Genomic DNA, 288,358 nt, shown 5'->3' on the forward strand with positions numbered 1-288,358 from the left:
AATCTGGTAACGTTGCAGGATACAAAATTAATGCACAGAAATCCCTTGCATTCCTATACACTAATGATGAAAAATCTGAAAGAGAAATTATGGAAACACTCCCATTTACCATTGCAACAAAAAGAATAAAATACCTAGGAATAAACCTACCTAGGGAGACAAAAGACCTGTATGCAGAAAACTATAAGACACTGATCAAAGAAATTAAAGATGATACCAACAGATGGAGAGATATACTATGTTCTTGGATTGGAAGAATCAATATTGTGAAAATGACTATACTACCCAAAGCAATCTACAGATTCAATGCAATCCCTATCAAATTACCAATGGCATTTTTTATGAAACTAGAACAAATCATCTCAAAATTTGTATGGAGACACAAAAGACACTGAATAGCCAAAGCAGTCTTGAGGGAAAAAAACAGAGCTGGAGGAATCAGACTCCCTGACTTCAGACTATACTACAAAGCTACAGTAATTAAGACAATATGGTACTGGCACAAAAACAGAAACATAGATCAATGGAACAAGATAGAAAGCCCAGAGATAAACCCACGCACCTATGGTCAACTAATCTATGACAAAGAAGGCAAAGATATACAATGGAGAAAAGACAGTCTCTTCAATAAGTGGTGCTGGGAAAACTGGACAGCTACATCTAAAACAATGAAATTAGAACACTCCCTAACACCATACACAAAAATAAACTCAAAATGGATTAGAGACCTAAATGTAAGACCGGACACTATAAAACTCTTAGAGGAAAACATAGGAAGAACACTCTTTGACATAAATCACAGCAACATCTTTTTTCATCCACCTCCTAGAGAAATGGAAATAAAAACAAAAATAAACAAATGGGACCTAATAAAACTTAAAAGCTTTTGCACAGCAAAGGAAACCATAAACAAGATGAAAAGACAACCCTCAGAATGGGAGAAAATATTCACAAATGAATCAACGGACAAAGGATTAATCTCCCAAATATATAAACAGCTCATGCAGCTCAATATTAAAGAAACAAACAACCCAATCCAAAAATGGGCAGAAGACCTAAATAGACATTTCTCCAAAGAAGACATACAGATGGCCAAGAAGCACATGAAAAGCTGCTCAACATCACTAATCATTAGAGAAATGCAAATCAAAACTACAATGAGGTATCACTTCACACCAGTTAGAATCAGCATCATCAGAAAATCTACGAACAACAAATGCTGGAGAGGGTGTGGAGAAAAGGGAACCCTACTGCACTGTTGGTGGGAATGTAAATTGATACAGCCACTATGAAGAACAGTATGGAGGTTCCTTAAAAAACTAAAAATAGAATTACCATATGATCCAGCAATCCCACTGCTGGGCATATACCCAGAGAAAACCATAACTCAAAAAGACACATGCACCCCAATGTTCATTGCAGCACTATTTACAATAGCCAGGTCATGGAAGCAACCTAAGTGCCCATCAACAGACGAATGGATAAAGAAGATGTGGCACATATATACAATGGAATATTACTCAGCCATAAAAAGGAACGAAATTGAGTCATTTGTTGAGACGTTGATGGATCTAGAGACTGTCATCAGAGTGAAGTAAGTCAGAAAGAGAAAAACAAACATCGCATATTAACGCATGTATGTGGAACCTAGAAATATGGTACAGATGAACCTGTTTGCAGGGCAGAAGTTGAGACACAGATGTAGAGAACAAACGTATGGACACCAAAGGGGGGAAACCGCGGTGGGGTGGGGATGGTGGTGTGCTGAATTGGGCGATTGGGATTGACATGTATACACTGATGTGTATAAAATTGATGACTATTAAGAACCTGCAGTATAAAAAAACAAACAAAAAACTGTTAAGAAAAATAAATAATTTAATTGTTAAAATTATTTAAATTTTAAATAATTAAAAATTGGAAATTTAAAAAACATGTTCACTATAATTTGACAATATATGGACAGTATAGACTCATGGAGTTAAAAGTCTGAATTTATGATCTTAATGATCAAGGTGAGAGACTCCCAGAATGAATCATAAAAGGACAAAAAGATTAAAAGTCTTAGGTAAATAAAGTTCAGAGATTTAGAGAATAAATACAGAATTTCTACCATTTGTCTATCAATAGCTCCAGAAAAAGGGAACACAGAAAATGGAGGGGATAAAATAATAAAAGAAATAATAAGGGAAAACTTTCCCCATGGTAAGGAAATAGAAATCTATAAATAGCCAAACTGTATAAAATGTAATAAAATAAAGTTATTTTTAAGACATTCAAGGATTCAGAAAATTGGCCTCTCATCCTTTAAAAAAAAAAAAGTCTTCATTCTTTAAAAAAATCAAAACAGAGGAAAACATAGAATCTAAGATACAATGGAGCTAACCTAGTAATACATGAAAGGGAGACACATGGACATTTGTGTAGCACGTCCAGAAAGCAACTAGTTTATATCCAGTCTGGAAGTCAGAGGGCTCTGGGTGAGATGTCTTTGTAAGAAAAACTACACTCAGCAGAGAGTGGAGTTAGACATCTGTTAGAAATATGGTTATGCTTAGGGAAATCATGAAGACATTCTTCTTGGGTTACGGAAAGAAAAAAAAGGGAAAGGCACTTAGAAGTTCCAGAACTCACCCCCTGCCCAAAAAAGCTATATAAGAAAGTTAGGGTCTAGGGCTTCTCTGGTGGCACAGTGGTTGAGAATCCGCCTGCCAATGCAGGGGACATGGGTTCGAGCCCTGGTCCAGGAAGGTTCCACATGCCGCGGAGCAACTAAGCCCGTATGCCACAACTACTGAGCCTGCGCTCTAGAGCCCTAGAGCCACAATTACTGAACCCTCATGCCACAACTACTGAAGCCCGTGCACCTAGAGCCTGTGCTCCGCAACAAGAGAAGCCACCACAATGAGAAGCCCACCACCACAAGGAAGAGTAGCCCCCGCTTGCTGCAACTAGAGAAAGCCTGCCCACAGCAACGAAGACCCAACGCAGCCAAAAATTAATTACGAATAAATAAATAAATGTTTTTAAAAAAGAAAAGAAAGTTAGGGTCTAAATATAAAGCCAACCTAAGTGTGAAGTGATTTTTGAGCAATTGATGGATTCTAAGATAATCCACTTCACTTTGAGGACCTGGAACACATACCTTCAAGCACAGAGGTTTAGCAACATAAGATCATCAAAGATATTTACATTATCATAATATTTATAATATCATAATAATAGGTAGTATTTATTCATTTTCGATTTCTGTACTAAATCAATTAGCAAAGTGTAAATATTATGAACTTGCAATGCACAGAAGTTGGGAGGCAGAGGAAAGTGAAAAATGTAGGAGTACTAATTTCTACATCTTTGATAATATCAAAAGATATTGTCTAAAGTTAATGGAACAATAAATTAAAGTTCATAGATCATATTTACTTTATAGGAATAATTACAAGAACTACAAATAATAAAGTAGCTAGTTAAATTTGGAGGTGGGACTTTTAAGTAAGACTATTCCTTTTTTGTTTTGTTTGTTTTTGCAAAGATTTATTCTCTTTATTCCTTTGTCTAAAGAAATTTTCCATAGGCTTGACAGTATTATCATCAGTTTCACAAAGACATTATGGCACTTTTTTTTTTTTAATCTGGAACTATTTTACTTCTTTATTTTTTTTAATTTTTATTTTATATTGGACTACAGTTGATTTGCGATGTTGTGTTAGTTTCAGGTATACAGCAAAGTGATTCAGTTATACATATATCTATTCTTTTTCAAATTATTTTCTCATTTAGGTTATTACAGAATACTGAGCAGAGTTCCCTGTGCTATACAGCAGGTCCTTCTTGGTTATCTTTTTAAAATATAGTAGTATGTGTACATGTCAATCCCAATCTCCCAGTTTATCCCTCCCCCCCACCACCTTTTCCCTCTGGTAACTGTAAGTTTGTTTTCTAGGTCTGTGAGTCTGTTTCTGTTTTGTAAATAAGTTCATTTGTATCATTTTTCTTAGATGCCACCTATAAGCGATAGCATATGATATTTGTCTTTCTCTGTCTGACTTACTTCACTTAGTACGATCATCTCCAGGTCCATTCATGTTGCTGCAAATGGCATTATTTCATTCTTTTTAATGACTGAGTAGTACTCCATTGTATATATGCAAGGTAAGACTATTCCTTAACTTTAAAAATAGAGCTTCAATAAATACAGTCTGTATATGATAAATTTGAAAAGTAAAAGTATAAAAATATTATTTGTTATGTAAGTATAATAATTCAAAAGGGAAATGGTTAAAAAGTAGATTACGCTGAGGAGTGGAATCAGGGGTAGGAAGTCTAGAAAAGTCTTGCTTTTCATGTTATGCCTTTCTGTATTGCTTAGCTTTTTTTTCATACTTGTGCTCTAATTTAGTAATGATTTTTTAATGTGTTAAAATATTAGGGGAACCACTGAAGAACAGAATACGATCTATAACTTCCGAAACCCAATATGGAAAAAATGAACCAAAGAAAGTCAATCAATGCAATAATATGCACGGGAATGGGCAGTGGGGGGAGGGACAAAGAACAAGGAAGTATCATAAACAGAAAACATAAAATATGACAGGGAAAAAAGATACAAAACTCTCGAAAGGCAAATGGGTCCAATGGTAAATCTATTGTATTAAAGGAGAACATATTAATTTAAGAAATAAATTGGCAAAGCGTTTGGATATATTATGTATGTCTTGTTAATAGCAATAAAATTCAAATTGTGAACGCAGGAAGGACCTTAGGGGGAAAAGACTTGAGAAGAAGAAGAGAGAACAGAGGTTGTATATTCTTAGGTCCCCAGGAGTGAGGTGAGCGAAAACCATAGCTGAGTCCAGCCAGGTTCAGCCAGGGGGTCCAGCTGTGAGTGAATGGGGGCCAAGGCCATGTCTGACCACTCAGAGAGTGTTATGGGCTGAATTGTGTGTCCCCCCGCAACAAATTCATACGTTCAAGTCCTACCCCTAGTACCTCGGAATATGACTATACTTGGAGATAGGGTCCTTTAAGAGGTGATTAAGTTAAAATGATGTCATAATGGTGGACCCTAATCCAATATGACTGGTATCCTTCTAAGAAGTGGGATTAAGACACAGACACACACAAAGGGAAGACCATGTGAAGACAGAGGAAGAAGACAGGGATCTACAGTCTAGGAGAGAGGTCTCAGAAGAAACCAATCCTCCTGACACCTTGATCTCAGACTTCTGGCCTCCAGAACTGTGAGAAAATAAATTTCTTTTGTTCAAGTCACCCAGTGTGTGGTAGTTTGTTAAGGCAGCCCTGGCAAACTAATACAGAGGGTCTCCTTTTCTTGATAATATTATAATTAGAAAACTCACATGCCAAGAAACAGACAGAATAAACAGTAATTATAGGTAGAACAGCATGTGGTCTAGCCAGTTCCACTTTGGCAGAAGGTCTGGGGTGTAGTCTGGGAGGTTTATGAGCAGTTAGCAAAGGATAAGAGGGGGAGAGGGGCTTGGGATGTAAACTCAAGGAACTGGGATGAAGCTGGGAGCTCAGGAAATTCTTGGCTACTGCAGCCCTACTCTTTCACTGACATGGTCATAACTTAGGTAGAAAATGTTGGTACATCCATGTTGCTAATTTTTTTATCTGATGACCATTGATCAGTGGAAGGAAAAACCCACACAAGTAAAAGCAGGCTCATTCTCCTGATGGCTTTGTGAACCACCTTACTAGCAGTCGGACAGTCATCTGCCTTGTTTGCTTTTCTTATCCCTTGCTGTTGCCAAGAAAGATTGGACCTAATTAAAGAAATTAGGATATATAGAAGGGAGTCAACAAAGTACATCAATAATCTCCAATTAAAAGACAAAGAGTCAAAGTAAGGATAGGCAAATAGATGAATGGAACGGAACAGAGTCCAGGAAGACTCACACCTACTCAATCCATTTATTTTCAACAAAGGTGCCAAGTCAATGCAGTGAAGAAAGAGAAGAATTTTTAACAAATGATGCTGGCACAATTAGAAAAAAAATAAAAGAACTTCCACCTCTGTCTCTCTCCATACACAAACATGAATTTGAAATGAACCATAGACTGAACTGCAAAAGGCTCAAAGCCCCATTTTTTTAAGGGCAAAACACTTGAACAGAAACTTCATGTACCAATAAGCACAGGAAAAGGTGCTCAATGTCATTATTCATCAGGGAAATGCAAAAGACAGAGACACTTTGTTTCTTTGTCCTGCTACCCAGCTATGGACTGTACATTCCAAAAAAAAGGAAAAAAAGAAAACTCCCTTAAAAATTGTGGAATATGAAAGGGATGGAAAATCAACTCTCATTCTTCATTAAGAACATAACTGGCACAGCTTTTTAGAGAGCAATTTGGCAGAATTTAACATCATTTTACGCAATCATCTTTGACCCAGAGATATCAATTGCAGGGATAATCTAAAGAAAACTCACCCCTGTGCACACAGGTGCATAGACAAAATAGTTCACTGCAGATTTGTCTGGAGTGAAAATCTGGAAACTCTCTAAAATGCCCATTAGTATGGGGAAAGGTTAAGTAAGTTATGGTGCATCCATTACTCATATGATAGGTGCAATTGTTAAAATCACAGGGTAGATGTCTATTTACTGACATGGAGTGATCTCCAAAGTGTATAGACCTATTGCTAAGTAAAAAGAAAGAAGTCACTGAACAATGTAAATGGTTCTCTTTACATTATTGAAGACATGTCTTTAAGATGCACATTTCATAAATAAAGGCAAAGATAAATTTCTGGAAGGATACACATGGGAATGTAATAGTGTCCACCTCTGCACACAGGGAGTGAGGATACCTTTCATCACTTTTTACTCTTTCTATGTTATTTGAATTGTTTATAAGTAGGATGAATTTACTTGTTACCTATGTAATTAAAATAATATGAAAGCTTCTTATTAAAGTACTGAATATTAATTAATGGAACTAGCACAAGGTTATGTCCCACACTCTGTGATAAAAAGGCTTACATACATTATCTCATTTAACCTCACAAAATGGGCACTGGTACTCATTTTTTGTTACATGAGGAAGTTGAAGCTTAGAAAGTTTGTTAGTGGTGCAATGGCACCTTAAAATCATCTGAGGAGTGGTTCTAAAAAAGAAATTCTGATGACTGGACCTTATCTCAGATCTACAGAATTAGAACGTCTGTGAGTGGGGGGATCCAAGCATCTGTATTTTGTAGTTAAAGCTCCCGAAGGTGATTCTAATGTGCAGTCAGGGTTGAGAACCAGTGATTGATATTGATTCTTATTGTGAGGTCACATTGCTTGCAAATGGAAAAGGCAGAGGCTGGGATTCAGGGCTACACTGCCACTTCATATGCAAAAAAGATGATAGATAGAGATAGAGATAGAGCTGATAGAGATAGAGATAGGGACAGAGACAGAGATAGAGAAAGAGATGGCATAGATGCAGGCAAAGACATACATATTGAATTTTTTTCAACTATTGAGGAAGAGCATCTCAAGCATAAAATGGACCATGCACTAGTTCCTCTTCTCCCTTTTTCTAGCAACCCATCCTCTGTATCTGTCTTCTGCAGAGGTCCCTAAAACTCCTGAGGGGTGATACTTCAAATAGTTAACAAGCAGATAGCACAGACCCTGACCAATCAGAATGGACCCTGGACTTAGCACTGGAGCAGGAGTCAGGCTTTCACATTTTGATCACTGGATCCTGAAGAGGTGAAGCATTCCCCAGGGAAAACAGCAGCGGGATGCCACTTAGTGAGCTCAAGACAGTAGCTGTTTACTAACTGGTATGGAAATAGTTCAATATTTTGACAACTAGCACAGTAGCACCAGTGTCTGTCTGCACCTAGACTGAGGTCTGAGGGGGGTTTTTATTAATATTTTTTGAGTATTTTTTAAAGGTTGTTCTAAGATGGTCTGCCTATCAGGCAACTATTTTATGTTTCTACCCAAAGACTGCTTGTGAAGTGTCAGGAAGAAAAGGAAGAGGCTGGCACACAATCTGTGATCCACACCGGGCTGCCCCACCAGCTGCTGTGTGCCTAGCAGCCCCTGCTCCCAGCCCGACTCATTCCCAACTCCTAGGGGCTTTGTCACTTTGCTGGTTATTGCTATGTTTCCATCCTGAAGTGGCAGCTCCAGTTGTGTTTCCCAGATAATTTCCAAGATGCTAATTGCCACCTGCTGATTTCCTGTAAACACTGTACTTTACACATGTGATTAATCAGACAGCTGTTGACTGTTCTGAGGGAGCCTGTGTGTATGCATGTGTGTGTGTGTGTGTGTGTGTGTGTGTGTGTGTTTCATTACTGTGGTGGATTTAAATCACAGGCAATGTTCGCTCACAAAGCTGCATAAGCAAAACGGCAGGGAAAACAAAATTACAAAATACCATAAACTGCAAGTTCACAGACTGTGTAAACAACAAATTGAGTCAGCTGACAATTCACTGACTAAATTCTAGAACCGAGCATAAGGAAGGTAGCCTCTCTAAAGGAGTCTTTGAATCATAGGTGCTTATGTTTCTGGGAGAAAACAAACCTGAAAACATTTTCAAAGGTTTTGGGGAAAGTGTATTCTCTTTAGATTCTAGATCAACCTTGTGCCAAACCCTAGCTCTCTCAGTGACTATCTGTAACCTTCATGCAAATACCTGGACCTTGAAACCTCCATTTCCTCATCTGTAAAACGGAGATGATAATTTCTAAGTCACCTGAGATAACATGTAAAATGCTTATTGCATACATTAGTCAGAACTGCATTGGTTGTAAGTGACAGAAATTTAATTCAAAGTGGCTTCAGCAAAAAAGAAATTTATTGGCTCAAAATATTAAAAAGACTAGGACCTCTGTTCAGGTCTATGAGCTCAAATGATGACTTTAGAACTCTATGACACCCTCTCCACTTTTTGGCTCTGCTTTCCTCTTTCTGGACCTCATTCTCAGGTAGACTTTACTTATGGCAAGCTAGTAGACTAACCAACGGCCCCACGCATATGTCTTATCCTCTCGGCAACCACAGAGAACTGGTGTAGATTGCACCCCACCTGGGAAATGACCCACTAGCCCATTCTCAGATCACATAGTTGGCTAGGGAAGTGTCTACTCACTTAGACCTACTCAAATCCCAGAGATATGCACATAACCAGCCTCATATATGAAGACTTCTGACCCCAAAACCAAATGAGAAGTTTGAATGGCAGCCAGCCCCACTTGACATTGTTCATAAGAGGGAAAATTGGGATTCCATCATCAGGATCTGAATCCCAGGACTGATACTCAACTTTCTGTATGAGCAGATATGGTGAGTCATGAGAGAGAGAGAAGTTTGCTCAACTCAGAGGAGCCGGTAAGCCCTTCCTGCACATGCTCACATGGGATGAGTTGACTTCAGTCCTAGGCCAACACTGGAAAGTGGGTAGTTTGCAGACTCAAACCCAGGCACATTTGGCCAACGTAATCATTTGCCATTTTCTGTTTCCAAGCCTCTCTGAAAGCTTACTGCATTTCCTACAAGAAATTCTCATAGTATTCCAGGCAGCAGTCCTGGTCTTGAAGGTATAGAACACATTTTCTACCTAATCACTTAGCCCCTTTATCCTGCCCTATCCCCACAAGTGGGGCAAGATGGGGTCCTCTGTCCCTTCATTTCCATTGTCCCTCCTCCTCCCTCCCCTGATGTGAAGAGGGTCTTTAGAGTGTGATAATGTATCAAAGTTATCCTGTGAGAGTTGATCAATACTAGCCATAAGATTTCATGTATCCTGCTCTAAAAAATGTGAGAATTAAGGGCAAATGGGTCTTATCAGGACAGATAAAAAGAGCAGGTGCACAAGAAGTCCAGAGCTCTTGTTAGAAAAGGATGGAGGGACAGATGCCAAGAAAAAGGGGACTTCCTGGTGTCTATGAAAGGCAAACAGCCTGACTGAAAAGTAATGCACATAAAACAGAAAGGAAATGTTGGTAGCAGCCTCTGGACTCTGACACCCTTCCTGACCAGCTATGATGAACATTAAAGTCCTTTCTATAATGAGCTGGGTTTATTCGCCTTTCTGGTCACTGTGGGTTAAAGTAACATATATAGCATAAAGTGATGGTAAACAGCACAGCCTCTGATTCACACCACCTGGATTTGAACCCAGGATCCTCCACTCCATAGCTAGAACACCTTGGGAATGTTACTTAAGTTCTCTGTGCCTCAGTTTCCTGTTGGTAAATGAGGATAATGATAGCATCTGCCTCCCAGTGTTGGCATGAGAAAGAAATTAATTAACATCTATATAGTAACAAATTAAAACTGAACCTGGCTCATAATAAAACTGAATATATTTAGCTATTCTACAAGCAGCAACCTGGACTCCCTTCCTTCAGGGAAGTAACCTCCTTGTCTACATGTACGTGGTTGATTGGGTGATACCCCAGGACAAGTGTTGGGTCTCTCTATGGACTCACAGAGGCAAAGTGGGGGTACCCATAGGGATGTGGCTTGCACCCATGGAGCTCTGATTTCCTTACAAACTGCTACTTGCTTTCGTGCACTTGATGTTCTGAGTAGGAGGGATTTTTCTTCTGTTTGGCAGTGCTGGAGCAAGCTCATCTGTTGGTTTAGTCTGAAAATGGGAGAAGGTCAGTAGCAAACTTTTCTTGCCCTCAGGCTGAAAAGACTTGGCACAGTCAACTACAAGAAGTGAGGTGACTTGGTCACAGGAGGGTATAAATGGACATCAGACTTTGTTAACACCTAGGTAGCAGCATCACAATGCAGTTAACAGGTGTTACCAGAACTCCAGAGGCAAAGGCTACAGAACCCAGAAGGGTTATTATCCAGGCATCAAGATGAGGGTAGAGATTATTCAATACGCTAGCTCAAGCAAATTTTGCCTGAAGGCTTGTTTGCAGCTGTTGTAGCTCAAGGTATCTTGTCAAGGTCATCTTTCCATTCTGGTATTTCCAACCTCCCTCTTTTAAGAAATTTATCCACTAGGGTCACTCTGGTCCATTGCCTGTACTCTATTCCCACTTACCTCTAGAACCTCTTTTCTTTATCAAGTCAATTCCTGCTCATTCCTCAAGCTTAACTAAATTTCAATCCCCTCCAGAAAGTTTACTTTGACCACTTCCAAATCCTCTGAACTGATAGCTCTCATTACCTGATACAATCAGGTGGAATTATACACTGTCTTATGACACCTATTATGCTAGAGCCTTGTAGGAGAGCAAACATCACTAGTTTTACCTGTATAGCATCCTTTAGCCCTTCTTCTGGGAGCAATATCCACCCGATTTTTCTCTGGGGAAAGAAGCCCTTCCAAACTCTTGGTCCATATGGCTGTTGAAGGAGGTCATCAAAAGGATGTGATCACCAGTTGACCCTTGAGCTGGACCAGGGCAACCAGAGGCTCCTCACCCCTCTCCCCTTCCCTCGAAATGTACATTCTGCCCACAGTCCCACAGTGGGAGCCCTTTCAAGGATGCGGCCTTGAGATAGTAATGTGTTGTTGAGACCATCTAGACTGAATACATGACTGAATCCAGTTAAGGTCTCTAGATAGACTTTTTTAGGATTCTGGCGGGTGCAGAGACCTACTCATCTTGTGGCCACCCAAGACAAGCCTTGTATGTAAGTTCCCTCATGTGCTACTAGGCCCTGTAGAGTGTGGAGATCCTCCAAATGCTCCTGCCCCTAATCCTGGGGAGGGGCCTGTGGCCTGTAGAGAGGGGAGTGGGGGAAATTCCCGTTGATGCCTGGTATACAGATGGGTCTAGTTGGGGCAACCCATCCACATGGACTGCAGGCACTATTCAGCCCAACACTGGAGGGAAACAGGAATGAACTGCAGCTGCCAGAGGGCTGAACTCAGCAGTTTGTTGATCACCCTTGAGTCCTGGCCGTTAACCTTTTGCACTTTCAGTTGCGCTGTTCTAAAGGGATTGACCCGACGGCTTAGAAAATGGGAAGCTGAGGGGCGGATGATCATGAATAAAACCTTGTGGGGTCAGGATACGTGGAAAGACATTTGGGTTTGCCTGCAAGAGCCTGGCTCAGTCCTCAATGTCCTCTACATTCCAGCTCAGAGGTGCTGACACCCCAGGCAACCAGCAAGCTGATGCTGTAACCCAGGTACAAGCCCTAGCAGCTGACCCTTCAGTAGATACAGCACATTGGGCGCACAGGAAAAGTGGCTACTGTGGTGCCTGAGTGGGGTGGTACACTGCCAAGGATGCCTGAACGCGCTTGAAATACAGTGACTTGGTTAACACAGTAAAAGCATGACCTGTGTGTTCTAAATAATACCCAAGACAACTGCCAAAGTCTAGAGTCATCCACTGGAGTTCCCCACTGGTGAGGGACTGGAAAATTGATTCTACTGGTCCCCCTCCCTGAGTGAGGGCTCTCAGTGTGCCTTGGTTTGTGTGGATACTGGGTCTGGCCTAACCCAAACTTCCCTCTGTCACCATGCAAACCAGGAAGCCACCACTAGGGGATTAGAGAAACTGACTACCCTGTGCAGACACCTTCGTCAAATAAACAGTGATCAATGGTTACATTTCAAAGGTCATGATAAGCAAGACTGGGAAAAGAACATGACATCGAATGGAGGTTCCATCTCCCCTGTAAGCCACAGGCAGCAGCAGTGGTAAAAAGAAAGACTGAAATATTAAAGCAGCAGATTAAATCACTCACAGGTAAAACCACCTTGGCCAGGTGGACTAAAGTACTGTCCCAGCCTTTAATACATTTGAATGATCAGTCAGTAGGGCCTGTCACCCCATTTGCCAGACTGGGGACCCCTGCCAAGACACTCAGTACCCTAAAGGTAGGCAGTCGCAGGAGACAGACATTGCCCTGACTCCCACTGAGGATCAACATGCTGTGCTGCTGAGAACACCAAGGCCCATCACACCTGGGGAAGGTGTTATCTACTGGAATTTGCAATGGGACGTCCCACTGGGATGGTAAATTACTTCACACCCCTGGGTAAGGGGGAACTACTCAGTCTCCACCAGGATCCTGTTGTCTTGCTGCAAGCCCGAACTGCTGAAACACACCTGGAATGGAACACGCACCACTGAAAGAGGGGAGAAGGTGGGGTCCTAGTCCGGCATATCCCACCCCCAGTCCATCTCCTCACGCCTGACAGTCTGCCTCCCCAGAAGCATGAGCAGGTCAAGTTCCTAAAGCTACAACCACATTAACATCCAAGGGTCAGGCCACAGTGTAGTTCTTATAGAAAGGGAAGACCTCCCCATACAAGTTCCTACTACATATCTGTCTTTTTGACCTTAGACTTCTGCTGCTCCTGTGGTGTCTGGTCATGGGATGGGCACCTGATGGAGATACCTTTCTACAGTGGGCCCACTTGTATGCCCAGCAAAGGAGTCACTCCACCTATGAGGTATGTGGGCAGCTGCCCCTCTCAGCTCGTCAGGACAAGCATGGTGGGTATCATCACTCCAGGGAGGGGACTGGAAGGCCCTAAAGCAGTACATTGAGAAAGGGCAAGCCAGTAGTGGGAAGCAGCCGCATAGCACAGGGAGATCAGCTCGGTGCTTTGTGACCGCCTGGAGGGGTGGGATAGGGAGGGTGGGAGGGAGGGAGACGCAAGAGGGAAGAGATATGGGAACATATGTATATGTATAACTGATTCACTTTGTTACAAAGCGGAAACTAACACACCATTGTAAAGCAATTATACTCCAATAAAGATGTAAAAAAAAAAAAAAAAAAGGGCAAGCCAGGACTAGTACTCTTAATTCATCTGATATCACGAATATTGATCCAGAACCCTGGCCTGTGGCACCCACGATCAATAACACTGGGTATGGGTACTCTTTTTCGGTCACTCAAACTACACAGGCAGCCCATCAAACTGGTGACAGGAAGGGCCCTAAAAATACTACCATCAGAGCCATGGGTGGCTGCAAGCAGATTTGGGATGGGTTCATGTGGGTCACCTCAGGTTGTGGACATTTAAGCACCTGGGCAACTCTATGTTGGTAACAGAAAAATCACTCTAAAAAGAACCAACCCAACTGCATCAGGAATAGGGGATGGATATCACTGGAACTGTGTGGTCACACCACCCAGATACTTATTGGGTGGCCCCAAATGGGACCCAATGGTTGTGTGGCTCAGATCTTTGGCCGTGGCTTCTACCTGTGGTTGGGCTGCTGCACCCTGGGTTTTCCTGAGCCCAGGGGAGAATCCAACCACAGTAAAAAAACTGCCAACCTCTCTCTCCTCAAGGCCAGATGGGCACGTTCTGTTTTCCACTGGTACGATCATTTGGCCTCCACTTTGTCCCCTCCATTGGCCTGAAGGACATCATAGCACACATAGAAGCCCTTACTAAGTTCACCCAGCAAGCTTTCAATGACAGCTAGCAAAGCCTGTCCTTACTGAACACTGAAATGTGTCTAGTGAGAAAAGCCATCCTACAAAAGAGGATGGCCTTGGACGTTATTGCTGCCTCGCAAGGAGGCACCTGTGCCGTTATCCAAACAGGATGTTGTGTGTTCATACCTGATGAGTCAGCTAATGTATCATCTTTATTAAACCATGTGAGGACACAAGTGATTGCCCTGAGTGATCAGACCCCCAGCTTAGGGAGGTTAACAAATCAATGGTTCAGGTCATGGGACTCTCAGTGGAAAAAAATTATTACCTATTTTGGGAATCATTTTCCTGATCTGTTTTCTCCTGCATGTGCCTCTATGGCTGCTGTGGCATCTGCCTCCAGTGCAGCCAGACAGCTGCCCAATGAGCCACCTCCATGCTAGTGACACCCCCTTGCTGACCACTCAGGGCCCACTGTGGAAATAGGGGCCGGGTGGAGTGTTGGAGAAGGTCACCAAGAGAACGTGACCGCCAGTTGACCCACAAGCTGGTCCCAGGTAAGCACAGGCTCCTCACCCACTTCCCTGTCCTTGGATCCTTGGAATGTACATTCTGCCCACAGTGGGAGCCATTTCAAGGACACAGCCTTGAGAGAGTAATGTGTTGTGTTTTTTTAAATAAATTTATTTATTTATTTTTGGCTGTGTTGGGTCTTTGTTGCTGTGCGTGGGCTTTCTCTAGTTGAGGTGAGCGGGGGCTACTCTTCATTGCGGTGCACGGGCTTCTCATTGTTGTGGCTTCTCTTGTTGTGGAGCATGGGCTCTAGGTGTGCAGGCTTCAGTAGTTGTGGCACACGGGCTTCAGCATTTGTGGCACATGGGCTCAGTAGTTGTGGCTTGCGGGCTCTAGAGCACAGGCTCAGTAGTTGCGGCACACAGGCTTAGCTGCTCCGCGGCATGTGGGATCTTCCCGGGCCAGGGCTCGAACCCATGTCCCTTGCATTGGCAGGCAGATTCTTAACCACTACGCCACCAGGGAAGCCCAGTAATGTGTTATTGAGACCATCTTGACAGTATTCATGACTGAACCCTGTTAAAGCCTCTATATAAACTTTTAAGATTCTGGGGGGTGACTTCAGAGATCTACTCATCTTGTGGCCACCCAAGATATGCCTCATATATAAGTTCCCTTGCTTGTTATCCCTGCCATCTACCAATCTGGAGTGACTGCCTCTTTTCAGTCTCCTTGTACAGGGACCAGTTTATGAACTAGAAGTGGCTCAGAGAGCTCAGCTCCAGGAATGGACACGAGGCCCAGGCCTGACCAATCAGGTTCTCCATCCCCCCAGTCACAATGATTGGTTCAGGAATTGACACATGACCCAAATCAACCAACCCCATGAACGTCAGCCCCAAAGTTTTTGCTGGAACTATTGAAAAAAAAAAAAGGAAGGGGTACTCTCTTTCAAAAGACCAGCAGCTACCCATATGGTGACGAGAACCTTCACGAAAATAAAGCCAATTCAGAAGAAATGAGAGCTGAATAAAGGGAAGAATCAGATGCCTGAGGGCATGATCTGGATCTGTGGATACAGCTATGCCTGAACTTAAACTTTCCTTGGACATTTCAGTTATATGAGAAAACAAATTCCCTTCACTCAACAAATACTTATTGAAGGCCTACTGTTCTGGACACTAAAACACATCAGTTAACATTTTTTTAACTTAATATGGTATAAACCTAGATTTCTTCATTTGTAACTGAAATAGCTCTTGTCAAAAAAGACTTCATGTTGCTTAATTCTTGCACTGTCATTTAACATCCTTCATGTGGATGCCTCTTTTTCCCAAGTAGATCATGAATTCATGAATAGAGACCTTGTATTATATTTCTCTGTATCACCAACTGTGATATGTACATAGTACATAATTAACAAATTATTTGTTAAATAAATAAAAGGCTATATTTATTTGGCATTACCCCTGGTGTTGTTGACTCAAATAGTATAACTCAGAAGAAATGTCCAAGGAGACTTGCCAGTGAGTTCTGATTAGACCCTGGTGATTAGGAGGTATCTGTGCTCCCTGAGCACAAACATGGCATAATGATGGAATCGACACTGATCCACAAAAAAATAATGTATCAGAGGACTGATTCAAGATGTCAGAACATACGCATGTGCCTACCTCTGCTCTCAGTCCAAATTCCTAGAAATGACCCAAGAAAAGATCTTGGTAAATGATAAATACATAACATTAATAAAAATCAAGAAAAAGTACAGCAAAGGACCATAAATCCTGAACAGAAGGAAAAGAGCTAAAAAATGGGCAGAAAGGGGGCTTCCCTGGTGGCGCAGTGGTTGAGAGTCCGCCTGCCGATGCAGGGGACACGGGTTCATGCCCCGGTCTGGGAAGATCCCACATGCAGCGGAGCGGCTGGGCCCGTGAGCCATGGCCGCTGAGCCTGCGTGTCCGGAGCCTGTGCTCCGCAAAGGGAGAGGCCACAACAGTGAGAGGCCCGCGTACCACAGAAAAAAAAAAAGGGTAGAAAGGGATTAGCTGTGAAGATGGGAGTGGTTTCAGGGATGGTCCACATTCAAAACAGGAAGCAGTGGGTAGCGAATGGTGAATGGAGTAATTGGAGACCTGAGTTCAGAGCAGTTGAGTGGTCAACTGAGATTCTTATGCCACTGGGGAGTAGGTAGCAACCACCTTTTCCTACAGAATAAAGCAGTGACTCTGAACACAAAGGAGGAAGACACAGGACATTGCCAAAAGTATCTTGCAACTCCCAGGAGAGACAAGAAACATTCAAACCAGAAGAAAACTACCAGCTCACTCTACCTGGCAGCACACCAAGTCCCTTCTAACACTGAAGATAAGCTGATAAATCAAAGTCATCATCAATAGGTGAATATCAAATGTCAATCTCAAACATGGAGGGGGGACAAGAACCCCCCAAAATATTATAAAATCTAGTCCATTCTAGTTAACTATCCTCCTCTTATTTAATCTCTCAACAGCCTTTAATAAAAACGGCCACTCCCTTCCTGAAACCCCTATTTTCCTTGGCTTCCATGACATCACACTCAAGTGGTTTTCCTTCTACTTCTCTGGTGACTTCTATTTAGTCTTCTATGCTAGATTCTTCTATTAGTTAGCTAGCTGCTGTAACAAAATACCACAAACTGAGTGGCACAACAAGGTGTCAGCAGAGCCACATTCCCTCTGAAGGCTCTGTTCCAGGCCTCTCTCCTAGCTTCCAGCAGTTCTTCGACTGTGGTAGCATAACTCCAATCTTCATGTGGACTTCTTGCAGTGTGTGTGTCTGTTTTCAAATTTCCCCTTTTTATGAGGACACCAGTCATAATGGACTAGGGGCCTACCCTAGTCCAGTATGATGTCATCTTAACCTAACTAATTACATCTTCAATGACCCTATTTCCAAATAAGGTCACATTCTGAGGTACTGGGGGTTATGACTTCAACATATGAATTTTGGGGGGACATAATTCAACCCACGAAAATTCTCCTCCTCCACGGTCTGCTAAATGATGGCATGCTCTAGGGCATGGGCCTACCTTCTCTTCCCTTCTGTACTTATACTCTTTTCCTATATGTTCTCATCAAGTCTGATGGCTTTTAATATATGATAATGACCTCCAGGTTTATAGCTCCACGCATGGCCTCCCCCTTGAGGTATACCCACCTGTCTATTTGACACATATCTAATAGAGATCTCAAAATTATCGCATCCAAATCAGAAATAATCTTTTTCCCACCACCACTCCACTCCAAAAAACAGGTCACTACCAGTTCTCCCCACATCAAAAACTGTAGTGCCATCAACCCAAATACTCTCAAACAAAAAATCTAGGAGCCATCCTCAACTCCTCTCTTTCTCTTATGCTCCATAACCAAGCTATTCCAAGTCCTGACAGTTCTACATTCAAAACATATGGAACACATCCATTTCTCTCCACCTGTGTTGTCACTTCCAAGTCCAAGTCACCATTACCTTTTGCCAGAACTAAATCCAGAGGCCCATATCTGGCCACACTTCCTTCATTCTTGCCTCGCTCCAATTCACTCTCAACATCATCCAGGGTGATTTTGTTAAAGTGTACATCAGATCTTGTCACTCACTTGTTTAAAATCCTTAAATGTCCACTTTGAGAATCAATTACCGTGGCCTGCTAGGCTCTCGCGACATGGTCTGGCCCCTGCCCGGCACTGCATTTCACTCTGGTCCCATCCCTTCCCTTGCTCACTATGCTCCAGCCACACTGGTCTCCTTTCAGTTTTTAGAACACTCCACACTTTCCCGCCTTCAATGGCAAGGTCTTCATTCTCTTGCTATTTCCCCTTCCAGAAATGCTCTTCTACAAGCTGCACATCTATGGTTCCATCTCACCCTTCAGACTCCAGCTCAAAAATCAAACCTTAGAGAAACCTTTCATTGATCAGCCTTTCTAAAGTAACCTCTGCCTAGTTACAGTCTGTCCCATCATCCTATTTATTTTCTTCTTAGTATTTATAACAACTTGATATTATCTTGTTTACTTATATGTTTCCTTGTATGTTATTTTTCTCCTTCTCCAATCTCCATCTAGAATGTAAGCTCCTTAAGGGCAAGACTCATGTATGTCTTTCACCACTGTGTCCAGTATTCAACACTTTACCTGAAACATAATTAGCTTCTATATGTGCTTAATGGATGGGTGGATGAATAGAAAAATTAATAGACCCTAGAAATCATCTTACTCAAGTTGCTGTATGCTGAGTACTCTCTCAGCATCCTCTTTCCATAGTGGATCTAGCCCAGGAGTCTATAAGGGAGAGAACTCTCCCAAAGATACAGAGATGCCCTCACCTTCCTACAGAAATGGGCACACTTTCTATTGCCTTCATCATAAAGTCCAAATTCTCTCCAGCCTGCGTGCACAACTTCATCTTCCACCACTGCCTTCCCCCGTGCTAAGTTCATGGCACGCTCAACTTCATACCATTACGTGAAAATACCAGTCATGCTCATGACCTTGCCTCTCTTTGGAATACCTCTCTATCCCCCTCCTGCTAAACATCACTCAGCTTCCCTCTATAAAGCTTTGTCTGGTAGCCAAAGAGGTTATACTCTGTACTATCACAGGCCTTCATGCATCCCTCCACCACCACATTTATTCTAATATATGATAATTCTATGACTAATTTTCCCCATTTTACTGTTAATACTTTGAGTAAAGCGTTATGTCTTATGTCTCTGTCTATCCCACTAGTGCCTAGCATGGTGCCTTAGAGAGAGATACAGAAAAAAAATGTTGACTATTATATATGCATATTAAGAAATAATTTTTTAAGAGAATTTTTCATTATTATATTGCTCAATGGGGTGAAAAGAACTGGAACATATTAATGGTTGTTATTCTGTCAACTATCTGACCACCATTAGTGAACCAGTGGGAGAGGCAATTTTTAATTTATGAAATGGAAATTTATTTCAATTATTTATAATGTGGTTAAGAAATCACATTTGAAAATATTTATACTATGTCTGAAATAGACACACTAATACACACATACTCAACCTTTTCCCTTTTCACTCTCAGCTTGGATTTTTTTTAACTGAGCATAAGCACTGACAGCACTTCTTGCAACTGTTTAATGTATATTTAATGTTCACTTTTATGGTAACCCTACATTAAATCCTATTGGCCAAAAGCAAGTTATAGCTCTTCTGGTTGCTGGCCAAAGGCTGGTGGGTCAGCACCATGGACAGAGGGAAATGGTGCCAAAGGTCAACCTAAGGCTACTTGTAAAATAACAGCTGTGACAGCAGATGTACTACCAACGAGAGACTGGTGTGAATGTTCCCCTGCGGATCATGGGAAGAGCGTGACATCAGGGTTGGGGTGAACTCAGAGGATGGGGTCTTAAGAAAACAACCACTCCTCCAAGATGTCTCTGAGTAGCATGATCTGCTTCATTTATTGACCCATATCGATTTCAACAATTTTTCAACCATTTGTTCTTCTGTTCCCAAGGTACCAACATTTCCAAGCTGAAGTAAACATAAATACCTAACTAGAAAATATGAAGGACATTTGTTCTTTTTACCTGTCCAGCATCTATGACCCTTTTTTTCCTTTGCAAACCACCTTTCAAACAAATAAGCTGTTCTTAAAAGATGACACTAAGGAATTGTTCATGCTATGGGGAAGCGTTTGTGATTATATTGAAGTTATGTTTAAGATGGGAGCCCCTGTCTTTTAGCAGTACATTCTGACAGCTACAAATGAAATAATATGATGTCTGGGATTTGTTTCAAAATAATCCAGCATCAGGGGAGTAGATAGAGATAAAGGGAAGACAAGTTTGGCCATGAATTGCTAATTGTTAAAGCTAGAGCATGAGAACACAAGAGTTAATTCTCTCTACTCTTTTATATGTTTGAAAATTTCCATTAAACATATACATATACATGTGTGTGCATATAACACTGAGAGGCCACAAAAAAATAAAAATAAAAATGATTCCTGAAGAATGTATAATCCTGCACCTAAGAGATAATGCAGAGCAAGCTTTAATACCCTCTACTCCAAGAGGAGCTTTAAGGAGACTAAGCTATAACTGTCCCCTGCAGACTTGAGATTTCTGTCTCGCTCAAGATCATATGATGGACTAGGGAGTTCAGATGTCTAGGGATGTTCACTTTATTCTGGAGCAAGATGTCTCAGGAGAGTAGTTTCTAAGAAATGAAACCTTTCATGCACCTCCCCTGACAAGAGGCAGCCGGGGGCAGCTTGCAGTTGCAGGGGCTGAGGCTGAGTGTAGGGAACGGGTCCCTGGTTGTGATGATGGGCCCACGGTCAACACCTAAAGTTTGGGGTCAGAACTAAAACAACAACAAAGCATTCTTTAAACATAAAATGGGCTAGATAAGTAGAGGGAGTCGAGATATGATGCCAAGTACATAGGGAGAGGAGCTAAAACATGAAGAGGGTGGACAGGTACAAAAGGAAGACATACCCAAATATTTCCTGGATTGGGGGAGGGGGCTGGGGGGCTTTTCATGTAGTACCCACATCAGAAGCAAATAAGGAGCCAACACAGAGGCTGGTGGATAAAATAAGAAAGCGAATGTAAATTTGCTTCAAAATCTGTGGAACTGTGCACATATGGCAAGAATTACTCAGAGCTTATGGACAGCAGATGAGGTTGAGTGCCTACTATGTGCAAGGCATTGCTCTAAGCACCTGGCACACAACAGTTAAGTAAATAAATAAAGTGCTGCTTCATTGAGCTAACAGAGATAGATAAATGTATTTGCCAATTATTTAAAAGTGTGATAATTTCACCTGGCTTTTTCCTTTAGAGAGAAAAGATGGCCTCCAGCTAGAAAAGATGGCCTCCAGCTCACTGCAATCCCCACTATTCCCCATTCCCTACTGTCTTTTTTTTTAAATATATCCATTTATTTATTTTTGTCTGTATTGGGTCTTCGTTGATGCACGAGGGCTTTCTCTAGTTGTGGCAAGTGGGGGGGCTACTCTTCGTTGTGGTGCGTGGGCTTCTCATTGCCTCTAGAGCTCAGGCTCAGTAGTTGCGGCGCACGGGCTTAGTTGCTCCGTGGCATGTGGGATCTTCCCGGACCAGGGCTCGAACCCGTGTCCCCTGCATTGGCAGGTGGATTCTTAACCCCTGCACCACCAGGGAAGCCCTCCCTACTGTCTTATACTCTACTTCACTCAATTATGTTGTTTGCCTGAGCCCTGCAGCCTTTCGAGTGTGTGACTGCTGCCCGTCCCTGAGGTGCTTGTGACACTTGCCTCTCCTAAAAACACCAAATGGCTCAAGGAGCATATAAAAGACCCTGTTCTTAGCCGACTCAGAATCGTGGGTTGCCACTTAGTCTAAAGTAACCTTGGGCGGATACATCACCTCACTGAGCTGTCGATGTCCTTAACTCTAAAACGGATGTAATCTTACCTGTTTTATAGGATTTCTGTGAGGATTGGACCTTGCCTAGTCAGCTCTTACTCCTCCTTTGGATCTCATCCCTAGCTTTACCTCTTCAAAGAAACTTTCCCAGACCTCCTAAGTCAACTCCCTCTAATATACACAGATTCTAAGCATCATGTACTCGTCGGCAGTACCTGCCGCAGTTACAACTGTACATTAGTTTGTAGATTATTTGATTAACACGTGCCTCTCTCACCAGACTGAAAGCTCAAAAGTGGCAAAGGATGCTGTTTTTTGTTTGTTTTGTTTTTCTCACCACCTATCACCATGTCTAGAAAAAAAAAAAGTGACCAAAGAAATGAAATAAAGGAAAGTAAGCTTGTAGACAGCTGTGTAAAGACAACCTCTGGCATGTACTAGCTGCCCAACAGATTCTCACCTAATGCCTCTTGGCTGCTAGAATTTGCATGTCAAGTTTTAACTAAGACTTTCTCTAAGAAAAAAAAGTCACTAAGTTTTATTTTTTAATAGTCTATCTACCCGCCAACCCCAGAACTGGGATTTTTGCTTTGCCCACTGATATAAGCCAAATGCCTAAAACTGCCTGGCACCTAATCAGTAAAGGGATGGAGGGAAGAAGGGAGGGATGGGGGGGCACAGTTCTGGGGTTTCACAGAAGTTGAGAGACTGGACAGCTCCTCCTGCCACCACCAGGAGGAAGCTGGGGCCTGGTCGGAGGAACTCTGAGCCAGAGATGACATCCTCTCCCAACAGTTTTAGCTACACCGACTTCCCCGGTGCCCGGGGCAGTAAGAGCCCCCGAGGCGAAGAGCAGCCCCCGCTGCTCCGCAGGCAACGGACGGGGGCATTCCTGGACGGAGACATTCACAGATGCGAACATTCACATATGCTCCCCCAGAGGAGGGCGGGGGGCGGCACCGTGTCCCTCCGCGAGGGCCGCTGTCCCGCCGAGGGTCGCCGCCTATAGCAGCCCGTCCAGCACGCGACCGTTCGCAGCGCGTGACAGAAACCTCCGCCAGGCAAACGAGTCCTCACACCCCGCGTCAGAAAGGACTTCGCGCCACCTCCTCATTAGCGCTCCTCAACCTCACAGTCTCTCCCCCGCCTCCCAGATTCTCCGGCTGACGGAGAACGCCCACTCCCCTTTCTCACACTGTTCCACAGTCTCTTGCAAAGTGCCTGCGGTGTGTTCGTCCGCCCCGGGGAAGAGCCGCCGCAACCCTTCTCATTCCTAAAGTGTCTCGGCAGCGCGTCGCTGCTCTGCGCGCTCTCGCGAGAGTCCACCGCGCCGCCCCCTCCCCCCAGCCCCTCGCCGACGAGGAAGCCTCTGCTGAGCCCCGCGGCGCGCGGGCGCGAGTGGCGCATGCGTGGCTGCTGCTCCCAGCGCCCCCCGCGCAGTCCGGGAACAGAGCAGACGAGGCTGCGAGCGAGGATCCTGCAGCCGCCACCCTACGAATCGTTGTTTGGTCCCCGCCGCTTCTCTCCCCTTAGGGACAGGACCTATTCGCGGCTTTCCTCAGCGTGTGGAGGTTTCCTGAGGACGGCCCGGGCCACCCTGGCCTAGAAGAGCCGGGCGCTGGCCTCGGATAACGTCGGCCCCCACCAGCAACCCGCAGCGGCCTGGGCGCGCTGCCGTGCCCCGAGCCTCGAACCCGGGGCCGGGCGGGGCCTACGCATCCGGCCCCACCCACTCGGGGGCCTCCCCTCCCCCGGGCCCTTACCCGGGTGTCTGACACACCCCCTCCCGGCCCGGCTGTCCGCCCCCGTCCTCCTGTCCGCGGTCCCCTTGATTTTCTCCCAGTCCTCTAGCGTTGCTCTTTCCGACATTGCACTAAAAGATGCACCCTGGAAAACCACAACGCGGGGACACATCTTGTTGGGAGAAGAGGCTGAGTTCTTGGACCTTAGGGTACATGTTCACCTTTTCAAGGGCCTAGGATAGATTTGATTAATCAGCCTGGGGTACCCTGTTCCTGCTGACACTGCCGTTTTCACTTCCCTGCCTTCCCACACTTCCAAAACCATTAGCAGGGAGCTCTCGAAGGTTTGGTTTCGAGTCTCCTTTGAGCTAGACGTGAGGTTGACCCCCGGGTTAGAGCATGGCTGCATCCCTGGACCCTCAGATCGACGCGCCCCTGGAGGTTGAGGGATGCCTAATAATGAAGGTGGAAAAGGAGCCCGAGTGGGCATCGCAGCCCATTCTGGAAGGATCGGACAGCTCTGAGTCCGAGACTTTTCGCAAGTGCTTCAGGCAATTCTGTTATGAGGATGTGACCGGACCCCATGAAGCTTTCAGTAAACTCTGGGAACTTTGCTGCCGGTGGCTGAAGCCAGAAATGCGTTCCAAGGAACAGATCCTGGAGCTGCTGGTGATTGAGCAGTTTCTCACCATTTTACCCGAGAAGATTCAGGCGTGGGCACAGAAGCAGTGTCCGGAAAGTGGAGAGGAGGCGGTGGCCCTGGTAATACATTTGGAGAAAGAGACTGGAAGACTAAGACAGCAGGTGAGAGAGGGTTTTCCAAATTTTTGTATTTAGCAAGAAGGGGGTGGAAAGGAAGATGGGCAAGGGATGCATTGCAGGAAATGCAAATTATGGAAGGATAAATGGTAATAATGAAAGACCTTTAAAGGGAATCTACTTAAAAGGGATCAGAATTTCATATTAAATAGAAAAAAAGCTTTGGTTGAACTGTTATCTTGCAAATGACACTAAACATTATGCAGCTAAGTATTTGTTTTAAATCTTTGCGTAATGTTTCCCCCAAAAATTATATGAGAGAACAGTACATTATGCTTCACAGGATTTTACTTTTGTAGCTTGATCCTAAAGAGGGCTATTTTGCCCTGCTCCCCACCCAAAAAGAAAAGGAAAGAAAGGACTTTATCAGTTACCCCAGGGCCTCTTGTAATCCTTTAATATTCCAATCCGTGTCTTCTGAAGTGCCCTCAATGTCATCATCCTTGTCACTCTTCTCCATTTGAATTGCTGATCCTTATTTGTCAGTGGCTTTGCATGCTCTTCTAATTGTTTTTCAACAGCCCTTTCAGTAACCTCATGAAATCCTGCAAGATTTGCACTTTCACCTTGCACAGGATTTGTGTAAAGATCTGACTATTAGCAAGTTGCTGTGTTGGTCAGAAATAGACACTAGATGTCGAGATTAATTTTCTAAGTTTTCAGTGCACTAGTGAATTAATTAGTGTTCTGAGAACTTTTATTTCTCTGTGAACCTAATAGATATGAGGACTCAAATAATGTCTAGTCTGATAACAGGGAGGCTCTGTATTTCACTCCTAAGAGATTTTGCCCCTCTGTATACTAATAAAGAGCACTCTCCTATGCCCAGACTTCTGGACAATACTATTATCCTGATGCCCTCAGAGGTCCCATAGGGAATGGAGTGAAATTTTCATTCCTTCTCACATCTTCTATCCTTCTTTGATATCTTTCTTGGGGGAATTTGGCCCTGATCTAGCCCCCTTTAACTCCCTTTTCCCACTATGGCACTGACTTTATTTCCCAGGTTAGCAGTCCTGTGTACTCAGAGAAGCAAGCCCCACTTGGAGCAGCATGGGAGGTGGCAGACTTTCAGCCACAGCAGGTGGAGACCCAACCCAGAGTGATGTCTCTGGAAGGAGCTGAAAGCCTCCACTCAGGACACCAGGAGCAGCTGAACCAAAAGAGAGAGCTTCGGCCCTTACCCAAGAATGGTAAGAAGAACTCAGAGCATGCCCAGTGCAGAGACCATGGCAGATTTGTTTTGTAGCCCTAACACTGTGACTTGTTCAGCGTAGCGTCCCCTCAATCCATATTTGAAAGTAAATTGAATATTGGGGAGAAAGACTTCATTAGCTTCAAGACTTGGGAATATGTGTGACATAAGTAAAAGGGATCTTAAAGATGGAATCTGAGAAAACATAGATTGCCCAGACTGGCCTTAGGGTCTCATAGTGTTATTTAAGAACCTCCACCCTGCAATCAGCTTGTGGTTTTTAGTCCTGCCACATGTGTAAGTGTGTGTGTTCTTGGCTGACTATATGCAACTTGGAAAAACTGGAAGAGGAAATGAGATTTTTTTTCAAAAAGTGACTGACAGTAAGGCATCACAGAAGTGGCTTATGAGGGGGATAAACAATAAGACTTCATAGAGAAGAGACAACTGGTGTTCATATCTGCCCTAGATGTTAATGAATCAAGTCAAATACAAGGAAATGAAGACCCTGCCCTTCCCAGTCCACAGTGATCTCTCCATCCTCTGCAGCATGGTGTCAGGCTTAAAGAGAAGAGTGGAAAGATCACTGAACCTACAGTAGAAAGACATGGGTTTATATCCTTTCTCTGCCCCCTCCCTGTGTTATCTCGGGCAAGTAATATTAATTAATCTCTGTGTATTAATGCATAGAGATTAAGAAATTAGGCTTTAGAGGTAGACAGTATGCGTTCAAACCCTACCTCTGCCATTCTTTATCTGTGTGGTCTTGGTCAAGTTACTAAACTTCTCAAACTTTCCATTCTGTCATCTGTAAAAGGAAAATACTAAGGTTGTTAGCGTAGATTAAAGGAGGCATCGTAAAAAGGGTCAGTGCATAATAGTGCTCAGTAAATGTTAGTTTCCTTTCTCCCATAATGGCATGATTATTTTTAAACTTCAAATCTGTCTGACTTACAGAACCCCTCATCAAGGGGCAAGATTCACCACTTCGGACCCCACCTCCTTATCCCTCCTGAAATTCATATTATGATAGACTGCATTGCAAATATTAATGGTTTCTGGAGTTTTCATTGTTTGTTCATCAGCATCAAAGTTCCCTTGTTCACATGGATTATATGCTGTCAGTTACTTTACCTGATAAATCCATGGTGTTTCTGGATTTTGCCATCTCAGGTGATACGGAATTCCTAAAGTTAGGTGGTTTCTTCTGTTGAGGTCCTTACTGGGGGTAAGGAGGACAGAAAATTTGAGGGATAGATATCTCAGAAAGGTGAATTCTTTCTAAAAGAAGAGATAGGATTTCAGCCATGTGTGCCTAAGGGAATAATGTATTTCTAAGGAAGTGATTCAGTTTGATTCCATAGAAAGTGGTAGATCAAGCTTTTGAGTTCTTGGTCACAGTAATATTTATTCTTAACGTTTTCCTAGATAGTGAATTCTAGAGGAGAAGTTAGACCACAGACTGCCTTATACTATATAAGCTTATATATCTTCCTTCCACCTTTCTGGGGGTATATTTCCCTGTAGTGTTCAGTACTATGTATCTGTATACGCTAACATTTTTTAGGACAGTATTCACTCATAGGGAATTAATTTGTGCTAGAGATAGCGAACTGGTAACTCACGTGCCAAATCAGATTGTTTTGTTTCACCTACAAGGAGATTTTGGTTTGGGGGTTTTGTTTGTTTGTTTTTAGTTCTCAAGGTTTAAGACTTGAGATTGTACATAAAAGTCCCGCTTTCTGGCTTCTCTTGAAAAAGTTAGAAGCTCTGGGGCTTCCCTGGTGGTTCAGTGGTTAAGAATCGCCTGCCAATGCAGGGCACATGGGTTCTAGCCCTGGCCCAGGAAGATCTCACATGCCGCGGAGCAACTAAGCCCGTGCGCCACAGCTACTGAGCCTGCGTTCTAGAGCCCGAGAGCCACAACTACTGAGCCCACGCGCCACAACTACTGAAGTCTGCATGCCTAGAGCCCGTGCTCCACAAGAGAAGCCACCACAGTGAAGAAGCCCACGCACTGCAAAGAAGAGTAGCCCCCGCTCGCTGCACCTGGCGAAAGCCCACTCACAGCAACGAAGACCCAACACAGCCAAAGATAAAATAAATAAAATTAAAAAAAAAAAAGTTAGAAGCTCTGTGCCAGGGCAATAATCTCACAATGAAGCATCAGCTGGAGCTGAACACTGGGTGTACCCTTTCAGTGGGACATGTGCTCTCCAGTTCCCCACAGTCCTTACCTCTCCCCTTTCATGATGCCCTTTACCTGCTTACTCCCTAAGAGCATTTGTGTTTGTGAGCCCTGCGTTAGGGTACCGTGGTTTGGGGCATTGTTCTGAATTCATTGAGAAAATGACCAATTTATGTTTGTCAGGTTTTTTATACATGCTCATTTCATAAAAGGAGAAGCAGCATGAATAAGATGGCAGAGCCAACAACACTAATTGTTTCTTTCTCTTCTTACAGCTCGGCCTTCTCCCTGGGTTCCTGCTCCTGCTGATGAATGGAACACCATAGATCAGGAAGTAACAGCCACACGAGTTCCTGTTGGGTCCCAGGTAAATTGTAATTGTTCTCTCTAGCCTAACTTCCTAGGATATTCAGTCACAATGATTTCCTCAAACTTTTATACTCCCTCCAAGAGACTTTTTCCCCCTTGCTCCTTTTCCAGAAGAGACTGCACCTAGCCATCTGAGTAATGGGATTCCTTGCTGGATCATCTCTCTTATGACGCTTTGTAGTACCTTCTGCTTCATTTGGCACATGATATACACTTGGTTCTTTGATTTTAATTTTTATTTAGGGCCTTTCTGTGCTTCATCCATGATCATTCATCCTTCAAAAACCCATGTGGTTATCTTGGTAGTCATTACTGTTAGTGTGTTACAGGGACCACTGAAAGATGTCCACATGGCAAGAGGTTTTTCCTACAAAAAGAGTGTGCGTCAGATTCCTGCTCACAGAGACCTCTACCGGGATATTAGAAAGGAGAGTATTGGGAACATGGTCTCCCTGGGTAAGGATTCTATCCCTTTTCAAATAAAAGATTTGGGGATTTCTAATATATTCACTTCTACCGATGATAAAATAGTTATAAATGTTATCACTTTCAGGACCTCCATGGGTTGTCTAGTCATTTCTGGCCTCTAGCATACCATGTTCTCATACCTCACTCATTCCTTTCTTCAAATTTATATTATAGATTTTTATACATTCTTATAATTTAGTGATTAAAACATTGGGGAGATTTATATATGATTGTCATATTATTGAAATATAAACTTACCTACATCCACTAGACTAAAAATTCCATAAAGTCATAAGGTCTTTTTAGGATTTGTTTTTGTTTAACCCATAGTAACCCCAACACTGTGCACAGAGCCTGACATATGGGTGGCGCCCAGCAAATATTCACTGAGGGGATGGAAATCTTATAAACAGAAGGAAAAAAGTAATTTCAATACAACAACCTTGATAGCGTGTTGTGAATTTTTTAAATAGCACAGATTTTTACAGGCACACATAACCACTGAAATGTAATTTTACAAGCAAACTTTTGAAGAGCTATATCATCTGCTTTAACAATAGGGCTAAATATGGTTCATTCATATGTAAGCTACAAGTCAGAGATTACTTATGAATAAAATTATAGGCCTAAAATGTGCACCAATACACACTATAGATACTATAAACCTTTGTTGTCTAATAGAGTAGCCACTAGCTACACGTGGCTATTTAAATTTAAATTTATAAAATTAATTAAAATTAAATAAAGTTTAAAATTCAGTTCCTCAGTGACAGTAGCTACATTTAAGGTATTCATGGGGCTTCCCTGGTGGCGCAATGGTTGAGAGTCCGCCTGCCAATGCAGGGGACACGGGTTCATGCCCCGGTCCGGGAAGATCCCACATGCTGCAGAGCGGCTGGGCCCGTGAGCCATGGCCGCTGAGCCTCCGGAGCCTGTGCTCCGCAACGGGAGAGGTCAAAACAGTGAGACGCCCACGTACCGCAAAAAAAAAAAAAAAAAAAAAAAAAGGTATTCAATAGCTGTATTGGACAGCACAGTTATAGAACATCATCATCAAAGAAAGTTCTGTTGGACAACAATACATATAGACCCTGAAGTACAGAGTTTACAAAATAGGCCATGTCAAACTGAATGAATAAAGATAAACTGACAATTGTTTATAATCAGAAAGTAATTAAAGCAGTTTAAAAAAATGATCAACTTAAGATGACACACCAGTAACAAAGCACTCTTCCCAAAACAGCAGGACCCTTGATTTTATTTTTATTATTATTATTATTTTTTTAATTTTTTGGTCACACCCACAGCATGTGGGATCTTAGTTCCCCGAACAGGGATCAAACTTGCTTCCCCTGCAGTGGAAATGCAGTGTCTTAACCACTGAACTGCCAGGGAAGTCCCAGGACCCTTGATTTTAACTTTTACTTAGGGTCTCTGCACTTCATCACTGATCATTCATCCTTCAAAGACCTGTGTGGTTATCTCGGTAGTCATTGCTGTTAGTGTTGTTACAGGAGCCAGTGAAAGATGGCCACATGGCAAGTTGCCTACACAATAGCTGTTTCCTAGTGTTGCCTCGGATCACACAGCATCCAGACCTAGTAAAATGATGAATTATAGGTCTTAGTAAAATCTGCCATGAGTGGGTTAGAGACCATACTATGGACATTCAGATTTAGCCCAGTGCCTCCATGTATAATAATTATGTATGGAAAGGCCCAGGCCCACAGACACCTGGCTCGGTCTTTTATCATAGATTGTAAACTAAAGGCTTATGAGTCTAGCCTACAAACATATTTGGGCCTTGCACAGAGTTTTAATATAAAATTAGTTTATAAATCTGGATTTCCAGTATCTCTTAAAAAAATCAAACGTCAGGCACAATGGGCCCACCTTCTCTCACAGCAGCCATTGACCACAGCTGAGTGGAGGAGCTCGTGCTAAAATGCCAGGGCTCTCACTCCAGCCACCTCACTCCTTTACTTTGCCTGCCTGGTCCTGGTAGATGTTTGAACGTTCATTGTCCCTACACTTACTTCTCTCATGTGAAACTGAAGAGCAAATCTCCATCCCCAGGGTTCTTTCAGCAAGGATTTGATTTGATGCTGCCTCCCTAGGAGAATTCTGTGAAACTCCTATGTGTGTTTTCTATAGAAGGAAACTAAATGTTATTACATACTTATTAGGCATTGGACACTTTACAGATGATCCTTTATTTAATATTCCCAGCACCTTGTTGAATAGATTATATTATTTCCTAGGAAACTGAGGCTCAGAGAGATTAAGAAACGTCCCCTGGTCAGAAAGTAAAGTAAGTGGTGGAGCTCGGATTCCAATTTAAGACATGTTGATCTCCACCATATTGTAAAGTAAAAAATTAAGTTACTTTCCTATTCTTAAGTCTCTTTCCCATTAACTTCGCCAGAATGTCTCCAAAAGTTCTTGACTTCTCATCTCCCATAGCCCTAGTGTGTGTATGTGTGTGTTGAGTGGGAGAGTGAGGGGATGTGGGGAGCAGGTGTAAGCACACTTTATAAGTAACGAATACTGGTTCATAGGAGCACGCTCTGAACCTAACACAATGTTAGATACTGAGAGGGAATTGAAGGTAATGTAATACGTGTTTCTTACCCTTAAAAGTTTTCCTTTAAGAACTAGCTGGGGAAGGAAGTGGTACATATATGAGAAGTGAAACGGTAGTTTTAAGTTAGTAGATGATTGTGCCAAATAACTCGTGTAAGAAACTAGTGTGCATGATTGTGATTGAGGAAGACTTTAGAGAAGGAACTGAACAAGACCTTTAAAGGATAGGTGTGAACAAGTGTTCCAGGAGAGCATACTACAGCAGGAGATTGGGGCATGCAGTGATGATCTCTCTAGCATGAAATATGTTTCTCTTACTCTAGGAAACACAGTGTCTACAGCTAACAAGATGGCACAGTTGGCGCAAAGAAAGGAGCCATGGACAATAGGTCTACAATCCCCTAATAAGAGGAATGTCCTACAAAGCAACTATATCAAGGAAAAATCAGTTCATGCTATTCAGACCCCTGCAAGGAATGCAGGGAAAACACGGAGAGAGCAGCAGCAGTGGGGTTTGGAAGATGAAAAAATAGCAGGTGTGCATTGGAGTTACGAGGAAACTAAGACTTTTCTTACAATTCTCAAAGAGTCTCGCTTTTATGAAACACTTCAGGCCTGTCCCCGAAACAGCCAAGTATATGGTGCTGTAGCTGAATGGTTGCGAGAATGTGGCTTCCTCCGAACACCAGAGCAGTGTCGGACCAAGTTCAAAAGTCTACAGAAGAGTTATCGAAAAGTGAGAAATGGCCATGTGCTAGAACCCTGTGCCTTCTTTGAGGACATGGATGTTTTGTTGAACCCTGCAGCTCATACTTCATCCACGGATAAGCCAGAGGAGATTCTGTCTCTCCCCAGACTAAAGAGAATTGGTATTAATGCTAAAGAACAGATCGATTTGGTGGAGGAGGAAGAAGCCGCAGAAGAATCTGATGGTGATGAAATGGGTGTTGAGTTTATCCAGAAGTCTGAGCTTCGTGGTGCTCCTGTCTTATTTCAAAACCTGAGTGGTAAGAATGGTGCTTTTTTTTTCTTTCTGGTTTGAAAATGGATGATGTGGTCTTGTGGAAAAAGGAATAGGCCAGAAGTGACCAAACCCAGGGAATTCTGTCACGCACACCTTGCCACTCATCACTGTAATTGGCCATGTAACTGAAAGTACTCCCAGATGTTTTGTTACCCCCAGTGCAGTCTGAGTAACAGCCATGAAGGGTTCTTTTTTGGGTTAGAGCACAGCATGCATTTTGAGTATTTGGGGTCTGTGGAAGGAAGACAAATGGAGTCCAGGGTTCTAAGGATCTAACATTATCTGAGAATTGTTACAATGCAGTCAATTGTATTAGACTGTAACAGTCAAGGATACATTATTATACTATCAAGGATAGTCCATAAAGGAATATGTAACTAACAACAACAACAAAAAAAGAATTAAAAAAAAAAAAGAAATTCAAAGAGAAGAAAGGAAAAGAAGAATCACAAAGTAGATGCATTAAATGGAAAAAAATCAGTAAGATGATAGATGTAAATCCAAATATATCATTAATTACAAATTTAAAAGTCTAAGATTATCAGATATATTTTTAAAAACTATATTGCTTACAAGAGATACATCTTTTTCTTTTTCTTTTTTTTTTTTTGGAGCAGAGAAAGGCTTATTGCAGGGCCAAAGCAAGGAGAATGGGTGGCTTATGCTCAAAAACCCAGAACCACAAGAGATACATCTTAAACAATATTCAGAGATATTGAAATTAAAAGGATAAAAAAAAAGATACTATGCAAAAGAAAGATGGTGTTGAAATTTGGGGCCTGGGACATGCAGAACTAAACCACCACTTAGTAGCTATGTGACAGCTGACATATCATATAACTACTTTGAGCTTCAGTTTTCTGTCTAAAATATAGCTAAGAATATGAGGGTAGTTATTAAAGCGTTAAATGAGATAATGTAGATGAAGGCATTCTGCAGATGCTAAAATGCAATAAAACACTGCCTGGTGTCACAGTTATTAGTAACGTTTCTGTAATCCACTTTATGAAAAGATGGTAATTTCTTAGGTAGAATGGAAAAATAAACCAGGCTGGGAGATCTGAGACTGTACTCATGACTGTACCTATTCAAAACAAACAGATCTCAGGAAAAAGATGGGAAAATGCATTATACAGGTATTCATCATTCTGGAAATCCACAGACATGAGGGTAGGTGGTTTCAAATATGGAATCCAATGATATGACTGAAAGAGACCACCCAGTAAGTTGGAGGACAGAAAAGACTTTCCTACTACAGATTATAAAACACCCAAAAAGCATGTTTAACAAACTGTCTTCAGACATATCCTGAAAAGCTTAATTCTGCTATAAAAGCAGGACATCTTCCTGTCTTACAGATGGTTTCATCTCTCAAAGTAGAGGACTCAGTAACATCAAAAACTACTCTGGACATAGTTCTGCTGTTCAAAGAAGACGGGCTAAAGAAATGATAGGGAATTTGGGGGAAAAGTTCCTGCTGGGTGTCCTAGCCCATTATTCCTAACAATTTTTAAAAGACAGACAGCTAAATCCTTAAGAACCATAGCAATGACAGATTTGGGGGGCTACATTTTTATTCTACCAAGTAAACTTTGAGATCAGTTCATCAATTTTAATTTTAAAATCCTATTGGGATTTTGACTTTATAGATTCATTTGACAGTTGATATCTGTACAACTTGAATCTTCCTATCCAGAAACAGTGTCTCTCCATTCTTTCTAGTTCTTTTATGTCTTTCAATATAATATTATAGTTATTTTATATAGGCCTTCTCATTTCTTGCAAAGCTTATTCCCAGGCATATAATAGTTCCAGGGAATGGGATTTGTCTTCTTGTACTTCTTATATTTTGTAATGTATAGAGGCTTCAGACACCTTGTATCTTTGAACTTTATCCTTGAATGGCAGGTGTGCACTGGGGCTACAAGGAAACCAAGACTTTCCTTGACATCCTCCGTGAGACTCGGTTTTATGAAGCACTGCAAGCCTGTCATCGGAAGAGCAAGTTGTACGGGGCCGTGGCTGAACAGCTGCAAGAGTGTGGCTTCCTCCGGACACCGGAACAGTGCCGGACCAAGTTCAAAAGCCTTCAGAAGAGTTACCGCAAAGTGAAAAATGGTCACGTGCTAGAGTCCTGTGCATTCTACAAGGAGATGGATGCCCTGATTAACTCTCGGGCATCTGCCCCTCCCACTAGCACCCCAGAGGAAGCCCCATCACCCTCAATTCAAGAAAGAGAGGACATTGAGATTGAACCCCAGGAACCTACGGGCTGGGAACCTGAGGAGGACTCACAGGAGGCAATAGTTGAAGATTCCAGCAGTGAGAGACTGAGTGAGGAGGAAATTGTGCCAGAGCCAGAATTCCAGGGACCTCCAGGTTTACTGCAAAGCCCGAGTGGTAAGGATCATGAGGGGCTGTGGTCTAAAGAAGAAGGAAGTGGGATCTACTGACAGATCAGAAGAGCTGGCACATCGCTCATGAAGGTCTATTCATTAAGCAGATATTCGTGTGTCCTGTGCCATTTGAGGAAAAGGGGGAGGTATCGATGAATAAAACAGAGTCCCTGTTCTTATGGTGCTTCTGTTCAAGGGAGGAACTTGGATTCTCGTGATTTGGTTTTTGGGATCTCAGCCTCGGTTTTGGTGTGTATGGGGCAGATAATGTTTAATATCTCCTAGAAATATTGTGGGGAAGAAGAATTTGGAATTAAACGTGAGAAAAACTCAGATCAAGGAGGTGTGTCAGTAAGCTCAAAACAGAAATGTCTCAGTTATGTGTGATGTGCATGAGAAAAAGGATAGGCAGAGAGAAAAAGACTTTATTCTGGTACTGAGCTCCACCTGCGGGTTTCCCGCTGACCACTGGATGCCCTCACAGGCGTCTCACCAGCAGTCCACGCTTACATTTTTCAAAATTAAAATCAGCATCTTCCTTCCCACACTATGGCTCTTCCCTGTGTCCTCCCACAGGTCATCCAGACTTAAAAGATAGAGATTTTTTTGATGCCTTCTCTCTCATTGTTTACATCCAGGCAGATGATATGTTTTTTCAGCTGTTGTAGAACTCCCATCTGCCCCCCTCTTTAGTTACCATAACCATTACCCTAGTTTAGCGTTTCTCTGTCTCTTGCCTAAACTATTGTAAAAGTCTCCAAACCAGTTTTCTCCATTAGACTTGTATTAAGATTCCACAACCATCCTTAATCTGAGTTTGTCTTTCTAACCTTACCTGTTATTATTTTCCTTCCTGTACTCTATGCTTATTCAAAACAAACATTAGAAAAGGAAGTTCACACATATGCTCTCTGGTAGTATTTATACAGGAATTTGTTTTTGTATGGGAATGAAAGCTGAAATTATTAACTCTGTAACTGGAACTGTTAAAGTTGATAACTTTGGAAACAAAGTCCTTCTCTTGTGAATCTTGTTTTTTAAGGTGAGCTCCAGATCTGTCATCAAATTATCAGGCTCTGTCTGAGGCAACTACTAGGCTATAACTTCCTCCAAATCCCAGAACAATGTTGGACCCAATCAGAGTACTTCAGAAGATGACATTGTTAGGGCTTTTGACCTAAGTCAGTGGATTCACTGATGGCTGCCCTCCTCTTCCAGCCCAGGACACAGCCACCCCACTTAGGACTGAGGGATGTTGGCAGTTTCAGCTCAATATGTGGAAGGAAAGTAACGTTGAAATTAGCAAGTAGAAAAAAGACAGTACAGCAAAATGCATAAGAAGGGTTTGAGAATCAAGCAAACCTGGATTGGGCCTAACTTACACAGTTTGTGAACTATTTATGGATCAAATAATACGATGTCTGAATTTACTTCAAAATAATCCGGGTAGAGGGAGCAGAGAATGTGTGGGAATAGAGATGAAACAAGATTGGCCAGGAGTATATCATTGGGTAAGTGGTTCATGGAAGTTCAGTTTATGTACTGTTCTCTACTTTTCTGTGTTTAAATTTTCCATAATAAAAAGTTAATACAAAAACCACACAGTTAATAAGTGACCAGGATGGAATCATAACCAGAGCTGTCTGATTCCAAAGCCTGTGTCTTCACCACATCATGCTCTCTGTTCAGAAAACTTCTCGGCAAAGCTGGATCCAAGATGTACTGTGGGATGCAGATGAAAGAGTGAGGAGAAGATAATTCTGGTTGTCGAGCAGTGAGAATTAAGACTTGAGTTAGTGTGGTCTGTGTGTGAGACTGCCAGAAAAACAAAGTGACAGCAACATTTGAGAAGAAAGAAATACCCTTGGATAGAGTATGACTAGAGGTTGATGAGCTTAGAAGTCCATTGAGGAATTTGGACTTGATCATTAGAATCTAAACACTAATGAAGTGTAGTGTACTTTCATTATAGATGAGAAATTTTGAAAGCAGGATGAATTGTAGTGGAATTTCAGGGAGATAAACTAAGTTGCTCCCACGTTAATCAGGATACAGGTTGGGGATAATGGCTTGGATTATAATTAAATTCTGAAAACATTTCCAGAGGCCTACTTTGTGCTGGGTATTATTGGCTATTTGTGGAACTGAAAGAAAATAAGGCCCAGTGAATCAGAAAGAGTCCCCACGCCTGAGGCCAGTGAAGCACACAGGGATCCTAACAGACAAGGCCTGTAGGCCATGTTGTTTATGTTGATACATGACTGGTCTGAAATGTTTGTCTTTTTTTTCAGATTTTGAAATTGGAAGTAGTATCAAGGAGGATGCAACACAGGTAATATATAAGGACATGGAGCAGCATAGGGCACTAATAGAAAAGTCTAAAAGGGTTGTTTCTCAGAATGCTGACCCAGGTAAATATTGTAAAAGGGAATGCATCTCAGGAAGACAATGGGACAACCTTCAAGGAGTCAGACAGGGAAAACTGATGTCTCAGCCTAGAGATTTAGGGAAAGCTGTCGTGCATCAGAGGCCTTTCATGGGGAAAAGGCCCTACCGACTTCTCAAATACGGAGAAAGCTTTGGAAGGAGTGCTCGCCTCATGTGCCGGATGACCCACCAGAAGGAAAATCCTTACAAGTGTAGTGTCTGTGGGAAGTGCTTTGGTAGAAGCAGGAGTCTAATTAGACACCAAAGAATCCACACAGGAGAAAAACCTTTTAAATGTCTTGACTGTGGGAAAAGCTTTAACGACTCCTCAAACTTCGGTGCCCACCAGAGAATCCACACAGGAGAGAAGCCCTACAGATGTGAAGAGTGTGGAAAATGCTTCAGTCAGAGCTCGAGTCTCATAATACATCAGAGAACCCACACTGGAGAGAAGCCCTACCAGTGTGGAGAGTGTGGGAAAAGCTTTACCAACAGTTCTCATTTCAGTGCCCACAGGAGAGTCCACACTGGTGAGAATCCCTACAAATGTGTGGATTGTGAGAAGAGTTTCAATAACTGTACGAGATTTCGAGAACATCGGCGAGTACACACTGGAGAGAAGCCCTACGGGTGCGTGCAGTGTGGCAAACGTTTCAGTAAGAGTTCTGTTCTCACTAAACATCGGGAGGTTCATGTGAGAGAAAAGCTTCTGCCATACCCTCCAGCGCTCTATGCCCCAGAGAACCCACACAAGGGAAAGACTGATGAATTCAGGCAAACTGTTTGATGACGATCTCTTCTCTTCCTAAATGTCCCCTTAGCCATTTTACCCTAATCTCACTCTTGGAAGCAATCTTTTCTTAGCTATAAAGTGTAATTCCCAAGATAAGGTTGAGAATATCAATAAAGACTTGGATCCTGTCCTCACCTCTGCCTCTAACTTGATCAGTCTGTTCCTCTCCTCCTATGTGTCTCAACTTTTCCTTTAATAAAGTGAAGAAGATACAGTGTCTGAGTGCAGAATGGAATTCTCTTCAGTATGTCGAGGCCACTGCCATGGGATCGCTAAACCCAGCAACATCCAAGATCCTTCAGTGTATGGGAGAGTTGTTATCAAGGACATAAAAAATGCTCAAAGTTTTTTTCATTCTCTACCACATGCGATCCCGGATGCAACTTGATCACAGAGTTTCCTGTTTGGGTAGAACTTTCAGGAGCCTGATGAGAACCACATCAGATCCATCTTGGTTTTGAAGATATTCACAAAAGGAGATTGAAGATTTTATAGTTTCCATCAGAAGTCTGTTGCAGTGTACCTTTTTTGTGTCAAGAAGTTGATCTAAATAGCTAAGGTAGAATCCCTGTATTGTCACTGAAATAATGCCTTGCCCTCCATAGAGATGAGAAGCAACTGATCACCCATCGTCCTTTGTAGACTGACCGTTTCTGTACCTGAAGACTGAGAGCCTCTCGGCTGCTGTTTCTCCAGCCTATAAGTAATCCAGTTCCTGTTACTGTTTCTCCGAAGTCCTACACTTACCTCTTAATTGTTCTGGGTGCCCTTGTCTGGCTCTTCTGCACTACCATGCCCTCCTCAGACTGAATAGCGTGCATGCTCATGGTGTGTCTCATAAAGTAGAATTTCAGACACATTCTAGTTCTGAATGTGTGACTTCTCTGGTTTTTATCTAGAATATGACTGATAATGTTGGCATATTTTATGCCTCCCAACCCCACACTTCAGTATAATATTGTATAATTTTAGATAGTTTTCTAAAACTCTAAGGAGATAGGGAAGGAAGTGAGGTAGAGACCTGAAACATTCAATATTTATAAGATCAGTTGGACTCCTTAGACCTGCTTTAGATCAGATAGCCACCTTGGTCCAGACCAGCACTCCAGAGCTGCTTGTTAAGTTTACCGTTCTCTTTTCTGAGGCTTCTAGTCCCTCTTCATGTGGTCATAAACCTCTCTGTAGAACCCTGAGTAATTTATACAGCTCTATACCTCAATGAGTGAAGGTGGAAATATTTACTGAAACTTCCAGGCCAGAACACTTTTCGTTTTCCACATTTACCAGTTGGTCTGAAAGATGTCTTTGACAACCCCCAGCACTGCCCCGATAAATACTGAAGGAAGGGTTCAGATGGGGAGACAGTTCACTTATGGACGTCGCAAACCAGGGATTTGGTCATCCAAAGCTGTTAAACTCCAGGATGAGGCCAGTGGCATTTATACCCTTAAGATGAAGGTAACCTCGGGGGGCTTTGCTTTGGGGAGGGAGAAGTCATAAGTTTAGTGGAAAGATAACCAGAGTCAGGGCTGTAGGTCATTTTTTTGATCTTCTCTCTCCTTTGTCAGATGTTGTCTTATTTGAAGACATCTGAGTATGTTTGAATCTTTTGAAACTTGTTCAACAAGTACCAAGGAGGGTAGGCAGTGTAGAAAGAAATCCAACTTACGGTGCCAGAATCGGGTGTGGCCTGTTGGAAGGCAGGTGACTCAGGTAAACATTGATAAATGTTTCGTACACTTGTTAGGAATGTTAGGATTGTTCACATCTCAGTAGGTTGATTTCCTCTGTGTTGTCTGAATTATAGACTTCTAACGGTAAGTGCAGTTTCATGTTGGTAGTGTGCCTAGCACAGTGAGGTGTGTGTGGTGCCAGTGGGCGTGTGCTTGTATTGTGTCGATGTTCTGGAATTCTAACTCTAAAGACGACGCACATTAATAGAAATCACCTCTTAGTAATAGGTACGCAGGATTGATCATTATATCGAAGCATGATTCAGGAAAGTAGATGATTTACTCATAAATATTTATTAAACACTGTTGTGTGTAAGGCTGTGTTCTAGGCACAGTGAGGGATATGAAAATGAAAAAAGGCATGGTGTCTGTGCTCAAGTAACTTGCAATATGATGGAAGAAGTATTGCAGCAAAACGTAATGTCAATTATGTTCATGTCAGTTATGGAACATAATTAGTTTATTAATGAAAAAATCACCTTCACTTGCAAAAAGAGTTTTTTTAATTGCCTAAAATCATATTCTCTACCTCTGTCGCTTCAATTTCCCCAGTGGCAGGAAAGGCTCAAGAACCACTCCTTCTCCAGTGGAATAAACTCATTCTGTCTGTCATATGTCTGGGATCAAGCTAAGGTGAAATTTGGGTTCCCTTACCTTTTCCCAGTTGTAAGTGGACTATTTGAACTTGTATTAAATTAACTTACTGGACTTTGCTTCTGAAGAAATAGGAAGTCCTACCCACCATCTTAGACCAAGGCAGTTTGTATTTTATCCTTTTTAAGGTGGAGCATGAAAGTCAAAATGAACAGTCATACTCTGATTACTGTGTCTCATTTCACATAAATTGCCTTTATGAAGACCCGTAGGAGAAGGTTTCTTCCTAGGTCTCAGTACCAGAGAAAGCTCTGATTCTAAAGCAAAAAATAAAAATTTTACCTTACAAACACTGATTTTTTTTTTTTTTTTACAACTTACTACTTTTCTTCTGGCCGCTGGAACAAAGAAACTTACAAAAACAGAGCTTACAACTCACCTCAACCAACTACTTAAATCTATATTTATCTAATACTGTAGATTAGATAAATATAGATTTGGAACTTTGGAACCTGGTTGTATCCCTGCATAGGCTTATTTTGTTACTTCCACAAATGCCGTGATTCTTACTGGCATTTTTATTATACACATACAACCTACTTTATTCATCTGGAAGGAAACCTTAGTTTTTTTAAAGAGGAAGACATCACAATATGCTTAAACAGTTCAGGACAGCCTGCACGTAGAATGAGCGTTAGACCAGAAGCCAAAAGACAAGTTTCATTCTTGTCGCTACCACTTTCTGAGTGTTGCTGGACAAGTCAGCCTCTCTCTGGGCCTGATATCCTTATCTGAAGAGAAGTTGAGCATGATTGCCAAGACCACTCTGGCTCTGATGTTTTGTGAGGCTATGGGGCATCATGTAGAGAGGAAAAGATTATAAGACCAGGCCACTGCCCTGGCTCGCCACCACAGGCAGCATTTCGGGCCGCACTGAATCCACCGCATACTTTTAGCAAGAGGATGCTGTGAGCAGTCCGGGAGCTTGCTCAGTGAGGAGAAAGGACAAATCACTCATGTTCAACCGCAGGCAGCCCCTGAGTCACCTCGATAGGCAGTGGCAGGTAGCTGCAGTGGAGAAAACCTATTTTGGGAGCTCTGGTGCCCAGTGACAGACACAATTCAACTCTGAGGGAGCTGGGGAAGCCCCAAATGCAAGGCACGTCTGAGTGACTTGTGTAGTGATAAGCCTTTACCTCTGAATGCATTCCAAGTATAAATGTATGTCTACTCATTGTTTTGTATTAATGTTCACTTAGATGTCTTCTTGAAAACTTGTATGTGAAATAAATGTCTAAAATAAATGACTCCCGTTGGTTTTTGCCATAATTTGAAGGCTGTCTTCTATCAAGGAAAAAGAGAACTTATCCAAGGGCTAATAAAAGCTGATCCCTGTAGCTCAAGAGAATTTCAGTTTCTTTCCAGCCCACTGTTCTCCCCGCAGCTAGCAGGGATCTCTTGGGAGGCCACAGCTATTCCTGTGCTGCAGTCCTCTGATAGCTGTCACTGCCATTGTCCCAGAAAACGTTTGGCTCTAATTCTAGAGTGGAGTTAGTCTTGGAGGCACACACTGCGTGTGTTCTTGGAGGGGCACTCAACCACAGCCTCTGCTGCTGGAACAAGTCTTGAAATGATTTCCCCAGATACGGTGGTGCCTTTGGTTTACTATTTGATTTAAAGAGTCCCAGTGGCTTCCACTTAGCCCTTCTTCCCATAACAACTCCAACTCCATGGGTCATAGAGTCAGTGTAGAGATTTTGTCACCTGCCGAGGATGTATTTCCAACTATACTCTTAGAAACTGTAAGAAGAATCATAGGATGGAGCTAGAGCCAGTTCACCTAGACATGAGGTAGATTCCAGACAAAGTGTATCTCTCACCTGGATTTTATAAGCAGCCAACTGCAATAGCACCCAAGGTTCTCAAGAATTATAACTGCTCAGGGTCAGTATCTGAGAGTCCCTCTACGTCTTCTATATTTTCCTTGAGTAAATGGCCACAACGTTTTTAGAGGAAACAGAGACAAAGGCTCAGAATAGGGACTTCCCTGATGGTCCAGTGGTTAAGAATCTGTCTTGCAATGCAGGGGATGCCGGTTTGATCCCTAGTCAGAGAACGAAGATCCCACATGCCACAGGGCTACTGAGCCCACGTGCCACAACTAGAGAGAAGCCCGCGCACTGCAATGAAAGATCTTGTGTGCCACAACTAAGACTGAATGCAGCCAAAAACTAAATAAATATTAAAAAGAAAAAAATGGCTCAATATTCATGTGCGTTGTTACATCATAATCGTTCCACAAGATTACCTGATCTTCCATTCCTTTATAGAGATTTAAGTCTGTGAACTGACCCACATGTGGGAGTTAGATGAGAGACTTTAAATCTGTAAGGGGAAAAAAATCTCTAAGGCTACAAATTTTCAATTCCTATAAACCAGTTAAGGCAATTAGATTTTAAGGGAGGAGAATGAATGCTTTGTGTTTCAAACACCAAAAGGAACAAAGCTAGTCACAACCTCCAAACACCATGGTGGGTCCAGGGACTCAGACGGGAAGCAATGGTTTTGGGTCCCAAGAGAGGCGAATGCCTGAACCCACTTTGAGGTGGTAGGACTCTGGAGGAAAGTGGCAGTGTGGGGATAGAGGGGATGGGGGCAAGACCCGAAAGGCCCGGCCTTAAGAGTTGCTTGGATAGATGAGCATGGAGCCCGTGGAGCACACAGGTGTGCTTGGTGTGGAAGTTGTGGAATTGTCAGTAAACAACCCCTCTTTCTAGAAACCACCCTGGCCGAGACAAGTGTGACTGACTAAGCTATAAAATGGCAGCTGCAGCGGGCATGAAGTAAAAAGTTAGAGCAGGAAGACCATGGGCAGATGAATGGATAAGGGAGATGTGGTATATTACACAATGGAGTATTACTCAGCCATAAAAATGAATAAAATAATGCCGTTTGCAGCACATGGATGGACCTAGAGATTATCATACTGAGTGAAGTAAGTTAGACAAAGAAAAATATATCACTTATATGTGGAATCTTAAAAAATGATACGAATGAACTTATTTACAAAACAAGAAATAGACTCACAGACACAGAAAACAAATTTATGGTTACCAAAGTGGAAAGGGTGTGGGGAGGGATAAATTAGGAGGTTGGGATTAACAGACGTACACTATTATAGATAAAATAGATAAACAACAAGGACCTACTGTATAGCTCAGAGAACTGTATTCAATCTTTTAATAACCTAAAATGGGGCTTCCCTGGTGGCACAGTGGTTGAGAATCTGCCTGCTAATGCAGGGGACACGGGTTCAAGCCCTGGTCTGGGAGGATCCCACGTGCCACGGAGCAACTAGGCCCGTGAGCCACAACTACTGAGCCTGCGCGTCTGGAGCCTGTGCTCCATAACGAGAGAGGCTGCGATAGTGAGAGGCCCGCGCACCGCGATGAAGAGTGGCCCCCGCTTGCCACAACTAGAGAAAGCCCTCGCACAGAAACAAAGACCCAACACAGCAAAAATAAATAATAACCTAAAATGGAAAAGAATCTGAAAAAGTATATATATATAAAACTGAATCACTTTGCTGTACACCTGAAACTAACACAGCATTGTAAATCAACTATACCTCAATAAAAAAAATTTTAATATTAAAAGTAAAATAAAGCGATTTCCCTGGTGGTCCAGTGGTTAAGATTCCATGCTCCCAGTGCAGGGGGCCTGGGTTCGAGCCCTGGTCAGGGAACTAGATCTCCATGCTGCAAGACCTGGCACAGCCAAATAAATATTTAAAAAATAAAATTAAAAGTTAGGACATGAAGGTAGAAGATTGGCATACTTCCCCTTTGGATTGCTTAAACTCTCAGAGTTCTTGGACAGTCTGGTGAGGGAAGATGCGAGAACATAATACTAGGCTTCTCAACAACACAGAATATGAGGACTCAAGCCGATTCTCACAAAAGGAAATGAATCAGTACTTGTGCTCCAAGGGTATAAAGCAGCACATGCCTGCTGCAGTAGAAAAAAACACTAGAGAGTGTGTCCAAAATCCTGGATTCTAACTGAGCTCTGCCATTAGATCACTGTGTGATTATAGTCAAATTATTTAGCTCGCCTCTCTGGGTTTTGGGATTGGACAGCATGAGTGCTTCCCAACATTTTCCCCTCAAGAGGCCCAAAGATCCTTATGTGAAGATAGTTGATTGAGAAAATACATGCGTGCAAAGTCCGTTTAGAATCTTCTTGCCAGAGCTCCGCTCCCTTGCCATGATTCTGATACTTGCACATTTCAAAACCTTTGATTAGAGGGACTTCCCTGGCAGTCCAGTGGTTAACACTCCACTGCAGGGGGCACGGGTTTGAACCAAGATCTTGTGTGCCACACAGTGTGGGGAAAAAAAATTTTTTTGATTAGACAATAATAAATATAAGAGCTATCACAGTGTCCACTCACTAGGTATGAGGCACTGTGCTAATGCTTTACAAACACTTATCCTCACAAACACTCTGAGGCAGGTTTCCCATTTTAAGGAAACTGAGGCTGAGAGAAGTTAAATAACTTCTTCAAACTTATACAGCAAAAAAGCCAATGTTCTGAGATTTAAACTTGGATCTTTCTCAGAATCCAAACTCGTAGCAACTGCTTTTTACTACTGCCATAGAGTTTCCAGCTCTAACATCCTAAAATTCTGTGACCTCGTTGTTCCTGAGAAGACAGGAGGTGGGGTGGAGGTAAACTTAGGTGATCTGGGTCGATTTTGGATTCTACTCTGTAGGGTCAGAATGAATCTGAGAGTCATCAGGATCCGCCTATGCCATTCTTTCAGTCAACAAGTACTCAGTCCCTTCTGTACAGCAGTGAGCCCAATAATGTGGAATCACAAAGAGGAATTAACACTGATCTTCCTTGAGAGCTTGTGGTCTAGAAATGGATATGAAGAGCGGGACTTGAAATCCAATTGCAAGTTAGGAGTGAGAAGAGTTATCATACACGTGCTTCTGTCCCCCTCTTCATGGGGGACTAAGGGGCAAGTAGTCAGGCGACATACTGTCCCTTATTCAGCAATAGTAACCTGTGATGACAAAGATCATGAACCCTGCAGTCAAACGTACCTTATATTTTGGCTCCACCAATGTACTAACTATGTGATTCTGGGTAATGTCATCTCTTGGGATCTCCATTTGCTCCTCTGGAAAATAGGAAGAGTAAGAGTGGCTACCTGTATTCATTTCCTGAGGCTGTCCCTAGAAATGACCACAACCTCGGTGACTTAAAAAAAACAGGTATTTATTCTCTCACCATTCTGGGTGCCAAAAGTCTGAAATCAGGGCGTCAGCAGTCCACACTCCCTCCAAAGGCTGCGGGAGAACCCCTGCTTGCTTCTTCTAGCTCTTGGTGACTCCTGGTGCTATCATGTGATACCATAACTCTGCCTTGGTCCTTCCATATGGCCACTTTCTCTGTGTCCTTTTCTGTCTCTCATAAGGACACTTTCATTGGATTTAGGGCCCACTCTAATCCAGTATGGTTCATCTTGACCCTTACCTTACTTGGGTCTGCAAAGCCCTTGTTTCCAAACAAGGTCACATTCTGAGGTTCCAAGTGGACATGAATTTAAGTGGGGACACTATTCAACCCACTACACTACCTCATGGGATTGTTGTGTGAGGACTAAATGAAATATGCATGGAAAGCATTCTGCACAGTGCCGAGCACATAATAAACAATAAATGTTAGCTGTACACGTGTATGCATGGGTGTGTATGGGTGTGTGTGTATATATATATATCTATATATATATATATAACTATTTTGTTATTTACTAGATTTACCAAAGGTTGATTTCATTATTTATTTCACCAAAGGATGTAGTAACTTTTAATGTTTTTCACTCTTTGTGAGTTTTCTAATGTGTTGTTTCTGATTTCAAACTTTTACTGAACATTTACTGTATGCTAGGTGCCGTGTTAAGTCCTTCCCATTGCATTAACTCATTGGACCCACACAATATGCCTGTTGCTGAGGAAACTGAAGCTCAGAGAGCTTAAATAAATTGCCCAGGCAGGGTCACACAGCTAGTAAGTGTGGTGAAGCTGGGATCTGAACCCAGGTTCAGCTGACTCCAGAGTCCTACTTCTTAGCTGAAGTAGGTCCATCAGCGCGTACGCTGGGTCTTGAATTTGCCTTCATTGAGTTCTTTGCTTTCCCTCTCTTCACTTGGGTTCTTTGAGCACATCATTTACCATCCTTTCCTATCAGCCTATTCATTTGATCTACTGGATAAATTACAAGTTCTTACTAGATGTTCTTCCAGCAAAGACTCATCCTTTCCTGACTAACCCTAACGGCTCTTCCTATTATTGCACAGTTCCCCTGTTAACAATTCTGTTTGTTCTTAACCCCATGAGTTAATGTTCGCTATTTGTTTTTTTTTTTTTTTTTTTTTTTTTTGCATTACGCGGGCCTCTCACTGTTGTGGCCTCTCCCGTTGCAGAGCACAGGCTCCGGACGCGCAGGCTCAGCGGCCATGGCTCACGGGCCCAGCCACGGATCTTCCCGGACCGGGGCACGAACCTTTGTCCCCTGCATCGACAGGCGGACTCTCAACCACTGCACCACCAGGGAAGCCCCCGCTATTTGTCTTTAAGTGCAGCTATATGTCTTAAGATTACATGAACATTATAAGAGCCCAGACTCTGGAGCCAGACCACTGGGATTTGAATCTCAGCTCTGCCACTTCCTGAGTGACCTTGAGTAAGTAATTTGACTTCTCTGTGCCTCACTTTCCTCATATTTAACATGAAAAAAAAATAATAACAATAATACATACCTGTACAGTTGTGAAAATGAAATAAATTACCACGTTTCGAACACAAAGCAGATCCTGGCATGTAGAAAGTGCTCAATTAGTGTCAGTAGCTATTTTTACAATTACCTTCACATCATTGAACACAGGTTGTCTGAGTAGCTCTTCTCTTTACGTTTGTTGTTATTGAAATTTATTATTCTCTTTTTCTCCAAAATGTCTTGGATATTTGGGTAGTGTCCATTTTCTCAACAGGCAATCTCTCATTGTATTGGTAATATTCTCCAGTGAGCATCTTCTTCCTTTTTACTCAGGTGAGTATTCTGCTTGTCTGGTAGAAGTGGGTGATGTTTTTGTTCGTTGTTGAGAATTATTTTTCCCTAGCACCCCTTTGCGGTGTTAGAATGATCACCTTCCATAAATTACCCATAGATTCTTGTAGAGAAGATACACACTCTACTTTTAAGGTGTGAACTTCAGAACGTGTCTTTTTATTCTTTTTTTATCCTTAGTTATTCACTATACTCGTATCTTCCATCTAAATGCCTCTGTCTCTCCAGACCTGTATTATGCCACATTATATATTTCCTTGGGAAATCCTTGCAGCTCTGGTCCACCCCCATACCCACGCACAACCCCAGCTGGAGTGCCATGAGTGGGTCAGTCCATGTCCTGGATAGCTTTGGGCACTAAACCATGCCCTGGAGTCTGCATTGGGCTCTTCAGCAGGGTCTTGAGGTCTGTGATCTGGAACTGATTCTGACCAGAGTCCAAACTGGACTCCAGAACGGACTCTGAGCTCCGGACAGAGCTCCCTTGGCCCTGGCTGAGAGGCAGATGGGCTTTGGGTTGGTCTGCACTCTGAGTACCTGCCTTGGCCCTGGACTCTAAGCCGGGCTCGAGCTAATTAGACTCTGGACAGCTAAAGCTCAACCCAGACTTTTGCTTCCCCTCCAGTGGTGTCCATTTCTGAAAGGAAAGGCCAGCCAGTGGGCACACGGAAGGAAACATTGGACTATTTATTGCAAAGCTAGCTTGACAGCACAGGCCGCAAGGGAACAGACCAAAGAAGGCCCTTCTATAACAGAGGAATCGGGGAATAAGAGAAGGAGAAAGGGGATGAGGGAAGTGAACGGAGACACATAAACGGCCACCTCTTCCACCCATTCTTCTGCTCCTGGGACCTTCCCTGTCAAGAAAAGCTCTTCTGTTGTGCTTGTTTCTATCTGTCTCTGGGCATTGCTGGCAACACATTCCCCAGGCTGAGGTCTCTGATGAGCACAAAGGAATTCGAAAGAACCAGCACATCTGAAAAGCCAGACCCAAGTCAGGGGAAGCGTATCAGTCACTTCTCAGAGCTCTGCCCCGGCAGGAAATGCAGACCTGTGTGGTCTGCAGTCCAGGACAGGTCCACTGAGGGCCCCTAGGGCGGCAGGAATTCCACCATCTCAGCTTCACCGCCCCTTAAGTATTAGGCGGGTTTTCCCATCTCCAATGAAGAACCTACAAAAAAGGTGGCCCAGTGAGGTCTCTGCATCTCCGGGAGAGACCCAACCCTCCATCGAATGCCTCCAGGCCCAGAATTCTCCAGAGAGATGCCTTCCTGAGCCTCTCCAGCCTCAAGAGCCAGATCTCCCTGGGGAGAGGGAGAAACTCTCTCCTGTTGGGTCTCTAACCCTTTTCCTGAAGATCCCCATCTCTACCATTCTGAAAGCATCAGAGAATTACTTGTGATGCTTTTCACTAACCCATAGGCTAAGCCAGGGCTGCAGACAGGCAGCGATGCAAGCAGTCTAGATCAGCTCAGCCCAGTGCCTGTCCTCGTCCAGACAGCGGGCACTGTACCTACTTGTATCCCTGCACAACCTGGAGTAGAAAGGAAGGACACTCTGGATTCTTGAGGTTCACAAGAAGAGAGCTGGAGGAGAAGCAGTCAAGCGGATATTATCCTTCTGATAACACTATCAACCTTCTTACCCATTGCCCAGCTCCAGGGAGCACTGCTCACATTGTGTCTTATGTGATTGGCATCTCATGACATGCATGCTCTTGGGGACACCACTAACATGGTGTTCTGTGTGGACAGCGTCCCTTGAGTTGTACAACATCCCCGTGGGGAGCTATTTCTCCCCTACTTTCAGTCCATACAGTTGTTCAGATGAGGCTGACCTCACCCCAACTCCAGGATAAGATTCATGCTCCACACATAGCCAATAAGAGTGCCTGGCCCCATGGCTACAGAGATCGATTCAGAGGTAGACATGGCCCAAGCTGGACCAGTCCAACTCAGAGAACAGCAGAGCCAGGACCTTTGTAAGAGCTGTTGTTCTGTTTCCTCTGTTTCCAGCTATTAACCTGCTAGGATGTAAGTCTGGAGTGCCTGGTGGGCATCTTTGCCTCTACTGGAGAGCCTATCCAAGCATGAAATCTACCCAGAGGACAGTAGAGCCTAAAAAGACCAAGGCCTGAAGACACTGTCTGAGCTCCCACCAAAGCCAGGGCCACTTGTGAACTTCTCAATTATGTGAGCCAATGAGTTCCCCTTTATGATGAAAGCTTTGTTCAGATGGATTTCTGTCACTTGCCACCAAAGGTCCCAGAGCCATAATCTTTGCCTCTGAAGAAGGCTTCCTCTTCTCTTCTCCAAACCCAAGCGAGACCCTAGCCCTCTAGACCTGGATGTTCTAGGAACTGTCACCATGCCCACCACATGGGCCATGACCCTGTGTCACATTCCTACCTGATGAGCACTCCTACAAGCAGGCTGGCCAGGAGCGGGCCCAGCCAGTAGATCCAGTGGAAGTCCCAATGGTTGGCCACCACAGCCGGTCCAAAGGCACGGGCAGGATTCATGCAGGCTCCAGACACAGCTCCCCTACAAACACCCAGCCACAATGGTCGGCAGAATCTCAGCCAAGGAGCCCCGACTCACCCAAGTTCATTTCCCCAAGTAGGCCTAAGTCACATGCTACCCAGAAACCCCCTCTAAGCTACCATATCATGGCGATCTGGGAGGTTCCAAAGTGAAAGGCTTGACCCCCTCCCCAGAGTCCTCCCTACAGTCTGCCACTCCCCACACACCCTTCTAGAAGCATGGGCAGCAAGTAGTGCCTGTTCAGTGACGGCAGGAAGGAAGATGGATCCTCCTCCAGAGGTGGTAAGGCAAAGGAAGCAGTTTTCAGCTACATGAACTTTGGGGTCAAGCAGACCTGGATTCAAAACCCAGCCCAGCTATTTCTAGCTATGACCTTTGTTTAACCTCTCTGTGTTTCAGCTGAGATGAAAGTACATATCTCATAGAGCCCATGTTTCTCCTATAATTCATGTGCAAGTGCTAACTCTGATCTAGCTGACCTGGTTGAGGCCTTTGTTGCACCACAAGCTAGGGACCCAGCATCTCCCAAAGAGGGACTGTTCCCCAAGAGCACCTCTCTAGTCCCAGTGTCTGTACCCTTGCCCCATTCGCTCAAGCTGGGGTCCTCACTCAGGCCTCACCCCTCACAGACCCCACTCTGTGGCCAGCAGCCAAAGCCAACTGGATGAGTCAGTAGGCTTATAAGTGAACCAAAAGCCACTAGAAGGCATCAAAGCACTGCCACAGCTCTGCACATGCATTTCCCCAGACTCCACCTCCCAAAGGATGACTTAGGGCTGGAGGCAGAGCAGAGAAAGGCTACACTTGGTCCTGTGTCCAAGAAGAAAGGAAGGAGTTGGCCTGTAGGAAGGAGCTCCCTCATCCCCTATATTTAGCAGGGGCCCTTGTCCCAGATCTCTCATTTAATTTGCCACTTCCCAATGACCTTAAATAAGTCACTTGTGTCCTCTCTGAGCCCCAGTTTCCTCATATATAAAAGGGAAGAAATAATCCTTTGTCTCCTTAATCCCTTCCCAAGTCTACTGAGAGGCTCTAGATAAATGAGACAACGGGTGTGGAAGCTCTTTGTAAGTCTGAGGCTAAAACCTGGCTGCCTGCTGGCAGGATAAACACAGTCCACAGACATGGTTTATTGATACTACAAAAAGCAGAAAATTCACATAAAAATCCAGTCTTCTGACTTCCCTAGAATGAAATTAGAAGGGTCACCCCAAGCCCATATTCCCACACAGCGATAACTTATCAGAGGTGTGTGGTGGTGGCCTCCTTAGATGCCACAGTCCCACCATTCCCTGTTGTCTGCCTCCTGCCAGCCCACTTCCCCCGTGTACATTACCTGTGTGGCTTCTATTGGAAACCCTCAGGTAAGCTCAGCAGACCTGCCCTCCTCCAGGGGTGAGCCTCGGCCCAGGGCTGAGCACTGTGGTCCCACAGCCAAGGGGCACTCACCCTGCTAGGATGTCCACGGTGACAGAGAAGCCGATGGAGAATGGGGCCAGAGGACCCTGCGTCTTCTCGTTTATGGTGCCCATGCATACAGCCAGTGCCAGCAGTGTCGTCAGGATGATCTCTGCCACCACTGCCCCCGTCACCTGCCTGGGCTCCTGGACCGTCACGAAGGCTGCCCCAGACGCGTTCCAGAACCTCTCCTCAGAACTCACCGCCTGCAGAGAGCAGTGCTCAGCCTCATGTTGCGGGTGGAGAGACAGCTGGGAGCTGACGGGAGGGGCCCCATCCTTTTGAGCCAGGGAAGGGTCCTGTCCAATGTGCAGTCAGACATATCTGGACCCACATCCCAGCTCCACCAGTTCCTACTGTGCGGCTTTGCCTGAGCTATTGGACTTCCCTAAGCCTCATTTTGCTCTTCTGTAAATGGGGATAACCCAGCGGTGGCTCCAGGTATTGTAGGCCTGAAGGGTATGTAACTTATATGACCCTCTTTGAGAAAGAATACTAAAATACCTTATTTTTACAAACTTTGCAAACACATATACCCAGGTAAACACATTACCAGCCCCCTAAAAGGCCCCTTAAAAGGGGTGAGAAGAGCCCTGAAGCTTAAGCACCATTGGCTTCCCAGGAAATCGGCCTTGGGGTCATCACGACACCTGGGAAGGGAAGACTGCAGCGCAGACAAGCTTCTGGACCCGGGACTCAAATCCAGGCTCAGCTGCTCCCCAGTTCATTTGAACTTGGGCAAATTATTGCCTTCTCTGTGCCTCTGCTTCCGCCTCTGTAAAGTAGGCGTGGTCATGGTAATAGCCCTGGGCCCAGGTGGGGAGTGATCTTTAAGGACTGATGCAGGCTTCCAGTCAAGTTGGAGATTAAATGAGAGGAGTCTACCAAGTGCTCGCGGAGGCGGGACGGCACCCAGTGAATGACCACTTCTGCCCCACACTGGTCTCCATCATGTTGGACAAGTTTACAAGTGACCAGGCCTGAGGGAGAGTCCCAGCACTGCTTTCCATTGGGAATCAGAGCAGCAAGGTCCCCATTCTAAACAGACAGGGGAGCAGGGTCTCAAATGGGGGCACAGGGAGACCAGGGCAGGGACGACAGCAAGATGGAATTCGAGACCAAAGTCTGCAATGGGCAGCGCTTAGAGACACAGACCAAACCCCAGGCAAGCTAACAGGGTGCCCCCTTCACCCCTTCCCACCTCTCCACTCCCTCCAATCCCACCCCCAACACAAGCCAAGCAAGGCTTCCAAGTTGAAGGGTCCCTGGTTGAGACTTCAGAACAGCAGAAAGGAAAGAAGGAAACAAGGAAGTCAGGCAGGCAAAGAGGGAGGAGGGAAGTCCTTCCATGGAGTTACGTGTAGAGCTATAGAAATTCTGTGGCTTGAGAGGAAGAGCTAGCCTTCCTACCGGAATGGGAGGATTCCAGTAATTTGAGCATTAACTCCCATTTAAGGTAGAGTAACTCAGTTTACAGGCAGGCAAACTGGAGAACACACAGAGAAGTTAGTTCAGGAGTTTCTCAAGGAGAATAACCCTGTATATCCTGTACCCTCAGACAGTGCTTAGTGAGATGTTTGTAGCATGAATGAAGTGAATGAATGAATGAATGAAAAAAAATAGAATTGTCTAAATCCAGAAATGGACTCAGGAGCAGAAACCTTGAGTCCTGAATTCTGCTTCCTGGTCTGTCTAGGGAGGGCTGTGTCCAGACACAGACAGAACAGGGTGGGTTTGGAGGAAACCAAAGGCCCTTTGAGTGTCCCCTCCAAGGTAGAAAGGTCCACCCAATCCCATGGGAGGCAACAGGAAAAGAATTGGACAGGACTTCCCTGGTGGGGCAGTGGTTAAGAATCCGCCTGCCAATGCAGGGGACACGGGTTCGAGCCCTGCTCCGGGAAGATCCCACATGCCGCGGAGCAACTAAGCCCATGCGCCACAACTACTGAGCCTGAGCTCTAGAGCCCACGTGCCACAACTACTGAGCCCACGCGCCTAGAGCCCGTGCTCCACAACAAGAGAAGCCACTGCAATGAGAAGCCCGCGCACCACAAGGAAGAGTAGCCCCTGCTCACCCCGCAACTAGAGAAAGCCCATGCGCAACAATGAAGACCCAACGCAGCCAATCAATCAATCAATCAATCAATTTTTTTAAAAAGAATTGGACAGTCCCCATTCCCTGCCCCTCACCCACCCCAGCAGCCCCATCAGAGCAAAAGCCCCCAGCGCAGCCCCGTGGGGGATCACCCACCTTGGCCAAGGCAGCCCCAATCAGCCCCCCACACAGCTGGGAGATCCAGTAGGGAAGCAGCATCATCAGGTGGAGGCCTCCGACCAGCATGGCTGCCAGGGACACCGCAGGGTTGAAGTGTCCACCACTGTCACCCACAAAAGCAGAAGGAGTCGTGAGGCCAAGGCCCAGGCACTTGGCCCCAGCAGCCCCACCACCTCCCCAGATGGCCTTGCGGGGCTGGAGTCCGTCAAGGGCAGCCCAGGTAGAAAACAGGCACCAAATTACGCCCACTTTCCCCGAGGTGCCAAGTGGTGGGGGAGAGCCTGGGAGGGGAGGGCAGCACCATTCCTGTCCTACACCCAGACCCCATGGTGGCCCAGACAAGAATACGGTGGGAAACTGTCCCTCAGCTCTTTCCAGACCCCTAAGAGCTGCATCCAGCCCTTCAGACCCGTGGCCACAGGTCAGAATGAGACCCCAGGCTTCAAACTCACAGCCCAAGACAGGTATCCGAGCCTCCCCTTAGAAGAAACCAGGCCCTGAACAGCAGCTCCTGACTGGTTGAACTCAACCAATAAAATTTTTTATTGGTGGAACTCAACCAGTAAAATTTCTATTTTTGGTCTGAAAGTGTGACTAGTGTTGCCTGTAAAATTGAGATTAGAGGTTCCTGGAAATGGCACTGGGAATCAGGATCGAGGCTAGAGGTTCATGATTAAGTTGGGATTGGGATCTGGAGTTTGGGATGTGAAGGGGATTAGACCAAGTCGAACCTAGGTCAAAGGGCTGGTTCAAGTTGGCTGGTCCTTCCAGAAGGTATGGGCCAAGAGCCTTCCTTTTCACCAAGATGCTCAACCAGTCCAAGCCCCAGAGCCTACAGGCGCCCCCAGTGCCTGCTACCCCCATTGGCATCCTATCCAGTCCCACTCAGATGAAGGAACTATCCTGAGAGGTTGGCTCACCAATCCCCCTGGTGCCTGGGATGGACACACCCAATAAGAGGGACAGTGACCCCAAGGCCCCCCCATGTCAACCCAGATGTTTAGAGCCCACCAATGGGCCTGCCCACCCAATGGGCACAGGGCATTGAGCTGAGACTGGACAGAGGACCCTGGCTCTGGACACAGGGACTTTGTCCAACATGCTGACATTTCAGGACCAGCTGCCCCAACTTGTCAGGTGCAGCTCTGTGCACAGGCCCTTGGGTGAGCTTCCTGCAGGATCAGGAAGCACCAGCTGATCTCAGACTTGACCGGCAGGAAGAGGGGCAGCCAGGCTTACTTGGCCTCAATTCAGGTCCATGACCAAACTTAGCCTGGGCTCTGCCAAAGCAGAGAGGTGAAGGTGGAGGTGGGGCGGCCTCCTGCAGGAGGGAGACTTAGAACCCTCTCGGCCATCAGCCTCACCACCAGGTCCCGCAGCCCAAACGGGGAGAGACACTGTCACTCAGAGTGTGGTTCTACCAGGAGAAGGCTGGGACACTTCACACTCATTAACAGTAAAACAATCAAGACACCTTCTTAGTTTACTCATCCATGGTTTGCTCAACAAATACTTATTGAACACCTACTCTGGTGCTAGGTGCTGTGTCGGGCGCTCCAATAACCTCAGAGTCAGTGCCGGGCACACGGTAGGTACCGAATAGATATTTGTTGACAAAAAACAGATGGCTGAATAAAAGGCTGGCATTTCAGGTAGGCAGTCTCCTGCAGCACAAAGCGATGTTCTCTCCTGCCAGCTGGCCTGGGTTCAAACCCTAGCTCTGCCACCGAAGAGCTGTATGACCGTGGGCAACTTATATAACCTCTCTGTGCCTCAGTGATCCCTACTTCATAAAGGCTGTTGCAAAGATAATTAATACATGTTCATATAGAGTACTAGCATATAGTTAGTACTCAATAAATATCATTTATTATTACCATCCCCTTTTATTCCACTGAACATAGAGAGGTTCAGCTAATTGCCCTGGTCACCCAGCTAAGCAGTGACAAGGGTTGCCTTCAATCCCAGACCCGTCGTCGAACAGAAGACTCTGTGTTTTTCATCCCACCTGCAGCTTCCCTTAGATATTTAGAGAGAAATATTAAAGTTCTCTTTCCATTCTGCTTTTCTAGGAAACAGTATTTCAATTTCCTTACTCAGATCAGTTTTCTGTGTGAGATTAAATACAGACCAACCAGGTTCTAGAGGCCCCTGACAGACACTCCATCCAAGACATTTGTCATTGTGGTTGGTTCTCCTGGGAGCCCACGACCTCCCGGTGGAGCTCCTGTCCAGGGGAGGGCTATGCAAGGGGAACTCTTCAGGCCTCCCTGCCCCACCCCCCCGGCAGGTTCTTCTGCATAACTCTGCCTTACCCTAGGCTGGAGCAAAACGCCCCGTCCTAAAGGTAACAATAACACAGCAACCAACAGCGACTGAGCGCTTACTATAGACTAAGCTCTTCATATCGTTTCGTTCTCGTGCCTCCCCTAGGAGATGCTGGGTTTAGGACAGACAGCTTGGGTTTGCCTCCTGGCTCTACCACGGGACTCTGGACGAGTTACCTGGCCTTTCTCCTTCATGTGTTGGCTTGAGAAATAAGATTTAGAAAATACTCCCACTGTTCGCATTTCATAGGTGGGAAGTTTGGGTTTGGGGAGTGACTTAGTCAAAGCCACAGAGCTCACAGGCTGAAGAGCCAGGATTCAAACCCAAGCAGCCTGACCCCTCACCCAACCCACATTTTACCCATACTGCTTTTGGGATCCTGGGCATGTGTCCAGGGGTCCTGCCCACAGCTCTGCTCCCTGCCTGGCTCCCCAGGTTGGCACCAGGCAGAGTGCTCAGAGCTGTTCCCACCTGATACTCCCCAGCGTGGCGATGACCAAGCCCAGGGCCAGCCCATGGGCCAGTGCCGGCTGCAGCAGCCCAGTGTCGGTCCCGTTCTCAATGACCGACAGGCAGCCGATGAAGATGAACAGGGCAGAGCCCAGCAGTTCAACCAGGCAGGGCTGCACAAACCGCTCGTACCAGCACCCACGCCACCTGCCCCCCTCGCTGGGCTCCTTCACCTTGACGCCACCGAACTCCAGGTCACACATGGATGCAGCTGCCTGAAGGGGGGGAAACGGAGGGGGACACGGATGGGAGGAGAGCCCAGAAAGAAGCCCCCCAGTGCCCCCATCTTGAATTAATTCTCAGCACCCGCTTGGATGGCCAGGCTGCAGAGGAAGAGGCCAGCAGTGTACTCACCTCTGCAGACATCAGGGCGGAGGTGACTCAGGACGGGACTCTGGCCTGCGCTGGCTGGAAAACCCGCACCTGCTCTCCAGGACAGGACACTCTTATCTCCAGGACCGGGGCTGCCAGCCCACTACAGGCTCTGCCCCTTTTAAAGGGCTACAGAGGCTCCCGAGGGTGTCAAGAAAGCAATAAAGCCCAGCAGGAGGCGGCCCTGAGGCCCAGGAGAGGAAACACTGCTTTTAACCTTAACCAGGCAGGGCAGGGGGTGACCAAGGATTGCTGAGCTCTCTGCCAGCAAAGGCAAAAGGCGTCAGCTTTGCTGCGTCACCTGGGGAGGGCTCCAGGTCTGCCCCAGCAGGAGATGGAGGGCCCTGATCCCCAGCCCCCTTGGTCACCACCGGGGCCCAGAGGAGACCCACGTGTGTGAGTGAACACGAGGAGGGCCCCGCCAGATCAGGACCACACATGGGAAGTAACGGTAAACTCATCTTCAGTGATTTTTCCATGGACTTCTAAGGACAACTCCTTGTGTCTGAGGCCCCGGCACCTCCACAGACTCACGCTGATAGGCTGATCCAGGACTGAGGGTGTAGACGGATGACCATCTCTGCAGATTGCAGAGGCAATGGTAAAGCCTGTGGACTTTGGAAACAGGCTGCCTGGATTTCAATCCCAGCTCCTCCGTGAACCAGCTGAGTAACCTTGAGCAGTTGCTTACCCTCTCTACACCTTATTTCTTCTCCCGTGCAGCATGGATGATAGTGGTGGTACCAATGACATCGGGTTGTGTGGCTTAAATAAGTTAAGATCATAAAGTGTTTATGACAGAGTCAGACACATGATAAGCACAATACCAGTGCCTGCTGATTTAGAATATGTATTTATGTGAACTAATACTTACTGAGCACTTTCTAAGTGCTGGTCTAAGTACCTTATATGTATTATCTCATTTAAACTTCACAACAACCCCATGAGGTAGGTACTATTATTACAGCCACTTTACAGATGAGGAAGTGGAAATTCGGGAAGGTTAAGTTTCCCAGGATCACACAGCTTTTGTGATTGTGGGCTAAGTCACAAAAGGACAAATACTGTGTGATTCCACTTATGTGAGGTACCTAGAGTAGTCACATGCATAGAGACAGAAAGTAGCATGGTGGCTGCCTTGATCTGGGAGGGGGGGAGAATGAGGAGTTATTGTGTGATGGGTACCCAGTTTCAGTCGGGGAAGACGAAAAAGTTCTGGAGGTGTTGCACAACAACATGAATGTACTTAATATCACTGAACTATACACTTAAATGGTTAAAATGGTAAATTTTGTGTTACACATATTTTGAATTGAAAGAAAAAAAAAACCTGTGGGTAAAGCCACTACACTCACAACTGAAAGAAAAAAACTTGTGGGTTAAGCCTTTCTAAGATGATGGATGGATGGATGGATGGATGGATGGATGGATGGATGGATGGATGGATGATGGAAGAAGAGATGGATGGAAGGATCGGCAGATGGGTGGATGGATGGAAAGAAAGAAGGAAAGAAGGGAGGAAGGGAAGGAAAGAGAGATGGGTTTCCTTACTCATACATTCAAAGATGCTCATACATTCAACAAATATTTACACACCTACTGTGAACCAGCCACTGTCCTAAGAGCTGGCAGGAAATGTAGCAGTGATCAAGACAGACAAAGATGCTGTTTCGATGTTCATATAACTATTATCTGAGCATTGCATGTAGAGATAGAGAAGTAATGTCAGGGATAAGAGAATTTTAATGAAAATTTCCACCATTTATTGATAACTCATTACCCATCTAACGCTGTGCTAAGCGCTCTGCACATGTTCACAACAGCCCTATAAGTCCTATGACTTCTTACCCCCATCTTCAGATGATAAAAATGAGGCACAAAGAAGTTGAAGAACCTGCTCAAGATCGTGTAGATGAAAAGCATCTGCTTCGGGACAGAAGTAGACGCCTCTGGACAAGGGTTTGACAGTTTGCTGAGAGCTCTTTGCAGCTCGAGGCCCTGGAACGCAGCGTCTCTATTGAACATTTGCATATCTCAGAAGGTGTTGGGGCTGCTCTCTTGCTGGTTATCTTGAGACCTGTTCTCTCCCTCCTCTGCACCCACAGCACATTGTACAAGATGTTTCTTATTCCCTTCCTCCCTGCAACATAAGATGGTTGTCCAACCCTCAACTCCCCCATCTCCCTCATTCTTTGACCAAGTCCTGCCAAGTGCTGCTCCTGGAATATTTCTCTCCTGTTTTCACCCAAGCCTTCATCGGTTCTTACTTAGGCTCTTGAAAAAAAATTAAATATTCATTATACACCTGCCAACTGCAGACCCTACACTGGACACCACACATGCATTCCTTCAATAATTAATATTCACAATAATCTATTATTTTCCCACTTCACAGGTAGGAACTCCCAGCTGGTATTACTACAACAACTCCTCATCTGGTCTTCTTGCTTCAACCAATTTCTTTTTTTTTTCTTTAATTGAAGTATATTTGATTTACAATGTTGTGTTAATTTCTGCTGTAAAGCAAAGTGATTCAGTTATACATATATATATATATATACATTCTTTTTCATATTCTTTTCCATTATGGTTTATCACAGGATATTGAATATAGTTCCCTGTGCTAAACAGTAGGACCTAGTTGTTTATCCATTCTATATAAAATATTTTGCATCCATTAACCCAAATTCCCAGTCCATCCCTTTCCCACCCACCCCCTTGGCAACCACAAGTCTGTTCTCTATGTCTGATGCCTCACCCAATTTCAATCCATTCCTTTAAAACTGGCAACCAGCAGGGCACAGTTTGGCACTTGGGTCCAGGTTTGGGGATCAAGCTTCTCCACCTGTGCCCCCTAGCTTCTCTCTCAGCCTCAGTTTCCTTGTATGTAAAAGTGGGCTAATGATGGTACCCATCCCCATAGAACTGGTGTATAGATTAAGTGAGACAATGCCCTTAGTACAGTGCCCAATTCAGAGCAGGTGCCCAACAACTAGTAGCTCTTATTATGGTTCTCATTAGTCAGAGTAGGTGCGTAACAAATAACCCCAACATTTCAATGGCTTAACATAGTAAAAATTGATTCCTTGTTCACAGAATAGTCCAGAGCAGGCCCTTCATCACATGGTGACTCAGGGAGCCAGGCTACTTCCACCTTGGAGATCCACCATCTAGGTCCTCAGATCATCTGCACCAGCCAGCCAATGGGGGAGGAGAATGTGGAGGACTGTGCAGGGGGTGGTTTGTGGGGTAGGCCTAGAAATGGCAAATACCACTTCCTTCCATATTTGACTGATTAGAACTCAATCACATGGCTTCACCTGGCCACAGAAGAGTCTGGGAAACACAGTCTAGCGGTGTGACCAGAAGGAAAAAGAAAGGCATTTTGTGAACGCCCAGAAAATTTCTACCACACCACATGGTGGTTGCTGTTGTTCCCCAGCCTGTCAATCTAATCCCATCCTTCCCTGACTTCAAACTTTCTAGCACCTTCTGTGGCAGTCAATGCCAAACTCAACTCCCATAGCAGCCACACAGGTCTACCCTGGACTCAACTCCTGCCACATGAACCACCATAAAGGATTTGACAGGTAAGCCCTGCACCCTCACCCCGTCCCTGCCCATGCCATCCCCTCTGCTTGAAGTTCTCCTTTGCCCTCTTGGCCAACTTCTACTGCTCACTCAAGTCTCAGATCCAGATATTTGTCCTCCCTGACTCCTGGGCCAACTAGCTGTCAGTCCTTGCTGCATGCCCCTCCCCCACGAGAGCCAGGATTGGACTCAGTAGCTCCAAAACCAGTGGTCCTCCTGAGAAAATCTGAATGTCATTCAAGCAAAACAATGTATTTCCACAACGTGAGATTTTTGTGTGGCCTGATGTCTCCACATGCAATGCACTGATCTCCCAAACCACCAGGATAACCAGTACACTAGGGAAATGATGTCTTCCTAAGAAATTGTTTGACTGGAAAACTTTTCAGCCTTCCAATCCCAGGTCTGGTTGACATGACCAAAGCCTCTAACTTTTATCTTTGTTTGCACAGAAACATTTTAAGACATCTCTGCATCTGTCGGCACCTGTCTGCCATCCACCACCAGGTCCAAATGGAGTATAAAAGCAGGTTGCATCTTATCCTGGCAAACCACTCTATCCTCCTTTCTCATATTGATGGCTGCACACATGTGCAGGACATGTCCACTTATGTCATGGTCCTGGCACTCATTGCCATCACTGTCATGGGCCTTGTTAAATTGTGCCAGGGACATTCTGAGCACTTGCAGAGTACTCTGCCCTTTCTCGTACTCAAGTTGGGACACCCTTAATTTTGTAAGAGAAGAAATCAAAAACCCAGAAAGAAATTTGCCCCTGGCCATTGGGATTTCTATGCCAATTATGACACTCATCTACATCCTGACCAATGAGGCCTATTACACAGTTCTGAGCATTTCAGACGTCCTTGGCAGTAATGCCATGGCTGTGACATTTGCTGACTAGACATTTGTCATGTTTAGCTGGACCATTCCCATTGCTGTTGCCCTGTCCTACTTTGGGGACTCAACACGTCTATCTTTGCTTCATCAAGGTTGTTCTTTGATGCACTGTTGTGGGAAAAATGTGATGTTGGTGCCATGGCAGCCACCTTGAGATCATGAGGTGCAACTTGCCAGAAGTGTGGATCCTTGATGACACCAAGGCCCCAGACAACCCCAAGACCAGCTACTCCAGACTTCTTGTTAAATAAACATGCACTTCCCAGAGAGCACCCCAGAGAGAGTGAATTCATAAAGTGGCTGTGGGATATTTTAAATTTTCAAGGGAAATAAATTGATGCTCAATATCTGTCAGACAGGGTGTGATTTACTAGCTCAAGGTAGTTCACAGTTTTCTATTAGATGGCCCTACAGTCCTTTCAATTACATCATATCTTTGCAAACCTGGTTTTATGGGTGTTGCCATATTAATAATAATAATTAAGAAAAACATGTGCTGCATGAAAATCAGTGTGGAAAAGGAAGTGAGAGTGGCAGTGTCCAATCTGACTCCAAGGCCTGAGAACATGTGCAGTGCCCCAAAGGCATACATATCCCATGGTAAGCAACTGTAGTTTTTAAAAATGAAAGTTATTAAGAATGCAATTAAATTGAGTTACTTAATTATAGTTATTTAAGAATGAAATAAAACAGAAATAAGATATTTTTCCTTTCAATGTACGCGATTTTCTTAAATGGCCACTAAGTAGTTAGGCCATAAATACTAAGTGTTTTTTTGGACCTAACTAATAAATACAACTATTAGGTATTCCTTTTGTCCAAGGAACACCATGAACCAAGAAAGTCTGGGAGCCTCTGAAACAAATAATACATGTCCTTCTCTTTCAGGCACTGGGGGTTGAATTTTCTATCCTTTGCAGCAGAGAACATTTACGGCTGATAAGCTCCCTCCCAATATACCAAAGACACTGGGCTTTCGGTCTACTAATTTCTTCTTAAAACAAGTCACTATTTGTAGTAATGCAGATGCTTGATAATTCAGGCTGATGCTGAGATTTGTGTGCTGTGGACAGTCACAGAAATGTAAAGCAGAACTGTTACTGACCTGGGTTCTTGGACTCTTTAATCAATAGACATTGATAAGAGGCCAGACAAGGAATTCAGGCAAGGCTTTACTGGGACTCCTGCTGCAGCAGGAGGGAGTGAAAACAAGTAACAGGTTCCCTTGCTTGCTCCCTGAGGCGGGAGGGGGGAGGGCGGTGCGGGAGGTGGTTCCATAAATAGGGTGAATGTGAGGGCGCACTGGTGGGTCGGGCCAGAGGGGTAGCTTAGGTGGTCTGCCCGCCCCCTTGGTGGTGCTGTGTGCAGTAGCACGCTCAGGACCCTGCTTTTGCCCCCAGCACCTCAGAAGTGGCAGTTGGATTTTGGTCTTTTTGTATCTTGCTGTTCATAATTTGCCCCAACTGCACATACTCACAGTTATTTTTAGTCCCGTATAGTTTCTTTGTATTTTGTTGCTCCAGGAGACATTTGTCCAGGTTCAAGCACTGCAGCAAAGGATCCCAGGTCCCAGCCTGTCTCAAACCCCTCACTGTCTTCTGAAACTGTGGCTTTATTTCTATCTAAATAGCTCTGCCATTGTTTTCAACGTATGATCACTCACTTGGAGCTCCGGGCAAGTTTGTTGTTGGAAATGAGTCTAGTTTTCACCTTTCTCACTGCTCAGATCGCAGGTTTAGTTTGAACCTGAGCACCTTCCTTCCTTCCTTGTAGAAGCCACCAGCACCCTATTTTCTGCCCTGCAGTGTCCAGTTCAAATGCTGATGTCTTTGGAGTCACTGTAACCAGACATCAGACATGCTGGCTACGTCAGAACTTATTACAGCCAAAAAGTCATTGGACTGAAGGAGCAGTCCACTAAGTCTCATCAGTAAGGGTTCATTTGCTCGTCATCTGCATGTTTGGAACAACAGTTAAAATGGTAGTATTAATGTCCACTATTTACTGAAGAGCTTGTCACTATGAGCATGTTTCATATGATAATCAGAATGTTCTCATGTTGTTGACTTTTTTTTTCTGGTTCTACCATTTTCTCTACTATTTGGATAGTAATACTTATTACAATTAAATTGCTCTACAGAAGAGGAAATCCAAAAGGTCAGCAAACGTGAAAAGATAATAGCCAGAAAAAATTCAAAGGAAAGCAACAGAACAGAAAATTTTAAAACGTGATTAACATCCAGTACCGACAAAGAGGGAGAAAATAGGCAAACCCATGCATTTTTGGGGGGAGTGTGCATTACTACAATATTTTGCAACACAATCTTGCAATATTTATTAAATATGTAAATTCACCTACTCCTAGACCCAGCGAGCCTTATGTTTCAAAAATCGATCCTATAGAAATAAAAACTCCAATTGGTAAGAGTATATGTACAGGAACATTGATTTCATTATCGTTTATTGGTAGAAAAAGCTGAGAATTATCTGAATGGTCATAATTATGAAAACATCTACCCCAGAATGAATGTCTATTTTCAGTATCCTGAACATCCCATTGTTCTACTCAGCATCAAGCCTTTGGACAGTCTGTTTCTTTTACCCAAACTGCTCCCTAATTCTGACAAAAACTTTCTCATCCTTCAAGTCTCAACAAAGATATGATAATGTTTTTAAAGGGTGTAAGAGAGAAAGTATCATGAAAATGTAAATCACGTGCACTGGCTAGCAACTGGATGAATCTCACAAACAAAGTGAAAGAAGCCAGACGCAAAGGAGCGCATACAGTGGAACAGAAAGTTCGAGGATAAGCAAAGCCGACTGTGCTTTGGGAGGTCGTGACTCGGACAGGGCACATGGAGGCTTCGGGAATCTATCACTTTCTATTTCTTGATCTGGATGCTGGCCACAGGGTGAGTTCACTGTGTGAAAATTCACCAAGCCGATAACGATGTGTGTACTTTTCTGTGTGTACACTGTACTTCAATAAAAAGTTAAAAATAAACCCAACCTATTTTAGGAAGTTACCTTCTGGATATAACCAAGAGGAAATCTGTAGGTGAACCAATGGTACCTAAGAAGAGAACACTGAATTCAATCTCTATGTTGTCGCCTGTAACATTCTATCCCCATAAAATATAAAAATGTGCTAATTTATAAATTGCCTTTTAAAAATCAGAAAGCTTTCACTCTGCTGTTTTTCACTCCAATAGTTGAATTGTCGTCAACAACAATACAAGTTAACAGTCAGCAAGCCCTATCCCAGGGCTTGTACTGAGCATTTAACAAACATCACCCTGCTGGCTCCTCATGACAGTCCTGTGAGGTGGGTGTTGTTCCCATTTCTCAGATGAGGAAACTGAAGTTCAAAGATCTAGTGACTCACTAAAGGTCAGAGGTAATTAGGGTCAGAACTGGTTTGCTAACTCCAGATCTCATGCTTTTACAGAAAAAATATCTCTATAAGAGGTAGAGTAGCTAAAAAAAGAAAACAGAAATATCTTTTGAGAGACTCATTTGGGTTTTTTTAAATTATTTCTGAAACAGCTCTATTGAGGTACAACTTATAGACAATAAATTACCGGTCAAGTATACCATTGATGCTTTGATATGCGTATATGCCCATGAAACCAGCTCCATAATCAAGACACTGACCATGTGCATCATCCCCCAATTTTCCTCATGACCCTATTCCTGTTCTCAGGCAATCACTAATCTGTTTTCTGCCACTATAAATTAGTTGGAATTTTCTAGAAATAGAATCAAATATAGAGAGAACAAACTAGTGGTTACCAGTGGGGAGGGGGGAGAGGAGCAATACAGAGTTGGGGAATGGGAGGTACAAACTATCAGATGTGAGATAGGCTACAAGGATGTATAGTACAACACGGGGAATATAGGAAATATTTTGCAATAACTGTAAATGGAGTGTGACCTTTAAAAATTGTGCAAAAAATTAAAAATTTAAAAAATAGAAATAGAATTAAACAGCATGTGTTCTTTTTTATCTGGCTTCTTTCACTCAGTGTACTTATTTTTGATTCATCTATCTTGTTGTATGTCCAAACTTAATTTCTTCTGGTTGCTGTGTAGTATTCCATTTTTCTATACTACAAAGCTACAGTAATCAAGACAGTATGGTACTGGCACAAAAACAGAAATATAGATCAATGAAACAGGATAGAAAGCCCAGAGAGAAACCCACGCACATATGGTCACCTTATCTTTGATAAAGGAGGCAAAAATATATAGTGGAGAAAAGACAGTGTCTTCAATAAGTGGTGCTGGGAAAACTGGACAGGTACATGTAAAAGTATGAGATTAGGACACTCCCTAACACCATACACAGAAATAAACTCAAAATGGATTAAAGACCTAAATGTAAGGCCAGACACTATAAAACTCTTAGAGGAAAACATAGTTGTTGTTTTTTTTAACAATGCCATTTCCTCTACTAAATATTCAAAAGCCTCACTAAGATTTTTGGAGAAAAGGATCACTTTTCATCAATGGCACCTGGGACAGTCCCCAAATAAGAAATAAGCCAATGTAATAAATTGTGAAAATTTATCAGAAATAATGAAATGAGACATCAGGGCAACCACACCCTCAAGGAATGGTGATGGTGGGGAATTTTTATATGCTGTCTGGGGCAAGGGGAGAAGGGATATATATAATGTAGTAGTCAAAAGCACAAGTCCTAGAGCCAACCTGCCTGGTTTCAAATCCAGTTCCATCATTTACTGGCAGTGAGACGTTCCAAGGAGAGAGATGGTTGCCCATGTCACATGCTACTGAGAAGTTGAGACAGCCAAGGACAGAGGAAGGGTCACTGGGTGTGATGGTTTCAACGTCACTGATGTCCTTCCCAAGGGCAGGTTCAGTTCAGCAGTGTGTGTAGAAAGGATTACCAGAGGTTTTAGATGAGTGTGTGGGAGAACAGGAGAGGCAGCGAGAGGCAGTCACTCCAGGGGGAAATGAGTTCCAAGTCCCAATTCGAAAAGCCAAAACCACACTTTGGAATGCATGTCTCAGTCGTGGGAGGTACGGGAGAGGGAGGGCATGAAAGCTAACCCTTGGTGAGATCCTCTGCCCCTGATACCCCCTACACTCCCGTGAGAAACTGTAAGGTTTCTATAATGTTATAAGATAACCATTCCGTCATGTGGTGCTTCTCAACTTCAGTATTTCCAAATACATCACCTCCCTGACTTCTGCATGTCCGTACAGTAGCTCTACCATTATTTTGTTAGTAACGGTCTTGAAATGGGCTCGCTTTTAAAATGAAATTGACAGGTACTTTAAGGGATATTTTATAACACAACCGTCAATAGTAATGGCGTATCACTAGCCTTGAACAGAAGGTACTCCATAAAACTAAATGCAAGGAAAAACAGAAATATAATTGAAGCCAAGCAAAGTTTTAAAAATTCTAGCCAAATGCTGTTGCTCCCTCAGTTGGAGAAATGCTGTAACACTCTGACCTCCACCTGTGATCAAAACCAAAACCAATGCTAAGGGGGAAGGGGGGTTGGGGGAGGGAAGTATTGGGATGTAGGGATTGGCAGATGCAAACTATTATATACAGAATGCACAAACAAGAAGACCCTACTGGATAGCACAGGAAACTACATTCAGTATCCTGTAACAAACCATACTGGAAAAGAATATAAAAACGAATGTATACATATGTATAACTGAATCACTTTGCTGTACAGCAGAAATTAACACACTGTAAATCAACTACACTTCAATTAAAAAACAAAACCCCAAACAAAACATTAGAAACAGTGCTAACATGGTAGTGTATACACACATAAAAATGAAACAAGTTACAAAAAAAGTACTCACCCTTACTACGGACGATGTGCTATGACATTCTCCATTCTAGTCCGTATCTTTTTAAAATAAGGGACTTGATTCCCTACATGGAGTCACCATCCATTAATGGCCTAGTACACAGTTTCAAAAACAATGGATTAGTAAATATGGCATTAGTGTTAAAGACACACCAGCACCAGCCTGAGATCTTCAACTTGGACTTCTTAAGATCTGAAAGGTCCTTAAGACCTTACTGAAAAGGCAGTAACTTTCTCACCAGGTAAATCAATGTCATTTCACGCTGTGTCACCACCCGGACCCCTGTCAACAGGCGTGCTGCTGTGTAACGGGGGACAGGTCACACTGTAGGGAAAGCTGATCTAGAGACTCTGCAAGTCTCTAGTAAGGGGCCGTGATCTCTCGGACAGGAGAGGGCCGGCGGGCTGCCTCACTGCCGCTCTGCACACACAGGCTCAGGTTCACAGCCCCAGTCACATAACCAAAAATTTCATTAGGTGTGGACAGGCCTTATGTCTTTGAATTGGAGGCCAGGTCTCCAGGGCCCCTTTTAATCTGCATCATAACTGTATTAGTTTCCTACTGCTGCTGTAACAAGTGACCACAAACTTAGCGGCTTACAACAACACAAATTTATTCTCTTACTGTTCTGGAGGTCTGAAATCTGAAACCAGCTTCACTGGGCTAAAGTCGAAGTGCCAGCAAGGCTGGCTCCGTTTGGATGCTCTGAGATGTTCTCTTTCCCTTTTCAGCATCTGGTGGCCGCCTGTATTCCTCCACTTCCACCCCTTCCCCCACATTCAAAGCGCATCACTCCAGTCTCTGCTTCTGGCATCACATGCCTCCTTCTCCTCCGACTCTGACACCCCTGCCTTCCCTTATAAGGAAGGACTCTTGTGAGGACATCTGGCCCACTTGGAGGCTCTTGGGTAATCTCCCATCTCAAGATCCTTAATCACATCTTCAAAGCCCCTTTTGCCACATAAGGTAACATGTTCACAGCTGGAGGGATCAGGGGCTCATCATTCATCCTGCCACAATGACCAAGGTGAAGGCGGATTTAAGCAGGAAAGGGCAGAAACGGGAGCAGAGACGAGCTCCAACATCTGGTCAAGGTGCCAAGTGCAATGTCGGGTGCTGCAAACGGGAGCACACAGGAGTAAATCCCACAACGGATGCAACAGACGAGCTAAGTCTGACTCACAGGGAGCGAGCCAAGGTCAAGGTCGGGTTAGGACCTCTGGTTCCAGCTGACACAGAGGTGAACCGCAGCCCACCCAGGGGAGCAAAGGATAAACAGCAGAGGACCAACACACCGGCAATGGCAACTGAGATTTATTTAAACGGTAAAAGCCGACAGGAACAGGAACTGGTACAAGCACCTCGGTCAGTGAGGTCTCTCGGCGAGCGGGGAGACTGGTAGCCGAGGCCTAACCACCACTCAGGAAACTCGGAGACTCAACTCCGGAAAGGTCAGTGGCTTCAGCTCCGGCTCAGCACGAGTCTTGAACAGATCAGTAAGTTATTTCCTTCAAGCCTGGGAGGAAACACACAGAAGCTGTGAAGAGGCTCTCACGGATTGGGGCAAACAGCCAGTGGTGGGAGAATGTGACCCCCAGATCCCAGGCCCACAATGACTGGCTCTGGGGCACCAGTCACACATGTGATCACCGCAGCCCCGGCCTCCTGGTTGTGTAAGATGAGACGTCACAAGGCAACAGGAGGTTGGATGAGACTGTGTTTATGGGTGGTTTTGAAGGGATTGAGAAATGTTATAAGAGTTTACGGGCTCTCCGCAGTAAACCTGAAAGTCTATCCTTTAAACGGTGAACTTTTTTTTTTTCTGAATAATACTTCTCATTCAGACAACTTGTTTAAGGAGTTCATTCCTGAGTGTTCTGCTTTTTACCTTAAACATTTAAAAATTAATATTGGCCTGTTTTTGGTGAGAAAGAAGCCAAAGGGCTAGTGACTAGCCTTAGCAATTTTGTTCACCCTTTTTTTTTTTTTTTTTTGCGGTACGTGGGCCTCTCACTGTTGCGGCCTCTCCCGTTGCGGAGCCCAGGCTCTGGACGCGCAGGCTCAGCGGCCATGGCTCACGGGCGCAGCCGCTCCGCGGCATCTTCCCAGACTGGGGCACGAACCCGTGTCCCCTGCATCAGCAGGCGGACTCTCAACCACTGCGCCACCAGAGAAGCCCCACCCTTTTCTCTTTGAGTCAAATTCAGTAATAAAAGACTAGTGTAGGCAATTTATTTCTTCACATGTCTAGTAATTTTTTTATCGTATACTGACATGGCAGATAGTAAGTTGACGAGACTCTGAATTCTAGTGTCTTCCTCTGAAGAGTGCTGAGTTTTGTTCTGGCAGGCAATTATCCTATTGGAGAATCATCCTGATCTTCTACAGTCGTGGCTGCAGGGTTGTTTTAGTATGAATCTGTCTAGGTTTTGTACTAGAGCCTATTCTTTAGGACTTGGCCTTTTAAATGCTGAACTTCAAGCAAACACAGTTCTTTCTTCCCCACAGACGTATAAGTACAGTAAGTCCCCTACATACAAATGAGTTCCATTCCGAGAGCGCATTCATTAAGTCCAATTTGTTTGTTAAGTGCAACAAAGTTAGCCTAGGTACCCAACTAACACAATCGGCTATATAGTACTGTACTACAGGTCTATAATACTTTTCACACAAATAGTACTTGAAAAACAAACACAAAAAATAAAGAAAACATTTTTAATCTTACAGTACAGTACCTTGAAAAGTACAGTAGTACAGTACAACAGCTGGCATACAGGGGCTGGCATCGAGTGAACAAGCAAGAAGAGAGAGTTACTGACTGGAGGAGGGAGAGGAGGTGGGACATGGTAGAAATGAAGGATCATCAGCAATAGGAGACGGAGGGCAAGCTGCAATTTCACTCACGCATGACGTTGATGGAACGCAAGTTTGCATCTTTGAAAGTTCGCACCTTGAAGGTCTGTATGTAAGGGACTTACTGTACTGATACAACAAAGCAGCCAGGCGCAAAGTGGGGAAAAGAAGCCCCTTACATAAAAATGCTCAATACATCGCTACTTTACAGAAACTAGAATTAACTCTGTGCTATTACAAACCACCTATATTTTTTAAAGTGTGAGAAAGTTAAGTAAATTCAGACGTAGCCTCATGACAGAATATTTATAAAGCCATTAAAGTGCAAGGGGAAATGCTTATAATATTAAGTTAAAAAGATCAGGAATCAAGGTTACATAAATAGATAAATTCAACTCTGCTAAAAACAAAACAACAGCTAGAAAAAGAATGGAAGGGAAAAGCTGCCAGAGGTTATCTCTGAGTGATGGGCATATGGGTGATTTTTTTTTCTTTGCCATACTTTTTTAGAAGTTTCCAAAGTCCCTACTAAAAATTACACTGTTTTTAAAAGTGCGGGAGGACAGCAGTACAAAACACACTAATAAATGATTTTTTAAATAAAAAATAACTTAAATGGATTTTGTGGGCTGAACTGCCCAGCTGGGTAAATTTATAAACTAGCAGAAAGATAAGCCCAAGGGGGATGATTAACAACCTGGAATTTTCACACAGGAGACAGTTTGTGACTCTGCCAAGTTCTTTGTTTTGTATGGACTACCTGCCTAAAGCCATGTGTCAGACACATCGATAGGAAGCTTAAGGGCAACTATGACATTAAAGGCCAGGACCGAGATCTAAAATGGTCTCCACTGTCTGGAGAGCCGCCCAAGGGCTATCTCCCAGGGGAAGCAAGGTCAACAAGGGGCAGCTGTAAAGGAGGAACTTGATCAAGATCAAGGCAACAAGAAACACTGAGACAAGGCTCCATGCTCTGTCCCTACGGCCCTACTCTTCCAGGCCGGGGAAATTCATCTTAAATATAAGAGAAGAGAGAAATTCAACCCACAGCTACAGGGGTGTTGGAGAGATATAATGATCTGTGTGTTTAACATCTAGTAAACCTGGTTACAAGTTGATTAAAAAGACAATCATTGGGTCCTTTTATTAAGATGATTACAAGACTCAAGGTCTCTTACCATCCAGCTGAGAAAATTCCACAGTCTTCTAAAGGGCTGTTGTTTTTTTTTCATACATGTGGTTTATTTAAACAGTTCTCCTGGGTTTTGTGCTATAAAAACACGGAGGATATAACAGCTGATTCTCTGGCTATGTTCACGGATCGGATCCACGTATATATATACGTCCCCTAGTTCTTCCTGGGTCAAAAATTCCCGTCAAGACTTATGTTCTCTGGAGACAAAAAAATTCCCCCTTTCTAGGTTAAATCAATACAACTGAAGTCACCTACCCAGTTCACTTCCTCCTTTGGTGGCCCAGCAAAGGCAGTAATGCTGCATCAGTTGTTCAAGAAGCTCCATTTCATCCAGGAATTCAAGAGACTCTATTCTGTGGAGAGAATGAAGAGACAACAGTACAAATGTATCCAATCAAAAATGAAGGTCATGACCCATGCTTATAGTCATGGAAAGGTGTTCAGGATATACTATGTGAAAAGAAGCAGGCTACAGAATAGTATGCATGGTGTGGGCCCATTTTAAATTATTTTTATTGAAAAGGAGAAAAAAATCCCATAAGCAAAGTCAAAAGTGACAAATGATAAACTAGAAAAAAAATGTTTGCAATAGAAATGACAAGGGGTAGATTTTGTTGTTATATAAAGAGCTGTTACACTTCAATAAGAACATCTTTTAAAACTTATTTAAAAGATGGGTAAAAGACCAGTTCACTGGCAAGGAAAAACAAGAGCTTTTCAACCTCATTTATGTGAAAAGAAATGTAAATTAAAACACATGAAATGTTTTCAGCTAACAGTTGACAAAGATAAAAAAGGCTGATACATCCTTAAAAATAAATAAACATTTTTTTAAAGGTTGATATACATTTTACCAAGGACATGGGAAAGAGGTGCTCTCCTGCATTACTAGCAGGATGACAAAATAGTATAACCCCTCTGGAGGGCAATTTGACCACCTCTATCAATGTTTAAAATGTACGCCCTTTCATTCTGCAATTCTGCTTTAAGAATTCACCCTATAGGTGTTCAAGAAATCTCACTGCAGCATCACAGCTGCAATGTAGTACAGCAAAAAGACAAAACAAAAACAAACTTTAAAGTAGAAGAGATGGGTTGAATAGATTAAACACATTCATACAATAGGATACTGTGCAGCCATATAGGGTAGGTTTATATGAATTGACATGGAACCTAAGACCTATCATGGAATTTAAAAAGCAAGTTGTTTAGGAGGTAATGTACCTAGTATATTACTATCTATGTAAAGAAAAAGTGGGGGATATATATGGTTATACATACATGGACTAATTTTGGAAACTGCAGAAGAAAGTGGTAATGGTGGTTGTCTCTTGAAACAGAAGGTGGCTGATGGCAGTGAGGGTGAGTAACCAGGTGTTTTGTTCTGTTTTCACTCTGTACTACTTTATTCTGGTTACATTTTTTCCCCATCATTTGCTTATATGACTTTTTTCCAAAAATCATTTTAAATGTAAACTTTTAAATATATACACACACAGAGAAACATACGAAAACAGCTCTTTAAAATGTTTTCTGTTGAGATATGCACACACTGGGGCGGTGGGGACAACGCAGGCATTTCCAAAAAGAGTAAAGAAGAAAAATAAAAGGTGATCCATATTCCACTATTTACAGCCACTGTTAACATGCTGGTATTGCCATTTGTCCAGGCTGTGTGTGTCTGTATCTGTGCGCATGTGCGTGTCCATGAAAGTGTATAGATGTACACGCTTGTGCATGTTTCTGTATTTGTGCTTAGCTCCCACCCTGGCGTGCAGGCCAAAAAGTCACATCTGAAGTAAGAATGACTATCCAAGGAGTACTCTGGTGGCTTCCCAACTAATCTTAGCAGAGGACCTCAAGGCAGGCTTCCTAGTATGAGAAGGAACCAGCATCACGATCAAGGTTCCATCACCGTCATGACCAAGTTCAACTATCAGGACACACTAGACTGTGAAGCTGTTCCCTAGAAGGTGAACTCCGCAAAGGCAGGCATGACGCACAGTAGGCAACTGTTAAATCAACAGGCCTGCCTCCGGTTTCTTTTCATACGGAGTATCTGGCAAAAGCCCTTGACAAATGTAGACACAAACTATGAGGCATCTGCAGAGCTGGGAGGGCTGGTCGGCCTGGGGTGGACAGACCGAAGCCTGTCCCGCCTCTTTACCCACCTCTGTTAGGACAAAGGCTGCTGTTTGCAACGTAACTAAATGCCCAGCTATAGACATTACTTTTTAATTACTTTAAAATTATTATTATTAAGGAAACAACCTAAGTGTCCATTGATGGATGAATGGATAAAGAAAATGTGGTATATATACTGAGATTTACAATGGAGTATTATTCAGCCATAAAAAAGAATGAAATCTTGCCGCATGTGACAACATGGATGGACCCGGAGGACATTATGCTAAAGGAAATAAGTCAGAGAAAGACAAATACTGTAGGATCTCTCTTCATGTGGAATCTAAAAGAAAACAAACAAACAAACAAAACAATTGGTAGGTGCTGGAGGTGGGCGGTGGGAGGGCAGGCAGGCAAAATATGTGAAGGGGGTCAAAAGGAACAAACTTCCGGCTGTGAAATACGTAAGTCACGGGGAAGTAACGTACAGCATGGTTATTATAGTCAATAATGCTGTATTGCATATTTGAAAGTTGTTAAGAGTAAATCTCAAAAGTTCTCATCACAAGAAAAAAAAATTCTGGGAAAGTAGTGAAGATTGCTGCCATGTCCTGCCTGCCATTTGCTGCACGCGGTGGGGTGTTGCTGCAGGACCTTGCTTCAGATGTGATGGCCTGCGCTATGCAACCACTGGAAACTTCTTGCTCATCATTTGCCTGAAATCTTGGCTTGTGTTCACCTTTTTAAACAAAAAATATGCACCAAAAATGCCCACAAATTCAGCTACTAAATCTCCTTTAAAGATCTTCTTTAGAAGATCTTTTATTCTTTGGACTAACTGTGAAGAAACTGATGGAAGGTTTGTTTATTATGTTCTAAATGGAGTTTTGTTTACTACTCAAAATAAAGTGGTTCTCCTTAAAAAAAAAAAAAATCCTGTATGTGCAGTGACCGATGTAACTGGACTTATTGTTATCATTTCACAATATATACAAACATCGAATCATTATGTTGTGTACCTGAAACTAATGTTGTCTGTCAATTACACCTCAATTTTAAAAACTGTTATTAATATATATCCACACATAAATAACAGGTACCACTAAACAGGATGTGGTAACCCTGAACATCTTGACATGTAGAGATAAATACAATCTATTGCTAAGCTTTTGAGAGGATGGTGGTTTACAGATCAATACATGTAATATCACTCTACTGATTCAAAAAATATAAATCTATATACTGATAAATATTTATCTTTATATACACATAGAAAAAGAATACACCCCAGCTCTCTCTGGAGGGTGCTACAGCGCTCACAACTGCTCTATATTTCATGCACTTTACACTGCTCAAAAATTGTTTTAGTAGAACAACGAGCATGTATTTCTTCTGTAATGAGAGGAAAAGTCCACTTAAAAATCCATAAGCAGACTTTTCCCCCTTTAGGAGCCCTTGGGCAACGTCATTTTCCTGCTTCTCCAAAACACAGGGATTGTGCAAGATTTCCACTGCAGAGGTGTAACTGCTTATTTCAACTAAGATAATCTGTTTGGGCATAAACCTTATCTTGGCTAATAGCTAATAAGTTACTCTCAAGGAGCTATCAATGTTTAATCTACATTAGCAGCAGTTTAACTTGTTTCAAAATAAGTCTAGTTCAGGGTTGAATTTTTTTTTGTTTTTGTTTTAAACATTAAAGGATACAGACAATGATGCCTTTACTTCACAATTATCTGCCATGGAGCAAACTCTTGCCAATCCCATACCTGCTCACTTCGGCACGAGGTAATTTGCTGTACAATTCCATCATGTCAATGGCTGATGCCGATTCCCACCCACTCGACAGGAGCCGTTCTTTCTAAAATGTGCAGTGGAGAGAAAGGGAGAGGACAACGTGCTGTCATATGACCCGAGACACTCTTCACGCACACAGAATTTCCCTCGGAGGACTCCTCTTTCAAAAGTCCACCGTGGCCACTATCATCTTTCTTTTTTTTTTTTTAATTTTCCCATTTTCTATACTGAACACGCATTGTTACAATGGGGGAAAATGCATACTAAAGTATAATATTTAAAGAGAAATAAAGGAAGAAACTTTTCTATAAGCAACAGTTTTTTAAAGTACCCCAGTGGTAATGTGACACAAGCCATGTAAAAACTAACGTATTTAAATGGGGGCAGGGGTGGGAAGTGTCACTTTAGCAAAAAATTTTCAAAGGTGGGGGAGTGCTGGGGGCGGGAACTATTACAGGTTCCAAGAGCTTTAAGGGATCGATCAGTCAAGTACAAAGTGGGAACCATGTTTGGATCCTGATTCAAATACACCAACTATGAACATTTTTTTAGACGACTGGGGAAAACTGGAGATGAATTGGGTGTTAGGTGCTATGAAGGAGTTCGTGTCAACTTGTAAGGTGTGATAATGGTATCATCATTATCCTGGGGGGTAGAAGGTCCTCATTTTTTTTTAAATTTATTATTTTATTTTTGGCTGCTCTGGGTCTCTTTTTGCTGTGCGCTGGCTTTCTCTAGTTGCGGCAAGCGGGGACTACTCTTTGTTGCGGTGCGCGGGCTTCTCATTGCAGTGGCTTCTCTTGTTGCGGAGCACGAGCTCTAGGCGCGTGGGCTTCAGTAGTTGTGGCACGCAGGCTCAGTAGTTGTGGTTCGTGGGCTCTAGAGCAGAGGCTCAGTAGCTGTGGTGCACAGGCTTAGTTGCTCCACGGCATGTGGGATCTTCCCGGACGAGGGCTTGAACCCGTGTCCCCTGCATTGGCAGGCGGATTCTTAACCACTGCGCCACCAGGGAAGCCCAGAAGGTCCTTATTGGTAGGAGAGTCACCTGAAGTATTTATGGGGAAAATGATATACTGTCTGGGATTTGCTTTAAAATATTCCAATGACACCACCAACAAAAATTTGGAGCCGGGGGGATAAATCAAACGATAATGACAAAATGTTATTAAATTATTGAAGCTGGCTGATGGAATATGGGTGTTGATTTTAACTATTCCCTCTGCTCTTATGTTGTTTGAAAAACGGCATAATAAGAAGTTAAGATAACAGGGGGTCGGAAATGTAAATCTGCATCTTCCATACCAAGATGGCAGGACAGGGCTTGGATTTCCCCCAGCACGATGAACCAGTAGCCCACGTGGAGCCCTAGCTGCCCGGAGGCAGGCACTCATGAGGGACTCTCACATTCTCTTATCTGTGAAGGGAGCGTGCCCTTTCTTGGTTGGCTAACGTTACAAGAGGATGTCCTGGTCTCTGCCCTCTGACCTGAGACTCTAACGACTTGCAGGTCTCCACTCCCGCCAGGTCACACTGTCGTCTCCGCAGGTTCTCAATCATGATCTGCCCAAACCGGTCATCCATGTTCACCTGGGAAGGGACAGAGGAGGCTGGGCACTGCCACAAGGATCTCTTTGTTTGTTAAATATGCAAGATTAAAACAACATCCTATTTCTAACCAGTCAAGGCTGATAATACCAACTGCAGGTCACAGAATCCTGAGTGCCATGCTGATGGAGTAGAGCCCCTCGAAAGGCAATTGGGCAGTGTCCATCCATTGCAAACACTCAGTCTGGGATCCAACAATTCCACTGCCAGCAACCTGTCCTATAGATAGACTCACACGTGAACGCAAAGATGCGAGCACATTTACTGCAGCATTATGTATGATAGGAAGAATCTGGAAAGAACTTAAATACTCATCATTTGGGGTTAAATTAATTCTGGCATGTTCATATAACGAAATACTATATAGCTGTGAAAACAGGAAAGGAAGATAGATAGATAAACAGATGGACAGATATGAAATGATCCCTAAGATAAACTCTTGAAAAGTAAGGTACAGAGGAGTGTGTGTAGTGTGCTCCCATCTGCCTTTAGAAAAAAAAAGAAGAAGAAACTCTCTCCACATTTATATATGCGTAGGAAAATTCTGGAATACAGCAAGGTTGCTTCCCAGATTAGAGGCTGAGGTCTTGGGTAGATAAGAGACTTACTTTTCTTTGTCTACCCTATCGAACTATATGATTTTTTGTTTTATTCTGCATGGGGCATTACTTTTTGAATAAAAAACTGGTTTATAAAACATAATTTATATAAGTGCACAACTGTCACAAAACAAAATATTGTGTACATGGGAATTCCCTGGTGGTCGTGGATAAGAGTCTGTGCTTTCATTGCCGAGGGCGTTGATTCGATCCCTGGTTGGGGAACTAATATCCCACAAGCCGCATGCAGTGAGGCCAAAATATATATATATATTATGTGCATTATTGTATTGAGAGCATATTATTATTATATCATATTATTATATCATATTATATCATATTATTATATCATTATTGTATTGAGAGCACTGTTATTCTGTCATATACAAGGTATCTAAAATTCAGCACTTTAACAATATATGAAGTGATTCCCGGATTCAAAAGCCAACACCAACGCCAATGCTACAAGACAAAATCCAATGTTACTCTTTTTTTAGGGGGATGCATGAGGCTTATGTGGCACTAATGATAGGATTGCACACTATTCACTCAGGATACAAGCATATTTGTGAGCACAAACTCCTTCATTTTATTGCCTAGGTTTGAATCCTGGCTTGATACTTAATAGCTGGGAGGCTGTGAGCGAGATGCCTAACCCCTTGGTTCAATAGTCCTCTTACCTGTAAAACTAGGATAGTACTAGTACCCACCTTGAGGGCTGTTGTGATGATTAAATAAGTTAATATATATGAAACTCAAAGAATAGCGCCTGCTATACAAGTCATCAGGTTCAAAGAATGTGCAATAATTATTATCATTACTGAAATAACCATCATCCATGTGGTTTTGTCATTTAACCACTAATTAAAAAATAATACATGTTATGTGAGCAATTGACAAATGTGAGGATGATGATTCTGTACTTGTTAGGAAAGAAGTGAATTAAGTTAAAAGTTTATTATTCACAAAATGAAGGTGTTGGGTAGGGTTTAACCCCATCTAAGGACAGCTGTGGTCAACATACTGAAAACTGGCACATTCTCAGGCCTGTTCCAAAGTGACAGTGTCTCTAGTCAAAACTCACTTAACCCATTGTCTCTCATGTGATGTTGACTAAAGGTTTGTTGAATAAAAGAATACAAAAATGAAGCAGAGTGAATGAAATGGTACACATCCGAAACGTGTGGAAACATGGGAAGTGGAATTCCTTTTCCCCCGGTATGGTATCCTGAAAGCAAAGATAGGTCACCAGGATTTATCCACATCAATACTAAAGACCGATGAGGCCAGCTACCATTATATCCATTCACTAGGACAGAAGACTGAGTCTGAGGAATGCCTCCAATTAAACAGAAAAGGAAGAAAAATCAAACAACCAAGAACCACCTATACAGGAACCTGGACTGGGTAAGGGGTGGGAAGGAGGCCAGGAGATCAAGGTCTAGCCTTAGACTTCTTCATAGCTACGTGACATTGGGCAAGGTCCTGTACTGCCCTTATCTGTAATAAAATATGAAAATAAAATAAAATGAGGTAAAAAACAAAATAAAATCAATAAAGCTAAACTAAAATAAACAATAAAAGTAGCTAAAGTGTATTCAGTGCTTATCATTAGTCCACTGCTGTTCAACATCTCATGAATTCCCATAATAATCCAGAGAAGCAGGTATTCTCTTTTTTTTAATGAATGCACTTGCCACATTTAATCTGAATTATTTAGACTTGAGAGGTAGGTATTCTTATCCTAGGTATCTATGTATCTAGATACCTAGATACCTAGGTATCTAGGTAGGTATCTCTCTTTATCAGAGAGATCCAAATAATAGCTAACTTAATAATAGCTTACTTAAGAGCCAGGCAAGGCTGTAAATGCTTGTGCACCTATTAACTCATTTATTAATTATGAAGTCGGGATATTATTATCCTCACTTTTCTGATGAGGAAGCAGGCACAGAGAGGTTAAGTAACTTGTCCAGGTCACACAGCTAGGCAGCCTGCCTCCAGAGCATGGACTCCCAACCACCAAGCAATTCTGCTCAGGTCACACAGTCAATAATAAGAGCTAGGGCCAAGATTCAGATCCAATCTGAATTATTCCGAAGCCCTAAAACATAACCCCTTTCGGCACTGGATCAAAGGAGAAAAACAGGGAGCTCGTGGGTCAAGCTCAGTGATTTTAGAAAGTAGGAAATTTTACATTAAAATCCTGCATTTCTAACCTTTCTTGAAAAACTGGGAGTTCAGGCAACTCCATGCTCACTGCACATGGTAACAGTTGGTTGGAACTGAATAGTGGGCACCCCATGAAATGGGACATGGGTGCCCCAGTTCACCACAGTCCCCATCACTCCACACTATATAACACCTAACCAACTGCCTGCATCTGCATCACTACCTGTCTCTGAAGGCATCTGAGTTTGCTACCCCTACACTGATGATAGCCAAAATTCCTTCCATCAAAATCTATGACTTTACAGGAAACACAATGATAAGAACTCAAACAACTTTCTTAAAGGACAAGACAGAAGTTCCAAAAACTCTGGCTAAAAGTTGGCCGGCAGTCAAGAACTCAGGAGTACTACGTTTGCGGGAACCGATTAATAAAGGAGACATGTGAGTGGAGGCAAAAGGAAAAGAGTAAGTGAAAACATTCCGAGGGTGCTCAGATAGAGAAAGCCACCACTGGAGTCCCAAGCAGAAGGCAAGTTTCTCGTGCTTCCTTTTACCTGTTCGTAGTTTATGAACATGGCAGTCTCAAAACTCTTGGCTGCCCACTTGAGAAGGTTTGTAGACTGCTCCGGAGTCATGTAAACCAGCACACACTCAGCTATCAGGAGGGTTGGCAATCTTAACGAAAGAAAAAAAAGGCACATAAATATGTTTTCACCAAAACGGGACTCTCAAATTGCATTCACATTACAGGCAGGGCACTTCATACCCCAGGAAAACCAGAAGCACTAGTTTTCACATAAACAATCAGTGCACGGAGGCCCAAAGTTTTACACTGTAAAAAGGTGAGCAATCAGCAATGAGTTTTGTCTTGCTGGTGAAAATGTGTTAAATGTGTGTGGTAAACTATAAAAATAGCTAGAGTCTTCGCTACTGTGCACCCACAGTGCGGCGATGTGAACCCGCAGATTCTCCCACTCAGGAGGTGAAGCTTATTTCCCTTCCCCTGGAATCTGGGTTAGTCGTGTAACTTGCTTTGGCCAATGGAACAGCAACAGACAGGATACAAGCAGAAGCTCGGAAATGACTTACACACTGGTGCTTGCTCTCTTGCTGCACTTGGAAACCTGAAACCACCATGTGAATGAACCCAAGCTAGCTTACCACTGGAGGGGAGGTCCTGTGGATGAGAATGAGGCAGCCCAGCTGACCAGCCCACTGTCCACACATGAGTGAACCCCAGGGCACATCACCTAAACCTGGCCCCCAGCAGACGAGCCACCCACCTAAGCCCAGGCCAGGTAAAGACGGCTATATGGGAGTTTTTTGTATTATTTTTGTAACTTTTTTGTAGATTTGAATTATTTAAAAATGAAGTTAGACATTTTTACAATATATTTTCTAAGAGGTAGCCATTAGCAATATTAAAAAAGAGGATTAATATTTTTCAAAATATAAGTGAAAGAAAAGCAAAGACAAGACAGTCCATAAAGGAAAACAGAATACAAATGAAACCACAAGGAGGAATACACAATTCGAATACTTGTTTCAACAATTGTTTTTCATCCATTTTATAGATCTCCAAAAGCAAGGCAAACTTCCCTATCAACAGCTAGCCCAATTTATACCCAATTACTTCCCTAACCTTCCAGCACATCTGCCAAAACAGATGGTTACTGCAACTATAGTTAGAGTCAGAGGCAACTGACTCAGGGCCTATCACGTGCCAATTCCTGTTCAACTGTTTTTGCATGCTGTTACTTGATCTTCAAAACCATCTTGTGAGATAGTTTTTAGCCCAGTTAATAAATGAAAACACTAAGGCTCAAAAAGATTTAAAAAAACAAAAAAAACCACTCCCCCCTATTAAACAACTAGTGAGCAGGAGAAGTAAGACAGAAACCCAGGGTGAGATTCTAAGACTCGTGCTCTCCTCATTCTGAGAGGGCTCCAGGCCCATCGGTATCAGCTTTAACCAATCTACTGCTGACTTCACAAACCCATGTGCCCCCAAGAAATCCACTGGTGTCCTTGAGAGTTAAGACTTCCCTTCAGCTAAAAGAAAACACACTACTTGCTCAACATCGCTAATTATCAGAGAAATGCAATTCAAAACTACAGTAAGGTACCACCTCACACCGGTCAGAACGGCCGTCATTAAAAAGTCTACAAATAACAAATGCTGGAGAGGGTGTGGAGAAAAGGGAACCCTCCAACACTGTTGGTGGGAATGTAAGTTGGTGCAGCCACTATGGAAAACAGTATGGAGGGTCCTCAGAAAACTAAAAATAGAGAGAGAGTTGCCATATGATCCAGCAATCCCACTCCTGGGCATATATCTAGACAAAACTCTAATTCAGAAAGATACATGCACCCCTACGTTCATAGCAGCACTACCCACAATAACCAAGACATGGAAATACCCTAAACGTCCATCGACAGGTGAATGGATGAAGAAGATGTGGTACATATACACAATGGAATACTACTCAGCCATAGAAAAGAATGAAATAATGCCATTTGCAGCAACATGGATGCAACTAGAGATTACCATACTAAGTGAAGTAAGTCAGAAAGAGAAAGACAAATACCATATGATATCACCTATTTGTGGAATCTAAAATATGGCACAGGGCTTCCCAGGTGATGCAGTGGTTAAGAATCTGCCTGCCAATGCAGGGGACACAGGTTTGAGCCCTGGTCCGGGAAGATCCCACATGCCATGGAGCAACTAAGCCCGTGTGCCACAACTACTGAGCCTGTGTTCTAGAGCCCACAAGCCACAACTACTGAAGCCCGTGCGCCTAGAGCCCATGCTCCGCAACAAGAGAAGCCACCGCAATGAGAAGCCTGCACACCACAATGAAGAGTAGCACCCGCTCGCTGCAACTAGAGCAAAGCCCATGCACAGCAACGAAGACCCAACGCAGCCAAAAATAAATTAAAAAAAAAAAAGGGCACAAATGAACCTATCTATGAAACAGAAACAGGCTCACAGACAGAGAGAACAGACTTGTGGTTGCTAAGGTGGTAGTGGTGGGAGGGACGGACTGGGAGTGTGGGGTTGGCAGATGCAAACTGTTATATTGATATATAGAATGGATAAACAACAAGGTCCTACTGTATAGTGCAGGGAACTATATTCAATATCCTGGGGTAAACCATAATGGAAAAGAATATGAAAAAGAATGTATATATGTGTATAACTGAGTCACTTTGCTGTACAGCAGAGATTAATACAACATTGTAAATCAGCTATATTTCAATTAAAAAATAAATTTAAGAAAACACACTACATTCTGCAATCAGTGAACCACCTAAGGGTCTCCCCAAAGGAAAAAAGAAACACAAATACTCTTTACAGTGTATTGACCTTACTTCTGAACACCTGGTGAGACAGACTCAGACAATAAAGCTGGAGTGACAACACTGGGTCAAGTAGAGCTGTCCCTGACATTTGAGCTGGTGGAAATGTAAATCCTAAGAATAACAACCTGGTTGATGATTCTAGACTAAACACGTAAGCAAGAACTTCAAAATGTAGAGGTAACAGCCATCACTGTGCTGAAGTGTTAGGAAGACCACTTTAACCCCCTATACTTCCCACCCCTCCATCGCCCAAAGCTCACCTGTATTTGCACCTGTCCTTACCCTCCTTCCTGCCCTCTCAGAATAGAGAGTGTTTCTCTTCCTTCATAGGCTAGTTAACCTCAGTCCATGCTCTACATACTCCCCTCCCTCTCCTCCAGCAATGATTTCCCTTGTTGCTAATTTCCTTCATCATTTGCCACTGATTCCTTGCCTTCAATTTATTCTTTAAAATAACTTTCCCTTTCCCTTACCTGCCTTCCAAACCTCTCCCTTGAGTTACTCACCTCAAATATCCTTGAAAGTGTCATCTTCACCTATATTAGACCAGGTGGATATGCCTTTTCCTCCCACTAGCTCTTTATCTATTTGACCAGCATCGCTGTGCTAAAACCCCACATCTCGCTCCCCTCCTCTGCCTCCCAAAGGTACCCACTCTCAAGAATTTGGTGTGAACCCTTCTGGTCCATTTTAAAAATACTCTGTTACGTATATATGTAATCATGAAAATACAGTATTTGGGGGGGTTTGATTTTACACATTTGGTATCACACTCTGCAATTTAATTTTTAAAAAGTCAACATTAAGTTTTTGAGCTCTCGCTGAAGTCACATGCATTTTACATAGCATTCATCCATTCTCCTCCTGATGGACGTTTAAGTTGTTTCCAATTTTCTGCTACTAAAAACAGAAGCTGCAATGAACATCCTCCTTGCACATACATGTAGACCTTCTCGGGGGGACACACCCAACAATGGAACTGCAAATTCATATGGTACTGACAATTTTACTAGATAATTCCAGATCATTCCTTGCAATGGTCACACCAAGATCACTCCCACCAGTGGTGGCTGACCATTCCTTTTCCCCCGATATCCTTGCCAACACTTGATACTGTCAGACTTTTACATTTTTGCCAACTTGGTGGTAGTAAAACAGAATTTCATCTGATTACTACTTAAGTTCAATACCATTTTAATATGATACCCTCTTTCCTCTTTGAGCTGCCTGGTGATCTATCCTTTGCCCATTTTTCTACTGGACATTTTAAAAAATAGTAGGTATTCTTTATATACCCTGGATGCTAATCCTTTCTTTATATGTTACAATTATATGTTTCTATGCATACAATTATCTTCCCTCAAACTTATATTAGTAGTCAGTATTTTACAAAAGCAATACAGGTGGTTCTCATGGGAAAACAGACTCAAGGAACATTGCTTCTCAGAAAACTACTCTAAGTAGCATTGAAAAAAAAATGGTACATGTTATCATGCTGTACCTCCAACTGGCCTTATCTCAAAAAGAGGTTAAAAAAAAATCTCACTGTGTATTCATGTTACATTTCTTTAGTTTCTCTTCCAGTTCATGTATATCTCGGAGATCTGCTCCAATGATGGCATATCTTGTTGAATCCAATATGTGCCCATCTGTAAATGTAAGAAGAGATTATAATTTCAACAGAAATTGATCAAGAAGAGATTATAATTTCAATGGATGTGACTTTTTCAAAACTAAAGTAAATGTATTGTTTTCTCCATTATAAAAATGCATGCTCGCGCTTCCCTGATGGCGCAGTGGTTAAGAATCTGCCTGCCAATGCAGAGCACACGGGTTCGAGCCCTGGTCCGGGAAGATCCGGACATGCCACAGAGCAACTAAGCCCGTGCTCCACAACTATTGAGCCTGCATTCTAGAGCCCGTGAGCCACAACTACTGAGCCCGTGTACCACAACTACTGAAGCCCGCACGCCTACAGCCCGTGCTCCACAACAAGAGAAGCCACCACAATGACAAACCCGTGCACCGCAACAAAGACTAGCCGCTGCTCGATGCAATTAAAGAAAGCCCTCGTGCAGCAATGAAGACCCAACGCAGCCAAAAATAAATGAATGAATGAATAAATAAATAAATAAATCTATTAAAAAAATAAAAATAAAAATCCATGCTCATTATGGGAAAAAAATCAGGTAAGAGGGTGAAAATTAACTAAAAATCATACCTTCCAAAGACAACTATTAGTGTTTTAGTGTATAACATTCTAACCTTTTTTTTCTGTGCTTAAACTCCTATACACAACACGGACACATCCTCCCTCTCTTCCTCTCTCTCCCTCTCTCTCTCTCCCTCTCTTTCTCTCTCTCTCTCTCTCTCTCTCTCTCTCTCTCTCTCTCTCCCCCCCTCCCTCCCTCCCTCCCTCAAACGCGCGCACACACACACATACGCACACACCCTGCACAAAAAAAGATAATGGGGTCACCCAATACTTGTTCTGAAAGCTTTTCCTATTTAACAATAGTATCACGGACATCATTCTCTATGATTTCACCATGCTCCACGGAGTAGATAAAACAACTTACTTAGCCAATCGCTCAATATTAGACCGGCAGTATTTCCAAGTTTACTCCATCTCAGGCGAACATCCTTGTATACATGTCACAAAGGACTTGTCTGTCCAGTTACACAGGTTATGATGAGAAGAATTAGGAGATCAAAGAGTAATAAGCCTATTTAAATATTGGTACCAATTGCTCTCTAAATGTTTTGTCAATTTGTGAGCTATTATGTATAAAAGAAAATAGTTTATGTACTAAATTATTTACAAATAAAATATTTCCTTTAAAATACTCCACCAGAGGTTGGATGGAATGGTATGTATAGTAGTTCTCAAGCTTTGGCAGGCATCAGATTCGCCCAGAGGGCTTGTTAAAACAGACTGATCAGGCTCCAGCCCCTGAGTTTCTGATTCAGATTTTTCAAAAGTAGAAATCTGTATTTCTAACAAGTTTCCAGATGGGGCTGATGCTGTTAGCCTGGGACTACACTTTTAGAACCACCAGTACAGATGAAATGAGACTGGCAATAAAGTTAGGCGATGGGTGCATGGAGGTTCATCAATCTAGTCACATTATTTTTGTGTAGGCCTGAAATTCTTTTCAATTTATACTCTCTATTTTTAAAAATAGATTATAATAAAAAAAAGAAATTAAATTGCTTGATTATTTACCTGAAGCACTGTTGACTCAACTTCCTCAAAGTACAAACCACGGAAGAAGCTGCGACATTCTACAGCCATCCTACATCATTGCTAAGAACTCAGGTACTCTCCCAAATAGTTCTAATTATTCTTGGATAGGGACAACTTAACATGCCGTAGCTTTTATCCAGGACATGGTTCCCAAGATGAAAACTCTCTTTGGAGTACACCTGCAGAGGAATGGGCTTTGGTCTCAAACATCCCTGACAGCAAATGTCTACTCTGCCAGTTCCTAGTCGTATGACATACTGCTCACGCCTACTTTTAAGTATAAAATGCATACAATGGCAACCTCATATGGTTATGGCTAAGATGAAGGGCAATGTCAAAGTGCTGAGCTTCATGGATCCCAAACTGTACTGAGGTGCCCTGGGGCAGCACAACCAACTCACAAGGGCAGAACAGGATGTTTTAAATTTTTGAGGGAAACGCAGAGATACTCAACATGCACCAGACACAAGCAGACCATCAGCTCGAGGCAGTCATAGTTTCCACAGGAGACTTCTCTGCACTCCTTTTAATGACACCGTATCTCTGCAAAGCTGATTTCTCAGGTTTGACTGTGATGAAAAAGCCACTACTGCTCAAACATCATTTGCAATATTGCAAGAGGAACAGGTGGTAGTGTCCAATCTGGCTCCCAGGCGAGGTCATAAAGGGCCCGACAGGAGCACATATCCCATTAGAAGTAACTGTGGTTATTTAAGAATGAAATTAAGAGAGTATTTGTTCTTAGAATGTAAGTGGCTTTTTTTTCAAATGACCAAAAAGTTGTTAGGACATAAATACTTACAATGCTTGAACCCAACTTATTAATAAACAGAACTGCTGATATGTTTTTTAACCTAGAGTCATCATGAAAAATATACTGAGGCACTTAGTAAAGGAAAGTGGGCACACACTCCTTGGCCTAACTCAATGGTGGTACATCGTGGAGGTCTTCTGTGAAGACCAGACCACAGATGATTAAATCCGGGCAGGTGCTGAGAAGCTCCACACAGATGAACCCAACTCAAATTGCCAAGCTGCAGGATTGTGAGCTAAACAGACGGCTGGTTTTTTTTGTTTGTTTGTTTGTTTTTTGCGGTACGCGGGCCTCTCACTGTTGTGGCCTCTCCTGTTGCGGAGTAACAGGCTCTGGACGCGCAGGCTCAGCGGCCATGGCTCACGGGCGCAGCCGCTCCACGGTATGTGGGATCTTCCCGGACCGGGGCACGAACCCGTGTCCCCTGCATCGGCAGGCGGACTCTCAACCACTGCACCACCAGGGAAGCCCCAGACGGCTGTTATTTTAAGCCACATGCTTTGCAGTGGTTTGTTACAGAGCAAAAGCTCATATAGGCTTTAATTATCTGCCTCATTCAGCTCACATCTATGAAAGGCAGGAGAAAGTGGAAGATTTACACAATGTAACATGGTAGTTACACACACACACACACACACACACACACACACACACACACACACTCCACAGGGCATACAGGTCATGATCTCTTCCATCACCTCCAAGTCAGCATTTCAAGAGAGACGTGTTCCTACGTGCTACTGACCTGTAGTGAGTCCCATCAATCCCATTCATTATATGTCTTCAAAGACAGACTTATTATTAGGATTGCAAAGTGTTCTTTTAGGTCCCCAGATTTTCCTAGAACATTCTAGTTTAAAAATAAAAAAGCTGGGATTGACACGTACACACTGCTATATTTAAAAAGGATAACCAACGGGGACCTACTGTATAGCACAGGGAACTTGCTCAATGTTATGTGGCAGCCTGGATGGGAGGGGAGTCTGGGGGAGAATGGATGCATGTATATGTATGGCTGAGTCGCTTTGCTGTGCACCTGAAACCATCACAACGTTGTTAATCGGCTATACTCCAATATAAAATAAAAAGTTTAAAAAATTAAAATTAAAATAAAAAGCGTTGTAAAATAAAGACAGCCTCAGGTGGATTTCTGGACCACACAGGAGTTTTGCTTGTTTGTCTGTCCATCTCTCCACCCAGGAATACTTACTGAGCTCTCATTATGTGCTCGGCACTGAGTCCTGGGAAGAAACTGATGAACAAAAAGGCACGGTCCTGCCCCCATGGGGCCTGCAATCCAGCAGGGAAGATGAAGAGTGGACAAGTGTGGGGAACACTACAAAGGGGGTGCAGCCTTTTGGGAGTGCATGACAGGGTCCCACCTCCCTTAGAAGAGAGTCCACACTACTTGGCCTGGCCCAGGAGATCCTGCATGATGCAGCCCCGCCTTCTTCAGCTTCATCTTGAGCCATGCACCCCTCCCCACTGCCAGCTCCTGTCACACTGGCCTTTCGGCTTCCTCCGCATGCTCCTCCTTTCCCTAAACTTGCCTTGTGCGAGACAATCTTCCCCCTAGAGGGTTACTCCTTCTTGCGGCTCAGCTGAGATACCTGACACCACTCTGCAATGCTTTGATTTGTTGCTCTTTTTCCTTTATACTCAACCAGTTCCACATCGGAGTTGAGATGGATTACAAAGACACAAACATTCACTCATTCAAGCATTCAGGTATGTATTTATTCCATCAATAATCTCTGTGTGCCAGGCACTGTTCTAGGTGCTGGGGATATAGCAATGAACAAGATAGGAGAGGTCCCTGTGCTCTTGAGGCTTATTCCCTCAAGGAGGGAGAGACGGTGAATCATTAAACAAATGAAGAATCAAGATAGCATCAGAGTATTAAGAGCTATGAAGAAAATAAAAGAGGATGAGGGAAAACTGTGCCTAGAGTAGGAGGTGGCAGCTGAAGTGGGACATGGGTGATGAGATGGAGCCCATTAAGCAAAATTAGGGGGAAAGAGTTCCAGGTCAAGGGAAGAGGAAAGGTTTGAAGGTGAGAGCAAGCTTGGCACATTCAGAGGACAGCAGGAGGGCAGTGTGGTGAGATCATATTACTGTAGTCGAAAATAAAATCGGGGGACTTCCCTGGTGGTGCAGTGATTAAGAATCTGCCTTCCAACGCAGGGGACACAGGTTTGATCCCTGGTCGGGGAATTAAAATCCCACATGCCGCGGGGCAACTAATCCCGTGTGCTCTAGAGCCTGCACCACAACTAGAGAGCCTGCGTGCCACAACTAGACACCCACGTGCTCTGGAGCCTGCACCACAACTAGAGAGAAGCCTGCACACCGCAACGAAGAGCCCATGCACCACAATTAAGGATCCCGCGTGCCGCAACTAAGACCCAATGCAGCCAAATAAATAATAAATAAAAATAAATATTAATAAAAAAAGGAAAGAAAATCAGGAGGCATCCAGACACCCAATTAACCATGTAAATTTCAGCACTAGAAGGATTTAAGCAGGAAAGTAATAGAATCTGACTTACTTTTAAGAACTCATCTTGCCTTACTTTTCATTGTGTGCTCATTTACATACTTTTAATTTCTTACCCTGTGCATAGTTCAGCTTAAGAAAACATCTATCATCAATTCTAAGATGCATATATTTTTCACATTTTAACATTTCTGAAATCTGGATGCATCTAACAGTCGATAATGTATCAGTTTAATTTGTCAGCACTTTTTCTCTCCTATTGATAAATAAATAGTGGTGATTCTTACAGCCCCAGGGGTTTGATGAAAAAGGGTAATTTTTAAATGAAATTTTTGTCAGTTTTATTATCATCTATCACTTTTCTCAGATTTTCATTCACGTTTTTATTTATTTTTATTCAGATTCCTTTCTCAGTACGATGGCAAGATCAAAAACTATTGATATAAAGGAAAAGACTGGAAAATTTACCCACATAACACACAAACACAGATTTAAAAAAACAAGCAAAAGACTAAGAAAAAAATATACAATAAAAAAAGCTGACAAGAGACTTCCCTGGTGGCACAGTGGATAAGACTCCACGCTCCCAATGCAGGCGGCCCAGGTTCGATCCCTGGTCGGGGAACTTGATCCCACATGCATGCCGCAACTAAGAGTTCGCATGCCACAACTAAGGAGCCCACAAGCCACAACTAAGGAGCCTGCCTGCCGCAATTAAGGAGGCCTGGAGCTGCAACTAAGGAGCCCAGGTGCTGCAACTGAGGACCCGGCGAGCCGCAACTAAGGAGTCTGTGAGCTGCAACTAAGGGAGCCCGCCTGTTGCAACTAAGACCCAGTGCAACCAAATAAATATAAATATATAAATAAATACTTCTTAAAAAAAGCTGACAAGAGGCTTTTATCAAAGAACATATCTGTATGTTATAAAGGGTTCCTATAAATTGGAAAAAAAAAGGCTGGGGGGAAACAATGCAACTGAAGAAAAAAATGGGCAAAGGAAATGAAAAGGCAATTTACAAAGAAATTCCTAAAGGCCAATAAAACTATAGAAAGATACTCCATCTCGCTGGACTCTAAGCATTCAAAGTTATATAAAATTTTAAAACAATGGGACATTGTTACAGCCCATCAGACTGGTAGAAATTTTTAAAAATGGTAATATCCAGCGTTAGTGATGGTGTAGAGAAAGAGAATCCTCATCTACTCTTAATGAAAACATAAATTAATAATATGTTCTTGAAGATCAGTTTGGTAGTAGCTATTAAAATTCACAATGTACAATTCTTTTAGCTAGCAACTCCTGCAAATACACACATATATATGTGTTTTCTACAACACTGTTGAATATAAAAATATAAAAAGGCAGCAATCTAAATGACCATCAGTAGGGAAAAGATTAAATAAAACAGAATTTCCATGCAGAGGAGTACTGTAAAGCCATTAAAAATAATGAGGTAGATTTATATATTCTGACATGAAAAGACAGCCATGATTTACTAGGACATGAAAAGAGCAAGTCACAAAACAGTATGTATAAATTATTTATTTTATTAAAATTACATATAAACCTATATTTATATATAGAAGTATAGATCCACTCGTTCAACAAATATATGTTACACTACAACACATATTTATTCAATGTGTATATACATTCATTCAACAAAAAATTATTGAGCCTTTTATGTGCCACGCACTGGATTATATCTGTGTGTGTACTTTATTATGTGTGATATTTACCTTTCTCTGGGTATACTGTTCACCTGCAGTAGAAAATACTCTGAACACTGGTTATCTTGGGTGGGAGGAGGGATTATGGAAAGTCTTTACTTTCTATTTCATATATTTCTACATTGATGGATCAGAGTCCTAGCAAAGTACTAGCACATTCATTGCAGATAATCATTCTGACACCAAATACATAGAAAATTACGGTAGCAAAACTGTACAGAAAGCAAATAGGCCAGCAAATGGCAAAGCCTGAACAGCTTCTACTTACAACTTGTATAAGGGAAACAAAGGATGGGGGAGATATCATTTTCTGTGGAAACTTTATTGGGAATCTGATCACTAGGAGGATGACTAAAGCACTGTGGTTGTGTAAAAGAGGAAGCGTATCTAATCGTCTGATGTTTGCTGTGCTATCTGTGTCGACCATCCGAGAAGGCCATCCTCTCTAAGCATGTTTTCTGACCCAAATTATTAATAAGGCCCTGGAACCTCTCTGTCAGATAGAGACTGAAAACAATGGAAGATTCTGGAAGAGTTTTACCATAATTCGAAAGGCTTAGAAATGAGGAAAGTGGTGTTGTAAACATTCATAATTAAAACTTGAGGGGAAAAACTGACTGCAGGGGCCAAGGAGGTGACATAAACCAGGAAGCAGGTCAGGTGTAAGACAAGAGGGAGTGGTGGGGTCAGAACTGGAGAAGACATGACCCTTCTAAATAAAGCGGCCACTGCTCAATGACTGCCATGTAGGAGCTAGATGTGATTTTTCCAAGCAAAACTGAAAATCAAGACTTTCATGAAAAATCTCCCATTTTTGAAATGTTCACAACTAATTTAAATTCTTTTTAAAGAGTGGGGACCTATGGACATCTAAGAAGAGTCACATCAAAACTGTTTTAAATTCCTTCATAGTAACTATGGTGGAAGTGAAAATGTATCAGCAGAAGGATACGTGTATTCGTGCGACACGCGCGTGCGCGCGCGCACACACACACACACACACACCATCTTTAAAAATAAAAGGGGAAAAAGAGCAAAAATTGTTATATAGCCCAGGTTGTATTACTTAGGTTAAGGATACTTACCCATTTGAAGTGTGTCCTCCGAATGTAAGTCTAAAATGGGTTTTGATAGGAGAGGTTTCAATCTGCAGGAGGTGAGAAAAAGAAAGGCGAGTCAAGCAGCTCATTTACTGCTAAAATGCAGACAGCCACCACAGACATGGCAAACAGGTATCACTACTATTCAAAGGAAGGGCCACGCCAAAGGGTCATCTATTTAATCACATTTGACCCTAGGCACGTACAGTAAAAGTCCAGGGGATACAAGTCAGTTAGGTCAGCTAAGCTTTTCATGGAGAATCTGATATCAAATCACAAACTGATCATGACATACGTACTTAGAAACAGCTACAGACAGGCTAGCAAGTATTTTCCAAATTTTCCAGTGTTTTTAGTAACATTTATGTGATAACTCTCCCAATCAAAAATATGCAAGAGAACAGGGAATTCCCTGGTGGTCCAGTGGTTAGGACTCTGTGCTTCCAATGCAGGAGACGCGGGTTCGATCCCTGGTCGGGGAACTAAGATCCCATAGGCCGAGCCCAAAATAACTGATTAACTTCAGCCTCCCATTCATTCATTCAAATAATATTTACTACACATCTATTCTGGGCCAGACACCTTTCTATACCCTGACAATAAGTAAGCAAAATACACATAGAAATTCAGATTAATACACAACATTGTTAATCAACTACAATCCAATATAAAATTTTTTAAATTCAGATTATTAATCTACTCTAGGTCATTTTTTTAAATGTTCAGAGAAATTACATGAACGGATAGAAGAGTCACAAAGGAGGGTGTATTTCATGTTGAAGACTGCACGATATGTTGGAATGAGTGTCCCGGGGGCAAGAAAGAGGGAGGAGGGGATGAAAGGAAAGCAGTGCCCTAAAGTGAGGTCTCCTGCCTCAGACCTGCCGTCTACCAGAATCTGGTTCTGAATCTCACCGTGCTCTTGCTTCCGGCCAAAGCCACACTTACTTGATGCTGTGCAGCTTTCTCGTGACTATCATTGGAAAGTCGATTTCAAAATATTTACTTGGTAGAAGATCTTCATCCTGAGAAAAAACACACAGTAATCTTTCTATAATTATTTATTACTCATACATTTACCCATCATCTTCATGTACCAAGTGCTAGGGCCTGAAGAGCAATGGGATACTTACGGATTTAAAATCAGGGGAATGATATGGTAAGAAATGTACTTTTCAAGTTATTTGGTCTCGGCATAAAGAACAAATGGAGGGAAAAAGGAGATTATTGTAGCTGTCCAGGAGCCAAGTGATGGGGAGCCTGAATCAGGGGAATGGTCACTGGGATGTTAAGAGGTAGACTGGAAGCAAGACATAAGAGTATTTCTCAAAAAAGCAGCTTGATATGCTCCGCAACAAGAGAAGCCACCACAATGAGAAGCCCGCGCACCGCGACGAAGAGTAGCCCCACCCCGCCACAACTAGAGAAAGCCCGCGCGCAGCAACAAAGACCCAATGCGGCCAAAAATTCATTCATTCATTCATTTTTTTAAAAAAAGCAGCTTGGGACCTATTAGAGAGGGTCAAGAAACCAATGTGGTGGGTTGTGACCAGCAGTTTGGGGATGAAATAGAATAAAGTAGCAAACGTCAGAAAGCATCATGTGGAATGACGGATACATTTATTTTTTTCTGTGACAGTGGAGAATAGTAGGGTGGTAAACAGCAGGCACTCTGGAGGCTGGAGGGACAAGGGTCAAATCCCAGCTCCACCACTTGTTTGCTGTGAGGCCTTCGGAAAGTCACTAAACTCCCTGGGCCAAGGTTTCCTCATCTGAAAAGTAGAGAAAATAACACCTCATAGGGTTGTGGGGATTAACGAGGAAATACGTGAGTGACGCCCTTAGTAAGTACCATGTGTGTGCCCTTATTATTTACAGACATAGGTACATAGATGTGGGTCCTGGCTAGGGATGTACAGTTATTTTTTTACTGTGGCTGCAGTTTTAAAAAGTGTGAAACACACACACACACAGCCCTGCTTCCCCCTCGCGCTTTTTTTTTTTTTTTTTGCGGTATGCGGGCCTCTCACTGTTGTGGCCTCTCCCGTTGCGGAGCACAGGCTCCGGACGTCCAGGCTCAGCGGTCATGGCTCACGGGCCCAGCCGCTCCGCGGCATGTGGGATCTTCCCGGACCGGGGCACGAACCCGCGTCCCCTGCATCAGCAGGCGGACCCTCAACCCCTGCGCCACCAGGGAAGCCCCCCCTCGCGCTTTTCCTAGCTTAGTCGGTGGCTACACCCCCAACCAGTCACCTACTGGTCATGCTAGAATTCTCCAGCTCCTCCTCCCTGTCCAATCAATCCCTCAGCCTGAATATACACAAATGTCAGACCACTATGTAATACATACTATGCAACTAACATAGTATTATATGTCAAATCATATGATATCGCTTATATGTGGAATCTAAAAACAATGATGCAAATGAGCTTATGTACAAAACAAATAGACCCACAGACAGAGAAAACAAACTTATGGTTACCCAAGGGGCAAGGGGGGAGGGATAAATTAGAGGAGTTTGGGATTAACATACACACTACTATATATAAAACAGATAACCAACAAGGACCTACTGTATAGCACAGGGAATTCTACTCAATATTTTGTAATAACCTATAAGGGAAAAGGACCTGGAAAAGAATAGATATCTATATGTATGTCTGTATCTCTTTCTATATATATAACTGAATCACTTTGCTGTACCTGAAACTAACACAACATTGTAAATCAACTATACTTCAATTAAAAAAAATTATGTCAAGGACTGATATATTTCAATTAAAAAAAATCACTCAGCCCTGCTGACTATTCTCAAATGCATCCTCTCCTCCTCAGCTCTATTATCACCAGCTGTGAAGACTAAAACAACACCCCTTTCTGCCTGCAACAGCTCTTCACACCCCTACGACTTAGCAAGAAACAAGGCGCTCCATAACCTGCTACTCTTTTAATGCCCTCATGCCCACCTGCACTTATATCCCAGAAATAGAGAGCTACTTATTTAAAAAAAAAAAAAAAAGTTTAAAAAGAGGAAAGAAAAAGGAAGTTGCTGATATCCAGAACCTGGTGGTGGCTTCTTTGGTGTAGGATGGATAAAGAAAAAGGAGGGGTAAGGATGTTTCCTTGTTTCTGATGAGCAGACTGGCAGGTAAGAGCACCATTTACACAGACAATAACTAGAGATGAAGGACAGGTCGGGAGGGGCAGCAGATCCCGCCCCCCCCAGGACAGAATGATGGGGGCAGAAATCATGAGGAAGCAGTTCCTGGTAGGAAGGTGACCCCTAAGGGCAAGTAACAGAATTGGGAGATCCACCCACATGGAAAATGGTCCTCAGTTAAATTTTCAGGGGATCTGGTCTGGGGGAAGGAGGGGAAGGACAGAGAAGGAAGGAGGAAGAGAAAAAGAAAGAAACGTTTTGTTTCTTTTACGGTTTCTTGACATCTGAGGAGACCTGGACTCACCACCTTCAGCTGTTCACTCTTGGAATTGCAACACATACCTACTACCTGACTGCAGAGCAGGGCTATGTAAAAGCTATCTGAAGATATTGAGAGGATGTGTTTAAAGGATACACAGAAATAACTTTCTCTAAGAAATTCTACAACAACTTTCGAGAACTTTTACTCACAAGGTATAGAGTGTTAAGAACAGTCTAAAATTCCAGAAGACCACAAGGACAATCAAAAGCAAATAAATGAAGGAAGCATAGTGTCCCACATCTCACACAGTACTTCTGACTTTTTTTTTTAACATCTTTATTGGAGTATAATTGCTTTACAATGGTGTGTTAGTTTCTGCATCGTAACAAAGTGAATCAGCTATACATATACATATATCCCCATATCTCCTCCCTCTTGCGTCTCCCTCCCACGCTCCCTATCCCACCACTCTAGGGGGACACAAAGCATCAAGCTGATCTCCCTGTGCTATGCAGCTGCTTCCCACTAGCTAGCTATTTTACATTTGGTAGTGTATATATGTCCATCCCACTCTCTCACTTCATCCCAGCTTACCCTTCCCTCTCCCCGTGTCCTCAAGTCCATTCTCTACATCTGTCTTTATTCCTGTCCTGCCCCTAGGTTCTTCAGAACCATTTTTTTTTTATTCCATATATATGTGTTAGCATACGATATCTGTTTTTCTCTTTCTGACTTACTTCACTCTAAGACAGACTCTAGGTCCATCCACCTCACTACAAATAACTCAATTTCGTTTCTTTTTATGGCTGAGTAATATTCCATTGTATATATGTGCCACATCTTCTTTACCCATTCATCTGTCGATGGACACTTAGGTTGCTTCCATGTCTGGGCTACTGTAAATAGAGCTGCAATGAACATTGTGGTACATGACTCTTTTTGAATTATGGTTTTCTCAGGGTAGATGCCCAGGACTTCTGACCTTTTAAAGAGCTTTCCCAGGCACTCGTGCACTTGATCCTTATAAGAATTCTGAATAAGGGGTAACCGAGGAAGGAAAGCTTACAAAAGGCACACCTGGAACTTTTAAGAAACAGACATCCTCTTTCTCAGCTTTCAGAAACGGGCAAGATGGCTCTGGCAAGTGATGCTTCAACTTCTTATTCCACGATTCTCTGCGGCCCTCTGACACTCCACTCCCAAGTAGCTCGCATGGCACAGGAGGCAGGGGAGATACCCAAGGCAGGGCACAGCCACCAGGGGGAAGCCAGGAACAGCCACGAGGAAGGGTGGCCCTCAGACTCCAAGATCCAAGGTAGTCGACCACTTCACAGGCGGCCAAAACTGAGACTGCTTCCCCTCCATACCTGACCCTTTGGTTGTACAGAAACAGAATTCAAGAGACACCAAGAAGTGAGGCCCCTTAAAGGGTTTCACTCACCCTTTATTCTTTGCTCATGATGATACCAGCTTTCCCTGGCCCTGTTTTTGCTTGCTGCCTGAAGATGAGTCTTCGACTGCCCAGTCTTGGGCCCCTGAGATTATACAGAACAAGCTCACACAGTAGTGGCCCCAGAAAGCCTGTGACTCACAACTAAGCCTCTGCTGGTGCAGCAGGGGGGCCATCCCAGGTGGAAAGAGCACGAGACTATAAGATCGACGGACACGACTTCCCCTGCTCTTTTATAGAGGCATATATAGCTCTAAAACAGGGATTAACAAACTTTCTGGAAAGAGTCAAAAAGTAAGCATTTTAGGCTTTGCAGGCCATAATGGTCTCTGTTGTAACTACTCAGCCCTGCTGTGAGAGCCATAGATAAGATGTAAATAAATGGGCATGGCTGTGTTCCAATAAAACTTTATTTACAAAAATAGGTGGCTGGCCAGATTTGGCCTGTGCAACCTCAGCTCTAAAAGAGCAAACAAGGGAATTCCCTGGCGGTCCAGTGGTTAGGACTCCGCCCGTCCACTGCAGGGGGACGGGGTCTGATCCCTGGTCGGGGAACTAAGATCCCGCAAGTACGCAAACAGCCAAAAAATAATAAAAAATAAAAATTAAAGGCAAACATCAAATCGGGGGGAAAACTCACAACAAAATGGAAAAGACAAAAAATAATAATAAAAGAGCAGACAAGGTTTTCCCTGGTGGTACAGTGGTTAAGAGTCTGCCTGCCGATGCAGAGGACATGGGTTCGTGCCCCGGTCCGGGAAGATCCCACATGCCGCGGAGCGGCTGGGCCCGTGAGCCGTGGCCGCTGAGCATGCGCGTCTGGAGCCTGTGCTCCGCAACGGGAGAGGCCACAACAGAGAGAGGCCTGCATATTGCAAAAAAAAAAAAAAAAAAAAAAAAGAGCAAACAAGCATAATTTAAAAAAAAGAGAAACTTTAGATTTTTAAAAAGCCCTTTGGATCAATACAATTATCAATAAAACAAAAAACTTCCACAAAGGACTTTAAGGCCCTGTGCTACTCCCCTTCCTCACCTTTGACAGAGAAGCTTTTTCTTGGAAGGGGCACATAAGACTCGGTGTACCTGGCTCAGAAATTAAAATCTCAGATTTATTCATTATTAACCTACCTACAAGATGGGGAAAAAAACCAAACCATATGACCAAGTCAAAAGGGTAAAAAGGAGGGGTTTCTCCAGCGGCCCCTGTAATGCTGGCAGTGCACACACTCTTACACTACATTCTGTTCCAGTTGCTTCCACCACACCAGGGTCACGGCATTACAGAGGCACAATCGACCCACAGAAAAGACTCTCCCTGAACAACCACAGAGCTGTGTGCAGAGGAAAGAGGAAGGAATTGGGAGTCTGAAGAGCTGGAGCCAATGTTGGTTCCACGTCCTAATGCCACTGGTTGTCCAATTTGGGGGAAGACACAGACTTTCAAAGCCCCACTTCCCTCAGATGTGTAAGCTCCCCCACCGAACACAGCTCTTGTGTTAACTAATGACGTCATATATGTAAACGCACTTCATAAAGGTCAGTTATCTCATCTAGAAGGAAGAATGCAGAGGCAAACGATACTAGGGCCATGTTGAGGACACTGATTCTCAAGTAACAGAAAGACTGGGAGCTCTGATGACCAAAGACCTTCTTATCAGGTGAGCTAATTAGGGACAAAATAGATAATGCAGGTCGAGTTATGCTTATATACTCTCATCTATCTTGGTCTACGCCTGCAAGAAATCTGGAGAGGGGCTTCCAGAGTGGTTAAGAATCTGCCTGCCAATGCAGGGGACACGGATTCGAGCCCTGGTCCGGGAAGATCCCACGTGCCGCAGAGCAACTAAGCCCGTGCGCCACAACTACTAAGCCTGCGCTCTAGAGCCTGCAAGCCACAACTACTGAGCCTGAGTGCCACAATTACTGAAGCCCGCACACCTAGAGCCCGTGCTCCGCAACAGGAGGAGACACTGCAATGAGAAACCCACGCACTGCAAGGAAGAGAAGCCCCTGCTCACCACAACTAGAGATAGCACGCATGCAGCAATGAAGACCCAACACAGCCAAAAACAAATTAATTAATTATTTTTTAAAAAGAAATCTGGAGAGACGCACATACCCATTACTACCACGTGACTGACCTGATAGAAGAACCAAGAAAAATCTGTACAAACCTACAAAAAAAAGAAAAAGAAAGAAACTGCAACCAGTGAGATATTTGTAGGGAAAAGGTTTGGCAATAAAATCCAGCCCAGGAATCAAAGACCAGAACTTTAGTCCTGGTTCTGCCACTGACTAGACCCAAGTTTCCTTTCCTATGAGTGAGTATAATTACACCTGCCCTTGAACCCAAATAGAACAATTGAGGCATCAAATCAGAGAATGACTACAAAAGGGCTTTGCATCATGTTATCATTACCCAGCCTTGCAAATCTCCAAATGTTACCTAAGACACTGCGATGCCGACAATAAAATCTTAAGTTATCGTCAAAATTACAAACGCGAGTGTTCTTTTGTCTCAGCAGTTCCACAGGTAGAATCCTTGCTCCTTCTCCTGGTATACTGCCACATGTGTAGGGGAAATGTACCCAAGAATGTTTACTATAACCCAGTTAGTAGCAGCAAAAGGTGAGAAACCACCCACATATCCTCACTAGGGCTCTGGTGAGATGAAGTACAGGGAGGAAGGCAGTTGTGGGGCTGGAGGGCTGCAAAGCGAGGTGGGAGACAGGCTGCCACCGCACTGCATTTTAATCTTTCCTTTACGCTTTTGAACCAGGTGAATGTCTTCAACAAATTAAATTTAAACAACTGGAAAGAGAAAACGGGAAATTTTAATTTACCTTTAACCTCCAGAAGGTGGTATCCATCCCAGCCCCGAGGTTTAGAATTTGACAATTACATTCTGTCTTCCGTAGAAATGCCTTTATAAGCTGGCTGACGCCATGGACTCGAGCAAAATATCCTAAGAGACAGACAGAGAAGCAAGCTATCACTCGGTGACGACAGAAATAATCCCTGCAAAGCCCACGGTGCTAGGGAGAGCAAAACTACACTTTGCCCTTCTTCAGGGTCAGCGTTTATCTGCAAACTTCATGGGAGAAGTAATGACTTTCAAACTCTCTTCCATTTTTTTTTTTTTTAAAAAAAGCTGGTTGAACAAAAATAAGTACTAGCTACTTAATGGTGGAATTAACGATCTGAAGAAAAATAGTGTCCTATACTTTTACTTAGGAAAGACAAGTGTTTTATATCAAAACATCTGATCTAAATGCTTCTCTTGTAAATGTGCTTTTTCACGGCTCTAGGGAAAGCTAATTAGTACTCTGGTAAAACTCAAAATTGCAAGAGCGTGTGGGAAATAATATTTTTAGGTCAGGAAATTGGGCAGATGAATGTCAGTCAAAGCAAAGAAAGCCATGCTTCTTATCTTGTTCCTTTCACCTCCATCTTGTCTGGGTTAGAGCCTCTGTGTTTATAAAATGGCATCGCAGACAGCGGGAGGAGAGACACCAGCAAGTGGTGGCCTAATTAATGGACTTGTTAAGCTCTGGGGTGGGGAGCTGGGACAAAGGAGATGGGAAACCCAGAAGGGAGACAGGAAGACAGCGTCTGTCTTGTTCTAAAGGCCTGTTGCTCAAGGTGTGACCATTTTTTTTTTTTTTTTGCAGTACGTGGGCCTTTCACTGTTGTGGCCTCTCCCATTGCGGAGCACAGGCTCTGGACGCGCAGGCTCAGCGGCCATGGCTCACGGGCCCAGCCGCTCCGCAGCATGTGGGATCCTCCTGGACCGGGGCACGAACCCGTGTCCCCTGCATCGGCAGGCGGACTCTCAACCACTGTGCCACCAGGGAAGCCTGAGGTGTGACCGTTTTAAGAACAAAATTTGAGAGTAGCATTTATTGCCATTTGACAGAGAAATTTTATGTCTGGTGAGTGTGCTAATAAATAATTCGGGGAAATTCCCTAGCAGGTCAGTGGTTAGGACTCTGTGATTCCACTGCAAGGGTGCACGGATTCAATCCCTGGTCGGGAACCTAAGGTCTCACATGCTATGCAGCATCGCCAAAAAAAATAAATTAATAAAATAAAATAATCAATTTGATAATCCCTACCTTATAAGTAAATAAATAATTTGGGCTCGTGTCTACATTTCATTTTCCTAGTAAATCATCTTTATTGTATATTACAGAATATCATCCACAATGGATTCGACTTGGGAGAAAAAAATATGTCTTCACCAAAGATGTTTGGGAAGCGCTCTCCTACTGGGCTGGAGGTCCCCAATCTGCAAACCGGGAGAGGAAGAAGGAAGGGGGGCTGACATGCCGCCTGGGGCACCGAGCCATGGTGGGTCCCTGTCTCTGGAACATTCGTTGGGAAATCTGTCTCAAGAGCTGGGGAGGGAGGCTTAAGAAAGGCCTCTTAACCAGGCCTTGCCCAATCTAACTGATGCCTGGATTCACCCTCAGCTCAAAGTAACTACCATGTCCTTCTTCTCAGGAACAACCATTTACAAATTCCTTTGCCCTTCTTATAGAACCCACCTACGTGACCCATCTTTAGGGCCTAGATCCCCCACACATACAAGAATTACGTTCACTGGTCAGTTTCTCAATCTGGCTGAAACTAAGTCACCCTCCTATCTCAACTCCTTCGACTTCCTTGATGGAAATTACTTGCAGAACCTAATAGTGTTACTAACACTTTAATAGGGCAACAACAACAAAAATAATCCCTTATGTGAACAGACAGCTCACAGTAAAAGATATATAAATGGCTTTTATAGTAAAAGATATGTGAATGGCTTTTATATTACTGTAAAAACCATTTTTCATGTATCAGGTGAACAAAGATGAAAAGTTTCATAATACACTGTGCTGGTGAGGAAGTTGGGAAATGAGCACTTTCATACACTGTTGAAGACAGTACACCCCGGAACTCTCTTTTTACAAATGAATCCCTAAAACCTCAGGCCTCTCAGCTGATGAGATGTTGGGGAGGGAGATGGTCACTTGCCTCTGTTAATTTCCGGGGCCTTCCTCTCTTTAGATAGTCTCACCAAATGCTGGATGTAAGGGTCCTGCCAGTAGCCAACGCTCACTGCAAACCTGAAAGAGATGAAAAAGGAAGCAGGTGAGTAGAGAGTAGGTTCAGGCCAGGTTCCACGGCCACGTTCCCAGGAACCAGGTCAAGGATCCACAAGAAATTTATTGACCTCAAAAGGCTAAATCATGCAACTAGAGATCATCATACTAAGTGAAGTAAGTCAGAAAGAGAAAGACAAATACCACATGATATCACTTGTATGTGGAATCTAAAAATATGATACAAATGAACCTATCTATGAAACAGAAACAGACTCATGGACGTAGAGAACAGACTGGTGGTTGCCAAGGGGGAGAGGGTTGGGGGAGGGCTGGAGTGGGAAGTTGGGGTTAGTAGATGTAAGCTATTATATACAGAATGGATAAACAACAAGGTCCTGCTGTAGAGCACAGGGGACTATATTCCATATCCTGTGATAAACCATAATGGAAAAGAATATTTTTTTAAAAAAGAATGTATATATATGTATAACTGAATCACTTTGCTGTACAGCAGTAATTAACACAACATTATAAATCAACCATACTTCAATTTTAAAAAGGCCAAATCACATTTAATGCTCCAGCACAAGCTTAAACAGACTCACTCATCCATCCACCTCTGCATTCACATACACTGCCCATCACATTTCCCACCACAACCATTTCTTACCTCTTCCCCCTTATCACTAATTCCTTTCCCAGGACCCTAAACAGCAAATGATCTCACCTCATACTTCATACAGAAGACCTGCAACCAATTATTCATTCAGCAAACTCACTGGCCAGAGCTAGTCAGATAACTCGGCTCAACCAAAAGTTTTGTGTCCAGGGGAAGGGAGACCCAGAAATATTTGGCAAACGTCACTAACAACTACCAAAGTATTTCTCCTGACTTTGTATTAAATACCTGTCCTTTCATGTCCCTTAAGGAGGTCACAGTGGGGAAACTAGGAACAAATAAAACAGCTATAACTTGGAAAATGCTAGGGTAGCTCAAACTCTAACCCAGTCTACACTACAAGCAGTTAAAGTTGTAGTGTTCCAAGCCTAGGAGCTGAAGCCCTGATTACCACTGGAAGTCCGCTGGCAACCATGAGTGGAACCAGCCTTAGGACAAATGAGAAGTCAGGGAAGGAAGCTGGATCCCTAAGGCCACGCCACACCCCTGTGGGCCTGGAGCCTTCTCTACCTGGCAAGGAATACTTAGTGAGATAAGAAACATCTTTACCACTTAAGTCAAATTGAGTCAGGCTTCTGTTACTTGCAGTCTTAAGCATCCTAAGTGATATCCTGAATAATACATCCATTTCCATGTTGCTTGATAAATAAACTGAAACTTAAGGTGGCTGGGTGTGTGTGTGTGTGTGTGTGTGTGTGTGTGTGTGTGTGTGTGTGTGTGTGTGTGTGTGTGTGGTGTCACCCAGCTAAGTTCTAAGCTCCCAGAGCACATATTACATCTTTCCTTTTCTTCATATCTACCAACAAGGCTTACTGCTGCCTTGACAGCAATAGGTGCTGAATTCTGCACAAACATGCCTCCTCCAGTCTCTCGCATCCACGTCTGCACATCCATAGACACCCACAACAAAGCACATATGTTCAACTACTCAAGGCAGCAACTCAACAAAGAAACACACAAAGTACTAAGGAACACAATTTGCTATAAGCCCAGACTGTCCAAGGAAAACAGCAGACCCACAGAGTTTTACAAACAAACTTGCCCAGTTTTCTAAAATAGTGCTTTCCAGGAATTCCCCAGCGGTCCAGTGGTTAGGGCTCTGCGCTTTCACTGCTGAGGGCGAGGGTTCAATGCCTGGTCGGGGAACTAAGATCCCGCAAGCCACACAGCACGGCCAATAAAATAAAATAAAAGAGTGCTTTTCAAACAATGAGTTGTGACCCATTCATATCATAAAATCGATGTAATACTTTGCAAATCTCCCTTTTAGAAAATGAAGTAGAACAGAGTAAAACAGAAAATAGCAGCATCATTCCACATTGTAAGAGTGTTTTGTGAAGCTTTTGTTTCAAGTGTGTGTTGGGGGTGTAAGTGCCGTGAAAAATGTGTTCTCACTGTGGGTGGCAGTTTGAGGAACGCTGATTTCAAAGGAGTCATCTCGCGCCATCTAGTGGTAAAAGCCATATCTGCAGTTGAAGCAAGAACGGTAGACCAGTGATGAGAACACGCCTCGAACAATTTAGAGCTTGGAAGGGACCTTAGTCAAGCCCAACATCCAGAGCAAGAATCCTTTCGACAACATGGAGCCACTGTTGACTACTGCCCACAGAGAAGGCACTCACCCCACTGCGAAGAAACTCGAACTGCTGAAAAGCTCATCAATTTGCCCCCCTCTAAGTGTTCCTTGTTGGATTTATTAGTGCCCTCTCGGAAAACAAGGAGCAGTTTCTATTCCTCCCAACTCTGCATTATCAGTTGAGTTAATATTATTGATTTGGTCTGGCAATATTTATTGAGTGTCTGCTAAGTGCCAGGCATAGGGTTACAGTGGTGAACAAAATAGAGAAGGGACAAAGACAGAGATTATGACAAACGAGGGATATAATGGTATGGCGGATGGAGGACCTACTTCAGAGGTGAAAGGGAAGACCTCTCTTAAAGGGCATGGCTGAGTCGAGTCCTAGAGAATTAGGGAAAGGCAGCTGTGCAAAAGGCATTCCAGGTAAGAGGAACAGCAGATACAAACACTCGGGGGTGGGAGTGCACGTGGAGTGTTCTAGTAGCAGGAAGTAGGCAGGGCAGCTGGAGAAGAGTAAGAAAACAGGAGAAACTGGAGAAGACATTGGAGAGAGAAGCAGACTCAGGTCACACAGGGCCTGGCAGGAGCATGGGATGGATCTCCACAACACACTGGACGCGGTCAGTGATGTGCAGCAGTACAGAAAGGTGGGGAGATGCCTGCACATAACACAAGGACCCCCGATCATCTGGGGAGATGCCTGGACATAACACAAGGACCCCTGATCACTAGTACCTATGACTCCTACTTCCTAATTTTTCCAACATGTGTCTCTTTGCAGTCCTCAAATCTAGATGACTGCCAGTGGTTTCCATGCCTCCGAGGAAAAAGGCTCACTGCTTTGCCTGTGAGAGTGGCCAAGATAAAAAGATGTACAACACACTGCTGCGAAGAAGGAAGAGGGTGCTGCTGGGCATTGCTGCTGGGAGCTCTGAAGGGAGGCGGGCACCATGATTCAGCCGAGCAGATTACAGTGCATCCACACAATGAATACTAACCAGTCATCTGAAACGTAAATTAGAAGAACTGGGGACGGCAAGAGGTTCATGAAACATAGGCTATATTTCGTTATATCCAGGACACCACCAATTGTAAGACTGAAAAAACAAAGGGACTTCCCTGGTGGCACAGTGGTTCAGAATCCGCCTGCCAATGCAGGGGACACGGGTTTGATTCCAGGTCCGGGAAGATCCCACATGCCGCGGAACAACTAAGCCCATGCGCCACAACTACTGAGCCTGCGCTCTAGAACCCACGCGCCACAACTATGGAGCCCACGCACCGCAACTACTGAAGCCCGCATGCCCTAGAGCCCGTGTGCCGTAACTACTGAGCCCGCACTCTGCAACAAGAGAAGCCACTGCAGTGAGAAGCCTTCACACCGCAAGGAAGGGTAGCCCCTGCTCACCGCAACTAGAGAAAGCCCACGCACAGCAAAGAAGACCCAACGCAGCCAAAAACTAAAACTAAAAATAAAGAAAGAAAATAAAGAAAAAAGAAGTTAAAAAACACTGCCAATTAATGTTTTTCTTATCGCTTAGAATTTTAATTTTGTGGTTACTGAAAAAGCTCCTTCATTGGGACAGAGTGTCATCATCTCTCTCTCTCGTACAGACAGAAAAAGGAAAAGGTGAGTGAAGTAAGCTGCTAAGACTTCACTTTCAGGATGTCTGTGCCTTTCGACACAATATCAACCTCCGTGCCATCGAGGGCGTTAGCGAGGATACATTCCTTAACAGATCTCCACCATCCTCTCTGAGATTTTCTTCCAAGCAGCTAACCCTCACCCTGGAAGTTTTGATACTGGCTCTCTCTTGATCTCATTAGAAGGTATCAAGGGATGATTTTCAACAGCAATCAGGATCTGGGTTCTTTCTTCAAATGGCCCTTAAACAGTATGTGGACTAAAAGCACCAGGGACTGTGGTCACAGCTGCCCAACCATGCCATGCCAGCAGAAATAACCTCCATGCCTGCTTGCACAGGTAAGGACACCTCTAACAGACTTGACAGTGTCTGCAGGACACATTGAGAGTAAGTCACATCTGATTTCAGAGAAGTTAAAATGCAAGACCATGTGTGTCACAAAATGGCTCAGATAGTATTGTCACATCTATATGTATAACTGGAATCACTTTGTTGTATACCTGAAACTAACACAATATTGTAAATCAACTATACTTCAATTTTAAAAAATAGTATTGAACTGTGAGGAACCACCATTGCCTATGATGACAAGGGACTCGCCAGATGTCAACATTTAGCAACGGAATAGCTAACAAGGGAGGAATATTTGCCTTTTTTTTTTTGGCTGTGCTACACGGCATGTGGAATCTTAGTTCCCCGACCAGGGATCAAACCTGCGCCCCCTGCAGTGGAAGCGCGGAGTCCTAACCACTGGACCACCAGGGAAGGCCCAATATCTGCCACTTTTAAATGATGTTATTCTATTTCTTTTTAAACTAAATTAATTATTTCCATCAAAAAGATAGTCTTCACAACAAGAGCAACAGTAAGTTGCTCATACAAGGCATACAAGGCAAATATTACACTAGGAAAAATATTTGTAACCGGTCACAAAGTGCTAATATCCTTACAATATAAAGGACTCATAAATTAATATGGGAAAAAACTAATATTCCAGAAGAAAAAGAATGGGTAAAGGACAAAAATGAACCATTCACAAAAGAAGAAAAACTGACCAATGAACATATAAAAAGCTCAGCCTTATCAATGATTAAAAAAAAAAAGCAAAATGAAAATGAAAGCAAAAACAAGAGAGCAGTACTGCTCTTATCAAATCAGCAATAAAACTCTTTTTTAATAGAACCTGGCTTTGGAGAGGAATGAGGAAGAGGGCCCTGGAGCACCAATGTCCAAACTGGAAACTGGCACGGTCATGCTTCAAGGCACTGTGGCAACAGGTATAAGAAGCCAGAATAACGTGCGAACACAATAGCCAAACAGTCCCACTTCTGGGATTTTATCCTTAGGAAATAACCAAGAATGAACACAAAGATTTTTTTTTTTTTTTTTTACAAGAACGCTGTACCTGGAGTTATAGTATCAGGTCAACAAAACAGGCCACAAGATTATACGGACAGGACATTCCCAAGTTTGTTAGAATGAACGCACACATACATATAAAGACTGCCCAGAGTAGATACCAACATGTTAATAGTGGTTATCTCCACACCCCAACACTGTGCACCTAGTTCTGTCACTTCCACGATCGTCCTCTGTTTCCCAAATCCAGAGAACATCCCTTCCATTTGAATATCTTGATTTCATGTTTCAAACCCAGAATCAGAGAATCAAACATCTCAGATCTGGAAAGACCTGAAAGATTCACTCAATCTTCATTCAATCACTATTGCTTTCAAAATGTTCATGACACTCACATACCACCTGTTCAAAGTAATGTCTTTTTTTAACATTTATTTCATTGAAGTGTACTTGATTTACAATGTGTTAACTTCTGCTGTACAGCAAAATGATTCAGTTATACATATATATTTTTTTCATATTCTTGTCCACTATGGTTTATCACAGGATATTGAATATAGTTCCCTGTGCTCTACAGCAGGACCTTGTTGTTTAACCATCCTATATATAACAGTTTGCATCTGCAACCCCAAACTCCCAATCCTTCCCTCCCACGCCCCCTCCTTCCCAATGTAATATGTCTTTAAATAAACTCAATTTTCTTAGTACTCAGGTCTGATGTGCTACCTAATATTTTCTTCTAACACACACTGTAACAAATACCTAACCATTAACATTTAAAACATCTATCTGTGTACCGCCTAAAACCATCTCACATTCCTCTCATGGGAAACAGTGATCTGGCCCAACCACCAATTCATTAAAGAGACATTTACTGATTCTGTCCTATTTGCATAAGTATCAGCTGCAACAATGGGAAATTCATGTGAAGTTGTGAAACGCCTTCCAATAGGCATTTCTTCATCTGAGGATTCAGGGACTGGGAAAGGCCCTCCCTGGTCTCCCTGACTATGAGGGTCAAGGCTGGGGCTGGTTTGTTTCACTTCTCCTGAACACTGACTGCGTGCTTACCGCGTGCCAGGCATCATTCAAATGCTTGACAAATAGGAACACATTGAGCCCTTGTAACAACCCTAAGGTGGTTTGCCCAAGCTGTGGAACCCTTAAGGAAATTAACTGCTTTACAAACCTACCTACCCACCTGGATTTAGATCCCTCCCCAAACACTTTAGTGCTTAAATGATACATATCTATCGTGTGTGTGTGTGTGTGTGTGTGTGTGTGTGTGTGTGTGTATTGCTTAGCTGCTTATAGATACATATGTATCTGTATGTATGTAAATCTATATATATGCAATTGCAAAAATCAACCGAATATTCTCAGCACTAATTTTCAAGTTTGGGATTTTAACTGCATACTTCTTGTGGTCCTCTAATTTTTAATTTTATTGTTGTCCTTCTACATCTTTTAGTTTCAATTTTTGGTTTCTATTTCCTGTTGGTTTTATTCTTGGTTTATAAATGGAAGATAGGAAGCAAAGTCTTAAGGGCAATAGACTCTGTACCTAAACAGAGTTCGGATTTGCTTCCTTTCTTGGGAGCTCTTGAAAGCTTCTTTTTGTTTTCCTAAGCAGATTGGCAGAACTTAAGTGTTCAATCATCTAAAAAACTGGGCCTGAATAACTAAGAAGACTCACAGGCTAGTTTCCTCCCAAAGGAGACTACTGGTATTGCCTTTTGGCTTCATCTAACATCTAATTACTTTACAAGTAATATGATCTACAATCTACTGTCTCTCTTGTAAGCAGTCATTGAATAGTGATCAAAGCATAAACAGAAAAGGAACCTACATTCACAGAGAGTGAAATAAGTAGAAGAATCAAATCAGTCCCCTTGGTACAATGTCTCATATCTAAATTTTTAACCAAAAAAACAGAAAATGTAATTAATAAAATTAATACAGAACACAGTAACAGGATGCCATGGACCTGAATAATGCTGATGTACTTTTGAAAAAAATAAAACATTTAAGAACCTGTATTCTGAATATTTCCTCCAGTCTGAGGCTTGCCTGTTCATTTTCTCAGTTTATCTCTTTTTCCTTTGTAGTTAGTACTTTTTGTGTTCTACATACTAAATATTTACCTACCCAAGGCTGCCAAGGTATTCCCCTATGTTTTCATACAGAAGCTTTACGGTTCTAGCTTTCATATTTAGGTTTATGGTCCATCCCAAATTAGTATGTGTGTACAGAAGGAGGTCAGTGTTCATTCTGTTTCCACTTGAATATCCAGTTGATCCAGAATTATTGGTTAAAAAGACTTCACTTTTCCCCACTGAAATGACTTGGCACTCGGGGCAAAAATCAACTTACAGCACCGGTATAGGTCTATTTTTGTTTCATTGATCTATTTTTCTACCTTTATGCAAAGATCACATTGTTTTGATCACTGTAGCTTTACAGTGGGTCTTAGAAATCAGTAGATTAAGCAGTGTAAGTTCCCCAACTTCACCCTTCTTTTGAACATTTTTTTGGGCTACTCTAGATTTTTTGTGTTTCCATATACATTTTAGAATCAATTGTTAAGTTTTTCCAAAAAGATGGCTAGGGTTTTGACTGGGATTTAGACAGTTGGTGTTTTACTGCTATTGTAAATAATATTTAAAATTTTCACTTTCCTATATGTGTACGTATATTTACAACACATCTATCTGACAAACGATTCCTATACAGAATTATATAATGAACTCCAACAAGTCAAAATCCACATTATCATCATTAGTGAAAATGGGCAAGGGCTTGAACAGACAATTCACAAAAGAAGATGCAGGAATGCCCAATAAGCACAAAATAAGTATACACCTGTCACCAGGGAAATGCTATTTCAGACCTTAATGAGATGCTATTTCACACTCACTAACAATGCTGAATGTTTAACAAGGATATGGAGCAACTGGAGTTTCGATACATTGCTGGTGGGAAGTGTAATCTGATAAACCACTTTGGAAATTAGTCTGGCAGTTAAATACATACCCACCCTATGAGTAAGCAATTCTACTCCTAGATATTTATCCAAGAAAAATTCAGGCTTATATAAGAACGTTCATTGCAGCCTATTCACCATGGCCAAAAACTAGATACGACTCAAATGTCCATCATCAGGTGAATGGAGGAACAAATCGTGGTACATTCATACAACACAAAAAGGAGCAAACTATTTTACCCTGACAAAGATTCTCTCCTTGACCAAACTCTAGCCAGGCTCCTCTGAGACCTCCTCTACTAGGCATCAACCTTGGCCTATAATATAAAGACCTGAGCAAACATTAACATAGCTCCTAACAGCTCAAGGCCACACCACTAGGGTGTCTCTAGTCCCCCTTAGCATGCCTGCCTGAGAAAACTCAAGGCTCCAAAAGAACTTACTGTTGGTTCCAGGCAACACCTAAAGATAGGGCGTCCCTGTCTCCCAGCTAGCAAATCCAGATGGTTTCTGCTGGACCAACACTCCCTTTTCCCATTTTCTGTAATTTTTTCTCTGATTCTACTGAATCCCTGCTTGCCCCCCTCCTTCCTCCCTCACTTGCCCTTTAAAACACCCTCTGTACAAATCAGAGTTGAGTTTAGTTCATGCTGGATTCCTTTCCCTGTTGCAATAGTTATTGCTGATTAAAATCTGACCTTACCACTTTAGCATCCAGCTTTATCTGTGACAATGGGTGTTTATCTTTGACAACGTGTACAACATGGATGAATCTCAAAGAACATCTTGAGTGAAAGACACAAAAAGAATGCATACTGTATGATTCTGTTTATATGACATTCAAGAATAGGCAAATCTATGGTAGCCCGAAACAGAAAATGGTTGCTGGGGGGCGGGGGAGTGGTAATGAGACTAACTAGAGATAAGGGAACTTTCTGGAGTTTCAGAAATATTTTGTATCTTGTTTCGGGTGGTGGTACATAGATATATGCAACTATCAACACTCATCAAACTGAACATTTTATTCTGTATAAATTATCTCCCTCTCCCCATTCCCCTTCTCTCCTAAGAATACCTGAGGAAATTCCAGAAGGAAAAAAAAAGGTAAGGGATATAGCACATCCTCCAAGTTCCCTTTCCAATATCCATTCACCCTTTCTTCCTAAGAGGACCCCAATTTTGTTTGAGGCATCAATCTGCCCTATTGGAAATTCTTACCTCCCCACACTTTCCTGCACCCAGGAGTGGAGCCATGTGTCCTAATGATGGCTAATGAGAAGTACACAGAAGTCTACAGGGTTGGGCTTCCCAAAAAGCTACTGCTTTCCTGACGAAAATGGGCAGATTCAGACACACACATGGCTCTTGCTAGTATCCCTTCCTTTGCTTTCTTCCCAGACCACAGCTGCTCAAACAGACTAAAAAAGTTCTGATAACCCTGCTACAAACCTATCCTCACCCTGTGAAGCAAGCTGTGGGAGCTCTGAATCAATTCACCGCTGAGTAACTTTGTGAGTCGAAAACTTTCAGACATCAAAATGGAAAAAAAAAAAAGCGATTTCAACTAGAAGTCAAGAAATGACAACCAAGGACCTACTGTAAAGCACAGGGAACTATACTCGATGTTGTGTAATAACCTATAAGGAAAGAGACTCTGAAGAAGAATATAGATATATATATATACACACATATATATATGTATAACTGAATCACTGTGCTGTACACCTGAAACTAACACGATATTGTAAATCAACTATACTTCAATAAAAAAAAAGAATGACATATGCACTGCTGTGTTAAAGTATATATAAGGATTTAGTATACAAGTGACATTTCAAATCAATGGGGGAAATAAGACCATTCAATAGATGATGTAGGAACAAATGGCTAATAATTTGAGACAAAATTAAGTTAAAACTGCTACCTTATAATGTCCAAAATAATAAATATAGATGAATGATCTAAGCATAAAAGCCAAAACCATAGAAGTGCTAAAAGAAAATGTTATAAAGATTGAGAATGGCCTTTAAAAGCTTTACCCCAAAACCACAAGCCATAAAGTTAGATTGTCAGATTCTATACCCTAAAGCGTCACCGTTTCTGTATTATGAAATGTACAGTACAAGCTATACTGAAAGACGAGCAGCAGCTTGAGAGAAAATGCGGCAACGAATACCAAGGTAAAGGATTACTATTCCAGATACAAAAGGTTCTTACAAATCAATAATAAAAATACAAATAACCGAACAAGAAAAAGACAACCACCCAGTAGGACAGCAACGTGGGAGAGAGGATTCACACAGAAAATATCAATGAGTGTGTGAGCAGTCAAAAAATGCTCAGTCTCACTCGTGATTTTAGGAATACAAATTAAGAACAGGTGTTATCTTCCACCTGCCAGTTGGTGAACAATCTAAGAGACTGAGAATGTTCCATGATTAGCATCTCCGTTCACCATAGGTTAAGAATGGAAACGGATTATCACCTCCTTGGAAGACCATCTTGCAGAAGCTTCTCCCCTGAAATCTGTCTCACGGGAAAACTCAAACACGTGTGCAAAGATGCTCATCACAGCACGATTTTTTTTTTTTTTTTTTTTTTTTGCGGTACGCGGGCCTCTCACTGTTGTGGCCCCTCCCGCCGCGGAGCACAGGCTCCGGACGCGCAGGCTCAGCGGCCATGGCTCACGGGCCCAGCCGCTCCGGGGCATGTGGGATCTTCCCGGACCGGGGCACGAACCCGCGTCCCCGGCATCGGCAGGCGGACTCTCAACCACTGCGCCACCAGGAAAGCCCCCACAGCACGATTTTAAGAACAAAATCATAACCACCTAAATGCTGACCAAAAGAACAAATAAGGTACAACCGCACTGCAGAATACTGTGCAGCCAATAAAAAGAATGAGGCAGATCTGGGTAAAATTACATGTACAATATGTTCACAGTAGGCTCTTGAGTGGGGAAAAAGTACAGTTGACCCTTGAACAACGTGGAGGTTAGGGGTGCTGACCCCCATGCAGTAGAAAATCCAGGCAGCTTTACAGTTGGCCCTCTGTATCCTCGGTTCCGCATCTACAGATTTGACAACTTTGGATCGTGTAGAATGGTATTTAATGAAAAAACACTCTGCCTGCTTAAGTGGACCTGTGCAGTTCAAACCCATCTTGCTCAAGAGTCAACTGTACTCACCTTTCTCATTTAAAAAATTAAGCTTTTAAGAGAGGGAAAAAAAAAGATGTGATATTACTATTTGAGATCTAAGATCACTTACCTTTCGCAAATGTTTTCCAAAATCTAATGTTTTCCTTTTATTAAAAAAAAAAAATGGGGGCGATAAAACATCCCCAGTTTATTTGACCTTTCTGATGGCAAGGTTGGCAGCTAACGTATCCTCCACAGTATGTTCTAGTTCTAAAGTGACATGTCGTCTCTGGGAGTGGAAAGTACCTTGGCACCTTCCTTCAAAGTATTTCAGATCAAAATCTTAGCCCTGCTCTCTGGGGCATAGCTGTGAAGATGCAATCAGTGTGCTGGAGAGGCCAGGGCCCTCGGGAAAACGCTGGCTTTCCTGAGAGGTGATCCTGTGTCCTGCTTTCGTGACGGGGTAGCGGGGGACATCTGTCGATTCGGTTGAGAAATCAGATGAACTTCTATTATTTGCACAGTAGAATTTCAGCCTTACAGCCCCTGGTCTGGCTTCTAACACATACGGACCACTGAAAACCAGTTAAACAGAAAACCAGAATTTTTAAGACCTCATCAGGAAATATAATCTTGAGCATTTGCATTCGGGTCTAATCAATTTAGCCATCCGACAGATAATTATTGTGTGTCTACAATGCGAATGGCACTAAGGTAGACAGGTCCCTGCTTTGTGTTGTTTTCATTCTGGTCGAAGGGACAGACATTAAACAGCATGTCTGAACTACAACTGGGCTGATGACCACAAAGGAGACGCACGGAGTGTTACGAGAACACGGAACACAGGCTACGTCTTGTCTGCAGGAGCCAAAAAGGCCTCCTGGAAGGAGCCACACCTGAGATAAGCCAAAAATCTTGGCGTCATCTTTGACTCCTCACCGTACATCCAATCCGTCAGTACATTCTATCAGCTTGACCTTCAGTGTATCCAGAATCTAACGGATTCCCAGCACCTCCACCGCTACCATCCTGAGCCAAGCCCCCAGCATCTCTGACTTGGGGTATTCTGAGAGCACATCTCCCTGCCACCATGCTGCCCCCTACAGTCTGTTCTCACCAGAGACGCTGAAGGGATCCTGTTCAAACCCAAGTCACCTTTGTCTTCCAAGTCCCCCAGCGGCTCCCATCTCACTCAGAGTGAAAGCTGAGTCCTTAAAAGAGCTCGTCTCCCCCTCACTCAGCCGGCCTTGCAGCTCCTGGGACAGGCAGGGCCAGCTCCTGCCTCACAGGGCCTTTGTACTCTGCCTGGGACATTGCTTCCCCAGAAGTCCATCCTCAGGGCTCCCTCCCTCCCCAGCACTGACCTTCTCGATGGGGCCGTCCCTGGCCATCCCGGCTCACGTGGCCTTCCAACATTCCTACAGCATCGCCCACCATCTCACGTGCCAGATATGTTGCTCGTTTGCTTCCTGGCTGCTTCCTCCACTGGAATACATGCCCCATGACAGCTCCGTTTTTGTCTGTTTCATTCACTTCTGCATCCACACTAGAACAGGGTCTCCATAAACTGAGCAGGGTCTCAATAACGAATATCAAATGAAGGCATCAGTCTGAGGGATGACATGGAGCTGATCAGACAAGGAAGGGTGGGAGAAAGCATTTCGGGAGGGAATGGCCGGCTGAAAGGCCCCAGGAAAGACAGGAACAGGTCTCGCCCGAGGAACTGAGAGGACGGTGGCGAGAAGGAAAGAGCTGGGGGAAGCAAGATTGGAGGAGCCAGACGGAGCACGCAGGGCCGGGCGGACCATGTGAGAAACTTCGCTCTTTTTCTAACAGCAACAAGAAGCCATTAAACTAGGGAGTGACAAGGTCCCATGTGCCTTTTGCAAACCTCTGGCTTCAGTGTGAGAACTGGACTTGGGGACGTAAGCATGATTGGGGAGCTCAGTTGGCAGATGGGTGTCACGGCTCAGACCACGGATGACCTGAGCGTGGACTGAGACGGCAGCCGCAGAGGTGGAGGAAAGGAGGTAGATTCCAGAAACTTTTGCAGACACAATCTAAGGTCTCGGTGATTGATTCATAGATTCAAATTCATAGATGAATTTCACTTACAGGGGGTAAGTGAAAGGGCAGCTCCACGATGACTCCTACCTTTTTTACTCTAACTGAGGGGACAATGGCATCACCCACTGAGTTGCGAGGCTGGGGTGGCGTGGAGGAAAATTCGGGAAGGTGATCTTGAGTGCAGTTTTGGAAATAATGAATTTGAGATCATTCTGAGAAATCCAAATGGAGATTTCCAGCTGGCAAGGATCAGATCCAGGGTAGCGTGATCAGATCAGGAAAGGTGAGGCGTGTCGCTATTTATCTTGTGGCTGACGGAGAATCAAAAAGTTTCAAGTAGCAAAGTGACAGGATAAGATTTGTGATTCTGAAAAAATCACCCTGGCCACGGCATAAACACTTGGACAGGGGAGATGGCCAGACTAGAAGCAGGTAGAACAATAAGGACGTGTTGCAACAGATCAGGTGAGCGAGGGCTGTGGCCGTCGAGAAGGAAAAGGGAACAGACTTTCCCTTTGTCACCAGCCCATCTGCTGCACAGCTGCTGGGGATTTTTCTAAAACACAAACCCAGATCATGTCAGTTCCCCAACTTGAAAGCCCTTGGGACCTTCCCCATTCTGTTCTCTGACAACCTCTCCAGAATTCACTCTTGCTACCCAGCGCCCATCCAAGGTCAAGTTCCCCTAACACTTCCCCTAAGAGCTTTGATCTCTATGTTCTTTGGCTCCTGCTCTTTTCTTCTGCCTGGTAAACACCTATTCGCCTTTTTAAGACTCACCTCTCCTCCCCTGTGAAAATAAGAAAACCAGTGCTGACCGCTAGGAGTTGGCCTGGTACCACGAGCCAGGCTTCACTGCAGTTAGATGCTTGCCTGGTGCTCACAGAGGCCACGCTGTCCTTCTGTTGGACAGAAACAATCTCGCAGGACCAGCAGCACAAGGTCGCACTACAACAGCGACGAATTGAGACAAAACAGGACCCCTTCATAATTTTGTCTAACAGACAAAACCAAGGTAGGTCATCATGCCAGCCACAGGTCCCAAACACTCCTCTCTCCTGGCTGAGATGAGCAACTGTGGCTTCTTTACGAATCACAGAGTGACTCTAGAAAAGTCAGACACACCTCCTCCTAGAAAAGACTGAGCTACCCAATCACAAAATTGTCCCCGCCTCCTGTGAGCACCCAATCCCGGGCAAATCTCTGCTTCCTTGAACCCTCCCCCAAATTACCCAACTGAAGCCCAAATCCTGTAAGTTCTTTCTAACACCCCTTACGGATAGGCCCCAAAGCTCCCTTAACTTAAAAAGAGCCTCCTATTTTAACTCAGGGCTTTCATCCGCTTTCCCAAGATTAATAACTTTAAAGTTTCAAATTCATAGATGAAAAAGAAAACTTCCCACTGGCTGGAAAATAAGGCAATTCTAAAATAAAATGTCTGTCAACTTTTTTTTTTTTTTTTTTTTTTTTGCGGTACGCGGGCCTCTCACTGTTGTGGCCTCTCCCGTTGCGGAGCACAGGCTCCGGACGCGCAGGCTCAGCGGCCGTGGCTCACGGGCCCAGCCGCTCCGCGGCATGTGGGATCTTCCCGGACCGGGGCACGAACCCGTGTCCCCTGCATCAGCAGGCGGACCCTCAACCACTGCACCACCAGGGAAGCCCTCTATCAACTTTTTAATGTTTCATTTTTATTACGAATTTTACACTCAAAACACTGGAGAATAGGAAAGTGAGCTAGCCAGAGAATCACGCTGGAATGAGCTGGTCCTGTAAGGGCACAGGTGAGGCTGGCTGACACGAAATCCCAGCAGTACGAAGCCACCCTGCTGTGTGATTTCTACCACCAGTATTCCGGGCGAAAACGGAGAGTCTGGTTCAACCAGGGTCTGGGTTTACTAGGATTAAGGGCAAGGGAAATAAAGCCATTGCCAAGAGAACTACTGAAGGATTGGCTATGAACTCGAAGCTCAGTTAAGAGGTAGCAGCCTACATGGAAGTGTCTAAAGGCTGGAGAAAACCATGGAGGTCCTGAGGAGAAAGATGCTGAGGGCAGAGCAGAAACAACTGATCAAGCGTGCTGGAAAGAAGAGACTGGGGTTGAAGGGCGCTGCACTGTTCATCTGTGAGGTGGTGCATGCAGCACCGGGATGGAAATCCAGGGGATCGTGGCGGGAACGGTGACAGAGGTGGATGAGCAGAGGTAATCACTGCAGATGAGGTGTTCAAGAAAATAAGCGTTCCCGCGTGAACACTGGGTCCTCCACATGCACGCTAGGAAGTCAACTAGGATGATGGCAAGAACTGAGGCAGAGAGGAAGGCCTGTGGGCCAGATACCCAAGTCATCAATGAATTAGGTGAATAACCAGCAGAAGGTAAAAAAACAGTAACATGGAGGAGAGGATGCTGGGGACGTGGGTCTCAAAGAAATGGGGTGAGGGGACAAAGAGCAGTGAGGACACAAATTCTGATCCTCCTGATTCTAGGATATCCAGGGTGTGAGAAAACAGAGGCATGACTTGGCTTCAAGAAAAGGATATCCCCAGGGAAGGGCCGGCGTCAATACAAAGAGAGGGACGGAATGACTAAAGAGAGGCTAAGGAAATAGAGGTGGGGGATGATTATGGAGTGGTAATTTCAGAGGGCACAGTGGGGGCTGCAGGAGGGGTGCGATCAAGGGTAAAAATGAGTGGGGAACTGACTTAGGGGCACAGCATGATGGGGAAGATAAGGAGGACTGGGGAGTGGGGTGAGTTAGCCATCCTGGTAAGTGCACTATAGATAGCTGTTGAATCAAATGGGAGTTATTAGGCATAAACCTAATATATCCAATCAGAAGCGTTCTAACTGTTGGACTGTAGGAGTGACGGAGTCTGTGGTGATGACGATGATGATGATGATTTGGTGACAATGGGGCAGTGATGATGACAACAACTACCAATTGTGAACACCTACCGTGTGCCAAGCACTCTTGGAAGCACGCCACATTTAAGCCTCACAACAACCCTCTGAGACCGATAACAGCATTATTATCTGCAGAGGGGCTCTAAACCAAAAGGAGGGAGCAAATTAAAACAGAAATAACAGAATTGTAGGAGCCCCGGGGAGCTAATCGGCTTTTTGAACATTATTTTAGGGATCTTACAGCTGTAACTCATGGCAGCAGGAACCAGCATGACCCACAGCTATTTCAGTAACTTCAAACAAATAATATTCAGACTGGAGGAAAAATCAAAATAACAATAAGAATTTATTGAAGGGTTCACTTCGTGCCAGATCCTGTGCTAACCTTTGCATGGATTATCTCATTTAATCCTCATATCTAAAAGGCAAGTTACCATTATTATCCCCATTATAAAGATAAGAAAACTAAGGCAGAAAGAGAGTAACAGGCCCACAATTCACACAAAGAATTCCTATTTAATAAGATGACTTCTTGACAAGACTTAAGGGTTTCATATGTTACAGTGAAGGTGCAGGTCACAGTATCAACAGAACTTGAAAGTTATTAAATCCTGCAAAATATCTTAAAACATTAACTTATGGATTCTCACCATCTCTTTGCGTGTTTTTTCCAGATGAGAGAAAACCCAGTGCAAAAAAAGCTTTGATGAAGTGCATCCAGATGGCAAACATGTCTGGTTTTTACGGCCCGGGAACCTACCCCAGAAGATTCTGATTCAGTGGATCTAGAGTCGGCCCTGAGTATCTGCGTTTCTTTTAAAAGCTCCAAAGGCTCTGCTGGTGTGCAGTTTGGGCTGGGAACTACTGCCTTAGATTCTCTGCAGTTCCAAATCCAAACTTCCCCTATGACGTTGAGATGTCTGAAGACACCAAGGGCATTGGAAACTGAGGCAGAGAAGAGGTGAAATTATAAAAACCATCCAACAGAGAGCCAAGGAAAGGCATGCTCTGGTTATACTATTTCTCTGTACTTTTGTGTCTGAACTATTTCCTAGCTAATTTGCTTTATTTTCTTAAATTAATTTTTATTGTAGTTGATTTACAATGTTGTGTTAGTTTCTGCTGTACAGCAAAGTGAATCAGTTACACATATACATATATCTACTCTTTTTTAAGATTCTTTTCCCATACAGGTCATTACAAAGTATTGAGTAGAGTTCCCTGTGCTAGACAGTAGGTTCTTATTAGTTATCTATTTTATATATAGTACCTAATTTGCTTTATGTAGGCAAGTTGGCCAAAAATGTTACCAACAAATATTAAATGAGCCAAGTATTACCAATAAATATTAAGTAAACCTAGCCCTAACGTGCTACTGAAAAGTATTTTATTTCTCTCTGGTAATTCTGACGGCACTTCTGATTCTCTTAGCAAACAGCAGTCAAATATGAGAAAAATTGCTTCTAATTCAATAATGCTACGGATGTGGTCAACAGAGATCAAAAGCTGGAGAAAAAATACAGTTGGGTATAATTCATTTAAGCTCACAAATTTCACCAGGGACTGCCTTCAAGCCTTTAATACTTATGAATGTATTTATCTATTTATTTAATCAACCACCACTAACACGTACTACACGCCAGACACTACACTAAGTGCTTTACTAATATTTAATATCATTTCATCTTTACAAGCACCTATGAAGTGGGTATTATTTTCATCCCCACTTTACAGATCAAGAGACTGAGACACAGAGTGATTTAGTAACCTGCCCAAGTTCACGCAGCTAGTGAATGGCCCATCTTGACAGTCTGGCTCCAGAGTCCATGCTCTGAATCACTATGCTTAGTCTCCAAGACCTACAAAAAGTTCAAACCTTAACCCAAAACTTGTTTTCCCCACCAGGTCCCTACAAGGCCGCAGCTTCCAAGGCATTCATTCAGTTCCTCAAACAGTCCATACTCCTTCCTTGACCTGCCTGAACACCCTCCTATATCCCTATTTTCTTTCTTTTTTAAAGTCATCTGTTCTCAGCTCAAACATTATCAACTAAATTTCAAACTCTAATGGCGCACTGTATTTCTCAGCATTAAACACAAAATTGTAATTATATTACTTCCTGGGTAATTATTTGCTTCCTGTCTTTTCCAACTAGGGGGTGAGTTCAGACACCATGTCAACCTTCTTCATGGGTTCTCAATCACTGAATACCCACCAACCAGACAAAAGGAAATAAGCTCTCCATAATTTGGGTTTTCTTTTTTTGTTTTTGGCCACGCTGCCAGGCTTGTGGGATCTCAGTTCCCTGACCAGGGACTGAATCCGCGCCCTTGGCAGTGAAAGTGCAGAGTCCTAACCACTGGACCGCCACGTAACCCCCTCAATAATTTTTGTTGAATGAATGAATGAGTGGCATACACTCAAGTCTCATGCTTTCTTTTTCATGCTTTCTGGTACGTGACACATACCTGTGCTCGCAACGGCCCCCCACATAGCCCCCACTACACCCGCAAAAGTGCAGACTCCAATAGCACACAGGAAAGCTCTCTGGAAAATACTGGCTCTGCACACAAATATTATGTGACCCTGGACAGGTCATTTCCCCCCTTAACTGACCTGAGTTTCAGGTGCACAATGGGGATCACGCCAAGTCCCAATGGAATGTAACCTACAAAAGAGGGAGAACCTGCACTTCTCCCCATAACCTATCAAAACTGTAGTTATTACTCGCTTCAAGTGTGTTTCCAGCAAGACCCTGGCTCCGAGAAGGCCAAGTCCGCGTCTGCCTGGTTCAGCGCCGTATCCCAGGCACGGTACCCGCGGGCTTGTACCGTGCCTGGCCCACAGCAAAAATTAGATAATTATGAGTTAAGTAGATGAATGCCTGCTCTGAGCATTTCACAGATGTCGCACGAGTTGACGGGTGACTTCTGGCGTAAAAGCGTATTCCTTAGACACAGGCCCGCCTCCCACCTAGGCCCCAGCCCCCCGGAGATGCCAGCCCCTAACCCCACGCCAGGCAGTCACCTCTTGCATATAGAAGCATCTTCGCAAGTGCCGCGCACGCCCTCGTCGTCCGTGTCGGTAGGGGAAGAACAGGTGGTGAACGAGGGCCTCCTCAGGCTAGTGGCCATGGGCGTGAAGGTGTCGGGGTGCTGCGTCCACCGGTGACATGGAAGCGGGGTCGACGGACGCCGGGAAAATGAGCGAGCCCCGGACAAGGTAGTAGAGACGGACTGGGTTCTACAAGGCTCACCTGGCGCGGCTCAGTGACGCCGCCCATGGCGGCTGCCCCAGCAACCTGCCCGCTGATTAGATCCTTTGCGAAGACGCTCATTGGACAATTTCCCCGCCCCATCAGCCCACGGAGGTGCCCATTGGACAACTCCCTTGGCCCCGCCCACATAACCCGGAAGTATCCGGAGGGAGAAAGTAAACTGAAATTGACGTAAGAGGGCACCGCAATGCTCTCCGGGAATTGTAGTCTTAGGGGCTTTGAGAGGCCCCTGCGTTTCTTTTCTTTTTTTTTTTTTTTTCGCGGTACGCGGGCCTCTCACTGTTGCGTCCTCTCCCGCTGCGGAGCACAGGCTCCGGACGCGCAGGCTCAGCGGCCATGGCTCACGGCCCCAGCCGCTTCGCGGCATGTGGGATCTTCCCGGACCGGGGCACGAACCCGTGTTCCTTGCATCGGCAGGCGGACTCCCAACCACTGTGCCACCAGGGAAGCCCCGCCACAGGGTTTCTTATTGCTAGTCACGAAATTTTATAACTGTAGTTAACTCAGAGCGGAAGAGCTGGAAGGATTCTCAGCACTGGGGCAAAGGGCAGAGAATCCAGACGGAAAAACAAGTGTCAGTGTTACAGTCAGTTGGTGCTCAGTCTCATTCAGAAATTGAACAAGTATTTACTGAGTGCCGACTCTACCCCAGGAACTGGGCGAAGAGCTTTGCACACATAATCGCCTTTGAAATGTTGTGAGGGAAGGAATATGTGGAAAACGAATACAATGGAAAACTATGTAGCAGTGAAAATGAACGAACTAGAGTTACCAGTTACAAGCATCAGTGTCTGAATTTCAAAAACATGATATTCGGTGAAAGAAGAAATAGATAACATTTTTGTAAAGTTCAATCCAAGCAAAACTAATGTTATTTAGAAAAACAACATATATGGTAATAATATACAGAAAAGTAAAGGAATGAGTGGAGAAAAACAGAAGTTAGGCTCCTTGTGACCTTTAGGGAGGAGGGTAGGACACTCCTCCAGGGAAACGAAATGGGGAAGGGGTATATAGACACTTCAATAATTTCTTTTTTTTTTTAATTTTTATTTATTAATTTATTTATCTATGGCGGTGTTGGGTCTTCGTTTCTGTGCGAGGGCTTTCTCTAGTTGCGGCGAGCGGGGGCCACTCTTCATCGCGGTGCGCGGGCCTCTCACTATCGTGGCCTCTCCCGTTGCGGAGCACAGGCTCCAGACGCGCAGGCTCAGTAACTGTGGCTCACGGGGCCAGCTGCTCTGCGGCATGTGGGATCTTCCCAGACCAGGGCTCGAACCCGTGGCTCCTACATTGGCAGGCGGATTCTCAACCACTGCGCCACCAGGGAAGCCCCAACTTCAATAATTTCTAAAGCTGAGGTAGGTTCACGTGTGTTTGTTTCACTATGATACATATTCAAGATATTCATATATTGTGTACTAGACTTATTATAAAACATTTTCTTTTCTTTTAACTTTTTTTTAATTTTTGGCTGCGTTTAGTCTTTGTTGTTGCACGCGGGCTCTCTCCAGCTGCAGCGAGCAGGGACTACTCTTCGTTGCAGCGCACAGGGTGCGTGGGCTTCTCACTGCGGTGGCCTATCCTGCTGCAGAGCACGGGCTCTAGGCACGCAGGCTTCAGTAGTTGTGGCACACGGGCTTAGTTGCTCCGCGGCATGTGGGATCTTCCTGGACCAGGGCTCGAACCCGTGTCCCCCGCATTGGCAGGTGGATGCCCAACCACTGCGCCACCAATAAAACATTTTCTAACTAAAATTTTTAAAGTGTGTTTGCATGTTCCATTTCATTATCTGTCAGGAGCAGAGCATGGATATACTCAAACTTGAAGAACCTTGAGTCTTACACACGCACACACAGACACACATACACACACACACAAGCAAAGTAAACAAAGGACAACAAAAACCCAGTACACATATCTCGGGGCAAGATCAGTTATCAAATCCTTGCTTAGTATTCAGTGGAGGAACAAGAGCCCATTGATAACCAAAGTAGAAATGACAGTGGGGAAGGCTGAGGTTAGGGAGTTTTGCCAGGGGGAGTGGTGATGAGATGAAATACACCACTTTCTCTGAGTGATCCTTTGGCAAGAGGGTAATGCAAACCAGTGAACACGCATAGTCTCCCAACTTGGCAGTGTACACAGTCCATGGGTGTCAGTGGGCAAGAACAGTGGGTCCACAGCAAGCAGTAGTATAAGACATCAATTCCATAGGTCTGGATGGTGAGGCTGAGGGACTAGAAGAAGGTGGAGCCTTCTTCCTCTCTTGTTTGATGAGCAAAGAACATCTCTGATCTCTGCTGAGAGTTTGATTCAGAAAAACTGGTGCTTCAGAGGACTTTGGTCAGTTTTTCACTGAGGGGTCACCCCAGAGGCTTCCTGCAGGCAGGGGTAGCTCATTCCATTTGAGCTCCTGGTCAAGGCGCTGGAACTTTATGATACAGGAGTGGAATCTGGAAATGGCAAAGCTTAGCCATCTGAAGCTGCATAATACCTCCAAATATGAAACTACGCTGGGGTGGCCATGAACAACGTCCCAGCGAAAGTTCACTGACAATTAATCTGCATCCCCTGATAAAGTCAAGAAAAGAGAAACTAGAGTTTAAAAGTCCTGTTGAACATTAGTTAATATTGGGAGCAAATAGCTGGGCTCTAACCATGAAACTTCTCCCTGAGAGGCTAGAGTGGACGTTTGCCACTTTGGCTATTCAGTATTCTTTCTTCAATAACAACAACCAGAGTTTATTATGGAGAACCACATTCTCCTTTTAGTCCACATGGATCAGGTAAGGCTCTGTGCCTGACACTGGGGGTGGAACCTTACCAAGGCCTGGCCAATCATACACAAAATCACCCTAGCTACACTTCAAGAGTGTGTGTGTGATGTGGTGGTGGTGACCAGGTTGGTCCAATCAGAATGAATCCCAGGAGTTGAATGGAAGTTGTTAAGTCTATAAGAGCTCTCTTTTCTGGCAGACTTGAACCCAGGAGGCTGTACCTTTGAAGCTACTGAGGGCCATCTTGCTACCTTGTATAGCCTGAGAATTTTGCTATTGGGAAGGCTAATGTTGTCTGGAACACTATATGCTCAGTTAGGGGTGACCTGACTTTGCAGTGTGGGGCTGATGGGAAAATCAGCAGAGCCTGTGATGGATCAATCAGAAGAGGCTGAATTCAGAAAGATGAAATAAACACCTGCAGCTTTCATCCTGATCTGCGTGCACACTATCCCTCCCCGCCCATCACTACCTGGTAGAACCTCAATCAAATCATTGTCTTCCTTCTTGGCTGGTCCAGTTTTCTAAGTTTTTGGCCTGTGATTTCTTCACAAGCTTTCCATAGACAGCTATGGCCTGTTAAAAAGGCTATCTTTCCTGCTTTGAACTGCTTTTGCACGATTGTCAGAAATCAGTTGAGCAGGCTTCCCTAGTGGCACAGTGGTTAAGAATCTGCCTGCCGATGCAGAGGACATGGGTTTGAGCCCTGGTCCGGGAGGATCCTACATGCTGCAGAGCAACTGGGCCCGTGCGCCACAACTACTGAGCCTGCACTCTGGAGCCTGCGCGCCACAACTACTGAAGCCTGCGCACGACGACTATAGAGGCCCGCATGCCTGGAGCCCGTGCTCCGCAACGGGAGAGGCCACCACAGTGGGAGGCCCGCACACTGCAGCGGAGAGTAGCCCCTGCTCGCCGCAACTGGAGAAAGCCCGCGTGCAGCAACGGAGACACAACACAGCCAAAAATAATAAATAAATAAATTTATTTTAAAAAATCAGTTGAGCATATTTTTGTGGGACTATTTCTGGATCCCCCGTTCATTGATCTATGTGTCTATCCCTCTGCAAATACTACACAGTATTGGTTACTACAGCTATATAATAAGTTCTGAAATGGAGAGGACTGACTGCTCCCATTTTATTACTTTTTTCAAAACTATTTTAGCTATTTTAGTTCCCTTATCTTTCCATAAAATTTTAGAATAAACTTGCCTATATCTACAAAAAAAAAAAAGGCTTACTGGGTTTTGATATGAATTGCATTAAATCTATCAATTTTGGGAGAATTAACATGTTTACTATTCTTTGTCTTCCAATTCATGAACGTGGTATATCTCTGCATTTGTTTAGATCTTTGATTTCTTTTACCACTGTTGTAGAGTTTTCAGTATACAAGTCCTGGACATGTTTTGTTAGATTTACACTTAATTATTTTATTTTTATTAGTGACTGTAAATGTGTTTTACTTTTTGGTGTCCACATGTTCATTGCTAGTATCTAGAAATACAATTGATTGTTGTCTTTATTTTGAATCCTGTGACATTATTGAACTCAATTATTAGTTCAAGGAAGAAATACTTTTTAATAAATTCTTGTGGCATGAGGCCTGAAATTAAAATTCAATATTGAGAGCTGTCTTAACATCTAGTAAAATTGAGAGGGCCTCAAATGGTCTAACTGCAATTCCCCACTACCTCTTCTCCCACATGTGAGATCCCCTAGCTATATGATCCTTCTTATCACAGGAACCAGACACAGTGCCTGTTTATTCCCGAGTAGCAGGCTTCAGTTCCCCATCAGCCCACTGAATTATCCAAACGAGCCCATCACACCCTCCTGTGGGAACCAGGGCTTGTCCCCACCCTCTTGTTACTACAAAGTCTGCCTCCCAAGCCCCTACTTGTTCACTCTGTTCCAAGTGTAATCCCCCACGTGGCCCTGCTTGGTGAGTGGTGTCCTCTCTTGGGCTGTGGGTAAATGTGACTTGTAAACTGCTGTTCATCCCATCTTTCAGTGTAGAACGTCATGTGTTCAGCCAATCCCATTAGTTTACGGAGGGAATCTCTCACTGATGGATTGAAGAATAGGTGAGTAAGACAATTGGCGTCACAAACAGGATGGTCTAACCTCAGCTGAGGACAGTTGGTCAGCTTTAACTACCAGCTCCTTTGCTACTTAACTGGTTTGTAAGGTAGCAGTTACTATCTGGGATGTAAGTACCAGTTGCTGGCCAGCTTGGGCTTTAGCTCCTGTTCTGTTATTTCAAATGGATGTTGCCATCTCTTCGCACCCTAATGTCTCATGCTTGCCAACAAGGCAAAAACTATTGTTCATTGACCGTATCCCAGATTGAGGTACCATCAAGGGTGCCTTGTATGTGATACGTGGTCTCTGAGGCTCCTACCTGAGACCAGTGACAACATAATGTCCTAACTGGTGGGTGTTTGAGTTCCACTGACTGGGCATGGGCTAGCTCTTTGGTCATTGTGTCTAGCCTGATAACCATCACTGGCTGCTTGGGGCAGCCATAGAGACTCTGTTTGGGAAGGTAACCCCCACCCCCACCCCCCCGCCAACCACAGTCCTGGGGATGACCCCTTGTGTTGTTTGCAGAAAGGAAGGAGGCCATGACCCCAGGAAGATTTAAGAATGGCCCCTTGGTTGCCTCCTGAGTCATTGCTGTTCAGGCAAAAGTAGTGACCTTGTCCATCTCTCCTGTGCTGCATCTTCCCTTGGAGCAAGTTGTGTGCTCTCCTTACTCCTAACGGTTTTGAGGTGCACATCCATGGCAGCCCATGGCCCGAGAACTGATGAAAAAAACAAAAGTGGGGGAAGGGCTTCCCTGGTGGCGCAGTGGTTGAGAGTCCGCCTGCCAATGCGGGGGCGCGGGTTCGTGCCCCGGTCCGGGAAGATCCCACATGCCGCGGAGCGGCTGGGCCCGTGAGCCATGGCTGCTGAACCTGCGCGTCCGGAGCCTGTGCTCCGCAGCGGGAGAGGCCGCGACAGTGAGAGGCCCACATACCGCAGAAAAAAAAAAAAGTGGGAGGAAGGGGCATGGCAGGGCCCTTCACGGTGTGCTGCGCCTCCTGATTCTCTAGATCTATAGGCATAAAAACTTCCTCCAGGACAGTCATTTCTATATCTTTGTCTTACTATACCTGATTAAAACAAATCCTGGGTACCCTTGAAATACCTGGGATCCCACTAAATTTAAATATGGTAAATATTTTGCTACTATAGATTTGGCTACTAGGTTCCATTCAATGCCTATTTCAACATTCTCTCAGCCTGTTTGCCTTCACCTCCAAAGGGGCACAATACACTTTTACCTTGTTACCCACAGGGTAACTAAACAGCTCTGCTATCACACACTACCTTTGCAGACAAGATCTTAAATGCACCCACCTTTCTCCAGGAGTACAGGTATGACATTACCTTTGTGACATCCTCCTTTGCAGACGTTTGTTTGACACACTTGTTAAGGATACACGAGTCCACCATCTTTTAGTTCTGTCTGGGTTCTGGAGGCAACGTACTCCTGGTTTACAAATTTTACTTAAGCCCATTTATGCTGTTACTTTTAAATGAGCCCACCTTGAGTGGGGGTCCCTCCAACAACAGGCTCTAGAATCTGTCTAAATTAAAATCAACAGGCACTCCCCTTAGTGCCCTCAGAGACTCCTTCAGTGAAGCGGCTTTAGCAACTTCCCCTCCTGCTTCCTGGAGTCTCTGGACTGCTCATGATGTCTGTAAGTTGTCCTTGGGCTTCTGATGCAAGAAACTGCCCTCCTTGGCCCTGCATCACATACCATCAGAGCAGGAATTTCTGGCCATGCACTGGGCTCTTCTGGAAATAGAGTCTCTCCCAAACCCCAAGCTTCCATACCCAACTGCCCATTATTCCTTGAGTCATGGAAGCAACACTCCCACAAGCTCAGTAGGGTTATCAAAGACTCCTTGCTACAGGGTGGAGCCAAACCTGAGCCCTCTAGCACATCCTACCTGTAGGTGGGTATGGCCTCCCGTCATCAGTCCATTGCCAGATACCATGGAGCTGGAAGATGTTCCCCTCCCCCAGACCCTTTGGGATCAACCAAGTGAACATCAATGAGTTCATATACTTTATGATGTTGAGGACCACGTCTCCCTCTTGGTCAAGTGCCAACTTCACTGCCTGGGGAAGGACTTCACCTACTCCTTAGAATTCTCAGTCATCACCAAGGTTTAAATTGATGTCAAGCTATCAAAGAGTCAATTGTGGTATAAAGCCGTGAAATCAAGATTCACTATTAAGCGTTGCCTTGACATCTGGCAAAATTAGAGAATAATATGCTCCGATATACATAAATCTGCATATATTTCTAAAAGGCCTGAGAGAATACAGATCACCAATGGAGTGGTTTCCCAGGCAATGAAAAGAGGAGTGGGACTTAGCCAGGAAAAGTGAATTTTAGTCTTTTTTTTTATTATTCAAACAGAAAGTCACAAAAATTATAATCATCCTCATCACGAACTTTCATTTTTAAAAATGTTATGCCTCTTGTACTTTTGGGCTGTTCACCCTTTTTCTTATATGAAGAGCATGCACTTGTGTATTCTATCATTTTGAACATTAACGCAAGTTAGTGTTTTAATTCCCCAAGATCTGCATAAGTACCTGCTCCTTGTAAAACATGAAAGCATTACAAAAACCATTTGAAGCGTCCCTTGATCAGCCTTCAACCCCACTCATGCCCTTTCTCACAAGAAGTAACCACTGTCTGAAGGTGGGTCAATATCTTTGAAGTCCTTAAAACACACTTTTTTTTAAGTATTCGTATTTTTATCAAGCAAAGTCAAAATACATGCCTTTTTCAGTGACTTGGTTTCTTAAAAGTGCCATGTTGTCTCTGGCTGAAGAATCATCTATGGCTTTGAAAGGTCTTTCCGCACAACTCCAGCCCTCTTGCCAGGTGACAGCAGCAAAGGTGTATATGTGGGCAAAACATCAGTAACAGCATTTAAAAGAAGATGCCCAGCGCTTCCCTGGTGGCGCAGTGGTTGGGAGTCCGCCTGCCGATGCAGGGGACACGGGTTCGCGCCCCAGTCCGGGAAGATCCCACATGCCACGGAGTGGCTGGGCCCGTGAGCCGTGGCCGCTGAGCCTGCGCGTCTGGAGCCTGTGCTCCGCAACGGGAGAGGCCACAACGGTGGCCCGCGTACCGCAAAAAAAAAAAAAGATCTATTTCTTCCTTTCTAATACCCAGAATGTTACCCATTATCTGTAGCACTTCATGACGTTGTTGTTTTGGTGTTTGAAAATACCCCAAGAAGAGGTTCCTCGTGAGGCTCTTGTCAACTTTTCCTTCTGTGTTACTTAGTAAGTTCATCAGTTTCTTCTGTACATCATCCAGCACTTCCTGTTGGACCTCATTTTGTTTTTTCAGATCTTTAATTTGTTCTTCCTTCAGAGTCAAGGCAGCATTCACTTTCTCCTGATGTCCTTGTGCCGATATTAGTTTTCCTTCTAGATTATCTGCAACTATTTCCGTCCATTCTGCGCCTACCATCCTCATGTTAGCTTAGCGCTTGTGCATACTACTTTTCTTGTTCTTGGGAAACAGAAAGCTGTAGCCAAATGTCATCTCTCTGCTTTGTGACAACATTCAGTTGTTCCTTCAACGACTCTATCTGCAAACTGGCTTGCTGATTTGCATTTTCCCTCGCATTGGAAGATAGAAGGAGCTTTTCCTCCAATGCAGTGACTTTCATTCTTAGTTTAGCTGCTCTGTCTTCTGCAGCCAAAGCTTCGCGGTTATGAGACACTTCTGATTCTACTGCGTGCTTATGCGATCTCTCTGGCTCCTGCTTTAAGTGTAGTTCTTTGTCGTGTAAATGTTGAACCTCACTCTGGAGGGCACAGTTTTCTATTTGTTTCTGTTTCAATGCCAACATGGTCTCATTTCTGGCCTGTTGAAACATAACAGTCTTTTCTTGCATTGATGTAACTGCATTTAAAAACTGACTTAATTCCCCTGTCTTGCCGAGTTCTGTTTCTTTCAAAAGATGCTCAAAAGCAAGCACCTTCTCCTTCATTGCAACGTATTCCAATTCTTTCTCTCTCCACATCATAGAAAACCACATCCTTGTCTCTTGATTTTGTTTCCTCTTCCCTAGATGTTTCTACTAATTTTTCATTTTCTTCTTTTAGTTTACACATATCCAGTTCAAAGTTGACGACTCTCTCCTTCAGGTTGATTACTCCCTGCCTCAAAAGTTCATTTTCACTCACTACATTAGTGAAATTTTCACTTAAAGAAAGTAATTCATCACTTTTTGCTTTGATTAAAAGCTCTTTTTCCTTAAGTAAGTTTTGCAAGTCATCTTGTTTCTCCCGTAGCTGCTTCATTTCTGAATCCATTTGTTCACGTCGTTTTCTTTCTAGTTCTGAACTGTCTGCAATGGAATCAATCTATGATTACCTTCCTGGAGTGCTCTAATGGTTGCATCTTTTTCCTCCGTTAATTTTCTTAACTCTTCTGTCTCTTCTTTGAGCAATTTAGAAGATTCACTCAATCCATCAGGTTTCATTGCCTTCAGAGAGGCTGCTGACTCGGATGTAAGTGATTCATTGGACTGTAGTAAAATAAGGTCAAACATCCCTAACAGAGTATCTTTGGTATTGCAAAGCTGCTCTAGGCTAAACTGCATTTGCACTACTTGCTTCTCCAAGTTTTTGAGTTTGATTTCATTCCCATCGTAAGTTTGATCAGGTCAGTATAGTTCATCTGTAGTTTAGAATTATTATCATTGTCAACTAAAACCCGTGCCTGAAGTTGTTGAAGCTCTGTCTGAAGATGGGGTGACCCACGCTGCATATTTTGTACAGTGGCCATCACGTGCTCTTTCTACTCTTCCATTATCTTAACTTGCTGTTTTAATTTATCACGTTCCTGTAGAAGCTCCTCAGACTGATCCATATTAACACCTCTCACTTCATCACCATTGCTGGACGTTTGCAGTATTGCCAGTAAAGTCTGACACTTCTGAGTTAAAGCATCAGTTTCCATATCTTTTTCTCGAATGATGTGGGACAAATTCTGCATCGTTTCTCTAAACATATCCTGACCACTGCTTTCAAATCTGGTGGAGAGTTTTGTATTTGCATCTTTGAGTTTCATGAGGTCTGCTTCTTTGGCAACAATTATATCCACATCATTCTCAAGTTTTCTCTTTTAAGATTGCTGTTTTCCCTAGTCTTCTCATCTAAAACAGCTAATATTTGTTCTCTTTCCAAAGCAGAGGCTCACAATCGCTGTTGACTCTGTCCATTATCTTGGTCACTGGAGGAAGCTGAAGATACTTTCATGTGAAGACACAAATCTTTTTGCTGGATAAACTGCGTTAGTTTACCAATCTCACCTTTGGACAGCTGATCAATCTGTTCAGTTAAAAGGGTATTCTTTTCAATTAGAAGTTTAATCTCCAATTTTTGTTCTTTTATTCCTTGTACTGATCTTTCAGTTTCGGCTTTAGATAAGTCATGCTTTTCATTTCCATTTTCTATATTAAGACTCTGAGCTTCTGTTACTTGAAAAGTATCAGAATGTTCTGTTGGCGTGTGCTGGAATTTTTCCAGTGGCTGGGTTTTGATTTGTTCTATTGCATTTTGCAAATTCTCCTTTTCCTCCCCTTTGGCCAAAAAGAGCTGATTGTGTTTAATATTCATTTGCTTATGTTGGTATTTGGGATTTTTCTGTTTCTGCTCTTGTAAAGATTGAAGTAGTTGCATTTTACTCTGGTTTTGATCTTCAATTATCTTTTGATGAGGTTTAACCTCAAGATTATCTTCAACTGTTCTCTCTTGAGATACCTCAGATTCTAGTTCTGTAACAGTGTCTAGAGTTTTAGGGTCAACCATAGGTGCGGTTTGACTGTGTTCTTCCCTCAGTCATTCCAATTCTTCTTTCAGGTGACTATTTTCTTCTTTCATGGATGCAAGCCTTGTATCTTTTTCCTCTATGGTTTGCTGTAAAATTTCCATTTTTCTTAAGGCTTGAGTATATTGATCTAACTCCTCCCAAAGCTGTGAACTTCCTTGAAGTTTTTCAATAAATTTTTTTTTCTCTCTTATGAGTTGTTTCAATTGCTTCTGCTCTTCTAAACTAGATGACAAAATTTCCTTAGTTTCTTTGTGCTCAGCAATCATCTGCTCAATATTCTTTTTGAGTTTTGATATTTCACAGTCTTTCTCTTGACTGAGTTTAATTAAACACTCATGCTCCAGCTGTAAGGCACAGCTGTCTGGGTTATCTGTATTTGACAGTTCTTTAATAGTTTGCTCATACTTCCTTTCTTCCAACAGTCTCTGTTCATCCTGAAAAAATTGGGCTTCTAACTGTCCTTTTTCCATTTTTAAATGAATTAAATTTTCTTTTTGCCCATCTAACTCTTTAGTAATGTTCACTTTATCATCTTCAAGTTAACGAACTCTCTTTTTCTCATATTCTAGATCTTGTTTTACTTTACCGATGATGCTGTCTCCTTCATCTTGTTGTTCTGTTTGCTGATCTTTCATCAAAACCACGTGCATTGTAGTTTTTGGTTTTTGCCTGTGCAACTCTCCTAACTCAGAAATCAGTAACTTCTTTTAAGTAGTACTCTCATTGACTTCTCCTTCTTTGATTTCCCAGTCACACCTTAAATGATGTACTTCTGAATCCGAATCCATGTCTCCTGTAGCTGTTCTTTTAATGAGTTCATATTCATTGCTCAATTTGACAAGTGATCATTGAAGTTCTTCCTTTTCTTTATTTAATAATGAATTTTCTTTTTCTAAAACTTGGACTCATTTTTGAAGTTTCAGGTTCTCTTCCATGAGATCTTTATCCTGCTTTAAGCTACTCAATCACATTATTTCATTTTCAGCAACAGACAGTGGCTGTTGCTATCTGGACACTTCTTCCAGTGATGTACTCTGTGGAAGAACTTTTTCTTTTTCTGTCACAGCATCACTCCACTTCCTAAGAGAAGGTTGCAACTCACCTTCTTCAGTTCTTTCGTTCATTTCATTTATCTGGTCTTGTTCTCTAATGAAAGCATCCCTTTCCTTTTCTACAGAAGATAATTTTTTTTAAAGATATTTTACTCTAATCTCAAGTCCTTTGATTTTTTTTGGTGGACTCTAGTTTTTCAGCTGCTAGGACTTCAATAGCTTTTTGCATATCATGAATCATTCCCTCATAGTCCTTTAATTGTTTGTTTGTTTGTTTGTTTATTTGTTTTGCAGTACACGGGCCTCTCACTGTTGTGGCCTCTCCCTTTGCGGAGCACAGGCTCCGGACGCGCAGGCTCAGTGGCCATGGCTCACGGGCCCAGCCGCTCCGTGGCATGTGGGATCTTCCCAGACCGGGGCACAAACCCGCGTCCCCTGCATCGGCAGGCGGACTCTGAACCACTGCGCCACCAGGGAAGCCCCTTTAATTGTTTTTGATGCCTGCGACTTATTTCTGCCAGTTTCTGTTGATGAACTTCCTGCAACACTGCTATTTCAAGTTGATGGTCATCAATTTCCTTATTTAGATTCTGTTCAAATTCCTTGATGGTATTTTGCAGTTTGTAGATTTCATTTACATCAAAGCTATAGATCTAAATGAAATGCTGTAGAAGTTTGAGCAAAATGTCTCCAATGGCTGACATCATCAGCCTCAAGTCTTAAAACTTCTTTTGACAATCTATTTATTTCTTGTTGTGACCAAATTAGGTCAGCAAAATCCATATCATCATCCTGGAAACCTAAAGCATGCTGATAGATATCATAACCCACTGAAGAGGGTACACGAGTTGAGGGCACAAGGCCATCCTCAAGATTTACTATCTGGGTGACTGACTGCACCTTTAGCAACTGATCCTTTAGCGCTATCTGCCTTGCTTTAAGAAGTTTGATTTCTACGTCTTTCTGGTGTAATTGATGTCTGTAACTTGCAGTTTGCTGCTTTCGTTGAAGCTCTGAGGTTTCATACTTCTTGTCTACATCACTACAAAGATTCTAAGTCTCTCAGTCTCTGATTTTAAGACTGACTGAGAGTCTTCAACCTCCTCTGTTGTAGAGTCAGGTACTTCTACATTTTCAGCTCCCTTCCTCAGCACATCTTTTGTGAAACTAGAAATGTGGCCTGTGAAAGATGCCACAGTACCACCCACTTGCCCCAGGGAATGGCCTAAGCAGGAGCCAAGGCCACCAAACTAGGAGGACATCAAAGCAGGTCATAGAACTGACCTGGTCCTCTCCGAAAAAAGTGTCCAGCACAGTCGGACAATCCCGCCAAGTGTCACTGCACTGCTGCCAGCGTGAGGTTAAGAATCAAAGCACAGTGAGGGGTTTCTAGGCAATGTGGGCTGCGAGGGCCCCTCAATGGCCACACTTGCCTGGCAACGCCCAGGCCTGGCCTGGGACATAACAAAGGGCCCGTCTCCAGTGACCTGTCCCCTCTCGGGCCTCTGTTCATCCATGACTTCCCAGCGCTGGAGTTGGGCTCTTCTCCTCTCCTTCTGTGATTTTCCCAGTGCCCTGCACCACCTCGGCCCCCTGGACGCGGCCACCATCACAGCCGCACTAAAGGTGCCATCTCTGAGCTCCTGTTCGTAGAAAACACACTTTGCCTCTGATTTTTTTTTTTATACGGAATGATATGCAAGGTAGATTTTAATCAATAAAAGAAAAGCAGTACTAGAGTAATACTTTTTGAATAGGAGTAAAATATATTTAATTGCCTTTGACTTTTTTACTAAGTGGCATCACACTGTCCTGCAGCTTGTGAGTTTCACGCAACCATTTTCTTTCTTAAAAAAATCGAGGTAAAATGTACATAGTGACACGCATCCCTCTTAAGAGTACAGATAGGTGCATTTTGACAAATGTCTACACCTGTGCATAAGTACGGCCCTGCTAAAGACTTTGAACATTTCCGTCGTCCCAAAGCTCCTTTTCGGGTCCACCTCGGCCCTCCTCCCTCAGTTAGCCCTGCCCGGGTGTCTAGTCCTGAAGATGAGTTTTGGCGGTTCTTGGACGGAGTCGCACCGTCTACACTCTTTGTGTCTGCTTTGTCCACCGTGTGTTTGAGATCTAGTCTGGGAAGTGAGTTAAGTATCCCTCGGGCGGGCGATCGCTGAGCGAAAGCACGCCGAGGTCCGAGTGGACCGCAGGGCCCTGGGCGGCCGCGCGTCGCGAGGCCCGGGGACCGCCTGCGGGCTGGGAATCGGGCGGCCCCCGGGCCGGGGGCGGAGGCCTGGCTGCGCGCCGCACTGGGCCTGGCGCTCCTCGCCGGACCAGACCCCGCGGGCCCGGCGGGCGGCGCCGCTGGAAGTGACGCGACGAGGGCGGGGCCGCGGGCCTGGGGAGCCGCCGCCGCTGCCGCCGCCGCCTCCGCCTCGGCCGCGAAGCGATGTAGGAGCCGCCAGGCCGTCCCCCGTCCCGCCCGGCCTGAGCCCCGCGGGCCGCCGCCGCCGTCGCCATGAAGAAACAGTTCAACCGCATGAAGCAGCTGGCCAACCAGACCGTGGGCAGGCGAGTGCGCCGCGCCGGGCCGCCCGGGGGTTGCGCGGGCCGGGGGCCGGGGGTCACGGACGGGGGCCGGCCGGCTCCTCCGCGGGCCCGGCCGCTCCGGGCCCGGCCGCCGCCCCGTCCGAGGCCGGCGGGGCTCGGGGCCGGGGGCGGCGCCATGCCGCGGCCTGGCGCCCGGCTCTGGGCCGCCGCCTGGCCCCCGGAGACCGGCGGGGCGGGCCGCGCCTCCCTGCTCCCACCCCTCAGGGTCCCCACTGGCCCGCGAAGCATCGCCCTCCGGGGACTGGACCTGTCCCCTGTCTTTCCCACCAGGAGATCGAGCCGGCCCGGGCCGCCGCCTGCGGCTGAAACTCCGATCAGTGGTGTGTCCGAGGCTGCGGGGCTTGTGGCGGCATTCTCAGCCTTTCCGGGTCGCCCCGCTGCCGCAAAGCCTAGCTTACAAGTGTATGGTGGCAGTAAAGAAGTAAAGGGTCATTAAAGCCCAGCGGATCTGCCTAGTGAGTTTCAGAACACTCTTTGAGAGAATTTAGAGGTGGTGCCGTCTCCAGACCAGGGGCGAATATGAACGGGATGGCTTGACATTTAAAAAGTTGGAATTGGGAGAAAAGGATTCTGGAAACGCCTAGTGCCAATTTAAAAGGAAATTACTTTTTTTTTTTTTTTAAAGTCTTTCTCACTTTGGATTTGGAAGCACATCCTGCACGATATTTCTTTGGGATTCCTCGACTGCTTGACAAGCATTGATTCTGTAATGACAGAATAGACTAGAGTTTGTAGATGACCGGGCTGTTGGAACAGGACTGGTTTGTGGTTTTGAGAGCTTCTGGAGGTGATTGTCATGTGCTGTTTTATCTGGGGCGAATATTTCAAGGTCTTCCAGGGCAAGTTAGCTGTATGGTACGGATTTTGCTGTTTATTCTGGGAAGAGATATGAAAGTGGGAATTTTTCACAGCTTTTGCTTCTTCTTTCGGCAGTTGAGTCAAAGGGGGAGTTTGGTTTGGCCGGAGCACGTGGGACACTTCTTTTTTTGTGTGTGTATGAAAATACTTTTACTTCCTCTTGCGTTTTCTAAATTTGCTCTTTACTGTTTCGTTTCCCTCAACTTTCTGCTTAGTTTTGTTGTTTAATTTTTTTTGGTACCCCACCCTGTTAGCTTGGTGTGCATTTATCCTATTTCCAGAGTTAATTCCTGTCTAGGCTAAAGCCTAGGTGTGCCTGCTTTTCTGTTATTTGTGGGAGAATGATAGAAATAATGCTGAGAGAGAGGAAGGTAGACAGAGTATTAGTGACGGCTAATGTTTCAACCAAGAATCTGTAAATGAATTACAAGATAATTTCTGTGAATTTTCTGCCCCTCCTAGCGTTCTCAGTAACGTGAATTGTGGAATCAGTACTTAGTGAGTGTCAAAATGTATTTGTCAGATAGTCATTTTGGCCTGTTTGTACATTGTATCAGGCAAGTGATTTTTTTTTTTTTTTAAACAAATTTCTGAGGCTTTAAATCTACAGAGCCGTTCAGGGAAGCTGTTCAGGGTGTCTCTGGCCCTTGCTTCCTCTGTAGCAGCTACTCTCTTTACACTTTTAAATTCCAGCCATACTTGCCTACTTTCAGTTTCCAGAGGAGGCTGTGCTTTCTTATGTTTTAGCCTCTACCTGGAACTCTGGGAAGCCTCTTTCATCACACCTGCCCTAGGCCACCTCCTGCTCAACCTTCAGGTCTCCTCATAAAGATCTCTGCCTCTAAAAGGCCTTCCCTGATGCTCCAGCATAAATTGGATGTCCCTCCTTGGTGCTTTCATAATTCCACGTAGCACCTGTTTTTGCATAATGTAATTGCCTCTTTACTTGCCAGCGTTCTCCATTAGACTAAACACTTTAAGAGTTTTTGCCCATTCTTCTTTGATTCCCAGAGACTGCTGTGGTTCCTATAACATGGTACATACTCAGTAAATATTGTTAAACGAATGTAAATCCAGTTCTCACTAGATTGCCCTGGTGGTGTGGGCCCAAGTATGGGAAAATGAGAATTGGATGGAGTAAGTGGTGTGACTCATCCTAGGACTATAATTCTGGCCCTGACCTTTGACTCTGTTTGAAAATCTTTATTGCTTGATGCAGTGGAAGCTGCAGCTATTACAGAGCTATTAAGGGTATGACAATTATGCACCGAAAGTCAAACTGTTTTTACTGGGGAACCTGTTGCTTTACTGCTATTGATTTCCTAGATATATCTGTATTTTTTTTTCCACTTAAGTAATTGTAAAGGACTAGGGAGAGAAAATGGAGGTAGGAGAGAGCCTAGAATTGTTATTGGGCAGAAGCAGAGGGTTGGTGGGCACCAGAATCAGGCTTCTGGTCATATTTGGGTCAAAACAAAGGCTAGAAAGCACACACGCACTAATGAATGAAGTTATCTGTGTGAATGGCTTGCCCATAGTGTGTACTATCAGTTTGTAGAGTTCTAGATGGTGTCTTGTGATGAAGTATTCTCTTCGCAAAATGAGGAACTTGTGAGTAACCCCACAGTGAGGTTCCATGGGATGGACATGTGGGAGAATTAGTAATGGCTGGAAGGAGTGAGTTCTCATGATGCAATTTGCTTACAAGGGGTAGATGAGTCTGTTTCAGAAGATGGTTTGTGTCCCATAGGGTCAAGGCTTAAGAGGTGTTCTCCTGATATGGGTGTCCCAAATGAGAGAATGAGGATGGTTCCTTTCGTCCCCCTGACTTTTGTTGATTCATCCATTCAACAGACACTTGTTGGCCCGAACTGTGTGCCAGTGTGTGAGGTATTAAAGAGTCAAAAGTGAATACGACACAGTTTCTGCCCTGAAGGAGCTCAGTAGATTTGTGGAAGAGATAGGCAAGCAAAGAAATAATTATCTACCCTGAGCTCAGTGCTTATAGAAGGATGGCTAGTGCCAGTTCTTATTGGATGGAGAGAGGTAACCAAAAAACAGGCGAAAGTTTGAGCGAAGCCTTTGTTTCCATCTTCGAGCACTTCTTTCAAATTTCTCTCATATTGATGAGGTCTCTTTTGATTGTAAGAAAACCCAAATCAAACTGCTATAAGCGAACATGGGAATTTCTAGGCTTACATGTGCCCAAAGGATCCAAAAGGAGTATGGCTGCAGGTTGGTCTGGATCCAGGGCTTCCACTCTTTAGACAAGCTGTGTCCACAAGGAGAACCCCCAGCCCCACCCCCTTCTTCCAGTCTCGTCCCAGAGGGACAGAATATTTTTCTTCCAGTCACTGTTGCCAAAGACCCAAGATGGACTCTGAGTGCTTCTGACTGGGTCCCATGCTTTTCCCTGGAAATGGGTATGGAGTAAACCCTGTCTGAACAACAGGGACTGAGAGTTGGGGAAACCGGGGCGCTGGTCAGGAAACAAGAAACATCATGTCGTGTCTTTTGTAGTCCTGCTAAGAAAGATATTTTGTTGTTTGGAAATCCTTGATGCAGATAATGCAGTGGATGCAGGTGGTGATTTTGGGGAGGTGATGCCCTGCATGGAGGAAGCTGTACACAGGATGAGGAACTTGAGGACAGTTTAGTTATGAGGTCGAAGTGTCCAGGAGAAAAGGAAGCTGAAGGACTAACCAGGAGAGTTATTACCTAGGTGAGGCTCTGGGAGGGAGTGTCTCATTGGGTGTGGGTTTCTGCCTTGATTGAAGTGCTCCCTGGAGGGTCAAATGCTTTCCCAGATAGTTGGCTTTAGATAAGCCAAGTTTACAGACTCAAATGCCTAGAGGGGCCAGACTAGTAAAATAAATGAGTGACTGAGGCCGGGTAAGGGTTGGGGGCGTGCCCACCCCCCCCCCATGATCTCACCAAAGGGGCATGTGGGAATATGGCCCCAGAGTGACTCAATCTTTGTAGCTTTCCAGAAAAGCCTGAAATCTGGATTTTAATGAAGGTTAGATGGCATTTAGCGCAAAGGAGACAATCACCGTGATACTGTGCGGGGCTAAACAAAATATATCGGTGACCAGATTTGGTGTGTGGGCCACCAGGTGGCAGTTGCTTGTCTAGAAGGACCTGGAGGTTCAGAATCCCTATGATTATTTTTCTTTTTTTCCCTGTACCTTACCCTGATATTACTGCATTCTCAGTTCTTTGGATTTGTTGAAGAGCTCATTCTTTCCTTTACCTTTAAAAGATTTGATAGTACTAATCATCAACTTTTCTCTAGTTGGTTTAGTTTGCCAAATGCTGTACCAGACCACCTGGCTTGGTTCTCACCTACTGGCAATGATCATTTCTATTCTAGAAAGGGGGAAAATGACTTGCCATGATCGCACAGCTACTAAGTGGCCGAGGCACGACTTGGGTCCAGGGCTTCTGACTCTGGATCCCATGTGCTTCCGACTACAGAATTTGGGCTGCCTTTTCACCAGGGAAGGATTAATGTTTATTAAAAGCTTTTGGTGCTTGTTAAGCCGCTGGGCTCAGTACTTTGCATAAATTATCTCACCGCATTCTTGCAGCAGCTCTAAGAGGCAATGTTATTTGTTCCTGATTTAATGATGAGGCAGCCAGAACTCGGAGAGGTCATCAGGCTAGTAAATGACAGAGCTGTGCATTCAAACCCAGGTTTCTGATTCCAAAGCAGCTATAAATCTCCACGTGGGCAACTCTTATGTGAAAAACCTGTTGTTTGAGTCATGAGTGATGCCTTCGTAAAATCCTGAAGGCTGAGAGTTGGATGTTGCTCTAGTCCAGTGGCTCTTACCAAGGTATGGTTTTGCCCCCCCAGGGGACATTTGGCAATGTCCAGAGACATTTTTTGATTGTTGTGACTTGACTGGGGGAGGGGTAGATAGAGGCCAGGGAGGCTTCTGAATATGCTGCAATGCACCTGACAGCCTCACAGTCCAGGCTTATCTGGTCCCAAATGCCAAGGCTGCTGAGGTTGAGAAACCCTGTTCTAGTCCTTCCAGGGTCTGGACGTCTGAATTATCAAAACCAAAGCTCCACACTGCTTGCTTGCAGGCCAGAGATGTGTTCTCTTTGGCCTATTCAGTATTTATTTATTTTTTTACAATCATTGGCTCATATTTAAAAATGAGAAGTTTTCACATGAAAACCTGGATTTCCAGCTGCTTCTAAAATCTCGGAAGACCTGGCAGTGCCTAGCATCCCTCCCGAGCACTGGCATCAGGAGCTCAGCAGCAGCTGTCCCATCTGGGTGGGGCATGAGCCGTCCAGTCCCTACCTGGCTTGTTTTATTCTGTTACGTTCTTTGCCGACCCTCCCTGAAGGGCACAGGTATCTAATGACCTTCTACTCCAGGCAGGCAGCACTAATTCTCAAGGTGAGTCAAATACCCCTTACCCCCGCACACCCCAGAGCAGTCCTCTGGTGCCACATTGAATCCATCTTGTCTCTCTTCCATGAGACAGCCCTTCCTATGTTTGACAGTACAGACCATACCCTTACTTTTGCCAGCATCACATTCTACATCCCTTGCCTACTCTGCTGCCTCATTTTACTCACACTGATTTCCTCTGAACAGTAATTCTGAGAAAGGGGAGGTAGCTGTGCTCTGCTTCAGTCTGAGTGGATTCCATCCAGTCTCTGCATAGAGTGGGGGGTGGAAAGGAGTCCGGTGTCTTTGCAGCTTCTTCTGAATCTGATCTTCTGTGGCCTTGTTATGTACTTTACATATTGTGAAATCCTAGAATAGCAAACAGGTTATTTATAGGTGAGTGAAAACCCATTGTTCACTGAAAAAACAAAACAACCCTAAAAGGATGTGGCCATAAGCATCATTTTCACATATCATATGGAGTATGTGAACGCAGCATGTTACTCTAATATGGAATTACCTTGGTGCCAGTGATTGCCAGTGTGTGCATGGCAGGACCCCCTCCCCCACCCCGGGAATCAGCACTGGGGTATAGGGTCCTAGAGTCAGCATGTGCTCTATGCGTTCTTATCAGACTGGGATGGTTTTGCTTATATCATTCTATTTCTGTTTCTCAAATGTAGGTAGATGCCATTATAATTAATCCAGTATAAATCCATTTAAAAATATTATTACACTTCTATCTGCTTTGTGTATTGTTTTCTTAAACGCAGATAGTAAAAGTATAACAGGCCCATGGTCCTTTATCTATAACCCCTGGGATCAGATGAGTTTCAGAACTCAGAACTTTTCAGATTTTAAAGAAAAGTAGGTACTTCCCTGGTGGCACAGTGGTTAAGAATCCACCTGCCAATGCGGGGGACACGGGTTCGAGCCCTGGTCTGGGAAGCTCCCACATGCCACAGAGCAACTAAGCCCGTGCGCCACGACTACTAAGCCTGCGCTCTAGAGCCCACGAGCCACAACTGCTGAAGCCCGCGAGCCACAACTACTGAAGCCCACGAGCCACAACTACTGAAGCCCACGAGCCACAACTACTGAAGCCCGTGCACCTAGAGCCCGTGCTCCGCAGCAAGAGAAGCCACCACAATGAGAAGCCCATGCACCGCAACGAAGAGTAGCCCCTGCTCACCGCAACTAGAGAAAGCCCGCGCCCAGCAGTGAAGACCCAATGCAGCCATAAATAAATAAAATAAAATAAATAATTAAAAAGAAAAGAAAAGTAATAATGCACATATGCTGTTATGTAATATCTCCAGTAGGGTCTGGGGCAGCAGCCTGTAATCATCATACATGTTATTATTTCCATAGCAAAATATATGAATGTATTTCACACTAAATGGAATCCTTAAAGATTAAAAATAGCTTCATGTTAGCTTAGGTCAAGTTATGTTGCCAAATGAGCTACAAAAAAACTTTTTTTTTTTTTATTTCAAAGTGATAGATACGGGATTATGGACCTGTAATGTTCCTGGTGAGAGAGTCTGAACTTTTGCTTTACATAATGTCTCCCATATTGCAAAAAGTTGGAAACCACAATCATACTTTGTAAGCAGGGGTCGCAAATTCAAGTGCCAGGGCAATTAAAAGTAATAAGTGGGCTTCCCTGGTGGCGCAGTGGTTGAGAGTCCGCCTGCCGATGCAGGGGACACAGGTTCGTGCCCCGGTCCGGGAAGATCCCACATGCCGCGGAGCGGCTGGGCCCGTGAGCCATGGCCGCTGAGCCTGCGCATCCGGAGCCTGTGCTCTGCAACAGGAGAGGCCACAACAGTGAGAGGCCCACGTACCGCAAAAAAAAAAAAGTAGTAAGTGAAGTAGGAGATAGGTTCAAGGCAATAGGGGATGATGAGGACTGCAGTGGATTAGTGAGTACATGTTCATTTAAAGGGGAGAGTTGCTCTCAGCTCCAGCCAGTTGTTGCCATGGTGAAATGTGTGTCGTATAGTCACATCTCCTTATTGCTAATGATATTCCAGAATGCTGATTTCTTGATGTTTAATGTTGGCAACTAAAAAAAAAAAAAAAAAAAACTGCGTAGGCCAAAGAAAATGTATCTTCAAGCTTTATCTGGTCTTGGACTGCCTGCTTTGATATCTAGTTTAGAGACTAATTCTTATGGTATGAAAGTTGGACAGTGGTGTTTTGGTAATGAACTTCTTCACTTCTTCTTAAGTTGGAGACCAAACATTTGTTCTGTCATCATTCATCATACTTAATGCACATGTTATATATGTTTTGAGTGTAAAATTCATAATAAAAGTGAAACATTAAGAAGTTGATAGACATTTTATTTTAGAATTGCCTTACTTTCCAGCCAGTGGGAAGTTTTCTTTTTCATCTATGAATCTGAAACTTTAAAGTTATTAATCTTGGGAAAGGGGATGAAAGCTCTAAGTTAAAATAGGAGCCTCTTTTTAAGTTAAGGGAGTTAATGGAGATTAGGCCATATGCCTCTACCGTTCCAGGACTGTAGTGACCCGAAGACATTGCCCATCTGCCCTTGTATTCGGACAAGGAAGTGCCCTTCATGTCCTCTCTTCTGAGGCCATTCCGCCTGGGTGATCTCAGCCCCATAACTGCCACCACCTGGCTGATGCCTCAGTTTTATTCCTGTGGCCCTGGCATCTCTTCATCTCTAGATTGAACGTCTCCACTTAAATGTCCTGCTAACACCAAACTCATGAACTTCATCCTGAAATTGGCCTCCTTTCTCTGGATCCCCTAGTCTATGCGTTGGCAAACTTTGGCCTGCAGGCCAAATCCTGTCTACCTTCTGCTTTGTAAAAAAGGTTTATTGGAATGTAGCCATGGGCTGATGCAGCAGAACTAAGTAGTTTTAACAGTGCCTTCTAACAAGATAGCGCTATCATTTCACTTGCAGCACAGCAAGTAATGTTGCATGGCAACGCATGTCACTGTGCGCGACATGATGAATGCCATGTCTCACCGTCACCCTAGTAGCACTAGACATTGTCTTTTTAAAATTTGCTACTTTAATTTTTTCCACTAAGGTTGAAATGACCATTGTCCCTATATTCATATTTCCTTATATGTTCAAGTTTTCTGTATGTCATTTGTTTATTTAATTGCCATGGAATTAATGTTCAGTTGTCAATTTCACCATTCAGTTACCAGTTCAGCTCAACTGGTAACTATTGAGAACCTGTCTATTGAGAACCTGTCAAATGCTAGCGTCTGGGGTTAAAAAAAAAACTGGTTCCTAGGAACTTGAGTGGAAAGATGGACATACAAGCAGATAATTTGAATATAGCCAAATGTACCTATTCTAACATTTCAGGTGTTAATAATGAAATGCTAATGCCATATCTTGATTTATTCATATATTTTAATATAAACAAGCTGATATTCTTATTCTCAGATACATTACTTAATGAAAGCAGTTATGGAATCTTGAGAGAGCATGTCTATGACTAGGTGCAGATTTGATATAAGTTTCAGAAGATAAAGCAGATTCTGTTGAAAATCTAACCCTGTGATTTATATAAGAAACTGCTTTTGAGTAGGTAGAGCCTATTTGTAGCAAATGATGTGAAAACAATATTCAGTTCACCTCAGCCCTCCAGGTTGTAAGACTTGTTTCCTGTGTCCTAATATTTCACATTAATTACCGCTTATTGATTATTTGCATAGGCCACTTCCTTTTAATTAGTCCTAAGATGTTTCTCTTCCTCTCCTTTCCCTCGGTTCCTTTTTAGGTGTCTTATCAGAGATACCTTTTGATCTAGCAGTCAATTTGATCTCCCCTTTAATGTTTCATTAGCATTTCTTCTATGGTTTCTCGGTGTTCTTCCACATGGGTTAGCCAAGTTTATGTTTCCTAAAGAGTTTAAATGATAAATTGTAGACTAAGTAAACAGGTGCTCAAATGAATACAAATATTTAAATATATAAATGTTCAGAACTGACAGAAATTCTTGTATGCAACTACCAGCTACCTGTCACCTAGCAGCGTGAACATTTACACATCTACCAGCTTGGATTTCATGTGGTCATTGGATACTTTCAGATGCATGGGCTGGAGTGGCCACTTAAACCCATGCCCAGCTGTACCTTGGGGAGATACACCAGAGTATTTCTACTTCACTAGCTACAGTGAGTGCTAGGATCGATGGAGCATGGACTCAGGCATGGGGGCTCTGAGATATGCTTTCGGCTCAGTGAAGGCACCTCTGACATGTGACACTTTAGCAATCTCGATAACAGGCAGGCAGGAATGACAGGTGATTAAGAATTCCAAGAGGGAAGAACAATTCTTAGGGGAAACCTAAAACCCTGAAAATGTATCCTTTAACTTAATATTTTTTTGTCTATAAATTGGAAAAAGACAACTATATCTGACTCTTAACAGTGGAAAAACTCTATCCAGCTCTTATTTTCGAATTAGATATTGAAAGGTTATTAGGTAGTGAAAAGTTGTGTGTGGATCCACATGTTCTCAAGTCCGGAATGACTGTGGTATTTAAATTCACAAACCCCTGGATGCATTTCCATCCAGTTGGAGGAGCAAGTTGGTTCCTCAAAGCTTTAAGAAGTCTTAAAACCAGTATATTCAATTTTCTTTGCCTCGTGTAGCAAAGATGGCCATCTTCCCCCTAATAGACAATTTTGCTGTACATTGAAAGTCTATTGAGTCATCATATTTAACAGTGTAACTTTTAGTTTCTTTAATTTTCATTATACTTGTTCATCCCCTCTTATAACCTTTTCAATAATCTCACTGCTTTTGCGTTTTTGGACATGCTAGGATTAATAATAATCCCCAAACAATCCCAAGGTGGCAGGACTAAAATACATGATCACCCATGACCATGAACACCAACTTTTTGGAGTCGGGCAGTATTGATTGGCTTTTGTTCTCCTCTGTGGAAGACCAACATTAGAAAGGCTTCTGTTCCAGTTTTGGGGGGATCATGGTTTGAGGACTACTGCAGTGGAACTGGGGAGCCCTTACATGCAGAATGTTGAAAAAATTAAGTGGGTGCTTTAGGAAGACAAGTCTGGCAGCAGGTGGAGTTAGGATTGCAGAAGAAGAAAAAGAGGAGAAGGTGAAAGGAGACTAGCTAGGAAACTATGGCCACAGGCTGAGAGAGGTGATGGCAGCCAGAACTAAGACAAGGGCATTGGAGGTTGACTTGAAAACATACTTAACACCATGATGTTTGTGGTGAAGAGAAAAGGTGTATGATTAGGTGTTATTTACAGAAATAGGTAACACCATGATTCTTCACTTTTCCATTGTTTTATAATGCTTCTCTTTTTTTAAGCATATAATTCATATATCTACTTTTTTAGCTGGCCTTTCTATTCCATTGATTTATGGCTTTAGTGTGTGTGTATGTATGTGCACACCAGTACCACACTGTTTTACTAACTGTTGATCTGTAATGTGTTTTAAATCTGGTAGAGCTGGTTCCCTTCAGCTCTTCTTTTTCAGTTATTCTTTCCTGTTTCTGTCAAAAAATGAATTTTGGTGTCACTTATTTTCTAGTTCCTAGAAAAATTCATTTAGGATTTCGATTAATTTGGAGCTTACTTATCCAGGTAATATTTTTTGGGTGCCTGCTATGGGCTAGGTCCTGAGGATACAGAAATAACTAAAACCAAGGAACTATGGTCTAGTAAACCTGTGAACTAGACCCTGGGGAGAATTGGTATCTTTACAGTATAAGTGTGGCACATCTCTTGATAGACACAAAGCTTTTATGTGTTTCCTAAATATTTTGCGGCTGTTGTTGAGAATAGTACCTAATTAGTGTAATTGGTAAACATGGGTGATATTGATGTTTGTATATACTTGTTTACTTTACAACTTCTTTAGCTACAATTGATAATTTTATTACTTCTTTGACTTTTCTGTGTATACAATATTATCTGTGTTATGTTTCTATTCTTTTGCTATTATTCAATGATTTCTTTTTCTTCCCTGATTTAATTGGTTAGACTCTCCAAAATAATGTTTAGCCTTATAATTGTTTATAGCATTATTGTATAAAGGGCATGTGATTGCACCCCTATTGGGCATTCCAGAAACATGATAAGGAATGCTTAAATCCTGCTAAAATGCAAATGTCTTCATCTGAATGGTACCCAGTGGAAACCAGCCAGCATTTGCCCTCTCTTTTTTGAGCCGCATACCTTTTAGTATGTCTGATGAGCCTTTATTCTGTCTTAGTCATAAGATTGGCAGGTGACCTTAAGGGCAGAATGCTGACTTGTAGTGGCCCAACTGTATGGAGGAAACAATTGCCATACACTTGGGCTGAGGAAGGACTTGGAAGAAAAAGTTGAGAAATGGTGAGAGGAGTTTCAGTGGAGCATATGTGACTTGTCAAGTGGCCAGCAGGTCACAGGGCGATGGACTTAATTGTAGTCTCTGAATATTAGAGCAGTCTTTAGGAATAGAAACCTTGCTACCCGTAGATTTTGATGGAGCTTCTAACAGTCCTCTCCCCAGAAAAAAATCTTCGCAAACACGTACTTGCATATAACTTCATGGACTTCACAGACATCCTCAAGCCCATGGATTAAAGAAAACCTATCTATATGGTCTGCGGCTCAAGAAGCCTACTGGTTATTGGAGAGATGCTGGGCTGCAGTTCCTGGGCTGTGAACTGGTCTTAATGTACAGATGGGTCCCTCACGTGTCTGTCTGTGTGTGTTGTTCTGCTAGTCTCCAAAATATACACTCAAGGTCTCTCTGAGAGCCTTCCCCACAAAAAAACAGAAATCTGGTTCTCTTAATGATGAGATGTGGTGAGCACATCAAATTACTTTCCCTTAGTATAAATCAGCTTGTTGGGCAGTTTGTTAATTCAGTTATGTTTTCAAAACTTTTAGATGAGGGCTTAAGGAAACTAACATTGCTTTAGGGCAGTTGGGATATAGTAAGAGGTATGCTGGACTCCAGTCTGAGGGAGATCCTGTCTATGCTGTTCACTAGCTCTCTTTCTCTGACCTTTGCCGAATCAGCTTCCCTGCTGTGTTGTCCGCCCAAGAGCAAGCCCTGGTATGTTTAGGAAGTTGGCAGGTAATAAGGACAGTAAGGAAACAGTATGAGACAATAGGTTAGTATTAGGAAAAATAGTCAGGTGAGATTTCACCTCACCACTATATGCCAAGATAAATTACAAACAGGTTAAGAGTTTCATGTAAAAAAGCCATAAAATAAATACAAGGAAATATGGAAATTACTTCATGCTCTGGCTTACAAATGCAGAGAATGAACAATAAAAGATAACCTATAGATTTCACCACATAATAACTAAAATTCTGTCTGTCATAGATCATCATTAAAATTATGACAAATGATTAACTGGAAAAAATTGAGAGCAACCACAACAGAGGGTTAATATCCTTAATGTATAAAGCTTTCTTATCGATCACTTTAAAGAACTCTTCTGTCATAAGCAAATCCCATGAACAGAAAGTCACAGGTGAAATACAGATGACCAGTAAATATGTGACTCTTTTTAAAATTACAAGGAATCAAAGAAGCACAAAGCTTCGAGACTCCATTTTTTATTTACCAAATTGGCAAAGTTGAAACTAATGCTGTGTTCCTGCCTTGGTAGAGGTGAGGAAGCCTGTGTCATGCATTGCTGGTGGAAATGCAAAGTGGCTTTGTTTTCCAGAAAGAAATTTGCCGTCGTGTGTTAAGACCAACTTCAGTGTCGGGGAGGAGGGATAAACTGGGAGTCAGGGATTGACGTATACACAGTACTATATTTAAGATAGATAAGCAACAAGGACCTACTGTATAGCACAGGGAACTCTGCTCAATATTCTGTAATAACCAACTGGGGAAAGAATTTGAAAAAGAATAGATATACATATATGTATAACTGAATCACTGCTGTACACCTGAAACTGACACAACATTGTAAGTCAGCTGTAGTCCAATATAAAATAAAGATTAAAAAAAAAAAGGAACCACTTCCAAAGTCTTAGCCCTAATTCTCTGTCCACCACCTGACTGCAGTCTCTTGCTCTCAGATTTCTCTCCCATCCAGTTCCTCCTGCCCTGAATGAAGTCCCCTTCGTCCTCCGACCTAAGTCCATAAAGCCTCTCTCTATGACATCACTTTCGGAACTCTGTCCAGCTGGCCTTTTCTTTTCACCTATTCTGCAGAATATGAGCCTGACTCCTTTATCTTCTTGGCATCTTCACTCTGATACCTGGGATGCAGGGTGTGACCTAGAAAGATCATCCAATTATGCAAGTTAGGGCTGCCAAAAGTTTATGGCCTCCAAGCTCAGCTGGGCTTTTAATACTGCATTCCAGTCCTTGGCTGAGTTTCCCATCCCATTTTCCAAAGTGCCTTCGCCAGACTTTTACTTTTCTCAAACCCACTCCACCCTGCTCCAGACACACCCACTCTCCTCAGATGACATGCCTCCTAATTTCCAGAGAAAACTGGATGCTGCCCCCAGTTCTCGGTCCCTGATGCTCAAGCACATCGTCTTCGTGCTCATCCTTGCTGCCCCTCTGTCTCCTTCAAGGGGGCTTTTCCTCATACTGGTCTTCCTCTGTCTGCTCTGCATTTTCAGCCTCACCCTCTCCACTGGCTCTTTCTTCTCAGCTGCTAACTGTGCTCAGGTTTTTCTGAGAAAGCTTTGCCTCTGCCTCTCCCATCTCCGCCCTGCATCTTGGCTTCCAGTAACCGTTCTCCTCATACTTTCCTGTCCTCTCTGCCACTGTTTGCATTTTTAACCAGTCACTCTACCTTGCTTCACTGCCAGCTTCTTCTCTGCCCTCCCAGGGGACTCCTCTTCTGTTCCCTGCTTTGGCTCCTCTTCCATTGTGTGCACAAGTCTTCTGTCCTCGGCCTCCATCTTCCCTGCAGGATCTGCATTCCAAGTGAACTCCCCCAAATCCATGTTTGCTGCTCCTCTTTACAGGATGCTCTGAATTTCCCATCCAGGCGCCTCTTCTGTGCTTCAGAACCGTACATCAAAAGACACAAAGGACGGTTCCACCTGAGCATTCAATAGACCCGTTAAACTCAGCATTTCTGGAGCTGCCCGCCTTGACCTGACCTTCGGATCCTCCCAAATCTCTTTTCTAGGTGAAGAGCTTTATTATCCAGCGAGTCACTCAAGATAGAAACCTGGCGATCATTCCTTCTCGCTTCCTCCCCACACCATGTCACCAAGTCCTGGTCACTGTACCTCTGCAAAAGCTCCCCGTCCCCTCCTCTGCTTGCCCACTGCTTTCTCACTTGGTGGCCAGACCCCCATCTTTCCTCACTTGGATCTCATATATTTGGGTCTCTTAATGTTCTCCTCACCCTCCAGTATGTCTTCTCCCTCAGGCATGTTCCACGTGGTTGCCAGAAAGATCCTTCCAAAGAAAACTCATTGTGATAATGACAGCTTACATGTATCTGAATGCTTACCGTATGCCGGGCACTGTTTCAAGTGCTAGTCATATACCGGCTCATTGAATACCCAGCACAGTTAGTACCGTATTATTCCCTTTAACAGGTGCGAAAACAGAGGCACAGAGAGATTCAATAACTTGTCTGAGGTCACAGAGCTAGTAAGTCTGTCTCCAGAGTCTATACTCTTAACTACCTATGACAAAACAACAGAAACCATTTGGGGGGCTTTCTAGGAATGAGCACCTTGCATATATTATCTCTTTCAATCCTTTCAAGTCTCCAAGTTAGAAATTCAGTATCTCCATTTTTACAGGTGAGGAAATAGAGGCCCAGAGATGTGAAGTAACCTCATAGTTACACAACTTTTAGATGGTGGAAAGGGCTTCTTTTTTTTTATAAATTTTATTATTTATTTATTTATTTTATTTTTAAATTTAGTTTTATTTTTGGCTGCGTTGGGTCTTTGTTGCTGCGCATGGGCTTTCTCTGGTTGCGGCGAGCGGGGGCTACTCTTCGCTGCGGTGCGCGGGCTTCTCATTGCGGTGGCTTCTCTTACTGTGGAGCACGGGCTCTAGGTGCGCGGGCTTCAGTAGTTGTGGCACATGGGCTTCAGTAGTTGTGGGTCACGGGCTCTAGAGCGCAGGCTCAGTAGTTGTGGCGCATGGGCTTAGTTGCTCCACGGCACGTGGGATCCTCCTGGACCAGGGCTGGAACCCGTGTCCCCTGCATTGGCAGGCGGATTCCCAACCACTGTGCCACCAGGGAAGCCCAGGGTGGAGAGGGCTTTGAGCCCCAGCAAACCTGGTCCAGGCTGTCACCCTAAACCACCTCATCCACACACAAGGGCCGGGCGGGGGGTACCTTCTGGACTCACAATTTTATGTGCATTTTTCTGTTCTACTTTCAGAATTGTAGGTGGCAGATGAGATATGCATGTATGAGGTGGTCTCACTAATAAGAGCATTTGTGGTGATAAGAAAAGACCAGTTTCCTGTTTGAATGATATCCAGATACGATGAAATGTCACACTTGCCCAGTAATGCCGTAGAAATTCCTATGCTCGTTTAAAATTCTCCATTCCGACTGCTCCCTCTCTGCCTTTTTATCCACTGATTTTGTAATTGGGAATTTTTATAAACTCTTAGTGACACAACTGTCATAATAACATGTGACAGCACAATGGATTGAACGATCGTCTCCACTAGTAGGTTCCTGAAATTATCCGTGGGAGGGAAATTCTCTGCTGAGGAGAGGAACTTAAGACATTACGGGAGACAGTTTAGTTTAAGACGATTGGCTGAACACGTTATTTATTTCTTAAAATCCACTGAAATGTTAGAAGAGATTTTTTAAAAAATTTTTTGGAAATTAAAAAAGAAGGCACTGAAAGCCATTCAGAAAAAGTCCCAGGTGACTTATTGAGTAGTAAGTAGCTCCACAGACTAAAGCAAGTGCAGTTTTATTTGTTCATTTGTTGTCCAAGGCAGGACAATAGTATGTAAAAAAAAACCCTCAGAAAAGATATTTTATCCACTAAAAAAAAAAAAAAAAAAAAAAGACTACTAACAGAAAGATACAGGGTTCTTGGAAGTTAAAAAATATACTGCTCTCACCAATTCATAAAAAGCCTCAAGGGACTAAAGAAATAGTCTTTAGAAAAGAAGTAAGAGCAAGTTTCTATGTTCTTTCATTGTCCAGGACACAGGACTCCCCCAAATTTACATCAACAGGAAGAGCAATAATGAAACAAAAAAGAGTTATTTACTAGGTCATTACAGAATTGGACGAGCATCCTTCCTCTTCCTTCAAACTTCCATCCCATTAATATGAATAAATTATATTGATCTTCACCCAGAAAGACTGCCACCTTTTTGCCTTTCTGACAACCATGAAGGTTCTTTCCGTTAACCAAATGGTTCTTAACTGGGGGCAGTTTTGCCCCCCGCCACCCCAACATATGGCAGTATACCAAATGGTTACTTGGTTGTCACCACTGGGATAAGGGGGATGCAATGCCGCTGGCTTCTAAGCTGTAGGAGCCAGGGCCACTGTTAACTTTCCACAATGCCCAGGACAGCACCCCCAGCAAGGAGTTATCCAGACCAAAATGTCAGTGGTGCCAAGGTTGAGAAATCATTAACTCTAAATTGCCTAGCACACTTGTAGCCAAAACTTTTACTTTATCTCCCAAGACCTCAGAGACATAAGAAGTTAAAATCTGAAAGCTGAAAACTGGCAGTCTTCTTTACGTTAAACTATCCTAATACTTTACTAGAAAGTAGATGAAATCTCTAACATTTCCCTGTGCCTAATCTGCCTGCACGGTGAAACTAGGGTGTGACATTAAGTTTGACATTTAGCCTGGGGCAAAAATCTCCATAGTTAGAGTCTCTCTGCCACTCTGTCATTATCAGTCTGTCTGGTTCTCTTTCCCAGGGAGTTTGGGTGCAGCCTCACAGTGCCTCTCTGACTGCGGCTGCAGAGAGCCATGACTAATCGGAGTTGGCATGGGAAGGAAGAGCTCAGAGCTTTCCCCACCCCAAAATGGATCAGCAGAGATGTCTTGTGCCTAAGTTCTCTCCATCTCCCCTTGTCCTCCCCACTGCAATACTGTAGTGAGGTCTTCAGAAGATGAAATCTTTTTAACCTTTGTATCTCTAAAAATGTCTATTTGCCTTCATCTTTAAGGAATATTTTCATTTGATGTAAAATTGTTGGTTAACGGTTTTTTCTCTTACCACTTTAAAGATGTTATTCCATTGTCATCTGGTTCTAGTGTTTCCTATTACAAGTCAGCCATCATTCTTATTGTTGCTTTCCTGTATGTGAAGTGCTGTGCTTTTGTTTTTTAGATTTGAAAGCCTCTCACGCTTGTCCCTTCTCTCTCTCTCTCTTTTTCTTTTAACTTTTTATTGGGATATAGTTGTTTTACAATGTTGCATTAGTTTCTACTGTACAGCAAGCGAAGTGGAGTTCCCTGTGCTATACAGCAGGTTTTCATTAGTTATTTGTTTTATACATATTATTTTATATATGTCAATCCCAATCTCCCAATTCATTCCACGACCACCCTTCCCTCTTGGCGTCCATACGTTTGTTCTCTACATCTCTGTCTCTATTTCTGCCTTGCAAACTGGTTCATCTGTACCATTTTCTAGATTCCACATATATGCGTTAATATACAATATTTGTTTTTCTCTTTCTGACTTCACTCTGTATGACAGTCTCTAGGTCCATCTACTTCTCTACAAATGACCCAATTTCGTTCCTTTTTATGGCTGAGTAATATTCCATTGTATGTATGTACCATATCTTCTTTATCCATTTGTCTGTCGATGGACATTTAGGTTGCTTCCATGACCTGGCTATTGTAAATAGTGCTGCAATGAACATTGGCGACCTTGATCTTTTTAGGTGTGTTTTTCTTTGTGTTTATCCTGCTTAGAGTTCTCTGAGCTTGGATCAGTGGTTTGATATTGTTCAGTAAATTCGGAAACTTCTCAGCCATTGTTTGTTCAGTATTTCTTCTGTCCTATGTTCTTTCTTTTTTCCCTCAAGCACTCTAATTACATATGTGAAACACTGATATTGTCCCATAGATCTCAGATACTTTGTATCTTAGCTTGGGTAATTTGTTTCAATTTCCAGATCTCTGCTGAAATCCCTCATCTACTCATGCATTCTGTCCATCTTTTCCACTAGCTCCTTTAATGTATTTATCATAGTTGTTCTAAAGTCCCCGCAAGATAATTCCAACATCTTGGCTGTCTTTGGATCTGGTTCTGTTGACTGTATTCCATCTTGATAATGCATACTTTGTTTCTTTCCTGTGGTAAGTTTTGATGTGTGGAAACTGAGAGTGTGTGCCTCTTCTGTCAGGCCATTCGTATGAGGACTCAAGTCAGTCTAGTCTGTTGCTGTGTGACTCCAGGCTTTGTTGTTGCTTTTGATACACTCAGCTCACCACTGACTTCAACTTATTTGAAGGTGGGATGTAAATTTCCCCTCTGGCAGAGCTTGTCTAGCTCAATTTTCTTGCTTATCCCCAAGTTTAGTAGGACTGGTGTGCCTACATCAAGAGAGCTTTTCTCAGCTCTCCTGCCCCTCCCTGTGGTTGAGGACCACAGCCTGATACTCATGTTATGGCCCAAAGTCCTGCAGGTTTCTCTGCTTTCCCCTGCCCTTGAGCAGGCTCTGCATACCTGTGCCTTGTGTGGCTTCAGGGGGGATGTGCCCGCTCTCCCGCTGCCTCCCTCAGAGGTGGACTGCCACCACCTCCCACTCTGTATGAGGCCCAGAGTACCAGAAGGTTTCTCTGGTTCTCCTGCTTTGCCCTCGGACTTCAGCAGGCCCCTGCACCTGAGCTAAGCTGGGCTCTCCCCCAGCTCTATCACCTTGTGTCCATTCCTCTCATCCCCTCTCTCTTAACCTCACTGCCTTAATGTCCTCTTCTCTATCTAACACCTGTGCTTCGAACTCCAATTCATCTATTAGGCCTCAAAAGCCATTGCTAGTTTCAGAAAACTTTCCTGGTATCTTCAATCTGCATTAGATGCCCTCCCCTTGCTCTGTAACCATTAGTAAGTTAATTAACTTCTCTGTTCCTAGGTTTCTCATCTGTAAGATGTATATAATCATAGTATTGATCTCATCATTATCTTGAGGATTAAATGAGTTAATACTTGTAAAGCATCTGGAAACAAGACGTTAAGAACAGGATCTCTGGAATGAAATTGCCCGGATTCAGAACCTAGCTATGAAACCTTGGGCAAATCACTTCTCTGTTCATCAATTTCCTCATCTGTAACATGGAGATGATACTCCTTACCCCACAGAGTTATTGTTGTACTTTTAAGGAATTAATTCATTCTTTTTTTTTTTTTTTTGCTGTGCTGTGCGGCATGAGGCATCTTAGTTCCCTGACCAGGGGTTGAACCCGTGCCGCCTGTAGTGGAAGCTCGAAGTCCTAACCACTGGACCACCAGGGAAGTCCCTTTAAGGAATTAATTTTTTTGTGTGTGTGTGTGTGGTATGCGGGCCTCTCTCTGTTGTGGCCTCTCCCGTTGCGGAGCACAGGCTCCGGATGTGCAGGCTCAGCGGCCATGGCTCACGGGCCCAGCCGCTCCGCGGCATGTGGGATCTTCCCGGACCAGGGCACGAACCTGTGTCCCCTGCATCAGCAGGCAGACTCTCAACCACTGCGCCACCAGGGAAGCCCAGGAATTAATTCTCAAAAGCACCTAGAACAGTGCTAAAGCACATGGTACAAGCTCAATAAATATTAACTGTGGTGACGATGACAGACAACCACCCCTCTCAGAGTGCCCTGTGCTCCCCCGTCAGAGCATTCACTGCACTGGAGGTAATCGTTTATTTTCCTCGATAGTCCTCGAGCTAGTCAGGGCAGGGGCTGTATCTCTTACTCATAATGGCTCATGGAAGGAAACCCAACAAATATTTGTTCAATGACTAACCACATGGAAAGGTTAGTGGCAAAGTATGCATGACGGCAATCTGCAGTTGGACTCAGTGATGGGCCGCAAGCTCCACTCAATTAACATTTCATTTCAGTACAAGCCTTCTGAGTAAAAGCCTCATTTGAAAAAATCCATTGTTTATTTCGAGTCATCCACAGCATCCTTTCACCCATCAAGCTGTAGTGTTGGAACACTCTTGCCTTTGACCTTCAGAAAAGGGCAAGTGAAGATTGATGGTGTTCTCCACCCAGAATCTATCTGTCATCCCTCAAAAGCAGCTTCACGCCAATTTTCCAGGTGACTGATTTTTCTCTTCATTTTGTGCACCACGCTAATCATGGAACTTTCTGGGCTACATCTGTGATGCGTATTCCTTGTAGAAACCTAAAGGGTCCACACTTATCCAAATTCTCAGTATTATATGCCTTTAAAAAAAATCGATTGTTTATAGAGATGCAGTCCTCTATTTGCAAAGCACAGTTTTGAAGGTTTCAAAATATTCTCTCATTTGCTGTTTTATTGTGGTCTTTTAAAAGTTGTGGGAGATTGTTGATTCAAATATAAATAAAGTGAGATACAGGAAGGTCAAGAGTGTGTTTTTAGATCATTTGGTTAGTTTGTAGTACAGCTAGGACCAGCATCTAGCATGAAAATTAATTCAGAGAGACTCAACTTTGGTTAATGATCTTGAAACTGCTCTCTTCTGAGGGTCCAAAGACTTTTGTTTCATTATGTAATTTATTTAATGGGTGTTTGCCTCAGTTTCCACATCCATGAAATAGGGATAATAAAAATTGCCCCATAAGGTACATGTAATATAAGCAAATGAAATAATATATGTGAAAGTGCTTTCATTTTTTTAAAAAAAGAAGAAATAAATGCAAAGTCTTACTTAAGTTTTAATTTAATTTAGTTTTGGAAATCTGGAGATTTAAGTTGGTTATGATCCATGAATTTTAGTTTCTGTGTTTGATTTATTTCTTGACCAGAGAGAACTCCATATTTTATAAATTTTTCTTGAACTTTAAAAAGTGTTTTTCATGTCGTTAGTTGATAGCCAGTGATTCTGCCCTACTATTTCTGTTAAAAGAGCAGCATGTCTTTGGCCAGGATAGGACAGTGAGGGCTGGGAATCTGTGTTCTTGTCCGTCTCCTGAATAACTGCAGAGGCCCTCCAGGTGTTCTCCTACCTCCATTCTGCACCCTGCTGTCAGAGTTGTCGTTCTAAAATTCAAATCTGGGTTTCGCCTTGCCACTCCATTGCTGAGAAACCATCAGCGGCTCCCCATTGCCCCCTACTTCCTTAGCAGGCAAAGCCTTTGTTTCAGCCAGGTCCCCTCACCCCGTGCTTTGTGCCCTAGTGCAGGACCGTCTCCAGACCGCTTTCCCCCATGCTCACTGGATGCTCTGTCTTATCTGAGATCTGCTTGGACGGCTTCCCCGTGAAGCCTCTCCCTGCCACGCAATCCATTACTCTTCTCTCTGTGCTCCCACAAGTCTGAACAAACGTGTTTACGTTTCTGTCTTTCCCATCAGCTCTCCAAGGGTGAAGACTGTGGTTCATTTCTCTCCTTTTTTTTCCTCCCCAGTCCTTGACGTTTAGAGAGTGCTCCATGAACATGGGCTGAATGAATGAAGACCTAAAGTATCTTGCAGCAAGTCCGTTCTCAGGTGGTTTCTCCCTGGAGAGTTCTTTGGCCCCTCTGTGAACATGCACCTGAGAGCCACCAGTGCTGGCATTTTTACAGCCTCATTACCGTCTGTTGTGAGGCTCAGCAGCTTAAGACGTTGATCCTTTGGTGAAGGATTTTGCTAACTCACCACATATTTGGTCTCTAAGTTTCTGTGTACTGTGTGCCTGTGCTTCTCTTTGGTGGCTTCCAGCCCACACAGCATTATCACAACCAACCCTTTGTTTTAATTGACAAGCCTGCCCTGCTCCTGCTGTATAAGTGTGACATAGCTTTTTGTCTTTGTGTGGTCTGGGCTCAGCCGTGACTTCTTCCAGGAGAAGCTACAATAGCTTGATGACTGCAGAAGGGTTTTTCTTAGATAAGACTTACTGCTCTGGATTTATCTGCAGGTGGTTGTTATTTGCTGTAATTCTCAGAAGGGCTAACACTCCATGAACCCTCGCTAGGCACCGGGGAGCAGGTTTATGAGAGAGATAAGTGAAATGGGATAAATGGCGTTACTGTATAACCAGTGAAGTGGTGGTATTATTGTTATTATTATTCCCGTTTTACAGTGGGGGGAGTGGAGCCTCCCATTTGCAGCTTGCCAGGCGACAGCGCTGGGATTCAAAGTCAGGTCTGTCTGAGTCCAGAGCCCTGACTCTCAGCTCCTACCATGCATGTTCCGTCTCCTTATCCTTTGCCTAAAACGAAACTTAGAATCTGCTATCCATCAGTTTCTTATCCCTCAGTTTACTCTGCCCGAGAAGGCAAGAGAGTAAAGTCACTTGTGAGTCATGCCTATCAGGCCACATCCTGGGCGGTCTTGACCTAGAAGGAGGGCCTCTCTGGCCTGTTATCCAGTGACACTGCAAGCTCTCTCTACTGCCTACCATTTACTGCTGGACCCTCTCTCTACCGTGTCCTGGTACTTACCCTGCCACCTACAGCTACTGGTACTCTGACCCTCTAATGCAGGGGTTCTCAGCCCTGGCTGCACTTTGGAGTGGCCTGGGGAGCTTTAAAAAAAAAAAAAAAAAAGCCAGGTCCCACCCCCAAAAGTTCTGATTCAGCCATTCTCGGTTGGGGTCCAGCCGTTATTCTTTTTTTTTAACAACTTCACTGAGTTAACAACTTTATATGTCATAAAATTCACCCATTTTAAGTGTACAGTTTAATGATTTTTTTAGCCAATTTACAGAGTCGGGTAACCATCACCACCGTCTGATTTTAGAACAGTGGCATCACCCCATGAGATCCCTCTCGTACCCCTTTATGGCTAATCCCTGTTCTCACCCTTACTCTTGGCTGGCTACTAGTCTTCTTTCTGCCTCCACAGATGTGCTTTTTCTGGTCATTTCGTATAGACGGAATCACCTGCATTATTTTGAAAGCCCCCAGGATTGTAATGTGTAGCCATGGTTGAGAACCACTGTTATCTCCTAGTTTTTTACTACTGTTCCCTGGGTTCAGCTGACGGCTACCCACGAGGGCTGTCATTTAGTTTAGCTGTAAGTGAAGTGAGTCCCTCTAAGCGGGACTGAGAACGTAATGATCATTTATAACCTGCTTTCTATGGGAACATGCTTTTCAAAGTTCCAATGTGCTGATGTAGGAAGAAGCCTTTGGAAGGAAGCCTGCACAACCTGTCTTCAGATGTGGAGTGCCTCCCCGCCAGCAGCCCCGGCCCTGAGTCAGAGCCGAGCCCTTGACTTTGTGTGGCTTTGCCTTTGGCACTCTCAATTTAGCTTTTTTGCGTGGCTTCTCAGCTCCTGCTGGCCTTTGGCCTCGCCTGGCGGTGAACAGGACACCCCCCACCCCCTGGAGGTCTCAGCTCCACATGCACTGTCCGCGTTGCAGTGCTTTGCGAATTATTTCTCACTATTTTTGCCTGTTTGAGAAAGCTTTGAGATGTCAAACTTAGCTGCCTGCAGGCGCAAGCAAGTACTGTAAATGACTTGAGCAGGCCTGGGAGGGAGGGACTGGGACGTCTGACCGCTGAGGGGAGTCGCACAATGTGCTGGTGGCCGTGAACTTTCTTTCTGACTTTGCCATAAGCAGGAGTCCTCAGTGGAGCTTTTAGACTTAGCACAGGGTTACAGCAGGGATAGCAAATAGATTCCATTCCATGTGCCGGAGGGGAAGAAAGCCAACTGACCCAACAAAAAGCTGTGGGATAAGCTTATGGGTGTAGGAAAACGATAAACTCAATTCAATTTATTTTAAAATATAACAGTTCATCTTAGTCATTGATTGGAATTCAAATAATATTACGGAGATTCAGTTAAGATTGATAGGGTTTGTTATTGTTATTTAAAGTAAAAAATAAATATTACTTAGAGCAGCTGTAAATACATGGGTAAAATTCCATCATTTGGGGAAATAAGGTATAGAACTATGAGACATATGCCGCCCATACTATTACCAAAATTCTTTCTACTTGATCATTTTCCCTCTGATAAATGTCCTATTTCTTTTCAGTGTTATGTATGGAGATTTTTTTTTTTCCCATACTATCCCTTTAGAGTTCTGTAAATGCTCTTTTAAGGCTTTTTAAATTACTTTGTGGAATGTGTAGCAAATCGATTCATTTATAAAGTGTCAGAGGGTCCTTTATTTTTAAAATCCAATTAAGTAGATTTGCAATTCCTTCCCAGAAACTTAAGAAGACAGCTAATCTAATGAGATAAAACAGGAAAAACTCACTCAGTAGTCCCCTGGCTCACTGTGAAATCAGATGAGTGAATCCAAACTCCCGAGCAAAGGCTCAAGGGGATTTTGTAAACACTTGTAACAGGAGATGACAGTGTTGCACAAAATCTCGTTCCCAGCGGAATGAAATAGACCACTTAGCTGTGGGTCTGGCCGCTGTAATTTCTCTGAGAATGCAAATTCCGGTGCATGCAGTGCCATGCAGTGTTGTTGCCCCATGTACGATATTGAGAATCCTCAAAAGATTAATCAGAGTTTATCTTACTCATCGAAGATCCATTTAGGTATTTGCAGATAACCAGAATTTAAAATCAGTTTATTAAAAATTCTCTCCAAGTCCCATTTCTTTTTTTTTTCTCACTTTAATTGGTATATCAAAGCGAATGTTTAAGTGAAAAACCAACAGAACTATGATCTCTTGTGTGAATTTGTAAATTAAAAAACAGCAGCACTGGATCTTGGAGGCATTGGAAGCCCTCGATATTGGATGATAGTACTGGCTTCTGGACCACTAATTTGCATCCCTGGGTAGAGAGTGTACTGAGGGGTAGAAAGATGAGCCCCCAGAGTGGCTGAAGGGATTGAAGAGGAATAATCTGATGGAGCCCTAAAAAGCCAGTGTCTGAAATGTATGTTGGGAAAGTGCAGAAATCCCCCTTCGAAGTCAGAAGAATTTGTAAGTGATTAAAAAGGATTGGAGTTTCATGGGAAACCGTATTTCACTTGTACATGGATCAGAGGTCAGCAAACTATAACCTGTGGACCAAATCCAGCTGCAGTAGGCTCAGAATGGTTTTTGCATTTTTAAATGGTTGAAAAGAAATCAAAAGAAGAATATTTCCTGACATATGAAAATCATGTGAATTCGAATTTCAGTGTCCATAAATAAAGTTTATTGGAACCCACCCAGGTTCATTCATTTTTATGTTGTCCCTGGCTGCTTTTGTGCTACATGGCACAGCTGAGTAATTGCAGCAGAGACCATATGGCCTGCAAGCCTAAAATATTTATTATTTAGTCTTTCCAGAAAAAGTGTGTGATGCCTGACACAGACAATTGTATTTATTTACATCCTGTCCTGAAATATGTTTATAAGTAGGAATCAGGAAGAAAACAATCGTTATAATATGTGTTTGGAGGGGGGGACGTGGGTGGGTGGAAGTGGGTAGGCGGAACAGAAACATAATTTCTGACTTTTCTCTGTCACCAGCGTCACCAGCGCTGGGCTCTGCCTCCACGTTTGAACAATACTGGCCGAGCCAGCCACCCCCATTCATTTTAGCAGCTGCTTCTCAAACACGAGACAGAGAAAACACACCTCCAGACCAGCCTCACACACCAGTTCTCAGAGTGATTCTCAAAAGCCTGCTGGCCTGGTTTGCACCACATGCTGTGAGCATCACTGCTACAGACCCCTGGGTGGTCAAACTTTTCCTGTAAACGAGCAGCTGGTATTTTGAGCTCTGCAGACCACACGGTCTCTGTTGCGACAATTCAACTTCTCTGCTGTAGTGAAAACAGCCATAGATAATACATCAACAAGTCAGCCTGGCCGGGCCCTGAGAAAACTGGACTTGTGCACACTGAAAGCTGAATTTCATGTAATTTTTACATGTGACAAAATATTATTTATCTATTTGCATTTCTTTCAACCATTTAAAAATAAAACTCTCTTAGCTTGCTGGCTAAACAAAAATAGGCAGTGAACTGGATTTGACCAGCAGGCCATAGTTTACTGACCCCTGGTCATAGAGATGGTTTACTTTCTGTGTTTCTTTTCATGAAAGAAAGATGAATTTTGGAAGACAATATCACGTTTTAATTGTAGTCATCGTGGATTTTACGGTGGAAGGCAAATCTGTATTTATATTGTATGGCTGCTTTTCTGCCTTAGTGTTACTGAGTTTTTTCCTTGCTATCTCTTTTGAAATCTAGAAAATTCTTTTTCTCAAACCTTTCTCTGTCATAGTGACAGCCATTTACTTTGTCATTCGTTCATTCAGTGTATATTTACTAAGCGCCTACTGTGTGGCAGGCAGGGGCTAAGCTAGGTACTGGCGGAGGGGTGATACTAAGATAGACCTGGTCCCTGCCCCCAGGGAGCTCTGTTGAGCAGGGATGAGGTCAGTAATACTCAGTGCTTGGAAGACCACAGAGTGCATTGAAGATGTGGACTTGAGCGTTTATTTCCATGGCTCCCATGGTACATGGTTTAAACAGATGTCTGTGCCCTGGGAAGCAGAATGGCAGTTCACGATAGTGGCGTCTGGCATTGAGTGTCGTGATGGCAGAAACTCCTCCAGAAATCAGTCCACGTTTAGAGATGGAAATTATCAGCCCCAATTGGAAATTTTCCTTTGATCCTGTCTCCTCATTTGAGCATTTCTGGAAAAGATGAACACATCACGACCCGCACAGCACTGCTGCTTTTAGGCTTTGGGAATTAGGAGGAAAAAATCGTACGCTTTACCAGAAAGTGATAAATAAATTAAAAATCCTGCCTGGTGTAAGCCTTGCTTGAATGACTAGTGAAATTGCACAGCAACTTGCATAGGAAAAAACAACCCCCAGAGTAAAATGGCGAGTGGGAAGTGCCTTCCTGCTTTGTATTGTTTTTCCAGTTACAGACAGGAAACATCAAGTGTGTTTTCAAGCATGGAACATTGGACACAAAGAAAGCTCTGACAAAGCAGAAAAAAAAAACATATGCAAAAAGTTTAGGTCTGTGTAGCAAAATGTTTGATTGAAAACAATCCAGTTTAGTAAGTATTGTTTTTATGATTGGATCACTTTGTCTTGATAAGTTCAATCTCAGTAAAACCAAGTTTCTTTGGCTTAGGTAAATGGCTTTTAAATGGGGACCTTGGCTGGTATCCTGAATGCTAATTGCCGAACTTTCCTTAGGTAAAAATTCCACATCTCTGGTAAAGATGAATGTTCCAAAACACTTCAGCATAGAAAGGGCTGAGCCTTGGATGAGTTACAGTGACGAGGGAAGTCAGGTCATTTGGACCGCATATTGGGGGAGGTGGGGACATTGATGGTTCCCTAAAATTAAGATGGGGATAACACAGGCCATTGGGGGAATTTTTGTGTGAAGGAGCTACCCCAATTTGTATATTACATTCCACAATCGTGATTTGTAACTTAAAAGTAATCTTTCCTAGATATCCCATATTCATGGATTGGAAGAATTAGTATTGTTAAACTGTCCATACTACTCAATCTATAGATTCAGTATAGTCACATCAAAATTCCAATGGCATTTTTCACAGAAATAGAAAAAAGACTCCTCAAATTCATATGGGACCACAAAAGACCCCTAAATAGCTAAAGCAATACTGAGTAAGAACAAAGCTGAAGGCATCACACGGCCTGATTTCAAACTATATTATGAAGCTACAATAATCAAAGCAGTATGGCACTGGGATAAAAACAGACACATAGGCCAATGGAACAGAATAGAGAGCCCAGAAATAAACCCACACATATATGGTCAATTAATCTTCGACAAGGGCATCAGGAATACACAATAGGGAAAGGATAGTCTATTTGAAATGGTGTTGGAAAAAATCGATATACATATGCAAAAGAATGAAACTGGACTCTATACCGCTCACAAAAGTTAACTTGAAATGGATTAAAGACTTAAATATAAGACCTGAAACCATAAAGGTCCTAGAAGAAAATAGGGGAAAAACTCCTTGATATTGGTCGTGGCAATAGTTTCATATATATGACACTCAAAGCACTGACAACAAAAGCAAAATAAACAAATGGGGCTATATCAAACTAAAAAGCTTCAGCACAGCTAAGGAAACAGTCTACAAAATGAAAAGGCATCTATTGGAATGGCAGAAAATGTTCGCAAACCATATATCTAAGGGGTTAATATCCAAAATATATATATATAATTCAATAGTAAACTCATATAATGCAATAGCAAGAAAACCAAATAACCTGATTAAAAAATGGTCAAAGGACCTAAATAGACATTTATCCAGTGAAAACACTTTTCCATATGGCCAACAGGTAATTGGAACCCTTTTGCATTGTTGGTGGTGTAAATTGGTACAGCCATTAAGGAAAACAGTATGGAGGTGCCTCAAAAAATAAAAATAGAACTACCATATGATCCAGCAATCCCACTTCTGGGTATATATCCAAAGGAAGTGAAATCAGTATTTCAAAGAGATATCTGGGCTCCCATGGTCGTTGTAGCATAGTCACGGTAGCTAAGATACAGAAACAACCTAAGTGTCTGTCAACGATGGATGGATAGATAAAGAAGTTGTATACACACACACACACACACACACACACACACACAGGAACATTATTCAGCCGTGAGAAAGAAGGAAATCAGGAAATCCTGCCATTTGCAACACATGGATGACATTATGAAGGACATTATGCTAAGTGAAATAAACCAGACAGAGAAAGACAAATACTATATTATCTCACTTATATGTGAAATCTTAAAAAAAAAGTCAAACTTATGGAAACAGAGAGTAGAATGGTGGTTACCAGGGACTGGGGAATCAGGGAAATGGGGAGATGCTAGTCAAAGGGTATAAGCCTTCAGTTATAAGATGAATAAATTCTGGGGATCTAATGTACAGCATGGCGACTATAGTTAATAATACATACTTGACATCTGTTAAGAGAGTAGATCTTAAGCATTCTCACAACTATAACAAAAAAGGTAATGGACGGGGCTTCCCTGGTGGCGCAGTGGTTGAGAGTCCGCCTGCCAATGCAGGGGACACGGGTTCGTGCCCCAGGCCGGGAAGATCCCACATGCCGCGGAGCAGCTAGGCGCGTGAGCCATGGAATGGATGTGTTCATTAACCTGATTGTGGTAGTCATTTCACAATGTATATGTAAGTCAAATCATCACACTGTATACTTTAAATATATATAGTTTTTTTTGGTTTTTTTTTGTTTTGTTTTTGTTTTGCGGTACGCGGGCCTCTTACTGTTGTGGCCTCTCCTGTTGCGGCGCACAGGCTCCGGACGCGCAGGTTCAGTGACCATGGCTCACGGGCCCAGCCGCTCCGCGGCATGTGGGATCTTCCCGGACCAGGGCACGAACCCATGTCCCCTGCATCGGCAGGCGGACTCTCAACCACTGTGCCACCAGGGAAGCCCAAATATATACAGTTTTATTGGTCAATTATACTTCAGTAAAGCTGGGGAGAAAATAATCTTTATTGATATTTGTCTTTCTCTGACCTACTTCACTGAAATTATTTAAAATTGCCTATAATCAGGAAAGATTATTTCCCCCCAGCTTTACTGATGTATAATTGACAAATAAAACTGTACCTCTGGGGCTTCCCTGGTGGCGCAGTGGTTGAGAGTCCCCCTGCCGATGCAGGGGACACGGGTTCGTGCCCCGGTCCGGGAAGATTCCACATACCGCGGAGTGGCTGGGCCCGTGAGCCATGGCCGCTGAGCCTGCGCGTTCGGAGCCTGTGCTCCGCAACGGGAGGGGCCACAGCAGTGAGAGGCCCGCGTACCGCAAAAAAAAAAAAAAAAAAAAAAAAAAACTGTACCTCATTGCAGTTTTTATTTGCAGCTGAGCATAGTAGTGCCTATGGACTTTTTGATTTTTCCAAAGTTAATTCTTGCTTTCTTTTTATATTGGCTTTGTTTTCTTTGTGGCTGTCTCAGTGCTATGCTCATATAACTGACTCTCAAAAAAAAAACCCTGATTTGTATTACTTGCATTTGTTTGCATTGTATTAGATTTTTTTTCATTTCATGTTACCAGTGTGAGGTCACTGAACAAGGAGCTGGGATGAGATGCACAGAGTTGGTCCTCCTGGACCACTGAGCTGTTACTAAGTCATACCTGCTAAGCACCCTCATTGGGATTTTATTTTATCTTATTAATTAATTAATTTTTAATTGAAGTATAGTTGGTTTACAGTGTTGTGTTAATTTCTGATTTATAGCAAAGTGATTCAGTTACACATACACATATATATATCCTTTTCCATTATGGTTTATTATAAGATATTGAATATAGTTTCCTGTGCTATACAGTAGGACCTTGTTGTTTATCTATTTTATATATAGTAGTTTGTCCCTGTTAAATCCCAAACTCCTACTAATTTATTCCTTCTTCCCTCTTCCCCTGTGATAACCATAAGTTTGTTTTCTATGTCTGTGAATCTGTTTCTGTTTTGTAAGTAAGTTCATTTGAATCATATTCTAGATTCCACATATAGGTGATATCATATGATATTTGTCCTTCTCCGTCTGACTTTCTTCACTTAGTATGGTAATCTCTAGGTCCATCCAGGTTGCTGCAAGTGACATTATTGTATTCTTTTGTATGGCTGAGTAATATTCCATTGTTTATATATACCACATCTTCTTTATTCATTTGTTGATGAACACTTATGTTGCTTCCATGTCTTGCCTATTGTAAATAGTGCTGCAGCGAATATTGGGATACATATATCTTTTTGAATTATAATTTTGTCTGGAATATATGCCCAGGAGTGGGATTGCTGGATCATACGATAACTCTATTTTTAGTTTTTAAGGAACCTCCATACTGTTTTCCATAGTGGAAACTTACATTCCCACCAACAGTGTAGGAGGGGTCCCTTTTCTCCACACCCTCTCCAGCATTTGTTATTTGTAGACTTTTTAATGATAGCCATTCTGACCAGTGTGGTGGTACCTCATTGTAGTTTTGATTTGCATTTCTCTAACAGTTAGCAATGTTGAGCATCTTTTCATGTGCCCACTGGCCATCTGTACCACATTGGGATTTTGAAACTAAGTTTTCCTCTTCTATTTTAAAAATTTTGTTTCAAAAGAGGACGTATTTGCTCTGAATCTATTCTTTTGAACTTGTGAATATTTTAATAGGCCTTGGTACTCTTCTCTGTGTATACTTATACCTACAGAAAGAGATTTCAGAGTGCTGTCAGAGGTGCCCAGGGCCCTATCCAGACCTTTGGGTTCTGGCCAGTGAAGACAAGGTGAAAGTTACATAGTCCAGTGGTGGTACTTTGCTTGAGGAGTGGCAAGGCTGTCGATCGAGAGGGAGTAGTGGTGAAGCTATGGCGGTCTCATGCCAGGTCTGTCCCTGCTAGGCCAACTGTCAGACTTCTTTCTGAGGCTGCTTGCTTGAGCTTATAGTCAGCTGGGGCCCTGCTCCACTTCCCTAACTGGCGTGACTACCTGGGTTTGGGGCTTCAGCAGTGCCTGGCACCACGTGTGCCAAGCAAGGGCTGGGATGGCATATTGGCTTGCTGCTTGCAGAACTTGTTCATAGAGTTGAGAGTTGACCTCTTCTGGAAGCTGGGACCTCGACCTCATCTCCAGGCTGGGCTCCTCTGGACCTGGGAGGTATTTGAGTCAGGTCAGAGTTCCAGTTTCCTGCAGAAACCAATGAGTGAGCCACTCCTGTAGGCATCTCCAAGTTAACTGGGGCACCGCTGTGACGACCAGTATTGGAATTCTCTGTGCCAACGCCTGGGTTTAACTTGACGTGCCGTCACTCAAGTGTGGGCTGGGGGTGGGGGCCACCATACTTGTTGCGTCTCGTGCTGCTCTGAGCCTAGCAGTGTTTTGAGGTCATTCTAGGGGATCCCACCATTTTTGGGCCAAATGGCTTTTCCTTCTCTTGCGCTGGTTCATGGGCAAGGTCATGCAGCCTTCCATGGCGCAGTGTATCTGATAAAAAGGCTTCAAATTTTCTGGTTCACTGATGCTCTTCCTTCCCCCCTCCTTCAATGATCAGAACTGAAACAGTTTTTTTCTTTCTCCTTTAAAAATTTTCTGGTTCGTTTCAATGGGAATTTGGTAGGGAATGTTAAATGACTTGGTTTAAATCACTATTTGAGCCAGAAATCCAAAATGTCACTTTGTAGTGATTCTGGGTATAACATTGTATGGCAACAATGCTGCCTTTTTGGACTGTGGAGAAAAAGTCTTTGTAAAAAATGATCGTGATCTGGCAGCTGAGGCTCCAACAGCTCAGAATGCTCTGCCAGTTGGAATGGGCATCATCAGAAAATCACACCAGTCCCTGCCCCACCTCACACCAGTTAGAATGGGCATCATCAGAAAATCTACAAACAACAAATGCTGGAGAGGGTGTGGAGAAAAGGGAACCCTCTTGCACTGTTGGTGGGAATGTAAATTGATACCGCCACTATGGAGAACAGTATGGAGGTTCCTTAAAAAACTAAAAATAGAACTAAAAACTAAAAATAGATTGTTGGCTGCCACATGGATCTTCTAGAAAGGTCCTTGAAGTCCACAGGAGTTCTGAAGCATAGATAAGGGAAAGTTGTGAAAATACTTTGGTTTTTCTTGTTTGTTTGTTTTGTTTTTTTGCGGTACGCGGGCCTCTCACTGTTGTGGCCTCTCCCGTTGTGGAGCAAAGGCTCCGGATGCGCAGGCTCAGCGGTCATGGCTCACGGGCCCAGCCGCTCCGTGGCATGTGGGATCTTCCCGGACCGGGGCACAAACCCATGTCCCCTGCATCAGCAGGCAGACTCGCAACCACTGCGCCACCAGGGAAGCCCCACTTTGTTTCTTTTGAAAATAAAGATGAGATAGCTGAAGGAAGGAAGACTCAATTGTTGTTACTCATTGCATAACGTTTCTGGATTTGTGACAGACTTGTTTGCTGTGAAACTCAGAAATGGTCACTTGAAGAACTGAAGTTTAATTTTCTCTAGAGCAGTCTTTTCTCAAAGTGTGGTCTACAGGCCTCCTGCCATGGAATTCTGGGCAGGGAGGGGCTTGTTAAAAATGCAGGGTCTCACACACCTATGGTCAACTAGTCTATGACAAAAGAGGCAAGGATATACAATGGGAAAAGACAGACTCTTCAATAAGTGGTGTTGGGAAAACTGGGCAGCTGCATGTAAAAGAATGAAATTAGAACACTCCCTAACACCATACACAAAAATAAACTGAAAATGGATTAGAGACCTAAATGTAAGACCGGTCGCTATAAAACTCTTAGAGGAAAACGTAGGAAGAACACTCTTTGACATTAATCAAAGCAAGATCTTTTTTGATCCACCTCCTAGAGTAATGGAAATAAAAACAAAAATAAACAAATGGGACCTAATAAAACTTAAAAGCTTTTGCACAGCAAAGGAAACCATAAACAAAATGAAAAGACAACCCTCAGAATAGGAGAAAATATTTGCAAACGAATCAACGGACAAAGGATTAATCTCCAAAATATATAAACAGCTCATGCAGCTCAATATTAAAAAAAAAACAACCCAATCCAAAAATGGGCAGAAGACCTAAACAGACATTTCTCCAAAGAAGACATACAGATGGCCAAGAAGCACATGAAAAGCTGCTCAACATCACTAATCATTAGAGAAATGCAAATCAAAACTACCATGAGGTATCACCTCACACCAGTTAGAATGAGCATCATCAGAAAATCTACAAACAACAAATGCTGGAGAGGGTGTGGAGAAAGGGGAACCCTCTTGCACTGTTGGTGGGAATGTAAATTGATACAGCCACTATGGAGAACAGTATGGAGGTTCCTTAAAAAACTAAAAATAGAACTACCGTATGACCCAGCAATCCCACTACTGGGCATATACCCAGAGAAAACTATAATTCAAAAAGACACATGCACCCCAATGTTCACTGCAGCACTATTTACAATAGCCATGTCATGGAAGCAACCTAAATGCCCATCAACAGACAAATGGATAAAGAAGATGTGGCACATATATACGATGGAATATTACTCAGCCATAAAAAGGAATGAAATTGGGTCATTTGTAGAGACGTGGATGGATCTAGAGACTGTCGTACAGAATGAAGTCAGAGAAAAACAAATATCATATATTAACGCATATATGTGGAACCTAGAAAAATGGTACAGATCAACTGGTTTGCAGGGCAGAAATAGAGATGCAGATGTAGAGAACAAACGTATGGACACCAAGGGGGAAAGCGGCGGGAGGTGGGGGTAGTGGTGTGATGAATTGGGAGATTGGGATTGACATGTATATGTTGATGTGTATAAAATTGATGACTAATAAGAACCTGCTGTATAAAAAAATTAATAAAATTTTTAAAAAAATGCAGGGTCTCACTCCAGACCTATGGAATTAGAAACTCTTGAGGTGAGACCAGGAAAATGGCATTTTAAGACAGCACATCCTCCCCCAACTCCCTGGTGGGTCTGTGCATGCCCAAGTTTGAGAACCACTGGTCTCAATCATTTGTTCTTGTTTTGGGGTGCTATTCTCTGCAAACTTTCTTTTGTTTTTTTTTTTTAATAAATTTATTTATTTTTGGCTGTGTTGGGTCTTTGTTGCTGCACACAGCTTTCTCTAGTTGCGGAGAGCGGGGGCTACTCTTCACTGTGGTGTGCGGGCTTCTCTTGTTGCGCAGCATGGGCTCTAGGGCACGTGGGCTTCAGTAGTTGCAGCGCACAGGCTCAGTGGTTGTGGCTTGCAGGCTGTAGAGTGCAGGCTCAGTAGTTGTGGCACACGGGCTTAGTTGCTCTGTGGCATGTGGGATCTTCCCAGACCAGGGCTCAAACCTGTGTCTCCTGCATTGGCAGGTGGATTCTTAACCACTGTGCTACCAGGGAAGCACCTCATTTGTTTTTTTTCTTTGGTTTTTTCTTAAGTTGCCCTCTGATATAAAAATTGGTAAAATTTGTCCCCTTGTGATCATTCATTTCTGTCTGTTTTGTTTTAAACTCCAGGACAATAATTACTCGATTTCATGAGTTGCTTTTTATTTCTGAATGTCTGATTTTGAACTTTTCATTTTTCCCACAGAGCCGAGAAAACAGAAGTCCTCAGTGATGATCTGTTACAGGTAACAAAAGAAAGACTTTTAAAAATGCTCTGTTTAAACAACAACAGCAACAAAAACCCATAGGAAGAACTGAAGCTTATGGTTCTTTGCTTTTTTTTGGGTTTTGCCTGAAACAGAATTAGTGTGATTAGCATGGTTTTGAGCAGGAAAGAAAAGCAGTTGAGTTGTGCGGTGATCAAAAGGGGATCTGAAACTTGGGTGTCATGTTATGAAGTTCAGATGGAGCTAGTCCTGCGTTCAAGTGCCAGGTGTTGGGGTGAGCACAGGGGAGGAGCCTGGCTGGCCCGGCCGGTCCACTGGCACTGTGGCCTGGTCATGCGTCCTGGGCAGGCTGCTGCGCTGGCGACCTTGATGGGACAGGCTCTGCCAGCTGTGGCAGTGGCCCCACTGGTTCCAACCTAGATTTCAGGTTTTTTGCTCCCTTTTATGCTTCTTCCCTAAAAGTGACCTAAGTTGGGTCCTGAAGGACTCAGAGTCTCAGTGACAGTGACCAGATCTCAGAACCCCCCAGGGGCCCTAGTGTGGCCTCACACCAATGGGCCAGACTTTCCTTTCCATAGGGAGGGGCGTTTCCTGCTGGGGACCTTAGCCAGGGCCACTCACGCCATTTCTCAACAGGTTTCCCTAACTTTGGGGCTGGGAGTTTCTCCCAGGAGGGCCTGGACCCTTTATACACATCACTTTAGCCAACCCCACTCCGTCCCCACCCACACCAAATACTTTGTGAAGGACAGGACCCCTTCTGCACCTTCTCCTTGCCTCTCATTTCCATCACCTGCCTCTGGTGCACTCCAGTGAGTCCCTGGAGACCAGAGATCTGCTCCCAGGTGGCTTTCTGTCTCTTCCCACGCAGAGAAGGAGCTGCATAATTTTAAAAAAAGCTATTTCTGCCCCACCATGCCAAAACAGCCTTCTAAATTATGGCAGTCTTTTGCAGGTAGAAGATTTTAAGAGCACTTTTTTTTTCTACTTTTGAGGACTAGAAGTTTTTATCAAGGATGAGAAGGGTTTTTTCAAGAAAAGATTTATTAAGGAATCATAGTCTTTAAAAAATTTTTTTATTAAGGCATAGTTGATATACAATATTATAGTTTAAGAATCAGATTCTTAACAGTATTTCCTCACTGGTTTTTATCAGATATTTCAAATCCATTTTCAGAATTTTAGAAATATTGTTTGGTTACACTAGGTTTTCCTGTCAGCATTCTCCCACCTACATCCCACGTCAGTAATATACGTCATTCCATTTCATCCTTTAAGCCCTGCAAGGAGGCCAGAGGCCTTGCAGGCAGGTGGAGGATGGCAGAGATCGCACGGGACTCAGACAGTGACTGTCTGTGCTTGTCCCTTTGCCCAAACGTCCGCTGGGGCCTGAGGAGTTTGCTAGTTTCTAGGAACTCCCTTTTTTTTTAAAATTTATTTTATTGAAGTATAGTTGATTTACAGTGCTGTGTTAATTTCTGCTATACAACAAAGTGATTCAGTTATACACATATGTACATTCTTTTTCATATTCTTTTCCATTATGGTTTGTCACAGGATATAGGAACTCCTTATTTTATAACACAGATACTCCATGTCTGCGGCAATTGTTTTCCTGCTCTGATTTCTGTTTGGTTTTTTTTTTAACCGTAAAGAAGGCATGTAATGGTTCAAAGTGCTGAGTGCTGGGTCTGGTGACCAGCCACCTGGATTCCCATCCCAGGTCTGCCCCTGACTAGCTCGGTGGCCTCGGGAATTCACTTAACCTCCCTCTGCCTCAGTTTCCACTTCTCTAAAAGGAGGGTAATCACTGTATCACCGCATGGGTTTGTTAGGAGGGATTCATGGGTTAAACATGGTTAGCACTGGGAGTGGGGCCCGTCACGTAGTGAGGGCTAAATATTATATTAGTGATTTGTTGGTATGATTACCACTGTCACAAGCCACAGAGCTTTTTTTTTCAGTACGCGGGCCCCTCACCGCTGTGGCCTCTCCCACGCAGGCTCAGCGGCCGTGGCCCACGGGCCCAGCTGCTCCGTGGCATGTGGGATCCTCCCGGACCGGGGCACAAATCCGCGTCCCCTGCATCGGCAGGCAGACTCTCAACCACTGCACCGCCAGGGAAGCCCCCACAGAGATTACTTTGTTTCTGATGTGAGACTTCCCTTAATTTGCTCTTTCTCCTGCCTCTTTTCTTAGATCTCTGGTAGAGCAGTTCAAGAGGCTGCCTTTTTATCTTGTTTGTATGGAGTTTACCCAGGAGGCTGTGAATCCCAGGAGGGTGGGAACCACAATTTACTTACTGTTGTTTTTCTAATACCTTGTACAGGGTATATACTTGTTCTTTCAACAAATATTACCTTCCATTTGGGCCAGGCAGTGATCTAGGCACTTGGGATAAATCTGTGAACAAAACAGACCAAGGCCCTATCCCTTCGGACTTTACATTCTAGTGGAAATTGGAATCAAGTGAAATGGAGTTTTGGGGGTTTTCTCCCCTCCCCCCCGCTTTTGTGGCAAATGAAGAATGTGTATTAGTTTTCCAATGTCTTAGAATCGGGTCATTATAAGATTTGGGGCAAGTAATGTGGCATCTGGCCCTAAATAAATGTGGCTGCAGATTGGGGTCCTGGGATGGGGCCTTGGTTGTATCTGAAGAAGGCCTGCTTGAGAAAGAGGCACAAAACCATCTCATTGGGTAAAATGTTTTGGGGTAAAAATGTATTCTGCTTTGAACTTGTTGATTTTTCTTTAAAATAGAAAGCATCCCTAAGGGCCTGCCCTCATTCTTAATGAGTCATCAGAATACACATTTTTGGCATTCCTTCCTGTAAAAAGCAGCTCTCTTTGCCATAAACAGCCATATCCCAGCAATAATATTTTGGGAAGCTAATCATGATGTGTGGGCCCCTAAGTCAGTGTTTCTTACGGCTGGCTGTCCATTCTGCTTTAGAGGTTTATTATTAAAAAAAAAAAAAAACCACCCCAAGCCCAATAAGGAATAATGTTGAAAACATTGATCTTGAGTTTTAGTTGTGGAACATTTTTTTTGATTCTCTGTCTGTTGTACCGTGTGTGGAGGGCTCCATTGCCATGTGCAGGAGAGAGCTGAATGTCCCTGTGGCTCTCCCACTTGGCCTTGGGCCTGAGGCTGGGCTTAGGCTGTTCATCTGCAGTTCTGCTGGTTGGACCTGGGACTTTGCTGGTGCTGTAGTGTGTGAGTTTGTCACCACTTATCTGATAGCAAGTTCTAGTCAGGACTGTCCCCTACCCCTGGACATGAATTCAGCCTTTAAGGGATCTGAAAACTCAGTGTTTCTCAACTAGGGGTGATTTTGCCCTCCGGGGGGATATTTGACAATGTCTGGGGGCAGTCTTGGTTGTCACGAAGAGGGGAGTTGGGTGCTACTGGCATCTAGTGGGTGGAGACCAGAAATGATGGTAAACCTACTGATGATGCACGGGACAGCTGCCCACAACCCAGAATTCTCCAGCCCACGTATCCATAGTGAGAAGCCCTGGGGTAGCTGCATGGGAACCATTTCCATTTCCATCCAAGTGAAAAATTCAACGGCAGGATGCTTTTTCCTGCCTACATGCAAACACCGCAGGAGGAAGAGGCTGCGTTGGTCTTGAGCCTTGCCAACGGCTCATCTGTCTTTGTGTTGTCAGATCGAGCGGCGCTTGGACACAGTGCGCTCCATGTGTCACCATTCCCACAAGCGCCTGGTGGCCTGCTTCCAGGGGCAGCACGGCACCGATGCCGAGAGGAGACACGTGAGTACCGGGTGGACTTGGAGCCGTGGTTCTCGCCCCGTCTCTGAGAGGCTCTTCTCCCTCTATCAGTCGATTTTTCCCAAGCAGCATCAGCAGATTTGCCTGCAGACCTGTACCTTGTATCGACATTCACGTTCACGACACCGGCCTTATCATAGCATTCTTTTGTGCTTAAGACATCCCTGAGCCGAAAGCCATATTCACACTGAATTCTCTCCAGGTGCTTTTAGAGATGTGTCATCATAAGAGAATGGACACATCAGTTAGGAATCCTCTGATGGCAGAAAGCTGCAAGCCTCTCTTAAAGTGACTGAGAAAGTAGAGTTTATTGGCGTACTAACTGAAAAGTCCAGTAGTCAGACTGGACTCCAGGTAAGGCTTGGGCTAGGCTTTCGGTGATGTAAACCAGGACCCCAGTTTCTTTCCTTCTCTCCTTCTCTCCCCTCGGCCTTCTTCAGTGTCTGCCTTATCCCTCGTGGTTGCAAGCTGGCTACCAGCAGCTCCCATGGGCTACCTACTTCCTTGTGCACGTCCAGCAGGAATAGAGAGCATCTCTTCCAGTAGTTTTTCTTAATGGAGTGAGAAGACTTCTTTTTTCCATACTTTTGGCAGGTAGAAATCCCTTCCCATTGCATTGATCTTGTTGAGTCACATTCTCCATTACTGAACAAACTCCTCCCACAACCCACAACCAGTTACTGCGGGGAGGGATGAGGTTGGGCGAGGAGACAGGACGTGCTGGTTGGCATAAGCTAACCACAGCTCACCCCAGAGCATGGGCTGTGGTCCTACCTCCAGCTCATAGGCTCCATTGAGACCAGGATAGGTCCTTAGGAGGACTCAGGAAGGATGGGCTCTAGGAAACCATCAAATGTCTACTCCAGGGTATGTTCAGAGCGTCCAGATCCCCGTGTCCCACCAGCAGAGCACAGCAGCTTTGTTCGTCAGGCAGTTCCGCCCTTAGTTTTATGAGTTCCCAGCTTACGAGCATACCCTGACCCCCCATATAACATTAAGGTGGGAGTTTCCATGGCACACAGGGAAGCTATGATTTCCCATATATATATTTTCTTAGATTTCTTAAATTTCTTTATTTTTGGCTGCTTTGGGTCTTCGTTGCTGCACGCAGGCTTTCTCTAGTTGCGGTGAGCAGGGGCTACTCTTCGTTGCGGTGCATGGGCGTCTCATTGCAGTGCCTTCACTTGTTGCGGAGCACGGGCTCTAGGCATGTGGGCTTCAGTAGTTGTGGCACACGGGCTCAGTAGTTGTGGCTCACGGACTCTAGAGCGCGGGCTCAGTAGTTGTGGCACACAGGTTTAGTTGCTCCGCGGCATGTGGGATCTTCCCGGACCAGGGCTTGAACCCATGTCCTCTGCATTGGCAGGCAGATTCTTAACCACTGCACCACCAGGGAAGCCCATCCCATATTGTTTTATTTGCCACTAGATGTCTCAAAAGGAAGAGCTGCTGTGCAGACGATCTGTGTCACCCTCCTTTTATATTTCCTACACACATTTCTGGCCAACTTGACAACAGGGTTACTCCTCTCTTGCACAGCACACAGTTTCCGCAGTGATGTGTATCAAAGGAGCAGAAGTCTGCATGCACCTCCGATTCCAGGAGTGCTTGCTGCAGTTCTCGTCCATCAGAACCAGGCCCAATCCACTGGTCCTGCCCCCTCTGCCCCTTTGCATTCTCTTGCCATGGCTTCTGCTCTGCCTGCCCTTTTAATATTGTTTCCTAAGCTTCTGCCCTTCATCTCCTTATTCTCGCCATCACATTCCTTGGGCCGCCTCCTCTCTTCTCATGGCGCCTAACTAATGTGTTTATTCAGACACTTGTAAACCATTTTCAACGAAGCAAAAAACTTCCTCCCGTAGTTGTCTATTTTAGCACGCATAACCAGTTCTTCTGTGTTGACTCTTGGATTCTATCCACCCTAGTATGCAAGTTAGGTTATCTTTTTTTATGAGTGAAGGGCATGTGTTTGTTTTGTTTTTTAATATATTTATATATTTATTTATTTGGCTGCGTTGGGTCTTCGTTGCTGCACGGGGGCACTCTCTAGTTGCAGCGAGCGGGGGCAACTCTTCGTTGTGGTGCGTGGGCTTATTGTGGTGGCTTCTCTTGTTGCGGAGCATGGGCTCTAGGCGCGCGGGCTTCAGTAGTTGTGGCACGCAGGCTCAGTAGTTGTGGCTCGTGGGCTGTAGAGTGCAGGCTCAGTAGTTGTGGCTCACGGGCTTAGTTGCTCTGCACCATGTGGGATCTTCCCGGACCAGGGCTCGAACTCGTGTTCCCTGCATTGGCAGGCAGATTCTTAAGCACTGAGCCACCAGGGAAGCCCTCCCTTTTGTCTTATCCTCAGCCTCCCGTACCTGCTTGATTAGCAAGTCCTGTGATTCTCTTTGTGACTGTTTCTTGAATTTCTCACCTCTGCTCCATCTTTACCACCTTCACCTAATGCAAGACCTGATTACCTCTCATTATCTGGACTGTTGCAGTCACCTCTTGAGCTACATTTCCTGCCTCTGATTTCCTTTTTTTCCAGCCTTTCTTCAACCTGATCACCAGAGATGGTTTCCTGAAATACAAATTGATCTTGTCATCCTTCTGCCTAAAAAAAAAAAAAAATCTTAAGCTTAGTTGTTCTCAACAGGGACCAGAATTACACTCCTGGGGATATTTGGAAATGTGTGGAGACTTTTTTGGTTGCCATAAGGTCTGGGGGACACTACTGGCATTTGGAGGGGGACCAAGATGGCTGGAGGGATAGTTCCACATAAGGAAGCATCCCATAATACCACTGATGCTCTGGCAGGGACGATGGCTAGTTCCCATTGCCTGGGTTAAAATCGAAGCTCTTTTTTTTGTTGTTATTTTTTAATTGAAATATAGTGGACTAATATTATATTAGTTTCAGGTGTACAACATCATGATTCAGTATTTTTATAGATTACACTCCATTTAAAGTTATTGTAAAGTATTGGCCATATTCTCTGTGCCGTACAAAATACCCTAAAGTCCGAGCGCTTCAGATGACTTCAGCCGTTCATAGTCTCATCACATTTCCCTTATCAGTCTCGGTATCTCCCGCTTCCTCCCATTCATGCTGTAGGCCAGTGTCATTCACACAGATTGTCTTGTTGTTCCTTTGGTCTGCTTTGAAACACAGCCCAGGTGTCACATAAATTCATTAAAAACAAACAAATTAAGTATTTATCAAACACCTACTATGTACAAGTGCTGGAGCTATAAAATGAATTCGATGTAGTGTCTCCCTTAAAAAGTGCTCATAGCCTGGTGGGGGAGGCTTCCTCCACAAATGGATAATTATAAAAACAACATACTAAACAAAATATGCACAGGGTATTATGGGAGGACCAAGAATGGGCACCAGAGGAGGAGAGGGGTAGTCAAGGGAGGCTTCCTGGTGAAGGTGGTGGCCTAGCTGTAAAGGAGGAAAATGAGTGGCAGGTGATGGGCCTATTCCAGGCAACAGGGGCAAAGGTGCCTCTCCCTCATTTCTAAAACCTAATGCCTTAGGCTTCCTTTTCCAGCCTTGAACCAAAGTGCCCAAGACAGGGCTCAGAGGTTGTCTACGCTCTGCACGTGGGACGAAGAGTCGCCATGGAATAGATGATAGGTGACCACGAGAGGTCGGCAGTCTCTCGTGCTCTAGAAAGTACAGGAGGAGCCTTGCAAAAGCCCCACCAGAAGCTCCCATGCGTGTGAAGAGGCAAGAATTGGAGGGAAGAGAGACAGGGCAGGTGGCCTTCTCAGCCCAAACTGTTGACATGGCATAGCTTATGTCGTGGTTCATATTAGACCTGGAATTGTTTCTTTTCGTGCAGCTGGCATGCCTTTTATAAATTAGGAAGCCCTCAGCCCTCTCCGTGGAGGAGTTTGATGTTGCTAGACAGCATGTTCATTAATCAGCTCAAATGTTAAATGAGCAGAATGTCCTTATTTCTGTACATCGGGAACCAGGATTGTTGATGCTTTGGAGTCAGGGCATGGAAACCACAGGTTAGTTACAACTGGGCACTTGAATGATACTTGTCAAAGTAAACTCCTCTCTTTATGATTTTTTTTTGCCATAGAGCTCCAGAGTTGCACAAAGTATATTTCTGTTGATTACTGCACTTATCCTACATTAAATTCCCTTAGAAAGGCAGCATAAGTAAAAGGATGAATTATCCTCTATTCTGATCAAAGCGCACTGCCCATTTTCTCACATCTTCCTGGTCTATTAATGTGGAAGCTGGGAACGTCTCCTTGTGGGGCAGATGAAGCCTGTTATTTATTTATTTGAACATAACCTGAGGGGGAGGAGAGATGGGTAAATATATTTGTTCATTATTTATTTTTAAGTTTCTGTGTACCATTTTGAATGGGCTGTCCAGCTACATGGGCAAAGTCGATAATATGCAAAAGAACGTAACATGAGGTCTCTCCCAGCCCTGTTCCCCGGGCACCCAGTTCCCCTCTCCAGGACCACCAGTAGTAGCAGTTTCTTGTACAGCCTTCCAGAGATATTTTAGAAGTGTAACAGATGGAGCCCTTTGAAGGCAGGAAAGGCAGGTGACATGCCCGAGGTCAAGGCAGAGCAATGCCACGGCAAGGTGGACCCCAGGTCTTTGACATCAGTTCCCATTCTACTGGGAAGGCAAAATTACATGGGGTACCGCAGCAATGAAAGCATTTTTTGTTGGCAGATCGTGGTGTTACAACCAACCCACATGCTACTTTCCAGGCCTCTTCTGCCTATATTCTGAGATAAGCCATTAGCTAGTCACGGACAGACTCTGAACCGGGGCTTGGGCTTTTAGCACCGAGGTCTAGCTCTGCACCCTCACCGGGGCGCCTGGCCAGGCCATGTAATCCCCCTGGGCTTCACATTCCCCAGCTGCACAATTAGAACATGAATCAGATGATCCTTACAGTCATTTCCAGCTGAAAAACAAATCTCTGATAGGAAAATGAGTGACTTGGTGCCTGAAAATTTTTTTTTAATTTTTTGGATATTTAGCTAGATATTTTCAGATCTTTAACTAAATCTAAATCTTTATGATTCCAGCCAATTTAAGAGCCAGTTTAAGAATGAGTATTCTAGCAAAAGTTCTTAAAATTGAGCGCTTCATCACATTTATTTGTCATGATAATCAGAGGGCACGGTGTATGTCTTATGTCCCCAGCGCCTGGGTCATAGTACGCTCTTGATTATAGTAATTATAGTAATAGCAACGACAACAGTAATAATAGCAGCTAACATTTACTGAGTACTTATCATGTACTCAGTAAACGTTACGTGATACATTTACTTGGGGTACTTGACCTTGAATATCTCCTTTAGTCAACGGACAGCCCTAGGACCCTTGCACTGTTATCCCTAATTTCCAGGCATGAGGAAACTGACACAGAGCTTGAGTCACACAACTCATACCTTTGAGACCAGAACCTGAACCCAGACAGGATATCTCTTACCTGTGCACTTTACCTGGAGGAGAAACCAGTGACTGAAGATCTGAAGTAGGTAATTGAGAATGGGTGTCAATTATAATGAAAAAAAAAAATGCATTGTCTTCTGCCTTCCAGAAAAAACTCCCTGTGACAGCTCTCGCTCAGAATATGCAAGAAGCATCAACTCAGCTAGAAGACTCTCTCCTGGGGTAAGAGTTGGGCTATTTCAGAAAGAGAGCCATGTGGGTTGGTAGAGGTGGATGGCTGGGTGGTGTACATGGCAGCCACATGTGTGACCAGAGGCTGAGGCCCCATGGGAGGCCACTGGGATGCTAGAGAATCTTCCTTTTAGTAGAAGCAAGGATAGATGATACAAAGGGCCAATAACAAAAGTAATTGATAAGGTCAATTATTTAATCTGCTGAGCTTGGATGTAAAGAACTCAGTCCCTTCTGTGGGCCAGGTGTTGACTCAGATTTATAAGCCCTGACCAGTCCCATTTAGTCCTTAAAAGTCACTTCTTTTAAAGATGATCACTGTAATGTCAGTGGAGGTTGTCTCAACATAGTGCCTTTTCTGAATTATGTGGATTTTTTTTTTTTTTTACAATGAGCATGTATTACATAAATAAGTTTAAAATCTAATAATAAAGCTGTTTTCATTGTAAGAGGGAAGGTTGACCTTTCTTTCTACTTGCTTCTCTACAAGGCCAGTGTCCTTTGATCCTGTCTGCTCTCTCCTGCTGTAACATGGGCCCTCCTTTCCCAGCTGGATATGGCCTTTGGACTTTTCAGCCCATTTCCCAGGGTCTGCCATGCTCCACGACCTACAATGCTCTGTCGTTCTTTGAAGGACACTGCCTAGGCCGGACTTACTAGCAGACAGAAAACAGTATAGTATAATAAACGTTACATATGATTTAAAAGATTTTCAGGGTACTTTTGAGAATACTTGCTTTTCACCTGACCAGAGGACCTAATCTTTCAGTGAGTTCTCACCTCACTGTTTACACACATCCGCACGCATACACACAAATTATACCTGAGATAGTCTTGTGCATTTTATTTTATTTTATTTATTTTATTTTTTTTTTTTTTGGTACGCGGGCCTCTCACTGTTGTGGCCTCTCCAGTTGCGGAGCACAGGCTCCGGACGCGCAGGCTCAGCGGCCATGGCTCACGGGCCTAGTTGCTCCACGGCACGTGGGATCTTCCCGGACCGGGGCACGAACCCGTGTCCCCTGCATCAGCAGGCGGACTCTCAACCACTGCGCCACCAGGGAAGCCCAGTCTTGTTCATTTTAAAGCACAAGTCTGTGGACTCACGCCCTAAGTTTATAGTACTTTCAGGTCTCTATTGTATAGCGCCCTAATGCGTTCCCGTCGTATGGAGAGCAGAGCTGGCTCAGTGTGGGAATCTGGTGCCAGATTTAATGGACGTACGTTTGTTGTTGGGCATCTTGTTTTTAAAGGAAGATGCTGGAGACGTGTGGAGATGCTGAGAATCAGCTGGCTCTGGAACTCTCTCAGCATGAAGTCTTTGTCGAGAAGGAGATCGTGGACCCTCTGTACGGCATAGCAGAGGTGGGTGCTTTGGCGGGGGATGGGTGGGGAAAGGTTCACTTGTGTCTGAAACTTTAACAATAATCAGTGGCTTTGACATACACTTCTTTTTGGAAATAAGGGGAGTAAGTTGAGGGTACAAAATCCTTTGCCTAAGAAAAAAAAGAAAATGGTAAATAAAGATTGCACTTTCAGAGGTTAAACTGAAAACCGCGAAGCTCGTCCCATTTCATATGTGGTGTGTTCTTCTGTCCAGGTAGAGATTCCTAACATCCAGAAACAGAGGAAGCAGCTCGCCAGATTGGTTTTAGACTGGGACTCGGTCAGAGCCAGGTAAGATAAAGCTGTGAAAAATAACCAATAATGCGGCTTTCTGTCACATCCCCAGCAACCATCCCCCTCCTCAACACGGATAAAGACCACCGGGTGCACAAAACAGACGTCATCACAGATTCACACACTTGACTCACAGACTGAGTCACAGCCTACTTACACCTTTCAGGCCTCATTCTCCCAAGCATGGCAGCGGGATGATGTTAGAACACCCTGTTCTTAGTCAACCAACAGTGAAAGGAGACAGGGAAAAAAAAAAACCTAAATAAGTGTATTCTGGGGAGAAGAAGTGGTGGCAGACAGTTCTAAGAGCGTTGTCCTTGGAGTAGTGGAGTTTAGGAATAAATAGATCTGTGATCTCAGCAGCTGCTAAGCGTCCCACTGTGTCAAAAAACACCTGTGTGGTTAGGATCGTTTTTCACAATCAAGAAATGCTGTGCTCAACAGGGAGGAACTAAGTAAGACCTAGTAGCCATCCCAGAGGGCTGATGTCAGATGACCCGTCTGTAGTGCTCCGTGGCTGGGCTCCAGCCTCAGCTCCATCCGTGAGGGCATTTGTATCAATGACTCATATGAGAGGAGTAGGGAGGTAGCTGCCACGGGCCCCATCCTTTCTCATACCTTATACAAGGGTTGACAGACTTGTTCTGTAAAGGGCCAGGTACTAAATATTTTCAGCTTTGCAACCCAGATGCCCCCTGTTCCAACTACTCAGCTCTGCTGTTGTAGCATAAAAGTAGCCCTGGGCAATACATAAATGAATGAGCAAGTCTGTGTTCGAATAAAACTTTATTTACAAAAGCAAGTGGCTTTGCTGAGCCCTGCTTCGTTAACTCTTTTAATCCTCATTGCACTCTTGTGAAGTAGACATGATTATTTATGTTTGGCAAATAAATGGAGATACAGAGATCATTTACTAACTTTCTACGTGTCAGATGCTTTTTTTTTGGCTGCGTTGGGTCTTCGTTGCTGCGCGTGGGATCTCTCTAACTGCAGTGAGCGGGGGCTACTCTTGGTTGTGGTGCTTGGGCTTCTCATTGCGGTGGCATCTCTTGTTGCGGAGCAGAGGCTCAGTAGTTGTGGCGCACAGGCTTAGTTGCTCTGTGGCATGTGGGATCTTCCCGGACCAGGGCTTGAACCCATGTCCCCTGCATTGGCAGGCAGATTCTTAACCACTGCGCCACAAGGGAAGCCCCGTGTCAGATGCTTTTATTGCAGATTTCCTTGTTTCTAAAATGTCGCTGAGTGTCAGATGCACCAGTGGTTTAATATCCGATTTTGGGGGGAAAATGAAATAGAAACGCCACTTTATTAAGTGTACAAATCAATTGGTAAGACATGTCCTGACTTAAGAAAAGTTGAGATGATAAGAGGGACATCTAGGAATTAGCACATGGTGAACACGATCATTGCCACCACTTACTGGACACTTGCCACGTGCCAGATATCAGACTACGTATGTGATATGTCAGCTCTTTCGATTCTCCCAGCGATCTCTATTCATTTGTCCACTTGTGTTTTCAGCAGACATTGAGTAGGTGCTTGCTGTGGGTCAGGCTCCGTGTTGGACACTAAGTGCAGAGGCCCTTCAGTGAGAGTTGGAGGGGACAGAGGTTAGGAGGTTACGTGACACCCCCTACTTTGAGAGGAGACTTGTTGTACAGACACTGGAGGCACCTGCACATGCCGTGTCTGTGACTTGCTTTGCGTCTTAGACATAATAAACGGCAGGGCTAGGATTCTGAACGCAGAGTCTGCCGTCTCCTTGTCACACGCACACGTGTGATTAGAGCCCTGTGGCCAGAAACAGGATCAGGGAGTGCAGGCCCCGCTGTGGTAGATTTTTGCTGAAGATAAGGAAAAATGTTCTAATAGTTAATTAAACAAGGCCGTGAGTGTGCTCTTGCTGGAGTTGGTTGAGCGATATTATAGATGCCAGGAATCTTACATCTGCAGCACATGTATCCCAGAGGAGATTTCAGCACTGATTCTTGGTCCTGCATTCATGGTCCTGTTCACTTAACGAATCAAAGTAGGTATTAGAGAAACTGAAACCGATCAATATTTCTTCTTTATTTGACTTATTCCTGTGGAGGAAAATGGTGATAGCTAACATTAGTGGGAATCGATCATATTCACACGCAGGCATATACATATTGATTCTCTCTTCTGCTGCTCATGACTGTTCTGCCGGGCAGACGGTATTTGTTTCCTTAGTTTGACAGATGAGACAACCTGAGGCACAGAGAGGTGAGGCCGTTGCCAAAGGTCACACGGCTAATGAAGGTAGAACCGAGCTTCAGGCTTCAGCCTGTCAGACTCCGAAGTCCATGCTCTTTCCGTTGCCAGCTTCAGCAGATTTACTGAAGCCTTGCTGTGGCGAAGTGCATCACAACAGCAATGTGAAAGAGGGCAGGGCAGAGCATTCTGGGGGCAATGCAGTCATCTGGGAAGCTTGATAAGTTGCTAACATGGGCTTTCATGCTGCATCGATGTCATATCCATGTTTAAATTTAAAGTGCTAGAGAGTGCGTTACTTAACCTCGACTCTTAGCTTGTTGAGGACGGTAACCAGGACCCGGTATCCACTCCTGTTGCCTGTGCCTGCTGACCTGTAGCCACCATGCATAAGTGCATCTCCATCCATGTTGGCCAGGCTGGTGTCCAGATCGGCAGTGCCTGCTGGGAGCTCTACTACCTGGAACATGGCATCCAGCCCGATGGCCAGATGCCAAGTGACAAGACTCCTGGGGGAGGAGATGACTCCTTCAACACTTTCTTCAGTGAGACAGGCGCTGGCAAGCATGTGCCCAGGGCATTGTTTGTGGACCTGGAACCCACGGTCAATGATGAAGTTCACACTGGCACCTGTCGCCAGCTCTTCCACCCTGAGCAGCTCATCACAGGCAAGGAAGATGCTGCCAGTAACTATGCCCGAGGTCACTACACCATTGGCAAGGAGATCATTGACCCCATCTTGGACCCAATTCGGAAACTAGCTGACCAGTGCACAGGTCTTCAGGGCTTCTTGGTTTTCCACAGCTTTGGTGGGGGAACTGGTTCTGGGTTCACCTCCCTGCTGATGGAGCAACTCTCTGTCGATTATGGCAAGAAGTCCAAGCTGGAGTTCTCCATTTACCCAGCCCGCCAGGTTTCCACAGCTGTAGTTGAGCCCTACAACTCCATCCTCACCACCCACACCACCCTGGAGCACCCTGACTGTGCCTTCATGGTAGACAATGAGGCCATCTATGACATCTGTCGTAGAAACCTCGATATTGAGTGCCCAACCTACACGAATCTTAACCACCTTGTTAGCCAGATCGTGTCCTCCATCACTGCTTCCCTGAGATTTTATGGAGCCCTGAATGTTGATCTGACAGAATTCCAGACCAACCTGGTGCCCTATCCCCACACGCACTGCCCTCTGGCCACATAGGCCCCTGTCATCTCTGCTGAGAAAGCCTACCAGGAACAGCTTTCTGTAGCAGAGATCACCAATGCTTACTTTGAGCCAGCCAACCAGATGGTGAAATGCGACCCTCACCGTGGTATATGCATGGCATGCTGCCTGTTGTACCATGGTGACATGGTTCCCAAAGGTGTCAATGCTACTATCGCCACCATCAAGACCAAGCGCAGCATCCAGTTTGTGGACTGGTGCCCCACTAGCTTCAAAGTTGGCACTAATTACCAGCCTCCCACTGGTGGAGACCTGGCCAAAGTACAGCAAGCTGTGTGCAAGCTGAGCAACACCACAGCCATCGCTGAGGCCTGGGCTCGCCTGGACCACAAGTTTGACCTGATGTATGCCAAGCATGCCTTTGGTACGTGGGTGAGGGCATGGAGGGAGGAGAGTTTTCTGAGGCCCGTGAGGACATGGCTGCCCTTGAGAAGGATTGTGAGGAGGTTGGTGTGGATCCTGTTGAAGGAGAGGGAGAGGAAGAAGGCAAATTCCCATTGCTTTCAGCCCCGCAGCATGTCATACTCAGAACTTGAGCTTCAACGTTAGCTGACAGGAGTAAAAGCTTTCTGACTAGATTGTCTTCACTTTCAACTGTGATCATGTATTACTTTTCCATGTGTACCTGTAAGATTTTTCTGTCATGTCTGAAAGGTAAAGGCTTTAAGAAAGATAAATAAATAAAGTGCTAGAACTTTCTGCCATAGCAGGCATGTCCGTATTTAAACAGAAGGTCAAAACACACTTGAAAACCAAATAGAAATTGTTTTAGATTATTATTCCCCATTCACTTCCCCCGACTATTGCTATAGTATAATTTGGGGGGAGGGGGTCCTTTTGACTTATTTAGGAAGGGAATATAAACATTCCACATTATGTTTCAGATTTGCTTAGATACTAGTATTTATCCTTACAAATGATTTTAATTCTTAACATGCTTTCACAGCTATCAATTACTAGCTCCATGACTGAAGTTCTGGCTTTCACTTACTGAAAGTAATCACAAGTCAGGATGGTAGTAGGCGGTGTTATAGGGGTCCTGAAGAGCAGCAACTGACCCCCAGTGGCACAGGGAACATTCTAGATCAAAGCAAGAGAACAAGGGGGTGTTTGATGGGTAAGAGCCCAAGATTGGACAGTAGGGGAAGGGGTTCCACGGATTGATTTGCAGCAGTTGGGCTTGCATGGGACAAGGCGTGGCCAGTTCTGCTCAGAGCAGACAGCTACTCTCAGCACTACCACAGTCCCATCACAGCAGGAAGCCAGTGTCACCTTTGCCCGTTTCCATTCTTAAAGGATAAACTCCAGAGAAGCTGCCATCCTAGGTGCTGATACCTGTCCCAGGTAGAATCAGTTTTGGGGAATGAGTCTGTCTCCATTAGGTCCTTAACTCCATAAGGTTGAGTATATACAGCTGCTTCTCAAATAATGGCTATGCCTGTGCTTTGCAGATGGAACCAGGCTCACAAATCTTCAGCAACCAACTTTCAGGGGCTTCCATCAAAAATAGATACCCTAAAGGAAGAGATGGATGAAGCTGGAAATAAAGTAGAACAGTGCAAGGTAGGAGAATTCCCTAATGAATATGTACTTAAATCAATCTTTTGGTTTTTCCAAGTGATGGATGAAAGGTCAAATATTGCAAATTATTTAATGTTTTACATAATTCCTATTAGGATTCCCTGAATGATATTCAAGGTAGGTTTTATTTTCTTCTTCCTTCTTTCTTTATTTTCTAAGACTCTACATTACTTTATACTCAGAATAAAGCATTATTTAAAAATAAAATTCAGGGACTTCCCTGGTGGCGCAGTGGTTAAGAATCCACCTGCCAATGTCCACCTGCCGGGGACATGGGTTCGAGCCCTGGTCTGGGAAGATTCCACATGCCGCAGAGCAACTAAGCCCGTGTGCCACAACTACTGAGCCTACACTCTAGAGCCCGTCCACAACTACTGAGCCCACATGCCGCAACTACTGAAGCCCACATGCCTAGAGCCTGTGTTCCACAACAAGAGAAGCCACTGCAATGAGAAACCCGCGCACCGCAACAAAGAGTAGCCTCCACTCTCTGCAACTAGAGAAAAGGCCCACGCACAGCAATGAAGACCCAATGCAGAAAAAAATAATTAATTGAAAAAAATTCAAGTAGGATATTTTTAAAAACTTGACAAAAACGTCTAAGCTTATTTAAAATGAAGAATGGGAGAATAAAAGGAGAAACTATAAAAACGTATCATAAAATTACAGCAATTAAAACAATGTGCAATAGGCACAAAAATAGATCCATGGAATTGTATAGGTTTTCTGGAATGAATGCTGTTATATTTAAGGGTTGAATATATAGTAAAGGAGTCATCATATATCCATAGAAAAGGGAAGGATTATTTTTAAAATGTTGCTAGGACAATTGGCTTCTAATTTGGAAGAAATGAAAATTTGTATCTCATAATCTAAATTCCAGACTAGGTGGTTATTCTCTATGCATCTATCTACAAAGATAAATGTTTATTCCAAATGTTATTTGAGGTGGTAAAGAAACAGGTCTTTGGTGAATCTTAGGATCATTGCCTGAGACTTTTCCTCCTCTTATTATTCATCATTTTCCAATAATGGTCTCCACATTCTACTAGATAGCATTAAGACTGCTCTATTTTAGTTTATTCAGGTCATGCTATAATTCACTTTTCATGATGGCAAACCTTGGACAGTTAACTGCAGTAAAATGACTTGTTGAAAATAATATAGTGGGTAAGAATTAATACTGGACTCACAAAGTCATGCCATAGCCTTTACATTTAAAAAGATGATAATCACACAAATGCTTCTGACAAAAGTCTTGCACTGGCTTATTCTTGTTCAGAAGAGTTGTAGTTTTGCCAGTGTCATTTACGCAGCAGTCTTCTTCATATCTGGTCTAACCTAGATCTTGGCTAGTGGCTCCTTATTGGATATAAATTTGTCTAGTAGTTTGGGGGTTTGAACTGGTGCATTATAGGCTAAGTTAAAAGATAGACTTCTTTTTTTTTTTTGTGGTACGCGGGGCTCTCACTGTTGTGGCCTCTCCCGTTGCGGAGCACAGGCTCCGGATGCACAGGCTCAGCGGCCATGGCTCACGGGCCTAGCCACTCCGCGGCATGTGGGATCTTCCCAGACCGGGACACGAACCCACGTCCTCTGCATCGGCAGGCGGACTCTCAACCACTGTGCCACCAGGGAAGCCCAAAGAGAGACTTCTTCTTTTTTTTTTTTTTTGAGAGACTTCTTTTAACTTACATACCACAGCTTGTCAGAAAGTCAAATGGTAAAAACTTATGAAAATATTTTCTATTTCCTTCTCTCTTTATGTTAACTTCTGGGTAATTTCCTGAGATCTAAGTTCTGTTTCACTGATTCTCTCTTTAGCTATGTCTGATCTGCTGTTTAATTAACGTTGAATTTTGAATTTTGTTGACTATATTTTTCATTTTAAAGTTCTAATTCTTCAAGTCTGCCTTTTTTGATAGTGCATTATTCTTTTTAGTATTTATTTTTTAATGCTTTTAATCATTTATATATACTTATTTTAAGTCTTTGTTAGTTAATTCTGTTTTCTGAAGTTCTCTATGAGAGTGGTGGGAGTTTCCTTTATGGTGGGTTGTTTTGCAGTTTTGTATTGTGAGCTCATTTTAAGAGGGACTTTATCTGTGGGACTTCTGGGGATTAGGAGTGAGTCTCCCAGAGAGTATTACCAAGCCATTTTAAACTAAACTTTCTCAGTTCGAGGATTCCTGGACCACACAGAGAATCAACTCAAAGTTCAGACCCTCATGAAAGCAGGTCTATATTTATTTGTGAACTCTCAGGGAAATGTTTTACTTTCCCAGATACAGAGGCCAATCCAAAACGGAAGGTAGTACATTAAAAAAATATATATGTATATATATGAATATGTATATGAAAATTGGAAATATGGATATATCCAATTGCCCAGTCTATCAGTTTTAAGCTAATTATTTAATTCTTATGTAAGTAATTTATTTACATTAGTTCAAATATAAAAAGTATAAAACGGTATACAGTAAAGTCTTTCTTCTGCCCCTGTCCTCCTCCTCCTCCTAATTTCCACTGCTCTCAACAGGTAACCACTGTTACTAAGTTCTTGCTTTTTTCCCTAGGGGTATTTTTATACAAACATGGTGATAAAAATATTTCCTCTCCCTTTTTTACCCAGATAGTAACATACCATACCAGAAGTAGTGCTCTGTGCTTTGCTTCTTAACAAGGCATATTAATAATAAACCTTGGAGATCTTTCCATGTCAGTCCGTAATAAGCTTGATTATTCTTTTCGTTATCTCTGTGTATGATTGTACCAGTGAGTTGATGGACGTTTAATCTGCAGCTGTTTCATTACAGTTTGCTCTAGGAGCTCACAGATCAATTCGTATTTTCTTTCACCTCATTTTTCTTCAATGACCTATCTTCTCTTCCACTTACCCAGGATCAACTTGCAGCGGATATGTACAATTTTATGGCCAAAGAAGGGGAGTATGGCAAATTTTTTGTTACGGTAAGCACTTTGCCCTGACGAGACGTTAAAGCATTGTAAAAGTTGAGTCATTTTAGCTTTTTTGCAAAAGATGTCATTTTTGGTTTTGCTCAGCCATTGTGTGTGTGTCCATCCAATGCTAACGTTACTTTTGTTTTTGAATGTGGGTCTGTTCTCAGTTATTAGAAGCTCAAGCAGATTACCATAGAAAAGCATTAGCAGTCTTAGAAAAGGCCCTTCCCGAATTGCGAGCCCATCAAGGTAACGTAACCTGCGTGCTGGCCTGATGCCTTCTTCTCGCCTCTGCCACTTCTGCCTCTGTTCTTCTTTACTCAGCTCCTTTGCATGCATTTCCTTTGGACAAAGCCTCTCTGCCTCGGCGGGCACTATTTCCCAGCACACCTTCATCTTCCCTTGCTGCATTCTCTAATTTCTTCCAAATGCAAATTAACATACTAATGGAACATTTGCAGTTCTTCTGAAATCTTCAGTTGAAGAGAAAGCTGCACCCTTTGGGGGAAGCATCTGTTTTTCTATCCTCTAAATAGGCTCAAAACATTCTAGCCTCTAATTATCTTTTTGCAAATCAGTTATTTGTTTCATAGGGCTTAATTCTAGCCCTGTGATTCCAAGAGCATACATCCTATGAAAAAAATTTTGGACTTCCCAAAAGGAATTTTAGAAGCCAGTACCTGATACCGCATCATCAGGCACATAATCAGTGTGATTGAATTGTGAGACCACGACCACCCCATTCAGATCTTGTTCTCATCAGCACTCACTTTGCCCACCATATTTAAGCACATTGCAGATCCTACCCTCAACTTACGAGTGGACCAGACTTTCCTTTGATGTTTAGTTTTAAACTGAACATTAACTCTTTTGATTCTAATTCTCTCTGATTTGCCATCAGAGCATCTTATCAGCAGAGATCAGTAAATGATCAGACATTCCTCTGTCACCTTTGGACCTGTTATACTCTTTTGCTTATGATATAGTCCTGACATTTGGAACTCAGGTGCCACAGACAGAACCACTGGTCTCAAGCTGAAAGAGGATCAAGCCAGGTGCTGAGTGTGATGACTCTGTGATTGTGAAAGAGACTGAGCATGTGTGTGAATGGGGCTGGTTATGTCTGTGCGTACACACTGGCCCCTCAAGAATACCACTCCTCCTCCCCTAAATTGCAGGCAATCCCAGCAGGGTGTGACTTTGTGCCTGAAAGTCCTTAGATTTTGGAATCAGAGAATTCTATTTAGGACTTCCCTGGTGGTCCAGTGGTTAAGACTCCGCGCTTCCACTGCAGGGGGCGCAGGTTTGGTCCCTGCTCGGGGAACTAAGATCCTACATGCCGCACAGCGCGACCAAAAAAAAAAGAAAAGAAAATGCTATGTCTTGACTGACCCCTTAGCCAGGTCTTTAGCCATCTTGAGTGTAGTGGCTCTGATTTGCTGGGCCAATCTTCAGAGGACGAGCTGCCCTTGCTTTCCAGAGCGATCCCATTTCCTGATCCGTGGGTAATGGGGTTGAGTCAGAGTGCAAAGGAATGAAGCTGCTGGCGAACAGTCAGCCTCGCAAGGGGCCGACTCTTGCTGGCCCAGGTCAGAGCACCGGGAGCCTGTGTTTGTGGGGTACCTTCTGTGTGCAGGGCCCTGCCCAGGACAAAACAGTAAACGTCATCATCCTAGCCTTTGAATGGCTATAAGCCTGGTTTGGAAAGGTTGACTTAACGGGCCCAAAAAAGAGAAGATTTAAGCAGCGCCATGCCCCCTTTTTTTAAACTCCCATTCTATTTATACCCAAGGCTATTTTCCCTAGAGAAGTATGTCAGAAAGTCATGGGGAACAGGCAGGGGCAGGGAAGAGGTTTAGGATGGAACAAGGGAAGCTGGTGTGTGAGGGGGAGTAGCCAGTGAAGGAAATGAGATTCTTCTTTCTCTCTAAGGCTGCCGCCTTCACCCAAGCCTTGGAATTCAACCCTTCTCACCTCTGCCTGTCCGCAAGTCTGCCTCTCGTCTTAGTTCTGTCCTCCTCTTCCTTCTTCTCTGTTTTCAGAAAGACTCAGAGTGTCCTTACGGTAGGAGAAAAAAAAAACTTGCCCGTCTGCCCCGTGCCCCTGTGCACCCTGGTCTCATACTCTCGGTCGGCTGGCCTTAGTTCGGTACCTGCCTGTCCTCAGTGTGATGCCCCGTTTCATTGCATTCTCCTTCATTTTCCTGGGAGGTTCTTCGAATGACTCATTTCCGTCGGCCACCTCCGTTTTCTAACCCCCTTCCCACCCCTAACACTTTGCAGTCTGGTTTCTACTCCCAGTCACTCTGCTATTAAAACAAACAGACAAAGAAACATTGCAAGTCCCAATGGGTAGATGATTCTGATTGTTACGTTCTGGCATTTGACGTGGCTTGAGCCGTCTCTTGTCAGTTTTTTCCCCTCGTTTCACTCGATTGTTTTCTGTCATTGTTGAGGCTGTGTTTCCTTCATGTCTGTCCCCTCCTCAGAAGTCAAGCCTTTCCTGAGATCCAGTCCTTTCTCCTGTGTTCTTCTCCCTCCCTCCCACCTTTTCTCTCAAAATCCCCTCATTTTGGTGGCCTCCACTGACACCTGCATCTCTATCCTCTCAGCCTCAGTGTCAGTTCCCTTTGATGACCGGCTGTCACCTTAAACTCAGCGTATCTCAAGAAGCAAACTGATGCTTCCCCCACACCAGCTGGCCTTTCCTCCCCGCCTCCGTCTCCTTGGTACCTCCTTTCTCCAAACAATCCAGGTTTCAAACCTTGGAGCCATCTTTTCCTTCCTTTCTGATACCCTCTCGCCAGGTGCCTTTTTCCCTCTGCTGTGCCCTCCTCGTCATTCTCACTGCCTCACTCTACTCCATGCCCCTGTCGCCCGGTGCGCAAGTGTGGAATAAAGTGTCCATCCCCAGACTCAGGATCCCTGGTCTTTTCTCAGCCTAAGTCCTCCTGGTCTATTTAATTCCTGTCCATCTTCTAAGACCTTCGCCAAGCTCCCCTTCTTTGAGAAGCCTTCTCTGACAACTGAAGCCAACAGTGAACACTTTCGTCTCCTGAATCACTCTAGCATTTATGGTCTACACCAGAAGTCGCAAACAGTCATATCTCATTAAAAATAAAAATAAATTTCTTTTTAAACTAATTGCCGTCATTTAAAAATCAGACTCTTTTCACATAACAGTGCTAACTTCTGGCTTCTCCTGAAAGTCCAGAGGGCCTGGCGACGCTGGGTCTGCTTTCCCGCGTGGTGACATTGCTCTGACGCCAAGGAGCAGCTGCTGCGTCTTGGCCGACCACGCCCTGCCCACCCCGATCCCGCACCTCCAGTGCCCATCCGGCCCCTGCAGACGATTGTGTTTGCGACCCTAGTCTATACCATTTTTCTGCCACGGCTTAGCAAACACGTCTTGTCTTGTTCATTGCTGTTGTGCGTTTGCCTATGTGTCTTGTGTTTTCTTCACACGTAGACTGCTCTCATCCCAGGGGCGGGGGGGCCGCTGTGAACTCTGGGTGCCTGCTGCAGGGCCTTGCATGTCAGAGGTCTGTGGTTTGAGGAGCAGCCCCTGCGGTGGAGTTTGCCTCCGGAGTGGCCTCTAGGTCAGCGGCTCTCACCTCCACCCTCTGCCAACCTTCCACCGAGGTGGGGGAGGGCACCCTGTCCAGGGTTTACTAGAAAGTTCCAGCAGGAGTCTGGATTGTGCCCGCCTCTCAGCATAGTAGGGTCGGGCATGGGGAGGGGACGGCAGGAGTCGTTTGCAGAACTCCCCCTGGGTGATTCTGATGTATCCGCCCAGGCGAAGGGTCAGCTGGCCCTTTTCTGCCTGTGTTGAGAATCATTGCTTTAGATGAAAGGGAGAAAGTATTCAAGGTAAGATCTGGCCTTTGAGAGGACTGTCGCAGAGCTCTGAGAAGGGCCAGGCCCTTGGATGCTTCTTGTGTTTGGAATTCCACTGACCAGGGCCGGGGCTGAAGCCAGGGACGAGGGGCCTCCGGACAGTTCTGAGAGTGGCCACTGCCTTCCGCCCTCCCCACCCCTTCCTTTAACCTTTACCCTACTTGCTCTTGCCATCAAGTTTTGACTTTTCACAAGCGCCCAGGTCTGCGGGTTTGTGGGATCTCACTTTCCTTCCTGTGATGGGCCCCGCCTGCTCTCACGTGTAGGGCAGTGTCAGAGCCACGCTAGGGTTACACTGCCTGCCTGGAATCCAGGATTCGAATACCAGAGTGGCTGAAGGACACACGTCCGCAGGCTGAGAGGGACATGAGCCCTTCCCGTCGCTGGAAAGAACCACGCTTCCCCAGTGGAGTATTTTCCACCAGCTGGTGTGCCCCCTTTGGCTTCTGTGTGCTTCTCAGTCAGTGCTGGATCTCTGCACCCCGCCAGGCAGGCTGGGCCCAACCACACCCCTCTTACTCCCCTTCAATACATCCATGTCTGAAATGCCTGTTTCTGTTTCCCGCTTTATTGTATGTCTTTTTGCTAAGCTGCCTCAAATCTTTTGTGGAACGAAGCAGAGCATATGACTGGAAGATAATATGCAGTATTGCTTTGCTGCTGTCGGCACAGCCTCCAGCCTCAGCTGCCTTGGGGCTACATTCTCTCCTACTCAGAGCCTTGGACTCTTTGGGGATATGGCACCAGAAGTGCTGCATGTACTGGAGATGTCACCTCTAATAGGGGTTGGCATGGGCCCTCTCCAGTCCTGTATGACAATGCTTGGCCTGTGTTTAAATTTTTAAGAAATTATTTCCTTTTTTAATGGAAGGAGTCTACTTCTCGTCCTCTAGGTAGAAGACCAGTTATGCTTTTCATGGCTAGATAAATTTCAGTGAAAACAGTGTGCCTAGATGGACCATTGGTTTTAGCGCAAGGCAGCCCACCCGTCTCGGGTAAATGCGGGTGTGATGCTGGGCTAGAAGCACCGTCGCAGCTTCCACTGGGCATCTTGCATTGGGTGCCACGTGGGCGCGTCAGGGCGCTGATCTACTGGTCACCTCCCCAGCCTGGCACACATTTTGTACCCTAGTAAATGGGAACTGACAAAAGCGAAGAGAATAGATGCTTCCGCCTTTCCAAATCCTTGGCTACGGGCTTTAAAAAAAAAAAAAAAGAAAAATCCCCTTCAGTAGTTTGGGGGAGGAAATAACTTGGCAATGCCGTGAGGTTGTCTAGTGTCTTACTGAATGGTCTGCTGCTCTAGATAAGTGGGCAGAGAAGCCCGCCTTCGGGACGCCTTTGGAAGAACACCTGAAGCGGAGCGGGCGTGAGATCGCGCTGCCCCTTGAGGCCTGCGTCATGCTGCTCCTGGAGACGGGCATGAAGGAGGAGGTGAGGCCCCACCGCCCCGGCCGGCCTCTGCGGACCAGTGGCTCTCCCACCGCGCTCACCGTGACCACATTTCACGCTGAGACCCTGTCCATGTTGCCGTGGTAGACCCTAAATGAGACAGAGGTTTCACAGAGCAGTACTTACCTTGCCTACCTGCAGTACACTCTGCCTTTTTCTTGTTGGTCCCATTTGATTATTTCATTTTACACTGTGGTTGTGCTTTGTGAAAATGAATTTCATGAGGTGCTACAGAACCAGAGCTCCCATGAGCTTTAGTTTCTAATAACACGAATTTTATATTTGTGTAGAACTGTGTTGGCGGGTGGAAGTGGGAGGGGCATTTACATACTTTATTTTGTGGAATCCTTACCCAGAAAACCCCATGAACCAAGCAGGGCAGGTCTCATTACTCTTCTTGTGTAGACAAGGAATTCAGCACACGAGGAATTCATGCCGGGGCAGAGCTAGAATCAAAACACAAGTCTTCTTTTAACCTTTGAAAGCTTAGTATTGAAGTGTAACGTACATGTAGAAAAGTGCATGTATCATAAGTGAACAGCTTGATACATTTTCACCATCTGAACTCACCCATGTAATCAGAACCCAGATCAAGAAACCCCCTGGGGAACCTTCCTTGCACTTGCTTCCAGTCACGCCCCCGCACCCTGACCCCATCAACGTCACCTCAGCTCCTAACAGCCTAGATGAGAGCTCCTCACCCAAGGCCGGTTTCACTGCCTCCGGGGAACTTTTGGCAAGGTCTGCAGACATCTTTGATTGTTACAACTTGGGGAGCAGAGGGAAGAGTTGCTACTGTCTATCCAGGGGGTAGAGACCAGGGATGCTTCTAGACATCCTTCAGTGCACAGGACAGCCTCACAACAAAGAATTATCTGGCCCAAAGTGTCAGTACTGCTGAGGTTGGGAAACTCTGCCTAGATTAATGTTGCTAAAAGCCCAAGTCTTATAAGTGCTGGCCCAACATCTCCATCAGGCCTGCTCCCGTGGCTGACCTGTCATGGGTTTTTCTCCGAGTAACATTTAGGGCAGTGAAAGTGACCGGTAGTCAAGCCTAACAATTTTTCTTGAGATTTCAGTTTTTAAAAAATATTCCTAAATTTAGAAAATCCATGGTGATCAACCTGGTGGAAGTATGAAATATAGCTTTTAAATAGATTCCTAACAGGCATGGTTATTTTGGCAATGGGGCAGGGCACGAGCTAGCACTGATTGAAAATGGTCTGCTCTCTGCCTGTCACTCTGCCCGGGGTACAAGCTCAGTCCTCTTTACTCCTCCCGACAGCCCTGCAGCTCTCCTGGATAAGCTGTGCTGGAGCTGGGGGGGCGGGGTGGGTGGAAGGCTCTTCCATCAGATTTTTACTGCCACTCAGTGTAAGGCTCACAACTTGAACTTGATACTAACGGCTTTTCATGTCTTTAGGGCCTTTTCCGAATTGGGGCTGGGGCCTCCAAGTTAAAGAAACTGAAAGCTGCTTTAGACTGTTCTACTTCTCACCTGGATGAGTTCTACTCAGACCCCCATGCTGTAGCAGGTGAGCTCCAAGGAGGCGCCCTCAAGGTGGTAACAGATCATCAGTTAAAGGTCCAATATTAAGTGACAGTTAAATGGTCTCCTTATAAGTTTAAGTGACAAAACTGAAATGACAAATAAAACTGAAAAGCATGTGTGCGTGCACTTACACATACATATCTTTTCTAGTCCTGTTTTGGGGGTTTTGTTTTGTTTTCCTGATTATCAAGTAAAGGTGAAGGTAGCTTATAATCCAAATGTTTAGAGGCATGCTTTTATTTTCTTCCCTTTTACCCCCAAATCTCCATCTGCCTAGAGAGATGATGTCTTATTAAGAAGATAGCTTTGAAACTAATTTTATTTTCAGTTGATCTCTCAATATATTTTACGAGGGATGGAAATTGTTCTATGAGCATTTCATTCTGTAACCACTCCTGCCAATTCATGATTTATTCTGTACATTGTGAACGGTTATCGTTGAGATCATTTCAATTTGCAAAATAATATATCCTGAGAGTTCCGGCCTTGCCCCTTGTCATACTCAAAGAGGGTGTTAATAATTTCAGGTGCTTTAAAGTCCTATTTACGGGAACTGCCTGAACCTTTGATGACTTTTAATTTGTATGAAGAATGGACACAAGTTGCAAGGTAAGTTTAAAGAACACCTAGTTTTAAAAGCTAAAGGAAACGACGCAATACTCTGTCCCCTTTGTAAATCATCTTACCCTTGGGGATCATAAAAATAACATTAAAGGGCTTCCCTGGTGGCGCCGTGGTTGAGAATCCACCTGCCAATGCAGGGGACACGGGTTCAAGCCCTGGTCCGGGAAGCGGAGCAACTAAGCCCGTGCGCCACAACTACTGAGCCCGCGTGCTGCAACTACTGAAGCCCATACGCCTAGAGCCAGTGCTCTGCAACAAGAGAAGCCACCGCAATGAGAATCCCGCGCATCACAACAAAGAGTAGCGCCCACTCACCGCAGCTAGAGAAAAGCCCGCGTGCAGCAGCGAAGACCCAACACAGCCGAAAATAAATAAATTTATAAAAAAATAATAATAACATTAAAATAGTGTATTTAGAGCTGTTGTTTATCCCTTCCCCTCCATTCCCAGCTTCCGTCTGCCCGGAAGTAGTTGGTTTAGGCAAGGCAGTCTTGTTGCAAAAGTTCTAGAGGTTTTCTCCCGCCGACCAGCCCACATCCTTGTCAACTTGTCCCTCCTGGTTCTCACTCAGAGGTGCCTAATTCCTCACCTGTAAGGGAAGAGGAACACACCTCCCCTGCCCTTCCACTCCTCCCCCCGTCTTCAGATGCAGTCACCCGTTCCCATCAAATAAGCTGTGTGCTCCGACGAGCTTTATGTCGTCACTTGAACCAGGCATCTGAGCTTTTCTCCGTAGCTGTGGAGTGAGAGACTTTGTCCCTGGTAGGTGGTGAGGATTTTAAAGTCAGAGTAAGTCCTTGGTCTGGTTGTGTCCTTGGAACCCAGCCCAGGGCGCAGCCTGCCGTGAGTGCCCGTGTTTGTGGGGCTGAAGGAATGGAACCTGCCCTCAGTGTCAGGTCGGGGTTCTAGGGTCTCGTATTGGGTGGGCTTCTTCGCTTCTCCTAGGCCTTGACTCTTCTCTCTGTTCTGAGACTCCCAAACTCATCCTGTGAGGAAATAAGCTGTAAAGGAAGGTATCCGTCCACCGGTGTGTTGCTTCTACACTTGAGAACTGTCATCCCCTCCCGGTGACACGTCAACTAGCTTCTAAAGTATAATCATGTTTAAGCCCTACCCGAAGCTCTGCAGGCTGGTTCAGTTGTGGAGGAGGTTTTAAGTCCAAAGGCATGTCGTGTGGGCAACTTCGAACACTCTGTGCTGCTGGTGGGCAGAGTTGACTCTGCTTTGCAGGCTCTTTGGGCCTGTGAAAGCTTGCACGTTGAAACTCTGCAGCAGAAGACCTCCAGCAGTTGCCTCACAACAGAAAGGGCTTCTTGGCCTGGAGCCTTTGAGCAGTACTGAGAGCAGGGAGAGACCCAGGGGTCTGGGTGCTGGGAGCATCTGGCTCCCCAAGGCTGTACGTGAATATGCACGTTTTCTAGACAGAATTTTCAGAATGTCTCCTGTGTGCCATGCATTGGTCTGGGGGGTCCCTCCTTGTTCTGCCTCTGAAGCCTCACGGTCACTTGGCAGAATTAACATTCTTATCCCCAGTTTGGCACATCAGGAGACTGAGTCTTGGCAAGGCTGACTAACTGCTCAGAGTATGTTGGTTAGTATTTGACTCCAAATTTCTTTCCCAAAAAATGGGCTTTTAAAACATTTTTTATTTATTTATTTTTTAAATTTTGGCTGCACCACGCAGCTCATGGGATCTCAGTTCCCTGACCAAGGCTTGAACCCGGGCCATGGCAGTGAAAGTGCCAAACCTGATCCACTAGGACCACCAGGGAGCTCCCGCTGTGCTGTTTTCCAGCTGTGCTTTCTCTGTCAGTAGAGGCATCGCTGTGAATATAGCAGATGAACACAGGTATTCCTAAAATGAGCATTAATAAATGGTTATGAATAAATTTGTTTTTCTCAGTGTACAAGATCAAGACAAAAAACTTCAGGATTTGTGGAGAACATGTCAGAAGTTGCCACCACAAAATTTTGTTAACTTTAGGTATGTATGATTGGCATTCTGCAAATTAAGCCACCAAGCTACAGTGAAGAATGGTTTAATCCACAGCAGAGGCCGTTTAATTCAAGCCTGTTTGGCACATCAAAAAAATGCTCTGGAGAGCAACTCGGGTTTGCTGGGAAGGGGATTTGGTGTATATTACTGTGATGCACCTGAAGCACACTGATTGTGTCTGGCATTAATAGGTAAGTTGCCTGATCATTTTATCGTTGCAGCTATTGGGGAAAAAAATTCTTGTGGAAAGGTTGACTGACAGTATGTTGGATTTGGAGTCTAAATTGTCCAGTATCTACAAGGCAAAAATTAAACAATAGCTGTACTTTCTGTAATATCTTTCATGTATGCTACATAATTTATTTTAAGCAGAGCACAAATCATCCTACTAAATAAAATTTCAAGAAATGCAGATTATGTATTAGTTTATGGAATGACTATGTTTTTAGGAAATTTTACCGTGGAATAACTTTCTAGGATTTAACCTCTATTTTCCCTTTGACTTGAAATATAACTTTGAAGAAGCATAGAGAGAAGGGTAAAAGGTAGCCCCAGGTAACAAAGTCATTTAAAACCAAAGAAAATGTTGTGAGAGGATTTGGTCCAAAATGACAAATAATTGACTGGTGAAATATCTGGTATGCCACTTGACCGTTCATTTCAGTCTTAGGTCCTGTCACCAAGCTAAGCTAAACATTCTCTTTTAACATCTTAACTCTCAATTTTGCCTTATGAGTGCATTGATATATATAATATTCCTTATTTGATTCATTTAACACACCCAGCTTGGAATTGCAGGTACTCTTAGCCCATTTAGTGTCTTATGGTGGAGACTGAATTACAGTTCTTTTACTTTGGGATTTAGCCTTTTATTTTGTTTAATTTACTCATTAAAATGTTTACTAATTGTTTTTTGAATAGGGAGGACATTCCCGTGGTTCAAAGTTCAAAGATGTACATTGGAAAAAATCTCTCTCCTCTTCCTCTCTCCCAGCCACCCTACTTCCTCTCCTGAGACACAAACTATGTTTTCAGTTTCTTATATATCCTGTCAGCAAGAGATGATACATATAGAATCAAATATATATATACATATACATATGTACAAACATTTCTTTCTCTCACAGCTTTCACTTTTTTAAAAAACCAAATGGCAATGTATATTATATACATCATTCTCCTCCTTGCTTTCTTTGCTTAATATACATCCTGTAGGTTTTTCCATATCAGTACTTCTTACTTTTTTATGACTGCATAGTACTCCACTGTGTGGCTGTGTTGTAATTTATTTAATCAGCCCCCTATTGGTAGATAGTTGGGTTGTCCTTAATTTTTTGCTTTTATAGTGCTGTTCTTGTACATAAGAGAGTATATCTATATGATAGATTGCATATCTTCATGATTACAGCCTAAAGCATTTTCAAATACAGTTTCTTTTAAGCAATATGACTATACTTCTGGTTTTTTATTATGTTTGTATTAAAAACATTGATCCCATTGTTAATCATAGTATAATCTATTTCGGGGTAGATAGGGCATAAAGGAGAAACGGATTAGAAATACACAGCATATAGAGATCAAATCTTTGAGGTTTACGTTTGATCTGTTTTCACCTTTCAAGCCCTAAACTATCTGTTCCATGAAACAAAGAACACACCCCGAGCCGGATTTGGATTTAGTCATTTAACACCCTGCAGTTAGCACCTGAGCAGTCTGGGGCTGAGCGCCCCCCAGGCAGGGAGATACTATTCCTCCAAATATTTCAGAGTAGATGCTCTCCCCCTTCTCTTTTGTTCCATAGGTATTTAATCAAGTTCCTTGCAAAGCTTGCTCAGACCAGTGACATTAATAAAATGACTCCCAGCAACATTGCAATCGTGTTAGGCCCTAACTTGTTATGGGCCAAAAATGAAGGGTGAGTAATCATTTCCCATATCCTATTATTTTAACTTCTTTCCGCCTGATGGAAACAATAGAAATGTAACTCACTCCTGAAGTTGATGTTTCCCTTTAGCTGACTTTCTGGGAGCACTGCTGTGAGCTGGGTCGTGTCCCAGACGCTGGTCACACAAAGGTGTAGGAGACCTTGTCCTCAAGGGGCCCCAGTCCTGGGCAGCCAGGCAGGTGGACAGCTATAGTGCGGTGATAAGCTCCGCATACACGTCTGTGTATCACAGACGTTATAAAGGAGGAAACAGCTCAGGTTGAGAAGTTCAGGAGGCGATGGCACTTGAGGGGCTGATGGATGAATGGTTTCCCACGCGTGGGACCTGAATGAGCCCCGCACAGCGGGTGTGAAAGGGCCTGGTGTCTATATTGGCGGAGGGTTGGGGGGCGCGTAATCACGTGGTCTCATGTAACTTGAGCACAGGGGCCGTGAGGCTGTGGCCGAGGTTTATGGAGCTGGAGCCGGGTTAGGAAGGGCCTCACGTATCTTGCTGAGATGTTAGGAACTTATTTTACGGGTCGTGGGGGGGAAGGGAGCATCAGAATTTCTCAGCAGAATGACTTGATCAGATTGCATTTAGAAAGATAATTTGTTGGCAATGAGAGCTGTAGATTGACTGGAGGAGAGGGATCAGGGAGGTCAGCTAGAAAGCGTCTGGGAAATCACTCACGTTGTTGTCTGCTCTGTTTGGTGGTGTTATGATGATCCATTTAATCCTCACAAGTTCTCTTTTGGAGTTGGTGCTTTTGTCCTCACTTTTGCAGGTGAAGATGCTGAGGCTTAGAGAGCACGAATAATTTGCTTAAGGTTGCACAGCAGGGAAATGGTGGGGCCCATAGAGTCTGTCCTTAAGCTTCACCACCCTTCCCTGCCCCCCATCACTGCTGTTCAGCTTTGTAAAATCATGAGCAGTTCAGATTTCCATCAAAAAATGCAGGGACTTTCTGAATCAAAATCTTTCTATCTTTAACTCATCCATTCCCTCATGTATGCTCACTCTTGTTTCAGAAAGTATTTATAAGATTCTCTACAAAGATCCAATGTCATAAAGCAAATCAAAGATAAGTGGATATAAAAGCTAACTACATAGTACATCACATCTTATAGCAAATAAATTCCAGGAAGACCACAGAGGTAAATATAAAGAGTGATGTCATAAATATGGCAGGTTAAAAAATAAATAAATAAGCATAAACACGGCAGGTAAATATTTATGAGCTTTTGGGATATAAATGAATTTTATAAACATAAAATCAGTTCTGGAAACAAGTAGATTTAGCTCTATAACAGCTAGAAACTTCTGTAAGTCAGAAAGCTCCTTAAATAAATGGCAATTCACAAACTAGGAGTTCCTCAAAACATATCCAGATATGTAAAAAGGTCTTGAAATCAATAGACAAACAGTACCTCCTCAAAAAGAAAAATTTGCAAAGAACACGAGTGGACGGTTCCTCCCCAGTTCTAAGGTTCTAAGGTACGGGAGGGATCAGAATCCAGATGGGCAGAGGGAAGTGTGAACAGGTGGGGAGGGTAATTTACAGACAGAGCTTGCATTTTAAGCTGGAATTTAAAAGGAGCTAGAACTTTCACCTGGTTGGAAATTGGGGTGAAAATGTTCTCCCCAATGGAAAGAGAGGTCAGAGTGATAAAATGAGGGGGGGAGATAGGTTTGGAGCAGTCAGGTGTGGGATCCAGCCTATCAGGGATTCAGTGTCTTCATTTATAAGGCCTCAGAACAGTCCCCATGTTGTAAAAATTAAATGCAGGGAGGAATCTGAGGCTCTGAACGTGGTAGGTGCTCAGTAAATGTCAGGCCCTTGCAGCTTGTCTGCTTTCCCGTGTTCTGACTCTGAACTGGATGTGAGCCCCTCAACAGCAGGAACGATTCTTCTTTGTTTTCTTCCTCGTGGGCCCTGGGCATTCGGACACAGTCAGCTTCGGGACATGCATCTTGGGACCAGTCCACATACGTGCGTGACAGCCTTAATAATATGTGTAAATGCGGGGGCCCAGGTCTTCTGCTGATGAGAGGCACCCTGAAACACTGCGTACGCTTGGCTGCATTCTAGGCAGAATGGGTCTGTGGTGATCTGGGGACTTAGAAGATGACTCCCAGGGGAAGGACTGTGCCAGTGGGTAAATGCAACCCTGTCCCCAAACAACTGGAAACCAGCATTTTGACACACTGTTGGTCACTGACCTAGTTCTTACCACAACACAGACTAAGAAGTGACAGCCGAGTCAGGGCAATTTTTCTTCCTGGGTGATCACTGCCACACCCCTAGGCCAGGGCCTTGTACATTTAATTTTTGCATTTGTACTTAAATGTTTTATCCTTTTGATATAAAATATTGAATTGCCCTGACTCAACCTGCAGAAATCAGAGGCTGCCTAGGGGAGGTGTTTTAACTTTGTGAACTTCCTTTGCAGAACGCTAGCCGAAATGGCAGCAGCCACATCCGTCCACGTGGTTGCTGTCATTGAACCCATCATTCAGCATGCCAACTGGTTCTTCCCCGAAGGTAACTGCCACTCCGAGTTCACTGACTCCAAAAGCACAATAATGTACAACAATAGTATAAAAAATCTTTTTGAAGAAGCAGATACTTCAGTAATCCCTTCATGATTACATAATTGGCTTCACTTTTTCACGTTTCTTTTTAGACTATTTGCATTCATATTTTGACAAAGCAGTAACCACATTATTGTGTGTTTCACTTAACGTGGAGTCATTCATTCAGCCAGTGTATACTGAACACTCCCTAGGCGCATATGTTTGCTGGTAAGAAGACATGCTGTCTTCCCTGGAGGAGCTTGGTCACTGGAGAAGGAGGCTTCATCATCAGAGAAATTGTAACACATGGCACATTAGAAGGAAGATGGATGGGGAATGAGTTGACAACTCGTGCTGGGCACAAAGTGCCCGGGATTGCTTTATAGAAGAGGTGACACTGAATATGCAGGGATCCTCAGAGCTTCCATGGCTCCCTTTGCGGGTACCGGTTGGGCAAGTGCTGGGAGTCTGGACCTCCCACCCCAGCTTCGCCCAGAGCAGCCCTGCTGTCATCCTCTGGCGTGTAAGCTCCATGAGGCCAGGGCGCGCTCATCTTTTCTTTACCGCTGACTTCCGCCGTCGAGAATCACGCCCCACCCATGTAAGGTTGTGCAGTAAATGTGAGATGGATGAATGAATATTGTCATTCTGTCCAAGATTTCCCTTGAGAAAACGAGTCTTCAAAATCTGCTATAGGCAGTATGGAATTGATGTTGCCTTTTATTTCTATTTAATATCAAGCTGTACATATCTTATTTTTTATGATTCAGATGAGTATAACCCATGCTCACATTCCTCTTCGGTATTCCATGATTTTTTTTTTTTAACAGAAAGGAAAGCAGGGGAGTTGTGTGACTTGGATTCTGAGTCATACCCCCGCCCCTATTTCTGGTTTTCTTGTTTTACCCGCCACCCTGGTTTGGTAAACTGTCCTTTAAGAAGGTGAGAGTGCCCGGGGCTTCCACCTGTGAAATAGTGAGGGCTTGTGGATGGAAGAATGAGGCTCCTATTCCAGTGGGGTGTCCTCAAGCTCCCTCACCCCTGTGCCCTGTGTCTCACATACACTTGTTTCTTTCTTCTGGCAGAGGTGGAATTTAATGTATCAGAAGCATTCGTACCTCTCACCACCCCAAATTCCAATCACTCGTCCCACACTGGAAATGACCCTGTCGACTCGGGGACCCTGGAGAGGAAGCGGCCTGCCAGCATGGCGGTGATGGAGGGGGACCTGGTGAAGAAGGAGAGGTGTGTGCAGAGCTGTTGACTTTCACACCAGCGGTCGATGGCTCGGAGAGGAGTCGGTGGGCCCACCGTCCCTGGTCCTGCCTCAGTGGCCTTGCCATTGGGGAGTGGCCTGCACCCAGGCCTGTTAGAGTCCAGCTAGTTTCAGGAATTCTGCTTCAGTCCATTCCAAACATTAATCTGACCCCAAAGTAGGTGTGTAGCTTGTCAGTTAACAATCATACCTGACGCATTCAAGCTTAACTGGGTGGTCTCTGGTAAGCCCTACACAGTAGCATCACACACATGTTACAAATTCGCCCAAATGTACTTGGTTGGGGAAAAAGAAAGAAAAAGAAAAAAAAAACGTTAGGTATTGTGGACGTCTGTCCAGGAGCGAATGTGAGAACAACCCACCTCTCACAGTGACGTGTGCGAGTTGGTGTCTGAAGACATATATTCTTTGTATAACCTGGCCCCTCACTGGAAGCCAACCATAGAAACCTCAGTGTTTGCCAATTCTGGAATCAAAAAAAAAGCCTGTGTTGGACTCGTGAGAGACAGTACTAGTCTCTGTTGCTAGGCTCCTTGGGTGATTTGTGGGATTTTCAAAGGTCGTTAAGGCTATTTGGGATTTTTGCCTTCAGATGCCCATCTATCCGACATGTGTGCTGCAGTGCCACTGTGTTCACCGATAATGCTGAATTAGAAGTCGTGTGCTTTTCTCGCATACATGCAACAATGTTACTGAAAGTAGTTTTACATTAAAACTAAACAGCAAGCTCTTATTCTAATTGCCCAGTCTTTTAGTGTGGTCTGTTTTCTGTTTTGCCTTTTTTTTTTTTTTTTAACCCATAGAAAAGGAAAAAGCTTTACTTTTCTATTCTGTCACTTCTCTGAACCCACATTCAGAAGTGCTTCCTGATGACGAACTCTGTCCTCTACAGAATTAGCCTTTATGTATTTTAAGTTACAACATGGAATGTTATGGGTCTAGTTAGCACACAATCAACAGTTCTTAGCCATCTTCCTGGATGGATTCCCCCAGCCAACTGACCCAGTAGCCACAAGCTCAGGGAGCCATATGTCTTTTTATTTTTTGAACTGGAGAAAAGTGTTAAAGTTCATACACCAGTGGGCTTCAGTGAAAAGTGAATATCCCTTCTAACCTGTCCTCCAACCACCATCCCCTTCCCAAAAGCAACTATTTTTCCAATCCTACACATCCTTTCAGATACGTTCTTTGCATACGCATAGACCAGTGTTTGCACATCTCAGCTTAAGAGGCAGTGCGGTGTGACAGCCTTACGTGGCCACTGGTGGTACTTCTGCACTCAGCTTCCACCTTGATGCCCAAACACACAGGTTCGAGATAATCGCCTTGTACATCGTACTATGGAAGTAAAAACACAAATATGATGTCACTTACTCAAGATGAAGCCTGCCCGTTTGCTTTCAGCTGCCCATACCCACTTTGAGAAAGGGCATCGATGGGTACCAGGTCCAAGTTTAAAGCCCCCTTGAGTTGCTTGCCTGGGTAACAGGAGTGACCATTGATCTCGTCCTTGCCGCTGCATTGCATGCTGGGCAACTTGGGTGGCTGTCCCTGCGTGTGGGGTTTTACGCGCGAGGACCGATGGGCTTCTGTGTCAGTAGTCGACTTGCATGGTGTGTTGTTGACTGTTTCTTCTCTCTGTGTAGCTTTGGTGTGAAGCTTATGGACTTCCAGGCTCACCGGCGGGGTGGCACCCTAAATAGAAAGCACATATCCCCTGCTTTCCAGCCGCCACTCCCGCCCACAGATGGCAGCACCTTGGCTCCAGCGGGCCCAGAGCCCCCTCCCCAGAGCTCTAGGGCCGAAAGCAGCACAGGGGGTGGGACTGTCCCCTCCTCTGCGGGCATGCTGGAGCAGGGGCCCAGCCCGGGCGACAGCAGGTAAGGAGGCCAGCATCTGCTGGCAGTGGGTGCCAGACACCCCAGCCTTCTTGCAGGCGCTGGCCTGTGGGCATGGCCTCCATGCCGCAAGGATCACTAGGCACGGAGTGAACCAGCTTTGCCTTCACTCCTCCGGTTGGCAAAGGATGGGAAAAAAAGACTGCAAATTGCTTGCTTCCTTTCCTGTTTTCAAAAGAAAGCAACATGTGTTTGCATTCTTTACCATACTGCTTTGGGGCTGGGAGCCAGAAGCCGATAAGTGTCTAGCAGTCTTATAAGCCTCTCTTACCTGTTTGACGTGTACTCGTTGTTCGTGTACCATTTGCTTGTTGTCATTCAGTATGCTAACTAGTAAACATTTGAATGCAACAAGTTAGTGAAGTTATTATATTCCTGGCATTCACTCACTCATCCATTCATTCATCTGTCCATCCATTTATCCATCATTCATCCATCCATCCATCCATCCAATCAGATTTACTGAATAACTGAGTACTGAATAATATGTGCTGTCTGCTATACTGAGCATCCCCCCACCCCCCTGGCTTTCAGTCCTATAGGGCAGGTGATACATGAGTACAAGGTAGAAAATATGATGATAGGTTTTCTTAAAAAGCTCTTTTGTTGCTTCACCTTTTGGTTAACCACCTGGAGTGGACTAAGAATCTGTAGCAACTTTAAGGAAAAATACCTTTGAAGTCGAGACCTTTATTTGCACAAATTCAGTTCTCCACTCTGACCCAGGCAGATGACCACCAGAGGCCACTTCAGGTGGTATCTCGGGTCGTACAGAACTGGCAGCTGCTATAAAAGATGAGCCCCTCTAGTACGTGCTAACATTTTTATTGCATTTGGTCCACCTTGGCCACCTATAAAGCACTAAATGATTACCTATAAAGTAAAATAAATGATAAAACAAGGATGGCCTGTTAATCGTGTACTTGTTTTCCGCCCAGAGGTGACTTTGCCTTGGGAGAACTCCCTCACCTCTTCTTTGGGTGGAGAGAGAGGGCCTCGTGCTGTGTGAAGCTAGCTGCTTAGGAGATTGGAGTCTCGTTAAATCCTTATAGCTGAACTCTGAGGACTTCGTGCATTCCTGAATACCTTTCTACCCGCATAATTTGAGGAAATTCACTTTTTTGGTTAAAAATATCTAAGGCTTCAAACTCCCTAGTGCTTCACGTGCACGTCGTAAGCTCCACGTTGGTCTTTCCGTAACTGCTACCACACATGTATTCGTTTGGGCTTAAATCTTTTTCTTGGAGAAAAAAAAGTCTTAGCAAACTCTTACACATTTTCATTTACCTGTAGCATTCAATTTGTTTAATCAAGGCTAAATATATTATTTAAGATAATAATTAGTCTTCACTGCAGAAGGACAAATAGAACGTCAGTTATCAATTTGCTCTTTGATTCTTTTGCTCTGTAGATATTTTTGTGTACATCTCACTAATGCCATTTACTCTTTGGTGACTTTGACAAATTGTAGCTATAAAGTTCAGTATAAAAAGTTCTGAGCCAGGGCTTCCCTTGTGGCGCAAGTGGTTGAGAATCTGCCTGACAATGCAGGGACACGGGTTCGGGCCCTGGTCTGGGAAGATCCCACATGCCGCGAAGCAACTAAGCCCGTGAGCCACAACTACTGAGCCTGCGTGTCTGGAGCTTGTGCTCCGCAACAAGAGAGGCCGCAACACTGAGAGGCCCGCGCACCGCAATGAAGAGTGGCCCCCACTTGCCGCAACTAGAGAAAGCCCTCGCACAGAAACGAAGACCCAACACAGCCAAAAATAAAATAAATAAATAAATTAAAAAATTTTTAAAAACTTAAAAAAAAAGTTCTGAGCCAGGAATTAGGAAGCCTGAGGTCTGATCCCTACCCCAGTATTAACCAACTCTGGGCCCTGAGCAGTCATTTAGCCTCTCAGAGTTTCTCTTTCCTGAAGTCCAAATTATTGATAATAATTGAGCGCTTTGTAATTTAGAGCAGTGTTAGTATTTTGCTATTGCATTTGCTTAGTTTTGTGCAATGTATATGGCAAAATCGCATTATTCTGAAGTCCAAAAACCCTTTCATGTGTTTAAATACTGCCCAATTTGAGTGCAAGCACACTAGAACTTGAAATGGCCTCTATCATGATATTTAAGTGGCAGAGTAGTTGGAAGATAGTCTGATGCCATGAGTCTCATAAAATATGTGGTCCTGTGTGGCACCAAATATTAGCTTCACAGACCCAGTGTGAGCTGTTTAAACTCTCAGATCACCTCCTTGCCCGCTGCAGTGAAAACTCTAGCTGGAATTTGATATTTTACAGCATGTTTAGCTTTTCTAGCTGGGAATGCCTGACGTCTAACTTGGCTTCTGCTTCCCTTAGTCCTCCAAAGCCCAAGGATCCTGCGGCTGCACCTGCACCCGGGAGAAACAGCAGTCAGGCGGCCCCTGGCCAAAGCCAGGCCCAGGCCACTGCCGGCTCCCATCAGCTCTCTGTGGGCCCTACGCACAATTCCGCCGGCCCGAGCCCTCACACGGTGCGCCGAGGTAAGTCACCACCTTTACTCCGCGCCCTTGGGGAGGGATGTGCAAACCTCCCTGGGTCGGTGCAGGGGTCAGGTTGAGAAGCTTGTTCCGATGGTTCCATGTCTGTTATAAAATGGCAAGCAGAAAAACCAGTCGTTAGGGAAAAGAATCATTAAAGGGAGATGGAAAAATGGAGAACAGAAAAGCAGGCATTTAAGAATATGTTCAAGCTACAAAGCTTAACAAACAGTCATTTCTCCAGAAACGCCCCCCATTTTCCAGGAATCTGGCGCTCCAAGCCCTCGCTCTGTTTTGGAACTGTCACAGCCTGGCCTGTCTCCCAGCCAGGCTTCGTGAGTCTGGGAGCACTCGTGCCCTCTGGATTGGGATCAGGGCCTTCTAGTTCCCTATTCACATGTAATCTGAACTGCTCCCACTTACACCCTCGTGGTCCTCCACCCAGCAGCCAGGGAAATGGCTGTTTTTTCTTTCTTTCTTTCTTTCTCCCTTCCTTCCTTCCTTCCTTCCTTCCTTCCTTCCTTCCTTCCTTCCTTCCCTTCCTTCCCTTCCTTCCCTTCCTTCCCTTCCTTCCCTTCCTTCCCTTCCTTCCCTTTCTTTTCTTTCTTTCTTTCTTTTTGCGGTACACGGGCCTCTCACTGCTGTGGCCTCTCCCATTGCGGAGCACAGGCTCTGGACACGCAGGCTCAGCGGCCGTGGCTCACGGGCCCAGCCGCTCCACGGCATGTGGGATCTTCCCGGACCGGGGCACGAACCCGTGTCCCCTGCATCGGCAGGCGGACTCTCAACCACTGCGCCACCAGGGAAGCCCTCTTTTTTTAATTGAATGAAGGATTCTTTAAATTCTATATCGCTTTACAATTTTCAAAAGTTTCACACAAATGATTTCATATAATCCCATAATAACTCTCCTTTTTTTTTCCCTACTCCTATCTTGCACCTTCCCCCTTCCCTCTCCCCACTGGTACATTCCCTATATCTGTGAGTCCACTTCTTTTCTGTTTTATTCACTAGTTTGTTGTATTTTTTAGATTCCACACATAAATGACATCACATAGGATTTGTCTTTCTGTCTGACTTATTTCACTCAGCATAATGCCCTCCAGCAGGGGGTGACTTTAAAACACAAAGCAGAGCGTGTCATCCTGGCTGAAGCTCTCCAGTGCCTTCCATGCAGACCTCCCACCACGCACCCTGCGTGGCCTGGCCACGTGGTCTGGCCGGGCCGCCTGTGAGCCCAGCTCTTCCCCTGCCCCCTCACTCACTTCAGCCTCGCTGGTCTGCACTCTGCCCCTCAGTGCACTAACCTTATTCCCTCTTTAGAGCTTCTACACGTGTTCTCTTACAGAACGTTCTGTCCCACATCTTCACATGGTTCCTTCTTTTCTATTTTATCGGGGTAAGAACACAACATGAGATCTACCCTCTTAAATATTTGTGTACAGTATCTAGTACTGTACTCTTAAGTGTACAATACAGTATTGTGTTATAGGCCCAATGATGTAAAGCTACCTGACATAATTGAAACCTTATGCCTATTGAATACCAGCTCTCCATCACTCCCCATCTCTACTGTATACCCCCAGCCCCTGGCAGCTCCCATTCCACTCTCTGATTCTAAGAGTGTGACTATTTTAGATGCTTCATGTAAGTGGAATCGTGCAGTATTTGTCCTTCTGTGACTGGCTTATTTCACTTAGTATAATGTCTTTAAGGTTTGTCCATGTTGTTATATATATGACAGAATTTCCTTCCTTTTTAAGGCTAAATAATATTCCATTTTATATATACACCACATTTTTTTAATCCAGTCATCTGTCAATGGGCATATAGGTTGTTTCCATGTCTTGGCTATTGTGAATAATGATGCTTCAGTGACCATGGATGTGCACATAATCTCTTCAGGATCCTGATTTCAGTTCTTTTGGATAAATACCCAGAAATGGGATTCCTGAATCAATATGGTAGTTCTATTTTTAATTTTTTTTAGAAGCCTCCATACTGTTTTCCGTAATGGCTGTACATTCCCACGAATAGCGTATGGGAGTTCCAGTTTCTCCGTATTCTCACCAGCACTTGCTGTCTTTTTTTTTATATTAGCCATTCTAGCAGATGTGAGGTAACATGTCGTTTTGGGGTTTGATTTGCGTTTTCCTGGTGGTTAGTGATGTTGAGCACCTTTTTATATGCCTGATGGCCATTTTTATGTCATCTTTAGAGAAATGTCTTTTCAAGTCTTTAGTCCATTTTATTTTATTTATTTATTTATTTTTGGCTGTGTTGGGTCTTCGTTGCTGCACGTGGGCTTTCTCTAGTCGTGGTGAGCAGGGGCCACTCTTTGTTGCGGTGTGAGGCCTCTCACTGCGGTGGCTTCTCTTGTTGTGGAGCACAGGCTCTAGGCACGCAGGCTTCAGTAGTTGTGGGACGTGTGCTCAGTAGTTGTGGCTCACGGGCTCTAGGGCACAGGCTCAGTAGTTGTGGCACACACACTTAGCTGTTACGTGGCATGTGGCATCCTCCTGGACCAGGGCTCAAACCCGTGTCCCCTGCATTGGCAGGTGGATTCTTAACCAGTGCACCACCAGGGAAGTCCCTTTAGGCCATTTTAAAATCAGGTTGTTCGTGAGACTTCCGTGGTGGTCCAGTGGCTAAAGACTCTGTGCTCCCAATGCAGGGGGCCTGGGTTCAATCCCTGGTCAGGGAACTAGATCCCACATGCCACAACTAAGACTTTGCTTGTCTCAACTAAAGATCCCGCATGCCACAACGAAGATCTCGCGTGCAGCAATGAAGATCCCTGTGTGCCGCAACTAAGATCCAGTGCAGCCAAATAAATAAATAATTTTTTTAATTTCTTTTTTTTTTAATCAGGTTATTCATTTCTTTGCTATTGAGCTATAGGAGTTCTGTATATATTTTGGAAATTAACACCTTGTCAGATACATGGTTTGAAAATATTTTCTCCCGTTCTGTAGGTTGCCTTTTCATTCTGTCGTTTCCTTTGTTGATTGTACCAAAGCTTATTAGTTTGATGTAATCCCACACATCTATTTTTGTTTTGTTGCCTGTGCTTTTGGGGTCATATCCATGAAATCACTGCCAACACAAATGTTGTGAAGCTTCCCCCTGTGTTTTCTTCAAGGAGTTTTAGAGTTTCAGGTCCTATGTTTAATCCATTTTGAGTTGACTTTTGTGTATTGTGTAAGGTAAGGGTCCAGTTTCATTCTTTTGCATGTGGATATCCAGTTTTCCCGGCATCATTTGTTGAAGAAACTATCCTTTCCCCATTGTGTATTCTTGGTACCCTGTCGAAGATCAATTGACTGTATAGGCATGGATTTATTTCTGTTCACTCTATTCTGCGCCACACATGGTTCCTCCATCATTCAGGTCTCAGCTCAAAGAGTACTTCCCTGGTGAGCCCTCCTTGACCACGCAGTCTGAACTGATGACCACCTGCCAACCCCACCACTCACATAAATTATCCTCTGTCACGTCACTCTATTTCTCTCAGAGCCTTTTCCTCCATCTGAAATTTTTAAATTTGTTTTTTAGCGTATTGCCAGTCTCCCCTAGTAGCTCTTAAAGAGCTGGGATTTTACCCGTCTCATGCACTCCAGTGTTCCTAGTCCTTGTCCTGTGCCTGTCCTGTGCCTGCCCTGTGCCAGAGAGGGCACTCAAGCATGTGTGGTCTGAGAGCTCCAAGTGCCTCTTAGATCTAGAACAACTTGGGATGATTTAGCTGTCCCCCACCATCTGGGACATTTGGCAACGTCCGGAGACGTTTTTGGTTGTCACAGGCAGGGAGGGGAGTGGTATTGGCATCTAGTGGGTGGAGGCCCGGGATGCTGGTAAACATCCTACAATGCGCAGGACAGCCCCCAGCAACAAAGAACTATCTAGCCCAACATGTCAGTACTGCTGAGGTTGAGAAACTGGTCTAGAAAGGGACATGATTTACTGAAAATGCTTCTAAAGCCAGTTAAATTCCATGTGAACCATGGTGCTCTGTCTTAACTCCCAACTGTATTTATTGGAGGATGGATAATCTTCAATATGAAATGATATACATATTTTAAAATTTTTTGAATTTTATGTAATTTTAGACTTAAAGGAAAGTTGCGAAGATAGTATAGAGAAGGCCCATATAGTCTTCACTGAGCTTCTCTTAATTTTACTATCTAACAGAACAACTACTGAAATCAGGAAATTAACACTGATACAATATTATTAGCTAAACTTCAGGCTTTGACCAGATTTCTGAGTTTTTCCAGTAAAGTTTTCTTTCTGTCCCAGTATCAATCCAGAATCCCATGTTGCATTTTCTTTTAAGATGTACAATACAATGTGATGACTTAATATATGTATACATTGTGAAATAATTACCACAGTCAAGTTAGGGGGTTAATATCCAATGTATATAAGAAACTCATACAATTCAATAGCAAAAACACAGATAACCCAATTGAAAAATGGGCAAAGGATAGATTTCTGAGTCCACATCACTTTAATATCTCCTCTGTAACCAGGACTGGGGAAATAGAATAAATAACAGTTTTGCTATTGAAACATCTTAAGAAGGCTTTCCTCTGAGCCACCACCACCTTCATCTGTATCCCAACTGGTGCTCAAGGGAAATTAGGTCTTTTCTACCTGGATTCCAGGTAGAGCCCCTGCTTTCAGGTTGAGGTTCCTTCGTAGCCCCATTCGGAGTCTTTCCTGCTTCCTTTTTCCTGCAATCATAGATCCCAGTTTGATCCTTTGTGTGCCATCCCCCACCCTGGTTCAGCCTCCCAGCACCTTCATGGTGGCCTTAGACAAGGCCTGCCTTTCTCCCAGCCTGGCCTCCACGATGGACGTGGCCAATGTGGGACTTGAGCCTTATCACGCTACTCTCATGCTTCCTCTTCTAATTCCCTCTGTTCCCTTAAATGTCAGGAATGATCTTTTATCCAATATGAATTTATAATTAATATTGCTTAGAACAGAGAGCTAGAAACTTTTCTTTTCAAGTTGTTTATGATAACCAGAGTGCGGCTAATATTCCAGATTCCTTTGTCAGCTGGTTGGTTGTTTCTGTGGGAAAAGGTCTTCCCAGTTCTGGGATCAGAAGTTCTAGACCAATAGAGTAGACTTTATACTCCTTTCATTCCTGAATCCTGGCCCCTATGAGCAGGAAGCCAGGCAGTGCAGGAAGGAGGAAGAGGGAAAAAAGAGTCCAAGGAGTCCACAGGACATGGTGTGAGCCTCTGTTCTGCTCCGTACTGGCTGTGTGACCTTTTACAAACACTTGACCTCTCTGAGCCTTGGTTTTCTGCACCGTGAAATGGATATAACAATGCCTGTTTTGCGGTGTGCTTGTGAGACTTAAATGAGACAGTCTATGTAAAGGGCCCAACTTGGTGCTGGTCATGTTAGGTGAGTGATACATGTTCATTTCTTCCCTTCGTTTCCCTCTCCCTTCCTTAGGCGATTAGTAAGATCTCAGCAGAACTTGAAATATGCTAGAGTCTCTCCTTTCCACCCAACCTCTCAGCCCAAAACCAGTCTCCAGACTTGTTTTTTCTACCTACCTTACCATCCTCAGTACCAAATTCCCACCCGCCAGTGGTGCTGATCTCAGCTGGTGTAGGGGGGAGACTGATGTGATTCAGCTCTCCTTAGAGCTGAATCTAAGGCGATCGTCCGGATCTGTACTTTTATCTAGAATATATCTATTAGCACAAGTGATTCTGGAATTCATAGAATTTCTGTTATAAAAAAAAATCAAGTCCTCTAGGAGAAGATGGCTTAGAGCAAGGGGCCCACGGTCTGTACAGGCAGACCAGTCGGGCTTAGGGGTCCCCCCCGCCACCACAGCTTAGCTGCTCTTGCTTCTCTGTGTCTCTTCTCATGAGAGAAGGTCGCTGTCAAGTAGGCTTTGAGCGGAGACTCCATGTAGGCGGGGTGGCCTCCATTAACTGAGTTTTCTAATTATTCAACTTTTAAAATGACAGGTCTGTATAGACCTATATGTGTATAATGTACTTTTAAAAAATAACCTTTTTATTTTGGAGTAATTTTAGATTTACGGGAAAGTTGCAAAGATAGTCTGGAGTTCTCGTATACCCCGACCCACTTTCCTCTGTTAACATCTTACATCACCACAGTACATTTATCACGGCTAAGAAACCGACGTTGGTACGTTAGTACTAACCAAACTCATTCTGTTCAAACGTCACCGGTTTTTCCTCTAACAGCCGTCTTCCAACCCCTGCTGGCTCCCACCAGAAGAGCACAGGGCATTTAGTCATCACGTCTCCTTACTCTCCTCTGGCCTGTGACGGTTTCTCCATCTTCCCTTGTTTTCTCACGGCCTTGACAGTTCTAGGGAGTACTCGCATTTTAAAGACAGTCTCTCAATTTGCGTTTGTCAGAGGCTTTTTTCATGGTTAGACTAAGACTGTGGGTTTGAGGGAGGAGGGCCATGGTGGCGAGGTGCCGCCAGCTGGTGTGGTATTGGGAGTGGGCGTGGGTGCTGATCTCAGCTGGCTTACACCAGCCTCGGTGCCCTGGCCCGGGGGGCGTTGGCCATCACCGTGCTGCTCTTCCTGAGAGGTGTTTCTCCTTCGTGCAGCTGTTAAAAAACCTGCTCCAGCACCCCCGAAACCTGGAAACCCGCCTCCTGGCCATCCCGGGGGCCAGAGTTCTCCAGGAGCATCTCAGCATCCACCCAGCCTGTCACCAAAGCCGTCCACCCGAAGCCCTTCTCCCCCAACTCAGCCGCCCGGCCAGGCCCCAGGCCAGCCCTGCGCCACCTCGCAGCTCTCCGCACCCCGGAGATACTCCAGCAGCCTGCCTCCGATCCAAGCCCCCAACCACCCGCCACCGCAGCCCCCCACGCAGGCCACACCGCCGCCAGCGCTCACCAAGCCAGGCAGCCAGGGCCCACCAGCCCCCGGGGCCCTGCCCGGTGAGCCCGGACTCGAGCAGTCCTCCCACACCCCTCCCCAGACGCCGACGCCCCCCAGCACTCCGCCCCTAGGAAAACAGAACCCCGGCCAGGTGGTGAGTAACCCCGAGACCGCGCAGCCACACGCTGGAACCTTGCCGAGACCGAGACCAGTACCAAAGCCGAGGAACCGGCCCAGCGTGCCCCCACCCCCTCATCCTCCTGGCGCCCACCCCGCCGGGGATGGCAGCCTCAGCATCGCAGCTCCCACCTCCTCCAAAATAGTCACGGGTAAGTGGGAAGTGGGTTCAGACATTTCCCCCTGTCCACTCTACCTGGCTTTTTACTGCTCCCCCTCGTTTAGGCTTTCGTTTATATCAGGGGTTGGCAAACTACCACGCAGGCCAGATCTGGCCCTCAGCTTGTTTTTATAAATAAAGTTTTATTGAAACACAACTACGCCCAGTTGTTGACATATTTTTTCTGGCTTTTGTGCTAAAACAGCAGAGTTGTGTAGTCCTTTCAGAGGTCATATACTTCCAGAGCCTTCAAAGTTACTACCTCGCCCTTGAAGTTTGCCAACCCCTGATGTATAGGTTCACTATGTGTTTAAGAGCCATCTACGTTTACATTTTTCTAGGTATAATGACCTAGTAATCCAGGTGGAAGGTATTGTACAACTTGAGCATGACATCCATTTCTTAGTGAATCCCTCATTAAAATGCTTATTTTCCTTTTAAGAGTAAAAATATTCATAGAAAGTGAAGCATTTCAGGTATAATCTTAAAAAACGTGATTTGTGCCAAATTGGATGCTCTGGGAAGGGAGATTTGGGACACGATCATATGAGAGTGCCAGCCTCTAGTGGCAAAGGACAGAAGAATCACTGTTTCCTCATAATTCCATGGAAATCTGTTTTGGGTATTGGTGATTGTACAGATTTTACCTACCTAATGGGGTATTTTTTTATAGACAGTCTAGAACATGACCATTTTCTTTAATTATGATTCTTTTAAAAATTTCTGTCCCAAGTGCTCTAATTTACTATTTGATTTAAGGATGGGATGGATAGATTTTTTTTTAGTGTGTTTTCTTAAAATGATAATTGGGGACTTTGAATCATATCTTAGAACAGCCTAGTTTTAAATTTTCCTAAGTGGAGCCAGTTTTAGAGAAGTAGCCGAAATATGCCTCTGGGCCCTCCAAGCATCCTGAATGACAATCTCTGCTGAAAATGAGCAAAGGATACACCCCACACTGGTACCCTAAGTGATGAGGGTTAACCGACTAGTCTTTCTTCGGATAACTTTTTTTTTTCAGGAATATAATGCATGATTTGTGTGTGTTATAAATTGTTAACTTTTTTCTGATGATGCTTGCTTTTATGTTTAAAAAAACAAAGCCACATTGGTTTGTTTGTTTCCCAATAGATGCCCTTCCTAGCGCCCTCACAGGTGGGGAAGGTTTCCAGGACTAAGGTCTGTAACCCCCCCAAGCAGCTTCCTGCAGCTCCAAATGCTCCTGCTTAGCGGTGTTTTGCATACATGCTTTTGACTTTGTGCTCAGGAGCAGCCATCTGACCCCGTGCCATCCATTCTCTAGACATCACTTTTGTTTTTATCAGAAGCACTTTGAGCTGCAAATGCTTCGAATTCAAGAGGTAGATGTCAGTAGATTGCAAGCCCGATTTCAAGCCGCTCAGATAAGATACTAAGAAATGTCTCCTTTCTTTTTGGTAAGCCTTTCACAAGCATTCTGCTCTTTTCAGCGTGATTTCCCTCTCATTGATTGGCTCATCAGCATCACCCAAAGAGGTCTCTGGTGCAGTTAGCACGGAAAATTGCGTCCCTTGTGTCTTGAGCTTTAAGTTTTAATTTTACCTCTTAAGTGCAAGTTAACTGCATGGAGCTTCTTAATTTGGTGTTTGAATTTCTCAGGACCGCCCCCCCCGCAAAAAAAAAATCTTCCTCCAAAGATCCCACACTAAATTTCTTTGCATTCTGGCCTGCTTACATTTTTGCTTTCTTAAACCATATGAGCTTTTTGAAAGGTACTGTGAGGCTCATCTGAATCTTGCCTTTAGGTCCACACTTAGACGGAATAAGGCTCTCGTTACTGCTCTAATCAGCTGATCTGAGCCTTAAGCCTTCAGTGGACTACTTAGCCGGCGTTTCCACATCTTTGGTCTAGGAAGACTTTCTATAGATACCAGAAGAGGAAAACAAGAATGCGATCTTTACAACACAGAGGAGGGCACAGAGGCGTGATTCCGCCTTCCTGACTCCTAGGTGATGAACCCAAAAGTCTGTGGTTGCCCAGTTGGGTGTGAAAATCAGAGTGAAGTGACTAAACCCTAATTAAGGCTGAGCCTTTTAACACTTCAATACTTGTGACACATCAGAATTTTATTCCCAGATCTTCCCTTTTATTTAGATGAAAGACTACAGACCAGAATTATGTCTACTCTTTAATACCATGTTTACCTGGGGTGTATTTATTTCAGAAGCTTATTTTATTGATCTGCTATAACACTGCAGTGCTCTGTACTTTGACAGTTGTCAGATAAGTGAAATTTGATATTATAAATACTTTTCCTTAGGATATTAGCTAAATATTTTAAAACCAATCTGCACTTCGAATTCTCCTAACTCAAGAAATTACAGGTCACCACCACTATCTTTGTATTACAGAATTAATTTTTAATTTCTTAAAATCCCCTGGATTGCCATTAGGAGTACACAAAAGGCCAGCGTTTAGAATTTATGAATATGCTCGTGTTGTTCATGCTGCTCTTAGGCACCTTGGATATAGCCATTGGGTATTTCAAGAAGAAAAAAATGTAACTTCCCTAGACAGGTAGTCCTTTATTGTGACATCATGTTTTCACTTGGAAAGCTCTAGACAGACAAATTCCTGAGAACAGGTTATTCATTCAGAGCATTTAATCTTAAAAATTGAATTAAGGCCTGGGGATTAAGAGAAACTCTTGGGGGCGATTACTGCTGCTAAACAGGTCAGACAGCCAGTTTGTCGCAGCTCAGCACCAGCACCAGAAAAAGGAGGGATTCTGCTGTCATTCTGAATCTCTTCCTAATTTGTTACTCTAGAAAGCAGTAGGAAAAAGAAAGGAAGAAAGAAAGAAAAAGAAAGCAGTAGGAGTTTAGCTTTGCAAGGAAAAGAGTTTGCATCTTGCTGTTTTTAAAGTAATAGATTTTAGCCAAGAGTGTTCTAATGTAACATTTTATTAAATAATTTAGATGTATGACCTGCCATATTCAGTAGGAACTGAAATTGGAATATTTAATGGTAAGGAAAAGGCACCTGATTGGCCAAAGCATTTTGCTACTTGATGATCATATTTGTGCACTAATGCCTGCTATTAACCGGTCACTCTAACCCTGCCTGCTTGCACCCCTACTAATAGTGCATGTGCTAAAGGAGGCTGGCTTTGTTCATGCTTGCTGCCAAGTACTCTGCATACTAAGCGTGTTCACAGACATGCAACACGTCATCGCCAGGCTGGCCTTGTTACCTCTTTAACTTCCAGTCTTTTCTGTACTGGGCAGGCTTGAGGGGTAGTGGAAAGAGCACACACTAGAATCAGACAAGCCTGAATTAAAATTTCAGCTCACTGTGTAACAATGGCACGGCACAACCTGGCTGATCTGTAAAATGGTGACATTTGTGAGAATAACCTTCAAAGGGATCACAGTAGATAAAATAAGAAAAGCATCGTGCGGTTCTTAATATGCAGGGGGTCTAAGTAAATGGTAGCTATTTATTATCATTTTTATGGAGGAAAAAAAAGATAATACAGAGTTAGGTATTAGATTCGTATGTCACCATTTTAAAAACTCATGCCGGGACACAGACGCAGGAGGTCTGGAGCCAGGCATCCATATTTTGATCCTGATGTGCCCCTTGGTGGTGGGTGAAAAAGACAGTGCTCTGGAGTAGAAAATGTTCTTGATTTAGTGAGGCTGAGATTAATTTAGTGAGTCATTTGTCCACTGTACGGTGGTAGAACGAGTCACAATAGTGGTCATCAGACACTTGGGACTTTGTTGGTTCTCATAGCCTTTGCTTTTTAAAATTAAACTCCTTTTATATCATGAAAGTAATGCTTTTTTTTTTTTTTTTTTTTTTGCGGTACGCGGGCCTCTCACTGCTGTGGCCTCTCCCGTTGCGGAGCACAGGCTCCGGACGCGCAGGCTCAGCGGCCATGGCTCACGGGCCCAGCCGCTCCGCGGCATGTGGGATCCTCCCGGACCGGGGCACGAACCCGTGTCCCCTGCATTGGCAGGCGGACTCTCAACCACTGCACCACCAGGGAAGCCCAGTAATGCATTTTTAAAAATAAGTATGATACTAAAGCAAATTGGGGATTAGAAACAATAAGAAATCACCCTTCCATAATTGAAAAAGTCCACCATTCATATTTTATTTTTTCCTTCTAGTTTTTTTTTTCTAAAAGGCAAGGGGATGCACAATCATAATTATTTGGCATATACAGATTTTGATTTTGCGGTTTTATTTTACTTTACATCACATGCTCTTTCCCATGTTACAATGTAGTTTTTCAGTGACTGCATAATATTTCATTAAGCAGATGTATTATTGCTCATAGTTGGACATTTAAGTGGCTTCTGCTTCTACCTGCACTTTATTTTTAATAAGTAAATGTCAGAATCATGTCAAGATAAACATCCAGTGAGACTGGAACAGAATCTCTCCTTTGACTGAAATAATAAAAAGTCGACTCAGTCTCCCAGAGATGAGTCAGCCTCTCACAGCCCCAGAAACCTGATGAGGACTTCAAGGAAGTCATTCCCTCAGACTGTAGTTTAGAGAAGGATTTAATGATCCGGAGGGGGCTGATTCACCCTGCAGCCGTGCCTGAAATGTTTGATTTCAGCGAGGCATTTGGATCTCTTACCTGTCCAAGTGGCTATCAGAATAACCTTGGCCTTTCCGGAGGGGAGGTTTACAACCTAAAAGCGCACATTCAAAATTGCTGAAGTGACAAACTTTCTAGGACCACACTCTAAATTGTAGAATGCCAGTTCCCACCCTCACAAGGTCCACTCCTGGATAAAGATACTCAACAAAGGAGGGGACCAGGCTGCATTCGTCAGAGCCGCAGAGCAGTGGTGAACCACGTGGCATTCTGCCTGTGAGCGGAGGCTGTGACCTGGGCCTCGGCTTTCTTGTTTTTATTTTTGTTTTTTTTTCCTCTTTTAATCTAATATCTTTCATATGAACTTAGCTCCAAGCAATATGCTCAAAGACCAGCCCTTCTTGGAATGCATATAATGAAAAATGATGCCTTGTGTAAATCTATAGCCAGCAGGGTTTAGAGGTGTTTAAAAAAATATGGAAGTGCTCCTGCAGGCACTTTCTAAAATAACCTTTATCTCCTTTGTACTAAGATGAGGCAGAGTGTTTAAGACTCAAGCCGTCATCTGCTTAGGCACTGTCTTCTCTCCCAGGCCGCTCACCCAAGGGCATACGTCCTCCTGGGGGTGGGGTGGCGGGGGAGACGCCCTCTGCAGATTAAGAACCAGGCTCCAGAGCCCAACCAGTCTGGCTCTGCTCCTCCTCCAGTGCCGGCTGTGTTGGAGAGTTGAGCCTCCCAGAGGCTCCCCTGCTTGTTGGTTTTACAAATATAAGACCTGAATTGTCTGAAATGCCATCCAGCACCTGAACTCTTTGCCACCTTGGCACCTTCATAAATCTAGACGTTTCTCTGGGTTGTGGTGTGTAGGAAACCTCGACAGATGGGCCTTCCAACCCAGGAGTCACTGAGAGTAAAGGGACGTCCCAGGAAGTAAGTGGATTTCGCAGCTCAGAGCTGTGGGCACGTGTAGGATCAGGAACCAGTCTCAAAGCAGTGAGCCTCCCAGGGTGCACCTGCATTTGCCGGCTCTGTCTGTGTGGGTGAGGAGAAGGTGAAACAGAAGTACTGCCGAAAGCAGCTCCCAGCAAGGGCAGACACGGTGTACCTGCACCACAGCAAGTGCAGAAAAGCAGCTCTTAACCATAACAGCGAGACCCCAGCACACCCACCTCCCACTCTCCCTCCCTCTGTGCTCCCTACATGACTAGCCCTAACCTGGCACAGTGAAACTACCACAAATCTGAACGTCTCCCGTCTCTCTTCCACCAGCCCTAAAATCCCTAACAAGGCTCATCATTTGCTAGAACTCACATCTACCAGAGAAACAAATTCTTCAAGACAGAAGGGCCTGTCTCCCCCACTTGGCTGTAGGCTTCATTAAATCTGTGTCTGGCTTGTTCACTGTTGTGTCCTCACCGGTAGAATGTGGGAGGTGCTCAGTAAGTATTTGTTTATGAATGAGGGAATCTGAGGCTCACCGTCTCACCAGGAAGAGGGCTGTGATTGGTTAAGGTGTCTTGTGAGCATGGGAGCGAGGGATGATGGCTTGAGGACCGTGTATTTACTGTCTTGCCGAAGGAGTTCCAGCCAACATAATAAGACGTGAAAAAGGAATTGGAGTTACATAAGTATTGGGTTGGCCAAAAAGTTCGTTTGGGTTTCTCCATGTTACAGAACCCGAACGAACTTTTTGGCCAGCCCGATATTAGAAATAGATGAGAAAATTAATATTTGTAGGGGGTTTGGTGCTACACTCCAGTGCTTGTTCCCCCCTCCCACCCCAGGGACACTTGGCAGTGTCTGGAGACACCTTTTGTCGTCACACTGTGGGAAAGAGAGCTTGTGCCATCGGCGTCTAGTGGGTTGAGGGCAGGGATGCTGCCAAACATCCCACAGTGCACAAGACAGCCCCACAGCCCAGAGGGATCCGGCCCCAAGTGTCACTAGTGCCGAGGTTGAGGGCATAGCATTAGTAACAGGAGGACACGCACCAACCTCGGAGGAGGGAACTTTTCCCAGTGACGCTCAGCTATTCCTGCAGCCCAGATGCTGTCAGGAGGTTTCAGTTAATGCGTTAGAGACATCGGTAGGAATAAGGTTTCCTCTCCTCAATCAGCAAGCAAACCCTTCCAGGGTTGCATCTCTGAGGACTGCCGTGAGCTCACAGAAAGGACCACCAGAGCCAGGAGGTGGGGCTGTGCCACGTGGCTGGCTGCCCCTGGGGTATCAAAGGCTTGACTCAACTTCTCAGGGCTGATGGTGCCTCTAGTAAGGGAGTGTGCGTGCATGGGCTGACTCTCAAACTTTCCAGCTTCTCCTCTCCTCGGGTGGCCTCTGGGGTGTTACCATGCACTGATACCATGTCTCCTCGTGTTTTTGTCCAGACGCCAATTCTAGGGTTTCAGAACCGCTTCGCAGCATCTTTCCTGAAACGCATTCAGACTCAGCCAGCAAAGACCTGCCCGGCCGCATTCTGTTGGACATGGACAATGATACAGAAAGTACCGCCCTGTGAAGAAAGCCACCCCCTGCCCTTGACCCCTTCCACCCTGGCGAGTGGAGCAGGGGCAGGCAGACGTTCATCTTTGCAGACCAAACAGCGAGAAGCTTTCAGTGGAGGGGGAAAGAAGGCCTCATCATGCAGGACATGGCCTTCTCACAGCCTGAGGAGAGAGCCGAGGCTGACACTTAAAGCTGAATGACCTGTGTCTTGAAGAAGTTGGCTTTCTTTACATGGGAAAGAATCATGCCAAAAAAAAAAAAAATTTTTTTTTAAAGAAAGAAAATAGAAATACCTACAGTGGAAAGAGTATCATTGCCGAGGCATGTGTAGGAAGCATTTGTCACCGCTATTAATGCAGGCAGCGCCATCAGCAATTTGGAATGAATAAAAAGCAACGCGTTAACTATCTATTTAATAAAGTACATCCATTACGCAAGTCACCTGCTTCCTGCTACTTGGGCTTTCGTTCTTATATATCACAAGGGAGGTTCCTCTTCTTCGGACGTGCTGCAGAATCATTTTGTATGAAGTATGGTCTGTGTCTACCCAACTGCCTCAGAACCACAAGCTTTGGTGGTGACTGCTGGATCCGTCACCTCAGCAAACTGGATTGCCTTGGCCTCGTTGGATTGCCAGAACGTAGACGGAAATGTACTGTTCTCTTTTTTTTTAAACAATGTAATTGCTACTTGATAAGGAGCGAACATTATTCTAGTTTCATGTTTAATTTGAATTAAATATATCCTGTGGTTTATATGAAAACTTCATCATTCTTAGAGGCAAAGCTGTGGATTGTGTGTGCGCATGTTGTCACTTAACTACATAGAATTGGGGATGGGACGTCTGGGGGTCTAGCTGTGAATGTAGAAGTTTGAAAGAGTGGCGAGCAAGGTCACAGCAGTGAGACCAGCCACCAGGTGACCCAGAGACTGCCCGGACTGGCTGTCTCTTAGCGAATGTTCCATGGGCTGGGCTCTTCCATTGCTCTCACCAGTCCTGACACCCTTTCTTGTCCGGAGACACTTGTCTTGTCTAGAGACACTTAGACCCTTGGAGGCCAACTCGCAGTACTCAGCCCCACAGGCCTAGGGCAGGAGGCAGAGCCATTACGTTCCAGGGGAACATCCTTTTCCAGTGACTGGAAGGCACTTCCGTCCCAGGATTGAAATACTTGGGAAGAGTGGGTGGGGAATTGGAGCAAAGCGAGGCCGACGGGCTGGATGGCTGTTGTGACGATAGCCCTCCCCGTGGCCCAGATTTGGCGTCATCTTTTGGAACACATGCTGCCATGTTGGCTGCCCTGGGCGGCTCCACTGATAGAACTGCTCGCCAGGTGCATCCGTGACCCAGCCCTTGCTCAGAAGCCCCTGGACCTCCTTCCCCTATGAATTGACTTAAGTTTAACTTGAAAAGGGCAATCGCTTTTTCCTCTGAACTCACAGTTTCCTGTGCCCCAAAGTGCTCCCTGCACTTATTAATTACATTGAAAATATGTACCTGTAGACCCATTTTCCCCGGTATCTTAAATTTGTGTTTGCCGAAGGCTCACTCTTTCCTTCCTCATACGCCATCCCTGCTCTTTTTTTATATATATATATAAATTTATTTATTTATTTATTTTTGGCTGTGTTGGGTCTTCGTTGCAGCACGTGGGCTTTCTCTAGTTGCGGGGAGCGGGGGCTACTCTTCGTTGCAGTGCGCGGGCTTCTCATTGTGGTGGTTTCTCTTGTTGCGGAGCATGGGCTCTAGGTGTACGGGCTTCAGTAGTTGTGGTGCGTGGGCTCAGTAGTTGTGGCTCTCGGGCCCTAGAGCACAGGCTCAGTAGTTGTGGAGCACGGGCTTAGTTGCTCCGCGGCATGTGGGATCTTCCCGGACCAGGGCTCAAACCCATGTCCCCTGCATTGGCAGGTGGATTCTTAACCACTGCGCCACCAGGGAAGTCCCCATCCCTGTTCTTTTTCTCCGCTCCCCCTCCCCACTGCCCTTAGCTTTAGAACAAACCTTATAGAGAAAGCAAAGATCTCGATGTATGTTGCTCATAAGCGTTGACCCCTTCTTCAAGGAGCCCAGCTGTCCACAGTCAGGCATCTCTGCAGACCTTGGAGATGCTATCTCCAGGATGCCTGAGCTCATACTCAGGAGGGAGCTGGGACGCAGTGCTTGCCGAGGAGACGGCATTGGTGCCTGGGGACATGGAAGGGCCGTGATGAACAAAATGATTCTGAAATACAGCAAACCCTACCCTCATTATTTTAAGAACAGTGTTCCATTTTCACTCTCCTATTGTTTGTAGCAATCTCCCTGCCTCAACAGCTCCGATCTAAAGAAAAAGGAAACCTCCTTGCCCCTGTACATGTGTCAGTGGCTGCTCTCCATCTTCTTGGATGGGCGAGTCATAGTGTGGGACGTGGCGGCTCAGTTGTAATTGCACCATGGCGGAAGCACCTCCAAGGTGCTGCAGAGATGTGATCAGCCCTGCCAGGGGAGGCGCCACGTCGCTGTCACCTCGCCCTGGCACTACACGCGGGAGAGAGGTAGACAGCTCTGTAATCTAATTCTTTAAATTTACTTCTGTATTTATTTTGGCCTCGCAGCTTGCAGGATCTTAGTTCCCCGACCAGGGTTAGAACCCGGCCCCCCCCTCCCAGTGAAAGTGGAGTCCTAACCCCTGGACCACCACGGATTTCCCGAGAAGTCTGTAATCCAAACTCATGTGGCCATCCCTGACCATCCAGGAAGGTGCTGGCCTCCAGGAAGATGCTGCTGGGATCTGCCCCTTCAGATTGCTTCCTTCTCTTCTCCAGAGAACAGTTTCTCCTAGAAACTTCAGTCCTGTGTACTCAGGCCTTCTGTTCCTGCTCTCCAACCCACAGCTACACCAGGGTCGGGGACGTGTGCCTCCCACCACACACCGCTTGCAAGCAACACCCACCTAGCCTGATCTTGATCCAGCATTTCGGAGACTGCAGGGGGTCGGGGCATCCCCCTGGCTGCCGTGATTGTGCTGGATTACCTGTGGATTCCCAAGCCTTCAGATGCAGTTGGAATGACTGAATCCCTGCACCTCCTTGATGGCCTTGGTTCCCTTGGGGACCCTTGTACCACTCTTGGGGCTCCAGCTCCCAGTGCTGTCCTGAGCCCAGTGAGTCCCGTAAGTGCTCTTACTTGAAAGTCTTAAGACAAACCCTCTTTCTAGGTTCTCTACCTGTGGTCTGTTGCCACCATTCTGCCACCTGCGCCGTGAGCCTGGTGGTGTGTAACCATATTCCGGAGCCTTCGCCCTCTTCTCACAGATGCCACTCTACCATCTCTTTACTCCAGGGTCTCAAGTGGGCTCTGTGCCTCATAGTCTAGAGGTCTTGCGCCAGACTGGGCAGCACCCCATTGACAGATATTTCTAGACCAATGGCTTCCACTTGTCTAATATCGTAGTGATGGAGCTGAGGATAAAGAAAGATCTGCTGGCATAGTGAAGCCACTGGCTCCAATGCAACCAAAAGGCAAAAAGTGGTCATGGAAATTCCCTGGTGGCCCAGGGGTTAGGACTCGGTGCTCTCACTTCCAGGACCCGGGTTCAATCCCTGGTCGGGGAACTGAGATTCCACAAGCCATGTGTTTTGTTGCAGCCAAAAAAAAACCCACACAAACACAAACACATTTATTATCTCATAGTTTCTGTGGGTCAGGAGTCCAGGCACAGCTTAGCTGGGTCCTGTCCTTGGGTCTCACAAGGCTGCAGTCAAGGGTCAGCCAGGGCTGGGGTCCCATCTGGAGGTCCAACTGGGGAAGAACCCACTCCTAAGCTCCCTCAGGATGTTGTCAGAAGTCATGTGTTTATGCTTGTAGGGCCACGAGTTCTGAGGCCCAGGACTTCTTGCCATCATTGAGGGGTTGCCCTCGGCTCCTAGAGGCTGCCTGCAGTCCCTGGTCACATGGGCTTCCCTGGGGAGGCTGCTACTTCGGCAAGCCAGCAAGGACAGCCCCTAGAGTGAGTTTGCTAGCAAGACAGAGTCTGCATGCTGTAATACAATTACAGATGACATCTCATCACCTCTGCCGTATTGTATTGGTTAGAAGTCAGTTGCAGGTTCTGTCCACACTCGAGGGGAGGGGACTATACAAGGGCATGAACAGCAGGAGGTGGGGGTCACTGAGGGTCACCTTGGGGTCTGTCTGCCACACACATCAAAATGTCATTACAAATGACACGTCAGGGTATACTTGAACCAAATATATTTTTGGAAGAACCAAAACAGTTCACCAGGGTTCTGTTTCTACCCTCTATATTTGTATTTGAATTCAGTTTTCATACACATCAATAAATGCTATTTGATGACCAACATTTTTTTTCACATCATTTCATGGTAGAAACAGCATTCTTGCTTTCATACAAGGATGCTTAGAATTGAAGCCACGGCTTCTAAATAATTCTGTGTCTCCTCCGGGGGATACTGGCCTAGACCCTGGGGAGCCAACCTGAAGCATGCAACTGTGGCCTCGGCCTCCAGGAAGCTTGCAAACAAATACCCAGGAAACAGAGACTGCGGAGTGGGGGAGCCGTGGAAGTATGTGGGAGGAAGGCCCATCTTGGTGGAGAAAGGAGGGGGGAGGGGGGCCCTCCAGAAGCTAGGAATGGCTCGTGAGGTGAGCGACAGCATGGAATTAGAGGGGGAAGCGGGCAACGGGCAAGGAGTGAGGCTGGTGAGGGAAGCAGGAGCTGGAGTGTGAAGATCCTTATAACTCATGTTTGGAGTCATCAAGGGGAGCTGCAGACACAGGAGGGGAGTAACTGTCGGATTTGTACTTTAGGTCCCCGTGGCTGCGATGCAGAAAGTGGACTGAAGCGGGGGCAAGGTAGCAGCAGGACACCCCCGAGAGAGGAGCCAGTGGGGCCCTGATAAGGCAGAGGCAGCGGTTCCACGAGCACAAGGTTAGGGAGACAGAGCCAGCGTGACGTGGTGACTGATGTGGGCCTTTCCCAAAGATGAGAGTGGGTCCTATGGGCAGCCCTAGAGACCATCGTCTGTGGTCAAGGAGGGTTTGGAAGTTGCACAGTTTCTAAAGGGCAGAGGATGGGTGATGGGTCAGCCATTCAGTCACCTCCACGAGCTCAGACCTCAAGGACTGACCTGATGCAGGAACAGTGGGTGTTCCCGGGCAGGGGTGGGCAGCCAGGCCAGGGAGGGGGTGTGGCTGGAGGATATGAGACAAGGAGCCAGACAGCTGTGTTCTGGAGGTCATCCATTCACCAGGCTGTGCTAGGCATCAGTGTAAGCCATGCCTTCTGCCCTCGTGGAACTTTCTCTCTAGTTGGGAAGATGCTTAAGCAATCAATAATAAAGTGTGATACCTGCTTTGAAGATGCATGTCGTAGTGGGTGTGGGATGACCGAGGAAGTCTTCCTAGAAGAAGTGATGTTTAAGCAGTGACTAGAATAAGAGGTAGCCAGGAGAGGAAGGGGGGGATCGTTTAGGCGGAGGGAAGAGCAGAAGCAAAGACCTACTTACTGGATGGATACTTATGGGGCCCACTGGGTGTCAGCCACTGTGTTAGGCCCACAGGTGGGACAGCATGAGTGTGGTCTGACCCTAGACTGAAGGGAGAGCAGTCAGAGTCGAAGCTGAGAAGAGGCCTGGCTGTCAGGGGTCTGGAAATTCCCATCCAGGTGTGTGGACCTGATCCTGGGAGCAAGCAGAGGAGTGGCTTGATCAGATTTGCTCTCTCTGCCGGGAGCTGGAGAATGTGCAAGATTAGAGGCAGGAAGGCCAGTCGGGACACTGGTGGCAGCGATCCAGGGGAGAGGTGGCAGTGGCCTAAGCTACCCCAGTGACAACTCCCACCAAAACGCACTTCTGACCACAGCCTGTGGCAGCAGAGGTCTCGGCGTGGCAGGGGGCTGGGGGGCAGGCCTGGCTGAGGGGCAATTTGGCGAAGCCGTCTGGGCCTCCCACTCCCCTCCTTTGGCCCTTGAGAGGGTCACTCAGCCTCCCCTTGAGCCCACTTGCCCCAGACAGAAGCTCAGCCTCTTGCGGAGCCAGTGACAGGGTCTGGATAGCAGCCACATTAGCAAACAGCTCTCCGTAGGGGCCCTTTCCTGGGGGGGCCAAGGGGCCTTTGTCCAAGCCACAGCTGTCATCTGGATCCACGTGGAAAAGCCAGGCCTCTGACTAGGATAGGTGTCGAGCTAACGCCTTTACCTTTGGACAAGGCTGGTCCAGGTGTTGAAGGCATCGAGTAGGAACTCAAAAGATGTCATGAGTGACTGCATGAGCCAGTGACCCCTCAGCCCCAGGGCTTCCTGTCCGTGCTCCTTGGAAACTGGGCTTCCTTGAGAAACTACTCATTCTCCAGTTGCTAAGCCAGTGAGTGGTTCTAACCCATCCCGCCCCCCAGCCCCGTTAACCCCAGGACTAGGGTACTATCTCATGGCCCTGGGCCGCCCCAGTTGGTCTCAGGGCTAACTGACTCTGTTGGCTGTCCCGCCCCTGCTCTTAGCTGTGCGTGTGGCACACACGGCCCCTACAGGTCATCCCATCAGACCCCACTGGGGCCCAGAAGAGAGTCATTAGGATGCCTGACTCTCCACAGAACAGGGGTGGCTGTTCTTCAGGTCAAAAGCCCTATTACCCGTCGTCCAGTAACGATTTATTGTGGAGTTGCCCATCCTGGCCACTTGTTTTAGGGAAGCATCATTGTGGAGAATCAAGCAAAGAAACCCAGGCTAAGGCAGAGCTTGGGACGTGCACACAATTCCCTCATTTTTTTATGGCACAAGGTTCCAGGGCACCAACTCAGGTCTATTTCCCAGACATCATAGTGAGGGGCAAGTTTCACAATGAGAAAGCCTTTGGGCACCAACTATTCCTTCACCCAAAGCCAGCAACAGTGAAAGGCGGGAGATAGCATGCAGGTCCCATTCCCTGTGCTTGGAAGGTGAGCTGGAGAGAGTTCAAGCGCTAACAGTCAGCCCAGGGGATGTGGCTACCGGGGGGCTGGGCATCTCTTCGCTTGTCCAACCCTTTGAATTTGGCTACTGATGTTACATGACGGACAGGAAGAGTGAATAACTGGCCTTTTGAGACAAAGAAGCCTTTATGCCTCTTTCTTTTTCCAGCTTCTAGCCTTCATTCCTTTTTTTTTTTTTTTTTTTTTTTTTTGCGGTACGCGGGCCTCTCACTGCTGTGGCCTCTCCCGTTGTGGAGGACAGGCTCCGGACGCACAGGCCCAGCGGCCATGGCTCACGGGCCCAGCCGCTCTGCGGCACGTGGGATCTTCCCGGACCGGGGCACGAACCCGCGTCCCCTGCATCGGCAGGCGGACTCTCAACCACTGCACCACCAGGGAAGCCCCTTTAAGAAGAACAGGACTAACTAAATGTCATGTTGAAAGTGGCCCATAGACACCTTTGAAGCCTGGTGGTAAACAAACAAGGCTTTATTATTTTTTTCCTTCATTAAAAAATTGGGGCATTGATAGCAAACTGAGAGCTTGGATCCCTGGGTTCACCCCCATGTTAAGCAAAGTAGCCCCAGAGAAAGATGGCACAGCTGACGCAGATGATGAGGTTGACGTCCAGAAGGGTTTTCACCAAGGGGTTTTCATCCAGGGAAACTATGACAGGGTCTGTTCTGCTCGGCATCTCCTCCTTGCCCTTGTTCTCCACCCCACAGAGCCACAAGATGGCTTTCACCACTTTGGACTGCTTTTTGGTCATGTCACCTAAAAAGAACCCAGCAAATAAGGGTCATAAGGATGGGCTGTGTCTCCCAGGCAAGAGAGAAGAGAGACCGGGTGTGTCCCACACACTGTGATAAATACTTTATGTTCCTTTTCTGGAAGGTATTCATTAAGACTTTGATTCTGGAAGACTCTTTAGTTCTAGCAGATTGGTATTTTGAGACTTTTCACCATCTTCAGGTGCAGAATTTCAGATGAAAAGACAGAGACTCAGCCTAACTTGAGCAAAGCACACAGCTGGTTAGCAGAGGCAAAGGTGGGTTTAGGACCTTTTCTATCTGACTTCCTCCCTGTATTGCATCGCCTGCCAGGAGGCTGAAGAGAGATGTGCACTCTTGCAGGGAACTCTCTTTCCCCATTCAGAGCTGGGTCTGCAAAATCAGCTGCGGGTGGAGCCAGGCGGGTGACGTGTGGGAGTCAGGGGAGCTGATTTTCTTATTAAACACGTCACCTCTACCAAGAAAGATTCTCTCATCTTTCTTGAAACACGTGGCCTTCTGGATCTATCCTTGAGTTTCCCATGGGAGGATGACATGGGTTCATATCCACAATTATTATTTTTTTTAAAGCCATGTATGATGATTAATGACAACCACAGCCTTGCGTCATGGAGACAGTAGGGACTGGTGGGGACCCTGGCTAACTGTATATTCCAGGTCTAAGGAACAGCTGCTTTGCAGCTCCAGACAACTTTTGCCATGCAGACATATGGGCTCCATGTTGCCAGATGTTCCAGTTTTTCAAGAGAAGATGGAAATCTGGAATTTTATGTGAAATCTCACAATTTTTAAATGTTAACTCACATTTTATTAAAAGAGTAGGTGAGCTAAAGGAAAATATGCCTGCAAGCTGCCAGTTTTAAAACCAGTCATTTAAAGACTGCCAGCAGTACCCCAGCCTACCACATGGGGTTTTGGGAGGATCAAATGAACCATGTTTTAGTAGGCACTCAACAAACACTGGCTCTAATTTTCCACCTGAGGCATCTGTTGAAAGTTACTAACCCTTCCAGTGGCCAGAGAGTGAGGGAGGACCAGACCCTGGGAGTCAGGCGATGCTAAAATTCCAAGTGTGCCCATTTTCTGGCTTGTGATTTGGTAGAAAAATTTCCCCTTAATTATATGATGCTTCTAGAGGTTCCTACTGTAACTGAAGAGCAAAGCAACTCACAGCTGTGGTTTTGGGGCATGTTTTCTTGGACAATCTCGAACTGAACGTTGGTTCTGCTGGCCTCTGGTGTCCTGTTCTGAGAGAGGGTAAGAGGCGGGGGAGTTGCTGGCGACACCTGTTCCTTCTGAACCATGGGGTCATGGCGAGTAAACCAGGTCAAGCGACTGACCTATGGAGCAGAGATGAACTGTGAGATGGGGTGGAGCGGTGACTTTCATCCCTTTCTCCCACCGCCTTCCAACCCCAAGCTTAGCCTTCACACCCGAGTCTCTCCCAGTCTTGCCCTCTCACTCCACCCTCCAGAAAGCTTCAGCTCCCAGCGCTCTTCAGAATCAATGGACATTTCCCCCACTCAGTCCCCCATCTTTCTTGAACAGCCCTAATTCTCCAGTGGGGATCTCACCCTTCCTCATTCTAGTCCCCAGAGCTTAACCCTAGCCCGTGAGTGTGGGGGGAACCCTGTGATCAGCATGGAGCTCATCCATGTCTCTGGCCACGGGGAGCAAGTTGGTTCATGGGTGATCATGTGTCTTGAGCTGACTCCATCAACGGGCATCAGGAACTTCACTGGAAATGCTGGGACAAAAACGCTTATGCTTTTGCTTAATGAGAATAAGAGAGGATGTATCCCTAAAAGCTGCTGGGCCCACAAGGGGCCTGAGAACAGAAGGAGAGGTGAGAGATGAATTCTGATGGTCTTTTCAGTATCCTGAAATCAAGTTCTTCCCAAGACCCAGCCCTGGACTTTTCAGCTTTTTGAACAATCAGTCCTCTTCACTGAAGTCAATTGAGTTTTCTGTCACTAGCAGTGAAGGGTCTCAACGGATACAGTGTCAAACCCGAAAGTACCATCTCCTTGGAGGGCGGCTCTGTGAACCAGCTTACGACGGACACAGTGATCAGGGTGACGGAGGACAGAATCATGGAGAAGTAGAGGTAGTGGACATCCTTTACCACAGCTGGCCGCTCATCTGGCTGGTCACACCGAGGCTGCACGTAAATGAAGTCCAGGACCAGACGAACCAAGCCTAGGAGAAGGCCCAAGATGAGACCGAAGAAGGCGCCCTGTGAATCAGAGCAAGGCCATCTTAGACACGGGCAGGGCTGTGGGGCGTCCGGCACAGGCCTCCGGAAACCTTGGCAAACCCCCTCGAGAGCGTGGCTTTCTAGCGACGGTCACAGCAGGGGTCAGTAATTCGAAAAGGGCTGGTGATACTTATCTGTTTATCTTTTACATAGAATTAATCAATGACATATAATTCCCTGTTAATTCAGCTTCCCTGTTTAAGGACAAAATGCATCAAAATAGAACCCTCATTGCTTTTCTTCAAAAGCCAGCTAACACCCTCCCTGTATCTTCCCGCACAGAACTCATCCTCCCTAATGACACCTGATATCCTCATGTCCCTCTCCAGTCCCCTTCTCTCCCATCCGATGGGCTGAAGGGCTGATCCAGGGCTACCTTTTCGTTGGTCCGCTTCCAGAAACATCCCATGATGAAGACCACAGCCACGGGAGGCTGCAGGTAGGAGCTGATGGACTGGATGTAGATGAAGAGTTGGCCGCCCTGGCTGGCCTGGACCACAGGGATCCAGAGGATGGAGACCAATACCAGCAGCAACACAAACACCCTGGTGCCGGATGGAGAGAGACCCCCCCGCATTAGTGTTTTATCTCCCCTGAACGCTTCTCTCTCTTTTTTATAGCTTTTCGGAGGTAGAATTTATATGCCATAAGATTCACCCATTATAAGTGTGCAATGCAGTAACTTTTAGTAAATTTATAGTGGTGCAACCAACACCACAATCAAGTTTTAGAACTTCCATCACTCCGAAAAGTCCCCCCATGCCCATTTACAACTTATTCTTGTTCCCACCCTAAATAAGCACTTATCTACTTCTGTCTCTACAGGTTTGCCTTTTCTGGACGTTTCAAGTAAATGGTATCATACAATATGTGGTCTTTTGCAGTTGGCTTCTTTCACTTAGCATGTCTTAGCACGAGGTTCATCACATATCATGTATCAATATTTCATTCCTTTTTATTGTTGAAAAATATTCCATTGAGTGGATATGCCATTGTATACCATTGTTTATCCTTCACCCATCAGTGGACATTTGGATTGTTTCTACTTTTTGGCTATTGTAAAAAATGCTGCTATGAACATTTGTATACAAGTCTTTGTACAGCCAGATGGTTTTATTTCTAGGGATGCAATTGCTGGGTCACATGGTAAGTTTATACTTAGCTTTTTAAGAAAATACCAAACTGCTTTTGAACAGTTGAACCATTTTACATCCCCACATGCAATGCACAAGAGTTCCAACTTCTCTGCCTCCCTGTCTGCCTTTTTGATTATAGCCACTCTAGTGGGTGTGTAGTGGTATCCTGCAGGAACTTTCTAGACTACAATCTTGCTTTTTAGATTATTCTAGATGACAAGTCCTTTGTCAGATATATGGCTTGCAAATATTTTCTCCCGATCTGTGGCTTGTCGTCTCATCTTCTTAATGGTGTCTTTTGAAGAAAAAATGTTTTGGGTTTTGATGAAGTCTAATTTCTTTTTCTTTTTTTTTAATGGATTATGCTTTTGATGTCATACCTCTCCCTAACCCAAGGATGAGACAGCCCTTAGCTACACCTTCTTAAGGGGCAGAGTCCCAAGATGCTTATTAGCATATATTTTACATAAAATGTACATGCCACTCACTTCGGTCATTTTCATCCCCCCCATTAGATATCAGGACTTTGCACAAGACTTGTTAGAGAAACCTTGCCCCCAACCCCCAGAACACCCTTCTCCCTTTTACCTGGCTAACTCCTATTCACCCCTCAGGTCCCAGTCCAAGTTGAAGACTTTTCCTCTGACTCCCTAGGTGTCCTGGCTCCTCCATCATAACATTCACTGTGGTTATAACTACCTGTTTACTTATCCTTTTCTTCTCCTAGCTCCACAAAGGCAAAACTGAGTCTTTTCTTTTCACTGCTCTATGCCCGGCACCTGGCACATAGTAGGTGCTCACTGAATAGCTCTTGAATGAATGAACGCCTTACTCATCCACGGAGCCCTGATGTACTTCACCTTTGCCATCAGAGGAGGCTGAGACAGCCTGGAGAAGTCGAAGGCTGGACTTTCCCTCTGGGTGGCTCAGCTTTCTCCTCCCTGGGTTATCTGGACTTTTCACACCCCTGCCTGGCGCCAGCCCAGTAAGACTTTACCTGCCCACAATCATGAGCTCCTTCTCAGATGCCCGAGGCCGGAGATGATTCCAGAGGTCCATGGTGAAGATGGTGCTGGCACTGTTAAAGATGGAGGTGAGGGAGGACATGAGCGCTGCCACCATCACAGCCATCATGAGCCCGCGGAGCCCTGGGGGCAGAAGGGAGGTCTTTGGGCCTCAGGCTTTTTCTGCCTTCACCGCTGACCCCATTTCCCAGGCCCATAGCCAGCTGGTCCCGAGAGGTTCAACTCGGAGGAGGCGGAACTCAGGGGTGGGAGCCAACAGGAGGGACTCGGGGAGGGGGGCAGAGACCCCTGCGTAGCCAGGGCCGGAGCTTTATTTGGGCGCTTAGTTCCTCAGCCCAGAGCCCATTCTTTCCCACAGCCCTCCCATCTTGCCCCCCTCCTCAGATCAGAGCCCAAGCCAATGTCCTCCTTTCTGGGTGCCCCGGGGGGACTCAACTGAGGGGTGAAGGGACCATTACCTGTAGGCAGGAGTTCCAGCACAAGTTTGGGATACGCGATGTCAGAGCAGCCGGCGGGGTTGCTACAGACCTTCTGGCAGATTTCTGGGTCTGCACAAGCCACTTGGTCTATGGAGGAAACAAGCCCAGAGCTAAGCAGACGGACCCTCAGAGGCCCAGGCCCGGCCCAAACACGGCCTGGCGCAGGCCAGCACCAGGAGACAGGGCTACTGTATATAAGCGTACAGTCCAGTGAAATAAAAAGGAGCCTAGACTTAATAATCCATGGCCTTGTTACTTAACCATTCTGGACCTCAGTTGCCGTATCTGCAAAACTGGGACAGTAACAGAACTCTACTTCCTAAGATTATAGTGAGGATTAAATGAAATGATATACATTACACACTCAGCACAGAGTCTGGGACACAGGAAGTGCTGAATACTTTTCAGCTGTACTATTATAACCCAAAAAAAGCCGAGACACCTCACGGCCAGTCTCAGCACAGTGCCCTACATCAGGCTCCCTAAGCCCCCCAAAAGGACACGAGCAATTTACATCTTTACCTAAGTTCATCGGAAGTGCAAAGGAGAATGCCCTCACTTGACACATGGCAAATATTTTAAAAGTTCCTCTTTTCCCCATCTCCTTCTCAACAGTATACATAGTTGAACAGCTGTTCCTCATTTTAGACTCATAAGAACCCAACCAGGCTCTGAATTTCTCTCTCCTCCTCTCTCTCCATTTCTGTATCAATTCTTTTCTCTCCTGAACAGCATTTTGATTTTCTAGTGTAAATCCATCCGGACTTCCTGGCACCTCTAGTTCTTCATCTCTGTCATGATGAACACACGCCAAGCTTAGAAGCATAGGCCTCCTGCTTGGAAGACAGAAGAAGAGATTTAAAAATTATACGAGTGTGTGGCGCAGAGTAGATGCTCGATACATTTTTCTTGGCGAGAGACTAGCTATCTCATTATTAGTGTAATCTTTACAGAGGGGAAGGGACCTGGTTATAATCACCCAGCAAGGCCATGTCGGAGACAGAACAGGTCTCTCAATCCAATCCAATATCTCAGAGAAGGAAGGCCAAGAGAGTGTAGGTTGTTTCAGTGGTCTGGCACGTGTGTTTGAATGACAGCTTTCTTGTTACTTTCTGTCTTCCTCATATCTGAGCTGAGCCACACTCCTCACCACCCGCTCAATGCCAACACAACACCACTTACCCCCGCTGGACCACTTATAAATCCTCAAGTCTCTTTGGCCAGCTGCATCTAGGAATAATTCCCATAAATAACTCCTAGACCCTCCCTCTGCTCAGTCCAAAGGCTTCTGTCCTTCTTCCTCATTTTGATGAGTAACACTGCCTTCCGTCCCACCTTCTATGGCAAGTGGGAACGACCTCGAGCCTCAGTTTAGGGGTGGGCTTGGAGCCCTTCACTGCCCACACCCATCTCCTCCCCCATTCTGATGCAGTATCAACGTCACGATGATCCGGTAGCTGAGGCCTCACATTCACAAGTGGCCTCAAACAGAGATGTTTGACAGTATCTCCAGATGAGGTGGTATGTCTAGTCTTTATATTTTTATATGTGTTAAAACTGTTAATTTAATAAATGTAAACATTTAAAGTACATCATAACTTTAAAATCTAATATTGTTGGGGGGTTATTTAATTAAAATTTTTTTTATTGAAGTATAGTTGTATAGTATAGAAGTTTACAATGTTTCAGGTATACAGCAAAGTGATTCATATATAAAAAGAATATAGTTCCCTGTGCTCTACAGTAGGTCCTTGTTGTTTATTTTATATATAGTAGCGTGTATCTGTTAACCTCAAATCCCTAATTTATCCCTCCCCTAATATTATTGATTCTGGTTTGGATTTTTTTTGGCCACGCCATGTGGCTTGTGGGATCTTAGTTCCCCAAGCAGGGATCGAACCTGGGACCCCTGCAGTGGAAGCGTGGAGTCTTAACCACTGGACCGCCAGGGAATTCTCGATCCTTCATTTGCTTTTTTAAGATAGCATAATACCTAAGAAATGGAAATCACACCAGGCCCCTTCATCCATTAGGAAGCCCAAGGACTATCTGGTCTTTGTATAGTTTCTCCACTCACTGTTATGTCTTGTCAAAGCTGGGACCCTTCCCTCCACTTACATCCACCAATGGGAGAGGAAATGGGTGCTGTGGCCACAATTCATAATACAAGTAACAATTGCTATGGAATAAAAGTAGATGCCTCCAAAACTCTGATTCAGTCTTAGACAAAATTAAGACCGCAGACCAAAAATGATATTTGACAGGAAGTATTGAGAAGAAACAACCTCGTTGAGAAAAATGCTTTTGAGAGGTCAAAGCTCTTGGCTTGTTTATGACTTGTCTACGGAAGTTTAGGAGAAGATTAGAAAATAGTTCTATTCCTGTGGCCAGAACATGGTATGGGGCGAAGATCTTGCTTATGTTCCAATCTTGTGGGTTTGGACTCTTGCTGTCCAAAAGCTCCTCTCTTCAAGGGACACCAAGAAGGAGCAAGACTCCCCCTGAAATCATTCATTTAATGACCTAGTTTTTGTTTAACCTTCTAGGAATGCAACCTTCAACCATGAAACACATGACAGACACAAAGTTTATAAAGCATGTTTAGGGCAGAAAATTGTGTGTGTTCGTTCAGGCTAAAGAATAATGTTCATCACAGGGAAACTAGTTGGCTCAGCTAAGTTATAAATGAAACCAACAGCCTTGTGATTGTTAACCCACCATTCTCTAATATCAGCTCACCTGTCTTGGGTGAATTAATCAACCATTTCATATATGGAGTGGATTCCCTTGTCAGATCCTATGATGCTTGACATAAAGGATGGCTCTAGCAGAGTCCAGTCCAAACACAGCACCAAACCTCCTTCTTCCAAATGCCAACATTCATGGAAGTTCACTACGACTCAGATGCTGCAAATAAACACTGCACATACACCTTCTCATGTAATCTTCACAACTCCATGGGGAAGATATTGCCATTATACCTATTTCAGAGACAAGTAAACTGAGGCCCATAGAGACTAATAACATCCCCAAATCATAAAGCTAGTATCGTGGATAGGATTCAAAACCTTAGCTTATTCCAAAGCTCAGGTGGAGATGATTGGCTTTGTAAACAGGAACATTTCTAGACTCTTGTGTTTCATTGTTTTGAGGGTTGTTTTGTTTCTTTCTTGGTTTCCACTAGAGTTCCTTTATAAGTGGGCGCTATTCCTTGGATGGACTAAGTGGAAGAGGATGTTTTCCACGTTCAAGAGAGCTCAGGATCAGAGCATCATTTTAGGCAGTGCTGGACCCATTTGAAGATTCAGCAGGTTGCTGATGGAGCTGAGATAGAGAGAAGGGTGGAAATGGGTAGGAACAGTGGCTTGGCCTGGCACCTGGCCCTTTAGACCAGGGCTTCTCAATCTTCTGCAGGGCACCACCCCCAGAGATTCGGATTCAAAAGCTCTTGGACGGGACCTGAAAGTTTGCATTTTTAACAAGTTCCAAGGCAACCCTGATGCTGCTAGACTGGGAACCACACTTTGAGAAGCTCCAGTCAAGACCTTCAAATGCACCGCACCCACCTCACCATCTCCACCCTACCTCACTCTCTTAAATTCCTTTCGCACTATTGCTAGTACCAAATGCTAGAGTGTTTTGATATCAATTTTCTCTTACTTTTTCACGAGTACCAGACTCATCTGTTACGTTATAAACTCCCTAGGGGCATGGAATGTGGCATTATGTTTCACTTAACAACCGTTATTGACTGGCTGACTGCTAAGAGTGAGGGTCAGGGTCTTGTTATTGATCATCCTGATACTGATCCTAAGTATTGATGTGATTTCCTGAGAGAGACAGTAGCATGATTAAGAGTCAGGTTTTGGAGGCAGATGCCCCTGGATTTAAATGTTGGCTTACCCAGCCCTAGCCAAGTAACTTCCAGCAAGTCTCCTAACCTAGGAGTGATCTAGAGTCCTCTTTTTTCCTTAACAGCTTCATCCAATCCATCATTCATCTGGTTGGCTCCACTCTAAATTATATTTTCAAACCATCCGCGTGAATAACCTGTTGCCTCTTCACAGAGGCCTTCCCTGGAAACCCTGTCATAGGAGCCCCTGCCCAGCATTCCCTGTGATGTTTCCCTATGCATTTTCCTCACAGCACTTAGCACAATCAATGAATAGCTCACTTACGTATTTTTTGTCTCCTTCACCACTAAAACGTAATCCCCCCCAACAGCAGGGATACGGTATGTCTTGTTCCCTTATGCATCCCCAGGCTCTTCTAGAAAAAGGCCTGGCAGATAATTGGCTTTCAAAATATTTGTTGAATCCATGGAAGAAGAATAAATGAGTGAATCAATTAATTTCTCTGAGCTTTAATTTCTTCCTTTCTTTGGCCACGCGGATTGCTGGATCTTAGTTCCCCGACCAGAGATTGAACCCACACCCTCAGCAGTGCCAGTGTGGAGTCCTAACCACTGGACTGCCAGGGAATTCCCTGATTTCTTTATCTATAAATGAAAATAACAATAGTACCTATCTCATAAGGTCCTTTTGAGGGATCAATGAGATAAAACATGTATAGAATAATAAAAGTGAACACTTCTGTAGTGTTTACCACGTGCCAGGAACTGTTTTAAGCCTTAGGAAATATTATCCCCATTTTACAAGTGAGGAAACAGAAGCACTTAACAGAAATTAAGTGACTTATTCAAGGTCACAGGAGCCAGGAAGTGTCAGAGCCAAGGTTCAGGCAAGGCATTTCAGATCAGTGTTCATATTCATAACCGCCACCCTCTACTGCAAAGCTCCTCACACGGGGACTAGCCCTTAGCACAATGAATGTTGGTTGCTTTAAGCCACTTTCTTTGTTCGTATGTCGCCTTCCCCTTAGCTGTATATTTTCCATCAAGTCGCCATAAAACCAAGATCCCAGTTCTTATCCTCATCTGGGATTTTTCAAGCCTTGTGCTGCTTCCCTGGAAAGAGGACCGATGGCTCTGGGTTCGTCATCCGTCAGGGCTAGAGAAGCGCAATCCCAGCATCTGGCACCATGGACGGCTCCCCATCCTTTCTCTGCCCCAAGTCCTTCCACCTAATCCATAGTTCTAAATTATTTTGACAAAACTTCTGGACTGGGGCTTCCCTGGTGGCGCAGTGGTTGAAAGTCTGCCTGCTAATGCAGGGGACACGGGTTCGAGCCCTGGTCTGGGAAGATCCCACATGCTGCGGAGCAACTAGGCCCGCGAGCCACAACTACTGAGCCTGCGCGTCTGGAGCCTGTGCTCCGCAACAAGTAGAGGCCGCGATAGTGAGAGGCCCGCGCACCGCGATGAAGAGTGGCCCCCACTTGCAGCAACTAGAGAAAGCCCTCGCACAGGAACGAAGACCCAACACAGCCCAAAATAAATAAATAAATTAATTAATTTAAACAAAAACAAAAAACTTCTGGACTAACCATTTCACCCTAACCCCTTCTTTACCTCTGCAACGTCATGTAAGATAAGGCATAGGGGAGGGAGATTTCTGCCCGTTTGAGTTAATAACAGCTTGGGTCAAAACAGGGTTAAACTTAATGAGGCAGAAAGGAGCGTTCTTCCACACAGATCACCAGCTCCTGACATCACAGCGACTCCCAATAACATCCCCCACCCCTAGTCCTGTTTAATCCCCATGCTGCCAACCTCATCCCTCTACCAAGTTTAAAAAAAGAGAAAAAGCTAAGACAGATACTCTAGAGGTTTTGATATCCCTGATTTTGTTAAGAAAAGGAACGCCCAAAGGGTTCTATTGGGCCAAAATTGCCAAACCACTGGGTTCAAACATTGCAGTGTGAGGGGAGCCCTCACATGAGGTTTCAGGGAGCTGACATCTGGAACCATGAGATTTTAGCCTAGTTTGTGGTTTCAGAAAATATATAGTTGAGGCGAGTCCCCAGAAAGGTCTCCATTTGATTTGGCCTGGGACATTAATAGGACGTCCTCATTGAACCAATGTTGGGAAACAGCACTGAGTCAGTAGTTGCCGAGATGGAGACACCTCAGCTGAATCACCAGGAAGGGACTCCAGCTGCATTCTCGAGGGGCAGTCAGTAAGACGTTCAGAACACTTCACAGGGTCTGAGACTCACAGACAACCTCTCCTCCCAACTGTCTTCTTACCTGGAAAGAGGACACGGCTGACCATACCAGGGAACACCATGATGAAAAGGGGCAGGACCTTCAGGTATGCGGCCATCAGAGAGCCTCCTTTGGCATGGGACAGGTTCTTGGCAGCCAGAGTCCGCTGAACAATCACCTGGAAAACAGTGGTGTGGTTGGAAGTTGAGACAGATTTCTCTTAAGGCCAACTAGGTGCGCATGGCTTCTTTGTAGGCATAGTAGACCCAGGAGCTCGGTTTGCCTGCCTTCTCTAAGGAAACATCTCTCCTATTCTCAATCCCTGTGATCCAGTGGTCCAGTTGGGGTAGCTATACCAAGGCAGAGAAATCAAGAACGGGAAGGAGGATAGAAGAGGAATGCAAATACTTTGCTAGGAGTGATGAGTTAAGAGAAAGAGAGGCTCTGAGATATTGCTACCAACAGGAGTGGCATGTCTGGACTTGTAGTTACTGCATATGGTATGCCTAGGTCTTATCCTGACCCCTTCTCTCTGTTGGGTGGCATAAGGTAGGTCTTGTTAAGATTTATCTACTTAGAACAGATTGGTGGTTGCCAGAGACAAAGGGTGGCAGGTGGGCAAAATGGATGAAGGGGATCAAAAAGTATAAATTTCAGTTATAAAATAAATAAGTCCTAGGGATGTAGTGTACAGCATGGTGACTATAGTTAATAATACTGGATTGCATATTTTTAAGTTGCTAAGAGAATAGATCTTAAAAGTTCTCATCACACACAAAAAAGTTCTCATCACAAGAAAAAAAATTGTATCAATAACTGTATGGTGACGAATATTAACTAGATTTATTTTGGTGATGATTTTGCTATATCGAGTAACTAAAACGATTTATCCACTCAAAGGGAATGACATGTTCTAGAGTGTCTTCTGAGTAGAAGACTGGTCCCCCAAAATCCTGCTCCAGGCTTCAGATTGAATCTACATGAACTCAGAACTTTCTCTACTATTTCCTTGGGCTTTGGATCTTGAAGCATCTGGAGAAGTTGCAGAGGTCTTGGTGAGTTACTAGAGCTTTTATGAGTTGGTTCAGTGAACTGTGGACAAGAGGAGTGAAATGCCGTTACCATTATGGTGCTGTGGTGAGCAGGACAAAGTGGGAATTGTTCCCATTTTTTAAAACAATGTTCATCAATGGCATAGGCTTCCTAGAGCGTCCTGCTGCTTCTTTTGAAACCCATTCCCTCTCCACAAGGCTACCCTGTCATCTTGGGTACGGAATCTGCCTGATCCAGGGGGAGGCACCTGACCCACCCCTGGCCAATCAGAGCCCTTACACAGGGTATTTGGATTTGGGACTTGGAGAGTTGTCAGTCTCTTTGCAGCTGGTCTGCAGTGAGAGACCATGAAGTCAGCAGGTAAGAGAGAAAGACAATGGAGAAAGAAACCAGAAAAAGTTCCAGCACTTTCTGAAGGCTAGTCCAGCTTCCTGCCGTTCGTATTCCATGAGCTAATAAATCCCCTACCCTTTTCCTAAGCTGGTTTAAATTTGATTTTTTTTTTCTGTGACTTGCAACCAAGTGTACCCTCACCTGCACAGATTATTATTATTGGTTTGGATGTTGTCAGTGAAAGACTCTAAAACGTGGCATCAGCTTATGTGAGGAAAGGTGAAGGAGCAGTGAGGATCCCTCTATCCAGAGCTGGGAAGTCAGCTGTTTGTTCCCTGTCATTTCTCAGGACTCCAAACACACACCTATTGGGCTTTCTAGAACACTTAACAATGTGATAGTTACATGGAACGATACAGCAACTATAGAATACTTTTTACTGCTTCATAAAGGTGCCAAAAAGAGGCATGCAAGCTTCAGTCCTTGTCGGTCCATCTGGAAGCAGAGAGGAAAGAATTTAGAGCTTTGGAGAACCAAGCCCTTTCGACAGGAGATCCAAAGCTGTGACTGAGAAGAGTGCTGGCTTTTATTCCCATGAAGCGGAGCCTCCAGCTGAGTAAGTTTTAAGAGATTTGTGCTGCTCAAAACCTCACAAGCCCTGGGAAGAGGGTGTCGCCCTGTACGGCAACCCCCGGACCCAAGTAATGGAGCATGACTCATAGGAATGTTATGAAAATCAATGAGTTAACATATAGGAAATGCTTATATCAGTTACTGGTAGATGGTCCAGCATCAATCAATGTGTCATTACGATTATCGATTGTGATTTACCTCTTCCGTCTCTGCCCAGGAAGATTAGGAACACGCCCCCAATCAGTGAACAGTGAATGCTGCTTTGTCTTTCTGCTGCTCTGAAATGAGCTACGTAGGGCAGCACCAGCCCAAGGGACTAACACAGTCTTTGGACTCAACAGAATTCAGCTCAGCAGCCGCAAAACCAGAAGTCATGGGGTCCAAGGAGGGCTTGGGTTTCTGGCCCCTCTGGCCCTGCCTGCCCTTTGGAAGAAGATCAAGTCATCCCGGATTAATTAAGTCCCCAGGCTCTCGAACAATGCGAGGTGGGTTGGAGGTGGGCTTCAAGGGCTGCACACTGGAATCCCAGCTAGTAAGGGTGTGAGGCATCTCGAGGAAATATTTGTATGGATTAATAAATATAAGCTGTTGAGCCATGTCAAGAGCAGTAGCATAAAACCATAGCAAAGGGCTTCCCTGGTGGCGCAGCGGTTGAGAGTCTGCCTGCCAATGCAGGGGACGTGGGTTCGTGCCCCGGTCCGGGAGGATCCCACATGCCGCAGGGTGGCTGGGCCCGTGAGCCATGGACTGCTGAGCCTGCACGTCCGGAGCCTGTGCTCCGCAACGGGAGAGGCCACAACAGTGAGAGGCCCACGTACCGCAAAAAAAAAAAAAAAAAAAAAGCAAAAATGTAAATGTTTTAAACGGTTTATTAAATGCGCCTGCAACAAAAAAGACTATGAGCAAATTCCTAATGCTCCCCTTTTTCACAATTATTAGTAACCCCGCTAATGAGGAAACAGAGGCTCAGAGAACTTAGACGGTGTCCCAAGGTTATGCCACCTGAACTTGATTCCAGGTCTGTTAAGGTTAAAGCCCAGGCTGTTAGCCTCAGTCTGAGCTGTCTCCCAGGGTCTCTCCAGCCTGAGATTTGCTAAGGAAGAGGAGGGGTGCTCTCTCTTAAAGGGGCAGTATTACACCCATCTCTAGCTCTTGGTTTCTAGCTCTTCACTCAGTTCTGACCCTTGGGGTGACCTGGATTCACTCTCTGCAGTGTCCCCTCCATCAATTCAGTGCTCCGACTCCATGATCATTATTTTATTTAAAGTCTCATCAGCCCTGAATATGAAATAGGGCTTCCAAAATGGCACACAGATCTCTGATCATTAATGTAATGGAAAAAGCCATTTCAACAGATGATATATTCACAGGGTTTGAAACCTGAGAAAGTACAAACAGGTGTGCAGTGAAATGGCTTCCATCCATCCTGGCACATCTGCCCACCTCCCTGCCCACAGGTAACTGCTCTTAGTTTTATATACATCCATCCGGAGTTTCCTTCAGCACATACAAGCAAATGCAAATATGGATTCTATCCCCCCCACACACCTTTTAACACAAAAGGGCTTATTATACACACCACAGTGCCTTTTGCTTTTCTCATTTCTTTCTTCACACCAGTTATATATTTGCTTTAAGGGCTTTGCTTTGGCGGGTCCCTCTGCCTAAAACTCTCCTCCCCAACTATCACCAGAGCCCACTCACTCTCCTTAGCTCAGAGGTCACTTCTCAACCATGACTCCCCTAATCACTGTATTTTAGATGACACTCCCACACCCTCCACTTCCACCCCCCCGCTGCTTGTTTTGTTTTTTTTTTTAATGACAGTTATCACCTTTTAACATTCCCCATAATTTATTGCCTGTCTACCTCCACCAGAAGAAGGTGAGCTCCGAGAGCCTGTTTGATTTGTTTACTTGTGACTTCCAAGTGGCTGGCACATAGAGGACACCTAGTGAGTATTTGTGGAGCAAATAATACCAATACCAGTTTTAAGCTCTCTTTAAAATGTTTCATCTCTCTTGCTTACTGGATCCTTCCAGACATCCAGCAGGATGTATCAAGCTTTCCCCTTTGCAAATATCAGTAGCTTTGGATTTGCTGCGACATGAGTAAGAATAAGAAGATAACACGTAGAGCAGTAGAGAGAAAGAAGTTCTCAAGGATGTTTGGGGAGAAACGCAAATAAGAGAACAGATAGTGGGAGAAAAGAACCCAGCCTCCAGATACTCCAAGGAAGGAAGCGTCCCCGAGAGCAGCTTTCTCAGCTGCTGCCCTGTACCTGATCGGTGCACCAGTACCAGAGGGACGGGATGGACATTCCAAATAGGATCCCAGGCCACGGGAGATCAGATGTCAGTGGGTCTCGGAAAATATGGAAGGCATCTTCCCGGGGCAGCCCGCAGCTACTGTTCCCACTCCGGTTGCTGGCCACAGCCAAGAAGTATTTCTCTTCCAGGCCTTCCAACCCGCCGACTGCAGCGAAACCTAGTATTCAGAGGAAACCCAAATTTGCCAGGAACTCAGACTGATCCACAGCAACTCATGAGGGGATGGTTGGAGATTGGTGAAATCCTACTTAGAACAGAGATACCAAGGAAAGTTAGTTGACCTAAAGGTTCTTCGCCTTTTTTTTTTTCATGCCTTTGGTATTGACTATGGATTGCTTCTCAGAATAATATTCCTAAATATACAATACACAATACATAGATTGTAAAGAAAACCAAATATGTTGAAGGCACCCATCAAACCATAAAAACTCTGACGTAGTAATTTATTTCTTTGCTCCATTAAGTAGAAAGACCCCACAGTGGGTCAAATAACAATTTAGCTTTAAAATAACCATGGACACAGTGTTTCAATACATCAGAAGCAACTGTAAAAACATTTGGATAAAAACCTCGGGGGGTGTATTTTGGTATCAAAGTCACAGATATTGCAAATCTTCCTGTGGTTTGCTGCCTACACGAATCATTGAAAGATGCTAATATGAAAACAGAGATGAATTTCTTTCCCATGCAAGATTCACAAAACCTGTGAATTCTGTCCAGGTTAAGAAAGCCTGCCTGAAGGAAACATTCTTTCACCTCTGAACTTCTTCTCAGCTACTCTCAATTCATGGTATCACAAGAGTGGTCCAGGTAACTTATGGCCTTGAGCAAGTCGCTTCCCTGTCTGGATTCGGTTTCCTCATCTGCAGGTGGGGATAATGTAGCACCAACCTCATAGGGCTGGAGAAAGACAGTGAGATAATACACATAAAATGCACAGCACCTGGCACAAACGTGTGTTGTCCTTAAAAAACAATAAAGCACTGCAATCTGCAGATAATTTGCTTCTTTTCATTAATTGAACAGATTCAAGGTTATCCCCAAATAACATTGCTCTCACCGGATTACGTTCTGGAAGGTTGTGTTTGTCTTTTTGTTGTTGTTTTGTTTTTTTCTTGTGTTTTATTTTTGGTTTTTTGTTTGTTTCTTTGTTTTTTGGTATGGAAGAGAAGGGGTTGGTGTTACCACTTGAGTTAGGAATGATATGTAATCTGCAGCCTGGCTTATCTTTGCTGAAGGTTGTGGTGAACAGTGGCTACTGGGGGAAAAATATTGTGATGATAAATTTTTGTCATGCTTTTTTTTTCCCTGAAAAATTATTTTGTGGTAGTGGAAGGAAGGGAGGTTTTATTAATAATTGGACCTGGGCTTCCCTGGTGGCGCAGTGGTTGAGAGTCCGCCTGCCGATGCAGGGGACGCAGGTTCGTTCCCCCGTCTGGGAAGATCCCACATGCCGCGGAGCGGCTGGGCCTGTGAGCCATGGCCGCTGAGCCTGCGCGTCCGGAGCCTGCGCGTCCGGAGCAGGCGCTCCGCAACGGGAGAGGCCACAGCTGTGAGAGGCCCGCGTACCGCAAAAAAATAATAATAATAATAATTGGACCTGCCCATCTGAGTGTGTAAAGCACATACATATAGATAATAGCAGGTAGAAAGGCTGAGAAAAGAATCACCCCAGGATGAGTGAAAATAAAGTAGGCAGAGCATCGTAAACTTTAATGTACACACGAATCACCTGGGAACCATTAAAAAGCATATCCTGATTCAGCAAGTCTGCAGTGGTGCCTGGGATTCTGCCCTTCTAATGGGCTCCCAGTTGACACTGATGCTGCTGGTCCCTGGACCACAGTCTGAGTAGCACCCATGTAGGAGACATCAGGGTACCAAATGAAATTTGGAATCCTTTTGGTATAAAGGAAAGTGGGGGATCTTGATTTCAGTCACTTTAATAAGCTCCATTTTAGGTCAGTTTTTCAGTTTCTCTTGGTTTTTTTTTTGTTTGTTTGTTTTTTTGGGTTTTTTTTTGCGGTATGTGGGCCTCTCACTGTTGTGGCTTCTCCCGTTGCGGAGCACAGGCTCCGGACGCGCAGGCTCAACAGCCATGGCTCACGGGCCCAGCCGCTCCACGGCATGTGGGATCTTCCCGGACCGGGGCACGAACCCGCGTAACCTGCATCGGCAGGCAGGAAGGCACAATGTTAAGGTAAAAATTCCTGCCTATACTCTTTGACTCCTGCTCTTAGACTCTTCCCACAAAAGTTATTACCACATTATCTCCCCACTGTCATCACCAGGGAGTGTGATGGGGAAGGAAGGGTATGAGATCTGAAGTCAGTCTGACTGGGTTTGAATCCTGGCTTTGAATTCTAACTTTGTGACCTTGCGCTAACAGTTGGTGCCTTAATTTTCTCATCCAACACAAGGGGTAAAAATAATACTGGTATCATTGGGTTGTTATCAGCATTAAATGATAAAACATCTGGATCACTAGTGTTTTAATACGTATTCATTTATGAACTTTTAATTTTGAGATAATTATAGACATACAGAAGAGTTGTATAAGTAGTACAGAGAGTTCCCATACACCTTCTCCTAGTGTCACTGTCTTACATAAGCCAAGTACAGTTGCAGAAACTAAGAAATTAACATTGGTGCCTTACTATTAACTACAGTATGGGCTCTTCAATTTGCACCATTAATGTTCTTTTTCTCTTCTGGGATGCAATCCGGGATCCCACATTGTGTTTATTTATGTTCCCTCCTTTCTCTGTAGTTCCTCAGTCTTTCCTCATTTTTCATGTCCTTGATACTTTTGAAGAATACTGGTCATTGTAGTGTGTAAAATGTCCTCAATTTGGGTTTGCCTGATGTTTATTTACGATGAAGTTGAGGTTATATATTTTGGCAAGAATGGCACAGAGGTGATGCTGTGTCCTTCTCAGTGTACCATATCAGGAGCTACATACTGGTACGTCTGATTACTGTAATATCAGTTAATATGCCTTGATCGCTTAGTTACAGTGGCACGTGCCATGTTTCTCCACTGTAAAGTGGCTATATTGCCCTTTGTAATTAATAAATATTTTGGACGTGATACTTTGAGACCAAGCAAATATCTTATTTCTTCATAAACTTTCATGCGCTGACTTCAGCATTTATCATTGGATCTTGTCTATAGCAATTATGACTGTGGTGTTCTAATAGTGATATTCTATTTCCCTCAGTCTGTCTTCATTTAGTAATTGGAATTCTCCTGTAAGGAAGACTTTTCCTTTTGCCCCCTTTTATTTGTTTATTTAATTATTTATCCACGTCAACATAGGAGGATCTATTAACGTTTCCTTAAAAAACAGTAAGTTTCCATGATACGCACAGCTCTCTTCCAGCTAAAATGACCATGCCTCAAGCAGGAATCCCCAGCTGGGTTTGAAACAGTGATGAAAGCAGATGTCCGTGCTTGAGAGAGGTGCTGTCATCTACCCAAATGACCCTGGCACCCCACTTACTGTAGCCCATCAGGGTGAGCGCTCCTATAAGCATGATCAGGGTCTGTAGAGCATCCGTGTAGATCACAGCAGCCAGGCCACCTAGTGGGAAGATGAGCACTGAGGTGAGGGTCAGGTACTCTGGGGGAGAGGAGGTACTCTGGGTGCCAGAGGGAACTTGGAATTTCAAGACCTGACGGGGGAGAGTTCCTAGTGTTGATTGTTTGCAAAGATGGCCACAATATCTCCTTCCCAGGTGCCTGCCCATTTAGTAATGTGGCCTTGCTGCTCCTTTCACGTTGAGGTGAAGATTTCTCTTCTTCTTAAATATGGTTTGGCCGAATGACTTGCTTTAACCAATAGATACGGTGGAAGTGATGTTGTGCAGCTCCAAGTCTGGTCCTCAAGAGGCCTGCAGTTCCTGCTCTTGTTCTCGTGTTGCCCCGAGAACACTATGCTTCTTTAAGAAGCCCAGTCTAGCCTCATGGAGCATGAGGGCCACCTGGAAGGAAAGCCCAGCTGACAGCCAAGCTAACCAGCAGCCACCTGAGTGAGACCATGTTGTTCCACCCAGCTGTTCCAGGTACCATCTAACTAGTATAATTCAACCGAGCCAGGTGAGACCAGCAGAAGAGCCACCCAGGCAACGCATGGAATGAATTATGGGCAGAAATAAACCATTAACTCCCTAATGGGGGGTAGGTGGTTAGTTACACAGTAATTTCTAACTGACATGGGAAGTGATGCTTGGGCCATGGTCCCCAAGCTTCGAAGACCTTTATTTAAACATTGGAAAGAGGATGTGAGTACTAGGTATTCAGAGTCTAATAGGCTTCCCAAAGAGGGTCACAGTGGTTGGCCTCAGTGGATTCTTATTGGTCTTGCCACCTAGAAAAATCTTTGTAATGACAATCATGGTAGCAAATCCATCAGCATCTGGACAAAACAATCTTTCCAGTCTCTTCCCTATCCTTTTCTCCTTCCTCTTTCCCTACAGAGAGTGGACACTTATCTGACATGAACAGATTTACTCATGGGTAAAGTCACAGTACACTAAAAAAACCAAACAGACTTTCATGTGGGTGTAGTTCTGTGATTCCTCCTTCTTTGCCCCAGGAATAGGGTCATCTCACAAATGGAGAGAGAACTGGCTTAGCATCTGGCCCCAGTTCTCTGCTGGCCCCACTCAGGCAGTTAGCCTGAGTGTGGTGAGATCCTGAAGATAGGTACCACTGAAACCCACCCACGTCTCTATACTAATGTTTATTGGGCATTTATCACTTACCAGGCACTGCATCTAGTGTTTTATTCAATCACTCACCAAACATCTGGTGAGCGCCCAACCTAGTTCTACATGGTAGGAATACAGAGGCAAACAAAAGCATGCTGCCTGTCTCCTCGGAGCTTCTAGTCTAATGGGGGAGACACCCCCAAACAAGGAAACAGAGAGATAGATTGGCAATTGCGACTAAACCTTTCCTTTCCCTGTGCCCCAGACACGTGGCTTCTGTTAGCGCTGAAAACTCAGCCCAGATCTTTCTGCCTCAGCGGGCTTTTGCATTTCTGAGAACGGGTCACTCTTCTGTCTAGAGCCTCCAGTGGTGTTCCACGGCATTTGGGACTAAATCCAGGCTCATCTGATTTCCTTCGAGGCTCCGGTGCCTGCCCTTTCCTCCACTCCTTTCTCCTCCCATCAGGGCTGCAGCACAGCCGATGCCGGGGTCACCACTGTCACTCCAGCTTGCATGAGTGGCCTCCTCCACAGCTAGACAGGACTCAGCCTCAACACATGTGCTTGCTCAGCTGCAGCCGCCCTGACCCCCCTGCTACTCCTCAAACAAACAACACGGGTTCTCATGTCAGAGTCTTCCCTCTATCTCATTTAAATCTGGTCCACATATCACCTTAGAGAGGCCTTGCCTGTACGTTGGATGGAAAAGAATCCTCCCACCATTATTCCCCATCTTGTTATAACAGTATACTCTGACATCACTTATTGGCTTCCTTGTTCATTGTCTGTCTCCCCTTCCCCACTAGAATGTAAGTTCCTTTGGAGTAAAGATTTTTTCTGTCATGGGAATTCCCTGGGGGTCCAGTGGTTAGGACTGGGGGCTTTCAGTGCCGTGGGCCCGGGTTCAATCCCTGGTGGGGGAACTAAGATCCCACGAGCTGCACGGCCAAAAAGAAAGATTTTGTCTATCTTGTTGCCCGCTATGCCCCATCTCCTAGCATGATGCCTGGCATATAGTGGGTGATACATAGATAGATATAGATAATTTGTGGAATGAGTTACACCAAGAGGAGGCAGAGAAGGATGAAACTGGAACAGAAGATGAGAAGGTGAATATTCAAAAGCAGATACATGTCCAGGTGCTGCACTCCACCAGCCACTCTTCTGGGATGCAAGTCTGAGGGGGAAAGTTGAGGCTCCCCGGCCTCAGGCTGCAGAATTGCAGTGGTTTACGGTCTAGCTTTGTATAGTGTGTGTGACTACACATGCGCAGCAGCTAGTAGGTTCTAATGAATAGTTCTTGAATAAATAAATGGAAAATAGCTTTACGCACTTGCGGTACCTTTTAAAATCCTCCCTTCTATCAGGCATCCCTCTTCCTTTGGACAATGACCAAGAGAAATCGTATTATCTGGGGTGATGGACTGAGGGTTCACGAAGACATGGTCTTAGCACACTGGAACATCAGAAGACGAGCCAGGAAAAGACAGGGTGGCCCACAGCCCCTGCCCACCACCTCTCCCAGAATCACCGCTTGTTCAGTCGTACCTGCAACAGTGTATAGAGCTGTGATGGCCAGCAGCCCGACTATGGCCAGGTAGAGATTTAGGCGCAAAGACTGCTGAATGAAGATGGCACCTGCGTACATGTCTACCTGGAGAGACATGAAGTTGACGGGTGGATGAATGGATGGACGTTTTAGCACAGTTTCCCCAGGCTCAGGCCCTAGCCTTGACTCTGGCAAACACAGAAACATCATATGATGTCCTTTCTTCATCTCTTCCTAGATCAGGGGTCTCAAACGGGAGCCCTACGGGTGATCATGTTTGAGGCTAATACAAGCCTTCACTGGGCTAATACAAGCGCCTCAGTCGTCTTCCTGCTCCTATTCTTCATCTGCCTACTCTCCATCCTCCACACTGCAGCCTTTATCAAATGCCATCACGATCATCTCATCCTCATCAAAACTCTTCAGTAGCTCCCTACTGCCCCCAAGATAATGTTCAAATAAGTTAGAGCTGTATACCAGGCCCTCCATGGTTTGCCTGCCACTTGACCTCATTTTCTTTACTCAATTCATGCTCCCAGACACACTGAAATACACCCTGTTTCCCTAACAAGTCATGTTTTTTCATGCCCCCAAGCGTTTTCTTATTCTGTCCAGCCCTCTGGAATGCCAATCCCCCTTTCTCTACATCCTCCTCAGATGTAACTTTCCTTGGGAAGGTTTCCCCACATCTGTAGCTTCCCACCAGAATGAGAGCGAGCATTGTCCTTCTGCCCTTCACATCTGGAGCTGGCACAGAGTCAGTTATTGTTGTTTGAATTGAATGGAATTCCTCTGCCCACCCCCTCCCCCACATAGGACAAGGTTTCCCCCAGCTCCAGATGGAAGAGAAGAGGGCATCGGTGTGAGTCAGGCTGAGCAGCACGTACTGGAGGCTGCAAAGCATCTGCTCTTGGCCTGCCCATCCAAACGTCAGGGTGGGGCAGGCTCAGTGGGCCATCAGCACATATGATTAATAGTTGATAACTGCCTGATCCCAGGAGGAAGATGACAGACCCACCTGAGGGCTCTCGGAGTCCCATTCAGTGATGGGCACCATCCCAAGATGTTGCTGAAGAAGCTTTGGCAGGAGAAGGGGGAGGAGTCCTTTCCTCTACCTTTTTTCCGTACTTCCTCTGCCCCTGTTTAGCCTTTGCCCCCACCCCTCCCAACTTCCTTGAACCTCCCAGAAGCTTCCTCAATAGGAGAGGGACACCACCAGCTGAGCTTCTCACCAGGCTGTGTCCCCACCTTACCGAGATCTTGGTGAAGATGTAGATAAACAGGTAGAGCACAGCCAGGATGATGGAGATCCTGTTGCCGCCAAAGCGTTTCCTTAGGTATTCTGGCATCGTGGTGACCTGGGGACCAGAGTTGAGATTTTGCCACCCAGCAGCCCTTCTTCCCCCTCCCACCTTCTCCCCAAACTCAGAAGCACAGACGGTCTTCTTGGGATTCTCAATGGGAGACTTAAAAGAGAGAAGAAAATGGAACAAAGGGGTGGGGTGAGGATGGACTGGGGTTCTGTGCAGAGTTAGGTACCCAACTATCATATATCCCAAATGTATACGCCACCCCAATTTTTGCCCTCTCCTGTGTTATTAATGTTATTACATAAAACTTATTAATATAGAGGTTACTATTATAAAACTTAATGTTTTTCTTTAAACCAACTCATGTTTATATTGAAGTAAACTTATCTAAAAAGAAAACTTCAAATCACCACTGTAAATGAAATATCAATCCTAAACTTAAGGGAACCAGCAAAACTATGCACATGGATAATAAAATCACTCATTCATGTTCTATTCTTTCCTGGCAACTTCCTCTTGCACACCAAAAACCCTGGGCCCAGAGCTTACTCATTCTTTCTTTAAAAAAAAAAAAAAAAAAGAAGTCAGGAAAAGTATTGAACAGGTGTTAAATGCTCACTAACACCAACAGGAGACTTTACCCTTGAGCTCATTGAAAGATGATGGAAGAGGAACTAATTTCGCCAGGTGATTCAGTGTAGTTGGCTCCATGTCTAACACCTAAACTCATCTCAAGCATCTCCATTTGTCCATATTCTAACCTTTGGGGAAGTTGCTCTCATGTAACACTTTAGCCACGTTACCAGGAGCAGAGAATCCAGAGACAGCAGAAAAACCAGGGAAGCACTGAATTAGGTCCAGATGGGTGGGCCAAAGCTAGGTGCCATTAACATATAAGGCACCCCAGGGGCTGAGCCATACCGAGGAGAACCATTATTTGGGTGGCATTTTGGGGATAGCATGTCCTTCCCCAGTCTCCTCACTGTACCGCAGACTTGGGGGTTGAGACAATGCCATGTCTAGACAATGGAACCTCAAATGCACAACTGTTCTTCCATGAGGTCCCAGATGTTGGATGGGAAAAGACAGAGTAATGATTATGTTTGCAGCCCCTCGTCCAGGCTGTTGCTGCTTGGGTGTTCCTTAGTCTAACCCAGGGAGTAGACTAATGGGTACCCGATCATGAGCTGATAAATGGCAAACCATCCATCCCAAGGTCAGATTGTGAAGGTAGAAGAAGCTGGGAGTGGAGACTGGGAGAGACTGGATAGCCAGACTTGATTCAAGAATGGTAAGTTGTTGGGGCTTCCCTGGTGGCACAGTGGTTGAGAGTCCGCCTGCCGATGCAGGGGACACGGGTTCATGCCCCAGTCCGGGAAGATCCCACATGCCACAGAGCAGCTGGGCCCGTGAGCCATGGCTGCTGAGCCTGCGCGTCTGGAGCCTGTGCTCCGCAACGGAAGAGGCCACAACAGTGAGAGGCCCGTGTACCGCAAAAAAAAAAAAAAAAAAAAGGTAAGTTGTTAATAGTAGAATCTGGGTACAGTATTCAAGACTATAAGAGTGTCCAGTGTCAAATTATTTCAACACTGATGTAGGTTGGAAATTTTTTTCATAATAAAATATTGGCCAAAAAAATTGAACTCTAGGAATAAATAGACACCTTAAAATTAAAAAAAAAAAAAAAGAAGCCTCTCTTTCCTCCCCCTCTCCCCAAAAGGGCAATTCGGGATTCTGACCCTCATGAGTGGCTTGCCTCAGCCCTCTGATTTGCTGCAAGGCAAACACAGCAGGGATTTTCCAGAAGCACATTGCACTGAGCTCTGACACTCTATCAGGGAATAACACACGGAAAGATTCAATCAAACCATATTGAACGGACACACTCGTGGTGATGGTATGAAAGCTAATTAGAGAGAGTGCATGAGAGCTTCAGCCCATTCAGATAAGTGGACCAAGGAAGATGCTCCTCGAGAGGATTCACTATCTCGTCTGTGAATGACAACCACCAGCTGGTTTCGTTGGGGAGCAAGACTCTTATCATTGGCTGACAGGTTTTTTGGGGTTTTTTTGCGGTACGCGGTCCTCTCACCGCTGTGGCCTCTCCTGCTGCGGAGCACAGGCTCCGGACGCGCAGGCTCAGCGGCCACGGCTCACGGGCCCAGCCGCCCCGCGGCATGTGGGATCTTCCCGGACCGGGGCACGAACACGTGTCCCCTGAATCAGCAGGCGGACTCTCAACCACTGCGCCACCAGGGAAGCCCAGAACCGACAGTTTTATCATCAGTTGACCTCCATTACGATCTAGAGAGCCGCACAGCCTGCTACACGCAGGAAGTTTCTAATGAGCTAAGAAAGGAAGGAGGCATGAAAGTCATCAGAAGGCGAGCAGTACTGGTATCTAGAAATCAAACTCTGGGGAGAAACGTGAAGCTAGCTGACAGACGGGAGGCAGAACCTAGGCTGTTTGTCGTCAAGTAGCTAAGAAGGCAATTTGCCAGCAAGCGAGGATGAGAGAGACAGAGACAGAGAGGTGAATGACTGTTAACACAGGAACCACCCTCTGAGTGTTGCTGGGTGAGTGCTAACAGGAAATAAATGCAGCCAATGACGACTGCCCTGAGAGAGGACCGCCCAAGTGCCTTGGTCTTGTGGTTCCTCATCTCCTGGGGGTGCAGGGCAGTGAGGGAACTTCAGCATCTCTCTTACTCTCCCTTGAATCACGTCCAGACAGCCACACTCAGTCCTCATGTAAAACCCCTCCCTCTTCCTCGGAAACCCATGCCATCCGGCCATAGCAACTTCCGCCCACCCCAAGCCTCCCGGGAACACTGTCCAGCAGCCAATGAGAATTCAGCTCCTTCACCGTCTTCCCCTCTTTCTAGACTTTCCCCGAGTCTGGAAGCAGCTTCAAGGACAGTGACGAGCACCCACTGGGACATCTTGTACAGTGTCTTTGTTTAACCCCAACAGATGGGCATTTCCACTCCAGCAACCCATTTCTCTGGCCAACATCCAAACCTCATCATCTCCAGGACCCCATTCACCTCCGATACCCCAAATTTTCATCAGTGCAACCCTTCCGTTTGCTCACTCTGATCACCCCGGCTTTGGGACCTGACCAAGACTTTCAGTCCCTAACTGGTGCCTCTTCTTTTGGGTGTCAGCTCATCCTTCATTTCACTTCCTTCTGAAATCATGGACCCTGCTACTGAGTAATTTCAACAAATATTTTTCAAATACCTACTATGTATCAGGCACTGTTCTAGACACTGGGAGAAAACAGAGATAGTTCTTGCCCTCCTGGAGCTTACAATCTAATGGGAGAGACACACAGTCTAGTGCAGTGGCTCTCAATGGAAGGAAGAGATGTCATACCTCCCCAGGGAACATTTGGCAATGTCGGGAGACACTGCAGCTGCCACAGTTTGGGGGGTGCTATTGGCATCTAGTGGATAGAGATCGGGGATGTTGCAAACATCCTACAATGAACAGACTACCCCTCACACACGTATAAAAACACACAACAAAGAATTATCCTGCCCCAAATGTTACTACTGCTGATGTTGAGAAAGTATAATGGGAAAAACACACAGTCTAATGGGAGAGGCGTATTAATTTAATAATCACAGAAGCAAATGCAAAACGGCAACTGTGGCAAACACAATGAAGGAGGAGACTTCACCTAATCAGAGAGGTTAGAAAGGGCTTCCTGGAGGAATAGTTGCTTGAAGTAGGATTTGGATAGATGATAGGAGTTAACCGAATCACAAAGGAAAAGGAAAACTTTCCAGCAAGAGGGGAAAGCACTGTAAAGGGCTGGGGAAGTAGAGAGCCTGGTAAGGATGAGGAACTGTTAGACCAGTGCCTGGAATGCAGTTGGCATTCAGCTCAATAAATGCTTCTTCAGTGAACAAATAAATGAATGAACTGACAGGAGTAAACTGGTGGTTAGAGAGTAGGGTGGGCCCCTAAAGTGTAGAGGTCATTTTCCATATTCATAAGTAAAACTGGTCTGTAATTTTCTTGATGGGTCATATTGGCGTTATCCTATTCTCAAAATATGGTAGACAAAAATTACTTCTAGGTGGATAATTGACTTAAATGTGAAAAGTTCTAGAAGGTAATATAGGAGAATATCTTTATGACTTTAGAGTAGGAAATATTTTTTAATAAGACATAAAAGATAGTAATTAAGGAAAAATGATAAATGGAACTACATTAAAACTCAGATCTGTTAAAGGGAACCCTCCTACACTGTTGGTTGGAATGTAAGTTGGTGTAGCCACTATGGAAAACAGTATGGAGGGTCCTTAAAAAACTAAAAATGGAGTTGCCACGTGATCCAGCAATCCCACTCCTGGGTGTATATCCGGACAAAACTCTAATTCAAAAAGATACATGGGGACTTCCCTGGTGGTCCAGTGGTTAAGAATCTGCCTTCCAATGCAGGGGATGCAGGTTAGACCCCCTGGTCAGGGAACTAAGATCCCCCATACCATGGGGCAGCTAAGCCCGTGCACCGCAAGTACTGAACCCGTGTGCTCTAGAGTGCATGCACCACAACTAGAGAGAAGCTCACGCGCCACAACGAAAGATCCTACATGCTGCGACGAAGACCCGACACAGCCAAGTAAATAAATAAATATTAAAACAAAACAAAACCAAAAAGATACATGCACCCCAAGTTCACAGCAGCACTATTCACAATAGCCAAAACATGGAAACAACCTAAATGTCCATCAACAGATGAATGGAGAAAGAGAAGAAAGACAAATACTATACAATATCACTTATATGTGGAATCTAAAATATGACACAAATGAACTCATCTACGAAACAGAAATAGACTCACAGACATAGAGAACAGACTTGCGGTTGCCAAGGGGGTGGGGGGTGGAGGAGGGATGGATCGGGAATTTGGGATTAGCAGGTGCAAACTATTATATATATAGAATGGATAAACAACATGGTCCTACTGTATAGCACAGGGAACTCTATTCAATATCCTGTGATACACCATAATGGAAAAGAATATGAAAAAGAATGTATATATATGTATAACTGAATCACTTTGCTGTACAGCAGAAATTAACACAACATTGTAAATCAACTATACTTGAATAAAATAACTTTTTAAAACATCTAAGATCTGTTCATCAAAAAACACCATTAAGAGAGTTAAAAGGCAAACCACAGAATAAGTGGGGAAAAGATATTTGCAACACATATAATCACCCTAAGGGCTTGTTTCCAGAATGTATAAAGAGCTTCTATCAATAAGAAGAAGCTGTATAACATAATAGAAAGGTTGGCAAAAGTCCTAGACAAGTTACTTCCCTAAAGAGAAAGTCCAAATGGCCAGAAAATATATAAACAGAATTTTCAGTGGAAAGAACAGTGAGAGGGACTTCCCTGGTGATCCAGTGGTTAAGAATCCACCTTCGGGCTTCCCTGGTGGCGCAGTGGTTGAGAGTCCGCCTGCCGATGCAGGGGACACGTGTTCGTGCCCCCTCTGGGAAGATCCCACATGCCGCGGAGCGGCTGGGCCCGTGAGCCATGGCTGCTGAGCCTGCGCGTCTGGAGCCTGTGCTCCGCAACGGGAGAGGCCACAACAGTGAGAGGCCCGCGTACCGCAAAAAAAAAAAAAAAAAAAAAAAGGTGTTCACAGCAGCATTGTCCATCATAGGCTAACATTAGGAGCAACCTTGTTTATGTGCATCGGGACATGTATAAAAATGTTCACAGCATGGTTGTCTATCATAGGCCAACATTAGGAACAACCTAAATGCCCACGAAAAAAAGAATAGACAAATATATTGGGGTATAGTCATACTACAGAATACTACATAGCAATGGAAATTAACACACCAGCTACAGGCAAGGAAAGAATGTAACCCCCCCAATTCCATGTATATTTCATTCCAGAAAAGTACAATTAAACCATCTTGTTTAGGTATGCCCAATTAAAACTGTGAAGAAAAGTAAAGAAGTGAGTCCAGTGAAAGTCACTGTGAAAGGAAGGCATCTGTGATCTGCTAAAGGCACGTGGGGGAGTGTTATATTTTGTGTCTTTTTTTTTTTTTTTGGACGCCCCATGCAGCATGTGGAACTTCCCTGACCTGGGATTGAACCCGGGCCCCCTGCAGTGGAAGCAGGGAGTCTTTCTTAACCACTGGACCACCAGGGAAGTCCCTGTTTTGTGTCTTGATCTGGGTGTTCATTTTACAGTAGTTTGTTAAGCTGCACATTTGTGTACCAATTTTCTCTGTGTTTATTTTATTGCCCAATAAAAATAGATTGGGTAGCTTTTTAGCTTTTTTCAGCACTCTGGCATTTATTGTCTAATATGGGCTTAATCTTCTCTCTGAATAAAATGTTGCCCAAAGAATGTCTAGAGTCACAGGAATTTTTTATTGAACAACAGAGCTTGGAGATCCTTTCACAGCAGCACAACTCTGTCAATTTCAGCCCTTTTCACAGCATGATATCCACAGTACAGATGCCCAGTCCCCTAATGAGCGATACTGGGGTTGTCCACAGGTTTTTCTATTACAAACTATAGAAGTCGTTTCAAATCTTCATGCCTCTTATTCACCTTTGATCACACAAATTCCTTCCTCATTCAGCAAATGACACTGCCTTCTACTTCCCAGAGAAAATGGAAACCATCAGCTGAGAACATCTGGCCACCCTACCTATGAATTAACCTACATCTCCACCATCCTTTACTCTTTCCTATACTAGGTGCTCAAGAAATATCTGCTGATGCTTTGGCCCAGAGATCCTCAGTTCCAGTCAGTGTTGTTCTATCCCAGAGATTTTGTCTATGTGGAAGCTAATCACAGGTGGGTATGGGCAGACCCAGGCCCCCAGTCACCAAAAATCGTGCTTTTAGACTCAGTATTATCTCCAAGTGAGGTTATTTACCCCTACATCACTGCCCTTTGCATAAGATTGCACTACTTCTGGTAAGGAGTGATTTTTTTTTTCAATGATTTCTCTGATCATTAAGTAGTTCTTTATACTTTGTGTATTTTTTTAAATTTCTATAATAAAAAGTTAAAATCAGTTATTGCTTGATGAATAACACTATGATATTGTATGATATCTTGCCCTGTGTAGTAGAATGTCTAAAATAGAATTAAGTCTAGATGGTATGAATGACAGAAAGCTGTCAGTAAGATCACAGGTGATTTTTAAGTTTATTTTTATATTTTATTTTTTGGCTGCACTGCACAGAATGTGGGATCCTAGTTCCCCCACCAGGGATCAAACTTGCGCCCCCTGTATTGGAAGCATGCAGTCTTAACCACTGGCCTACCAGGGAAGTCCCTAGAAGTGATTTTTTTAACTACTTTGGAAGCATGGAGTCTTAACCACTGGACTGCCAGGGAAGTCCCTAGAAGTGATTTTTTTAACTACTTTATTTTTCAAAAAGTCTAAAGCAGCATTATTTTGTAACAAAAATTTTGACATATCACATCAGCCAGAAATAACTCAATTATTATGGTTTTGGGTACAAAGGAAGAAAAAAAATCACTGAATCGCGCGTGAGCACGTGTGTGTGTGTGTGTGTGTATGTTAAAAGCAGTAATATGTTGTGGCTTAAACATTTAGAAAAGACTGTGATTTTTACATTTGTGTCTTGGCATTAAAAAAATTTTTTTGAGCCTACGTTTCTTCCAGCTTCTGAAAGCCCCTGCCCCCCATGTATCTTTGATGTCCATCACTAGGTGGGAAATGCTAAGGACAGGGTTCCTAATTGTCTCAGCTGTGCATCATCCCACGCTAATGCTGGGACCTCTGAGGGACTAACGCAGAGGCCCCCAACCCCCGGGCCGCAGACCAGTGCCGGTCCAAGGCCCATTAGGAACCGGGCCGCACAGCAGGAGGTGAGCAGCGGGCGGGCCAGCGTGGCTTCATCTGCCGCTCCCCATGGCTCCCCATCGCTCGCATTACCTCCTGAATCATCGCTCACGTTACGGCCTGCACCATCCCCACCATGCCCCCTTCCCGTGGAAAAATTGCCTTCCGCGAAACCAGTCCCTGATGCCAAACGCACTGCAACGGAGAGTGGCCCCCGCTCGCCGCAGCTGGGGAAAAGCCCGTGCGCAGCATCCAAGACCCAATGCAGCCAAAAATAAATTAATTAATTAATTTTTTAAAAAAAAGTTTGGGGACCGCTGGTATAATGGATGTCCACAGGCAGGAGGGAGGGAAGGATGCTGGTGGGAGGGAGGGAATGCAAAGCTGACCCTCCCAAAGGGTCTTCCTGTTCCATAGCACCTCAACCCCCCTCAGACTCACCTGACCAGCGATGTAGATAGGGAGGAAGATCCAGGCCAACATCAGCACGGAAAATAAGCCCTGCCGGGGAAAAGCGGAATCAGGATTCAGCTCCCGCCCACACTGTGATGCCAGCGTGGATTTCCCCGTGTCCAGAGGGAACCCGGCCTCATCTGCCTCTGCTTCCATCTCTTACTTACTGAGTAGCTCACCCTCCCTGGGCTGTCACATTTTCGTGTTTAAATAGGACACAGGGATGAAGTAGGGCAGAATGGAACTAGAAGCTCTTTGTGGCCCCCAGTGCTGTGTGTCCTAAACCTTGAGTGTCCCCCTTCGTCCCCTTGTCTTCCCTCCCCTCCTTGGGCTGGGGTTAAATCAAGCCTGTGAGTTCAGGCAGGCCACTCTGATGAGTCGCTGGTGAGGCTGGAAGAGTTTATACAGGTCTCTGAGACTCACTTTTCTCACCTGTGAAATGGGAATAACTGCCCCCACTGGGTTGTTGGAAGGAAATCGGTGAGATGATGCTTACTGAGCACTTACGATACACCAGGCATTCCTGTGCACACTTTATACGCATGAATTCCTTTAATCCTCTCAATGACTCGGTATGGCAGGTATCATCATTATCTCTGTTTTATACATGAGGCTCAGAGAGATCTAGTAACTTGCCCAAGGTCACACAGCTTATAAGTTTTAGAGCCCAGATGTGAACCCAGGCAGTCTGGTTCTAGTCTGTAATTGAATCCTGTAATATGATGATGTATGTGGTGTATTTAAGTCTGTGGCACAGAGTAAGTGCTTAAAAAATGTGAGTCATTATGAAAATGAAGATCACTATTAATAAGTGCATCCCTTCCCACTAAGTGAAAATTATCCTGCTACATAGAAGAGTGTGTCTTATCTCTTGGGTATCTGTGGGGTGGCAAAAGGATCAAGAACCACTGAACCACAAAGTTTTGTGATGGGCAATTGATATCTAATATACAGAAACACCCTCCAGTCCCACAAAACCTTCTATCTTCTGCATCGACGTGGGAGAGACTCTGAGCCTTCTTCACACATGTATTTGCCTTATGGGCTCCCATCAAGCAAACACAGGGAGGCCTGGAACTTGCAGATCAAACTGATTTTTGTTAACTAGGGGTGCCCTTGATGATTCCTGTCTGCTTTTTCATAAAGCACCACTCTATTTTTAAAAGAGCAGAGCATGCATACAACTGCTCCCCAGGATCTACCTACTGTGTAGAGGGTGGGCTGTCCATGCCCTGGTAACATACGTACATTAAATTCATAAGCAGTTACAGAAAGGCCCGCAGCAGCACCTGATCCTGCCAGGCCAATGAAATGTCCACTTCCAACATTGCTGGCAAACAAGGATGCACCCACCTGTGGGGAGATGATAGATCAGATCTTGGAGCCAAGGTCTGGTGTAGCTTCTTCCCACCACCAGTTCTTCCCATTCACCAAAGAGACCAAGACAAAAGGAGAAGTGGAGAAAGCAGGCCATCCCTAGCCCATCTAAGCAACTTTTTAGAAATTAGAAGCCTCTTCTTCCCTAAGACTATTTTACTTCCACCTTTAGAAAACTGGCATAACAAATACACATACCTATGATGCCTAAGATGTGAACTGTGTCCCCTCTAGTGTTGTGCAGTGCACAACTTGAACAACTGTATGCAGCATCCCTGGGGGGGAAGGAGGATGACAGGTGTTGTAGAAAGTGCTTCAGGATGAGAATCACGAAGCCTGTGTTATTCCCCAGCTCTGCTTCTAACTTAGCAAAGAAGAGAGCCCTCCTTCTAGTAGAAATCTAAGTGGCCAAGACGGTAATTGATGACCACAATCCCTGGTCTCAGTTGATTGCATGAGACAGGCCTGGGCACCTGGCCCAAGCTGGGCCAATTACATTCTCTCTCCTGGGAATCTGGAACTGGGAAATCATATTTGCTGGTCCCTTAGACTGGGGGTGTATAACCCAGGGAGGTGTGTGTGTAGCAAGGAGATGGGGGAGGTGAGTAGCATGTTCAGCTATGCACTCATCACTGCCACTCTGCTGAGAGAGAGGAGAATGAGGTAGACTTGCAGAGAAAGGCAGATCAAGAGAGGACAGAGCGAGATGGAGACAGAGATAGAGATAGGTGAGGGAAGGAGGGAGAAAGAGACAGAGAGGGAGCTATCTGTGAGAGGAATGTTGTGCCTCCCATTGACTTTCTGGTCGCTGGTTTTCATCTGATTCTATTCAATTGATCTGTCCTTATACCAGTATCACACTCTCCTGATTACTGTAGCTTTGTAGTAAGTTTTGAAATCGGGAAGTATAAGTACTCCAACTTTTTTCTTCCTTTTCAAAATTGTTTTGGCTCTTCTGGGTCCCTTGCATTTCCATCTGAATTTTAGGATTGGCCTGTCAATTTCTGCAAGAAAAGAGGGGGGGATGCAGCTGGAATTTTGATAGGAATGGCGTTGAGTCTGCAGTTCAGTTTAGGGAGTATTACTATTTATGTTAAATAGATACCATCTAGTGCGCCATTTTAATTCCCTTATTGCTATAGCTCAGGCGGCTACAATGTCAAACAATTGCCACTGATTTTTTTTAAACTAATGCCTCTGGGTAAAGGGCTGCTCACACTAGATCATCACTGAGTCAGATCAAGTAAAGACAAGTTGTGCAAGGGAAGCTTTCCAGGGAGCTGCAAGATGGGTAAAAACCTGACAATAATATGAGAATGGGACTTTGAAAGAGATCCAATCCTGTTCTAACCAGTGGCCTTCAAGACTACTGCAGAGCTGAAGAGAAGGGAATGAGAACAGAGCCAGGTAAAACCCCACAAAACTTCCTGTTCTTACTGAGATTCAGCTGTTTTTCTTGAATTAAAGCTCCCTGGATGGATACTAGCATTAGGTCAATTTCCCGAGTTCCGAAAATGTTGATTTTGACAATGTTGCCACTGTTCTCATGGCTTTTATGCAGGAGGAGATTTCAAAGATCTTTATTCTGCCACTCCCAGTGACCCCACTCTGCAGGCTCCTCTGATTTTCCACTCTTCCCATAAAGAATCTGCGCTGGCCTGTGGCTTATTTTGATCAATAGAATGTGGTGAAAGTGACACTGTGTGACTTCCAGGCCAACACACAACAGCTCGGCAGCTTTCATCTTTGCCCTTGGAATCAGACGCCTTGTAAAAAACCTTGGGCCGGGCCATTAGATGATGAGAGGCATAGAGAGAGAGTGAAGTCCTTGCCTTCTAGCCAGTCTAGCTCCTGCCGGAGCTCCAGATCTGTGATGAGGCCATCCTGGACTTCCAGCCCTTCCCAGCCACCAGCTAGACGCAGCTCCATGAGTGACTCTAAAGAGCGGGGGAGGAACCACCCACTCAAAACACGCAATCGTTAGAAATAATACACTGTAGCTGTTTTAAGCTGCTAAACGTGTAGGTGGTTTGTTAGGCAACACCAGCTAACTAATGCACATGCTCCAGAGCCTATTCTCTCTCTCTCTCTCTCTTTTTTTTTTTCACTTAGTAATTACAGAGAAAATGGATTTATTCATCAGGGACAGACCTGGATTAACAAAACTCCTAAGATTTACACATAAAAGCAGTAAGCTAATTGATTTCCAGTGAGACTTACAACCGGGTGTGCAACCAGATATTCAAATTGTCTAGCCTCTCCATGTAGATAAGCTACGTGAGAAGCCAAACTATAATCAGAAGGTTGCTTTGTGGACTAGAGCAGTTCATAATGTGATCCAAATGTTTAGTGCTATCAGACTCTGTTTACCAGCGACAGACATCTGCTACTTGAAATGAAATGATGGGATATGCACAAAGGCACCTGCCCCCGGACAGTGTTTAGGTGGGCCAAGGCTGTGAGAGACCACATAAACCTCTATAACCAATTCCTATCAGAACTAGTATTGGTTTTCTATAGATGTTAACATTTTATCAAGCCAAAGCCCATACTCTTAACCACATCTCCTTCACATGGACATCATTCTCCTTAGGTGAAGAAAGCAAAAAAAGCTCCAAAATTTCCCTTTGCTTCTTGACCTGGGGAAGGGTCATCCAAGGAGTATGAGCACAGAAATGGTCCCAGAAGTGACATACGAAAGCAGGCATACTTAGGTGGGCTGCTGTATTGCTACTGAATTTTAGGAACTCAGCATCACTCCTCATAGAGACCACTAGAGCAGGATTTCTTAAAACTGTCACTGAATATTTCCTTTGTAGCCTTCTCTAAGTTCACTGCACCTGCACTGCTATTTACTTAATATTTTATCTTATATTGACTTCTTCTTTAACTCTTATACATGAATCACATATTATTTAGTCAATGTATTAGATATTAATACAATATATTAGTAATATAATAGTACATGCATATATATATATATATATATATATATATATATATATATCCACAGCCTTTAGTAGAAAATCAGTATCACTTGCTCTACATAGAAGAGAACCATACAAATAAAATGAAAATGAAAAAAAAATTATTAAATTCTAGCTAGGTTCTCTGGACGACCAAATTCACTTAGCCTGAGGCTTGCATTCTCTTTTATTTTTATTTTATTTTATTTAGTTATTTTTGGCTGCGTTGGGTCTTTGTTGCTGCACACAGGCTTTCTCTAGTTGTGGTGAGCTGGGGCTACTCTTTGTTGCAGTGAGGGGGCTTCTCGTTGCAGTGGCTTCTCTCGTTGTGGAGCACGGGCTCTAGGCACGTGGGCTTCAGTAGTTGCAGCACGTGGGCTCAGTAGTTGTGGCTCACGGACTCTAGAGCGCAGGCTCAGTAGTTGTGGCACACGGGCTTAGTTGCTCCGCGCCATGTGGGATCTTCCCAGACCAGGGATCGAACCCGTGTCCCCTGCATTGGCAGGCGGATTCTCAACCACTGTGCCACCAGGGAAGCCCCTGCATTCTCTTTTAAACACAGAGATTAGCCAGTGCTGGAAGGTTGGTAAAACCCTATTAGTACCAAACTTTGACTGTTTCTTTTATGTAACCAGGAGGATTAACAGAGAATAGGAAAGGGAATAATGTTCTCACTAAGTAATCTGATGTTATTTAATGCTCTGTCTGTGCACAACTGAAAAATCATGGGGCACATATTACTTATATTTTGGGAAACACTGCACTAGATTACAAGCTCCTTGAGGTTGAAGACGAGCTCACTAATGTCTGCTGTGTTTGGCACACTGCTGGACATATTCCTCAGGGAATTTTTTAAATGAATTCGTTGAATATATAATCCAGAGCTCATTTTTGGTATCTTTTGAGGACACTGGTCATTGTCTTTAGACATCTCATGGACCAGAAACTTATATACCTGTTATCTCTGCACCTTACATCCTACATCTTTTGGACTCCCTGCAAACGGGAGATGTCTTCTCTCTTTTTAGTTCAAAGATTTAACACTTATATTAGGAGATCAAGAATAAAATTATTAGTCCTGATCCCCTACTCAGGGCCCAGGAAGCAGAGGTCTGTGTGCATGTGTATGTTGTCTGTGCACATGTGTGTGCGTGTGTGTATTTCGTAATGCCTTTAGCTACCCTTGAAAAGAAAATACTAATTGGGCTGTTGTGTTTGTTATTTATGTTCTCAACACCCATTCCACCTTGTCCCGGTCATGCTCTCCAGTTTTCCTTCAGAGTCTAGCCCCTCTCATTTCTCATCACATATGCCTCAGAGCAGGCTCCATGCCCCACAGCTTAGGCACTGAGTGTGTGACCCAGTTAGCACATCAAACTACCTTGGTCACGGTGATTGGCACAGAGATGGGCAAGGGACACAATCAAAGATGGGATATTTTCCAGGGATACTGCCATGGAGGCAGGTGCTCTTCCCTTGCTAGGCTGGAACTTGAGAGGATGAAAGGTCTGGAGCAGTGGCCGCCATCTTGTTGACATGAAGTTGTGCCTGTTTGGGAATAGCACCCATCCAGAAGAAGAGAAGCAGGTAGAAATAGATAGATGATAGATAAATAATGGATAGATAAATGATAGATAGGTGATAGATAGATAGATAGATAGGATAAACAGAGGGAGAAACCAGGTCCTACTTAGCACTTGGGCCCCTATACTCTGCTGTACCTGAAACCAGACCAACCCTCAGTTTTTCCCTTAGGTGAGCTGATGAATTCTTTTTGTTCAAACAAATTTGAGTTGAAGCTAAGCCTTCTCTAGTCTAGACTGTGACTTCCAGACAACATGGAACCAGAGAGTCCTGAGCGAGCAAAGGTTAGACAGAATAGCAACACTTGAAGAGTCTTTGAGAAGTAATTTTAATTGAACCAAAGACTACTTACTGGCCACCACACCATGTCCCCTCCAGCTAGAAAATAGCCTTTCACCGTGTCTCTTTTGGTCTTCACTGTGGACTGAAACAAAGAAGAGGGGTGGGTGAGGGCAATGTTAGCAATCAGACACCTCCCCAAATGGTCTAGGCCACAGATTATAACCCGGGAGTCCAGCAGGCCAGACTCAAATTTATTTTGGGTTTTTTTGTTTATTTGTTTCTGGGTTTTTGTTTGTTTTTGGTTTTTTTGCAGGAGTCCCTGAGCGATACTTCCCATGGACATTGTTTGCCTGAAATATCTTACTTCACTTTTTTTTTTTTTTTTGCCACGTGGTTTGTGGGATCTTAGTTCCCCAACCAGGGGTCGAACCCGGACCCTCGGCAGTGAAAGCACAGTCCTAATCGCTGGACCGCCAGGGAAGTCCCTCAACTATAATTAAAAAAAAGATGGAGGGACTCCCCTGGCAGTCCAGAGGTTAAGACTCCATGATTCCACTGCAGGGGGCACGGGTTTGATCCCAGGTCAGGGAACTAAGATTCCACATGCCCCGTGGCTCGTCCAAAAAATAAAAACTAGAAATATTTAAAAAGTACAAAACTCTGAGGTCCTTTAAAAAAAAAATGACTTCCCTGATAGTCCAGTGAGTAAGACTGCGCTCCCAATGCAGGGGGCCAGGGTTCAATCCCTGGTCAGGGAACTAGATCCCGCTTGCATTCTGCAACTAAAAGATCCCACCTGCCGCAATGAAGACCCCGCAGCCAAAATAAATATAAATAAATAATTAATTAAAAAAATAAAGTATAGTTGATGTGTGATATTACATAATTTACAGCTATACAATATGGTGATTCAAAATTTTTAAAGATTATACTCCATTTTAGTTGTTATAAAATATTGGCTATATCCCTCTATTGTACAATATATTCTTTTTTATTAATAATTAATTTATTAATTTTTTTGGCTGCATTGGGTCTTTGTTGCTGCACGTGGGCTTTTCTCTAGTTGCAGCGAGCGGGGGCTATTCTTCATTGCGGTGTGTGGGCTTCTCACTGAGTGGCTTATCTTGTTGCAGAGCACAGGCTCTAGGCGCGCGGGCTTCAGCAGTTGTGGCTCGCGGTCTCTAGAGCGCAGGCTCAGTAGTTGTGGCACACAGGCTTAGTTGTTCCGCAGCAAGTGTGATCTTCCCAGAGCGGGGCTCGAACCCATATCCTCTGCATTGGCAGGCGGATTCTTAACCACTGTGCCACCGGGGAAGCCCTGTACAATATATTCTTGTAGCTTATTTTATGCATAATAGTTTGTACCTCTTAACACCCTACCCCTGTATTGTTCCTCCCGCCCTTCCCTCGCCCCACTGGTAACCACTAGTTTGTTCTCTATATCTGTGATTCTACTTCTTTTTTGTTATATTCACTAGTTTGTTTATTTTTTAGATCAAATATATTTTGTTTGACCCATGGTTTTTAAGAAGATTTTCATCTGAATGCCCTTAGAGGAGACATAAACTCTTCAGGTCAACACAGCCCTTACCACTCCCTGCCTCGCAGATGTATAATAACCCACGAGATCCCCCTAGGCATTTGAGTTTTAGACTCACGGCTTGTATAGACAAGCCACAATGAGCTATAGATAGCTCACAATGGATATCATTTATTGAGCATCAGTACTATGTGACAGACACTAGACTAGGCATTTTGAGGCATCATCTCATTTTAATCCTCACCAAGTCCTATGAGGTTGGTGTCATCAGGCCAGTTTAACAGATGAAGAAACTGTGGCTTGGAAGTAAAGTCATGTATGTAGTACCATATTTCTACAGAGCAGAAGGCTGGGAACTCAAACCTAGGTCAGCCTGATTTCAGAGCTCTTTAGGAGTGAGCTTCCTGGCATTAAAGGTGCTTTAACAGAGACATTTTAACCACTAAGTAGCTATTTGTGATAAGTGGTTTAACTTCTCCCAGCCTCTGGGTGCAGGTGTTGGTGAGAGGAGTCTTACTGGATGGGAGATGACATGAAATGATATCTTTTCATCCCTGCAAATGATCTTACTATAGAAAACAGACACTATGGCTCATTCCTGCTGAACCCTGACACAGGAAGTATTTTCCAAGAGTAAAGAACTCCTCGTGCTAAAAGGGATCTTCTAAATCCATGACTTCAAAAACTAGTAATACATCAGAGTCTCCCAATTCTCTTGTGAAAATATAGATTCCCAGGAACTCTAACCCTCACCCTAACTCTACCCCTACACCTAATCCTGATCTCAAACCTGTCTGAATCAAAAGCCCTGACTCTTGGGAATTCCCTGGTGGTCCAGTGGTTAGGACTCGGCACTTTCACTGCCGGGCCCCGGGTTCGATCCCTGGTCAGGGAACTAAGATCCCGCAAGCCGTGCAGCGCGACAATAAATAAATAAATAAATAGATAACTAAAAGCCCTGACCCTTAACAACATCTCACCCATCTCAATCAGATCCATGGTCTTTGGGATGGCCAGTACTTTTATCCCCTGATTGATCTGGAGCAGGGAAAGCTAAGGGGTAAGAGTAGAGAAATGATCTACAAATAGTCAAACGGAAGTGGGGACACCTCAGTAGGCTACAGTTTTCAAGTCATTTGACCTGAAAATCAGATAGCAGCACCTCCTCTGCACTATCCTTGATCCCAAAGTTACTGTCTCTTTAATATGTAAAGCGTTCCTAGAAATTGATAAGAATAAGAGCAAGAACTTAATGAAAATGGAAAAAAAAAATGAAACCATACTTCACTTAAAGGAAACAAGTGGTTCTTAAACATATGTAAGGATGTTTATTTTAGCCTCACTGATTATATGATAGTACATTGAGATATTGTGTTTCCCTGTCAGTTTGGCAAAAATGAAAAAGTTTGACAATGCAGTGTTGCTGTGGATGTGATCATGTGACTTTCATACATTTAATGATCTTGTGCAGATTGGCACTAAGCCTAAGGAGGGCAATCTGACACAAGCTATCACAATTACAAATACATACATCCTTTAACCTGACGATTCCAGTACGGGGAATTTATCCTACATTATAGTTGTATATACATCCAAAATAATGTGCCCAAGACTTGTCTATTACAGCACAAATTTTAGTGTTGAGAGATGGGGAACAATCCAAATGACCCTCAGCAAGAAACAGGTTAAATAAATTGCGGTATGATCGTCTATGGAATACCGGGCAACTTTTGTTTTCAACACCTTTATTGGAGTATAATTGCTTTACAATGGTGTGTTAGTACTGGTCAACTTTTAAGAAGATGCAGAAGCGTCCATATACTGATATGAAAAGATATCCAGGAGACACTGATCAGTGAAACATATCAAAGTAAAAAACGGTATGTATAATAAGCTACCTTCTATTTAAGAATGAGGGAAATATACACATTAATATTTGCTTGGATTTACCTAAAGAAACTCTGGAAGAATACACTAATGTACTAAAAAGTTAATAACAGTGGTTGCCTGTGGAGGGAAGGGTAGTAGTAAGACTTTTCATTGTGTGTCATTTTAAGTTGTTTTTATTTCACTGCCTTTAAAAAAACAAAACTACTTTTTAAAGAGCATGGGCTTCAAAGTGAAGGATATGGATTCTAACCCCAGTTCTCCTAACTTACTAACAGAATAAGGAACTTAAATTCTTTGAGCCTCGGTTTTCTTATCTATAAAATGGGGTATAGCAATAGTACCTTCTTCATAGCGACCTGTGCAAATTACATGAGATAACATGAATGAAAGTGCCTAACAAGGTACTTGACACACAGTTGATACTCAACGCATTCTTTAAATATTAAAGTTCTGATTAGGAAATTCCCTGGCGGTCCAGTGGCTAGGATTCTGCGCTTCCACTATAGGAGGCACGGGTTCGATCCCTGGTCGGGGAACTAAGAACCCGCATGCCATGTGGCACGGCCAGAAATAAAAATAATAAAAGTTCTGATTACTGTGTGACCTTGAGCTAGTCTCTCACCCCACCCCAGCCACTTTCCCTCCCCCTGACCTGGCTTACCCATAGTCCAACGGCCAGGACAAAGAGGAAGTACAGAACCAGCACTGCGATGTCACCTGGTTCCAGAGTCCTCTGGGGAAATGCCTCCAGGGGATCTGGCCGCGTGGGCTGAGGGCTGCTGGGGCTGCTCTCCATGGTCCTGAATGAACTCTCTCACCCCTGTGGAAGGGCAAATGCATGTCAGATGCCAGGACCTGGTGCCACTCTTCTCACCCTCTCCGTGGCTGCCTCCTTGGGACATCCAAGCAAGAGGACACACGTGGAGGAGACAACCTCGGGAAGGCAGATGCATCCACCCACTCACTCAGCAAACATTTACAAGGAAGTCACGTCAAATCTACAGTTAATGTTTACCAATCCAACCACTCGCTTGGCAAAATACAAAGAAGAATACACAATTTTAAGTAATACAGATGTTTCACCACCCTCTTCCACATACCTGGGAGTGAGAGAAAAACAAGACACGTGCGTCAGTCTCTGTTCCCCAGGTACCTCACTGCTGGGTGAAAGTCAAGCCAGTAATTTTGTCAGAGGCTCAGTGAGTCAATAACAATCTTGTTTCACTGCTGGATACGCCCATAAAAATGCATATATTTAATAAACACTTATATAGTACTTACTACATGCCAGGCATCATCCTAAGTGTTTATAAACCTGCGAAGTGGGCACTGTTGCTATCATACCATCTTACAGCTGGCAAAATTGAGGCACAGAGAAGTTAACTAACTTGCCTAAGGTAACACAGTTCAAGTGGTAGAGTTGGGATTTGAAGGCTAATAATCTTGCTCCAGAATCCATGTTTTGAACCAGTATCTTAAGGTATTTCTCAGTATATTGCACTTCCTTGGGCAATTTAAGGGATTCCTGTGGTGGGTAGAATCATGTCCCCCTCAAAGATGTTTACATCCTAATCCCCAGAGCCTGTGAATGTGTTACGCTATATGACAAAGGACAATTACATTTGCAGATGTAATTAAGGTTGCTAGTCAGCTTCCCTTTAAATAGGGAGCTTATCTGAGTAGGACTAATGCAATCACTAGGGACCCTAAAAGTGGAAGAGGAGATTAGATGAGAGAACCAGAGAGATAAGAGTGTGAGAAGGATTTGGCCTGATGTTGCCGGCTTTGATAATGGGGTAATGGGGCCACAAGCCAAGGAATGCAGGTGACTTCTAGAAGCTAGAAAAAGCAAATTAATGGATTCTCCTCTAGAGCATGCAGAAGGAAGTGAGCCCTACTCTCACCTTGACTTTAGTGCAGTAAGACCCATTGAGAACTTCTGACTTCCAGAACTGTAAGATGATGAACTTGTGCTGTTTGAAGCCACTAAGTTTGTGGTAATTTGTTACAGCAGCAATTGGAAACTAATACAATTCTCAAGGGTAATTTTTTTACTATAAGCGATTTGGGCTTTGACTTACTTCTGTGTTAAGATGACTCCACTCTGGAGGTGTCAGCCTCTAGGGGTTCAGGAATCAAAAACTCAGTCCTGCCCTCTATGACGTGCACCCCAATAATGGGATAAACCCACTCAGATAATAACACAACGTGATGTTTCATACAGTGGAGGTACATAGAGGTAGAGGTATTAAGGATTCAAGCTTAGGAGTCATCAAGCTGGCTCCCCCACTTACCGATCCTGAGAACTTGGACAAATTCCCTAACTTCTCAAAACCTTAGCATTCCCATCTGCAAAATGGGGCAATAAGAGTTTACGTTTCATAGATTGCTGTGAGCTCGTACCTGTGAAATGTTAACAACAGTGCCACGCACAGCTGTGTTCAGTAAATTGTAGCTGCTATTATTAATATTACTAATTTTCTACAATGTGCAATGAGGTAAGGACCACCTAATTTTACATGGAGAAATCCAGATGGTAGCGTATGAGCTGGGTCTTGAAGAATGAGTGGGTGGTCCTACACAGCATAAGTGGGTATGAGAGAGCATTCCAGGCCAAGACAACAGTATCTAACATTGAGGTGTGAAAAAACATGTCATGCTTAAGGAACCATCAGATTCTTGCCTGAGTATTAAGCAAGATTTGAAGGAGGGAGATGGGCAGTGAGGCTCATATAATGCTATGAAGACATTATACCCGCCCTTTGATGTCATTCAAAGGATTCTGTAAGGTCAGTAATTTTCAAAGATAACATCAGTTGTCATCATCTTCAGATATCATCCCGTTTTTATGTTTTTAATTTTAATTTTTAATTGAGCATTTTAAAATTTATTTAATTAATTTATTTTTGACTGCGTTGGGTCTTCGTTGCTGCACGCAGGCTTCCTCTAGTTGTAGTGAGTGGGGGCTATTCTTTGTTGCGGTGCGCGGGCTTCTCATTGCGGTGGCTTCTCTTGTTGCGGAGCACGGGCTCTAGGTGAGTGGGCATCAGTAGCTGTAGCACACAGGCTCAGTAGTTGTGGCTCACAGGCTCTAGAGCAGAGGCTCAGTAATCGTGGCTCATGGGCTTAGTTGCTCTGTGGCATGTGGGATCTTCCCAGACCAGGGCTCAAACCCGTGTCTCCTGCATTGGCAGGCAGATTCTTAACCACTGCACCACCAGGGAAGCCCCATTCTCTGTTTTTATAACAAATATTTTGTAATATTCCTTTTACTGAAAATGGAAATGAAATTCATAGTTAGTGTTACCTACCTACACACATAATTTTTTAAAAAAATCAATACAGTGCTCTAACTCTATTATAAAAGAGAAATAGAAGCAATTTATGATTAAAATGATGGATAATCCAAAATGTAACAGCTCCATCTGACTCCACTGCAAGACTCAAAGGGACAGTCAGATCACTTTACCTATTATACTGAATACATTTTTAATTTAAGAGAAATAAAAAAATAGGAATCCATTCTATTCCAGAAGCACAGAATAAAGCATGAATTTACAGAGGAACACCAGAATGTTTAAATTTGTGAAAAATGCTTTGTGATTTTAAATGTTATGAAGAAGTCCAAACAACTCCCACGATATACCATGCTTTTAACTTAAGATAGAGCCCTCTGAGAAATATCAGAGGCAGCTTCGTGAAAATAAAAAGCAGGTACATTTTTTTAAAACCATTTTTTAAATGAAGTAAAGTTAATTTACAATGTTGTGCTAGTTTCAGATGTATAGCAAAGTGATAAATATTCTTTTTCAGCTTCTTTTCCATTTATAGGTTATTATAAGATATCGAATATAGTTCCCTGTGCTATTTTTTTAATGTAAAAAAAACAACAGCCAACACTTTGTGTTTTGTGCAAACTGGTTCTACTGTCGCATAATTGTAAGCATGTTTTTCGCCTGCGTGAAGGTCAGGTGGGACATCTGAAAGTCCTGGTTGCTTGGGGAAGTTCTGTGAATTTCAAGGTGTCTAGCATGTCTGGTCTCCACCCAGCCATGGTACCCAAAGTCATTGTGACAACCAAAAATATCCGATAAATTTTCAAAACATCTCCCGGTAGGCAGCAATGCCTCAGTGGCACCCCTCTGCTCTAGGTTAAGAAATGCCACTGAAGAATTTTGAACAAGGTGGTGGAAGTGGTGCAGGGCAGAGGAGGCTTGACTGGAAGCCAAAAAGGTGGGCGGGAAGGGTATTTTGAAATAACCCAGACTTGAGATGGAGGGTGAGAAAAAGTGCATTAGAGAAATAATTTGGGTTAGAATCGGTAGGACCTGGAGATTAATTAACAGGGTAAGCGAGAGAGAGGGGGAGAACTGGGGATAGTTTCCTACTTCTAATCAGAGCTGCCCAAAGACAGAATGGCCTGGTCACCTGGGCAGGATGTTCCTTGTTCTTAAAGCAGAGTTTTTCATCTGCAATACTATTGGCATTTTGGATCACATAATTCTTTATTATAGAGCGCTGTCTTGTGCATTGTAGGATGTTTAGAGCATCCCTGGTAGCTACCCACTAGATGCCAGTAGCACCCTTCCCACAGTTGTGAGAGCCACAAATGTCCGCTGGGTTGAGAACCACTGCCTTTGAGCCCTAGAAATTGGACAGGCACTTAGAGAAGATGCCTCAGGGGGGCGCTCAATAACTTTTAACGTCCCTTCCCACGCCAATTACAGAGGATGCTCACAGCTTCTCAGACCTGTGAGAAGACTCAAGCAATCACTGATCCATAGCTCTCATCCAAAGATGAACAGACAAGAGAAGGAGGGAAGGAGGGAATATAGACTTGCCAGTATCAGGCAAACCCAGCTCACTTACCCCACTTGAATGCAGGAGTGCGTAGTGGAAGCCCCAATTCTACCTCAGATCACCCCTCAGCCCTCCCTGCCTCAGTCAAGCCCAGGTGTTATGATCATTGTTGTCTGTCCAATGGGATGGTAATAACCTAAATGAACCAGAGAACTTGTAGGGAGAAAGTAGAAAGGGAAGACTGGTGCTGGAGACCCTCCCTAGGGTGGAAGTAGAGGTTCATAAATAAGGGTCTAACCAGGAGACTGATTCTGGAGGCTTGGGGAGGACAGGGTGGATGGTCCTTAAGGCTGACTCAGGGGTGAAGCGCCTGTTAGGTAGGTAGTGCTCTTATTGCTATTCCACAGCCAAGGAAGTGGTGTCACATGACTGAGTGCCCAAGGCAGGACTCAAATCCAGATCTGTCTGATTTCAGAGCCTGCATTTTCTTTCTTTTTTTGCCATGATTTTTAAAAAATTATTAAAAGACTTCCCTGGTGGAGCAGTGGTTGAGAGTCCGCCTGCCGATGCAGGGGACACGGGCTTGTGCTCCGGTCCGGGAAGATCCCACATGCCACGGAGCGGCTGGGCCCGTGAGCCATGGCCACTGAGCCTGCGCGTCCGGAGCCTGTGCTCCGCAACGGGAGGGGCCACAACAGTGAGTGGCCCGCGTACCGCAAAAAAAAAAAAAAAAAATTATTAAAGTATAGTTGATTTACAATATTGTGTTAGTTTCTGGTATACAGCAAAGTGATTCATATGAGTATATATATTCATATATATATATATCCTTTTTCAGATTCTTTTCCATTAGAGGTCATTACAAGATATTGAATATACTTCCCTGTGCTATACAACAGGTCCTTGTTGTTTATCTATTTTATATATAGTAGTGTGTATCTGTTAATCCCAAACTCCTAATTTATCTCTTCCCTTTCCCCTTTGGTAACCATATGTTTGTTTTCTATGTCTGTGAGTCTATTTCTGTTTCGTATATAAGTTCATTAGTATCATTTTTTTAGATACCACATATAAGTCATGTCATATTATATTTGTCTTTCTCCAACTTACTTCACTTAGCATGATCATCTCTAGGTCCATCCATGTTGCTGCAAATGGCTTTATTTCGTTCTTTTTTATGGCTGAGTAGTATTCCATTGTGTGTGTGTGTGTGTGTGTGTGTGTGTGTGTGTGTGTGTATATATATATATATATATATATATATATATATATACCACTTCCTTATCCATTCCTCTGTTGATGGACAATTAGGTTGCTTCCATGTCTTAGCAATAGTGCTGCTATGAACACTGAGGTGCATTGTATCTTTTCGAATTTTTCGAGTTTTCTCTGAATATACGCCCAGGAGTGGGATTGCTGGATCACATGGTGACTCCACTTTTAGTTTTTGGGGGAACCTGCATACTGTTCTCCATAGTGGCTGCACCAGTTTACATTCCCACCAACAGCGTAGGAGGGTTCAGAGCCTGCATTTTCAAACAGTTCAACTGCTTTGAAGTACTTTGTTGCTTCCAAAACAGGGGACTTGGGGAGGATGAGGGCTGGGACCGGAGGAAGCAGGTAGAGATTGATGTTGAACTGGGGAGTGGGGCAGCTTGTTCTAGAACCTCACAGGTCTGAAAGGGAGGAAGGGGAGGAAGGAAGGAGGAAGGGCAGCAGAAAGCCTGGTGACACTCCCTCCCCCGTGTCCAGCCCAGCTCCCAGCCGCCCCTTCCAGGCCTCTGCCTGCCAGGCACCGAGAGGGGCGGGAGCAGATAAACAAGTCATTCATCACCCGCTCCGGGCAGGCTGGCACCAACTTCAGGCTCTTCCTGAGTCCCAGGGAGGGAGGGGACCTGCCGGCGGCCAGGAGGAACAGGCTGTGTCTTCAGGGTGGGAGTAGGAGCTTGGACAACGGACCAGAGAAGCTGTGGAACCCAAGTGCTGCCGCCTTGGCCATGCGCTCCCAGGTGGAGCCCTCCACGTGCCCTCGTTCAGTAAAGTCACGCTGTCACCGTAACAGGGATCATCTCTAAAGCTTAGTGAGCACTAGTTATTGAAATGCCAGGCCAGGAGCTCGCTTTACATTGGTCCTCTTATCTCATCCTTGTCAGCCCAGTGAGACAAACACCTTACACCTCCGTTTTACAGGTGGGAAATGAAGCCACCAAGAAGTGACAGTGAGCTGGGTTCAGGTCCTGGCTGTGCCACTGGCCTCTGGGTCACACTAAGTGTCAGAGGTGGGATTTGAACCCAGGTCCTGAACCGAAGCTCATTGTTATCCAATACTAGCTGGTGTGTCTCTTTTTCCTCCCTTCCTCCTGCCCTTCTCTCCTTCTTTCTCTCCTTCCCTCCTTCAGTCCTTCCCTCCCTCTACTTGTTTCTTTTCCACAAACATTTATTAGGCACCAGCTGTGTGCCAGGCTCTGTGCTAGGCATGGAAGACAAAGTGGTGATTACTGTGGATGTGGCCCCCCCATCCTCGAGAGATCTCACTCAGCCCCTTGCAGCTCCTTGTGTGCCCAGAGCCACCAGCTGCACTGCACCGGGAGGGCTTCACCTCCTGGGAGGGACCCTCCCCTGTGGGAGGCCAGGGTTGACAGGAGTCTAGGTAAAGCGGGCGTTGTAACAACGGCCCTGTTTGCAAGAATACCTTACCCTTGCAGTTGCCCATTGGCTAAGGAACACAGGAAACTCAGCAAGCAGAGACGGCTGCTCACCCCTTTCCTTTCAGCCGCTTACATAATTTGCCAGAGCAGATGTGGAAATTTCCCCAGTGAGAGGCAGGGATGGGGAAGCACATCCACAGCAAGGTGAGGGGTCTGACTGTGTTCCCTGCGTTCGGTTGCTGAGGCCGTCTCCTGCGTGTGTGTGCACTGGTGGGGCTACAGTATCGTCTACAACATGTGTGCATCTGAAACATTTCATGATGGAAGAAAAAGGAACAAGCGGATAAAGATTTACAGCATAAAACCATATATGTATATTAAATACATTCTGAGACAGAAAATAGTACCAACTATTTTGCCAGGATGCAGGCCTATTTGCTGAAGAACAGCAAACACGTTAGCAGGGACAGAAAATGAAAGAGACAGAGAGAGAAACCAGGGAAGGAGTCTGCACTGGCTAAAGATGACAATGACCATCTAATTACAAAGTTTAATTACAGGCAAAAACTCCCTGGGAAATAGATGCACTGCGATCAAGTGTAAAGATGTTAGAACTGCATTGCCCGGTTCAAATCCCAGCTCTGCCACTTACTAGCTCCGTGATCTTGGGCAAATAAGCTCTCTGAGGCTCAGTTTTCCCACCTATAAAATGGGGGTATTAATCAGACCTATGTCACAGTTTTGCTAAAAGCATTAATCGAGTTCGTTATAGAACGTGATCAGGTCCAGAATACTTGGTCTGACTCCATCCTTCTTGGAGGAAAAAAGAAAAAGAGCATGGACTTCGTGGTCACGCAGACCCTGGCCCCTACGTGTGTGAATCTCACTTTAAGCACACCGCACCCCTACGAGGTCAGGTCTCTGGTTAACCCCACTGAACAGGTGGGGAAAACAAAGCCCAAGCTGGGGCCCCAAGGTCACGCCACTGGTAAATGACTGAACCGGGGCTTCCAACCGGGGCTTGACCTGCAAGTTCCTAACCACTGCTCGGCACGTGCGCCCTTGGCAGGGAAAATTCCAGAGGTGACAACAAGGGCCTGCACAGGGCCGGCAGACACTCACACCCTTTCCTTCCACTCCTTTGTGGAGGTAACTGCCTCCTTCCTCAGCCACAAGCCTGGCCTTTGGCTCAAGTCCAAGATGCCCAGAGAGGCTGGTAGTAGACGGAGCCCAATCAGAGGGAGGGGGTCAGTTCTGTCAGGCTGAGCGGAGCTGTCAGACCCTAAAACTGCAGAAGCGAGGGCCACAGGAGGACCACCTCTGGCTGCTCAACCGGCTGATGCTATGTGGTTCATTAGGAATGGGTCTCTAGAAAAAAGGGCCAGAGGACAGATGCCAGGGGTCTCTGTGCTGAAGCAGAGGCTGGGACTCTCCCCAGCCTGTTAGAAAGAGCCACCTCTCCGGTCACTAGGAAGGAAACAATGGGCGCGGTAGGGTCTGGCTCAGGAGGTTAGCAGGTGTGAGTACCAGGGAGCCAGGTGAGGTTTCTCCTCCACCCGCCTCCCCCTTTCAGTGACAACCTTGTCTCTTGATTCCTAGAGAGAATAGATGTCACAAGAACACCTTCTGAGCCCCAGACCTGTCTATCCAAATGCCGGCGTGGAATCTCTCACGGATGCCCAGTCGGCATCTCAAACGTAATACATCCAACTCGGAGACCACAATCTTCAAGGGCGGCCAGTCTTTCCCTTCTCACTAAATGGCAACTTCACCTACCCTGCTGCTCAGGCCGGAAACCCGAGAGTCACCCTTAGGTCTTGCATTCATGCACTCATTCATTCATGCACTCATGCAGTGGTCTGTGAGCACCTCCTACGTGCTGGCCACCACGTCTAAGCACCAAGGATGCCGGGGCTCGTAAACATACCATCAAAGACATTATGGCGTCTCTTGCTCAACTCCCGCAACCTACTGACCTCTGATCCCGTTCTGTCCCACTCCTAAAGCAGAGCTGCAGTCTATGCGTTTCCCCGCACCTTTACTTTTATTGCTTTCATTCAAGCCACCGTCACTGGAAGGATCTTGCCTTCCCAATGACACCCTCGCTTCCTTGGAATCCACTCCCCTTACATGGAAGTCAGAGAGATCTTTGAGCAAAAATCAGATCAGTTCCTTTTCCTGCTCAAAGAATCAGGACCTGTTGATGTGCTCTGCTGTGGCCCCAGCCCCATCTCACCCTGCTCTTATTTCTATCCCTGAGCACTAGTTCTGCCTCAGGGTCTTCGCCATTCCGCCCATCCCACCCGCCCTTGCCCGCAACGCTCTTCCCTGCACTCTTGGCTGGACGAACTCGTGCTCATCCTTCAGATGGCACCCCTACTGTCACAGCCCCAGAGGAGTCTTCCCTTGGCTTCAATCTAAGTAGGATCCCTAAATGATTTGCCATCATGGCAAACATGACTTCCCATAACCGTTGAATCAAGCAGGACATTTGATTTGTACGATTCTCTCATTACCTCCCGTTCCCACTCTACCGTAAGCTCCGCGAAGGCAGGGACCCTGTCCGTCTCGCTCACGTTGTGTCCTCAAAGCAGGCACTCAATAAACCCTTGTATAGCAAACAAAAGTGGACTTTCCTCAGCCTGCCATTGTGACACACCCCCCCAAACCCCGCCACAGCCAAAGTCATATCCTCAGGATGCCCGTTTGGAGGGGGGCGTCTCCCTTGGTTTCTTCCCCGGAATCGGTCATCAAGACATCATTTGAAAAGCAGACCTTGTGTATAAGCTCACGGCTGGCCGTGGGAGGTGGGTCTCAGCTTTGCCTCCCCACTATCTGTGCAACCTTGGGCACGTTTCTTAATGGCTCTCAGCCTCCGTCTGTGAGTGACCGTGGCTGGGCCAGCCAGACCAGGCCCAGGATGTGAGGCTCTCAGCACGTGTCTGGCATATTTGCTTTGCTTGGCAGTCACACATCCCCCAGGGTTTTGTTGTTCTTTGTAGGTATTTTTCACCTGCTTATCTCTTGGGTCCTCGTGAGTCCACCACACCTGTGGGCTGGGCTGTGCTGAGGTTCACGTTCTCATCTGACAGATAAGGAACCGGAGGCTAAGAGAGGTGAAATGATAGCTCCACATCTGTGAACTCGGTTAAGTGGAGGCGCTGCGAGCCTCGCATGCCTGGCGCGCTGGCTGTACCCACACCGCCAAACACACTCCGTTGGCCTCGACAAGCCCTCTCCCAAGGAGAGGAGCTGTGCACCCCTCACCCCGTCCTTCCTGCCAGCACTGCCTCCGGTCCCCAGACCAGCTTCCGCAGTTTGCAGAATGGATATCAGTTTGCGGGGCTGGGAGTAGGGAGTCTTACCTTCCACTGGATGCAGGGCCCACCTGCCCTGGGTCCTGTCGGTGGCGTCTGAGGCAGAAGGAGAGAGAGGTGGCTGTGAGGAGGGAGAAACTGGGCTCCTTTTCCCTCGCAGCCAGAGTTTAGAAGAATGGCAGTGGCCCTCCCTCCGGCACCGCCTGCTCAGAGAGGCTCCTTGCAGGTCAAAATCCAAATTCCAGCCTGGGCTACAGCAGGGCTTAGAGAAAGCGTAATGATCTCCCTCGGGGCAGAGGAGAGGTCCCGGGCCAGCCCTGAACCCTGAACTTGAACTTGAACTCTGAGCAGGCCCCTGCAGGGAAGATGGGCTGACCTGAGCCCCGCCCACATGGCCTCCCTCCTCACCTGGTGGGGGGGCCCATGGCTGGGAAGGGGAGGGGAGCTGTTGCAGCCCAGGGCACCGTCCTGCTCCACTCACCCACTGTGCCACTGGCCCGCCTCCGCGCTGGGGACGGGCGGGCTTGGGACGAGCTGGGGGCGGGGGGAGGGGAGACGCTGGCAGGGGAGGACAGGGACAGAGGAAAGTCCCAGGAGGGCACTTGCCGCGGCCCTACCGCTGCTGCAGCAGCAACAGTGACCACCTTTGTTCGGCTCCTTTTCCGTGCGCTCTCCAGACCAAGGCAGGACAAAGACAGGCGCCTGGAGCCCAGAGGAGTTGTCAGGAGTGACCGAGCCGTGGCCGGGGGCCCACGTCCAGCCCACAGCACCAGGACAGGCAGTGGGGGACAGCAGAAGACTTGCACTGGATGCTCAGAGCATTCAAAATTTAAAAAAAGGAAAAAAAAAAAAGATAGCTACTAGCCTTTGCAAAACGAGAGACTGAATAACGCTCTGGATTTCCCACTTTACTAGAACAATCTGAAGATCTGGCCAGACCAGGCCCACATGGACACAGGACGGCCACTGGCTAGAGCAGAGGCGTGGCCATCCCTCCCCCGTCCACCACAGACCCCACCTCCAGCCCACCTCTCTCCTTCCCTTGACCTGCCCTGGCCCTGGGCGGGGGCAGCCCCTGGCACAGAGTAGATCAGAAAGCATGGTGAGAATCAATATACCCCTGGTTCTATTCTAAATGTTTCCATGTCTCTGCTCACTTGGTCTTTCCAACAAGCCTCCGGGACAGATCTTATTATTATGTCCACCTTACTGATGAAAAGACAGAGGTAGAGAAGGGTGAGTAACTTGCCCAAGTCACCAGCTGTGAGTGGCAGAACCAGGATTTGAACCCTGGGCGTTTCATTCTAGAACGCTACAGGGCCAGTGGGTGTGGCTTAGAGACACGTCCCACTGGACAGAGGGCACCCTGGATGCACAGATACTCAGCAGTTGGACTGATGTCAGCATGAACTGGGGCCTGCAAGGTGGTGGCCTGCCTGGGGGGACAGATGGACAGAAGGAACAGCTAGAATTTGGAGAAAGGGGATGGGCGGACAGAGAGCCAGGGAATGGACGGCCTGAGCCTGTGATCTGCAGCGGAGGACTCAACACCAGGAAGGCAGAAGATGCATTGCTCCACCAACCTGGGGTCCACTCCTGATTTCTTGGGGGCATGTCTGGGGGACCACGGGCACGGTCACGGTGCTACAGACAGCGCACCCAGATGAGAGAGGTGGGCCAGATACGGCTGTGGCAGACAGGAGAGCTACGTCCCAGCCATGACTCAGCTCCAGCTGGGGGAACACAGGCCCAGTGCGCCAGACCTTCCGGTTGTCCTAGAACAACGGGAAGTCCAGAATTTTTGAGCCTCGTGATTATTCATCTGTGAGGGCTGACTGTGGCCCACCGGTCACTGGCATGTCACCTCCCACACTTTCTCTGATTGTCAGGCTTTTTTGGCCCTCTCCTTGTGCTGTAAAGAATAGGAGAGAAGACGGTGCAGCCACTTTGGAGAATGTTTTGGAAGTTTCTTATAAAGTTAACATACCCCTACCTTATGGCTCAGCAATTCCACTCTTAGGTATTTATCAAAAGAGATGAAAACATAGGTTCCACAAAGACTTTACACACATGTTCCTAGCAGCTTTGCTCACAATAGCCCCAAGGGGGAAACAACCCAATGTCCATGAACAGATAAATGGACAAACCGTGATGCCTTCAAACTGTAAGCAGATGGGTTAGGGGGTCCCTGGAGAAAGAGAACCAGGCATGACTTTCTTGACATAAGAGAAGCCATTTTGGCCGAGGACATTTTGTGATCTACACCTGGCCACAATGCTTACCCTTGAACACAGCATTTAATGATCTTAAGGGAACAAAGGAACGCAGGAAGAGAAAAAAAGGCAGTCAAACAATGGTGCTGTGATAAGGCAGGGTCCGGGTTCCTCAAGGAATATACATAATAATATACCTTTGAGTTCTGCAGGAACTGAGGCCCCCAGACAGTTGGAGGATGGAAGGATGATGCGACCCTCTTAACTTCAATCAACTAAAGCTTGGACTCTGTTGACCTTTGTCCCAATTCTATGCTGAATTCTCCTCTGTTCAAGTCCCCTCATGAAGATGCATGTACCCTTCCCTTAAAACTTCCCCAATTTTGCTGTTCTGGGAAACACCGCTTTGGGAAGGATCCCCGGTGTTCTCCCTACTTGCTTCAAGTAATAATAAATCCTTCCTTCTTCCGATCTTAGGCTTGGTTGTGTCTACTGACACCATTAAGCTGCAAACCCGTTAGGGGAAGGAGTGACTGAAACCGCCCGCCCTGGCCAGGCCTGATAGTGTTAGACCTGCGCGGTCTCCTAGGAGTTTCGACTCGCCCAGGAAACAACAAGAGTCGGAAGTCGATGCAAAACGCAAGAGGTTTATTGAAGGCCGGTGCACCGGGGTTCCTTGGTCCTCACGCAGGAGGTCGAAGAAGGAACCCTTTTGGGCGCGAATATGTCAGTTTTATAGGTTCCCACTTCCCCGTATGTAAATTATAGATTTGGTTGTGTTCTCCTGCTGATTGGTCCCGGCTTAGGCTCGGACCAGAGAGGGAACTTGTCCCCAGCTGCCTGATTGGTCTTTGACAGACACCTTTTTTACATTTTGTTATCTCCCTCCTTCTCGGAAGGGGGCCGGACATCCTGGAAATTCACCCATTGTCTAAGAAGCCCCTATTGTCTGGAGAGTTCTTAATCATTAGCTGGAACAATGTCCCTCGAGTCCCACATTCCCCCCTTTTTCTTGTGACTATTGATTCCAATCATGGAATCTCAACCTTCTGTTCGTAAACTTTGGTACTGTTGTCTTAACATTAGAACTTGTACAGTACTGATACGTTCTCTAATAAATGCTATCAAGCGATTTAGAACACATGGTCCAAAAGTTAAAATCAACAATAAAACAATAAGAGGTCCCAACAGAGTAGAGATTAAGGTGGTAAACCAGGGGGACTTATCAAACCATGATTGAAACCATCCTTTTTCGTTCTCTCTCCCTTTGCCTTTTATCTAAGCGTTCCCTTAGTTTATCCATGGTTTTGGTAATGGTTCCTGAATGATCAATATAAAAGCAACATTCTTCTTTTAGAGCGGCGCATAATCCCCCTTCCTTAAGAAACAGCAAATCTAGGCTGCAACACCATTTCTGAAAGTGAGGTGAGTGATTCCTTTAGTTGAGTTATGGAACTTTCTAATGCTCGAAGGTCGATGTCTACAGCCTGTCTTAAACTTGCATAATA

General features: G+C 44.6%; 5 protein-coding genes, 1 non-coding gene and 3 pseudogenes across 14 annotated transcripts; 4 read left to right on the forward strand and 5 right to left on the reverse strand.

Moving 5' to 3' along the window:
• The first annotated feature begins 23,695 nt into the window (after positions 1-23,695).
• Positions 23,696-41,926, forward strand: ZKSCAN2 (zinc finger with KRAB and SCAN domains 2). The gene is made up of 7 exons (XM_067706337.1): positions 23,696-24,834; positions 25,856-26,042; positions 28,508-28,599; positions 28,931-29,057; positions 31,976-32,659; positions 34,585-35,076; positions 37,364-41,926. Exons 1-7 carry the CDS (start codon positions 24,430-24,432, stop codon positions 38,284-38,286), a joined length of 2,910 nt encoding a protein of 969 aa, XP_067562438.1. The 5' UTR covers positions 23,696-24,429; the 3' UTR covers positions 38,287-41,926.
• A 6,515-nt stretch (positions 41,927-48,441) lies between these two features.
• AQP8 (aquaporin 8) lies at positions 48,442-57,411 on the reverse strand. Its single transcript, XM_067705109.1, has 6 exons — positions 57,226-57,411; positions 56,833-57,086; positions 54,010-54,136; positions 51,750-51,964; positions 50,166-50,300; positions 48,442-48,928 (listed from the first exon to the last, which is right to left on the reverse strand). The coding sequence occupies exons 1-6, from the start codon at positions 57,235-57,237 to the stop codon at positions 48,880-48,882; spliced, it is 792 nt and encodes a 263-aa protein (XP_067561210.1). The 5' UTR covers positions 57,238-57,411; the 3' UTR covers positions 48,442-48,879.
• Positions 57,412-68,891: 11,480 nt separating this feature from the next.
• LCMT1 (leucine carboxyl methyltransferase 1) lies at positions 68,892-122,337 on the reverse strand. Of its 2 annotated transcripts, XM_067706338.1 has the most exons (12): positions 122,038-122,337; positions 102,586-102,677; positions 100,410-100,531; positions 99,708-99,740; positions 93,642-93,718; positions 92,679-92,740; positions 84,851-84,953; positions 80,493-80,613; positions 77,048-77,149; positions 75,535-75,626; positions 71,897-71,994; positions 68,892-69,109 (listed from the first exon to the last, which is right to left on the reverse strand). In XM_067706338.1, exons 1-12 carry the CDS (start codon positions 122,142-122,144, stop codon positions 69,087-69,089), a joined length of 1,032 nt encoding a protein of 343 aa, XP_067562439.1. In that variant the 5' UTR covers positions 122,145-122,337; the 3' UTR covers positions 68,892-69,086. The 2 variants fall into 2 exon arrangements, with proteins under 2 accessions (XP_067562439.1, XP_067562440.1); XM_067706339.1 differs by lacking the exon at positions 99,708-99,740 and having other exon boundaries at positions 122,038-122,335.
• A 6,470-nt stretch (positions 122,338-128,807) lies between these two features.
• LOC137206537 (thyroid receptor-interacting protein 11-like) lies at positions 128,808-134,284 on the reverse strand (annotated as a pseudogene).
• Positions 134,281-135,305, reverse strand: LOC137206538 (thyroid receptor-interacting protein 11 pseudogene; annotated as a pseudogene).
• A 1,134-nt stretch (positions 135,306-136,439) lies between these two features.
• ARHGAP17 (Rho GTPase activating protein 17) lies at positions 136,440-225,633 on the forward strand. Of its 5 annotated transcripts, none has more exons than XM_067706341.1 (21): positions 136,440-136,614; positions 172,051-172,090; positions 175,745-175,849; positions 181,445-181,518; positions 182,781-182,892; positions 183,128-183,204; positions 188,119-188,230; positions 191,150-191,218; positions 191,377-191,458; positions 196,412-196,539; positions 197,981-198,092; positions 198,637-198,718; positions 200,637-200,717; positions 202,531-202,644; positions 205,108-205,199; positions 206,317-206,476; positions 208,154-208,387; positions 210,760-210,923; positions 217,537-218,142; positions 219,282-219,329; positions 225,133-225,271. In XM_067706341.1, the coding sequence occupies exons 1-20, from the start codon at positions 136,562-136,564 to the stop codon at positions 219,326-219,328; spliced, it is 2,544 nt and encodes an 847-aa protein (XP_067562442.1). In that variant the 5' UTR covers positions 136,440-136,561; the 3' UTR covers position 219,329; positions 225,133-225,271. The 5 variants fall into 5 exon arrangements, with proteins under 5 accessions (XP_067562442.1, XP_067562443.1, XP_067562444.1 ...); XM_067706342.1 differs by lacking the exon at positions 219,282-219,329 and adding an exon at positions 221,109-221,157; XM_067706343.1 differs by lacking the exon at positions 219,282-219,329 and adding an exon at positions 219,620-219,665 and having other exon boundaries at positions 225,133-225,260.
• On the forward strand, positions 183,211-187,352 carry LOC137207017 (tubulin alpha-1B chain pseudogene; annotated as a pseudogene).
• Positions 225,634-232,662: 7,029 nt separating the features above from the next.
• Positions 232,663-284,985, reverse strand: SLC5A11 (solute carrier family 5 member 11). Of its 4 annotated transcripts, none has more exons than XM_067706347.1 (16): positions 284,686-284,985; positions 274,534-274,692; positions 270,513-270,584; positions 265,482-265,586; positions 264,222-264,281; positions 255,855-255,959; positions 254,601-254,706; positions 251,843-251,923; positions 248,291-248,496; positions 244,033-244,168; positions 237,864-237,971; positions 237,378-237,528; positions 235,621-235,789; positions 235,113-235,223; positions 234,159-234,327; positions 232,663-232,970 (listed from the first exon to the last, which is right to left on the reverse strand). In XM_067706347.1, exons 2-16 carry the CDS (start codon positions 274,666-274,668, stop codon positions 232,765-232,767), a joined length of 1,920 nt encoding a protein of 639 aa, XP_067562448.1. In that variant the 5' UTR covers positions 274,669-274,692; positions 284,686-284,985; the 3' UTR covers positions 232,663-232,764. The 4 variants fall into 4 exon arrangements, with proteins under 4 accessions (XP_067562448.1, XP_067562446.1, XP_067562447.1 ...); XM_067706345.1 differs by having other exon boundaries at positions 235,008-235,223; positions 284,686-284,984; XM_067706346.1 differs by lacking the exon at positions 265,482-265,586 and having other exon boundaries at positions 235,008-235,223; positions 284,686-284,984.
• TRNAE-UUC (transfer RNA glutamic acid (anticodon UUC)) lies at positions 272,806-272,877 on the forward strand. The gene has a single exon. It is a non-coding gene; the product is annotated as a tRNA-Glu (tRNA).
• Positions 284,986-288,358: the final 3,373 nt, after the last annotated feature.

Source organism: Pseudorca crassidens, chromosome 15, assembly GCF_039906515.1.
Source record: "Pseudorca crassidens isolate mPseCra1 chromosome 15, mPseCra1.hap1, whole genome shotgun sequence".
Classification (NCBI taxonomy): domain Eukaryota; kingdom Metazoa; phylum Chordata; class Mammalia; order Artiodactyla; family Delphinidae; genus Pseudorca; species Pseudorca crassidens.

What these genes read in the sequence shown, in the direction of transcription:
- ZKSCAN2 (XM_067706337.1), top strand. Translation starts at nt 24,430, where the DNA reads ATGGCTGCATCCCTGGACCCTCAGATCGACGCGCCCCTGGAGGTTGAG. An exon ending in TCGGCCCTTACCCAAGAATG is followed by an intron (nt 26,043 to 28,507) that starts GTAAGAAGAACT and finishes CTCTTCTTACAG; the next exon opens with CTCGGCCTTCTCCCTGGGTT. An exon ending in CTTATTTCAAAACCTGAGTG is followed by an intron (nt 32,660 to 34,584) that starts GTAAGAATGGTG and finishes CTTGAATGGCAG; the next exon opens with GTGTGCACTGGGGCTACAAG.
- AQP8 (XM_067705109.1), bottom strand. An exon ending in TTGGGGCTGCCTTGGCCAAG is followed by an intron (nt 51,965 to 54,009) that starts GTGGGTGATCCC and finishes TGCTCTCTGCAG; the next exon opens with GCGGTGAGTTCTGAGGAGAG. An exon ending in ACCGTGGACATCCTAGCAGG is followed by an intron (nt 50,301 to 51,749) that starts GTGAGTGCCCCT and finishes GGGTGTTTGTAG; the next exon opens with GGGAGCTGTGTCTGGAGCCT.
- LCMT1 (XM_067706338.1), bottom strand. Translation starts at nt 122,144, where the DNA reads ATGGCCACTAGCCTGAGGAGGCCCTCGTTCACCACCTGTTCTTCCCCT. An exon ending in TTTCTTGGTTCTTCTATCAG is followed by an intron (nt 93,719 to 99,707) that starts GTCAGTCACGTG and finishes GTTTTTTCTCAG; the next exon opens with GATGAAGATCTTCTACCAAG. An exon ending in GGAGGACACACTTCAAATGG is followed by an intron (nt 84,954 to 92,678) that starts GTAAGTATCCTT and finishes TTACATTTACAG; the next exon opens with ATGGGCACATATTGGATTCA.
- ARHGAP17 (XM_067706340.1), top strand. Translation starts at nt 136,562, where the DNA reads ATGAAGAAACAGTTCAACCGCATGAAGCAGCTGGCCAACCAGACCGTG. An exon ending in TTATGGGCCAAAAATGAAGG is followed by an intron (nt 202,645 to 205,107) that starts GTGAGTAATCAT and finishes CTTCCTTTGCAG; the next exon opens with AACGCTAGCCGAAATGGCAG. An exon ending in CCCTCACACGGTGCGCCGAG is followed by an intron (nt 210,924 to 217,536) that starts GTAAGTCACCAC and finishes TCCTTCGTGCAG; the next exon opens with CTGTTAAAAAACCTGCTCCA.
- SLC5A11 (XM_067706345.1), bottom strand. Translation starts at nt 274,668, where the DNA reads ATGGAGAGCAGCCCCAGCAGCCCTCAGCCCACGCGGCCAGATCCCCTG. An exon ending in AGCTCTATACACTGTTGCAG is followed by an intron (nt 251,924 to 254,600) that starts GTACGACTGAAC and finishes TCTTCCCACTAG; the next exon opens with GTGGCCTGGCTGCTGTGATC. An exon ending in GCTGGAACTCCTGCCTACAG is followed by an intron (nt 237,529 to 237,863) that starts GTAATGGTCCCT and finishes TTCTGCCCCCAG; the next exon opens with GGCTCCGCGGGCTCATGATG.